The sequence below is a fragment of the Sminthopsis crassicaudata genome, chromosome 4, assembly GCF_048593235.1.
Source record: "Sminthopsis crassicaudata isolate SCR6 chromosome 4, ASM4859323v1, whole genome shotgun sequence".
Taxonomy (NCBI): Eukaryota; Metazoa; Chordata; class Mammalia; order Dasyuromorphia; family Dasyuridae; genus Sminthopsis; species Sminthopsis crassicaudata.
Window position 1 is genome coordinate 431,128,814 of NC_133620.1, and position 272,500 is coordinate 431,401,313.

Sequence of the window (272,500 nt, forward strand, 5' to 3'; positions counted from 1 at the left end):
ACCCAATCCTGCATATCCAACATAAATATTTACCTACAGAATGAACACAGAGAAAGCAAAATAGAGGAGTTAAACCCTAAATTACTTTTTTTCATTCAGCACTTTCTGAGAACTGAATTTGTACAAAGCATCCTGAAAAAAGTGAAAAGCATGATGGGTTTGGGAAGGCAAGTAACCTAAATTATCTGGGCCCAATTTCTAGCAAATTACCATAGCTTTACAATTTACATAATCTTTAATACATTTATCTCACTTTTCCCTTATAACAACCTTTGGAAACAATACCTCCTGGGTATTGTTTATTGCCATATTACAAATAAAGCAACTGAGGCTCAACAAGTTGTATCACAAGGAAGCTAAGGAGAGAGGACTTTAACTCAAAAAAAGTTGAAAGCAAGTGGCCTGGATGGTCCTTTGAGAATGGACCTGGTCACCATCTAGGGGAGGGAGTGGGGGAAAGAGGGAAAAATTTGGAACACAAGGTTTTGCAAGGTTCAGTGTTGAAAAATTATTCATGAATATGTTTTGAAAACAAAAAGCTTTAATTAAAAAGAGAATATAAACCTTCTGAAAGGAGAAACAATAACAGAGAATGGACCTCTTTCAGGGATCAGGAAGGGGCCCGAAGCTTGTTTGGGGACTTCTGGGAAGAGAAGACAGCCACCCATGGAACAACTGAGTTCCATGGCCAAAGGCCAGAGGGTCAGACTTGGAATCAGGAGGACCGAGACGACAGCCCACCTCAGACACTAGCAGTGTGACCCTGGGCAAGTCCTTCACCCTGCCTGACTCATATATTGGCTTATAATTTTGTTGTTCAACTCTTCATAATCCCATGTGGGGTTTTCTTAGCAGAAACCCTGGAGAGGTCTGCCATTTCCTTCTCCAGCTCATTTTACAGATAAGGAAACTGAGGCAGACGGTAATGTGACTTGCCCAGAATCACACAGCTACTAAGTGTCTGAGGATGACTCTATCCAGTTGCTCCTCGTTTTATAACAGCACCTCCCTAACTGGTTATTTGGGAGGATCGGAGATAACAGGTAAAAACGCTTCCATGAAGCTTCCAGCGCCGGGGAAATGCGAGGTACCAGAGCCTCCCTTCCCGGCAAAGCGAATAAAAAGCGATCCGGAAACCGAGTGCGCCGAGTGAACGTGGTCATTACTGTCGTTCTCAGAATCCGGGCAAGAACTGCAGCTTCCAGGAATAGGGCAGTGACCGCCCCCCTACCCTCCCCCCACAGACCTAAATGGGAGGATTTTGTGAGCTCTGGGTGGCTTCTGGGGCCGCGGACAGTGAGGAGGGAGCGGGCCGGCAAGGGGGCAACGGTGGAAGGGAGCCGTGGGGGCGGAGAACGGGGGGGGGGGGGGCGTTCCTGCGTTCGAAGCTTGTGCTGAGGGAGGGGGCTCTGTGGGCCCAGAAGCAGGAGGAGCGGAGGGAGGCTGTGGAGCTCGGTGGAGGCTCTGTTCAGGCTAAGCCCCCAGGGCCTTCGCCGTGGCCGTCTGAGACTAGGGATTTCTTCGGTCTCTGGAAGGACTAAATGGCCACTGGAGGGGTGGGGGGTGGGAGTGGAGACAGAGAGCTAGACACACCTACACGGAGAGGCCGAGACCGAGACCCCGACTGAGAGGACGGACCGGTGAGAGGCTCTCACTTAAGTCCTGAGATTTGGACTCTGAGATTGAGGGTGGGAACGAGGAAGGTTTCCTGGGGTTGGGGACAGGAGGCAGTATGGTTTGAAGGGAAATAACCTGTTAGGTGGTCCTCCTCCTCCTCCTCCTCCTCCTCCATCATTGTATCCCCTTCCATCGACTTTGCATTGGTCCTTTTTATAATGGTTCTCTCTGTGTAGATATGTACTTCTTGTTTTCCCATTCGTCTCTGAGCTCCTGAGAAGCTCCTTTCATTCATTTCATTCATTGGATTGCCCCCTCCAGCACAGTGCCTGGCACATGGAAGGAAGACACAAATAAACACTTGCTAACGGATTGATCCATAAAATGAGAAATTCATCTTGGATTTCAGTGAGTGAGTGGCTTGAAAGGTCAGGAGCTTTCTCCAGCAGAGTGGGGTCATGTCTGTCTGCGGTTTCATTAGTGAGCAGAGAATTCTGGGTGTGGAAAACTCCCTTGAAGGCCTGTAATTTAAAGAGTTGCCTGGGGCACGGGGAGATTAAATGACTTAAATAGTATTTGAACTTGGCATTTAAAGAGCCACTTTGAGGTTTTGGAAAGCACGATACCTAGAGTTTTGTGAGGTACATGCTATTATTATCCCTTTTTATAGATGTAGACATTGAAGCAGATAAACATTGTAACAAACCAAGGGTCATACAGATAGTAAGTATCTGAGGCAGAATTTGAATTCAGGTATTGCTGATCCCCAAGTCCAGGGCTCTATGCTCTAAGTGTTGTCCCTCCATCCCTTGTACCACACTGTGTCCCAACCAGAGTTCTTAGGGAATGATTCTTTATTGGAAATGTTCTATTAAGCAATAAGCATTTATTAAGTGCCAAGTATGTTCCAGATACTGCATCCATATAAAAATAATAGTGAAATGATCCCTCTTCTTGTAGGGATTACATTTTAATGGAGGAGACAGTTTATACATGGATCATTAATTCCAGGCTATTGAAAACACACATACTTTGCAGATAAGAGATGAAATATCTTAAAGAAGTAATAGCAAAGAGGCTAGGAGGAGGGAGAATGAGAAGGACAGAGAAAGTTATTTCACACCATCAGGGTGTATAAGTAGACCTCTACCTCAGTCGCTTAACACACTTTTTAGCTGTGTGACCCTGGGCAAGTCACTTAATTCCAGTTGTCTCAGCAAAAATAAAAAATAAGTAGACCTCTAAGTAAACAAGGAGGGAGCTAGGGATTGACACATGAACATCACTTTCCTCTGAATTAATCAAAAGAAGGAAGAAAATACAGAGACAGCTGGGAACCTGTAATACATTTCACTAGATCTTAGACTTCTTGGATGGGTGTAAGATAGAAGTAAGGGGGAGCTCACGTTATGAAGTGCTTTAAAAAACAAACAGATGGTTTTATATTTGATCCTGGAGATAATAGGGTGGTCCTGGAGTTTATCGAATGGATGGGATAAAAGAAAAATCAATTTGACAATTGACACAGGTAAATGGCAGAGTGGACATTTAAATCTGAGTCCTCTAACACCAAAATCCTCATTCTTGTCATTGTATTACATTACAAATGTAATGATATACTTAACTAGATTCCCTCCCACCTCTAAAATTCTATAAGAATTGGGATCAGGGCCGAATCTGGAAGATGGATGAGTTCTGGTAGAAGAAGGATGGGATGGGAGGTGGCAGGAAAAAGTTTGACTGAGGAGTTGTCAGATAATTTATACTAATTGAAACAGGGAAGAATTCAGAGAGCTTAGGAACCTTTAACATACAGGACTGAGCTTTCAATAAATTCTAATTTTTTCACCATCTAATTGAATTTGGAGTGGAAGAGGGTGGGGAGGAAAAAGGGAGAGAGAGACTGAGTTTCATGTCCACAGTGGATTTTCTAGGGTCTACTCAACAATCTTGTAAACATATTTATACCACTGGAAATGGTCATTTAATTCTAGGGAAATCTAAGGAACCAGTGCCCCCTAGTGGTACATTATTTGCAATTGAGTCACTGGATCCAAGTCCCCCCAATTCAAACTCCTAGGATATGGTTCATTATATTCCTCCCTGAGGACAACGAACCCCAGAGATCTTTAAGTCCAACTTCTTCATTCTGTAGATGCAGAAGGAGCCACTGAGCGCCTATTGTTGGCTCTCTACAATACCATGCTGCTTCCAAACTTAGAAATGGCATCCCATTTTCTTCTCCCTTCCTTCCTTCCTTCCTTCCTTCCTTCCTTCCTTCCTTCCTTCCTTCCTTCCTTCCTTCCTTCCTTCCTTCCTTCCTTCCTTCCTTCCTTCCTTCCTTCCTTCCTTCCTTCCTTCCTTCCTTCCTTCCTTCCTTCTTTCCTTTCCTTTCCTTTCCTTTCCTTTCTTTGAAAGCTTTGAAAGCTTGCAGGTTCCTCAGCATCTCCCTGAGATCCTAGAATATCACAGCACTCATTACCCCCCCCCCAAAAAAAGAAGCAACAGTATTAGATCAAAACTTCCCTATAGAAGTATAGCAGATCCCATCCCTAATATGAAGTATAATGCCAGGAAGTAGGCTAGAAGAATGGGGGGAAAAAAAGAACTCCATCATACTGAACTAGGATAATGGCAAGCAAATTCAAAACATAAACACAGAAGAGAATGACTCCAAAACATCTATAAGCAAAATCTCAGAGAAAATCCCTTGTATACAAACTCAATTAAGATTCCTAGAAGAGATGAGGCAAGAGTTTTTCTAAAAAGCTAAAAATATTTTTATAAATGGAATGAGAGCACTTCAGGAATAAAATGGAAGAGAAATGAGAGCTACAGAAGAAAGAATTGGGAAAGAATTAATAGCTCAGCCCAAAAGGAACAAAATCTTGCCCAAGCAACAAATTCCCTGAAAATTAGAGTGGACCAAATGGAAGTTAGTGACTTCAGAAGGAAACAAAAAATATTAAAATCAAAGGGTTGTAAAAAAAAATAAAAAAATAGAATGAAATGTAAGACATTATAAAAACTAACCTAGAAAACAGATCAAGGAGAAAAAATGTAAGAATCACTAGCCATCTCTGAACATCATGACCAAAAGAAGAGCAGAGATTATCATATTTCAAGAAAACTGCCCAGAACCAGAGGGCAACGTGGAAATAGAAATAATCTAGCAGTCACCTCCTGAAAGAAACCCTAAAATGAAAATTCCCAGGAACATCATAATTAAAACTCAAAGCTTTCAGGTTAAAGTAAAAAATATAAATAGCCAAAAAGTAAAATTTCAAATATTGAGCAATCATAATCAGAATCACATTGGAATACTTTATTTCAGGAAACAAGGATATTGATTCACCACCAAGGATAACTTACCCAGTGAAACTAAATATAATATGATCGGGGGAAAGAATTTTTAATGAAATAAAGGACTTTCAAACATTCCTCATGGAGGGGAAAAGGCAAAACAAAGTAAAATTTCAGAGAAACCTTTAAACACACACACAAAAAAAGGTATATAGGAATCAACAATTTAAAAAAGAACTAAATAAAGAGGCAGCAGTTGGAGTACTGGGCCTGGAGTAATAAAGACCCCAATTGTGTGACCTTGCACAAATCACTTAGCCCTGTTTGCCTTAATCTGAGGGAGAAGGAAATAGAAAAATTTTTCTTCTTTTCCAAGAAGACCCTCTATACAGTATGGTCCATGAGGTCACAAAGAGTTAGATACAACTAAACTGAACAACAACATCAAGCACAAAGACAATTTACTTATATTCAAATATGGGGAGATGATAAGTACCCTCTGATTCCTATTATCATCAGGGTTCATAGAAAGAATCCAATTAGATAAAATTTGGGAGTGGTTCTAATAATCTTGACAAAAGAATGAAAAGAGAGGACAAGAAATCCAGTGGAGGGAAGGAAAAGTAAGGATTGGGGAAAGTTATCTCATATTTTTGGATGTATAAGCATACAAATAAATAGCCATACAAGGAGAATGGGTAGGAGGATTGGCTGACAATTGAACTTCATCTTATTTGAACTGGTCAAATGAAGGGAAAATGTGGACACACACAGTTTGTTAAAGAAATACAGATTATTCAACCAGAAAATAAAAGGGAAAGGGGAATTAAGGAAAGGGTAATTAATTGAGAGATAAGTTCTAAACAAAACAATTCTAACTATGTACAAAAATAGTCAAAACTCTTTGATGTGGTAAACAATGAGAATCTGAGGGGGTGCTCATAAATTGGGGAGTGAAATAACAACTTTTGGTTTATACATATGATAGAATACTTTTATTAGCATAATATATTAGCAGTATACCAAATGACTGATGATGCTACTTACCTCCTAATAGAGAGGTGAAGGTCTCAGAATTCAGATAAATATATTTTCTAGGATATAACTAATTCAAAAATCCATTTTGTTTGACTAAACATTTTTATAATGAGTTTTGTTTTTGTGTGTTCTCATTTGGGAAGAAGGGCTAAGGTGAAAAAGTGAGAAAGTAGATTTTAGCTGATAAAAATTAATAAAATATATTCTTAAAGAAAATGTCCATTATTTTTTTCACTTAATAGTATTTTTTCCAATTACACATAAAGATAGTTTTCAACATTCATTTTTGCAAGATTTTAAACTCCAAATTTTTCTCCCTTGCTCCTTTATCTTTCTCTTTCCCAAAATAGAAAGCAATCTGATATAGGTTATACGTGTACAATCATGTTAAACATATTTTCACATTAGTCATGTTGTAAATATATATATATATGTATGTGTATATATATATATATATATATATATATATATATATATATATATATATATATATGTGTGTGTGTGTGTGTGTGTGTGTGTGTGTGTATATATATATATATATATATCAGAACAAAAGGGGAAAACTATGAATAGTCTATTCAGCAAAACTGAGTGTAATTCCACAGAAGAAAGAAATGAATTTTAATGAGAGGACTTCCAAGCATTCCTGATGAAAAGAACAAGGTGAGTAGAGAATTTGAAATATAAGCATAGGAGAATCATGAGAAACATAAAAAGACAAATGAGTGAGAAATCATTAAACAACTAATCAAAGTTAAAATGTTTATATTATGATGAGATAATATTTGTAGTCCTTCAGACTTTTACATCACTATGGATCATAGAGGGAATCTAATTAGAGAGAGAGTCCTGGTTGTGACTCTGTTGTGTTTGGATGATCTATAAAGAAAAATGGGATGGATAGAAAGAGAGATGCACTAGGAGAATGGGAAAGAGAGAGAAAGAATAAGGAATAATATTCATTTAAGTGTAGTGTGTGAAGAGTTTATTTAACAAGGGATCAATGGAAGGAGAAGCAGGTAATATTTGAACCTCACTCTCATTTGAATTGGTTAAAAGGAGGGAACTATACATATACAGTTGGGTACAGTTGGATACAGAAATATATCCTACTCTACAGGGATATAAGAAGGAAAAGAGTTAAGAGAAGGGAGAGAATAACAGTGAAAGTAGATAATGGGAAAAACTAAGCAAAAGCAAAACACACTCTAAAATATTATATAAAGAAAAAAAAGAGAAGGATAAGTATAAGAAAGCAAGAGTAAAAGAAATATACAAGTAGCAATCATAACTCTGAGTATGAATGGAAGAAATTCACCCATAAGATAAATGGGGACAGCCAGAATGAATTAGAAACCAGAATACAAGAAGACTATGTTGTTTACAAGAAACATCCATGAAACAGAAAGATAATTGCAGAATTAAAATAAGGGAAATCTATTATGTTTCAGCTGAAGTTTAAAAAAAAAGCAAAGTGATCATGATCTCAGACAAAGCAAAAAGAAATAAACAGGGAAAATACATTTTGCAAAAAGAGTATCCTAAACAATGAATTAAGATCTATACTAAACATATATGTACCCAATGGCATAACACTTAAATTTTTAAAAGAAGAGTTAAATGAATTAAAGGAAGAAATAGAAAGTAAGACTATAATAATGAAGAAATTCAATTCTTAGAACTAAACAAAATGTAGCAAAAAAAAGAAAAAGAAAAAGAAAGAATTTAAAAACCTAAGTGAATTCTAGGGAAATTGGATAAAATAGATCTCTGGAGATCTCTTTATTGGGAAAAGAAAAGAATATGCTTATATCTCAACTGGTACTGCACTGTCACAAAAACTAACTATGTAATGAAGCATAGAAATCCTATAAACAAATACAGAAAAGTAGAAATATTAATTCTATCTTTTACAATTATCAATAATTTCAATAAAGAAAATAAAACAAAACAGCATGCCAAAATTTGTGAAATGCAACCAAAATAATACTTAGAAGAAATTTTATAATTATACATGTTTACATCAGTAAAAGAGAAAAAGAGCAAATGAACAAATTGGGCATACAATTACAAATCCTAGGAAATCAACAAATAAACTCCTAATTAAACACCAAAATAGATATTCTGATAAAGGTTTTCATTTCTAAGGGAAGTAAGTCAAATTTACAAGAATAAGAACTTATTTCCCAATTGATAAGTACTCAAAGGATATGAATAGGCAGTTTTCAGAAAAAGAAATCCAAACTGTCAATAGTCATATAAAAATGTTTTCAGTCATTAATAAAAAGAGAAAGGCATATTTAAACAACTCTGAGGTACTACCTCACACCACTCAGATTGGTTTAAAATGATAAAAAAGGAAAATGACAAATGACAAATGGGAATATGGGGGAAACAAGTAGATTGATGCATTATTGATGAAATGATGAACTAACTCAACCTTTCTGGAAAACAATTTGGAACTATGACTCAAAAGCTATTCAATTATGTTACTCTTTTATCCAGTGATACTATTGCTAAGTACCACTTACTACCTAAGTCTATACCCCAAAGAGATCACAAAAAGAGGAAAAGGACCCAAATGTTAAAACATTTATAGTGGTTATTTTTGTAATAACAAAAAATTGAAAACCGAGGGAATTCTCTCAATTGAGGAATGGATGAGTAAGTTATAGTATATGAATTTGATGGAATACTATTGTACTATATAAAAGTTTGAAGAGGATGATTTCAGAAAAACCTGGAATGACTTCTATGAATTGATGCAAAAAGAAGTGTGCAAAAATAGGAGAACAATTTATACAATAAAAACAATATCATAAAGATAATTAACTTTGAAAGATGACTAATTCTGATCAAATACAATGATTAATCACAATCCAAAGGATGCATGATGAAATATGCATCCATTTCTAGATAGAGAATTGATGTATTTAAAGATCAGATTAAAGCCTATTTTCCTTTTCTTTTTTCTTGTTATTTGAACATGGCTAATGTAGGGATTTTTTTTCATTGCTATATATGTTTGCAAAGGATTTTGTTTTCCTTGTTTCTTAGTAGGTAAAGGAGGAGATAGAGGGAGAAAGAGAATTTGGAGCTGAAAATAAAATAAAATTGGATTCAAAAAAAGAAAAGAAAATTCTTGCCAAAAAAAATATTTAATTGGAAACTAAATAACTTAATTCTAAGGAATGGTGGGTAAAGGAACAAATCACAGGGGAAAAAAAGATAATTTCATCAAAGAAATTGACAACAGTGAGTCAACACATCAAAACTTTGGGATGCAGTTCTTAGGGGAAAATGTATATCTGTAAAATTTTTCATAAATAGAAGATGGAAGGAAAAGAATAATTGATTAGACATGTACCTAAAAAACTATAAAAGTAATAAATCAGAAACTAGGAATTAGATTTTTTTTTCAAGAGGAAAAGCAATAAACAGATAACTTATGAAGCTAATATGATTTTTTAAATAGAGAAAGGAAAATAAAATTGCTAATATCAAAAATTTAAAAAGAATTCACAAAAATGGAAAAGAAATAAAGGAAATTTAAAAAGCAATTACTTTGCTCAATTATATGCCAACAAAACTGCAAGTTAAATGAAATGGCTGAATATCTACAAAAACACAAAATATCCAGATTCATCATGTAAGAAACTGAAAATTTAAATGATCCAGTTTAATAAAAAAGAAATTGAACAAGCCACAAAAAATAAAGGGGAAAAAAAAAAACCTCAGGACCAGATAGATTTACAAGTGAATTCTATTAAATATTTAAAGAAGAATTAATTACAACATTATGTAAACAGTTTGCAAAAAGAAGGAATCCTACCAAACTCCTTTTATGATACAAATGTCTTTGGTAGCTAAATTAGAGAAAGACAAAATGAAGAAAGAAAATTATAGACATATATCCAGTAATGAATATTGATGCAAAAAAATTTATATAAAATATTAGTAAGAGGCTACAGCAACATATCAGAAGATTAGACATTAAGATAAGAAATGCAAGTTAGTTCAAAATCAGAGAAGCTATAAACATATTAGATCATATTATTAACAAAAACACTAACAATCACATGAATGTATCAATAAATGAAGAAACATTTGACAAAATAGAACATCCCTTTCTAAAAAAAATAATAGTAATAAAAAATTTTAAAAGCTCAGGAATAAATGGATCATGTCTTAATATGGTAATGGTAGTTATGTAAAATGAAGAGCCATGGGGAAGAGTTCATGACCAAACAAGGGATAGAGAGGAACACAGGAAATAAAAGAGACATTTTGATTACATCGAATTAAAAAGATTTTACACAAATAAAGCCAATGCAGCTATGATTAGAAAATAAACAGTTATCTGTTTCCAACTGTTGCAAACAAAAAAAAAAAATGCAGCAAGTTTTTCTGATAAAGGTCTCATCTCTAGGATATATAAGGAATTAATTCAAATTTGTAAGAATAAGACTCATTCTCCAATTGATAGTCAAAGAATATGAACAAGTAGATCTCAAAGGAAGAAATACAGGTCATTTGTAGCCACATTTAAAAATATTCCAAAACAGTAATAATTTAAAAAATTAAAATTAAACTTTTGAAAGTCTACCATTCCTTTCCCAGCCCTATTTATGACTCCCAGATTTCTAAATCTTGCTACCTCTTTTGGGAACTTCCATCAACTTGTGGAGTCACCCACCTCATTCTGGTACAAACAATTATCCTGAACTTTCTCAACATGGTAGGTATAATCCCTACCCTTTCCACCCTTTTTCCCATTGCTGAATTTCTCCTGATTCTTCATTTTGTGGAGTGGCTTTAGTGATCCTCATTCTGCCCACCCTAAAGTTTTTCCCTGACTTCCAGGCTTCAAATATATGCCTCCAGGTTGGGTCATTTGGGGCCATCTCCAGCCATCCTAATCCATAACTGGTCACTGGACCCAGATGACTTCAGAGAAAACTTTGGTGACTTTGCCCAGCCTTCCCTCTTAAATCCATTTCACTTACACGTCATGCCATCATCTCCTTGATGTCATGTTCCTCTTCAAGATCAAGGACAAGCAACAACAATAATCAAGCTGGATACCTTCATTCCTCCCAACTTTTCCATTCTAATTCATGTGTTGTCTTGAATTTAAAAGTTTGGTAGATATGAGTGGAAAGGCAAGAAAGTAAATAAGCATTTATTAAGTATTTATGATAGTAAATAATAAATGTGTTTATCTTTTTTTTCTTTACCACTCATATCCCCCAGATAGGCAGTTAACAAAAAAAGGCAAAACTTTAAAAAAAAAAACAAAAAAGAGTTTTTAAAAAGTCTCTCAAATATTGGAGGGATTGAGAGAAAACAGATACATTGGTACACTGATGGTAGAGCTGTGACAGGTATATTATAGTCATTCTGGAAAACAATTTGGAGTTATACCCCCAAAATGTCAAATGGCCTGATGATATCATTATTAGTCCTATACCCCAAAGAGATCAAAGAAAGAAGAAAATATCTTATACGTACACACATATTCATTAGAGTTCTTTTTGTGGTGATAAAGAACTAGAAACAAAAAGGAGCTGCCTGTGAATTGGGGATGGCATATGGATAGAAGGGAAAATGGCTCTGTAGTACAAGCAGGAAAGTCACCGAGAAACCTCAGGAGACTTATCTAAACTGATGCAGGCTGATGATAATGCAGGACGATAATTTATACAATGACAACATCATAAAGAAAAAATAATTTTGAAAGACATAAAAACTTTGATTAATGCAATGACTAACTTTAATTTCTGAGGACTGATGAAGTCAGATGCCTACCTCCTGCCAGAAGGCTGATGGACTTGAAGTGCAGTGTATAAGCATTTTAGGACATGGCCATGTGTAGCTTTGCTTGATTTTACTTCTTTGTTATGAGAACTTTTTTTTTTATTTTCTATTAGAATAGGATGGGAAAGGGGGATCCAAATCCAGGTCTCCAGTATACTATACTCACTGCTTTGACCAGAGAAGCAAAAAGCAAGAGTTAGTGAGACCTGGGGAGAAATCTCACTTCATGCACTTACTGTGTGATACTGTGCAAGCCACTCAACCTCAGTTTCTTTATCTATAAAATGGGGATTAATAATAGTTTCTACCTTACCGAGCTGTTGTCAGGATCAAGGGAGAAAGTATGTGAAGTGCTTTGTGAAACTGGAGGTGCTATATAAACTATATAAAAAGTTGTTGTTATTGCATGTCTCCATGTAACAGTTAAAGGTAAACTGAGGCACAAAGTTCCAAGCATGATCATTTTATGAGTAAAGTGTGAATTTATCAATAAATAGAATTTCAGCTTCCCTGGTTAGCTAAGTATATATACATATATATATATATATTTACATATATATATATATATATATATATATACACATATGTGTGTATATACATATATACTTAGAGAGAGACAGAGATTGAAGAGAGACACAGAAAAAGAAAGATTGAAGTTTGGGAGAATATAGAAAAAAAGAATAAAACAAGGTAGATGGCATCACAGGATTGAAGATAAAACGATTGGTTACATAACTAAAGAATGGGAATTGAGAGGCTAGAAACAACTCCCTTGCCTTCCCTCCTGTGACTTAAGAAATGTTCACTGCTTGAATCTATCTGCAAAGTTAAAAGATAGTGGACCTGACATCTTTGGATAACAAACCAGACATCCCTGAAAGATAGATTGATGGTGTAAAGATAACAGAGCTGGCTGGTCTAGTGTTCACCCACATCCCCCAAGAGTAGTAGTCAAGAACAGAACAGTGATTAGAGAGAGAATTGGATTTAACTCATGAACAGCTGAATTTCTGAACTGAATTTAGAAACAAACAAAAAAAAAAACAAACAAACAAAAAACAAACAAAAAAAAAACATGACTTAAGCAGTTCTGTGACAAAATAAATTAATTGTAAATATAATTTTTTAAAAAATGGTGTAGATCAGACCCCTCTCTGGACCTTAAACAGTTTCTAGTCTAGTTGAGCAGACAAGATGGACACATGTTAAACAAACAAGTAAAAAACAAATAATTCTATAATGCCAGATTATAGCAAATGCTCCTGAAGATCAATAGGCTGGAGGAAAAAAAAATCATTGGAGGCTGTGTGATTTCAGAAGGGAGCAGGGTGCAGTGCTGAAGAATGAGTAGCATTCAAAGAAATGTCTTCTTGAATGTCACGCTGGAGGAAGGATGGTCAAGTGGTAGGGAAATGCAGGATAAGCTTTCTTCTTCTATTAAGAGCATATCTGTTGGTATTCAGATACTGTCTCTCTCAAATTTCAAATGAGATCTTTCTCCTCCATCTCCACTCTCATTTCTCCCCACATCTTAAGTTCCAGGTATGGGCACCACTTACACCTTTCAGCTAGGACATGTGCTTGTTTGGATGAGCCTGAGAGTAGATCTTAAGGCCCTGATACAATGTGGAAAGAAGCTGGTCCTGGAGTCAGGGAAGAAGTGAATTCAAATCCAGCCTCAGGTACTCAATGAGGAAAGTCCCTTAATCTAACTTAAAATGGAAACAATAATAGCCCCTATCTCACAGAATTGTTGTAAAGACCAAATGAAATGATAATAATTATATTATAATTATATATATATATATATATATATATATATATATATATACTATAATTATATTAGCATAAGCATTATCAATAAAGGACTTAGCATAGTGCCTGGAATGGAATAAGCACTATACAAATGTTTATGTCCTTCCTCCTTCTCACCTTCCTTTCTTTCTTTTCTTCCTTCCTCCCTTCCTTTCTCTCTCCTTTGCTCCTTTCTTTGCTCCTTCTTTCCTCTCTTTTTTCTTCTTTCCTCTTTCTTTTTTTCCATCCTTCCTTTTTTCTACTTTGTGATTCTTCCTCTGAATACAGAGATCTGAGATGGAGGCTTCTAATCTTATATGCTCAATAGTATAGGAGGTGATCTCTGCAATGAGTTCTCCAGGAGAGAAAATGACTACCACCAGGAGACTAAGAAAGAGTAAGCCATTTCCTAGTCTGCCTAGAGATCCAGATTTATGTTGATGGCACAGGTCAGAGATGAAAGTAAAATGATGAAAACTCTTCAACAATCCTACAAATTTCCTAGGAATCTTTCTTCCTTGGAGTTTATAATAGGAGTGACAGGTTGTTGTATCATGTTTTAATCATTCATCAATGACTATGAGTTAGAAGAAATAAACAACCATCTTATATCCAAAAATTTTTAAATGTTTTACAAATGGAAATATGAATATAATGTGGAATTCAATATGAAACAACCTATTTATTTAGATCAGAGATAGCAAACATGCTGCCAGCAGTGCAATATAAACCAGCTTCAAATTCAGAGTGTGAAATGAACCAGATTAAAATGCAATTAGGAAATATTTGACCAAACAAATAAAAATACAATAAAACAAAATATAATATTACATTTTAAAACTAAGTCAATCTATGGCCTGCAGGGATTCTTATGTTAAGATTTAGTGGGCCCCATTTTATTTGAATTTGACATCACTACCTTACACCAGAAGACCATGCAATGGCAAATAGTAAATGTTAAGGTTAGAAGGGCAATTGGAGACCAGATTGTGGAGCACCTTTGAAAATGAAGAAATGTGGGCTTTGTTTTGTAGACAAAAGGAACTTCTGAATGGTTATGAGGCAGAGTGATACCTTGAAAATAATATTTTAGAAAGATAAATATGACAGTAGTGTATGAGATCAGATTGGAGATGGAAATATTCCAAGATAAAGATCTGGAGTAGGGATATAGTAAATGAGAATGGAAGGGAAGATGGGAGGTCAGGAATAAGCATTTGCAAAGTAACTATTATGTGTTAAGCAATTTACAAATATTATCTCATTTGATCCTCATAACAGTCCTGCAAAATGAACTCATTTTACAGATAAGGACATTGAGATAAACAGGGTCTATCTACTGTATCCTCTAGCTGCCTTAAAGTTCATGACATATTGATCCTTTCTAAATTAGCTACCAGTATATGTTCAAATCACCACCTTTTAGAGAAAAGATTAATATCCAGACCAAACTAATAAAAAAGTCAACATTTAGAAGATATGGCATGAAACTGATGCAATCCTAACTCAACCTATTTAAAATGGTGAAAACAAGGAAATGACTAAAAGAATGCTGTTTGGTCACTTTTTTCAGTCGTGTCTCACTCTTTGAGACCCCTTTGTGGTTTTCTTGGCAAAGATACTGGAGTGGTTTACCATTTCCTTCTCCAGTTCATTTTATAGATGAGGAAACTGAGGAAAACGGGGTTAAATTACTTGTCCAAGGTCATAAGTGTCTTGAAGACAGATTTAAACACAGGAAGATAAATCTTCCTGACTCCAGGCTCTGTGGCTCTACTTAGATGCCAAAAAAGAATAGCAGTTGATATACATTTTAACCATTTTCTAAGGGAAAGGAAGCCGCCTGGATTAATGCAGATCAGCACCTTCCCTACAACTTACCATCTTTAGAAAGTTGTCAAAACTAATTCAATGACCTGTCCACAGTTATACAATCAGTATGTAGCAGCAACAGGATTTAAATCTGGGTCTTCCTGTCATATTTAAAAGATACCTTGCAACTGAATAGACAATGCATAGCACTAATATATGTACATTTGTGTGTATTTTGGACAACCACTGGTCATAAATAATTATGGTGGGCTGAGAAATTGAAACTGGCACAGTGGGTAGAATGCTTGGTATGGAGTCGGGAAGGTTCATTTTCTTGAGTTCAAATCTGGACACGGCTATATGACCCTGAGTAATTCACTTAACTTTGTCTCAGTTTCCTCATATGTAAAATGAGCTGGAGAAGGAAATGGCCAACTGGCCCAGTATCTTTGTGAAGAAAACTCCAATTGGGGTCCTATGAAGAGCCAGACATAACTGAAAAACAATAAACAACAGAATTAAAAAGGAAGAGGTCAGACTAGATTTCTTTTGGAAAACTTCATATGTTTTGAATGATACCAAGTTCATTACTTTTAACATTAATATTCTTATAATATGAATAGACAGGTAAATAAAGTAGGTTGGCAAAAATATGTTGGGAAAAATGAGTTCAGGAATAAAAGTGAGAGAGGCCAAAGAATTATAAGCTACATAGAAGCTTCCTACCTATAAATCACCAATATTTTCTTAGAAAAAAAAAAAAAAGAATCGGTGAACACTAAAAAAAAAGATTTAGTAAACACCAAAAAAGTGAAATTGATTATATTTTTAAGAGATAGGAAAGGGCTCATTATTAATGTGGAATTGTTCCTGAATTAGCTATCTATATTCCATCAGACCACCAATTTAATAGAGCAAAGATCAGAATTATTATAAAACTGGGAAAATAACAAAAATGAGAAAAAGACATGGCATGCATTTAAAATAACTCCACCCTGATTCAGTAAAATGTTATTGATGATAGAGTCAAGCTAAGTCATCCACAATCATTTATTAAGTACGTATAATTAAGTGCCCATTTTCTCCAGGAGGAACTCCAGGACTTTTTTCATCATGCCTCAGAAATATCTTCATCTTGGAAGCTCTCCAGAACCCTGAAATTCACACAGTGGAAGTTCTACTGCTTTAGCATGTCATTCTCCTTGGATGGCTCTTCCTAGACCTTCCACTTAAGGAGGGTGTCCCAGGCCAACCATATCTCATTTCTCTCCAGGCTGCAGTCTAAATAACTTTGTCTTTCCCCTTCCCTAGCCCCTTTTCAGCTTGAAATGTTGCCTTCCCTTATTAGAAAGTAAACTCTGGCTCTACTGAACAATGTGATGATTCAAGACAATTCCAATAGACTTAGGATGGAAAAAGCCAATCATATCCAGAGAGGGGACTATGGAGCCTGGATGTGGATCTAAGGACAGTATTATCACTTTTTTGTTTGTTTTGCAAAGGTTTTTTTTCCTTTATAATTCTGATTTTTCTTATAGAAGGTGACAAATATGTGTTAAGGACCATGCTAAAAGGGGCAGGTCAGTTCTCCCAGAGCCTCCACAGCTGTGAATCATAACATTTGAAGGAGTTGCAAAGCAGCCTTTACTGACATAGATGTTCCTTGGGATTGGGAATGAGATAAATTGGAAGCAGAGGGAAGAGAAGAGAGGAGAGACAACAGCAATGGCCTCTCAGTCTTCTTGTATCATCATCTTCCTCTCACATGAAGAGATTCATTCTGCTGGTCTGAGTCAGACCTCCAGCAGCCACTGGCAAGTGGCTCCCATATAACAACAAATATGGAAATGTGTTTAAAAGGATTGTAGATATTTAACCTATATTGGATTGTTTGCTATCTTGGGTGGGGGAAGTAAATGAGGAAGGAAGAAAAATTTAGAACAAAAAGTTTTACAAAAATGGATGTTGAAAATTATCTTCACATGAGTTTGAAATAATAAAATACTATTAGGGGGGAAGTGAAGAAAGTAAGCTTTTTGAGAGCAGGTAATACTTTTCTTTCTGTTTATATTTGTATTTCCACTGGTAAGCATAGTGCCTGGCATATAGTAAATGCTTAATAAATTCTTGACTATAACATGCCAGAATGTGCTCAGTGATGGGAAATTTAAAAAAGCAAAAATGGTCCCTATCTCACAAGGGGAAATAACAGGCATGGAATCTGTTGGTAAATGTTTAACAACAATCTCTCAATAGCATTTTATTTTTTCAAATATATGTAAAGATAGTTTTCAACATTCATTTTTGTAAGATTTTGAACTCCAAATTTTATTCTCCTTCCCCAAGATAGCAAGCAATCTGATATAGTTTATACATGTATAATCTTTTTTTAAACATAATAACAATTGACTCTCAAAATGTATTTTTAACATTTAAGTTTAATCTGCATTATCAACCTTTTTCCCATCACTTTCTTAAGTCTGAACAATCAATAAAGACCTGCTTTATAGTATTTGCCAATTTCCAAGTTGTAAGTCATGCTGAAAATTTAGCAATAAGGCTCCAGCACAGGCCTAGCTATATATAAACTACATATAAGATACACACACACACACACACACACACACACACACACACACACACACATACACACACACATAATGCATTGATACATGTAGGTATATATAGGATAAGTTAGGAGGAAAAGCACTAACATTAAGGAGGATTGGGAAAGGCGTCTTGTGAAAAGTGGGATTTTAGCAGAGACTGGAAGTTAAGAGACAGAGATAAGGAGGGACAAGAGTGTCAGGCATGTGTTAAAGCCAGTGAAAATGCAAGAACTTTGGAGATGGAGAATCTTGTTAGAAGAACAGCAGGGAAGTCAGAATCACTGAATCCTAGAGTAAATGGACAGAATGGGATAAGGTATAAGATTAGTAGGTAAGTAGGAAGGGCTCAGATTATGAACAGTTTGAAAAGCCAAACAGAGGATGTTTTATTTGATTTGTTGTTGTTCAGTCATGACCCCATTTGGGATTTTCTGGCAAAGTTACTGTAGTGATTTATTATTTCCCTCCTTCAGCTCATTTAATGGATGTGAAAATTGAGGCAAACAGGCTTAAGAGACTAGTAAGTGCTAATAAGTGCTTGAGGCTGGATTTGAACTATTAAGCTCCATCCCCTCTACCACATAGCTGCCTCATTGTAATTTAATACTGGAGACTATATGGAGCTATGAGAGATTTATAAATGGAGAGTGACATGGTTAGGCCTGTACTTTGGAAAGATTACTTTGATAACTGAGTGGAGAATGGATGGAGGAAGGCTTGAGGCAGAGAAGTCAACCAGAAAATACTGTAATAAGTAGAACAAAAAAACATAGAAACCAATTACAATAATTACATATGGAAGTTTAACCAATGTAAATCAATTGTCAGGATAACATCAAAAAACCTAAAAGGGAACTTAGTCAGCAAATATTTGACCAACTGGCCAAGTAGAGAGATACAGTAGCCAAAGTCAACAATGACTAAAATACGAATTTTTTGTAAAACTTTACAGAGGATAATAGCAAAAGATAATACTTTTGCCTCATAAAACTAATTTTAAAAAAGCTTGGCAAGAGATCCAACTAAGCAAAGTCATCAATAGAATTTAAGGATGAAACTAAAAGAAAAACAACAAACAGAAGAAAGAGAAAGTTTTTATAACCAGCTCTTTCCCCCATCCAACTCTTTTCAACCACAAGGGAAGCTATCACTCTTGGACTCTCCCATCATAATCATGAAGATATGTTTAGAAGAGGTAGAAATGGCAGCTACTCTAGACCAAATAAACACAGAGGAGATTCATATGGAAGGAGACACAAATGGGAAAGTGTTGAAAGATTGATTTACAAGGTAACTGAAGAAGGGAAGCTATCAAAGAGATGGGGAAAAAAATCTCTGACCTTACCAAAAAGACAATCAAAAGAAAGAATAACACCAATCCCTACCAACTCATGTTACCTTTCCTTTTAGGCAAAAATCAATACTTATATTTATTTAAGTTATACAGCTTACAGGCATATTACTGAACAAAACTGAATTGCAAACAAATGTACAAATATTATAGCAAGCATTATCAAATAACATAACTGGCACTAGTATTATAAGCACATTAATGGAACCACTAAGGAACAATCATGGAGTGCAAAATTTTTATAAGAATTATACACATTCATACTGAAAGCCCAAGACAGTTTTTTAAAGCAATACTACACAACATTCTTACCATCACACAATTAGACAAAAGATGAAGAGCAAAACTTCTTTCCCCTACTAGGTGACATAGTGGATAGAATGCTTGCCTTGGAGTTCAGTTCTGGCTTCAGATATTTACTAGCTGTGTGATTCTAGGCAAATCATTTAATTTCTATTCACTTCAGTTTCCACAAATGTAAAAAGAGAATAAGAGGAGCATCTTCCTCCTCGGGTTGTTGTGAGAAACAAATGAAATAATATTTGAAAACACATAGTAAGTGCTTAATAAATGCTTATTTCCTTAATCATGCTTTGTGTGTGTGTGTGTGTGTGTGTGTGTGTGTGTGTGTGTGTGTGTGTCACAGGGCCCTTTGGCAATCTGAGACAGATCCTTTTCCAGAATAAAATGTTTAAATATATACAACTAAGTACATAGGATAGCAAGTGAAATTATATTGAATTATTGAATTATTTCAATTATATTGTAATACAGTATTATGTGTATGTGAAATTGATTGCTAATACTGAGTTTAAAATTTTAGCAAGCAGACAAGTGGAATGGAGCATAATATTCCAAAGAGCAAAGGAGGTGGATTTGCCACCAAGAATAACTCACTCACATGGCAAAGCTGGGTGTAATCCTTCATGAAAAAAAATTAGGTATTTAATGAATTAAAGCACTGTCAAGAATTCATGAGGAGAAGACCAGGATTGAACAGAAAAGTTGACCTACAAGAATTGAAAAAAAGAAGAAGAAGAAGATAAACATGAAAGACCAATTATAAGGGATTTAGTAAGGTTAAACTGTTTACTTCTTGTATGGAAAAATGTCATTTGTAACTCTTATGAATGTTATCATTACCAGGGTAGTTTGAAAGAACATACTTAGATAGATGGCTTGGAATTCAGTTGAGTATAATGGGATGATCATCAAAAATAAAACTGGGTATGAAAAGGCAAAATGGAGCAACTATCTCATACAAATGAGGCATGAATGGAAAAACCATTATTTAGAGGGTAGGAGAGGATAGAGGGCTGGTAATGCTAAAACTTTATTTTCATCAGAACTAGATTTAAAAGGGAATAATACATATATCTAGATGAGTATAAACATCTTTTTAACTTAATAGAATTTAATAGAAATAGGAGGGGGAGGGATAAAATAAGGGAGTGACTTTTAGAAGAATGTGTAGATCAAGAAATAGGATAAGAACAGATTCATAGAAGGGATGCAATTTAGGGAGGCAGTGGTTAGAAGAAATTAGACATCTGAGAAGGAATAGGAGGGGAAAAAAGATAAAAAGGAAAGGAATAGCAAAATGGATCAAAAAACTAGAATCCAACAATATGTTGTTTATAAGAGACACATTTTAAAGTGAGAGATACACATAAGACAAAAATAAAGTACTAGGATAGAATTTATACTATAGCTAATGCAAAACAAACAAACAAACAAACAAACAAAAAATCCAGAAGTAGCAATCATGATCTCAGACAAAGTTAAAAGTTAAAATAAATTTAATTAAAAGATATAAACAGGGAAACTACATTATGATAAAAAAGTACCATGCATAAGGAAGTAATATCAATACTAAACATTGTACCAATTAAACAAATACCAAACATTTTTAAAGGAAAAGCTAAATGAATTGCTGCTAGAAATAGAGAGCAAAACTGTAATGGGGAACTTCAACCTTCCCCTTCTCAGAACCAAACAAATCTAACAAAAAAAAAAAAAAAAATTAAGAAAGAAGTTAAAGAGATAAATAGAATCTTAGATAAGCCAGATAATAGATATCTGAAGAGAATTAAATGGGAATAGAAAGGAACATACCTTTTTCTCATGTATCTTTACACAAATTGACCACATATTAAAATATAAAGATTTTATATTACATGCAGAAAAGCAAAAATTAAAAATGCATCTTTTTCAGATCATAACAAAATAAAATTGTGTGTGCATATATGTATATATTAAAAGACCATGAAAATATGAATTAAAGATCAGTTGGAGACTAAATGACCTTAAAGAATAAGTGGATTAAGGAACAAGTCAAAAAAACAAAATTTTGTTAAATAGAATGATAATAAAGAAACATGACAAAACCTACATAATGCAACCAAAGCAGTAATAAAAGGAAAAATTTCATCTCTACATGTTTACATCAATAAGAGCAGGCCAATGAACTGGGTATGCAATTTTAAAAATTTAAATCCTCAATTAAACACCAAATTGGAAGCCCTAAAAATTAAAGATTACATTAATTTAAAAAAATGAATTCAAGAAAACCATTAAAACAAAAAGAAGAATTGCTTTAATGGGGAAAAAAACAATAAAATTGATAAACCTTTAGTGAATGTGATTTTTAAAACTAAATCACTAGTATCAAAAAAGGGAGAATAAACCGCTAATCAAAATGAAATCAAAACAATTTTTTTAAAGTTTTTTTTCCAGTTATGTAACAATAAATTTAACAATTTAAGTAAAATGGAAGAATACTTACAAAAATATAAACTGTTTCAATTAACAAAAGAGAAAATACAATATCTAAAAAAACCTATTTTAGAAAAAAAAAAAATGAACAGGTTATAAATGAGCTTCCTATGAAAAGGCATAAGAACCAGACAGATTTACAGAAGAATTCTACCAAACATTTAGAGATCAGCTAATTCCAATACAAAATAAATTATTTGGAATAATGAACAAAGAAGCAGTCTTACAAAACTCTTTTTAGGAAATAAATATGATGTTTATACCTAACCCAAGAAGAGCAAAAAACAAAAACAAGCAAAAAAGAAAAAAAGAAAAAGAAAAAAAAGAAAGAAAGAAAATGATAAGCTTCACTAATGAACATGGATGCAAAAAAAAAAAAAAAATCCTAATGAAAATACTAGCTAAGAGAATACAACAATATATCATAAAGATTATACATTGTGACCAATATAGGGGATACATTGTAATAATGCAGGGATGGCTTAACCTAAGGAAAACTATTAACATAATTGAGTTATGCCAATAACAGAAGGTAACAAAAAATTTTTGATTATATTAATAAATGCAGGAAAAAACTTTTGAGAAAATACAATATTCATTCCTATTACAAAAAATTGAAAATAGAAGTATAAATGGATTTTTCTTTTTAAATGATAAGAAGTATCTACCTAAAACCATCAATAAGGATTAATGGGAACCAGTTAGAAGTTTTTCCAATGAGATTAAGAGTGAAACTAGGTATTATATTAGAAATGCTAGCAATAATAAAAGAAAAAGAAATAAAAGGAATCAGAATGGACAATGAGGTAATATTACTATCCTTTTTGCAAATGGTAAGATATTATACTCGGAAAATTCTAGAGATTGAACTAAAAGACTAGTTGAAAAAATTAATAATTTTAGCAAAGTAACAGAATACAAAATACACCTATATAAATCATCAACAATTTTATATATTACCAACAAACCCCTGTAGGAAGAGATAATAAGAGACAATCTACTTAAAATAACTGCAGATGGGGCAGCTCGTTGGTGCAGTGGATAGAGCACTAGCCCTGAAGTCAGGAGGACCTGAATTCAAATCAGGTCTCACACACTTAATACTTCCTAGCTGTGTGACCCTGGGCAAGTCACTTAACCCCAACTGCCTTAGCAAAAATAAATAAATAACTGTAGAAAACATAAAATACCTAGGAATATGACTGCCAAGACAAACCCAGGAACTACCTGAACATAATTACAAAGCACTTTTTTAATTCAAAAAAGTCAGATTTAAATAATTGAAGAAATGGTAACTGTTTATGTATGGACAGAGCCAACATAATAAAATGACAGCTCTACCTAAACTAATCTACTTATTTAACCATTCCAATAAAACTTCCTGAAAAATTATTTTATTGAGCTAGAAAAAAAATTAGCAATTTATTTGGAATAACAAATGGTCAAAAACATCAAAGGAAATAATGGCGGGAAATATAATGGAAGGGGGCTTAGCAGTATCAGAACTTAAATTATATTATAAGGCAGTAATTATCAAAACTATCTGGTGCTATCTGGATCAGTAGAACAAAATAAACATACAATATACATAATTATAGTAACCATGTATTTGACAAATGGAAAGATTTAAGCTTTGAGGATAAGAATTCACTGTTTGGTTAAAAAAAAAAATTGTTGGGGAAAGTAGAAAGCAGTATTGCAGAAATAGGGTATAAACCAATATCTTACACTATTTCTTAAGATATGGTCAAAATGGATACATGACCTAGACATAAAGGGAAAACTCATAAACCAATTTGAAGACCATGAAACATGTTACCTATCAGATTATGGATAAGAGAAGAATTTATCAAGAAACAAAAAACGGAAAACATTGTGAGATATAAAATGGATAATTTTGATTACATTAAATTTAAAAAGTTGTCCCCTTCCTAGTTGTATGATCCTGCACAAGTAACTTAACCCCAATTACCTCAGAGGGAAAAAAAAAAAAAAAAGTTGTCCAAATAAAACCAACATAGCCAAGATTAGAAGGAAAAAAGAAAATGTGGGGAAAATATTTAAAGACAGTTTCTCAAATAAAGATCTCATATCTCAAATAAGTAGAGAACTTTGTCAAATTTATAAGAATCTGAAGCATTCCCTAATTAATAAATGATCAAAAGATATGAATAGGAAGTTTTTCAATCAAGAAATCAAAGCTACATATAATCATATGAAAAAAATATTCTAAATCACTATTACAGAAATGCAGACTAAAATAACTTTAACATATCATCTCATGCCTATCAGATTAACTACAATGATAGAAGAGGAAAGTGACAAAGGTTGGCAAGGATGTGGGAAAATTGCAACACTAACTGTTGTTAGAACCGAGAATTGATCTAATTGTGTTATAAAACTGAATATACTGAAGTATTTATAGTAGCTCTCTTTGTAGTGATAAAGAACTTGAAATTGAGGGGATATCCATCAATTGGGGAATGATTAAAGAAGCAGTGATACAAATGTGATGGAAAATTACTATGTTGTAAGAAATAATGAGCAGGTAGATTTTAGAAAAAATATATAAACTTATATGAAATAATGAAGAGTAAAATAAGCAGAAGCAAGAGAATGTTATGTATTATTCTCTTAGCAATATTGTTTGAAAGATAACTGTGAACTAAGCTATTCTTAATATTACAAATAATCAAATCAACTACAAATGACCTATGAAGGAAGATGCTATCTTCAGAGAAATAACTGGTAAATAGAAGCATGCATAGTATAGTTTTACATGTGGGTGTGTGTGTGTGTGTGTGTGTGTGTGTGTGTGTGTGTGTGAGAGAGAGAGAGAGAGAGAGAGAGAGAGAGAGAGAGAGAGAGAGAGAGAGTGTGCTGTGTCAAATGGTGACTTTCTCTAGTGTGAGGTGGGGTTACATAATGTCAGCTGACATCAACTAAACTAAGATTGTCATTAGTCTCTAATTATGCTGACTTTCAAAAGGGAGGGTGTCTCCAGAACTCTTAGTAACAGGAAAAACAGAGAGTTGGACATCCTCTGGAAAGTCCCCAATCCATTACCCCCATATCAGAGAAATCCACTGCTAGGAAAAACATCTCATGACATACATATGGGGTCATGAAGAGTTAAACCTGATTAAAAAAACAACTTTGCCCCATCACTTTCTTGTCATTACTTTCAGGTAAGAACTAAAACAAGGAGACATATTCACCAAAGGTTTTCCCACATTGGAAGGCAGATCCAGCAGAGTCCAAGTTAAAGGTAAATTACCTGGGGAGGGGAAGATCCTCCAAATGCCCCTGTTTGCAGATAACATTATGATTATTGCATCAAGTCCTAGAACATGGAAGAATTTCTTGGAAGAGAGCTTTTAACCTAAGTATCCACAAAGTAAAAACCAAGTAGATGACAAATGCTTATTATCCAAATTATGACATGCAGTTATTTAGACAGACAAATCCTAGAATGCATCCATTTGGATATCTATGTATATGTTTGTTTTCTTTTAGTATTTTGGACCAGGCCAATGATTTCATTAGAATAGGGAAATTTCACTAAGGAAACTTCCTCTGTCAATGAAGATTTACATCTATACTATAATTTATAGTTATAGAGAGTTGCCTAAAACTTTGTCTAAGCTTTTAAGGTCACAGAACCAGACTGTTTCAGAATCCAAGGCATTCCAGCCTCAGAAGATGACTTTTGATTCTTTAAGCTACATTGTTTCTTACATGAACACACACACACAGAGTGGATAGAGTATAACTAGTACATATGCCAGGTTGTTGATTGGCTATGAAACATGGGATGCAGTAATCTTTGAAAAAATGAAAAATGAACCCCACCCAGAGGGCATAGAGAAGTACAAGGTGGGTGTCAATGAGCATCATATAACTAGTGAAGAATTTTACAGAACAGAAGTAAAAGATATTATCAGGGAAATATATGAAAATAGAGAAAATAAGCTAGTCACATGACAAAGACCCAGGATAACTATCGGACAGTCTGAGTGGGGCACTGCTATCCTCCCAATGGTAAGATAGTACTCATGGAAGGGTATGGGTAAGTTCTTCCTAGGTTGGGCAAGGATAGATGATCTGTGACTATATCACTAGAGGGAATATCCCAATAGATGACCTATAGATATATATAGAAAGGAAGGAAGAAATACATATACATACATATGTGTATGTGTATTTATGTATCTGTGTATATACAAATGTGTATTTTGAACAGTCATTATCGATGAACAAATTGAACCCAAGAATTCATGAAGAGAAAAAAAAAAACCAGACTGAATCATTCATGGGAATACAAAGACACAAACTGGGCAGACACAGATGGGTTGTGATCTCATTACTAACAGAACACCCACATATTTATATGGGCATTTTGAGAATCCTAGAACTTGTGTAGCACTTTAAGGTTTACAAAATATTTTCATGTTATCTCATTTGATCTGAAGTACTGTTGTTATCTGCGTTTGACAGTTGAACAAATTGAGGCAAATAGAGATTGACTTACTGAGTCAACTGGGGTATCAACCCAATGCCGAGACACCTAAAGGAAGGTTACTACTTAGTGTCTGTGGCTATATTTGAACTCAGATCTTCCTTACTCCAGGTCCAAAATTCTTCACTGTGCCACCCAGATGCCTTGTATACAATGATGCTATGGGGATGAGAATTGTGTTTTTGAAGAATTAAAGTTGAGGGTCACTGAGAGAACTGGAGAAACACATGCAGCCCAATAATAGACAAATGAAGGAGTGAGTTGGGAAGTGGCATGAAGAATGCCCGTTTCAAAAATGTAAAGGGCTAGAACTGAGCAGATGCACTTAACTGAGATAACCTAGCACTTAAAGCTAATTACCAATTAGACAATTCTCTATTAACATATGCTTGGAGAATGACCCTCCCCAACTATTCTGTGCTGGCTCCATGGGTGGGTGTGGACAAAGAAGGCAAAGAGAGATGAGAGGGTGGAGTAGAAGAAGCAGGATCATTCTTGGGTAGTAGAGAGAGAGGAAGGAGGTGTGTAGATTCCTAGATCTAATCCCCTGACAGCAACCTCAAAAGACCAATAATAAAGACTTTTGCTTATCCTGACTCCAGCTGATTCTAAGATATCCAGGGTACTAACTTGGGCACAACACAAAACCAATTAGGAGGAAGAGCAGCTAGATGGAGCAGTGGATATCCAAGTTCAAATTCAATCTCAGATATATACTAACTATGTGACCCTGAGCAAGTCACTTAACCACAATTTCCTTAAAAAAAAAAAAAAAGGAAATAGGAGACTCAATGGGTATATGGAGACACTGGAAGTGTCTATGTCATAGAAGGCAATAAACATATTGAGGAAATGAAAAAAAAAAAACAATAAAATATCAAAATCTCATTTCAGTTCAGATTCCATCATGGACATATTGGTGGTATATGACCTGGACAAGTCCCTTGAATTCTCAGAGTCTTTGTACATCAGTACAATGAATCCAATCAAATGGATTTGTGATATAATTTATATGAATATTCCCTTCAACAATGCAGACCTAAGATCATCTCTGCTTGCCCCTTCTGCTTATATGTGTCTTTGAATAAATTCACCAGAAGGTAAGAACTGAACTGGGCTGACAGTTTTCCTTATTCTTTCTTGATATCAGAATGTTATGGGAGTGATCAGAAAAGATGACAGCCAAAGAAATATGTAAAACACTTAAATGATTGCATAAATAAATATAGACAAAGATAGAAAGAGAAAGAAAGAAAAAGAAAGTAAGGAAAGAAAGAGAGAGGAGGGAAGGAAGGAAGAAAAGAAGGGAAAGGAAGGGAAAAGGAAGGGAAAAGGAAGGAAGGAAGGGAGGGAGGGAGGGGAAGAAGGAAAAAACTAGATAATAAATATTGGGATGGGGCAGATAGGTGGCAGCTGACTGGAGCACTAAATCTGGAGCAGAAAGACTCATCTCCCTGAATTCAAATCCCGCCATTAACTGTATGACCCTGAGCAAGTCACTTCGTTCTGTTTGCCTTAGTTTTTTCATTTCTTTGCCAAGAAAATCCCCAAAATGGGGTGACAAAAAGTTGGACATAACTGAAAAATAATAGTATAGACACACTCACATATATACACACTCACAAATGAATTGGAACTAATACACAAGCATCAAGGGGGACTCAGGAAAGGCTTTTTGTAGAAGGTAGGATTTAACTGAAACTCAAGGGAAACCAGGAAAGCTAGAAACTAGAGATGAGGAGGGAGAATTCTTTATTTGTTCTCCCAAGCAGCTTACTAATCCCTGCCATTTGTCTCTTCATTACCTTCTGCATGATACTTACTTTTCCTTAATTCTTAGAAGGCTGAAGTGTCCTGTGACTCATCATCATCCAACAAAGTGGGGATGAGACAATTTTTTTTTACTCAACCTGGGAATTTAGCTGTGCAGGGGATTCTCAAGGAAGTAGTCTACTAAGGCAGATCACGGTGCTTTGAAACATTCTCTTAGGGAGCCTACACCCTAAGCACTAATTTCCCCAGAGACATGTGGCCAATATGCTAAGAATGGGACCTGAGCCCAGTTTGTCCTGATTCCACGTTCAATTTCCTGTCCACTAAAGAAAGAGATTGGTTAATGCGATGGAAGGTAGGGCTCTGGAATTAGCAGCTTTGGTTGTTTTTTACACTAAGCTTTTTTATCTTTCAAAATACATGTAACGATAATTTTCAACATTCACCCTTGCAAAACCTTGAATTCCGTATTTTTGTCCCTCCCTACCTCTCCTCTCCCCCTAGACACCTAGTGATCCAATATAGCTTAAATACATGCAATTCTTCCATTTTTGTACATTCACCGTGCTGCACAAGAAAAATCAGATTTTAAAAAGGCGGGGCGGAGCAGCTAGGCGGCGCAGTGGAGAGAGCACCAAGCCCTGAAGTCGGGAGGACCTGAGTTCGAATCTGCCCTCAGACACTTAGCATTTTCTAGCTGTGTGACCCTGCGCAAGTCACTTAATCCCAGTTGCCTCAGGGGAAAAAAGGGTGGAAGGGAATGAGAGAAAAAAAATAACATCAAAGGTGACAATCTATGTTGTGATCCACGTTCAGTCCCGTAATTCTCTCTGGGTGCATCTCTCGCCCTGGGTTTAACCTCCGATTCTTAGGCACGTCACAAACCTGCGGGGCTCAGTGTTCTCAGCCGGACAGTGGGGAGGGGGGCTAAGGGATCTCTGGGTCTCATAATAAAACAACTGAAGCGCTTCGCTCACCCCTCTGGTAGTGCCCAGGTAGGACCCGCGCCAGGCCTTCCTGTTCCCAGCGCTTGCCCTGCCCTCGGCAGCAGGTCGCTGGGGAGAAGTTTCTGGCGGCCTGAGAAGCTCTCTCTAAAGGGGAGCGATCCGGCTCCCATGATCGTTATTAGTCACAGGGCCATGTCCCCTCCCCGGTTTCTCAGCGCCTCATCCCGCCTGGACGTGACCGTGGGTCCCAGAAGGACTGGGGGGGGGGGGGCAACTCTAGCGCTTCTCTCCGTTCCCAGCACCGCCCCCCACTTTTAGAGGCGCGTCCCGGGCAGGCTGGAGGGGGCGCATTAGTGCCGGCTCCCGTTAGCCTCCAGGGCGCGTGCGGACTCCCCCGGCCCTTCGGCCTTCCTTTGAGGTGAGGGAAAGCAAACCCACCTGGGCGCCCCGCCGTAGTGTAGGTCAGCCCCGGCAGTTGGGCGCCCTCACCGCGAGAGGGCGCACGGCTCCCGCGGAGCGCGGAGACGAGGCGGCCCCGGGCAGCCTCCCAGGTGCGGGCCGTGGCCGCTGGGAACAGGTAGCGCGGACCACACTCGCAGCCCGGTCCGGCTCCCCTCCCCGTGTCCGCTCCCCGCGGCCCCCGCTGGAATCCTGACCCGGGCTCCGCTCCCTCAGCCGCGCTGGCCCAGGAGGGGAATGACTCACTGAGCTGAGCATCTGGGAAAGGCGCCCGGGCGGCCTCGCTCCCGGCCTGACCCTGCGCTGCGCTAGCCCGGGCCCGGCCCGCCCGCCTCCCCCACGGCGGCGCTGCCTGGCCGGCCCTCAGCCACATCTGGCAAGCAGGTGTGAGCCCGAGCCCGGCGAGGAGCTCGGAGGGACGGGGGCGCTGGCAGCGGCCTGTGGCCACCGCGGGGAGGAGTCCCGTTCTGTCTTCTTCCAGAAAAAGATGGAGAAAGGGCGGGAGTGAGTGCGCCCTCCTAACCTGTACCTCTCAGGGAAACCCTCCTCGGCCCCTCCTCCCCCTCCCAGGGCAGACCTCCTCGCCCAGACTCGGAGCGGCTGCGGGCCGGCGTGGCCCCTTCCTCTCCGGGCGCAGTGACAGACAGAGATAAACGGCTGCAGCTGGAGGCCAGGCTAATTGAGGCAATAAGTTCTGTAATTGCCTCGAAAATAAGGTAATGATTTGGCTCAGGGAATGCTTTGATCTTATCAGCCACGAGAGATGCTCCAAATAAGAGCAGAGTGGGGGGGCGTCTGACTTGGCCCATCCCCAAGACTAAGGGGAGCAGGGGAGCGTCTGTTCTGGAGACCCCCGTACTCCGCTTCTCTTCCCTGTGCCCCAGTTTTATGGGTACAGCGGAGAGGAGACCAGCGAGGAGGGAGCCTTTGTACTGCTGCCTGATCCCTGAGAGGACAGACCGTGTCTGGGTTCGGATTGAGCCTTTTCAGGGACAGGGGGACATAAAGGATGGCTTCGGAAGTTTTGGAGAAAAATTTGCAATGAGACGAATTCTACTTTAACCCAACCCTGGAGCCTCCAGGCTGATCACCAAGGGAGGGCTGTAATCGGAAGAAGAAGATGGTGGAAGAAAGAGGGAGAAGACGCTCTTTGCTGTCCTGCCCCAGGAATCTTCCCCCCCCTTTCCCTTCTCTCCTCGCTCCGCTCTGTGGGTGTCCCTGCCTGGCAGAGGCCCCAGCACAGAAAGGATTAGAGAGATGAGCTAATCTGGTTTGCATCCCAGACATGGCCCCAGAAGAGAACCCAGTTCACCTTCATGTGGAAGGGGGCAGGAATTAGAAGCTTGTCCTTGGGGGTCCTCACCCTGCCAAGGAACCTCTAACCCTGTAACTGAAGAATCACAAAAAGATGTGCTACAGAGGGAAAGAAATGGGACCTCAAAGGTAGCTTCAGAGTGATTCATGGTATTGATCTAGCAGTAGTCCTTACACTCTTTAAATAGGGCCAGTTCACGGTCCCTCAGACTGTGGGAGGACCGGACTGTAGTAAAAACAAAAGCTCACACTCTGTCTCTGCCCCTCAGCCCATTTGCCATAACCCAGCGGGCTGAATAAACGTCCTCAGCGGCCACGGGTGTAGTTTGAGAACCCCAGATAGCGGGTAAATAAAAATAAGAACAAAAGACATGAAAAAGATAAGAAAACAAAAACAGAGACTGAAAATCACAGAATGTCAGAGGTAGAAGGGAATGGAGAGTTCACTGAGTCCAATTTACAGATGAAGAAAACCGAGGTCTAAGGCCTGAGGTCTAGAAGTTAATTAGTAGGATTAAAACTGAACAGGGAGGGAGAAAACTTTGGAGAATTTATGTTAAATTTTAGTTATGCCGTGCTCCTAGGCTGTTGCTGTCTCTAAGTTAGTCTGTGACAGGTAGAGACAGGATGTAAAGAGGGAGGAACAGCAGCGGGGACCCATGGGATGGGAGAATAACATTCTCTCTTGGGAAAGGAACCGATCAGTGACCACCCAGTATTCCTGAGTCATGCCCATTCAAAGTCACACATAGTCCCTAGAGCCTGTGGAAGTCAGCCCAGGACAGCTGCAGCCAAAGTGTTAACAGGCTCCAGATCTTCCTTTTCTTTCCCCCAACTCCTTCCCCAATATGGTCCTCTCTATCCCCATCTCCTTTCCTTGTTTGCCTCCTCTTTCTCTCCATATTGTCCTTTCCACGATAATTTCTCTACATCTCCATTCCTTCTCCCCACCTCCTTTTCTCCTCTTCATTGTCTTTTCTTCCTGACCCTTAGTTGCTACAATACATAAGCTTGTGATTAGGAGAATATCCTAATTCAGAGATTCTTCTGCCTCAATTTCCTTATCCTACTGTTGGGGCTAGCCATCTCTTTCCAAAAATTTGTCAAGCCTCTCTCTCCCTGTCTTTCTCTGTCTCTCTCTCACTCTTCTCCCTCCTCCTCCTCCTTCTCCTCCTCCTCCTCCTCCTTCTCCTCCTCCTCCTCCTCCTCCTCCTCCTCCTCCTCCTCCTCCTCCTCCTTCTCCTCCTCCTCCTCCTCCTCCTCCTCCTCCTCCTCCTCCTCCTTCTTCTTCTTCTTCTTCTTCTTCTTCTTCTTCTTCTTCTTCTTCTTCTTCTTCTTCTTCTTCTTCTCCTTCTTCTTCTCCTCCTTCTTCTCCTCCTTCTTCTCCTCCTTCTTCTCCTCCTTCTTCTCCTCCTCCTTCTTCTTCTTCTTCTTCTTCTTCTTCTTCTTCTTCTTCTTCTTCTTCTTCTTCTTCTTCTTCTTCTTCTTCTTCTTCTTCTTCTTCTTCTTCTTCTTCTTCTTCTTCTTCTTCTTCTTCTTCTTCCTTCCCTTCCTTCCTTCTCCTTCCCCCCATCCCCATGTGTCTCTCCCATTCACAATGTCCTGAGAATCTCAGTCATTGTGTAGGGCTAACCAGGTTGAAATGCAAATCATTGACCCCATGTCCTCAGAGAATCTGGGGTCCCTGATCCATGAGATGACAGAGGTGGGGCAAATATTTATTTTAAGGGGTCTTTGAATTCATATGAAAACCAAGCATTGTCATTTTAAACTTTATTTGGGACCTAACACAAATTACTATGTATACTAGTATTGTCCTCCAGAATTCCTCCTTGGAAATTTCAAAGTACAGTTTATGTCTAAGACCCCCATGTGTCAAAAAGCTTTCAAGGATAAAATGAACATTTCAAATGTAGAGCAGCCTTTATTTAATTCCTCAGAAAATGAAAAAAGACATAAAGAACTCTCATAAATAAACTAATCAACATTTATTAAGCACCATATGCTTATAACCATATGCTAAACATTAAGAATACAAAATCAGTAGTAAAACAATCCCTCCTTATGAGCAACATGTGTATTTTTTACACAATAAATAATGCCTGACATTTTTTGGAAGAGAGGGCACTAGTAGAAAATCTGGATGGGCTTCATGTAGAACAGTAGTATCAAAAGATATCAAAGTGCTATCATAAAGATCCTTGGGGGATGCATATTGACTTAGAAAACCATATATTAACATTATCTATGTTCTGTTACATTTTTATTTATTTTATTTCACAAGTACATTCAGAAATCAGTTTCTATTGAGTGATGAGGTCAAAAGCCATTTCTGCAAAATGAAAAAAAAAATCTTTAAGTGCTTACTATGATTGGAGGACTTGGATTACATATGGAAAATGGAGACACTTCCTACTCTCAAAAAACTCATATTCTAATTGAGGGAGGTCTGTATATTCAGCTTCAGGGTGGGTGATTTTTCCTAGAAGTCTAGAGAGCAAGGTAGTTTAGAGAGTCCCAAAGTTCATCTCTATCCCCATCTCCTTTCCTTGTTGCCTCCTCTTTCTCTCCATATTGTCCTTTCCACGATAATTTCTATACATCTCCATTCCCTCTCCCCACCTCCTTTACTCTTCTTCATTGTCTTTTCTCCTTGACCCTTGTGGTCATGGTTGCTACAATAGATATAGGTTACATGGTAAGACTTATTGATCCTTGTAAGAGTTCTTTAAATGGGCGGCCACAGCACAACAGGATATTGAATAGCCCAGAAGTAATCTCTATGGATATTAGGACTGCCCTGTGGGTGGGATCATGGCCATATTGAGATAGCTTCGTAATGGGCTGTGTGTGTGATCTCACAGGCCCTTTATAAGCCCATTGCAGACAGCAGTCACTCTCTTTAACCTGGCTCCCTAGCCTGGGGTAGCCAAGCCAAGCTGATGGATAGCCAAGAGAGGTAAGGAGTTTGGTAGTGAACAAATGGGTCTTCAGACCAGGTGTTCACTAGGGAGCTAATAAGTCAGGGAATGATGTGAGTAGGTATAATAAAGGCTTTTAAGATTACATGTGGCTGTGCTTGAATGTGCTACTGGTTATTAAACTATAGATTCAAGAAATCGTGGCCAAAGGCCTTTGAAGGCCTCAGAGGAGGCGAGCCGGGTAGAGTTGACACTGAAAAGTTCAGTGGTCAAAGGTACTCTGTTGGGCCTAGGACAGACTAGTAATAGTAACTGCCAGGAGGGCATGTTACAGATCCTTCATCTTATTAGAAGGATTGAAAGTGATGACTCCTCAGATCTAAAAGGGGTGAATAGTCAAATCCCTCATACAGCCAGCTGCCTAGAGGACCTCCGGTTTATGACCAGAGATCTTGGTGGGATTTGGGAAGATAGGGATCAGTCTGAGACTATTTGGGGAAAAGGTATAAAGCCCCATCTGCCTCAAACCCACAGTACCACCTTTTGAACTCTCCTTGGAATGAATGAACGAATGAATAGAAAAGCATTTGTTACTGCTTTGGTGTAGAGCCCTCTGCCACTGTCTGGTGATACAAACAGAAAAGATATGAAACATACTTTTGGACTGCTGGAAATAAAATGCAAATTCACTTTAAAGCATTACAGAAATGAAAGCCCATCAAGTGTTAATATTCTTCAGGGGATATTATAAGGCTGCTAGTCATGAAATATAATCTCCAAAGATGCTGAATAATAAGTCATCCAGAGATCAATGAGGAGCTACATAGGTTGCAGCATGTTATCAACACATAATAATGCAAAAAAAAAGTTGCATAAAAAATTATCCAATGTCCATCAATTGGGAAATGGCTGAATAAAGTGTGGTATATAAATATAATGGAACACTATCATACAAAAAGAAATGATGAGCAGAGAGATTTCAGAAAAGCCTGGAAAGACCTGTACAAACTGATGCAAAATAAAATGAGCAGAACCTAGAAAAGGTTGCACATGGTAAAGGCAACATTATTGCTGATGACCTAGCTCTTCCCAGCAATACAATGATCCAAGACAGCTACAAAGGATTCATGGTGGAAAATGCTGACCATGGCTAGATAAAGAACTGGTAGACTCTGAATGCAGATCAAAGCATACTATTTTCACTTCATTTTTTTTTTTACTGTTTTTTTTTTTTTTGGTCTGTTTCTTCTTTTACAACTGTGACTAATATGGACATATGTTTTACATGATTGCACATATATAAGCTATATCAAATTGCTTACCATTTTAGGAAGAGGGGAAGGAGGGGGAAGAGGAAGAAAAAAATTTGGAACTCAGAATCTTATAAAAATGGATGTTAAATATTGTCTGTGTATAATTGAAAAAATACTATTAAAAATAAACACATTATCCAAGAAATGTGTGACTAGAAAAAAAGATGGACCAATAAGTTAATGAGATTAAGAGATACTAAATAGTCAGCCTACCTGCCCACATTGGCATTCAGTGACAAGGAACCTGGAAGAAGGCCCTTAATTTATTGGATGAACCTCCTCTACAGAAGATTTAGGGAAAGACATGGACAAGGGCCATAACTGATAATAAGGTATGGATGAGTTGTGATGTGTACCATTGGAAGGAATGCTAAAATCCACAAAATCACCGACCCACTGAAGTACTGAGAAATGAAAAATTGAATTCATAGCAGTTTTTCACCATCATACATTTTCTCATTCGATATTAATAGTGTAACTTCTATTATTTAATATGAATTGTAGAAACATTTTAAGATGGGGTTCTCATACTCAAAAAGTTTGGGAATCACTGACCTAAGTTCTTCCCAATCCCTTTTGCTGCTTCTGACATGAGACTGAATAAACAGGGAAGGGGTTGGGTGGGGTTGGTGTTGTTTCTATTGAAACCTTTTCTGGTTTGCAAAGAAATCCCTGGAAAGTCTCAAGGAACCTGTATGAGCAGCAGGCTCAGGAATTCCTTGAATCACATCCAATCCTCCCCCCAGTCCCTACTGGGCCCTTCCCATTTCTTGGATACCACCTCCTTCTCCCCTCCTCCCTGAGGGAGGAAGGTCATAACTGAGAGAGGGGCCCCTTAAGTAAGGTCATCTCAGAGCAAAGTAAGGAGCTGCTAAGACCACCACCCCCCTCCTTCTCCTTCCCCACACGAGCTCTAGCAAAAATCCAGAAGCTTTCAGACACACCACACAACTGAGGTTGGAGCAAGGAAAAGAAAAATGAATCTTAAGCTGAAGGGACTGAGGTTAGACTTTAGGAATGATAATATCTTATAATATGGGGCTTTAAGGTTTGCAAAGACCTTTCCTCATATTCAGTTGGCAAAGGAGATATTATCCCTTTTTTCTGAAGAGAAAACAAAGGTTTAGAATGAAGTCATTTACCCAAAGTGACATAGGGTTTCATAATAGGGATTCACATTCAGTCCTTTCCCCTGCACAATTGGCTTGTAAACTCTTAGCATTTCCTGAGGGATGAAAGAGATGGATTGTGAAACCATCTTCCGGAATAGGAGGTATTACTGTGCCTGACCTGGGTTGGAGGACTGTCCTGTCCAAAGGCAATAAAGAAGACCTCAACAGAAACTTAGAAAGGGAGTCTGGGATTCTTTTTTCCCTATGTCAGTCCAAGTTCAGACCACACAATTTAGCACTTGCTTAAGGTACTATCTAGTATTATTCTCTAATTGTCTCATTACCTCTAGGGTCTAATAATAATTCCTTGAATTTCCATAGCACTTTCCATCTATGACCTCATTTGACTCTCACAATGTCTCTGTATTTCTGTGCTTAATAAAATGCCTGGTACATAGTACGCACTTAATAAATGTTCATTCATAATATCTAACATATAATAGGTGCTTAATAAATGCTTTTTAGTATGAATTAGATTTGGCATAATAGGAGATATATCTCACCTCATAATTAAATCATGAAGGCCTAAATTTTTTTATTCCTTTATTTTTCCTTCCATTCAATAATATAGTTCTAGGAGGACAACAGGTGTGTAATGGGTACCAAATAGTATTTGACGTGATCCTAGGCAAAAAACAAAATTGTAATAGTGGGAGAATCAAAGTCCCTTACAGCCGAGACTGACTAACTTTCCCAAAGCTCCAGTTCTCCTGAACCTGGAATACCCTCGGTAAAAATCCTCTTCCTTCAAATTAAGGGCTTTGTTGCCACTTCCTCTGTGACACCTTCCATGACCTACTCCATCATTTTCTCCAGCTGAAAACTTCTCCTTCACAACATTTTCCTTAAATATGATCCCAGATCTCTCCTTTGCCTCAGTTACCCACTATCTTGTAGTATTATTTATATATGTATACATCAGGTTCTTTTCTTCCTGTTCCAAAAGCTCTTTGACAGTCAGCATGGTCTGTCTGTCATCAGTCCCAGGGACTAGCACAAAGCCTTGCCCATAGTAGGCACTTAATAAATGTGGAATGGAATTAAATCTCGGTAATTTCCAGTAGACTGGTATTTAGCTTTCTATTTCTTATTACTAGGGGTTATATTGGGCTTGGAGGTGGAAAGCAAAGAAAGGATGGGAGAAGAACAGTTAACATTTATATACCCCTTACTATGTGCTAGGTATATATATATATATATATATATATATATATATATATATATATATATATATATATATATATATATATATATATATATATATATATATATATATATATACATTTACAATTGTTTGTTTTATAATTTTATTTATGCATATATATGTACATACATATATATATATATATATATATACACACACACATAAAACAAGAGTTTTACAATTATGATCTCATTTGATTTTCACAATAAGATAGGAGTTATCAGGGGCAGGTAGGTGGCGCAGTGGATAGAGCACCAGCCCTGAATTCAGGAGGACCCGAGTTCAAATGTGGTCTCAGACACTTAACACTTCCTAGCTGTGTGACCCTGGGCAAGTCACTTAACCCCAGCCTGGGGGGGGGGGAAGATAGGAGTTATCCCCATTTGAGGATGAGGAAACTGAGGCAGAGTTAAGGGATTTGCCCATGGTCACACAGCTAGTCAGATTTGAAATCAGGTCTTCCTGATGCTTTATGCACTGTCACTAGCTGTCCTCCTAAAGTGAGAAAGGGTAGAGTAGAGCTTTTAATAAGGAGCTCAGGGGAATGACAACCAAATTAACCATTGGAAAAGCTTAATTAAACCCCTGGACCCCCAGTCTAGAAGAAACTCCCACTGATGTGGAGTCTTTTTTTTTTTTTTTTCCTCTGGCGGGTGTGGGGCAGGCCAGGGATGAGCCAACGTCCCTGGCAGAGACCCTCTTTGCGTGAGGAGCTTAGGCTGCAAGTTTATTTTCAGAGTTGAAGCTCCGAAGTGGCAAATCCCAGAAACCCTCTTCTCTGGCCGAGTATTTGGGTTCTCTTTAAGTGGCTGAGTACAGCTCCTTCAGCCAGCCCAGCTCCTCCATTATGGGGTCCCAGCTGGGGAGCAGGGACTGAGGGCAGTGAAGGGGGTGGGAGTGGACACCGACTTCAAGGTTATTCCCTCAATCGAAATGGCAAGGCAAATCTTTGCAAAGCGAAGTGAACTTCCCCCGCTGTTTGGCTCTACAGGTATATAGGTCCCTTTTAGCTAGTGATGTGATCGGGCTGTGTAGACAGCCAGAACCGAAGGGGTTTTTCACCAGTGCACTCTTAGTCGGTCAGTGTGGATGGGGCCAGCCCAAGGTTAGAGCTGATGTGATCATCGGCAGCCCCCACCCCCACCCAAGTGCAGAAACCAAGCGGATAGCTCCAGGGTCACACCCAGTTCTGACCACATGGGGTGAGTGTGGGAAAGGCAGCCAGGAGCCTAGAGATGCATGCTGCGTGTCCCGCCAGGGGCTGCAAGGGGGGGAGGGGAGAGGAAGGAAAGGATGGGAACTAGAGTTGTACTCGAGGAAAATGACAAGGACCCTAAACAATAATCCCCAACCGCCTCAGAGGAACTAAAACGATAGCTAAAGTAGAGATGAGGGGAGTCGGACTGTCCCCAAAGCCACTGACCAAGTCCTAATTCTAAACTCGGAAGGATAGAGAAAAGGGGGAGTTCGATACCCTCTGTAGGAACCCTCCTTCACCTTCCGATTTTCAGTCTCTCTCCGTAGTCTTCCCTACCCCACCCCGCAATATCCTGGGCAGGCCAGGTCTTCTGGGTACATCATCCAAGCTGAGGTTGGAACTGGAGTGAGGGTGGGGTCAGCCCCTTGGGGAGCGAGGAAAAGGTCAGTGGGCTTCTGGGATGAGCCCCTCCCCAAATCATCCCGCTCCGCCTCTGCCCGGGGCGTCTTCAGCCACGGGCTGAGCCAGCTGCTCCCTGTCCGTTCACACCCGTGCTCGTCCCCACGGCCCCCCACACCCGCGGAGCCTCTTTGGAGTGAGGGGCCAGCAGAGTTGGGGAGAAGAAAGACCCGCCGGGGTGCAGTGTTTATAATAGGACATTTATGGGGGAAATAAATCATGAGCCCTGAGCCGCGGCTGTCCGAGGAAGAGGGGCGGGGACGGGAGAAAGATACATCAAGGAGAGCTAGGGAGAAACTGAGGCTCAGGAAGGGGGAAGAGTCAGCTCGCGGTCTCCCAGCAAGTCAGAAACCAAGTCTTCTAGAAGCTCAGAGCCAAAGAAGACTTAGAAGGAGGGGAGAAGGGAGCATTTTTTTGCCTGGGACCTCCCAGCGATTCCATAAGCTAGGAGGACCCACCTCTCCCTCTCCTTGCCCCAGTCCACGGGAGCAACCGGTGTACGTGGGGAAGCTCCCCCGGTCCAGTGACTCAGAATTGCAGCGCACGGCGGGGAGCGATTTCTAGCCCCTCTTTCATCGGGACCCCAACCCGGCCTCTAGTGAAGGGGAAAGCCGCCCAGCTGTTTCTGATTCATTCACACTCAGCGTAGCTCCGCCCGAGGGGGTGAGGGAGAAGCCGGTTGGGAGAGCTAAGAGAAAGTGAGAGCTGCTAATCCTGAAGATAGAGGAGGAGAGACCGCGGACTCCTCCAGAAACGGCGCGGTCTGACCCCCGCCCCTTTCCCCGTTAGACACTTGATACCACGGTCCCCTCTTCCCCTGGCCGGAGCTCGGCTCCAGGAGAACAGGTCGAGCCCTTCCCGGGTCCCCCGCTTCCCCAGCGCTCGGGTCACAGAATTGTAGCCTTAGCGCAGCCGCCGGCTGGGAGTGGGAGAGTCAGTGGAAGAGGAGGAATGGGTTAGTGAGACAGTCCCTTTTCGACGGCCTCCGGGGAGTCTTGAGAGTCACTCAGCGGGCTCGGGAGCGGGAGGGTGGACAGAGGTTCTGAAGAAAAGTAGAGGGACCTTGGGAGCCCAGGTTTCGGATTAGCGGGGCTGAGAGCCGCCCCGGCAATAGCGCCCCTGTTGGCAGTGCTGAACTCGATTTTCCGCATCTGCCTGTGGCAGTTCTACTCATCCCGCGGCGTGGGGGGGGAGAAAGAGCCTGCGAGTTCTGGCCGCGTTTCCCTCTTCCTCTCTAGTTGCGCCGAGACTTAGGGGTCGGGGGGGGAAAGTCCACAGCCCCGGCTCCCCCCCTCTCCAAGCGCTGCGCTGCTCCCCGCAAGAGCAGATTAGGGAGGGAGGGGCGCTAGGACCCGGGGACGCGGCGTCCACCCGGCCCGGGCGCTCGGGGCGCATGGAGTGAGCTGCACCGCCCCGTCCCGTCTCGCCGGAGCAGGTGGGGGGCACAGCGCAGAAGGGGAGTGGGAGGAGGGAGGCGGGGGCAACGGCAGCGGCGACACCTGGGGTGGTGGAGCGCTCCTCTGCTCGGGGCCCCAGGCGGGGCCGCCCAGAGGGCCGCGCGTGTCCCTGGCCGCAGCCCCGCCCGGCGCCGTCCAATGAGAGCCCGCGGCCAGAGGGGTTGTCCGCACCGCCCGGCCCCGCAGCCCCACTCGGCGCAGCGCCGCCGACCCCCGGACACCGCACCCTGGCTAGAGCGCGCCGCCAGCCGCGGCCAGCTCCCGGCCTCCGGCCCCGGACAGCACGCCCCAAGACAGCCCTCCGCGCCGCTCGCAGCTCCGCGGAGCCTGGAGTCACGCTGCTGACCCCGACTCCGGCCTCAGCCCGGTGGGCACAGCTGTCCTGACCACTGCGCGGCGCGGTCCCGGGCCACTGGAGCCCAGATAACTGGCGCCCACCCGGGCGCCCCACTGTCGGTGCGGTCCATGGGTCCCTGCTAGTGGGAGGTTGGGACAGCTTGAGGGTCACCCCAGCTGGGGTCCGGTCCCCGCGCCCCCGGCTCTGCGCTCCGCCCCACCCCGGGACGCGCAGGGGGAGAGCCCTCGGGGAGCTATGCTGAGCCAGGGCAGGACGGAGGAAGCCGCGCAGCTCCTCCGTAGGCGAGCCCGGCTCCCTGTTCCCGCCTCCGCCCCGGCGCCCAGATACCCAGCCCGGGCAGCAGCCCCCGACGGCCCCGGAGTCCCTGCCCGCTTTGGGCTCGCCTGCCTGCTGCTGCTGCTGCTTACGCTGCCGCCCCGCATAGATGCGTCCTGGTGGTGAGTGTCGGTTGAGAGGGATGTGAGACCAGGTGGGGCGGGGACCACTAGAGGAGTGAAAAGGAAAGGCTGCTCGCTCCTCCGGCTCGGGCCGGCCCCCTGGGAGCGGACCGCACTTGGCTTTCCGTGTCCCAGAGCTTTTTCCCGAGGGGACCCGGCTTTGGTGGCCCGAGGACTCTCGGAGGAGTTACTGGAGCTTTGCCCGGGGCAGAGCGAGCCTCTGCTTTTTCTCTTCAGCCTGGAGACCGAGGCCGGAGCTGCCAATTTCACTCAGGGGCAAAGGGAGAAGGGGAAAGCTGGGTAACTCCTCATCTCCTTCTTCAGCATCCACCCCAATTTATAAAAGAAACCCTCCCGAGTATGGTAACTGCTCTCAATCAGTTTGGTGAATGAGGAGAAATTAACCTGAATCAAAATTATGTACTTAAAGTTTGGGTTTTGTTTCTGTTTTTTATAATTTTGGTTTGCATAATCCGGGAATCTGATTCAATCCTTCCGGAAAGGATGGTTGTTGAAAGTATCCCATCCATTTCCTTTTTTCTTTTACTCCCTTCCCCCTTCCACCCCTGCCCCCCACTTTTCTAGGGCAGAGGTCTCTGTCTCATCCCTGGGAAAACTGTGTTCCATCTCTTCTGGATCTCCCCACCTCCGTCCCAGCCTCTCATCCCATAAAGGGCACAATCCCTTTAAAAATCTATTAGAGGTCCATTTTTCCACGTACTTCTCCCTCCAACACACGTCTCTAATGGAGCTTTACCCACGGGGAAAAGCTGTTCTCTGCCTCCAGTCAAAGATGGTCTAACTGGCCTCGGTCTTCATTCTCCCCCTCCCCAATAAACTTACATAGGAATAGAAGCCAAATAGCACTCTGCACAGGAATAGCACCTCTCTACCCATACCCACTTCCCTTTCCTCCCAGAATACCCCTCTTTTTCTTACCATACCCTCCCCTGTGGCTTTCCCCCTTGTCTGAGTCTTGGCTGGAAGAATTAGGATGGGGGTTGGAGTAGCAGACTGAGGGGCCATGAAGTTCTGCTAGAGATCCCTATCATTTCAAGATGCTCAGCCCCCCATCCACCACCCCCCTTTTTCCTGTTTCAGAAAAATCTCTCTTTTGGATCTTTTTATCTCTGCATGTTGGGGAAAGGAGGGGGTTCTGGATGGGGGAACCATATTGCATTGGTATCTTACATCTGGCTTGAAGCATTCCTTTACAAAAGGGAAGATGGAGAAGGGGGTGGGGGTGGGAAGGAGCAAAGCTTTTGAAAGTTCAGGGTTGAGATCAAAACGGACCTTCAGAAGGCCTAGGCTGTCTACTGGCTCAGATCCGGAAAGGCTGCCTCCCTCACCTCAGATCTCCCCTACACGAACACTTCCCCGAAATAGGAGAGGGCATTTCTGTCCAGTCTGTCAAGGTTCCTGAGTACCCTTGTCTGGCCCCCACCAAGGAAAATTGCCTTGGAGGGCACAGCCTGAATGTTTGAATAAGGAGGGGTCAGCACTCAAATGGTTCTTAGTTGTGCTGGTGATTTCCCCCCCAATTGTAGACCTTGCTGGGGTTCATATTGGGGTCTCCCCATTGGGACCATATCTTAGAGATTCATGGCTATTCTCACCACTTTCCCTTCCTTCTTCCTCTTTGTACACATGATTCACATTAAAGAATCTTTGAAGAATCCTGAGTGGAGGCTGAGTAGGGTAAAGCCTCATTCAAGTATAGGGAAAGATGTGGAAGGGGCATACAGCTCCCCCAAGGAGCCAGGGGCTGGGGGCAGGACTATCAAGGAAGGCTGGCTTTTGTAGCCTTACATCCTTTCTGTCCATCTTTAGCTCCTGACTACTGTCTTTAACATACGATGGGCAGCCACTTTTTCAATGCCAATTTTCCACAAATTACAAGAGTCCTGGCCCTATTTTCTCTATTTAAAAAGCAAAAAATGATAGCAAGCCCTTGGGGAAACATCTAATTGCCCACTGGAAAGGACATGATTCATACCCAGAGATCTTCTCTAGAGTAGAAGGAAGGAGAAAGTTCCCTGAATTCATAACCTTAGGATAGGAAGTAGAGAAGGGGAATATAAACCCTCAGCAGGTGCAATCTGTTATCATGAATTTCCTAGAATAATGAGACAGAAAGGAGGAAAGAATAGGGAAGCCTTAGAAAGATTAGCTCCCTGAGGAAATCAAAATAATAAAATGAAAAAATAAAGATGGAGGGGAATAAAAATATTATATTTATTTTGAAGACCTCATAAACACCCACCTTATATAGATAAGTGTAGCACACTTGGGGCCACAGAAAGATCTTGAGAAAGGAGAAACAGGGTAGAGGATCTCTGTCTTCAGGGATACAGGATGTCTCATTTCCAAAGAAACTAACTATATATGGATAGAATTTATAGATGATAGAGTCAGGAAGGTAGGTTTTGTCTAGAGTCCCAGAGAGAGGTCATGGGTCAGGTTTGAAAGGACAAGAACAGGAATCCTTATCATGGAAATGAGAAGGCAGGATCTAGAGGTAGAAAGGATCTGGAAGTCTAGAGATGAGGAAGATAAGGATAGAAAGAAGATGAGGATGGGGAGAAAGTGTTAGCAGCTGGGACCCAAGGAGGATCACAGCAAGATCTAGAAGAAAACCTGAAGATAGGGGCAGTGGTAGGGTCTGGGAGAGCTCAGAGGAACTGAATGGCTATCTTCTTCTGGACAGGAAGGGTGGAGGACAATAGGAATAGCTGCTCCCCATCTCACTGAGGACTGACGGAACAAGAAAGACCAGTGTGGGCCGAATCAAAAGGGATTAAAGCTAGACAGCAGAAAGAACTTTCCTGACATGGCACAGCCCATTACAACCAACGTTGTCTCATGATGTGGTAGTGTTTCTCCAAGCTTGGATGCCCCCAAATCCTCGTCCCCAGAGCAATATTCCCAAGCCAAGCTAGGAGAATGAAGTGGTATTGGGAAAGGGACCAGCTCCAACTCCGACTGTCTCATGTCTCTCCTCTCCAAACAAAGCATCTCAGTGGTGGGTGTAACTCTGGGTCTGTGCGTCAGGCAGTCCCTCCCAGGCCAGGCCTGAGGAGTTTATTTTGTTTGTTCCTGGAAGCTGTTGCTCTGATGGACAGAACCAGGGATGCTGATTCCATGGGATTTGTGAGCAGCCGGCCCTCTCTGTCTTTCCCTCCCTGGGGGACAGATGGGTCCCATCAGCCTGGCCGGCCACACTCACCAGAAGGCATCTGGCTTTGGCTGTGTTTGTTTGATTTGGTTTTGCCAGTGGTGATTCCAACTCAGGGGTGGAGATCCTATGGTGGGAATGATTGGGACTGAGGTGGGGGAAGGGGGAGAAGGGGATAGAGTACACAGGACCTGAGATGTCATAAACACCCCCTTGCTCCCCACCAGACTCTGGGGCTGCTCCCAAACCACAGTCTTATTCACAGCTCTGGCTTCTCTGGCAGCCAGGGATGTCTGCAAGAGTGCCTGACTCCCACCTGCTCTGGACAGGGCTCTTGACCCTGAGATAAGAGGCACATAAAAAACCCCTTTGGGTTTTTATTCATTACAAAGGAGGAGAGTTATGACATGCTTTCCGAGGTAGGTGAGCTTGGGGAATGAGAGAAGAATGGAGCCAAATTGGAGAGAAAGAGGCAAATGTAAGCAGAGATCCTGGACTTGTGGTGAGCTTATGGGTGGAAGGAAGCAGGACTGTACCTCTGGGAATGTGCAGTTGAATATAATTGGGAAAAACCTCTACCTAGCTGAAATCACCTTCCTGTCCCTTCACCAGCTCAGCCAAGCCTCAGGCATGTCATAGCTGGCATAGTGCTGAGCTGATGGGAATGGAGACTGGAATTTGGGGTGTGGGAACCGCTTTGAAGCAAAATCTCTGCCTGTACAGCAATCCCAGGGCACGGTGCCCTTTGGTTTGGCCTGCGAAGGAGGGGACAGGGACTTTAAAAGCCATTTCACCACAGTAAAAGGGGAAGAATATGCCTGTTCAGGAAGTGGAGATCCCACGGTGGGAAGGGGAAGGTGGAGCAAGAGGGCACAGGGCCAGCCTGGCTGGTAGGATTCCTGATGACAAAAGAAAGAGGGAAGAGTAGGGTTAGAAGGGAAGGTCTCTTTTCCTTAGCTTGGAATTGGGACCATTGGTTTCCCAACCAGATCCCGAAGCATCCCTGTGTTATGAACCTTGCCACAGGCTGCCATTCACTGCCCTTGCAAGGAACTCCACTCCCGCTATCATTCATTTCTATTTTTGCCTTCCGTCCTTGTCCAGGATAGGCAGGGAGACAGTTCAGGGAAAGCCCATGGGGATCTTCAAGTCATCCATGACTTGTCTCAGTCACATTTTGAACACAGGCCCAGTGTATCATCCTGGTCTCTTATTGTCCCGGTGTTTTTGTTCTCCAGAATCATTAGCATTCTTCAAATAAACCAGCTGCAGCTACCTGGGACATAGACTTTAGTATGGGTGTTAGACTTGAGCATTTGGCTTGGATAATAACAGATTATTGTCTGTGACAAGAATTCAGTGAGGGGAATGGTTTCCGTCGAAGGAGACTTCTACCTTGTTTTTGTGTGCCATATTATAGATATTCTCTAGACTAGAAAAAGCCAGGTAATACGGTGAATAGAGTACTGGATTTAGGGAGAAAAAAATCCGAGTACAAATTCTCTTTTACACACTTTCTTAGCTGGATAACCCAGGATAGGCTATTTTACCTCCCAGCCTCATTTCTTCATCTAGAAAATAGGTATAATAGCCCTGATCTCATAAGGTGGTTGTGAGGATCAAATAAAATAATAGGCATAAAGTGCTTTGTGAATCTTAGAGCTCTATATAAATGCTAGCTCATGATGATGATGATTATCACTGACACTAGTGGAAGTAGGGGCAGGATGAATATTGGGATGGGGAGTTGTATGAGAAGGGAACATCCACCCCCCCCCCAGAGCTAGAGAACTGACCCTTCCCTTGGTCCCCCCAATTTATTGCTGAAGCTGAGTGAGACTCTTGAGCTGACCCAGTTTGAGGCACCCCCTGCAATGCTGTGCCCTCCACTCCCTGCAGGTATATCGGGGCACTGGGGGCCCGGGTGATCTGTGACAACATCCCCGGGCTGGTGAGCCGGCAACGCCAGTTGTGCCAGCGCTATCCTGACATCATGCGCTCCCTGGGTGAGGGTGCCCGGGATTGGATCCGCGAGTGCCAGCACCAGTTCCGTCATCACCGCTGGAACTGCACAACTCTGGACCGCGACCACACCGTCTTTGGCCGGGTTATGCTCAGAAGTAGGGTGCCCTTCTTTTTACACTTTCCTTTTTTCCTTCCATCCTTCTCTTTCTATCTTGTTCCCTTCTCTCCATGGCCTCTGGGTGGCAAGTGGAAGGGGAGATTATTCCTCCCCCTCCAGGGGTGAATCATAAATATAGAGCTGGAAATGACCTTAGAAGTCATTTAACCCAATGGCAGTTCATGTTAAAAATAAGACTCACAGAAATTAAGTGGATTGCCCATGGTCCCAAGAGGTAACAAGGGTCAAGAGTGGGAATCAAACAGATCCTGGGACTTCAGACCCAACACTAGAGCGGGAGTGTCCGACTCAAAGAGCTGCATACTGATTTGCCTGTGCATTCTCTTGTTTGGGTTTCCTTAGAAAACCACAAACTAACATTATCTGTGCTATATTTTATTTTTATTTATTTTATCAAACATTTCCCAGTTACATTTTAATCTGGTTCCTGCAGCAATCGGAGATTTTGCTGGCACAGAGTTTGATATCTTTGGCACTGGACTTGGAGTTTAGAAAGCCAGAGTTTGATATCCCTCTCAGACATTGTTAGCGTTGGGACTCTGGATCAGAACCTAATCGTTCTCATCTCATTTGCAAAATTGGGAAAATGGACCCCATTTTGTAGGATTGTTGAGAAGCTCAAATGTCAATCTATTTCAATATTATATATGCATGTGTGTATGCATATAAATATCTATATTAAATATGCATGTTCATATATACATACAGCTTTGAAAACCTTAAAACAATGTAAATATTAAGGATCATAATAATGATGATGATTATGTGAATCTGGCTGAGAATGGGCCCTCAGTTCTGGCTTCCTGCTCAGCATTTCTTCCCATTGGCTATAATCCCTCTTCTTAACCCCATGGACAAGAGACCCTCTAAAATCCATGTGCTAGGGGCTTGAAAGATCCACAGATTCCCTAGACACACTCTAGATTTCTATTTCTCCCAGCTCTGAGTTATGTTAAATAAAGGAGTATTTAGGGGTCAGGCAATGTTTCCTGCTTCCCTACTGGCCCTTGCAATCCCTCTATCCATTTCAGAGCTAGGGACCAGGGAGGGGGTATCCTGCCCCCACCCAGCGCTGGCAGTAATGGGAATAAGGGGTAAACAGAAAGGGGATATGTAAATATTTGGAGAATTGTCCTGGCCCCGGCTCAGCAGGGAAAATTAGGCTGGGCTAAACTGGATGATGAGCCAGGAGAAAGACTGAAAGAGGAACAACAGGGAAAGGGAGGGGAAGAGGAGAGATTTCAGCTCTCGGAACTCAGGAGGATATTTAGGTGAAGGAAAAGGGGGAGAAACGAGTCAGCGTCTCTCTAGTCTGATGTCTTCCTCTTTTCCAAGTGTGACTGTGGTCTGGGGCTTCAGTATTAGAACTGTCCAGACCTCTGAAGAAGTCTCTGGTTCTCATGTAGCAGCTACAGACAGGACAGTCTTCCAGCACGAAGGAAGAAGAAGGGAGGAGAGGTACTTTGTCTAATAATGATTCAGAGTCAAGTGTGATATGATGATGAGAATACTATTCAAAGAAAAGTAAAATTAGAAGAGCTGGTCCTCTCACTCCCAGAGACACTCCAGGGTGCTGCTTATTGGTGCCAGATAGCACTGAATAAATCCCTTTCTTTTTCTAGGACTCAGTTCTCTCTTCTGTAAAATGGGGAGATTGGCCCAGCTGGTCCCTAAAGGACCTTAGCAACTCAAAATTCTAGGATCCTCTGATGTAGTATTTTTAGGTTTGCAAAGTATCTTCACAATAAACCTTCCAGATAGAGAACAGTTATTATCCCTATTTTATAGATGAGGAAACAAGTCTAGAAAGTAAGTTGTGATTACATATTAATTAAAATAATTAAGTAATTACATCTTAATTACATCATGACTCATAAATACAAAACTAGTGAGCCTGATTCCAAACCCAGAGCTAATCTCTAAGGGGTTAGGAGTTAGTCTGATTGAAGGGATGGACAGACATACGTGCCCAGAAACCATGAGGTGTGTTAGGGAGTTCTGGTGAAGATTGGTGCTCGGGGAAGTCGAGGAGGGACTCCGAGCAAGGGGGACTTCTGGAAGGAGGTGAGTGTATGGAATCCTTGGGGGAAATCAAAGGATGAAGATAGTCCTGGGCCTTTTCTCTAAACCCCTCCTTCCCGCCCCACTCTAGGCAGCCGGGAGGCGGCTTTTGTGTACGCCATCTCGTCGGCCGGCGTGGTGCACGCCATCACTCGGGCCTGCAGCCAGGGAGAGCTCAGCGTGTGCAGCTGTGACCCTTACACACGTGGTCGCGACCGAGACCAGCGGGGAGACTTTGACTGGGGTGGCTGCAGTGACAACATCCACTATGGGGTCCGCTTTGCCAAGGCCTTTGTGGATGCTAAGGAGAAGAGGCTCAAGGACGCCCGAGCCCTCATGAACTTGCACAACAACCGCTGTGGCCGGACGGTCAGTCTATACCTGTCTGGGTGGGGACAGCTCAGCCCGGGGCTCAACTGGAGAGTCCCCCCTTCCCAGTTCAGTCCCAGCTATTTGTTAAAGACCTGCTATGTGCCAAGTCCTAAAATAGGTGTGGAAACGGACAAAATGAAACAGTTCCTGCCTTTAAGAGGTTTATGTTCTGCTAGAAATACTGGGAAAACAAATGAAATTTGTATATGCTTAAAAAAAAAGAAGAGAGTAGCATACATTAGTTCAATTAATTAAGGGGAAGATTCCAGACAGTGTGACAGTAAGTTCTGGCTTGTCTGGCATAGATTACTGGATCACAGACTTAGATCTGGAAGGAAACTTAGAGGTCCCTCAGCCCAGGCCCTGAATTTTATGGAATTGTATAAAAAAGTAAGGCTCAGACTTCTTTCAGCTCCTACAGGGTGGGAACTCGGTATCTCATTGGAGCCCCACTCCAGCACTCTTCCTATTGTGTTAGGAGGCAGCTGCCAAAGGAGGTTAGAGAAGGAAGTCTGTGAATTAGATGGTGGAGAAAACCTTCCCAGAAGTAAAATCTTGAAGAGTTTGGAGCTAATGGGTGCTCCTTGAAGCCAGACTGTTTCACTTTTTACTTTGCACCCAGCCTACGGCTTGGTCCAAGTAGGCTCTTAATAAATGTTTGTTGATTAATTGGATAGAGGAAATAATTCCTAACCTTCCTATTCCCCAGTTTTATTGCTCTATACATCAAGCCTTTTCTTTGTTGTTGCTCCTTATCTCCCCTCTCTTTCTCTATATCTCCTTTTCTATCCCTTCCTTCTCTCTCCCCCTCTCCCTTTTTTCTCTACCTCTCCCTCCCTTTCTTCTCCTCCTCCTCCTCCTTCTTCTTTTCCTTCTTTTCTTTCTTCCTTACTCTCCTCCTCTTCTTCCTTTCTCTCTTTCTCCCCTCTCTCCCTTTTCCCTTTCCCCCCCTCTCTCCCTGCCCCTTTCTCCTACTCTCCTCTATTTCTCTCTGTCTGTCTCTCCTTTGTCTCAGGCTCCCTGTCTCTCTCTCTCTCTGTGTCTCTCTGTTTCCCTCCCCTCTACCCCTCTATCTTGGGTTATCCATCCTATGGATGGCAAGCTCTGACCCTTTGCCTTTTCCCTCCCTCTTCAGGCTGTCCGTCGATTCCTAAAGCTGGAGTGTAAGTGCCATGGAGTTAGTGGCTCCTGTACGCTTCGCACCTGTTGGCACGCACTCTCCGACTTCCGCCGGACTGGTGACTACCTGCGGAGGCGCTACGATGGGGCCGTGCAGGTGACCGCCACCCAGGATGGTGCCAACTTTACTGCTGCCCGTCAGGGCTATCGCCATGCCACACGGGCTGACCTTGTCTACTTTGACAATTCCCCAGACTACTGTGTTCTGGACAAGGCTGCCGGTGAGTTAGGTAGAACCAGATGCAGAGGGAAAATGGGAAAAGAGAACAACTTTCCAGCTTTGAATATGGGGAACTAAGCTAGTCCATTGCTGTCCAGTAGATTGGGGTTACAAAAAGGAACCCCAGAAGGATTTGGAAGCACCAGCTTATTATCAAACCTAAGAATAATCAGGGAAGGAGGCCCCATTACACAGCCAACATCCCCCACTAATAGGTACTGAATACCTGCAATGGGCCCAAATGGTCAAGGTGAGATTTAAGCCTGGGCCTTACAGGGATAAGGGATAAGGAGAAGGAGAGAGAGGAGGAGGAAGGGGTTCCAGGAACCCTTCCTTTGGGAAATGGCCCTGCAGCTTAATAGTTAGAGGGTATTCCAGGAGAGGAGGAGGGTGGGGAGGGAAGCACTAGGCAAGTTTAGGCAACAGTTTAAGTATAATGGAGACTCCCTATAAGGCACAGAGGTGAAGTCTGAAGGCAGACTTGGTGAGCCATATTGCAGAGTGCCTAAAATAGCAATTTTCTCAGGGCTTTGCCTCTTGCATTAAAAAAAATAAAAATAGAATGAGAACATATTGAAGGATTAATCACAGGAAAGGAGAAATCCAAGGGGATGCTCTCTGTCCCAACTAGGTATTTCAGCTTTCTAGCAGTTGCTCTCTGGGCAGTTGGCGATGGACAGTGGAGAGCTGCTCTTCATCTGCAGCAGAGTTTGGGTTTGATTCGGTGGCTTAGGGATGAAGGTCAGCTAGCAGGTGGGACTTCTAGACTGCTGCAATGTTGCTGGAACTGTCACCTCGTGAGGTTGTAGAGTCTTTCCCCAGAGCCTTTTAGTATTTTAAGAAAAGAGGAAGTAATCATCTCTCCCATCGTGGCGGATACTACTGTGCCTCAGAGGAAGCCTGAAGGAGCCTGTCTCAGTTTCAGTAACTGTAAATCTGGGACACCCAGCACCTCATCACCCCCCTATATCCCCCAGTTACTGCCACGAGGGTCTTTTCTGCAGGCAAAGCTGCTATAGTTGGAGGAGGAGAGAGGTGAGGGGAAGGTGAACAAGTCCGCTAGCTGCTTGCCTCTGTTTGTTTTTGCCCATCGCTGTCGTTCTTGGAGAGTGAAATGGTTTGGAGCAAAACTGGGCATAGAAGCAGGGTGGGGCCTTGCCTGAGAGACAGAGAGGGCAGTGTTTGTCCTTTGCAGGGTGCCTGAAAGGGGGTTCCTGGGGAAGAATGGGGTGGGGAAGATCTTCTGACTTTCCCATCCAATGTAGTCCTCTGGTTTGGGATTTTCTTCATCGAGCACTTTCTATGTATAAAGCGTCATGCCAAATGCTAGGTTCTGGTTTATCTTTGGGGCTCTCAAATCCTTTTTCTGGGCCCGGTGAACAAGCTGTAACATCACACCTAAAAATCACACTGGATAAGGTGTGGCAGATTGTTATTTTCATTATTTTAGGGCCAAGACAATCACCCAGTTTCCTGGGGAATTGTGATGATTTTTGAAATGGCAGCAAAGGCTAATGGGGGCTCCGTGGGGTGCAGGTCAGAGACAAATAGTTATGGGGTGTGTAATGGGGTGAAACCTGGAAGTGGAGTTAACTCAGAACCAGATGTTGTTTCCCCAGTGGGGCCATTTTGGTGTGGGGAGCAAAGTGTGGGTGGAGGGACAAGGAATAATTCAGAGGCCTTTTGACCCATCAGATATATTGGGCAAATCCAAACCTGAGGAGGAGGAAAGAGGGAAGTTGGTACAGCATGCATGGGAGTCTCCGGGGTGGTTAACAGCGTAGTCCTGGGCAATTTACTGAACTTCACCGATCTGTGTATTCTTTATGTCGAAACATAGATCACTTTAGACAATCTTTCAGGTATTTTCTACTCTAAATTCTATGATAGAGGTAGATCTATGCATTTATTGGATAATGTGTTACCCACTGGATTTACTAAAATGAAACAATCCCTGCCATCCAGTTTTTATTCTATTGGGACCCACACACTGAGAAGCAATAAAAAGCAAAAGTGCAAAGTCGTTTCCAGTAGGGGGAAGGTGTGTGTGTGTGTGTGTGTGTGTGTGTGTGTGTGTGTGTGTGTGTGTGTGTGTATGTGTCTGTGTGTGTGTAAGAGAGAGACAGAGATAGAGAGGAGGAGGGAGAGAGGGATAGAGAGGAGAGAGGAGGAGGGAGAGAGGGATAAAGAGGAGAGAGAGGAGGAGGAAGGGGTTCCAGGAACCCTTCCTTTGGGAAATGGCCCTTCAGCTGAGTCTTGAAGGAATCCAAGGGTTCCACGAGCCTGAGGTGCGTCCCAAGCATGGGGAACAGCATGTGCGGATCCGGAGCTGCCATGCAAAGGTCAGGTAAGTCTCTCCTGAGGCCAGAGGAGAAAGCCGGGGCCTGCCCTCTGGCAGTGAGGAGGAGGAGGAGGCTCACAGGCAGCCCTTTCCCCCATAGCCGGAGCACACAGGACCCACATTTGTGGTCTCTGGGAAAGTGTCTTAAAGCAAAGGAATATCAGAGCGGTGGGACCTGACCGGGGGAGGGGGGGGGCTTCCTAGAGGAGGCGAGTTCTGGAAGGATTGCAAGTGGGACGTGTGTTGGCGAGAAAAAAGTTCATGAGGGAGAGGTGGCCCGGGTTTGAACCCCAATTCTTATTTGTGGGATCAAAGGCCGCTCGGCTTCTCCAGGGCTCGGGTTTTCTCCTTGGGTGGACGTGGTCTGTGCAGGAAGAGCTCGGCCTCCCTCTGCGAGGCGGGGGACAGGCGGGGAGCCGGGCAGAGCACCCAGGAGTGGAGTGAGAGTTAACCTTTCCTCATCGCCCCCCTCCAGGGTCCCTGGGCACCGCCGGCCGGGTGTGCAGCAAGACGTCTCGAGGGACGGACGGGTGTGAGGTCATGTGCTGCGGCCGCGGCTACGACACGACCCGCGTCACGCGGGTCACCCAGTGCGAGTGCAAGTTCCACTGGTGCTGCGCCGTGCGCTGCAAGGAGTGCCGCGACACCGTGGATGTACACACCTGCAAGGCCCCCAAGAAGGCAGAATGGCTGGACCAGACCTGAGCCGGTGGGCGCGCCGCGCCGGCCCCTCCACCCCGCACCCGCAGACTCAGCAAGATCCTCGCATGCACACCCTGTACCCTGAACCCCCAGCCCCGGGCTGCCGCAGCTTCCGCTGGAGGTGGGCCCCCGGCCTTTGCCCCAAGGGCCTCGAGTGTTGTCCCAAAGGAGGCGGTGACGGGATCCCGAGCAGCCTCCTCCATCCGAGCTCCCACGCCCTGGGGCGAGGGGCCGGATCGTGCCCGAGGAGCGAGGACCTCCGGAGAGACCAGAGCCCACTGTCTTGTTGCCCTTCTCTGGCTTCCTGGCATGTCTTGGGCACCTAGGAGAAAGGACAGCTTTGGGAGGGGGCAGGGGGAGCTGCCAGGATTGGAGGATTGGAGTGGGGGCGGGCCACAGGGAGGTGTCCCTCTGCCCTCCCGAAGTCACTGTTAGACTACAAGTTTTTTTCAGTTCCCCTGAGCCTGGGCCTGCTGGACAAGGGTCAGACCTGCAGGATGGGGGTCCGTCTGTGCTTGTATGTTGCGTCCTGCTGCATATGTGAACAAAGAGATATGTGCATCCACACCCTCCCCATCCATATATATATATATATATGCAAATATATATATATCTCATAAATTTGTATCAGATATCACTGCCTCATGTTATCTGCCGGGTTCTTAGGTGGTGGTCCACTAGTAATGTGCAGAATAGCCACAGCAGATCCTGCCATCAAGTCAAACAATACTTAATCTGCCTCACTTGTGCACTTTGCTTTTTTGTTTTCATTCTGCCCCTGTTGATTGTTTTTCAGGGTGAGCAGGCCCTGGCTTCCAGCCCCCTCCCCAGTCCTCTCCTGTTTTATCTGTAGGGAGAGCGCTTTCCGATATTGTGCCCATTCCCCAGAGCTGGCCTGACATGACAATCAGAGGAAAAGACCTCTAGAGGAGGGTGATGGATTCCCTTTTTCAGGCTTATCATAGGTGCTAGCTAGGAAGAGAGAGACCCATTGGCAAAATCTCAATTAGAAATATCTAAAATATCTGAACAGAAATCCCCTTGATAACATCTAAACAAATGGTAATTTTTTAAATAATCAACAAGAAAAAATCTTAAAAACCAAAGATGTTTCTTTTCTTCACCTTTAAAATAATCCCCAAGAACAAACAATGGAGAAACACGTCTGATGTTGTGACTATGAGCACACCTCCCAGCAGCATCCCAGCCCACTTGCATAGCAGGACATTGATTGCTGTTTTTGGCCAGATCCTGTAATTCAGAGATTCCAAATCCTCCCTTCTTCCAGCCTGTCCTGTACTCTCTTCCCTAAGCCTGGGCAAAAAAAAAAAAAAAAAAGTGCTTAAGAGGTTACAGAGCAGCTCATTTTGGATAGTGAAAGATGGTGTTCATTTCTGGGACAAAATGTTGAGAAGCACATGAGATACCTATGGGAGATTAGTGGAGGGTTGGGGAGATGGAGGGGTACTCTGAATAATCCAAGAGCCTCGTCCCTTTTGATTTGAGAAGCAATGGCAGCCAAGTGTGAAGGGATCGGGTTCCCTGGTCCAGGCCTTTCCTTGGCTTCCTCCTAAAGTTGATGCTTGCCCCATCTCATTCCTGCCCCATGGGAAGCTCTTTCGACCCATGTGTCCTTCACCATTTAGCGGGCACAGGCTCCAGGCCATTCTCCCTCTCCCCTAACCCCACTCCCCTTCTTTTCCCTGCCCTAGTCTTCACGTTTGCCCAGCAGTTCCCCTCTCCATGCAAACAGCATGAAGCACCCGGACAGGGAGGGGAGTGGGGGCTGTGGGGCTGGGCCTCAGGGACAGATTTATTTGGATCTTCGGACTAATATTTGTGTAACCTGCCAAGACCCGTGTAGGAGGGTTTGGGTAGCTTTGGTTTTTTGGTGTGGGGGGTGGGGTTTTTGGAGATTTTTTTTTTTTTTTTTTTTTTGAGAAAGAGTAAAAATGCTGCAGCCTCCATATCCATTAATACAAAACATGAGCTGGTCAGGACCCTTGTGGCCTGTGGTGAGGGGATTCCTGTGGAGAAACAGGGCTGAGTCAGGCCAGGGGAATGTCTTCCTTGCAGAGTGGTGGAGTCAACTCGATAACTGATGAGTGGGATTAGGGAGGAGGGAGTGAGGGGAAGGAGGAAAGGGCTTCTGACAGTTTGAGATGGAGTGGAGAATGAGCTCCTATTTGGAGGAATATTGCAGAACAGTGGGGAGGAGGAGAGCCCGGGATCTTGGCTTTCCCCAGGATGGCAGCCTCTTAGCAAAGGTGGAAGCTCACCCCTAGAGCTTCCTCCCAAGAAAAAATACAGGTCACTTTGAGGGCCAAGGCTTGATCACTACTGAGAGGAAAGCAGTCCCGGGTCCAAGTCTCACCTGTGTTCTAAGGGAGATGCTGCTTTCCCAGTCCCTCCAGATTAACTCCTCTCTGTCTCTCTGTCTCTCTGTCTCTCTGTCTCTCTCTCTCTCTCTTTCTCTCTCTTTCTCTCTGTCTCTCTATCTCTCTGTCTCTATCTCTCTTCTCTTTCTCGCTGTCTCTGTCTCTGTCGCTCTGTCTCTCTTTCTCTCTGTCTCTATCTCTCTGTCTCTATCTCTCTTCTCTTTCTCTCTGTCTCTGTCTCTCTGTCTCTGTCTCTCTCTCTCTCTCTCTCTCTCTCTCTCTCTGTCTCCCTGTCTCTCTCTCTGTCTCTCTGTATCTGTCTCTCTCTCTCTGTCTCTGTCTCTCTCTGTGTCTCTGTCTCTCTCTCTCTCTCTCTCTCTGTCTCTTGTCTGTGTTTCTCTTTCTCTCTGTCTCTTGTCTGTGTCTCTCTTTCTCTCTGTCTCTCTGTCTCTCTCTCTGTCTCTCTTTCTCTCTGTATCTGTCTGTCTCTCTCTCTGTGTCTCTCTCTCTCTCTGTGTCTCTGTCTCTGTCTCTGTCTCTCTCTCTGTCTCTGTCTCTCTCTCTCTGTCTCTCTCTCTGTCTCTCTCTGTCTCTCTCTCTCTCTGTCTCTCTCTGTCTCTCTGTCTCTCTGTCTCTCTGTCTCTGTCTCTCTCTGTCTCTCTCTGTCTCTCTCTGTCTCTCTCTCTCTCTCTCTCTCTCTCTCTCTCTCTCTCTCTCTCTCTCTCTCTCTCTCTCTCTCTCTCTCTCTCTCTCTCTCTCTCTCTCTCTCTCTCTCTCAGAAAGGGCCTCCTTTGGCAAATCTGAGCCCCTCTCTCCAGAGAATGCACAGCTTCAGTAATTCCAGACTGCAGAGCTTTACACGTGCCAATTTCCCCATCAGAAGCTGAGGGAAGCAAGCTGTTGGAAAGACGGAAATGGGGTAATGGGGAGAGAGGAGCAGGGCTGCTCACCTCAAAGGCAAGAAAGCGGAGGTCAAGGGCAGCCCTGAGCCTGGTCACAGAGATCGACCCCAGCACTTCCCCTCCGGAGTCCGGCCCAGGGGGACAAGGACTTTGCTCGCTCCAATGAGGTTCCCTCTGCTTCTGGTCACCTCATTACTGCTCTTGAACCTTAGCCTTTTTCTCTCTGTCCAATCAAGATTATCATTCTCTCACCAAGAGGTAAGAGACTCACATCCCGACTCCCAGACCAAAAAAAAAAAAAAAAAAAAAAAGTCATTTAATCATTCCATATGCAGCAAATATTGAGTATCCCTTGCGGGCTGGGGGCTGCGGCAGAGGTATACAAGGAAGCCATTGTCCTCCCCACCGGCGGCCCAGTCTTATGTGAAAGAAAAGGCCCATGGGACGAGCGTGCCTCAATTTCGCCTGGAGCCGAGGAGCGCCCGACAGGCAGCTGGCCTTGTCGGGTGGCGCTCGCCCCACACCTGCTGCAAAGGGCTAGTTGCCAAGCAGCCCGTGGACCACGTTACCAGCCTGCCCCCGCCTTGTCGCAGCGCCAAGAATTTCTCGGGGACCAGCATTCTTTACAGCCCTTCCGACGGGCCTAGAGGGCCGGGCGCTCCCCGTCCTGCTATTCCCTGTTCCATGGGAGCCCCACCATTCCCCCTGATTGGCTGGCGGCCGACTCGTTAGAGCAGGACCCGCTCTTCAGCATCACCGCCTAGCCCACTCCACCCCGGGAGGTTTTATGTAAATGTCCCTACCAGTGTGTGTGTGGGGGGGTCCGGCCGGTGGGGGGAAGGGGGAGGGAGTTTGCTCCCCATCCCCGGGAAGCCGTCAGCCTCGTTCCGCGGCCAAATTACCGCAGCGGAGAACAATGCTGCGCATTCCTGAGCGGGTCGGCGGGACCCCGGGCTCTCGGGCCTCGTGCAGAGAGGTGCCAGACACAGAGAGCTCCGAAAGCGAGCCTGCGGGCCGCCCCCCGGCGGCTTCGCCTCACACGGGCCGCCGCTCTCACCTGGTTATGGATGGCTCCCGCCGCGGCCTCTGCCCCCGGCCTCCGCAGGGGAAACGCCCGCTGCTGCACAGAGGGCCGGCCGCTCCCGAAGGATCTCCGCGCGCGGCGGGGGCAGGGGGAGGGAAAGGTGCGGCCCCCCCACCGTTCCCACCTGCACACACTCCCATGTGGCCATATAGACACACACACACTCACACCTCCGGGTGGCCACGTGCACATGCACGCAAACAGAAGCACCCAAGGTATCACCGCCTCCGCCCGCCGCAGTAATCTTGGATGGAGATAAGATACAGAAAAGGAAAAAGGCCATTCAACTTCAACCGGCCCCTACCAAAGCAGCCATACCAACCCCAGAGCCCGCCCGGCCAAGAGATGACTTAGATCTTTAAAATGTTACATTATCAAGATGCAGGCAGTTATTTTTAGAGTGACTAGTGCATTCCAGCTGGGGTTTGTGTGTTTTGGGGAGGAGATAGGGAAGGGAGGGGGTGGAGGAGAGGTGGGTGGTGGAGGAGGAAGGAGGGAAGGAAATGGGAAGGTGGGGGGAGTGGGGAGCCGAGGAGAATTACCACCCAAGCGGAGCAGCAGAGGCCCAACTGCATCTCATCGTTGGCGCGTGCTGGGAGACAAGTGCGACGCGTGCCCCGGGACGGGGACTGCAGGGCTGGACATGTTGTAAATAAACAGTGGGGCGAGTGGAAGGGCGGGTCATCTTTTATAGCTGCCTCTACAAAGCTTGGGCCTCTGCAGTCACCCTAAAGCTGGTGGCAGAGATTTAGTGGGTCTGTCGTTTTCCAAAGGCCGTGGGCCTCAAAATGCTTTTAGGGCCAAAGAGGTCTTGGACCGAAGAGCTCAGGCAGAGACCCTGAAGGAGGATGGACAGTGGGCTCTCCCCCCTCCCCCCACTGTTGAATTAGACTGTGAAAAATGAAAATCCAAAACTCTTCTCTTCCAAAGGCTGGAAGATGTCAGGAACAAATATCATGCTAGCTCCCAGCCCCAATATCCAAAATTCAGGAGGAGAAAATAATTCTAAGCTCACGTCCCTATTTCCCCTTCTGGGGTTCAATTACCTGTGTGAACATATCTCTAGAGAATCAGAGAATTCATTCCCGGCTTTGGCTCTCTGGTCCAACCTCTCTCCCCTGTCCTGATTTAAGTCCCGAGTCAGCCACCGGCTTCCTGCACTCCCACCCAGCCCCACCTTTTGGCTGAATCCACAGACTGTATCTCCTGACCACCATCCCTTCAATTCCCCCTCAGCGGCCTTGGTGAGACTTTCCCTAATCTTTTCAAAACCTTCAGTACTGTGAATTCACAAAGACTTCTAAGACCAGACCAAAGAGAAGGAAATCCATGGACACAAGCCTTTACAAAACCTGCAAAACAGTAGTTGGTACTAATGAGCAAGGAGATCTTTCCACCATAGCCAAATACAGTAATACTGAACCTGGTGACTGGACTTTTATTCTCACTTCCACTCATAATGTCGCCGTCAGAATAGGCTCCATGGACACAAAAGAACCTCAATTTATGCTGGCAAAAGAAAGGCGATAATGTCCACAACTGAGACACCAGCAGACCCACACCCAAGATGAGATAGGTCTAAGAAAAGATTCAGAATGTGTAATCCTGCATTGGTAGAAGAGAAGGATCAAAGATTAGAGTCTCACAATCAAGGATTACAGGTCCTGGAGTCTCAGCCCCTTTGAAATTGGGGTTAAATCCAAGTTAGTGTGGAAAGCACAGGGCCAGTTCTCCACATGAGACTATCTAAATACTATCTATATCAAAAAGTGAATTTGGGTTTCTTCTAACTGAATATCTCCCTCAAACTACTGCCATTATTCTTTCCCAAAACATCATTGTTCTAGCTCTCCATAGATACCATGTTCTGCTAGTGGAGAAGATGTAGTCCATTGGCATGGACTAGGGTTAAGGAAATTCTCTATGCCAGAGAATTAAAAGCCTCAATATATATTAGAGGCTTTTAAACACGTCCAAGGTTTTCTTAAGGCTTTTAGGCTCTGGGATAGGAAATAGTAATGGGAACGAGTATGCTCAGAAACAGTTTTGTCACTGGCTAAGCAAAATCTATCTAATACTATTATGGTGCAGTGGTGGGCTCTTTGGTCTGCAATAAGGTAAAAAGAGACTATTGAATGCAAGTCTCTTCATTCACTTGCTCGGTGTTATCTCTTATTTAAGGCTGCCAATTATAGATCAAAAGAAAAATAGTAAGAGAAAAACGGCTCCTGGAAATGCTGCATGGTGAAGTCTTTCCCAGGCTCAGCCCTGTAACACATTCAACTAAAAGGGAAAATGAGTACTTTCATTTACCTTCCCAATCTTACCCTTACCACACTCCCAAATGTGGATGAACTAGAAGCTCGTTAATCAAAGCCTGAGGACGCTTCTTTTGGGCTTTGGATCCCCAGCCTTGGCTAGGAGGCAAACACCTTATACAAAAAGTCTACCTGTACGAGGGGCTCCCTCCAGCCCCTCCCCCACGAATCCTGGCTTTTGTGGTCCATCCATCTTGGCTTTCTCCCCCATCTCCCCCCAACCTCCCCCAAGCTCCACATGTGGGTTTAGGAGCCATCATCTGAAGAATTCTTTCGCTCACCTCCTGCATAGCAGCACGGCCCCATAAGGCTGCGCACCAGATGGAGGGGATAAAAGCCTGAGGTCATGGCTTCTTGCAAGCCATTTTTTCTTAAACTAACCCTGACTCTCAAAAAAAAAAAAAAAAAAAAAGGCCGAGCTGGGGTGGGGCCGGTGGAACTGATGACTAAAGCGGCAGTGACTTTAGAAGTCTTTTGTAATCAGAAAGGAGATGGTGAACTTGGCTTTCCCCACAAGTTTCCCCACCCTCGCCTCCACCCCCCACCCCAATCTCCCCCTTGTGCTTCTCCAAGGTGTCAGGGTGGAATGCAGAGATTAAGTCCAACCACAGGGTTAAAACCTTCTCCACTGCTGGGACCCACTCAGCAGGCTGCCACACACATGCTGGACTGGAGGCTGAGCCCTGAATTTACTCCTTCATTCTCTGGAAACACAATGAAGCAGGAGAAGAGAGGCTGGAGATGAATGGGGGGCAAAGATTGGGGTGGGGGGGAATTCAAGAGATCCCTGAAGTACCTTCCGAATGTCTACATGAAAGAAACTCCCGCATGACATCAGGCCATCAGTGAAACTAACTGCCCAAAGCCGCCTTCGAGGCACTGTGGGAAGGATAAAGGGATAAAATTCATATTCCCCACTGCAGGTGATGGGGGGTCCCCTCATATGGTAGTTGGGAGGAAAGTGCTGTGTAAACTGTCAAGTACAATATGAATATGAGCTATTATTGTTGGAAGCTCGGTCTGCTGGGGTTAAAAGGCTCACTCAAGAACCCCTCCAAGAAATTAGAGGAATGAGGAAATTTCAGCTTGGAGTATAAGTGACTTGGCTACAGCCATACAACTCTATGGAATTTCTCTATGGCCTGGTTTCTCCAGACTCCAAGGCAAGTGCTCTTTCCACCTCCAGGCAAGAGGATATAATGGAGTAAATGTTAGATTTAGAGACAAAAGCCCTGCCTTCGAATCCTGCTTCATTAGGTTCTCTTACTTCAATTTCCCTATCTCAAAAATGGTAATCACAAGATTTGTACCTGACTGGCTCTCACACTGACTCTGTGGAAGGTTACTGTGAGGTTCAAATGAGATCACGTAGAAAATATAAGAAACTGTGAAGTATTTTTATGTGATTTTTATCTTGATAAGGAGTTCTCAGTATGGAATTCATTCCCTAATGCAGATCACAATCCATCTGTGACTTATTTTAAAAAAGCCCCAGGATGGGAACCTTTCCACATCCCCCTTAATTCTAATGCCTTCTCTCAGCTTATCATTTCCAATCTATCCCATGTATGATTATTTGTACGCAATCTCCCTTATTTGAATGTGAGTTTTTTGAGAACAGGGATGTATATTTGCCTTTTCTTTAAATTATTATTAATTTTATTTTTTTTGGTATCCTCGATATGAAGCACATTGCCTGGCCCATAGTATATGATTACCAACTGGCTGCCTGTTAGTATATAAAAGTGAAACAATCTGCTCAGTGGTCACACAGATATTGCTACTAAGTATCAGAGTTCAAATATACACAGAGCACTTGGTAAACTTTAAAATATTTCATAAATTTTGTTTTGTTTTTTTCATCCCTCTTTTTTTTTTTTTTTTTCCTTTTTTTTGCTGAGGCAATTGGAGTTAAGTGTCACACAGCCAGGAAGTGTTAAGTGTCTGAGACCACATTTGAACTCAGTTCCTCCTGATTTCAGGGCTGGTGCTCTATCCACTATATTAACTAACCATCCTTCTTCCCCTCTTTTTAAAGTAATAAATTTCATATTAGATTCCAAAAGAAGGGAAGACATGGATTGGACAAGAGGAGGGGGGGAGCACCTTTGATAGTGGAAGATGGAAGACAGGAGAGAAAAACATTCAGTGGATGTCAGACAAAAATAAAGTCAGTGAGATCAGGGGAAGGAAGTGGCTTAGAATCCCAGGTCTTATTCCCATTCCCCAGGAAAGTATTCCCAAATAGCAGAATCGGGTACTGAGCCATTTATTACAGATCATCTCTTGGAAATGATAAGGAAGGCTCTCTCGTGATGGATCTAGGGAACAGCAGCGATTTAGCATTTCGGAGACTGGGGTAATAGATGTCCGTCCTAATATGGTAGTGTGTTAGTATAAATCCTGAAAGGAATCGGGCTGCTTTCAAAAGGATCACAATGGGCCTCAAAGGAAAGTCAACATAACATCTGACCCACTCCACTTCAATATATTTACTTTAATAATTTTCTTGTACACACATATACTTGTTACATGTTTGGTTTTTTATAAGCAGTGGAGAAGAAGTGATTTTAATTAAAACAGCAAATCTGATCTTATAAGTTACTGATCCTATTTTTCAGGATTTTGGTTATTTGTAGCTAACCAATTCATTACTTCTGGAGCTGCTTAGGCAGCTGCTAATGAAGTTAGCTAGGATCTATGTCAACGCTGTTGGCATGTACTAAGAAAGGTGAAGTAAGTCCCAATTCCTCTCTTGCTCAGAAGATTCCCAGCCCCTGATCCAGGACAGCTCCTGAGAAGGGCTCAGGAACACCGAGTGCCATTATGCAAACTCAGCCAGGGAATGTCAGGAAGAATAGCGACAAAACAGAGAAGCCAAATCTGCTGGGTCGCAAAGGGACCAGGATACACAATACCTACACTTCCCAGGCAGCTATTGCACCCACGGGGAGAAAGACTGGTGCAAGAGGAAACCCTGAAAATTAGAACTCAAAGAGAAGCCTAAAACGAGGAGCAATAAGGCACAGAGCCTAGATGTGGAGAAACAAAGCCAGACTGTGCCCTCTGCTGATTCTAGGAAGGTCTAGAGTAGAACACAGAATCAGCATCGGAAAGGTCAGGTCAGCCCCTCCTTGTACAGATAACATAACAAGTGACTTGTTCAGAATGATACTGTGAGAATCTGGAGTCTTCCTGACTCCCAGTCCAGTGTGATATTCGCTATACCAAGCCGCCTCTTCTGGTGGGTGGAAGAAAGCTAGCTCTTTGGGGAAGAGCAGAATTAGCCAGACACTGAAGTATTTGGGGTTTTCTCTATGAGTTAGAAGTTTTGTTTTGTTTTTTGTTTTTTTTCTTAGAGATACTAACAACATCCTTGGGTTGGAAGGGATGGTCTAATACTAGTGTTGTATCAGTAAATACTTTAAGTCACCTAAAGGAAACCACAAGGATGAATTATGTGCTATGGATGTAGGGGATTTTATCTAGTAAGTATTTAAGAGACTGAGGCCTGTGGAAAGTTAAGAGTGGGGAACGGAAAGGGAACGAGCATTTACATAGCACCTACCAACGGCCAAGGACTGTGCTTTGGTACTTTACAAATAGCATCTCACTTGAGCCTCACAACAACCCTGGGAGGTAAGTGCTGATTATTATTATTTCCATTTTACAATTGAGGAAAATGAGGCAAAAAAAAAAGGTTAAGGGGCTTGTTTAGCATCAGTTAGTGTCTGAAGCTGTATCTGAATTCACATCTTCCTGATTCCAGGCCCAGTGTTCTCTCCACTACTCCCTAAATGCTAAACGAAAAAGTCTGTTAAAAAGTCAGATGGTCACTAGATCAGTCCAAAGAGGTTACCAGAAGAAAAGAGTCATCAATAACTAGCTACAGGACCATTTGGCGGGAATAGCATAGAAGACTGAACTAGGTCCCTTTCAACTTGTGTTCAGGGCTGGGGATAGGAGGAAAATTCGTACTTCTGCTCCCAAACCCCCTAGTCTCTTTTATTCCCTGAAATAACAGAGATTTCTTGAGCTGTTTTCATACTTCATAACAGAACACAGTAACTGGGACCACCTAAAGTGTTCTGAAGTCCTCGACTGACCTAATAAGAACCACCATGCTCTTCCATAGTCTATCCCTGGCTGCCACTTCCCTCGAGTGTATGGATCTATCAGGAGTGGTGAAGAGTCATTGTCTTTCTTTCTTTTTACCTATTTCAGTCATAGAACATGGTGGGGGAGGAAACCCAGCCACTTAACAATGACAGATTCTCATGACCAAACCATTTGCCAGGATCATCTTAGCCTTTTTTTCTTTAGGCAATTTAATAAGAGGTGATTTCTGAAGCCCCCACAAAAATCAAGCAGAAGGTTTTATGCTGAGCCACGACAGAATTGAGAATATTGAATTCATTAAGAAGCATGTTTCAGGTTGCACTGTAATTTCCCTGTGTAATATAAGCCCATGGAATCTGACATAAGCTGATTGCTCATGCTGGTTATTTTATTTGCATTTCTGAATGGAAGGGATTTCAATACTCATAAAATATCTACCTGACTTATTATTCTTTGCTATTCCTCCCAGAGCAGCTGTTCTAAAATAGACACACAGACAGGAGTCTCAACTTGTACAACTGGTTAAGTGACCAAAAAAAAAAAAAAAAAAAAGGTTATTGCTGAAAAGCAATTAAAAAATTCAATATGAAGCCTGAGGCCAAACAAAGGCTATGGTTACTCCCAATTCCATTAGAAAGATAAAAGCCCAGGAAAAAGACCAAGTCTGAGTAAGGAATCTCATTCTCTTTCCTGGGTAGTATCCTCAGGAATGCAGAGGTGGGGGGAAAAGGGGGCAGGGGTGTCTGGAAGACCCTCCCAATTACAGGCAAAACTGCCTTTGTCCCCCCTCGAGTTTCCCACAACACCAAACTGTCTGAATATCTATGTTATCATTTTTATATGTCCACTTATTTTGGCACAAATTTTTTCCCAAATAAGATCTTTTAGGCTGAGTATCAGATTATGGAATTAGAAAGTTAATGCTGAAAGGGATCTTTGAGGTTCCTTTTCTAGCCTTTTTCCATTGCAGATGAGGATACTGAGGGCCAGAAGTGAAGCAACCTGCCCAAAGTAGGCCAGGAGCCTGGGGTCCTCTGTCTCCAGACCGAGAGCTATGTATGCTGTCTTAGAGAGACTCGAGTCTATTGAGATGGTCCAGAAAATGTGACTTTGACAAAATCAGTATCAGAGAAGACTCCAAACCAGGTCTTTGGACTCAACTCCCCAGCCCTTCCCCTTCTGTTCCACTGCCTCCTCAAATGAGCAACCTCTCCCTTAAATTTTTCACAACACCTTAGTTTAATCTTCTTTTACATCACTTTTAGTTATATCACATTATCTTACAATCAGCATGGCTCAATTTATAGGATTACTATTTTCATGCAACCATAGGACTCTCTAGTAGACTGACAAGTTCTCTAAGGTCAGATTCTCTTAATCTTTGTCTCTCCAGTGACTAACATATTATTTTACATTTAGAAGACATTTAATAAGTGCTTTCTATGTACTTCTAGATTGTTAAAAGAAGGCTATTTCACAATCAATATTAAGTATAATAAAAAAAATTATAAACTAGGTAGTTGACCTACCACTTTCACAGTTTACTCAAATTGTTCCATTTATTTTCTAAGGGGACTTTACTTGTCATTGTTAACTTTTAAACTGACTGCAAACATGAAACCATTTCAATCAATCAATAAGTATTTATTACATGCTTACTATGTGCCAGAGACTAAACTAAGTAATGGGGATACAAAGAAAAGTAAGAAATAAAATAAATTTTTTTTAAAAAGTCTATCTTCAAAGAGCTTGTGTTCCAATGGGAAAGACAATCTAAACATAAATACAAATACACACACATATATACCCAGGAGAAGAGAGGAGATGAGAAAAGAGAGAGCATGAACAAGGGCATTCCAAGCACTGTAAATTGCTAGTAAAGGGATAGGGTTGGGAGAAGTATATAAGCAGCAGTTGTAAGCCAGGAAGTCTGGAATACAGAGACTAGATAAATAGGAAATGTCAGGTTATAAAGAACTTTAAATAATAAAGGTATTTATATTAGATCCTAGGGATTTAATAGATAGCCACTGGAGTTTATTTCACTTAGAATGATTTTTTTATGCTTTCAACTATCAATCATCAAGTATCTATTAATAATAATAATAATAATAATTTATATATCACCTTAAAGATTGCAAAACACTTCATTATGTCAATTTATTTGATGCTCACAATAACCCTATATGGAAGGCTGTCATCATATTCATTTACAGATGAAGACAATGAGGCTGAAAAGGAACTTGATCGGGACATAATCTATAGCATTCACACTTAGGTCTCTACCTCTAGGTTCAACATTCCATCCACTGTACCATCTTGGCACTGAGCAAGAAGTACAAAAAATAAGACAAGCCCTAAAACATAGTTTCCTTTCTAATGAGGTAAACAACAAGAACATATAAAATATAGAGCTCTTTGACCCAAAAATTCAATTTCTAGGCTTAACCTCCAAAGGGGACCACTGATTTTAAAAAATGTGCCCATATAGCAGCACTTTTTGTGATAGCTAAGAATTAGAAAAAAGTAGACCCTGATGTTTTGAAAGACTGAAGGCAAATTCTCCAATTGATAAATGGTCAAACAATGTGAACAGGAAATTTTCAGATGAAGAAATTAAAATCTTTTCTAGTCATAAAAAATGCCCTAAATCACTATTGATCAGAGAAATGAAAATTAAGACAACTCTGAGGTACCACTACATATTTCTCAGAGTGGCTAAAATGACAAGAAAAGATAATGATGAATTTTGGAGGGGATATGGAAAACTGAGACACTAATGCATTGCTGGTGGAATTGTGAACAGATCCAACCATTCTGGAAAGCAATCTGGAACTGTGTCCAAAGGGCACAATTTTTGACCCAGTAGTGTTTCTATTGGATCTGTGTTAAGGATCATGCCTAAGTGCACTGCAATTCTCCAAGAGCCTCTACAGCTGTGAACATCTAAAGGCATTGCTAAGCAGTCTTTACTGACACAGGTGTTACTTGTGGACTGGAAAATAAATTGGAGGCAAAAGGAAGAGGAGAGAGGTCAGACAATGCAACGGCCTCTCGATCAGAGAGGTCAGAGAACAGCAACTGCCTCTTAGTTTCCTGAATCACCATCATTCTCTCACAAGAAGAGAAGAAAAGGTCCCTCTTACCTCTTTACTTTACCTGGTAGTTACATATTATGTTCCCAATAGATTTGTATCCCAAAGAGATCATAAAAAAGGGAAAAGGACTCACATTGCAAAAATGTTTGTAGAAGCCCTTTTTGTAGTGACAAGGAACGGGAGACTTGATTAGATGCCCATCAGTTGGAGAATGGCTGAATAAATTGTGGTATACAAATGTTATGGAATATTATTGTTCTGTAAGAAATGACCAGCAGGAGGAATACAGAGAGGCTTGAAGAGACTTACATCAACTGATGCTGAGTGAAATGAGCAGGACCAGGAGATCATTGTATACTTCAACAACAATACTATACGATGATCAATTCTGATGGATGCAGCCCTCTTCAACAATGAGATGATTCAGGCCAGTTCCAATAAGCTTGTGATGGAGAAAGCCATCTGCACCCAGAGAGAGGACTGTGGGAACTGTGTGTGGATTGTTGTTTGCTTGCATTTTGTTTTCTTTCTCATTTTTCCCTTTTTGATCTGATTTTTCTTGTTTAGCACAATAATTGTGGAAATATGTATAGAAGATTTGTACATGTTTAACATATATTGGATTCGTTGCTGTATGGGGGAGAAAGTGGGAGAAGATAGGGAGAAAAAAATTGGAACACAAGGTTTTGCAAGAGTGAATGTTGAAAACTATCAGTGCATATTTTGAAAATAAAAAGCTACAAAAAAGACTAAGGCAAAAGGAAAAGGGGACGGCAGAAGATGATAGTATCATGGAAACAACAATCATGAATTTGGACAGACTTTGAGAAATAATAGGAGATAGAAAGGTCTGGTGTGCTGTGGTCTCTGGAGTGATGAAGAGTTGGACATGACTAAATAATAACAGATGCCCATCAACTGGGGAATGACTAAACAACTTGTGGTTTATGAATGTAATGGAATGTTACTGTGCTCTAAGAAACAATGAATGTGATAAATATGGATACATCTATATAAATCAATGCTGAGTGAAGTAAGCAAAGCCAAGCTGAAAGCATACACAATAACTAAAACAATATAAATGGAAAGAACGACACATACACACACACACACACATCAAAAGTCAGCAAAATTATAAAAAATAAGTAATAACAAAGAGGTATGGGAAGACCCTCCTACTTCACCCCTTTGAAGAGGCGGGAGCTCCACAAGTGTTATATATTGCATATATTTTTAGACTCTTTCAAAATATTTATCAATTAAGCTCATTTTTTTTCATTGTCTTCAAAACAAACAAACACTATTTGTCCTTTGAGATACCTCTTTGTAAGAGGGACAGGAGAGACACTGGGGAAATAATGGTGATATAAAAACATACATGGTTAATAAGTATTTGGATAAGCACCAGGAAAGACTTCAGGCAGAATGAAGTGTTCAAACAGCGTCTTAAAGGAAGAGAATTCCATAAATTGCAAATTATAAGGAAGAAGAGCTTATGATGTATGGGCACCAATGCAAAAGCACGTCAGGAGGAATTTTGAAGGTGGGGACAGTCAGAGTTCCTGGCATGTTGTTGTTCCCCAGTCTTTCTCAGTTGTGTCCCTCTCTTCATGATCCCATTTGGGGTTTTCTTCGCAGAGATAATGCAATGGTTTGCCATTTCCTTCTCCAGCTCATTTTATAGATGAGGAAACTGAGGCAGACAGGGTTAAGTGACTTGTCCAAAGACACAGATAGTAAGTGTCTGATGTCAGATTTAAAGTCAAGTCCTCCTGACCCGGCCCAGCATTCTATACATTGGGCCAGACTAGCCTGTAAAAGGTGGCACAAAAGCAGAGTCTTCAAGGAAAGTATAGATCCCAAAAGGCACGGGCCCCAGAGAGTAAGGGCACTGTGTGTGTGTCCAACAGTGTGGGGCCATATGACTGGATCACAGAATCTGAGAAAGCAAGGACAGTCGAAGTAGACTGGAGAGGTAGAAAGGGGCTGCATTATAAAAAGCTTTAAATGCCAAACAGATGGGCTTATCTTTGATCCTAGAGATAATAGGGAGCAACTGGAATTTAATGAGGAAGGAAAGAAGGCTGCTGTACTTTATGAAAATCACTTTTCAGGCCATGCAGGGAAGTGACAGGAGTACAAAATGGCTTGAGCCAGGGAGACTATATAGGAGACTAATAAATAGTCCAGGCCTGAAGTGATAAATATCTGAAATAGGGTCCTGGCTGTGGGATGCAGAAGGAAAATGTATGTGAGAGATAACATGGGAGTAGGAAGAAAGGAAGAAAGAATTTATGAAGCACCTATTATATGCCAGGCACTGTTAAGTGCTATACAAATATTCTCATTTGATCCTCCAGACAACCTTATTATTCCTATTTTGTTGTCATTTAATAGTACCTGGCTCAGGATCCTTTTTTTTTTTCTCTTTTTTTTTCCCCTTTGGGCAATGAAGTGATTTGCCATTTCCTTCTCCAGATCATTTTAAATATGAGGAAACTGAGACAAGCAGAATTAAGTGACTTGCCCAGGCTCACAGTTAGTGTTTGGGTCTGGATTTAAACTCATTTTCCTGACTCCAGATCTTGTGCTCTACCCACTGCATCACCTAGCTGCCCCTCTCCCCAGATTTGTTGTTCAGTTATTTTTCAGTGTTATCTGACTGTTCAAGACCCTGTTTGGGATTTTCTTGGGGTGATATGCCATTTCCTTCTCCACCTCATTTTACAGATGAGGAAACTAAAATAAACAGGATTAAGTTACTTGCCCAGGACTATGCCCAGCTAATAAGGATCTGAAGTTAGATCTGAACTCTGGGTCCTGCACTTTATCTGTTGTGCTATGGGTTTAGTTTTTATTTCTATGAAGAAAACTCTCAGATCTCTATATCCAAACCTAATTTCCCCCGTACCCCACCCCAGTGAGCTCTATTTCTACTTCTACTTTATCAACTTCCTAGTCAATGTTTAGAATTGGATGTGGGCATCTCAGACTCATCAAAATCAGATCTCATTCTCTTTTCCCCCAAATCTACCTCGCTTCTAAATTAGGCTCTTTCTAAACACTCAAGTTTGAAGCTTCAGTCATTCTCAATTACTTCCTCACCTTTCTCCACCCTATACATCCAACAAGTTGCCAAGTCTTGTTTCTCTGCTTCCACATCTCTTGCATATATACACCCCACCTCAGCTGAAGCTATTCTCATTTCTTTTCTGCATTACTGCAGTAACCTCCTTATTGGTTTCCCTGCCTCAATTTTCTCCCCTGTCCAACCTACTCTGAACATTTCTGCTCATGTGACACTCCTAAAGGTCTGACCATCTCTGACCCTGTTCAATAAACTCCAGTGATTCCTTGTTCCCTACAGGATCCAAGCCCTGTTCCATCCAACCTTTTTAGTCTTATTAGCTAGCTCATCCTATCTTCTTTAGTCTTGCTGCTTCTTCACATACAACAATCTCTCCTCCATGACTTTGCACTGTCTATCCTTGGCCCTACCCTCCATGCTTAGAATGCACTCCCTTCCTCACCTCTGCAAACTTCTTACAATTTCTAGTTTCCCTCAAAGCTCAGTTAAGAACCATCTTCTATATCAGTGAAATCAAAGTTACATAGAAATAGATCTCTGATGGTTATATATTGATTTAGAATACTACATATTAGCATCATTTATATTATACTGAATTTTGATTTATTTTATCAATCATTTCCTAATTATTTTTAAATCTGGTTCACTGTCCTGAGTTCAATACCTGTTTTACACAAAAGCTTTCCTGTTGTCTCAGGTGCTTTCTTTCTCCAATTATTTTATATTTATTTGCATATTATCATGTCTATGCTGCCTCCCCTTTCTTATTAAAAATGTTATTTATATATAGAAACTTAGGCTTTTACTTTGTCATTATGTCCTTAATTGCTAGCACAGTGCTTGGCACATAGTAAATGCTCAATAAAATGTTTGTTGTTTGATTTTTCTTTTTTTAATTTTTAATTTTTTAATTATAGCTTTCTATTTATAGGATATATGCATGGATAGTTTTTCAGCATTGACAATTGCAAAACATTTTGTTCTAATTTTTCCCCTCCTTCCCCCTCACTCCCTCTCTCAGATGGCAGATTGACCAATACATGTAAAATATGTTAAAATATATGTTAAATACAATATATGTATACACAACCATATAGTTGTTATTTTGTTGCACAAGAAGAATCAGACTTTGATATAATGTACCCGTGAAGGAAATAAAAAATGCAGGTGGTGTCAGATTGGCTAAGATGACAGGAACAAATAATGACAAATGTTGGAGGGGATGTGGGGAAACTGGGACACTAATACATTGCTGGTGGAGTTGCGAAAGAATCCAGCCATTCTGGAGAGCAATCTGGAATTATGCCCAAAAAGTTATCAAACTGTGCATACCCTTTGACCCAGCATTGCTGCTATTAGGCTTATATCCCAAAGAAATACTAAAGAGCGGAAAGAGACATATATGTGCCAAAATGTTTGTGGCAGCTCTTTTTGTTGTAGCTAGAAACTGGAGGATGAATGGATGTCCATCAGTTGGAGAATGGTTGGGTAAATTGTGGTATATGAAGGTTATGGAATATTATTGCTCTGTAAGAAATGACCAGCAGGAGGAATATAGAGAGGCCTGGAGAGACTTAAATCAACTGATGCTGAGTGAAATGAGCAGAACCAGAAGATCACTGTACACTTCAACAACAATACTGTATGAGGATGTATTCTGATGGAAGTGGAAATCTTCAACATAAAGAAGATCCAACTCACTTCCAGTTGATCAATGATGGACAGAGGTAGCTGCACCCAGAGAAGAAACACTGGGAGGGGAATGAAAATTGTTAGCACTAATATCTGTCTGCCCAGGTTGCATGTACCTTCGGATTCTAATGTTTATTGTGCAACAAGAAAATGATATTCACACACATGTATTGTACCTAGACTATATTGTAACACATGTAAAATGTATGGTATTGCCTGTCGTCGGGGGGAGGGAATAGAGGGAGGGGGGGTAAATTGGAAAAATGAATACAAGGGATAATATTATAAAAAAAAATATATATATATATATAATAAAAAAAAAATGCAGGTGGACAAAAATAGAGGGACTAGAAATACTATGTAGCGGTTCACACTCATTTCCCAGAGTTCTTTCACTGGGTGTAGCTGTTTCTATTCATTATTAAACAATTGGAACTGACTTGGATCCTCTCTTTGTTGAAGAGGGCCATGTCCATCAGAATTGATCGTCATATAGTATTGTTGAAGTGTATAATGATATCCTGGTCCTGCACATTTCACTCAGCAATTGATTAATTTTTCAGAAAAACTTTTGGCATTATTGACGTAACTTCCTGTGATCCCAATTTTATATCTTCTTCTTCTAAGACCTTGCTCAAGCTATCCCACAAATATAGGTAACTTCTCTCCTTTTGCTTTTCTTCCTGAAAATTCTCCTCTTTTAAATCATGGCTTGAAATTTACTTCTTTTATCTCCAAGATTCTCAAGTCCAATATAATATTCTATTTGCTCTGTTTCTGTAAAACTGTATTTGATTATAGATTTGCTATATTACTGCTACTGGACTTCAAACTCCTTTATGGCAGGAAGCATTCCTATTCTTTCATATGGATCTAAAGTACATGATGTTAGGCTTGTACCTAGTAGACCAGCCAGGACTTGGTCCAAATATGGTTTTTAAGTACTCCTAGGGAATAGAACTGAAAAATAATTTGGTGTTCCAGTGACCTAGAAAATAATCCTTTTCCCCCCAGGGATACTAAAGCAGGCAGAAGTTACTGCGCCAAATTCAGTTGGGCAAAGAGGGTAAGGGAAAGAGATGCTTCAGTAGGTTAAGCAACACATCTTAACACATGTTCTTATGGCATAGTGTTCCTCAGGGCAAGGAATAAAAGAAATAGCTCTGACATTAGCAAGTAAGTTTGAAAATCCCTTGTGGCTGTCTCTCACACACATGCTCCAGTCACAATATACAACAGCAAGTGTGAACCAGACCATAACTCTCGACTTCTCAGGCTGTATCCCATAAATGTAGTATTATTTCAATTTGAAGGAAGCTAAGGTGACCCTTATTTCCTACAATATTTATATTTAACCATAAGGAATACAAACATATTAAATGGAAATATGGCAACAAATATAAAAATTATTGTGCGAGGTAAGTCTGACATATAATATTTTTAATTGTATATGGAGACTCTTACTTTACTACATATTTTCAATCTCTACAGGGGATAGGAAACTTTATCATGTATTACCTATTTAAAGATAAAGTTCACCCAAGTGGTAGTAAACATGAAAACCTTTCATGATGACTGGATGAACAGGGGAAAACATTCATCCTGAGTCCTGTTCTTTCACCAGAATCTCAGTAGTATAATTCTTGAAAAGGAGAGGTCTTAGAGAATGCTGACTGACTTCTTGGATCATTGTCTTAGTGTGTGATATCACTCAAAGGAAATTGGGGTATAGAAAGAAACATTTGAAAATAGCTTAACTCCTGTTAAGATAGATGTAATGAATCTAAACCAAAAAAAAAAGTATATGGGGAATCAGAACTCATCTGGTCTGACAGCACCATTTTATAGACAGGAAATGAGGAGATGAGATGCCTAAGATCACACCACTCGAAGTGACAGAACAGCCAGGTCCCAGGTCCCCTGCCTCCAAACCTGTCCTACAAGTCATTTCATGCAAGGAAGGAATGTTCTAGGACTACAATGCTATTCTACTTTAAACGGCACATGGCTTATGAATTTACCAACAGCTCTTTAAAAATGAATGAAGATCAAGACATTCATGTGACAGCTTAAATGTTTAAGAGACATCTTTCCCTTCCTGCCCCCTTGAAATACTTTTTTCACAAGCCCACCCTTCTGGTCACAGACCTAAAAGAACCACAGGAGAGTATCTCTTCAGGTATTCAAGCCCACAAATTGAAGGTTTTACATGGTGGACTTTGTGTTTTGGTTTTTTTTTTTTCCTTCAGGGCATTACAATAGCTACAGTATATGGCTGCCAAATTAATAAGAAAAACCTTCAAAGTGAGGGTTCAGTTGAATAAGAATCCCTGGGCTCCCGACAAGTGAAAAAAGAACCCAAAGGGGTCAGCATCAAATAAATAAAAAATCTTGCCAATTTTTATCTGAGTGCAAGATTTTGACTTGGAGGCCCCCTAGCAACCAAGGCCAAATTACATGTAAGATTAGCAAAGCCTCTGTATCCATGTTCCAGTAGAACATTTTTCTATTTCATTGTATCTAGAAGAGAAAAAAAAAAATTAGTGATGGATTTGTCAGCCAAGAACTAACCCTCAAGTCTGAAAGGTTTCTAACACCTATGGACTAAAAGTTAATTGTGAAGGGCCTGCCTAGAAACAAAAACTTAAGCCCAAGGTCTTTACAGGGGAATCGGTATCCTTGGTTATCTGAGCAGAGGACAAGGGCTGGCACATTCCCAATGAGAAGTAACTGAAAAGTGTGAGAGAGTACCCCCTAGTTTCCTGACATACTGTGTTCTCTGGAGGGATAGTTTCTTTCCTTAAGCATCACCCAAATGCTATGCTGAGAAAGCTTAGTTAAACCACACCTGTTCTATGCTTTGAACTGTATCAAAAGTTTTAAAATCCCAATCTATCCTCAATAATCCAGTCTGTGGATAAGAGCATGGCCCACCTACTTGAGCAATGTGACTTAAATTCTCTACCTGAGGGGACCACCTGAAGCGGGAGGATGTTTGCCTGAAGTAGCAGCCAGCCAGCCAGACAGCTGGGAATGGGGTGATTTTAATGTTAAGAGAAATCAAGAAGGGGCAGTTTCACTTTCAGCTCCAAACAGTTCTGGTCTGGCTTAAGTCAGAACAAATATCGTTACCATTTAACCTTTCCTTGAAGTTTCTTCTGCTTGAAGGAAGACACCTTGGGTTTCTCAACTGACAGCGCACCAACCTCTGTAATTATTCTTGACCTCTAAAAATCCCACTTTTGCAGCTAAGAATCATGAACTCCGATATTTAAGTCATCAGCGAAATTACAAAACACCCCTGTCAAAGTTCTTCCCTTTTCATCAGGAAAAGGAGCATGCCCATACTGGAAGGGCAAGATAATTATTACTAAGAACCAGTAGTATTGGCATTTACACTTTAAGTTCTCATGCCAGATTCAGAACCACTTTTGTAAGCCTTGAAATTCCACAGGCAGGCCTTTGTGACTGATTCATTAAACAAGAAGTGAATGGATAGAGAGCCCTGAAGATTAGTTATCAGAAAGCACACCTAAAATTTTACCAGAAGCAGATTTATTTTGCTTCAGTGCAATCTATCTTAAGTTTCCTCACAAGCTTTCCTTTTGGTCCCAGAAGTGGCAAAACTTAGGTTGAAACAGAAGATACACATTTTATACCTTAAGAAAAAAAAAAATAAGAAAGAAAAGGAAAACCACTTCAGAAAGTCAATCAGAGCGACAAGAGAAATCCAATTTGAACCGCCAGGAAACCAGTGGGTACATGTTTCTCCGGTCCTGCTTTTTCATTTTAGACCAAGAGTTGCTGAGTCCAATAAACTCCATGGAGTTGCACGAGTGTCTGTAATATAAATGACTGAATGGCATTCTTTCTTACAATTATAAACCGGCAAGGACATGACTGAAATCAGACCTCGTTGCGGTTCTGAGGGCAGAAAAGCCAAGTTATTTTGCTTACTCTGCTGCAGCAGTCCTGCAAATAGACTTCTATTGTGAAGAAATTCCCACAGCAACAAATTTGTTTGCCATTGGAAATTACATTCCTGACATCTGAATGCCTTTTCCATTCTTCTTATCTAATCCAACAAACATTTATTAAGCACCTACTGCAACCAAAGCACTTGGAATACAAGATATTTTTTAAAAGCCAAACAGTCCTTACCTTCAAGAAGGTCACATTCTATATTAAAATATTCAAAGAGATAAGCAAATGTATACATGAAATTTTCAGAGAGAGAGTGCTCTAAACCTCTAATTACTAGGTGGATGAAGAAAGACTTCCTATAGGAAACAGCCTATGAGTTGAACTTTAAAGAAGTTAGGAATTCTAACAGAGAGGAGGGAGTACATTCTGGGGGAGACAGTGTAAGTAAGGCCTGGATACAGAAGGAAGAAAATAAACATTTATGAATCACCCACTATATATCAGACACTATGCTAAGCACTTTACAAATATCTCACTTGATCCTCACACCAGTCCTATCATTTTTCCCATTTTACAATTAAAGAGACTGAGGCAAGCAGAGGTTAGGCCTTATCCAACATTACAGCCACTAAGTACCTGAGGCTGGATAAGTACAGTGCTTTCACACCTTGCCACCTACCTGCCTCCATAGTCTATAGAGATGAAACACCAGATTTGGAGAAAGAAAGGAGGTCAGCTTGGCTGCCACACAATGTGTGAAGGGGAGAAATATGAAATAGGCTAGAAAAATAATTTTGGAGCCAAATTGTGAAGGCCTTTCAATGTCAAACCGAGGAATTTGTGTTTTACTTGATGGCAATAGGGAGTAAGTGAAGGTTCTTAAGCAGGAAAGTAATGTGCTCAAATGAGCTGTAACAGCATGTTAGCAGCTGATTAGAAAATGAAGAGATGGAAAGCTGGGAACCCAATCAGAAAGCTGTCAAAATAGTCCAGGTGAGGAATAATAAGGGACAGAACAAAAGCAGTGACTGTGTGTTTGAAAGAAGGGGATTAATGGAGAATATCCATTCTCTCCTTAACACTTGATTCCAAATTTGCCTTCTCTCCACAACCCCCTGCAAGCTTCCCTAATTAAGCCTTTATTTTTCATCCTTCCAACATTTCAATATTTGGAGGGCCATAGCCTTTTAAAAGTCAGCCGACATGCCATGATCAAGGATATGTCTCATTACAGTTACAAAGATCAGAAGTTCCAATTTTTAGTCTTAATTTTGTAAACAACTCAATTTACAGGTTTAGAAGCTTTAACATAAAACATTCGAGTGTCACTGATAGGCAAGAATGGTAGAAGTGGAAGGTATGGAGATGTATAAAAACTGTTCCTGTCCTCAAGGAACTTCTAATTACAAGTACACAAACAATTATAATACAATGCAGAATGAGTTAGATGCCATAAAAGAGGAATAACTAACATGCTTTGAGAGTACAGAAATCTGATACACTTTTTTGGATTGGGGAAAGACTTACTTAATGGATATGGAGGGGACTTTATGTTGAGCCTTAAAGGATAGGAAGAATTTCAAAACAAATTGGGAGTGAGGACGCTGAAGGTGAGGAAAGACACATTTTAGACAGAAAGGGTAAGAAAAAGCAAAGAAAGAGAAGCTAGACATAAGGGCCAATTCTTCTTAGAAATGAATAGTTCAATTTGTCTGGAATATGAAGGGAAGGTAGCAGGAAACAAGGCTGGAAAGTTAGGTTGGAAAAAGATTATGATGGAAGACTTTGAATTCCAGGCTGCATTTGTGTCATTATTTTATAAACATTAGGAAGCCACTCAAGTGTTATTATAAGCAAAGAAATGATTACATCTATGGTAGAGAAATATTATTCTCGTGACACAAGGGGAAAGAAGTTCTGGAGGAGACAGTCTGCAGTAAGGGAGATTGGTTACACAATATACTCCTGAGTCATCTAGACTTTTACTCAGTACCTATGTGGGAGTCTCCTATACTAAGAAAATGAGAATACTGATCTCCAGCCACAAGCCTACGTGGTCCGGGGTCCCAAACAGATCAGGATCTGGGGTCTTGTGGATTTTTCAGTGAAGCATGAGGTGAGGTCCTCTGCTGAGATAGAGTGTTGTGGACAGCTTGGGAAGAGCAGAAATAAGAATAAAGGATAGGCTTGGAGCAGAGTGGGTGAAAGTCAATTGAGAAGGCAGGTGATGGCGATAATCCAGGGTTATGACCTAGAAAGAGACAACAGAATGGGGGTACAAGGGACTCCAGGATAAGGAGTAGCTTAATGTTGAAACTCAAGACTGGAAATTTTGAAGGGAGGAGAATGGAACCAAAAAAGGAGTGATGGCCTGGAAAGTCAGGGAGTAATGAAGTGATTGCAATTGTCCTAAATAAGGGGGATAACAGTGGGAATGGAAAGGAGGAAATATATGGGAGGTTGATGTATTATTAGAGCTACAAAGGATCTTAGTGCTCTAGGCCCAGCTTCTTAATTAAGACTATAGATGGGGCCTCATAACAATGTGAGGGTTGCAAAATTATGATCTATTACCAGTAAATGTTTGATAAATACCTATTTTATAACTCCATATGATATATATCTATATGTAAAGGGCTAGAACTGAGCAGATGCAAGGTGACCTAGCACTTGAGGCTAATCACCAATTGGACAATTCTCTATTAACATGTTTGGAGGATGAACCTACTTAACTATTCTGTGCTGGCCCGATGGATGGATGTGGACAAAGAGGGGGAAGTGAAATCAGTGGGTGGAGTAGGAGATTGATTCATTCTCTTGGCAGTGGAGAGAGAGAGGAAGGAGGTGTGGAGATTGCTAGATCTAATCCCCTGACTTCGACCCCAAAAGACCAAGAATAAAGACTTTTGCTTATCCTGACTCCAGCTGATTCTAATATATCCAGGGTCTCAACATTTTGGTGCCCAACGTGGGGCTGGGGACGAGGAAGAATCTTTGCCTAGCATCTGCCCCTTTCAGCTATAAGAGGTTGCTAGTTTAGCCCTTAACAAAGTAAGTTCCTTGTTTGTCTATTAAACTACTCACCTAATTTCCTGGTCACCAGAGACTTCAGTGGAAGTAGGGTGCTTAAGACACTCCTCCAAAAATAAAAGAAAGGGGGAGCCACGGGTAACCCTAGAGAATTTCTAAATTTAGTTCTCTATACCATTAATTTTAAAATTTTTGACAAAGAAGCACTGCCTCCGGCAGATGGGTTTTATAACCCATCAGAAGGGCAGTGTTCAGTACAAGCAGCTCCACTGTCTTTAGATAATCACCAGGTGATGTGGAGAGACCCAGAAAGTGGTGAATGGAAGGGACCAGATAGGTAACTGATTGGGGGAGAGAGTTTGCTTGTATCATTACAGATGGAGAAGGAATCAGATGGGTGCCAACGAGCCGTATTCACCTTGTCCATTGGAGAGAGATGGAGACGACCCTTGAAACGAAGGAGAAGACCCAAGAAACATCGGGGTGGTTCCGTTGCTGACTGTGTGCACCACTGAAAGAGCCTGGCAGTTATGGCGTTTGACTCATGGATATCAAAAATTGTTGGGCTTGAAAAGCCTCAGGAATCACTGGATTCTCTGAAACAAAAGACTGTTGCAGGATTTCAAAAACTTTCAGGGATCATTGGATTCCCTGACACATGAAGCAATGGACAATAGACTGGTTTGGGACTAATTTGGTTGCTAAAGAAGGCATATGTGTGACTGATGTTTACATACCCTCCTTCTAGGACTTCTGGAAATCTTTTACAAAACCGTGTTAATTTATATTGTTTGTTCTATCACTACTTGCATGTACAATTCATGTTTGTTACACCACATTGAGCCTGGACTGGTTGTTGAAAGAGTCATCACTAATAGCCTGTACATTATTGCTATGTTCTTATGTAATACCTCCCATGCTGATGGGTTTGTGCACACCTGTCTCTAATAAGACCCTTCAGCCCAGAAACCTGCTAGCAATCCCCACTTCCCTTTGGTGCTTTTCATCTCCCTTCCTGAGAAGTGTGTGTGGGGGGTGATCACCTCCTTTTCAGTGTTTTCACCTCCATTCCTGAGAAGTCAAGGGGGGCATGATCACCTATGTTTTAAAACAAAAGAAAGTGGGAGATGTAAAGGGCTAGAACTGAGGCTAATCACCAATAGGACAATTCTCTATTACCACGTTTGGAGGATGACCCCACTTAACTATTCTGTGATGGCTTGATCTGTGGGTGTGGACAAAGAGGGGGAAGTGAGATCAGTGGGTGGAGTAGGAGGAGGAGATTGATTCATTCTCTTGGAGGTGGAGAGAGAGGAAGGAGGTGTGGAGATTGCTAGATCTAATCCCTTGACTGTGACCCCAAAAGACCAAGAATAAAGACTTTTGCTTACCCTGGCTCCGACTGATTCTAGTATATCCAGGGTTTCAACATCTATAGACCTAATTTCTTCAGAGAAAAGGTATCATGAGTAGAAAAAGTTTAAGAAGCCCTGATCTAGTTCAGGTTGAGAGACTGGGAAAAAAGAAGACTAAAGAACAGGTGCAGAGGGAGGGAGGTTAAGAAGGCGCAGAACCCAGGGCAGGAGACTAGATTAAAATGTTGGGGTGAAGCTGTCCTAGGTGAGTTTAAGGTCTAGGATGGGGCAGTGCTGGTGGGCAGTTTAAGGGGAGGAGAAATGAAAGTCACCGGAAGGAAGAGAGAAACTGAGATAAGCTTTAAAAGAGATTTACCAGTGCAGCTAAGTGGATAATGCAGTTTAATAAAATAAAATTGCTAAGAATTAAAACAAATACTACAATTTTACATATGTTCATAAATCAGTGTCAAACGGGAGGCCCACTCAAGTGGGGGGAGGGATGGGCAAAATTAAATTTTAAGAAATGTAACCTCCAAAATAATAATAAAGAACCAATAATTATGTGCCTCTCAATAAATGCATGGTTTGGAGCTCCAACTTCCCAAAAGAAAGATGAGCCTACCTTCTGTCCCCCAGATTGTGGTGAAGATCTGAGAAAGCACATCAGGAAAAAGGATGCTAATTGAATCCAAATGGCTCTGTATTTGGTATTTCAATGTAAACTATTCTTATGGACTTGATTCTTTTTTAAACATTATAAATCTGATCTTGAAAGAAAACTCTATTCAAAGAGAAGTCTTAAAACCATATTGAATATCCCCCTAAAATCCCATTCTTTATCTCCAGCCACTATCTCATTACTCTTTATACCTATGACTCTCTACTTATTCTCTACTTATGACTCACAGTCTGGGCTGAGTCTGTTTAAAAAAAAAAGTGATGTTTTTTCCTAAAACAAAGAGTTGGTAAGGCTTCCTAATAGGAATTGTGATATAACCAATTAAGACCAACTTTACCAGGCAAAGATATCTAAAATTCCTTTGCAGTCTACCTATCTTAAAGGCCAGTTATAAAAAATAATAAAGCTGGCAGAAGCACAACTAATCTCTCCACTCATTGTTAACAAGGGCACAGCAGCTTGTATCTAAGTCAGCATTTGAATCCAGGACTTATTGGGATTATAGATTTAGATCATGAAAGGATCTCAAAGGCCACTGAATCTATTCCCCAAATTTTACAATTAAGGAAACTGAGGCTAGAGAGGGTAAGTAGTTTTCTCAAGTTACCAAACAGAATAAAAATAGTATTAACAGTTTATGGATGACCAGGAAATAAAAAGATCACAGAGATGTTAAATGTTTGTGGCAGGATTTGAAGCCAGGTCTTCCAGATCCCAAGTCCAATGCTCCACTCCACTCCACTCCACTGCTTCTCATTAAGTAATAAATAGGATTAATAAACAGTAGTTATCAGGAAGTTCTAAACTTGGAACATTCCCTTTGAGGAGGGAAAGATAATTTTAAATATACCACTAAATAAAGAAAGAGAGGTTTTATGAACAAATGTTTAATGGATAATACAAGTCAGGAAAAAGGGGGTACTTTTCGTGAACTGCCTTATGGGGAAGGGACTCTGCTCTTTGTTTCTATGTACATAAAGCAATACATATTGCACTGATTTTTTCATTTTTTTCTTAGAAGAAGGAATTTTAGGGGAGAAAGAGAAGTAGCAATAATGTTATGAATTCTTCAATCTAATATCTTTTTTGAATAAGAATACAGAAAAGACACCCATAGCTATACCCACATCCTTGTCTTTGAACACTGAGAAATCCAATATATTTTGTTCCAACTCCTTAGTTACCAGAGAATCAAAAGGATGCTAAGAGCTTGCTGATAATAAAGAAAGTTTAAAAAAAAAAAAAGGTAGTACAATTAAAAAAAAAATGAATACATGTATCAGGGATGGAAGAAAAACTCATACTGCTGAAAATTCAGACTTGCCTCCTAGAAGGCTCATTTTATTCATAAGAATCCCACTGAAAAACCTCTGGTACACCATAGCCTCAACAGGAAGTTACAGAACAATGCTTTCAGGAGAAAAATCTCAGTTGAAATTTTTTTAGGGGCGAGGGGAGGATGAAAACACATCATTTTTGCCATATGAATTTGCATGCAATGTAGAAATTCATTTCCAAAATAATCAATTTTCATACAAAGTCATCTGTAAGTTGTCAATTCCAGGACACTATACTATTGCAAAAAAAGGCACACATCAGTTATAGCTATTCAAGCTTTCTGAGACAGATATTATTTTAAAAGACTTCCTACCACTTAGGAATTATCCAGATAACTTCCTAAAGTTGTACTCTGTCAAAATGGCACTATATCAAGTAAGGCTAAATGCTGGGCATAACAATGGTTTATTAAGCATACTTAATAACTATATTTACCATTTCTTCTTCCACTGATATCTTTATCAGTAAAGCCAGAATCAAAAATTAATTTTGCTCTGAAGAAAATTATACGTCCAGAAGGACCTTCTTTTAGTGACCACTCAGGGAGGGCAACACTTGGCCTTCATAGCTTTATTCAAAACTAAATGCAATTTTGGAAGAAAAAAGTTAATTATTTTTGGGAAGGAGTTGAAGGAGCCCAAGAGAAAAATTTTACATAGAAGTTCTTTGTTAGTGTAACATTTGACCTATCTCTTTGGAAATCATACAACTTGGCTAATGCAGCCCTTAAAGAATTAATCAAGCAGATTGTTGGGCCCTGGCTACACTGGAGCTAGCCAATTATAAGTTGCTCAGAAATTCATCACTGGCATGTCCAACTACATTTTCCCACATAAAGATTAGAAGAACTATGTGGAAACGGGGCCCACTCCCTAAGCAGCAAATCTATAATACATAGTGAGTAGGACAAAAATTTAGTGAAGGGCTGCTCTGGGGAAAATCGGTCAGCATTTTATTTGCAGGATCAGGAAATCTTTCTGATTCTCTACTTACACATTTACAGCATCTTCTTCCACAGTTTCATAGACTTCCCCTCTTTTGATAAATTCAAGCTATGACATTTTTTTATTCATAAACAATTCTGTCATGTGAAGAAACCTAGATCTATTATCGTATTATTAGCTGGCTAGTGAACAACAGCTGACACCTTCTATGTCTTCTCTTTGGAGTGCTCAAGATAAGGAGAAGGTTCAATCAAATGCTAATGAATAAGAAGGAAGTCTGCTTTATAAAAAAGAAAAATAGGAAACCAAGGGGAGTAGGGCTGGCTTTTTAAAGGAACGTGCAGAATCATTCCTGAGGAAAAGTTCTTCTCAGATAACAGGAATCATATTACAATTCAACTATACTGTTCACTACCCTTACTTTGAATTTTAATATTTAACAGCAAGTAAGAAAACAAAACTACTGTTTAAGGCAATCCTTCCTTTTTCAGACATTTTGGCAAAGAAGAATATCAAGTGTGGTATCAGCATGTTCTGCTTCTTATCTTCTTTCTTTTTCTTTATTTGATGCTAGACGAAGTTTTCATAATATCCAAGAAAAAAATTCAGTTTTGTAAAAGTGAAGTCGAGTTCTATAAAGTACAATATCATTTAAATGAGCATGTAACATCAATCCTTTTGGTTCATTTTGGGGGTAATGAATTCCGTGTCATTGGAGTGCTTTATGTAGAAGTTAATCATCTGGATAATCCATGTTATTTGGGATTTTTATGATTTGGAAAGAGGTTAAACTAGCTGACTTCCAAAATCTCTTCCAATTCTAACATTTTATGACTTTTTTTAAGTCGAAAGGTATCAAAATTTCTTAAAGACAGTTTAGAAAAAAAAATTTGTAACAATTTTATAAAGCTCCAATTGGAAGAAGGGAAATGAGAGATAATGTTAATGGTGAAATAAACTCACCAAGAAAAATTTTTGAAAGATTTTCCTTGACTAAACAAGCATGCTTCAAAAACTCACCCCCAATTTCTGTTGTGTTGCTCTCTCTAACAAATATTTTAAGGACTCAATGAATGCCTGGCAATAGGCAGCTGCTAAATTAGGAATGGGTTGTTTCAAAAGTCCATTTATAATTAGACTGTATAGAATTTAATGGATTTGTCTTATAATCAGAAAGTGCTACAAATAGTGGTTAAGTTTCTAGACCACCCCACAAAAGATTATATAATCAGTAAAATATCTACAGTGTTTCAACAATAGCAAACTGCCATTTCTAGAAGTTTCTAAGAGAAAATACAAGAACAGATCTTCCTTTCTGTGTACATGCATGGGAGACCAAATTATACATCTGTATAAGAAAGATTACATTAGTATTTCTGACAGCTCTCTTCTCCCCCACCCAAAGTCAACTGGCTCCACCAAAATCAATGGGCAGGTGAATGGGAGGAGTACAGAAGTACCAGAAAAGAAAGTGGCTCACTTCCCAATAAGTATAGATAAATTCAAAAATTGAGAACTGCATCTTGCTTAGCACCCTATCTATAACAGTTAGATAATTCCTGCTAAATGACAATATCTGTGTCTTAATTTTTGTCTTCTCACAACTTTAGAAATTTTAAGATCATATATATGAAAATCTTTTTGATAAGCCATGACTTGTAAGAACTTTGGCAGGATACCATTTTTTAAATTACATACAAAAATCTTTTTATCAATTGAACAAAATTACAAATATATATAAATATTTTAAATCAAAAGTTAATGGTGAAAAGTCTATTCTGCAAAAACTAGAGGCTTTAATAGTGCAAGAAAGTTTCTGCAGCACAGATTACTTGGTTTGATTGCATTTTAATCTATGAAAAGTTTCACCTCAAATTTATTACTATTTATTCACAAAGGGAATAATGGGTATGGATTATACCCTACCAGAAGTCTATTTATTCCATGTGGTTCTTATAAGATCAGTGATCTCTCAGATCATAGCAGGCACTACATCCAATCTATCATAGATGGTGTAAACAGTATACTCCACCCAAGCTCTTGGCTATTACCCTCAAGGGAATAAGGTCAGTTGTTCCAGAGTCTACAAGTCTATTCCAGATTCATCTTCTTCCTTACCGACCCTGCTACTCTTTCATATACCTAGAAACAAGTTCTACCTCTATACCTCCATGAACCCATATGCACAATTATAATCTTTCTTCAAACTGTGAAATGGATAGGATTCTCTTTGGAATCCATTCCTCTCGGTGAAAAATAATGCAAACAGAATTCTATAGAATGCTCTCTTTCCTTACCCAATAGCACTGCAGGAAACAGTAACAGTGCGATCAATAAGCTCCCTTTTTACACTAAAAGGAAACAGAATAATTTGTTTCCAATCTAAATATCTATTCTTAAACAACAGTGTATAGTCAGTCTTCTTGAGGCTTGACCAATGATCAAGTGCAAACTCAGATTCCCAGGCTAAGTGCCAGTGGCAACTTAACACATTGTGAAGCTGACCTTCAGGGAAAAGGGGGGGAGGGGAGACCAGCAATCATAACACTGATGCTAGAGAAAAACCAGCTGATCTTTAAGGCACAGAATAGGCTGTCACTTAAATAGATTTTAAAACCAAGGGGGGGGGGGTGTGTGAGAAAAAACAGCTGGAGGAAAAAGAGATAAAAACTTTATGAAGAATGAAGGATTTTTTTTGACCCTCTCTGTTACTTCCCCCACCCCCCAAAAAAACAACTTCTGACTTCAAGTATCATTGCTGATAGAATCACTAACCTACAACACAATATCTTTCCTTGAATCTAAAGATTGGAAAGTAATGTCTTTAATTGAGTCAAGTATCACCTTTTTCTTGATATGTTCCAATTTTTATCATCTTTTAATGTCTCTAGTGTGAAGGTGGAAAGATGCATAAGAAAATAGGAGTGGAAGATTTGAAAATGGAAAGGAACTGTGCTTTTGAGTTTTCTCTTAGCACCAATACATGTTAATACATAAGGTCACTCAAAGATGTAAGATGTTATTTTTATACTTCACAAATTCCAAGAACTGTATCCCTTTATCCTTGATGAGGATACTTGAACCATGAAGTAGGAGTTCTTTGAACCTCAGCTTACAAGTACTGCCTGGGACATAGAACTCAGTGGTGATATGTATTTGAGTCCCTTAAATCAGGACAGCAAATGAGATGCAGTGGTCTGGGGCAACTTTCAAGTCAAATCACATTCTGTATCCAGGGCAACTGATCTAATCACCTTGTTGCATCACCCTGGCTATATTACTAAATTTAACCTAAATTGAGTGGATCTTAGAACTCATGATTTAGATTAAATGGAAAACCAGAAGCCTTTTTCATAAAATATGGAATTTTTTTTAAATGCCAAACAAAACATACAATAATGGTAAGCAAGCCAAGAAAAACTGGATTGTTCTTAAGTTAATAATGAGTGCTGTATTACTATGAAGAGTGATCTATAGAGACCAACTTTATAATGTTCAGCACTTGTACTCTTTCAAGTTTTTTGTTAAAGTTACAGAATCATAGGTCAAATCACCCAAGACCCAAATTTGATGGCTCCATAGCAGCAACTGTACAAGGCATGACTCATAATTACTCTAAATGCACATTTTTCACATCTCAACTGGATTGCATAGACAAATCAGAAACAGTTTTCTGTGTCTCACAAATATTCTAAGCAAGTCCTTGAGACCATACTTACAGCTTTAGCAAAAACACCCATGATTTCAGGAAACTGATGGGTGAGAAGGGCAAGCATTGCTGTTGAGGAACACAGTCCTGCTGTGAAGTGAATGAAAAAAGGAAGCTCCTTCTTTGGATAAACAGAAACATGATGAAATGCTGCAAGAAAAAAAAAGTCAGAATAATTACACATTATCCTAAAAAGTATCTAACTTCATCTAAAACTACAGCAATTATTAAAAGTAATTTTTATAAGTAGAAAAATTAAGAGGAAACAAAGAAAATAGGTAAATCCCAGGCCACATGAGGTGTGTTGCTGATTTTAAATGATGCAAGAATGTGTGAGTGCCAGTACTGAAGCAAGTGCCCGTGCTGTGATTTCATGGGCTACAAAGCTGAAGGCCCAGATTTGGCCATCAACCCAGAGATTCCTGAAGCAACACCCAGTATTATGTGAAAGAGATCCAATTCAAAAACAGTCTTAAGGATGTCAGTGATAAATTATACTTTCTTAAACACATTTACAAGCTCTAATACATCTAACTTCATTTTTTCAGTAGCTGTAATATATTTGTAATATTACCATGTGCATTACAAAACCTAATATTCCACTATAGACAGGGTTAATATTCAGGGATCTACATCAAGAAAATACTGACTATATATGAGAAATAAGAACCATCCTATATTCTAGGCAGGATTATAGCAGCCGGGCTTCTAACATAGCAACCCATCTGTGACCTGGCTCCACCAGGCAGACGCAGTATCTGGTTTCACTATTCTTTCAGCCACATCCCTTATATTCCTTCTCCACTGCCACCACCGTCATTTATTATCTCTCACCTGAACTCCCCCCAAATAGCCTCCCTGACTCTGCCTCAAGTATCTTCTTCCCTCTGATCTAAATAATAATAAATAAATACCTCTTAATAAATAATACCTCTGAGCCCCTCACTCTCCTAGTCTTATTCTCCTAGGCAAAGACAGAACATCATGTTTCCTTTAGAAAGGGGGGAACAGTTTTGATGTGTGCCAGTGGTTTTCATAAAGTCTCCTGCATAAAGGTAGTAGCAGGGGACCAATGCCAGAACTTTGTCATAGCTATCGCATATCTATGGCTACATGGTTTTCTAAAATGTGAAGTTTTCACGCTGTGTGAAGGTCCTAATTATTTCTTTTTGGATGGCTTTCTAAAGAGAATCACTTGTCAGTCAGTTAATACCTCAAGATAATAGATGACTAAGAGAGAAGCACTCCCTTGGAGCCAAATTTCAGATTTCATCACTGGTTTGCATGGAAAAATTTATCAGGGGGTATTATAGAAGACTCTACTAAATATGTGAGGGAACAAAGGAAATAGTTCCAGTTTGACCTTCATTCTGAAGCTCACAAGTAAATCCCAGTATGTAATAAGTCAAATCAAGGGTGAAGAAGGATTAAAAACAAAAAGTATTAAACACTTGTAGGCATTAGGATTTCATGTTATTAAAAAAAAAAATCTGTCTGTTCTACAAAGTCATCTGACATACAGAGACACAATATAGACAAAGAAAAAAAATCAGAGCATGCAACCCCACCCCCAATTTGTAAATCAGCAGGCAGCATCCATATCTGTGGAGTTAGCATTAACTCAGCCTTGCCAATAGGCATGCTGCCAAAATTGTGGCCTTACAGAGAATTCTGGTTTTAGTTATATTATTATCCAGGCCTGGCCTTATGTCTAGGAAAAGAATATAGCTATTTACGTAGAGCAATTTCAGAGGCAAGGAAGACTGCCCCCCATTGCCTTTCCTCCTAAAGTATCTATATCCCTCACTGAAATTCTACAATTAGAAATTCATTCTTTTGGCTTAGAAATTCTGGTTCCAACCATTAAAATGCAAATTCCTCTGGGAATGGGAGCAACTTCAATTTCATCAATTATTTCAATCACACAAACAACAAAAAATTTATGGAACATTTTCCATAATAGATATGCACACAAATAACTATGCTAAATGGCAGCACCCAATAAGTCTTATGGAAGAGGTACAAAGTGATCTGGGATTCAGAGGAAGCAGGGATTATATGTTACTGAGGTGCGAGGGAGGGCCCCAAAGAACTTGGCATTTAAGGTATTTCAAGATTTTAAATAGGCAAAAGTAAGGGAGAACATCTGAGGCAGAAGGAACAGTTGAAGCCAAAAGGCAAGATAGATTGGTTTGGGCTGTCAGCAGGAGAGAGGTGGGAGGAAGACAGAAGGGGAAAGCTAAGTGAGGGTTGGTTTGTGGAAGATCTGGTGGTTGGGCTGGGGAAATTAGATTTCATTCTCTACGTTAAAATTTTTTCCACTCATGACTCTTTTCTGCCTGAGACATTTTTACACTGCTCTGGCTAAATAGGTATATAAAATAGGTATACAAATCAAACATTTATTGATAATAAATCATAATTCTGTGACCTCCACATTGAGCTATGAGATCCTGATATGGGGGCTTAAGAAGCTTTGCTCTAAGTAATGTGAAGCCACCATAAGATGTGGAGTTGGGAAATAACATGAGCAGAAGTGAGCTTTAGGAAGCTTCACCTGGTAACTGTATGCAGGAAAGACTGAAGAAGATCCTGGAGGCAGAGAGGGAAGGAGAAGGCAATAAGAATTAATAATGCAGCTTAGTACTTTACAAGTTTTATCTCATTTGATCCCAAAACAACTTGGTTAGGCAGGTGTTGTTATTATCCCTATTTTACAGTTGAGGAAAATGAGATGAAGTGACTTAGCCAGGGTCTGAGGTTAGATCTGAACTTAGGTCTTCCTGACTTCTCTCCAGTGTCATGAGCTGTGGTGGAAGACTATTTTAGGAGGTTAGATGGGAGGAAAAGAGGCCATAAATAGTGGAAACAGAAAGGATGGAAGATGTTTGAAGAATATTATTTTTTTTTAAATAAGTATAAAAACATTTTCTGTTTCTTATATCACCTTAGTATCACTGTGGACTTCCTACCTCCATGAAAGGGTAGGGTGAGTGTCTTCTCATAGCTCTTCATTTAAGTCCGGTTTGAGTTTTGTATTTTCATGACATTTACTTTTGGCTATTTTGTGTATGGTTATTCTTTCCATTTATGTTGTTGTTTTCTTGACTCTGCTGACTTCATTCAGCATCATCTCAGGTAGATTTTCCCATGCTTCTCTATATTCACCATCAAAATCATCTCTTACAACACAGTAATATTATATTACATTCATGGATCACTTTTGCTTAGCCATTCCCTGGATGATGGGCATCTCTTTGATTTCCAACTCTCAGTTATCACAAAAAGTACTGCTCTTAACTTGTTTACCACCAATAGCTTTTTTGTTTTTATCAATAGCTTTCTTGGGGGTAGCAGCCCAGTCGTGAGATCTCCTCAGCTTTAAAAGAGGGGATAAGAGGCAGCAATCTCTACGCTACGTTCCCTTTTAGCTCTGCCACTAACATGAGATAATTTTGAAAGGCCCAATTTCAGTGAAGAGTTGACAGCAGAAGCAAGTACTGAGGGGCTGCTGATGAGAAAACAGAAGCAGAAATGTCCATCACTTTTTGAGACATTCAAAGGAGATGGATGTATAGTAATTGAAATAAGTAGCAGGGCTTTGAAAAAATATTTCTGTGTTTTATTTGTAAGGACAGAGGCTCAGGAAAGATGCCAATAGAAAGGGAGATATTGAAGATTCGAGAGAGAAGGGGGATAATAAAGAGAATGAGGAACAAGGTCCTAGGGAAGCAGGAAAGGAGCACAGGGAGAAGTGGGCCCAGGATAAAAGGAGGAACAAAAACATCACATGACAATACAAATTATGAGGTGAAAGGTAAGAAAATCAAGGGTGCTTCTATCAGATATCCTACTCTCAAAAAAAAAACCAAACACGTTTTTTTTAAGGAGAGCAGGAACTGCGGTTTTCTGCTGAGAATGAAAGAGTTAAATGCTTAAGGATGGTAAACAAAATCTGAATAAGTCCTGTGGGATAATTCTCAGTGTGAATGAGTTTTGTAGTCTTTGTCTTTGAGATAGATACTTATTTGTGGGAGATTTATTTTGGGGGACCATGAGAACATTAGAGAATAGAGATAGGCATAAAAAAGAGAAAGCTAAAAGCTATAGAAGGCAATCTTCAATCATTTCATAGCTTTTAAGAGTTGCTATGAACAAGTTAGGAAAGACAATCAGATGAGGATAATGAAAAGGTGCAGATTTTTTAGGGCATGGACTGTTAAATTTTTGTGAGAATTCCCTTCCTCCTTCTGACTTAATCCACAAATAGTGAAAATAACAATAACTGAATCCATGCTGCTTTAGATAAGAAAACAATCAGTCTATTACAGGACTTTACAAAACATTTTCTTCCAAAGAATATAAATTAAAGTCTACCTATATTTGAGTGGGGACACTATTGCCTAGCATAGTAAACGATCTTGTCATTCAAAGATATAATAATAATGATATTCTTTTACCTCTTGTTCAATTAAACAATGCATTGTTGGTTAGTTTTATCAGACTTTTTTTGTTTTTTTTTTTAAATAAGGAATGACACTTTGGGGAATGGAAGGAGAATGATATACTAGGTTAGTATAGATGGTGAAAAACCAAAAAACATCAATAATAATTTACTTTTAAAAAGACAATATTGAGGATAGTTAAATTAGATTTATACAGTGCTCTGAGATTGAAATGAAAATGCTTCAAAAATGGAAGGTCAAAATTATGAGGGAAAATGTAGGTACATAACCCCAAAAACATGAAAAATTCACTTACTGGGTAATAGTTCTCTGTCGGCTGTTTCTGTGCAGCTGGGATAAGGGTAAAATAGATGGCCTTTCTCTAATGGGTATGGAATCATTCTAAAGGCTAAGGGAAACAAAAGCAAAATATTTACATTAATGTTGCACTTCAATGAAAAACTACACAGCATTCTCAAAGTAAATAAAAATGAATGAATAAAGCAGTTATTAAACACTTACTATATGATGCAAAGCACTACACTAAGTGTGGGAGATACCAAGGGAAGAGTAAGACAATCCCTGCTTTCAAGAGTTTCTGAAGGCAAACCATCTGAATTCATTTTGCATAACGGGAGTGACTATAACACATTCCAGTATGGGAAACAACCCATATAAAAGGTTTTAGCTACAAATCAGACCAAAGGTCCCATGGCCCAGAAGATGTTAAGGCTTCTTTTTTAAAATGCCATTTCCACTGATAAAACCTTATCAGTTGCACAAGTTAAATCACTAATCATGGCCAAAGACTCAGGTGCAGGTCTCCAGTGATTGTGGCTGCCACACCCAACACCTGCAGAAGTACTTGGCAGGCCCTGTCTGCCCACAGCCTAGGGTTGAGGGCACTAGATTAGAAGCACTGCTTTCCCCAAAGTTCTTGAGTTCAGGGTCCTGAAATGTCTTTGCCAGTGTCTGAAAGGAGACAATGGTCAGAGGATGGAGATGATAATTTCATTTGGTTTGCCTGATAGAGGTTACTTCCTGTTTCTCCCTCAGGTAACTTGAGAAAGGAAGATTTGGGATTTTCTGTTGAGAGTAATATGGCTAAGGTAAGCTGGAGAGTGGGAGGAAATTGGAAAAGCTTATGTGGGAGAATTATCAATGTGAATGAATATTATAGTTCCTTTCTTTGCAGCAATTTCTGATTTATGAAAAGACTAGGGACCATGAGGACACTGGGAAACTGGGAGACAGGGAGCCATGAAGCCATTAAGCAGAGCATAGAAAGGAAAATATAAAGCTACATGGAAGACAAATTTTGACTACTTCAGAGTCCTCTTCCTGCTGCTCCTGTAGCAAGATAGGCTAGATAAACGTGTTTTACAAAACAACCAAGCAGGTTCCACCAATTCCTCCAAATCTTGAAAAGATCAACTCTTATCCTTTACTTCTTTAGTACTTTATATTTGCCTTCTGGGATTATTTTCCTCACTTCGTGGGCAGCTGACTTTTTTCCAAAGGGATTTCTACATGTGATTCCTCAGGTTACACCTGAAGAAGCCCGTCAACAGAGTTGCTTTTAGTCTTGGTTCACCTCAGAGCAAGCTCTAATATCTAAGGAGCTGTGCATAAAATGGGAAGTGTTAAAAAATTGTTGTAGACTCCTTGTAAGGGCCTCAATTCAGCCTTCCTTTAGTCAATACTGGGAAGTATTAACCTTATGGGCTTTTCTGGGCTACTGGCCATTGATAATACCTTCATATCTTTTTTTTTAAATATGAATTTAATTTGATATTGATAATGCTTTTAAATATCTTTCACGTACACCATTTTGTATGTGACCAAGTACAAGAGAGTAAACAATATGTTCAAAGTTGTAAATTAAATGAAAAAATTAATGAGTCATGATTATTCATGAAAAAATGAATAGTATTATGGTGAAGTTATATGAAATTAGAATGAAAAAAAAGTTATACTTTATTACTTATCCTTATTTGATTTTCTGAATGAATGTTTAAAAATAAAACTGTAGTTTCTGATGGCAAACCATCTGAATTCATTTTGTATAATGAGAGTAACTATAAGAATTCCAACTGCTAAAAAACAGATATCTAATTATGTATCTATACTTTCCGGTCTATTTCTTACCTAAGAAGCTAAAAACAAAAACAAAAACAAAAAAAAACCTTAGCTCTATAACTTCTTGCAAAGAAATTCTTAAAATAATTAAACAAACATGGAAAAGTCTAGTAAAGTTTCTTATGCTTCTCTCTTATTTCCCCACAATGTAAACATTTCAAAAATCTATTTCATCAATGTAAACTGTTACCCTACCATATCCTAGTAGAAAATTTCATGAACTTTGTCCAAAACAAACAAACAAACAAACAAACCCAAAACCAAACCAACAAACCCAAACAAAATCCAGTAGGGAAAAGCCTCACCAAACTGAGCTGTACTGGCCCTCCAGATGATAGACATAACTAACATCTGTTGAGATCCAGTCTTGAAGTGTGTGTAGCTCAGAGGGACCTGTCAGAGGTTGATCTCCGCTTACACTGCTTTTGAGAGCCAAGAATCACCTCCAGGCCATGATGAGACATTAGAATAGGACCTGACATGGAGATCTGCACAATTCCCTATAACCATATACTTTAATATATGTTATATATATTAATATTATAACATACATATTAATATATATATATTAATATAAGTTATAGTGTACTATATCACTACACTATCTACACTTTCCTGGTTAAGATTGCAGCTTCTGTCCCACCCCAAATATGGCATCAAGATAAGTGAATTAAGCATTTCTAGCAAAAAACCAAACATAATAGTATTGAGTTCACTTTGAAACTAATCTGAACAACAAAGCCTTAAGGAGGCTAACACAATCTCATTAAAGCAGACTGCTTGTGAATGCTGTGAATAAAGTCAGAGAGATTAGCTAGTAGGGTTGGAAAAGAATACTTACTGCCTTCCCACGTACACTGCAACAGATTAAGGGCACCTTCTATTCGCTTCCAGTGCTGAAGATGAAAGAAAGCATAGGCAACTGCCTCACTGTCCCCCCGTTTCAGAATATGTTCTGGGGGTAATATTAAACTTTTCATTTCAAGTAAGTACTGGAAGAATAACACACACACAAAGACACACAAGAGAAGAAAAGAAAGTGAAGTTATCTGGATTAGACCAAACTTCACAAAAACATAGATCTCAAAATGTTAGGAAGCTTGTCTGCTACAATGAAATCTCTGGATACTTGGAGTGAGACTCATGATAAGGCCGAGGATCCAGAAGAGCAATGTGGGTATGTTAAATACTGATTTAAAAAACCACACACAGACATAAACAAGATTCTCAAAGTTTATAATATTCTCATTGGCTACAATGACAAAAGGAATAAAGTTTCCCCAAGATTAAAATTGAAACAGAAGCTGAGAAAGTCAGTTGACAAATAACTTCCCCATAGACACCCCTGAGAAAAACAAAAATGAAGATGTTAGCAACATAATAAAACAAAAATAATGTCAAAATTTAGTACCATGCTGGGGAACACTGCACAGAGAGAACTTTTCTTTTTTTCCTCTTCTTCCTGAATTTTCAGGAAGGATAACTAGAATTAATAAGAGTTGCCAAACTTTATTCTGAAATCCATCTTTTACTCTAACATAAAAACCCTGCTTTGCCATTAAAATCATTATCAAAAGCAGAGCAATAATGGACAATGTATTCATCAATCATACTGAAATGAAGATGGAAACTGAAATGTCCATTTGAACATATGTTATCTTTATTATCCATGATAATACTATTCAATACTATTTAGCTGGCCAATCTGGCTTTTCTCCACTCAGGAAGGGCTCAGGATATACTCTTCTCTCACTGAAATGGGTTCAGAAGACTCTCATTGGTTATAAACAATCTGATACTGAATTATGAGTCATAATAGCCAAACCACACTAGCTTGTTATAAAATGCAAGGGAAAAAGTTCCTACTTGCAGATGTGTTGCATAAGAAACATATTCTTTCACTTCAAATCAACAGTGTGGTTCCCATGGTTTTTATAAAGGCCAAAGTAAAAAGGACAGAAATCCAAGAGAGAAATTTGCAAAATTGAGATTCTATAGTCCTGTAATACATGTTAGTAGAGAAAAGTTTCAAAAATTTTTAAAGGAGACCATTAAGTCTTGAATTCTAAAATGCTTCTAATATATGCACCTAAATGCACAGCTCACTTCAATCAACCAAATATATAAAAATATTTTTTTCCAATTTGTTTATGAAATAGTCCTCTTAGATGACTATGCTTAATCCCCAACTTTAATCATTTTTGCTCTTGATGTTTCTGACTCTCTCCTCAAAGTGTAAGAATGCAGCCTGCTCATCAATTTATTTCAGCAGATGTCACAAACTATGAGATTATTTACTAATCCAGTTTGGGGACTTAACATTTCCCATTCAGTTTCTTAAAGGAATGCAGCAAAGGTTGTGCCCTGGTCAAGCAAAGCCCATTTGCTGCCTGGCTGGGTTCTCTCCCTTAGTGCCTTGGGCCTATACTTGGGAGGGTAATATTCTTTCTAATCCCCTTTAATCCTCTTCCATTTTTTTTAAACATAGTAAAAGATCACTCACACCAGGCGGCTGTGGGAAAACTGGCTCAAATATCTGACCTCTGACATGACTCCTTATGCTCTCTGTACTGAATGTGCCACAAGTGCACTAAGTGCTTCAATAGGAAGTGCTCACACTTGCGCACACACAGGCACACACGCACATACACACACATATAAAATACTGCAATCACAGGAAAAACTCTACCTGAAAATTACAAATATTTAATATCTTAATTTTGAAACCCACTTAACACAGGAATTTTCCATTAAAGCTCATTTTAGTTTTTACAAATAATAGCTCATATGGAACTGTAAAAATATTGCAATTATATTTACATTACTGGAGATTTTAGTTTACTATTAACTAAAACCTTGGATTCCAAATGTTATACATAGCGACAGAGAACACTGCTAGGCATTCAACTTGAACCAAGGTATTAGAATAATTTTTATCTTATAAGAAATCATTTGAAGAGTCACAAGAAATACTTTCTCAACATAATAATTTGTTGTTTAATAATTCAAGTGATAAAAGCACTCAAACATATATGACATTTTTTTCTTTTGTCCAGACCTGTTATTTCATAGATATAGGAAAATCTCAGGCAGGAAATTTCCTCCAGCAGCTTTTCTACAACTTAACAGATTTAGAGAGTTACATGACCAATTGGTATTAGGGAATAGGACTTGAATCCTGGTCTTCCAAACTCAATTGCTCTATCTATAACTTCACATGTGTATTTATATATATACATGCAAACTTATAAAACATATTTGTGAGAAAATAAATGCATGCAGTTTCCTGGGAAAACAAATCTTCAATTTTTAAATTTTTCCTTGCAATAATTTATTGACATATTATCAAATTTTGCCTAATGACTCAAATTAAAATATTTTACACAAATGAAAAATTTATATTATTCCAAGCTTTTAAAAAGTTGATCTAAAATTCATGAAAAATTCTCCACTTAGTTGAAAATGTTGGAAATAAAAGATGTTATTTCATTCCATTTCTTACCTAATTTCAAATTGTATATCTAATCCAATTATCCCAACAAACATTTATTAAGTACCACTATGTACAAGGCACTATGCTAGGCACTAGGAATACAAAGATAAAAAAGAAATAGCCTTAGCTTTTAAGAAGCCTACATGCTACTGAGGGAATATAAAATGTACACAAGTTATTAAATACAAAGGACCAAAATATAATACTACTTAAAGAATTAGGGATCACCAACAACTAGGGATATCTTTGAAGGAAGCTAAGGATTTTAAGAGGGGGAGATGAAGATAGAGTGAATTCCGGATATGGGGGGACAGCATACACAATTTCATAGAGGCAGGAGATAGAGTGTCCTATTCAAAAACAACTAAGAGATTAGTATGATGAGAAGAGAGAGCTCTTTAAAAGATGAGATATGAAATCAATTGGGAAGAATCTGCAGCAATAAGATAGAAGAGGTTTTAATATCATACTATAGATTTTATATCTTATCCTTGAGGAAACAGAGGATCACTGAAGACTTCTGAATAGGAGAAAGATCTATGTTTTAGGATGATCAGAATGGCATGACATCAATGTAGAAATTATTTGGAAAGGAAAGAGAAGATAAGCCAGATGAACAACTGTAAGAAGCTATTGCAATAATCAAGACAAGATTTGAAATTACAGATTTCCTTAAGTATCATAACCATGTTTTTTGTGTCTTTCCACAACATTCAATATACTACTTAACACATGGTACTTATTCTGTTTATTAGCTAACTCATTCTAACATACATAGCTGAAATTTTAGGATTCTTTACTAAATTATTTTTCCAATGATCCTGAATTCTTGAAGGTTACCCCAGGAGAACATAAGTTCTGGCAAGTCCTACCAAGTTAGAAAACTTTCAAGTACAAGCCTGGTGATGGATTATGTTTCTGTTGTTGAAGAACCAACCTAATTATATAGAGAGGTGTAGCACTTGGAGCTTGGTAACCTGGTAATGAACTTTCCTGGCCATAGAATTGTAGTAAGAAGACCAGTCACTATAGCAAAGAGGATGCTGTGAAATTATCAATACAGTACTCACACCAATGAAACTTAAGATTCCTAAAGTACACGTAAGAATATTTTCCAACTATATGTGCAAAACAGAAGCCATTCCTTCATCATGGTAGAGTAGAAAGAATGTTGGATTTCAAGAGGATCGAATTAAAATTCTGACTCTCTCACTAATTTGTGTGACATTAAGCAAAGTCATCTAAGCTCTCTGGATCTTTATTTCCTTAACTATAAAAAAAGATTTGCCTAGTTGCTTCTTTGATTCCTTCCAATTCTTAATCTATAATTGTATGATTCAAATGTTTGCTTAATCATTTTACTTTAAAATAAATATGTATAAGGAAGGGTAAAAGCTCAATGAAAAATAAGAAATAAGCACAAATCAGAAATGCTATGTTTCATGTTAAACTGGAAGTATATGCAATCTAGAAAAAGATAAATTAAGAATATCTTTTAATAAAGTAACAAAATGAAAAGCTAAACTAGAGAAAATTGGCTTTTTTTAAAGCAATAGGTCAATCAAACTCTCAAATTAAACAGGTTATCACAGAAATCTATTTCCAAATCAATTCCCCTGCAATGTTCCAAACAAATTCCACTCAGTTTGCCTATGTTATCTCCTGAGCTAGGTAGAACTTCACTATTAACTTGGAATCTATTCCATGCGTACTAGAAGTTTCTAGAAGCAAAACTGACTTCTGGCTACTCTAGAAAAATACCTGAAAAGCCAAGTGACATATATAGCTGACAGACAGCAAAGATGTACTGGAACTTATTTACACTGATCACAGGGTTAGAGTAACAAGGTGATAGAGTAGTCTGATAATTACCTTTATGATAAAAGCTCTAAAATAATACCTATTATTATGCTAAAACTAACTCTAAGTTTGTTATGCTTTGATCTTTATAATTTATTTTAAAGATCATCTTATATCTACCCCCAGCTCTATAACTTGCAATGGTCTGGCCAACTGCAATAAAATTTTGAGCTGAAGTAATGATAATGCTCTATAATCTTCTTCCTTGTAAAGGCAGAGGTTAAAGACAAATCTGTCTGAGAGCATCTGAAATTAAGTTGCTTTGCTCTTGATCAGTCATGCACACAAATGCCAATTTCTCTCTGCAATTATCATTCTCAGTGCACATTCTATGAAACTGGACAAGCGAGCTGAATACAGAGAGCCACGTGGCTCTGTATAAGGAGCAGCTGCTATACCTACCCTCAATAGCCTCAAGACATAGGGGCTATGATCCTATACTGAAGGAATGGCAAAGGGAGGCACCATCCACGTAATATATGTAGCTGACATTTTAAGTGCCTTCACTGTTTGGATAACAGGGACACTCAAGCAGCCAGAAGCAGGTTCCACTGGCCCTTTATGTGAATCAGCATCTATAATCATCTTATCTCTCATTATTCCTTCATTCATGATCTCATCTTGTCCCCCCAGTAATTCTGTGCCGCAGTCGGACAGGAACTCTGGTTAGTGAAGCAGAACCTTGATGAGCCCTCATGACTAAAAGCACAGGCTATGATCAAGGATGTATACAACATCCTGAAGGTTTCAAAATACTCCAGACTAACCAGAACAGACTTTATATTCTACATATTTACTTATTATTTAAAAAATCCCCTTGCAACTATAAAAGCCCCGCAAAGCCAGCTTTCTTGCCAGCACCAGACTAAAAGCAGTTTTATTATTAAACAAGAAATTAAAAAAAAAAAAAAAAAAGCAAAGAGAAAAATGTACTCCTGACACAAAATCAAGACATGGATATTTTCAAAACAAGTCTTCTTTCTTTTGAATAATCTGCTTAACTACTATATGTAACTTGTTGCCCGTTTTGTCTCCCACATTAGAATGTAAGCACCTTACTTTGTACTTCTAATGTTTGGCACTGTGCCTGGCACATAAGAAATAATAAAAACTTGTCAACTGTTGACTACATACATTCTGCAAAACACAAACAAGGTTTCCTCAGTATATTATCAGGACCTAAACAAGTTAATTCCTATCTGTCTTGAAAGCATAACTTGGCATTTGTGGGAAAACAGAACTGCCCAGGCAAGAAAAAGAAAAGGATAATTGGATGAGTATACTAGGGAGGAAACAATGATTTTTGGTGACAATCAATCCAGGTAACACAAAAATAGGAAACCTTTCAATGAGACACTCTGATTTTTGGTCAGAGTAGTTGCACTGGAAGGGATCCTTTTGTATGTCATGGACCCATCCCTCTGGCAATCTGATAAAGCCCTTGGCCCACTTCTCAGAAGAATGATTTTATAGGCACAAAACACCTAAGGTTACAAAGGAAAATAATTATAATGAAATGCAGTTACCAAAATATTTTTTAAAACCAAGTTCACAGACTGTGGATCTAGGCTAATCCCTACTTTTTATAAATGAGGAAACTGAAGCCTAGGGAGGTAACAAGTACTTCAGAAAGATGTCAGCTTTATTTCTCTGGAGGTTTCATAATCTAACACTATAGCTGATATTTCCATTCTTAGCAATGCATGTACAAAGGACAACTAAAAATCTTACTGTATTAAAAGATACTTTATATTCAAAACTTGAAGAACAGAAACTTATGGCTAGTGGCAAGGAACATGAAAAAAGTAAATAAGGTCATAAGTAACATTTTGGAATATTTTTTTCTAAAACTATTTTAAAGTATGAAACAGATACCCATACATATAGAAGTGCCTAGATATATCAGGCCTGAAAGCAGGAAGATGAATTAGAACTTCTGGAGAACCAAACTGTAAAAGGTTTCCCCAATCTGCCTGAATATAAAACATATACAATAATAACATACATAAGTTGCATAATCAAATAAAAAACTAAGATACTAGCTGGTATAAACAGAATATTCAAACTCCAAACGAAGACCACAGGGTTATCATAATTGTTGGGTACTGAAATTTACTCAGAAGAATCAAAGGTTTGTACAAACAATCAATATTAATGAAATACTTAAAGAAAATGCATAGCCTGGAGAAATTTATGTGATCTTTCTCCATTGCACTTCTAATAGTTTCCAGCTTTAACAAATTGCACAGCACTAGACCTACAGTCATTCCTATTGGAGCTGTATGGAAAGCTGCCAACAAACATTCTCTGCTAAATCAACTTTATCCTTTGTCATTTTACTATTATGTCTCATATGATAATTTATGCCAAATTTGCATAAAAAATTTGTAAGAAGAAATGAAAAGCCTTTTTAAAATGTTGAAAATGTCATTGTTCATTAGGTTAAAGAAGTTATCATGACCCTCAATAGAGGTTGGAAAAGGAAAACCCCCCCCCCCCAAAGTCCTTTATGTTTGCTTGGCCCCAGCTGAGAGTTAGGAATATAGACCATGGCAAAGAGGAAAAAAGAGAGAAGCCTGAACATACTTCATCAATGTATGACTGTAGCAAAAGCAGACAGCCGCAAATTCCAGAGCTGTGTTAGTTCATATAACGTTAATGTTATTTAAGTAGGATACTATCCAGATTGTAAGGACTCAGAGTTTCTCAGAAGTACCTTAATGACTATTCTATTTGATAGGGTTCAGTATAAGGATCCCACCTTTTAAAAATAATGTTATTTTGTAGCACAATTCAACTTTTAATTGAGCATAATCATAAAAGTTGGGTCATCACCTCATCTATTATTCAAGAAAGTCCCATTGTCCCATCAGGCCATTTGTTGAACTGGCTAAAAAGTACAAGCTGTTTTGTTTTTAATAAATTTCTCATGAAAATTATTTTTTAAGTAAAAAATAATTAAAGCAGGGCCTGTTATTGAAAATCTTAAGGAAACTATCTCTTCAACACAGAAGTTTTTCTAGTGCAATTTTACAAAATTTCACTTTTTACAAAAATTTTTACATTTTTTGTAAAAATGTTTAACAATTTAATTTTATAAGTTATGGAATGACCAACTATATTTTTCTTCAACTAAAGTGGTGTTAGCTTTCTAAATGACCTAACAGACTTTACCTAACTGGAACTGTTTTCAATAGCTATCCTATTTGTCTTCCCATATAAAAAAAAAAGCCTTTTTTTTTAGGTACCATTATTGTGAATAGCAATACTAAAATGCATTACTTTTTTCATTAAAAACATTAAAATTATTGGTTTTATGTAATGAAGGGATAAATTTGTCAAGGTACAAAAATAAAAAGTGATCAGTCCTAAGACTTACAATTATTTTCTAGGCAATTCTGACTAATACTGCTTACCTTCACATGAACTTATCATTTATTTAACTGCATTTGTGCAGAGCACTTTAGGATTTATAAAACATTTTCCCAATAATAACTTCACAAGGAAGGTAAGAATAGTATTATCATCTAACTCCATCTTACAGATAAAAGAACTGACACTTTAAGGTTATCATACAATTTGTGTCAGAATCAAATTTAAAGCTAGCTCTTCTGACTCCTAAATGAAGCACACTGTTAGTATCTCATGTTATAGACTCTGAATATCTGCCTAGGGGCAGTAGGCCAACAAGGCTCTAAGTAAAGGCCTCATATCTGTAGACTCTATGTTTTTGGAAATTATTTCTTGATGATTAATTCCTTTAGGGTTTTCCAGTTTCCAAGTTCCATAATCTTATCTTGTATTATACTTAACTGCAACTAAAACTTTTTCTCAATATAATAGACAGTGTTTATTTTTTAGAAAATTTTAAGAATTTTTAATATGTCTTAAAAAACAACAACCAATATTCAATGTTAGGTGAGAACCCATAAATATTATTCAATAAACCATGCTGATAGGGTGTGTAACAAAGAAAAATGAAACTGGTACACAGTTTCATCAGGGACTACACAAACATCAACTCAGCGGTTCTGGGAACTTCCACATCTGTTTCCTATCATTGATTATTTTAATCTATTTGTCTCCAGTCTTTGTCCAGCTCAGGTCCAAAACTCAGGCATTTGTCTAGAAAACACTCTTACAGTAAAACACAGGAAATTTGATTTAATGATTCAAAATATGAATGACCCTCCATTAAACCATGTCATTTGACTATTTCTTCCCTAAAGCTATAGTGAAAGCAACAACTAACTGAAGGAATATACTTTATACTACAATGATAGCAACCACTAACTCTAAAGTGATTATTCCTGTTGGTTTTTTTATATAAATGTCCTTAATAGCCCCTTTAATCAAATGAGAAAAAAGCAAGGTATAGTAGTTAAGACTATTGAACTAGAAGCTAGAAGAGCTAACTTTTGATCCAATATCTCCCATTGACTTTATAATCTTAGATAAGATAGATATTTTCAAAAGAAAAAAAAAAGCTGAATACTAAAAGAAAAACAGCCTACTTACTTTGGGAACATGAGGGTTAAATTCCACTGCTCTATGAATTGCTTCCACAGCATTAATTTCTGCAGTGCTCAGTCCTCTTCTAGATGCTGTTTCTGGAGAAAATCTTGGGGAGGAGTAGAGAAGTGGTTGGGGGGGGGGGAGAGAGAAACCATTCAATTGAAAAAAAAAAACTATTAAAGAAAAAAATAATGAAGAATTATGAGTTAGGAACAAAATTCAATGTTCCAAAATTAAGAAGTTTCTGGTGACAGAAAAAGACAACTGATTTCTAATATATAATAAATATATAATATAATATATAATAATAAAGTAAAGCCACCTAGTTCAATATATACAGCCAGAAAGCAGAGGAAACAGAAATATTCAAACATATTTGAAGTATCATTGATGCAGAAACACTTAGAAACTAAGTTAGATCCTTTGGGAAGTATAAACAGAAAAGCTGTCTTACTACATAAAAAGAAGACCTCTACCAAATTTTCACCTGAAAGGAATGCAGGCAAAAGAAAATTTTCTTTCATTTAGCAAGATGATATATTCAAAAATACATTCAGAAGAAACAACAGAGAGAATTCAAAACTGCCCATATGCCATATAAACTCAGGGAAATAGTATGTGATAGTTTATTCCAATATATAACATGTCAAGTAATTAAGGAAGAACATTATCAATGTTCATAGACTTGGCCAAAGAGTTCCAAGGCCTGAGTAATGATTAAGATAAAAACAACTTTAAAAGGAGTATGATTTTCAAAATCAGCAAAGAATGAAAATTAATGTTCTTATATTCAGGTCTATAGTTAGTATCTTCTCCAGAAGCTCTAAATTGCACAGCTACTCACCTATCTGACACAGTCCTAGTCTTCAATAGTGCTGCTGTATAACAAATTGCTGCTGACTTTGGAAGACTGATATCTATAACAAAAAATTCCAAAATCAATGAAATCAAATTAAATTGCTTAAGAAAAACAATTTCAAAACATATCTCTAAACACATTACATAAATTTCATAACTTTTTTTTTAATGTTAAAGTTGACTTAAACAAAAAGTTAAAAGTTCTGGTACCATAAAGTAGTAAAAATCATTTTGTTTAAAAAATAAAATAAAAATAATTTCTTTAATGATCCTCAAAGCTCTTAAGTGAAATTAGCAAATACAATAAAAAGTAGAGAATTTCTTATTTTTTCCAAGAATAAAACAGAGAAATTCTATAGCATGACAGTATGAGAATACTGAATAAAGAATTCAGAAACCAGGGGCAAATCTCAAATCCTGGGTTTTCTCTAGTATCAGCTCTGTTTGATTTCTTAAATGCAGTCCCCAAACTTGTCTAGTATATGCACCCCAAGCAAGCCAAGCATCTGGTAAGTAACATATGGAAAGGATTTCTCACAAATTTCTTCATGAGCGTGCATCATTCTGAAGCACTTCTTAAGTGTTCCAGATGTTTAAAAGAAATAAACTTCTCTCTCCAAATATAACACATTCAAACTTTCCAAGTCAATAGGCAAAAAGGAACAGGTCACAAATATTTCTAAGTTAATGGTGAAAAATCCACAACAGACAGGTGTGGTAAGCAATAAGGTGCTCTGATACACTGAAAAGCATGTCCAAGGACACCATGATGAAGGATGCCAGGCTACTTTTAGCTCATGGTTACAAGAAGACACCTCACAGTAGATATGTTCATGTCTTCCAAATGGAAGAACAGTTACAGTAGGTTTCTGTAATAATCTTTATAATTCCTCAGTGAGATGAACTGGAAAAACTATTTCATAGAAGCAAGACCAGGGTAACATGGCAGGGTAAAAGGCAAACTTCTCAGATTCCTGATTCATTTAAAGAGCTTGGTGAGAAGACACTTCCTAGTGACCCATGCCATTCTGCACTTGATGATACCATTAATGAAGTACATCAGAGAAAAGAAATAGGAAATCTGAGAATCTCTCTGGACCCCAGTGTTTCATGCACATTGTTGTTAAACTGTCTAATAGATAGAGTGAGAGAAAAAAAAAAATCTAATTGTTAGGTAAAAGTGTTAGGCAAACACCACTTACCATCATATTTTGCTAGAACTGCCTGAACATCTGCATAAGCCTGTAATTCTAGAAGGGATTCTAGGAGATTTTCATGGATGTTCAACATACTAAGAGGAGGAAATTCTTTCATTAGCTGCATATTAAAGAAAAAAAAAATTAAAACAAAGAACACAGTTCTTTTGTAATTTAGCAAAATAATAACATATTGTATCTTCCTAGCTGAATGTAAGCCCCTTGAAGGCAAAGACAGCTTCACTTTTGTTTCAGTCTCCAATGTCTAGAACTAGAATATGCTTAACAGATGTTTATTAAATTGAATTTGAAGAAAAGAGACTCTAAAACTTGATAAATAAAGATATATTCCATACACATTCTAAGTCAATTAAAAACAGTGATTCAACTAAAAATTTACAATTGTTGAAAATGGTTTTAATTACTAAAAGACAAGTATCAGTATGATCTTCAAAATTACTCACATCTCTCATTATTTTTACTGCTTCTCTTATTCTTCCTAATTTTCTCGCACACATTGCTAGTCTTCGCTTAATATAAACCAATACATTAGTGTCTCTTCCTAAATGAAAAAGAAAAGGATGATTGGATATCATTATCAACTGAAATTTTATTTATATTATCTGATATTTCTTTACTGATGCTAGAAAACATAAACAAAATAAAAGTATATAATTTATATCTCTACAAATAATTTGCCAACAATAACACAATGCAAAGTCTGAAGTAGATGTGCATATCACAAGTTCATATTTAAGACTCACAGAAAAAAAGCACATATTAATTGAGAAAAGCAATATTAACTCACTATTTTATATTTCTACTTAAATAACAGTATTATTATAATCTTCACTGTTGTTTTGACTGGCTAGCGAAGAGATTCCAAAATAAAATTTCCATGGACAATTAAACTTAAAAAAAAAAGCTGCCAATGGCTAACAAACTCAAACAATTTCTAGAAACCATTTTAAAAATGTTTCTATAACTATCTCATACTCATATTTGAGATTTTTACAAGGATAAATAACATGATACTTTTTAACAGATGCAATTTCATTAGTTCCAGCCTGCAAAATTATAAATTCCCACAGTTGTGTGTTATAACAACATGCAGTAATGAAACATACTGTATACATCAATATTTAGCCTAGAGAGAGGACATTATCCAAACCTGAATTTCCACAAACAAAAAGATTTAGAACTTAACTGCTAACAGATAATGCAATATATAAACATTTCAATTTATTGTCCACTAACTGCCAAAATCATGAAACTGAAGCCCTTTGGCCACAAAAAGAAGGCAGCAGTAGTACTGTTGCTCCTAATGTCTCTGGTAAAAACGCCTTTCTATGGAAAAAAGGGAGGCCTGAGTTTTTGTGGTTCGTCAAAGGAATATCTCAAGCACTTCAGGGAGAATTTCAGAAACAATTAATACAAGGCAGAAGGGTGGGTATTATGCTGAAAATTTATTAAAATGAATTAATCTATACCCCATTTCAGTTTCCTGGTCCTAATTGTAGACATCCAATGTCTCACCCACTTTTGTTTGACATGACATTACTAACAAGAAAACGCTAAAATACTGAATACAGCACCTTCTTTCTAAGAAAAACAAACTGTTCCAAGGTGAATCTCTTCAATGATTCTCCCAATTTCCACTTAAGATGAGAGTAATTATTATCAAGATTGGTTTTCTATCTTCTTTCAATATAATCAGAACAAAACTATTATATCAAAATGTTTTCTTTTAATGAATTTTAGTTCACAAATAACCTGGATAACTGAAAATGAGCTAAGTTAAAAGCATTTATCTTAAACAGGAAAAAAAAAAAGAGTATTTGGAAAGATATGCTCAACTGGGTTTAGATGTGCTTACTAAGTTGGGCTTCATGCTGAGGACTCTGGTGCTGGTGCTGCTGTGACCGCCTGTAAATTGTCTCCCCAGCTCTGAGGGCCTGTTTAAACAACTTCTCAGCGTCCACAATGGTCGTGGCCTCCTCCTCCGCCAGCAAAACATAGGCAGTGGCGCAGCTGCAGGGAAAGCAAAATGGGAAAGGGACAGTGCATCTCTTCCTCTGCGGCCCCCTCCTTCCCCACCATGGAACAAGTTGCCATCTTCATTCCCTCATCCCCCAGCCAGGGCTTGTTTCTGTCCAGTTTTTCTCCCTTCCTCATGACTCCTCTCTTTCCCACTTCTCTCTGACCTCCCAGCCATCTTCCACAAGCCCCCTGGACCCTCTGCCCCTGGGGCAGCAAGGGGACACCAGAGTGCACCGCAGGGCCTCAGACATTTGCCAAATGAGTAACCCCAGCAAAATCACGCAACCTCTGACTGCCTCAATTTCTGCAATAGTCATAGTGGGGGAAATAGCAGCATCCACCTTTCAGGGTTTGTTGTTCAATATAGTACTCAACACATAGCAGGTGCTCCATAAATGCTCATTCCTCCCTTTCTCACACCAAAACTACTTAAATTCCACCCCTGGGTCCTTGAGACCTGACAGCTAACACTTATATAGTGCTTTAAAATCTGCAAAATGCTGTGCAGATGTTAACTCACTGGGTTCTCACAACCTGAAAGGTGGATGCTATCAGGATTTCCATTTTACAGATAAGAGGTTAAATCACTGATCTGCAAAGCATGTGCTCTATCCACTGCCCATCAGCCTTTAGGAGAACTTGGGTCTTGTCTGGCACTGAATCAAACCTCCTTATCAATTCAGGCCATTTCCACTCCATCCTAATGCACACCTTCCCCCTCACCTCAGCTTTTTAACTCCCCTTTATTTTTTCGCTTTATTTATTTGTTTGTTTTTTTGAGAAGCAATTAGGATTGAGTGACTTGCATAGGGTCACACAGTAAGAGTTAAATATCTGAGGCTGGTTTTGAACTCAAATCCTCCTGACTCCAGGGCTTATGCTCTATCTACTGCACCATCTCATTGTCTCCTTAGTACCCTTTAAATACTGTCTGAGAGCAGGGAGGTCTTTGTATTTATATCCACAGAGAATGGCACATACCAGGAGCTCAGAATATTCTGTCATTCATTCTTTCTGGGTTTTTGTCCCATTATTTTATTTTTCTATTCTACTTTTTCTTTCTCTAGTCTGTTATCCTTCTCCATTTTTTCTTGAAGTGATGAGGGAATAGGACAATGATAGACAGTGAAAGAGAGAAATATAAAATATATTGGATGAAAATATAAAGTGTACAATATATAAAGAGGTAGGATGATGAATATCCTAACTAAGCCTATTTTTAGTTTGTATACAGAGATGCCTATCTTAGTTTATTTCTCTAATTTAAAAAATTATATTCCCATGAATAAAAATTTTTCAAGAACAGGGTTGACTAAGACATGCTATTTGTATGGAACAGATTTATTTTTCTAAAGACTTCTGATTCACATTGTATTAAATTTTCCCAAAGCAACTGTAATTTCCCATCAGAGTCAGGAAGAAAGAAAGCAAAAAAAAAAAAAAAAAATCAAAAGAAATGAGGGTAATATAGGACAAAATAATTGTGCCTAATAATCACTACCATGTTCCAGAAATCCCTAATCCAATAACTAGACTCTCCTTATTCTGGCTTTGTTTCTTTTTTGTCTAGAGTCCTCCCAATGGTATCCAAAACAAATCCATCCCTCCCTTTGTCCTTCAGACTAGTCTCCCCAATCCCCAACACTGTTACAGATCAGTCTTCCTCCTTACTAAAAATGAACTGTCCTGTATTCCTTCTTCCTCTAGATTAGGTAATGACCACATAACTTGATTAGCTGAATCTTTTTAATATAATGTTTTCAAAATTTATAGGTCTCCCCATTTCCTCCAGTTACCATATTCATTTTAAAAGTATTCTCATGAAGATAATTTTCCTACCTTATTTCTTTAACCCAGGAGGATGAAGGAATTAAAAGAAAGTGAAGTGTATAATAATTCTACCAACCAAGAGAAAACACTTAAAAAAGAGAACTTGTACCTGAACTTGGTGTGTTTTGAAGTTATATAAATCAGAAAAAGGACAACTGACATTATCTTTTTAGAAAGAAAGACTGCTTTACATCTCTCTACCCTCCAAAGGCTACCAACTGACATTCTTTAATTCCTTAAAAATGCAACTTCAAATTTACCCCCTCTAAGATGTATATTCCTGTCATTCTGCATCCTTTGGTATTTATAATTTCATATTTTACAAAAGTGATACAAAGTTTTTAATGATAAGTTGATTTGTGAGCATATATTTCATTTCAAATTAAACTGTAATACTCTTATGCTTTTTACTTTGAATGTCCTTTATGCCCTTTAAATACCATTTGATTCAAAGAACTTTAGGTGTATAATAACAGCTTACTAACAAAATGAAATTACTTTAAGGAATATAAAAGCTAAAACCAGGAGTTCTGGGGAACCCCTTTCAAAAATCTGTCAGGATAGAAAAAAATCTTTCAGAGGTGATATTTTCACATAGTACTAGGAACTATGGTATAAGTACTAATTCCTGTCAATTGGATCAGCAATTAAAAGGGCTCTTCCTATTTTAATATTTATTCAGAAGAAACAAATGCCATAGTTCTAAAAATATAACACAATTGTCAAAAAAAAAGTTTAATTGAATTCATGGTATGCATATTTGGTGGGAAAAACTCTAAAGCTATTATAAGTTTATTCAAAAATAATAAATAATGTAAAACCGACATAAAACGTTTGACAAATCAGATGTTTTGGGTAGTGCTTCAAAAAAATTTATTTTTACATATCTCAAACTTACTCATTATTCAGTTCTAAAGCTTGATAAGCTGCTTTGATACGAGCTGGAGGATTTCTCTCTCGCCATGCCTTCTGCATCACTATAGAAAAAAAATAATTTCAAAAAGGAAAATTACAAATGTAAATTCTCTTATGCAAAATGTACAAAAAGCTATAGCAGCAAATATTGACAAATTACATGTTCTTAAAACTGACCTGAATGGAATTGAGTTAATATTTCACATAGCATCTCTGTATACAAACCCAATTAGCTGAGATAAATTTAATGTGAAAACCTGAAGCATAACAATTATAAAGAACATCTTCTTCCTCACATATTTGTGAATAAGTACTATTGCGAAATATTAAGTTTACCAAACCTCTATAAAATATAAACACATACATATAACTGGAAAGTAATGTTAAGTTTGTATTAAGACAATCCACTGAGTCCAAACTATATGTCACATTATAATCAACCTGAAAAATACCACCAATTCTTAACATTCTGAAAGGTAAAAAGCTGCTAAAAACATAAAACCTGACATTTTTAAAAAAGTTTTTTATTTAAGCTATGTTTTAATCTAGGAGATGTATTTTAATTTGCTTTTGCTGTAAAAGATATTGGAATCAATTTCATATATTGTATACTTCAAGAAAATGTCAATAATTTCCTTAATTCTTTTTTGTTTGTTTGTTTGCTGAGGCAATTGGGGTAAGTGACTTGCCTAGGATCATACAAGTAGGAAGTGTCAAGTGTCTGATGCCACATTTGAACTCAGGTCCTCCTGACCTCAGGGCCAGTGTTCTATCCACTGTGCCACCTAGCTGCCCATTTCCTTTAATTCTTAAGAAAACTCTAATTTTGAAGCTCTCTTCAACCAAAGGAAGAGCATTGCCACTTTGCTATTACCCTTTATTGGATTAAAATAAAGATTTCGCATCAAAAGGTTCTAAACAATAAGTTAAAACTACATCTCTGGAACTATCTGTCTTATTTCAGGTTCGATAAGAAACCTAGGGAATCTATGTATGTTTCTTTTGGAACAAAACCTGCAACTGTCCAGTAAGAATAATGTGGAAAATGTTTGAGTTTTCCTTTGGAAACAAAATATTAGTCTTGGCTTAGAAAAGGAGACAATATACCCCACTTGTGCAACAAAAATACATTCCTCATATCAAACATGTCACCAACTGGATGACAGCTAATGCTTCCTGAACTTGACAAATTGATGCAAGTCAGCATCTATCTAAACAACGGTCAGGTAAAAGATAGCAATTCTGTTGAAACATTGAAATATTATCCAAGAAGGAAGTACTTAGACAGACAATATTAGGTGAGCTTACTCCTCCACTCTAAAGTAATTATGTTATACTATGATGGGATTCTCCTTTATAAATTATACAATCCTTTCAACTGAAACTGCAAAAATTGAAATAGAGTACCTAAAATAAAATTTATATAAGTTATTTTGTCTTCCATACTTTTCACATGAAAGAAGAGCCAAATAACCACCAATTCTAAAACAAGTATTGTTAAAAGATATTTCACAATTCACAAATAATAGAAAGTTATGGGGAAATATATACTTGAGGACACAACTATGAGTTATATAGTAAACAGATGTAAGGAATAAAACTAATCAGGAACAATGTCAGTTACATGCTTTCCAAAGATGTTACAAATATGTTTCATGTGTTTAATGATATATTCTCTTCCTTTCCTTAAGGACAGGGAGGAGATAAAATTATGTGAGCTGAGTAGCAATATAGTTGAGAAGATAAACTTGGGTGAGAGGAGAAGTATTGTAGAATCAGGAGTTATCACCTTTAAAAATATAAGCAAGTAGCATTATTCAAGGCTTTCCAAATCATCTGCCTGAGCCTTCCAAACTTGTTCTTTAAACCCAAAGCAGTACCTGGATTGGGGGGTGTTAAGGAGAGGGAGCCTGGGATTGGTGATTTTACAAAGCGAAAAATTACGTCCATCATGATCATACATGCCAAACATTATCAAGGACAAGTACAATGAGAAAAGGAGATGAACTTATGATATAGTTAGAGAGATGTATAGTATGACTGCTTCTGTGTTACATAGAATTCATGAGAATACTAAAAGCTCCAAATCAGGGCCCCATATGCACTGGTTAGGTAATCTATAGAAGATTTATGGAAAAGCACAAAAAAAGAATTACAGATGAGAAGACATGGCTGGATTAAAAATTCCAATGCTGGAGGAAATTGCCAATCCTGATGAGATACCAAGCAATTAAGGATTATTAACAAATATCAAATTGGCAGATTTCTAGCAGATTCAGCTAATTGGTCCAGTAGATAGAGCACTGGGCCTAGAGTAAGAAGACTCATTCTCATGAGTTCAAATCTGGATGCAGGCACGTACTAGCTGTATGACCCTGGGCAAGACATTTAACTCTATTTGCCTCAGCTTCTCATCTGTAAAATAACTGAGAAAAAAAAATGGCAAACCACTCAAGCCCTCTAATGTCTGTAGATTATGTAATTAATGCCTCTTTATTTCTGTTGGATATTGGTTAGTTTATGTGGGAAAATTTATGCTTATGATCTTTAGTTTATCAGTCTGTCAGTTTAGTTATCCTTCTGAAATTCAAAGTTTCTAAAAAAAAATACTAAATATACAGGCACACCTCAGAGATATTGTGTAGCTACTCTCTACAGTACCTAACTCAATAGATCTACATAATAGTTTTCCCCTCCTTGTTCATCTTTACTTTAAAGTCCTTTTGATTAGTTTGTCAAGAATCCATGTAAATGCACTTTTAAAATAACTAAAGCCAAGGGGCAGCCAGGTAGCGCAGTGGATAGAGCACCAGCCTTGAATTCAGGAGGACCAGAGTTCAAATCTGATTTCAGACACTTCCTAGCTGTGTGACCCTGGGCAAGTCACTTAACCCCAGCCTCAGAAAAGAAAAAAAAAAAAAAAAAGATTTACAAAATAACTAAACCTGCCATCTGGGGGAGGGGGTGGGAGGAAGAAGGGAAAAATTGAAACAAAAGATTTTGCAATTATAAGTGCTGAAAAATTACCCATGCATATATCTTGTAAATAAAAAGCTATATTAAGAAAATAATAACTGGAATCTATATAACACACAAATTTGCAAAGCACTTTACAAATATTTTCTCCTTATAATAACCCTGGAAGGGAAAAGGTTATTAAAAACAGTAATATGAAAGGTACACCAAAAATTACTAAGCAATTAAGAAAAACTTCTGAGAACAAGTTTGAAATTTTAGAATAGGAAAATGAGCTTCATTCAGCATATCTCAGTGGGTGAATTCCATTATAGGTTTTTCTACAAGAATAGCATAATGATTTATTAAGTGCTTTCCTAAAATCTAGATAAATTGTATTTCCAGAATTCCCTTGACCTATCAGTTTAAAAATTCTTTCCAAAAGGGAAATCTAGCCTAAGATAGATAACCTATTCTTTATGAAGTTATGCTGGGTCTTGTGAGTGGTTTCTTTATTAAAAGTTCACTAACCTTGTCTATAATTTGTTCTAGATTTTTGCCTAGAAATGGAATGAAGCTCCTTGGTTTATAATCTGGAAACTCCATTTTTTTTCCTTTCAAAAAAAATCTGGATATTTGCTTTCTCTTACCTACAGTATCTCTTCATTTCTGGATAATCATTCAAAATTCACTGACCACATCTACCAGTTCTTTCACTACCTTAGGCCTGGTGACTTGAACTCAACAAGGGCAGCTACATGTTCTCTATTCCTTATTTCTGTTGGGTATCAATCTCCTGATTTGAAATTTTTGTTCTGGCCTTCTTAATTCAAAGATGATTCTTTCTGGTAGGAAAAAAACAAGCAAAATAACGGAAATCCCACTTTCCCCCTGTCATCAGATGTCATTGTCCCACTTCCTTGTAAACAGCTGCTCTCTCTTCTTTGAGCCTTTTTTATTACAGCATAACCAATTAAATCATTTCTGCTCTGCCCTCTCTATGATTACTAACACTGTTCTCACAGGAAGATGCCATGCTTTTTACCCATCTTCTATCACTCATTCTGGCTTCCACTGTGTATACAAGTCTTTTAAAAAGTCCAAGTTGGCTGGGGAGTTCCTGGGCATGTATACAGACCTCTTTAGACAACTCCCATTTCTCTTCATTGGAATTGGTCAACTTGTATTGTCAGGATGTCACACTGAAGAGCTCCTAGCTCTCCTGGGCTGACTCCCCTTCAGAATTTTAGTCCATAGGACCCTACCTTTCTTTTCTCTTAACCCAGTGAAATATCTTCTCCCCAGTCTAGAATACACATCAGACAATGCCAACTTTCTTCTCCATTGCAAATTCCAAGGTAGTTATCCCCCCAAATTCTCATTTTTTATCCCACTTAGCAATCCCTTTTTCTTTACTGTGTGAATCATGTTTGAAATGGAATTTCCCATTGCTGGTTCCTCCATTTTTGGAAGAAAGAAATTAAAACAAAAAATTATTAACTTTTACTCTGCTTTTGGCAGAGAGGAAACTAGCATATGTCTAGACAACTGAAGTCCACCATCACTAATATATCTTCCTTCTCTGCCAGACTTGTGATCTATTTTCCAGCTTCATTTGACTTCTCTTTTTAGGCAGATCATCTATATATTACTCTGCCTATTGCTTATTTTTATTTGTGTTTATCTTCTCTCCCGTGTACTTCTGGGTGTCTCTATAATTATTATTCTTCCTAAATTGTAGCTATTCTCCACAGTATCTAACTCAATGGATTTATATAGGCAGTTTTCTCCTTGTTCAATTTTACTTAATTAAATTAAATATTAAATATTCAAGATAAACATATTTTTAAAATAATAGCTAGCATTCATATATCACTTTAAGATGTGTAAAGCAATTTACAAATATTTTCTCCTTATAACAACTCTTCGAGGTAAGTACTGTTATCATCCACATTTTACAAATGAACTGAGGCTGATCAGGGTCCCACAGCTCTAAATGTCTGAAGTTGGACCTGAACTCAAATCTTATCTAAGTCCAGGATCAGCTCTCTATTTAGCTACCTTGAGCCACCTAGCTACCTTGATAAGGCTTACTAAATATAGAGGCTCACCTCGACTTTACTGGGGTTTTGATTCCAGAGTACCAGTCAATATTACAATAATGTGAGTCAGACACGTTTTTTGGTTTCCTAGCACATAGAAAAGTGATGTTTATACTTTCCTATCACCTATTAAGTATACAATAGTATTATGCCTTTAAAAAAAAAAAAAAAAAGGTACATACCTCAACTAAAAAATGTATTATTGGGGGCAGCTGGGTGGCGCAGTGGATAGAGCACCAGCCTTGAATTCAGGAGGACCCGAGTTCAAATCTGGTCTCAGACACTTAACATTTCCTAGCTGTGTGACCCTGGGCAAGTCACTTAACCCCAGCCTCAAAAAAAAAAAAAAAAAAAAGTCTCATTGTTAAAAAATGCCACCTATCACCTAAGTCTTTAATGAGTCATAATCTTTTTGCTGTTTGGAGGGCTTGGCCTCCATGCTGATGGCTGCTGAGTGATCAGGGTAATGGCTGCTGAAGGCTGAGAAGGCTGTAACAATTTCTTAAAAATAAGACAATAAAGTTTGCTGTATCAACTGACTCTACCCTTCATGAACATTTTGAGACCACTGCAGGTTGTTAACTGGCCTATTTTCTTTTTTTTTCTGTAGTATTTTATTTTTCCAAATACATGTAAAGATAGTTTTCAACATTCAGTTTTTGGTAAAACTTTATTTAAGTGGACTATTTTCAATATTGTTATGTCTCAAAGAATACAAGGTCTAAGGAGAGGAAGAGAGGCAGGAATAGGCAATCAGTGAAGTATAACAGTTATCAATTAAGTTTACTATCTAATATGGGTACAATTTATGGTGCCTCAAAAGAATTACAACAATAACCTAACAGATCAATGATCACAGATCATCATAAGAGATATAATGATAATAATAAAGTTTTAAATACTGCAAGAATTACCAAACAGTGACACAGAGACATGATGTAATCATATGCTGTTGAAAAAAATGGCACCAATAGACTTGCTTGATGCAGGGTTAACACAGACCTTCAATTTGTATCTGCAAAATGCAATAAAATGAAACACAGTAAAATGAAGTATATCTGTAAGAGTCTATCATTTTAAAATTTTAGTCATGGTCCAAAACTTCAGATCCTATCCTCAAATGCCAGCTTCTTAACTAGGTATTCATTTTATAAATGTGCTTCTTTACTTTAAATTCTTTGCCTAAACTGGGCAGCAGGAAACCAACCCCTGTGATCTAAGGCATTTAATGTCTTGCCCCAAACTCTATTATCTCTAGGAATACTTTCTTTGCTCCTTCTGGCAGTATGATTTGTGTTTCTATGAATCAATAAGTAAGTACTTTCAGGTTTTCCAAATATTGGGGAGGTTCTCCATAAAATCTTTAATAAAAGACCTAGGAAAATACTATACTCCTTTCTTACTATTATCAGATCAACAAAGACTTGACTAAGACAAAAGACATAAAGTAATGAAAGAAAAAAAACAAAAATCAAAATTACAAGAGTACCCCTCAGCAAAGAGTTTTCAACTACTTCAATATCAACAACTACAATTTGTCTTTTATGGGATGAATTCACATGCTTTCCTTGGACAGCCGCTTTCTTTCTTTCTTTTTTTTTCCCCCCTGAGGCTGGGGTTAAGTGACTTGCCCAGGGTCACACAGCTAGGAAGTGTTAAGTGTCTGAGACCATATTTGAACTCAGGTCCTCCTGAATTCAGGGCTGATGCTCTATCCACTGCGCCACCTAGCTGCCCCCTAAGACAGCTGCTTTCTTAAGAATGAAGAGTTCTTACCTCCAAAGAGTTGTAAAACTGTGCATACCTTTTGATCCAGCAATACCACTGCTAGGCCTATCTCAAAGATATTCATAAAAGGGGAAAAGGACCTATATGCATAAAAATATTTATAGCAGCTCTTTTTGGGGTACCTAAAAATTGGACATCAAAGGAATATGCCCATCAGTTGAGGAACCGCTGAACAATCTGCAGTATATGAATATTATGTAATACTGATTGTTTTATAAGAAGTTATCAGTAGGATGATCTCACAAAGGCCTGGAGAAACTTACATGAACTGATGCTGAGTGAAAGGTACAGAACCAAGAAAGCACTGCACAGCAACACTGAGATCAATAACATCATGATGATCAGCTATGGATGACTTAGCTACTTTCAATAACATAATGATCTATGACAAATCTCAAGGACTTATGATAAAAATACTATCCAGCTCCAGGAAGTGACACTGGTTCTTCTGATACTGTAGGTATTTCTCAGCCATCTAAAACAATCATTATCTTTCCCCAACTATTCTTTTTTTCCTAATTTTTCTATTTTTGCCCAGATAACCTCCCTTCCAGTAACCTAGATTCAAAACTTCAGAATTTCCTCAACTCTTCTCTCTCCTTCACTTCAAATATAGAATCAGTTGCCAAATCTTGTCAATTCTATTTCCAGAAGACATCTTGAACTGATCCCTTTTCTTCACTCATATTGCTAACATCCTAATAAGGCCTCTTATCACCTTCACCTGCACTACTTCAGTAGCCTTCTAAAATAATAGTCTCTCTGCATCTAGTTTCTCCTCTGCAGTCTGTTCTTCATGTAGGGGTTAAATTATCTGACTGTCACTCCTTAATTCAGTGAGCTTCAGAGACCTCTTTTTTAGCTGTAGATAAAATATAAACTCCTTTATTTGACTTTTAAGTTTTTAAAAAATCTAGTCAGGAATGGTGGAGGGGATGTGGGAAAACTGGGACACTGATGGATTTGGAACTATGCTCAAAAAGTTATCAAACTGTGCATTCCCTTTGATCCAGCAGTGTTACTACTGGACTTATATCCCACAGAGATCTTAAAGGAGAGAAAGGGACCTGTATGTGCCAAAATGTTTGTGGCAGCCCTCTTTGTAGTGGCCAGAAACTGGAAACTGAGTGGATGTCCATCAATTGGAGAATGGTCCGATAAATTGTAGTATATAAATGTTATGGAATATTATTGTTCTGTAAGAAATGACCAGCAGGATGAATACAGAGAGGCTTGGAGAGACTTACATGAACTGATGCTAAGTGAAATGAGTAAAACCAGGAGATCATTATACATTTCAACAACAATACTGTATGAGGATGTATTCTGATAGAAGTGGATATCTTCAACAATGAGAAGATCCAATTCAGTTCCAATTGATCAATGATGGACAGAATCAGCTATACCCAGAGAAGGAACACTGAGAAATGAATGTGGATTACTTGCATTTTTGTTTTTCTTTCCAGGTTATTTTTACCTTCTGAATCTGATTTTTCTTGTGCAACAAGAGAACTGTATGTATATTATATTTAAGATATACTTTAACATGTTTAATATATATGAGACTGCCTGCCATCGAGGGGAGAGGGTGGAGAGATGAAAGGTAAAAGTTGGAACAGAATTGAGTGCAAGGGACAATGTTGAAAAATTACCCATGCATATGCTCTGTCAATAAAAAGCTATAATTAAAAATATATATATAGTCAGGCTAGATTTTAGGAACTAGGATTTCTGGGACAGTTTCTTCTAGAAATAATTTGCATATAATTTACATTTAATTTTTTGATAACATGTATTCATTATCCTCCAACACAATATGAGCTTCTTAAAAACAGGGACTATTTATGTTTTTTCATCTTCAGAGACTAACACAATGCCTAGCATATTATATAGTAGGCACAAATAAGTGCTTATTGAATTTTTAAAGATAAAATTACATTTTATTTTCACAAAAATCTACCTCTTCTTATCTCTGTAACTTCTCAATAAAACCTTTCTTACAAACATGTACAGTCAAGCAGAGCAAATTCTTGCATTGGCCATGTTTAAAACAACAAAACAAAACAAAAATTATTTCCTCTGCCTTCTCAGTCCATCTTCTGTTAGGAGGTTGCAAACATGTGTCATTATGAATCCTCTGGAATTGTGGTTGATTATCTCTTAGCTGCTAAATTCCATGACTTTTTCTCTATCCTCATTGTTTTTGACCTATCTGCAGTCTCTAACAAAGTGGCTCACTCTCTCCTTGACAGGAATTTTCTACTACTTATCTGATCACTCCTTCTGTCTCCTATGCAGGATTCTCCTCCAGATCACAGCTCCTAACCATAGGTTCCCCTTCCTTTTCTTTTCTCCTCTCAACAGCTACACTGATCTAAAAATTATGATCTCTATGTTGATGATTCTCATAGCTACCTTTCCTGCCCCAATCTTTCTGCTTACCTCCAAATTCACATCCCCAAGTGTCATTTAGACATCTCAAACTAAATTTCCAAACGACACCTTAAGTTCTACTAGTCCAAAACAGAACTCATCTTTCCCTCTGACTTCTCCTCTCCTATAGAAGTTCCCTATTACCACAGAGGAAAGCACTAGTCCCCCAGGCTTCCAACCTAGAGTATTCCTGGATTCCTCACTAACTCCTCACCCTTTAGAGCTGAGCTATTTCCAGAGCCTGTTCAATTTCAACTTTGCAGCATCTCTTGATATACTCTTTTTTCTCCTCTGACACTGCTCCTACTGTGGTTCAGGCCCTTATCACCTCACACTTAGACTACTATAAAAGCTGCTGGTTGGCTGGCCTGACTCAAATTTCTCTCAAATCCAACTCCAATCCACCCTCCTCCTAGTGATTTTCTAAAACTCAGGTCTGATCATGTCACCTTTCTACCTTCTCAATAAACTCCAGTGGCTCCCTATTGTCTCCAGGAGCAAATACAAAATGTCCTGCTTGGCATTCAAAGCCCTTCATAACCTGCCCCTTCCTACCTTTCCATTCTTATATACCTCACTGTGGAGCATGTATTCTTCAATCCAATGGCACTGGCCTCCTGATTGTTCCAACAAGATGGCATCTCTGCTCCAGGGATTTTCTTTGTCTCCCTTCTTCACTTCAACTACTGACCTCTCTAAAGGTCCCAACTAAGCTTCCACGTTCTGGAGGTATACCACCCCCTAACCCTTCTTATTTCTAAAGTCTTCCCTCTATTAATTATTTCCTATTTATCTATATACAGCTTGCTTTGTATAGTTTCTTCTCCATTAGATTATAAGCTCCTTGAGAGCAAGGACTATCTTTTGCCTCTTTAGTTTTAGTATTTAACATACTAAAGGCACCAAAGTAGGCATTTAATAAATATTTACTATTAATCAGAAATTCTAAGTCTTTCAAAGTTGTTTGTATTTATAATACTGTTGTTGTTATATAAAGTGCTCCTCTGGTTTGCTGACTTTGCTATTCATCAGTTCATATGTCTTCCCAGGTTTTTCTGAAACTATCCCCTCCACCATTTACAGCACAACAGAATTCTATCATATTTATATACTGTAACTTATTTAGTCACTCCTCAGTTGGTGATACCCCTCAGTTTCCAGTTTTTTGCTACCACAAAAAGGACTGATGTAAATGTTTTTGCATATTTAGGGTTTTTTCTCAGTCTCCTTGAGATACAGAGTTAATAGTGATATTGTCAAAGATTTTACACAATTTAACAACTTTGAGGACACAATTCCAGTTAATTTCCAGAACAATTCTTCCAGCATTTGTAATTTTCCATTTTTTTTCTTTTTTGGTCAATTTTGCCAATCTGATGGGTATGAGGTAAAAATTAAGAACTGTTTCCGAGGGCAGCTAGGTGGCACAGTGGATAGAGCACCAGCCTTGAATTCAGGAGGACTGGAGTTCAAATCTGGTCTCAAACACTTAACACTTCCTAGCTGTGTGACCCTGGGCAAGTCACTTACCCCCAGCCTCAGGAAAAAAGAAAAAACCTCCATAAAAAGAATTGTTTTCATTTGAATTTCTCTAATTATGAGTGCTTTGGAGCATTTTTTCATGTACTTACTGACAGTTTGGATTTCTTCCCTTAGTTCCTAATGGATAAATTTAACAATTTATCAATTAATGGCTCTTATTCCCTTCTGTATCTTAGAAATGAGAACTTTATCAGAAAAAACCTACTATATTTTTCCCATTTTTCTGTCTTCCACTATTTGCTGATTTTGTCTACACAAAAGCTGTTTCATTTTATATAATCATAATTGATCTTTGATTTCTTGTGACCCTTCTCCATTTCATTTAATCATAAATTTTTCCTTTATCTGTAAATCTGAGCAGAGGTAATTACTTTCTGGCTTCTCTAATTTGTTTAAGAGGTTATCCATAATTTATACTTAAGTCAGGTACCCATTTGAAGCCTATATGGTCTAAGTTGTTGAGTGTATATACTTGTTTTCTTCCGAACTGTTTTCCAGTTTTCCCAACAGTTTTTGTCAAACAGGGGGATAGCTGAGATTTATCTTTGGATTTATCAAATACTAATTTGTTGTACTCTTTTGACCTGTATCACATTTATTTTAATGATTACTACTCTGTAGAATAGTTTTGAGATCTAATATTGCTGGGTCTCTTCATTTTCATTTTTTTCAAATTTAATTTCCTTGATATTTTTGACTTCTCATTCTTCCAGATGAATTTTCTTAATTTTTTTCTAGATCTATAAAGTAATCTTTCTGTAGCTTTTTATGGCACCAAATAAGTAAATTCATTTAGGCAGGATTGTCATTTTTATCACATTGGCCTATTCACAAACAATATTTTTCCAAATTTGTCTTCAATACAGAGCATTTTATAAGTATGTTCATATAATTTCCATGTGTCTTAGAAGGAGAACTCCCAAGTATTTTATATTGTTTGTAATTATTTTAAATGTAACTTCTCTTTCTATCTCTTCCTGATGGATTTTGTTAGCAACAAATGGAAATGTTGGTGAAATGTGTAGATTTATTTTATATTCTACAACTCAGCTGAAATTATTTCATCTAACTTTTTAGTTAATGCTAAGGTTCTCTAAATACACCATTATATCAATTGCAAAAAGAAAAATGTGTTTCCTCTTTGCCTCTGATTATTCCCTCAATTTCTTTTTCTTGTTATTGTCATAATTAGAATTTCTAGCACTATATCGAATGGTAGTGGTGAGGAATATCCTTGATTTATCTGTGATTTTACTGAAAAGATTTTTAGTTTACTCTTATTATAGATAATCCTGCCTCTTGATTTTAGATAGATACCATTTACATAATTTTTCCTATGTTTCTTAATGTTTTTAACAGGAATAGGTATATCTTGTCAGAAGCTTTTTCTACATCTATTATTATATTCTTTTATGATTTTCCTAATACTGAACCAGTCTTGCATCCCTAGAATAAATCCAGTTTAGTCATAGTGTAATATTTTTGCGAATGCTTATTGAACAGTGAATGAATGTTAATCTATGGTTATGCCACATTGCTAGAAGCTATATATCTTTAAGGCATTTCTTCTACTTTGTGTTTCTATTTACAATTTCCACTAACTATATCTATCAATTGTCTCGAGTTCATACACATTCATCCCAGCAGAAATGTTTTTTAGCAAACATTATTTTAATGAAGACCCAACAGCTGTACCTTTAGACTGTGTAGTTTTTTGTTTGTTTTCTGAAGAGTTTTATTTTAGGGCGAAAAAGTAGCACAGTGGATAAAGCACTAAACATGGAGTCAGAAAGTTCTGATTCAAATCCATCTTCACATATTTACCAACTGTTTGTCTCAGTTTCCTTAACTGTAAAATGGAGATAATAATAACACCTACCTCCCAGTGTTCCTGTGAAAATTAAATAATACTTGTAAAGTAGATGTTACATAAATGCTAACTTAAATTATGCTAACTATATATTAACTATAATGCTAATTGCATGGTTTTTTTTATCTTTTCAGTAAGAACCATTGATCTTTTCTAGTAGTTTGCAATGCTAATTTACTCTTTAGACAAAGTACAGCCCAATTTTCTGCCCTATTTTTCCTCCTTTTTATACTGTTACATTTTTTTTTAAAGATAATCATTTTCTATTCCACATTGTATGTAGTCTATGTACGATTAAGTCATGTAGTCCATCTGACAACTGACTTCCTTTGGGTAATAAAAGAAACAACTTCACAAAGTTTATTAAATAATATAGCATCTTTTTTTTTCCTCAAGGAAATTAACAGGAATGTCAAATAAGTTCCAAATTCCAATGAAAGTTTCAATTCAACCTGAGTGTCTTACGCAAAATTTTTTTACTATAATCAAGAACTGTAAAGAAAGAGCTTACACATGATAAATGTGGAAATATGTTTAGAAGAACTACATATATTTAACCTATATTGGATGACTTGCTACTTAAGGGAAGATGGGGAAGCAGGGTGGGAGTAAAGTTTGTAACACAAGGTTTTATAAAGATGAACGTTGAAAAACTATCTTCACATGTATTTTGAAAAATAAAAAGCTATTATTATAGTAAAAGAAATGAGAAAAGAGTACAGAAACCTTTAAATCATTTCCATAAGCATCACTTCCCTTAACATTATGAAGAGGGGAAAAGGCTACCTGTATCTGAAGGACGTAGAGAATCAGTATCACAAGTGAAAAAGGTCTGATGATCCTGAGCTGACAAGTTCATGTCATAATATGTAAGTGGTTCCTTGCCCGTCACCCATGTATATCTTTATCAAAACAGAAAAAAAAATTCAAACTGAGTATAGTAGACAACCTATTAAATTCAAAAGAGACAATTTTAAATGCTAAAAAGTGCTACAGTCAATTTCATTTTTTGAATATATTATTATTATAATATATTTATTATTTACTAAAATAATTTATTAATTTCAAAAAAAAGAAGAAGAAAAGAAAAGAAAGAAAAATGAAATCAGAAATAGAGGTAAATAATGTAGTATGGAAAAAATGCTGGACATGTCAGAATTCCCAAGTTTGAATCCCAGCTCTAATGCTCACTATGTAATCCTAGCAGATATAAAATAAGGCAAATAATACTATATCACAAGTGTTCTAAGGAAAATAGTTCATAAATTTTAAAGTGCTATAGAAGCCTTAATTAGTATATTATCACAGTACCTATCACACAGTAGGCTCTTAATAAATGCTATTGATTACTGACAAAAATCACAATTAGTTTAAGTCCTTCTCTTATCAAAGCTCTTAAGAAAAAAAAAAAGACCTCAAATAAATATCCTCCAAATTATCAAAAGATTCATGAAAATATTGCTATCATTGCCTGAGAAATTATTTTAATTTGCCTCAAAATGAACCACAGCATTTCTCAGTCTTGTAATGGTCAAAGAAAACACAATACTGACCAAAACTGAAAATAACATCCAGACAATTAAACTAAAAATATATGTTTTCTAAATAGTGTAAAAATGCCCAATATTATTTAAAAAAGAAATAGAAGCAGCAGTATAGGTTTAAAAAAAACACCAAAAACACACACATACAAAAATCAAAAAATAAAAATCAGGAAAAACATATAAAACTAAGATCAAGTGGAGTCCTATAATAAAAAAAAAGTTATATTCAGGATGAAATAATGTATTCAGAATAAACTCTCCCATTCTGAAATTTAATGTTTAATTGGGAAATAGTGACAACTAAAATGTTCTTTTATTCTAATTGTTTCTCAACACTTTCTACAAAAAAATTCTTTAAAATATCTATGTCCTAAATTGTTTATCAAGAGAATACTTGCATAATGATAAATGTTGGAGAGGATGTGTGAAAACTGGGACATTAATACTTTGTTGGTGGAGTTGTGAACTGATCCAACCATTCTGGAAAGCAATGTGGAACTATGCCCAAAAGGATACCAAACTGTGCATACCCTTTGATCTGCAGTGTTTATACTGGGCTTGTATCCTAAAGAGATCATAAAGGAGAGAAAAGGACCCACATGTGCAAAAATATATACAGCAGCCTTTTTTGTAGTGACAAGGAATTGGAAACGGAATGGATGCCCATCAGTTGGAGAATGACTGAATAAGTTATGGCATGTGAATGTTATGAAATATTATTGTTCTAGATAAGCAGGATGATTTCAGAGAATCCTGGAGAGACTTACATGAACTGATGCTAAGTGAAGTAAGTTGGAACCAAGGGAACATTGTACACAGCAATAGCAAGATTATGCAACGATCAATTATGATGGATGTGACACTTTTCAAAAATGAGGTGATTCAGGGAAATTCCAATAGTGATGGAGAGAGCCATCTATATCAAGGGAAAGGACTATGGGGACGGAGTGTTGAATTCAATACAGTATTTTCGTCTTTTTTGTTGTTGTTTGCTTGCTTTTTGTTTTCTTTTTTTTTTTTTCTGTTTTAATCTGATTTTTCTTGTGCAGCACGGTAATTGTAGAAATATGTATAGAAGGATTACATATATTTAACATATATAGAATTACTTGCTGTCTATGGAAGAGAGTGAGGGAAAAGAGGGAAAAAATAATTTGAAACACAAGGTTTAGCAAGAGTGAATGTTGAAAACTATCTTTGCATATATTTTGAAAATAAAAAGCCATTATTAAAAAAAATAGCATCTTCCTTCAGGGTTGTTGTGAGGATCAAATGTAATTAATATGTAATGAAACAAATGCTTATTACAATGGGCAAAAAAAGGAAAGAGAATACTTGTTTTGAAGGAATGCTTCTTATTGTTTTTGAAAGAAAAATATTTATCAGAATTGAGCAAAATATAAGCACTTCAAGGGTAGGAGTTTTGTCTCTGTGACCTTAATACCTAATATAGCACTTTGTACATATCAAGCACTTAATAAATGTTAACTGAATTATAGGAAACAGTAATAATAATGCTTCTACAAGTTAAGCCTTAGGCAAATGACACTGCCTCAATAAATTCTAGTTTTTCTCATCCACAAATGGGGCACAATTGCTAACCCTTCACAGAAGAGTGGTAATTTTAATATTCACAAAATATGGAATATTTCCAGAGTACTTTTTATCAGGAACTAAATATTTAAATTACTAATATGCTTAAAATTAAATTAAGATATAATACCTTCTGTATTCAGCCCCTCTGAAAAGATTTAAAGGGTTTCGCCATACCTTGCATTCTGGAAAAGTAAAGTAAAAACATATTTAAAAAACTGAAAACAAAACTATATATACAATTAAAAAAATAACACCTGAGCACAAGGGAGACCATTCATTCATTCATGCAACATACATTTACTAAGTACTTTCTACTATGCTAGGTGCTATGGGGAAAACAAAGATGATTCAGAGATCTTACACTCTAGAAAAAGAGATAAAGACAAGAAAGTAGTCTATACCTAGACTATAAAGAAACAGGTAAAATATTCAAGAAGTTCAATGAAAGGAGAGTTAATTTTCCATTGGGAGAGAACAGAAAAAAGTCCAAGGGAGTGAGCATTATTGTCAGTTGACCCTTGAAGGAACAGATATTTATGAATGAAGGCAAAGAAATGGAAAATGTAGGACATGTGATAGAATAATCCAATTTGTCTAGAGATGAAAAAAAAATCAACAAGTTAGGTTGGAAAGGCAGGCCAACTCTAGAAGAGCTTTGAATAGTAGGCAAACAATTTATCTGACAGCCTGCAAACTCTCAAACAGCCTGCAAAACTTACTAGTGCTAAAATCAGATTAATATGTAATTGGGAAATGTTTACCAAAATAAATAAAAATACCATATAATATAGATAATATTAATTTGTGGATTTCTAAGTCAATACAGGCATTCTTTTTTCTATATGATTTTGATTAAGAGGTTTAAACATTATTCAATAGGCATGAAAAACTATTTAAAGTTTTTGAACAGAATAACACTAATTATGTTGCTTTAGGACAACTTCCATAATAAATATCAGTGAGGACATAGCATAGAAAAAAACATTTCCATAGAAATTACAGCTATTATAAAAAATAACTCATCTTTTAGTTGTGGACAAATAGAGAAATATGTTCTACCCACATGCAGTAGGCAATAATTGCTTCTCTCCTTTTCTGGTCATCCATGGGATGTTAAGTCTATAAGATAAAATTGCTACCATATCTCCCTGTACTTCTGTAAGATCATTAGTTTTAATTTCCATTTGATTTTTAAAAACCAAACCATCTGGCTCCAACAGTTTTGGTTTTATTTTTAAGCAAAATGGATCAAAATTACTAAGCTTGTAAAATAGCTTATAATTTTTTTTTAATCTTCCACTAATACTCTATTTGACAAATGAGGTGGTGTAGTCAATACAGCATTGGGCTTGGAAGCAGGAAGATTTATCTTTATGTGTTCAAATGTGGGCTCATACTAGCTGCATGACCTCTGACAAGTCACTTAACTATTTTGCCTCAATTCTTCATCTATAAAACGAACTAGAGGAGGAAATGACAAGCCATTCCATTATCATTGCCAAGTAGATCCCAAAATGGGTCACAAAGAGTCGGACACAACTGAAATGATTGAACATTAATTTTAAAAAAAGGTTCTATTGTGATGCTTAATTCTGATGTGGTGACATCCCTGGATTCTAAAAGACTACACTGTTAAAGTTCTTACAGAGTTGATGCCACTAGAAATATTCCAAGTACAGACCAATGATGGACTGTTGTTCAAAGCCCAGTCTAAGTTCAGAAAAGCTCATCACCATCAGACTGATCAATGGGCAATGAACTCCTTGGATATGACAACCTGTCTCCTAAAGTGTGATTTGGGGAAGTAGGGAGCTACATTGATAGGAAGAATATCCACAGCAATAAATCACACATCTTTTAAAGCAATATTACAAAAGAATTATATTATCTTTGTGGTACAAAAAGAAAGCAGTAAAACCAATAATCCCCAAATCATCTATATCAGGTGACAGAATATACATCACCTTTCACATGCCCCAATGAATTTTTTCTAATTATGTCTGGTTTATATTAATAACAGCGAAGAACAAAGACAATGTATTTTTTAATATATCAAAGCAAGTCTAGATTTAAAAGTCAACTATGCATAACCGAATCCTGCAGCTCCCCTACAGAAAGTAGAGGAGGCCAGAGCAATGATGGTGGGGTAATAGAAAGCAATACTGTGTAGCTCTTCTTCACAAACTCCTCCTTAATAGATTTACAAAGTCCAGATGGAGAAATCCAGAAAGAGCCTCCATGAGTCCTTTGTCAAGAATAGCTTTGAGGTCTGTGCTCACCAGGGACAGGCCTGGGTAAGCACTCCAGCACCCAGGGAGGGGCTCCAAGGCCCAGACCACTGAGGCCCTTACAGGTGTCCTCTCCATGACCCATAGTCACAAATCCAGGCTGGAGTGAAAAGGGGACCTGCCCATGGCAGTGGCATTCCCATTCCTGCACAGGCAGGTCGTGGGTGGTGGATGGAGAAACAAAGAAGCTCAGAATCCAGCAGGATCCCCAGAGAGCCAGCCTGCAGAAGAAAAAGTAAGGAGGAAAACCCAGAGCAGAGGGGAGCCTACCATTCAGTCACTCTGATCCAACAGAGCTTTCCAGCTGGCTCACGGATGCCAAGTCCAACAACAGCTAATCCTGCACAGTTTCAGGCTAGAGAAGAGCCATCACATTTGACCCTGATAAAAAACCTTAGGGAACAGATCCCCACTGTGTTAGAATAAAACAACACTCCCTACCCAAGAAAGTAGCAACAAGACCAACCTAGACCTCTCCAGAAATACCACAGAAACCCATCCTAAGATCTCATTCAAAGTCAGGAAGGGAGTTGAAAAAAGGGCAATCAAAAAAGAAATTAATCATAATGAGCTATGATGATGAATGCTCAGGACACAATGACTTCAAAATATCAATAAGCATGTCTCAGAGAAAAAAATGCTTTGGGCACAAATTCAATTAGAATTCCTAGAAAAGATGAATTAAGAGTTTTAAATGAGTTTAAAATATTTTTATAAATGGAATGATAGAGTTGAAGAAAAAAAAACTAGAAAAGAAATAAGAACTGTGGAAGAAAAAAATGGAAAGGATTAACAGCTTGCGAAAACAATACAAAACCTTGCCCAAGCAACAAAACTCCCTGAAAATTACAATAGACCAAATGAAATCAACAACTCCATTAGCCAACAGGAAATAGTAAAACAGAGTCAAGAGATTGAAAAAAAAGAAAAAATAGAAAATATCGCATAACAAAAATAACTGACCTAGAAAACAGATCAAGGAGAAAAATAAAAATTTTAAGAAACATTGAACTGTAAATCTTATAAGCAAACAAAAAGAACCTAAGCATTATATTTCAAGAAATCAAAAAACAAAATTGTCTATCTAAAAACCAGAAGGTAAAGTAAAAAAAAAAAAAAAAAAAAAAAGAATCCACCTCCTGAAATAAAAGAAACCCCAAAAAGAAAACTCCCATGTACATCATGACTAAGATCCAGACCTTCCAGGTTAAAAAAAAAAAAAAAAACAAAAAAAAACTGCTGCCAGCAATTAAAAAGTAAGAATTTAAGTACTAAGGATCCAAAGTCAGGATCACACACAAGACAGCTGTTACAACTATAAAGGAACAGAGAGAACGTGGAATACAATGTTCCAGAAAGCTAAGGATTTGAGCTTACAGTCAAGAATAACTCACCCATCAAAACTGTGTATATTACTACAGGGAAGGAAATGGGCCTTTAATGAAATAGAGGACTTCCAAGCTCCTGATTTAAAAAACTAGAGCTTCAGAGAAACTAAGGACAAACAGAAATGAAGATAAACATGAAAAGATAAACATGAATGAACAACGATAAAGGACTAAATAAAGATACACGACTAACAATTGAACATAGGAAGATGACACATGTATCTCTTTTAAGAGATTCAAACTGACAAAGCCAAGGAGTGGTTCTGTGGTATGTGATTCTAAGAATGAAAAGAGAAGAAAATGGATACGGAGGGATGGGTTGAAGAGGGAAAGGAGTGAGTGGGAAGAAGGGAACATAATCAGAGTGAACAAATTAGTGTTTGTCCCTCATTTTCAGAGAGACCAATGATACTACAGGTGATCCTTGACTTGTGCATCCAATGGATTTAGTAAGGCAAGATGGCACAAAGGTGTCCGTCTCACTCTCTCTTCCAGCAACCTAAATCCAGCAGCAGGGAAAAGTTAGGAAGCCTGATGCTGGGCAGCGGATGACTTTGCCACCTTCAACGACTAACCAAGCTCTAAGCTCTTAGCTTGCCTGCTCCAGCCCAAGGTCCAGGGAGCCAACTGGTTTCATCTCCCATTCCACAGGGGATGTCTTCTCATGCTGGAGGAGATTCCTCCCCCCCAATTCTATGACAGGTTTGAGGCTTCTAAATTATCCTAACCCAGTTTAGCCCACTGGCTTAGGTTTCCTGAGGCTGCTCAGTGCCAGAGGGGAGAGCAGGAACTCCCAAAGGGCAACAGGGAGCTTGGAAAAGAGCTCTTGCAAGCCTTTGCCCCAGAGGGGCTGGTGCTCTCTACCTATACAAAAGGGAGAAGAAGCTGGACACCTGAACCTCACTCTCACCTGAACTGGTCAATGAAGGAAGAACTAGGTACAGAAATACTTTTTACTGAAAGGTGAAATCAAAGAGAAAGGGGAAAAGGAGGAGTAGGAATTAAAGGGAAGGTAGGTTAAAGTAGGGATTAGTCCTAGGCAAAACAAATTCTAAGGCTATACAAAAATGTATTATGGCTTACTTTGAGGTGACAAGAAATGAGAACCTGAGAGAGTCCTTGTCCACTGGAGAATGAACAATTTATGGTATATAAATGAGATGGAATATTATGATGCTGAACTCTAATCACTAACCTTATTAATAACCAACCAGAATTCCATGGGATTAATGATGAAACATGCTACTAATCTCTTGAAAGAGAGTGTAGAATGAGACAAGTATGTTTTAGGAAGTAGCCAATGTGGAAATTTGTTTTGACTACATATGTTTGTACAATGGGTTTTGTTTTTCGTGTATTCACAATAGGAGAGAAGGGAGAGCTTGGTATAGGATTGTGAGAAGACTCTTAGAAAATTAAAACAAACAAAACTATATATGCACATAGATACATATATGCATACATGTGTGTACACACACACACACACACACACATATGCATGCAAACGTGTGTGTAAAAAGAAAAACTGGAAACTGATCAGCACACTGACCAAGCAAAAATCCTGAGGACTCAAGATGAAATATGCTGTCCATCTCCTAACAGGCCTAAGGAATTCCGTGAAGATTGAGATATATTGTTCAAATGTGGCCAATGAGAAAATTTTTTTTTGTTCAATAAAGCATACTTTTAATAGGGGTTTTGTTTTAATTTCTTCCTCAAAGTGGGGAAAAGGCAAATGAGAGGGAGAGAAGACTGGTCTGTATTTGAAAAATAAAATAAAATATAATTTAAAAAAATAAAAACTAAAGAAAGTAAGAAAAAAAGGTACTTGCCTATTTTATATATATATTTTTTTTAATCAAGATTAGACAGATTAGTCACCTGACAAATTTTGCCTATTGGTATCAGCTTCCCTGCCGACCAGAAGGAGAACCTGGCTCTGGAACATTATTCTCTGTCCCTCCAATGAGTGGCCGCAAATGGCTTATAGATACTTGCTCAATAAATGATGTACCATACTTGCGGAAGTACCACCATTCAAATATCTGTAACAAACAGAAAACAGTACTTAAGCCAGATTCGGTCACACCACACACACACCACACACACACACACACACACACACACAGTCAAATTGAACTTTTTAAAAAGATGTTTGTATTTAGGTCAGTATTTTAAGCCAGTTTTTGTTCTAAAACCAAAGTCAAATACAGCATCTCCCAATAAAGTATACTAAACAAAGAAATAATTCCTTTTCTATAATTAACATCAGGTTTTAGATAAACTCAACTTAATCCAGAAGATAAATAATCTATGAAAACTTCAAAAACAATTAAGTTATATTTATTTTCTCCAAAATTTATTGTGAATTATTTAAAATCCAACACTTATTTTATACTGTACTATTAGTAGTACATAAAGATTAAAAATGAAATAATACTGAAACACCTGAGTTATTTAAAGCAAGCACAAATTCAGAACAGTTGAAGTTCCACATTGAACATATTCATAAAATGTAGTAGTCACTACTTTCCTATTTCTATTGGATAACAAAAGCAACAAATTGAAATCCAAAGCAAAAATCTGCAGGCGATTCTTTATACTGCAATGGTAAAATGACCTTTATTCTAAAAATGGTCAAACTAATTCTATCAAATTACACCCTTCTCCTTCTCCCCCCCAAAGATTTAACAGAAAGAGATCAAAGTCAGAGCTCCTAGATTTAAATCCCAACTCTGCTATTTTGTGACCTCTACCAAGTTATAACTTTCTTGGCTTCTGTCTTCAACTGCAAAAGGAGGTATACTAGATGACTTCTCAGTGTCTTCTAGCTCTAAATCTATGATCCTCTATATATCTAAATGCTTGAAGGATCTATGATTTCTTTATCATAGGGAACTCCAAGCATGGTAACTCCCTTCACTTTCAAATGGCAATTAGTCTATAACTTAGTAAATAAATCATAAAAAGATGCTTGAGGCCCACACAGCTAATCAATATCAGAGCCTGGTCTTCTTAAATTCAAGGTCAATATTCCATGAACTATTTTGCTATCTTGCCATAGATTCTACTTAAGTCATTTTAAATGACCAGTTTTTTACATCTTGAGTACAAAATGTATTTATATATGACATATATATATGTACATATATATATATGAGGCTCTTATATAAATTTCTTTCAAATAACCAACTGAAAAGACATTCTTTTTTGAAGTTTTATTTAAAACATAAAACCTACCTAAAATCAAAATCACAACCATTTCTTAAACTTTAGATGTAACCATATACATCTCAAACAGATAGATCATGCCTGAAAAAATAAAATCTTCCAAAACTTCAATAATTTTTTTTGCTTTAGTATGCATTATGACAAATATATTAGACAAATTCTAGGTTTAAACTCTTAACTTTCAGCACTCTATAAATGAATTTATATAAACATAACTCCCCATCATCCTTATAGCCCAGACTAGAAAACTAAGTATCACCTTTGACTATTCTTTCTTGCTCATCAGCCATATCCAACTACTTGCAAGTATTGTCAGTTCTCCTTCTAAAACATCCTCTATATCCATCCCTTGTTCTCTATTAATCTGATAACCATCCAAATTCAGGCTCTAGTTATCTCTTGCAAAGAATTCTAAAATAATCTACTAAATAGTCTCCCAGGCTTCTTCTCCATTTCAGTTTTCAGAAAGCTATCAAAAATAATCATCCTAACGTGTAAGACTGTGTCCAAAACACCACTATCTAAAAATATTCAATAATATTTCCACTGCTTAGGAAATAACAAACTATTTAGCCTAACATTTAAGGTATCCTGCACCCTAGATTCATTTCACATACCCATATTTCAACCAGGTAGAACTACTAGGTATTCCCCAACCTCATGCCGTTTTCTTTGCATTAGGCCTTTGCTTCTTGTCCTGCATGCCTGTAATATTCTCTTTCTTCACCCTAGGAAAATCCTGGTTTTCTTTCAAGTCCAGCTCAGGGGTCACCTCCCCTGGAGCCTTTCTGGATTCCTTCTCCCCAAGGGATCTCTTCCTTCTTAAATTTCTTAAAGCATTTTGTCAAGACTTTTCTTTATTATACCATGTAACACACTTATTTATCTCTGTAGCCCAACTAGTAAGCAAGACTGGGTGAAGATCTGGAATTCAGGTTGGCTCCCTTTCTGTTACCATACCACAGTTGTTTCATGCTGAAATGGCTTAATTCTATTTTTATTCCTACTGAAACAACGGGGCATTTTATCTCTGAATTATCTCTGAATGTGGAACCAGTTTAGTCTTCCTAAGAAATAGGATAAAACTTCTTTAAAAGAGAGAATGTTTTACTAATAAAAATTGTTCATGAGACATGAAAACTTAAATATGATTGCTTCAAAGTCAGGAAAAACATTGTTCTTTACGAAATGAACTACTGATGAGTTTTTGTTTTTTTCCCAACAAGTACATTATAAAATATTGGACCCTACTGCTCTTTAATTACTCCCAGTGTAGCAATTATCAGTGTAGTAATACTACAATGGTATTATATTTTTTCATAACCTAACTCAAAATATATAAATACAAGAAATTAAATACATTATCATATATTGAATACTAATTTTAAAAATGTAGAATGAAAGTTAAAGATACTATAGAAACCTTACTTGACTTTTTCATGTATAAAAACCCACTAATTTTGGGAACAACCTTTAACTGTATTTCATACATAGCTAGAATAGAAGAAAATAAGTTTAATTCTGAATAAGACCATGTTTTTATTTAAAGCTATCATGGAAAGTTTATTTAAATTTCTTTCTTTTGCATATTAAAAACCCATTGGTTTCAGGTACAACCTTTAGATATATTTTATGCTTGCCTAGAATGTTAAGCTATGAATAAGACTTACAAATAATTTCATTTTGAGGCTTATAATTCATACTTAGCTTTCACCCTGGATTCCTTAAATAATAAAAAAAAAAAAAAAAGCACAAAAATAAATCAAAAGTAATCCATTTCTTATGACTAGTTTTTCACTTTAATTCAATGGTCAGTACACACTGAAGTTACTATCAAGCATTTGTTACAGCTAAACAAGCACTACTATTTCTATTACAGCTGGAGAGCACCACCTAGAGAGGAGAAGTAAGAACGAAGAGTTCACTAACATAAGCATGCTATCCTTGTACTTCTTCAGATATTTATTTACATTCACAATTTACTTCCCAATCATCCGTTTTTCAAGATTTACACTAATGAATCCACAACATGAATGAAAAAAATATATAAACTACTTACAAATATAAGTCCAGATATTAGAGATGACGTCCCTGTTAGTGCCACATAGAATTTTGGAGTCAAAGAATTTAAAAATGTTGTCACTGCAATGAGAAAATAATGTTCAAGTGAAAAAAAAAAATCAATTTCTGAGATATTTAATTAGGATGAAAGCAAATATATATAAGAAGGAGTCAATGATGCAGATAAATCTCATTTAAAAACTGCAAATCCCAAAAAGATTACTTGAAGCCAACAACTTCCATTGTTATTACTTCTTATGCAGAATTAAAAGATAATCTTCTTAGAATTTTATGTTACTAATCTGTGAAATTCCAAGAAGCATTACAAAATCAGTAAAGCCTTGCTTTTGTGAAGGAAAGGAATAACCTCTTAGTCATATCCAATTATATTTACTTTTCTAAGTGGATGGAGAGCTAACCAAACTTCTCTCAAGGCTTTACCGAAGACACCACGTCACTTCTTACTTGTTTTGTCCAGGTAAAGATTTATTTTTTCTTTCTTTTTTTTTTTTTTTTTCCTGAGGCTGGAGTTAAGTGACTTGCCCAGGGTCACACAGCTAAGGATTTATTTTTTCAAAAGAAATTTGCTAGAAAATGGGAGGGCATGAATCAGAAACCATTCATCCTGAGCAAGTCTTTTTGGGATACTATTTAGAGAATCAAAACAACTCAATAATAGATGTAACAGAAAGAGCTCTGAGGATGATTTTGGCCATTGGTTCTGTCCTAAATAAATATTTACACCAGGAAACTGCTTTTCTTACTCTAAATTTTAAGGAAATTTTGAAAAATTAAAAATCAATTATAATACGTAAAATGGAGGATGGATAGATAAAAAGAGGGATGGAAATTTGTCCTCAGCGAATACTGCAAACACTGAGTGATGAGTGCAGCAAAAGGAACAGATAAGAGAAGTGACTTTTTTCATGTTTTGGCTGCATTTCAGAACAAGGTTTGCTAGACTCATTGTGGTTGAACTGCCCAGGATAAGTAGTAATAAAGATTGGGCAGGACCCTCAGGAAAAGGAACATTCTATTTTCCACTTCGTGCTTCACCGCGGTGAGAAGGGCCAGGCTCCTCAGGGGCAGCCTTGTTTCTAATGTTCTGTGTGCTGTCCCACCTCCTCCACCTCAACCCAGACCCAGTGCCCGCTACTTGATCTTCACCATTATCTTCTTTTCATTTTACTTTCATATTCTACTTTTATTACAATTTATGCTTTATTATAAATTATACCCTATCTATAAAGGCAAAAGGAACATCCCTCTTCTTTGTATGGCCACAGTTTCGGATTTAATGCTAGGAAGCCCTGGCGGTGAAATTCTCTCAGCAGCTTGTCAGTTTCGGAGAGCTCCTAGGAGAATGCCTTGGGCGGGGTTTCATAGGCGGCCCGCTGCCTCTCAAAACAGCTCCTTCCAAAGCGAGCATGAAGGCCCACGCTGGTGTGCATGAGAAAATGAGGCAGAGAAATGAACCAGCCTTCAAAGTCACTGAGGCGGAAGTGTCCGAACCCGCTTCTCTCTCTGCAAGCCCAGGGAAGGATGCTCATGGTCTATCTACCGAATGGACTTATGGACAATTTTTTGTGGCCGTGGAATCAAACTCAAAAAGGGGGGGAGAGGGGATCCTAATCCATGAAGATCCTAAAACGCGGCGTTATGATTCTTTATTGTGTTTTTATCGACTTGATTAAATATCCCAGTATCTTAATCTGTCCGGACGCAGGGGAGTGCGGCCAGTCTGACATTTCTGGCTTAGTAAATCTCATCGTTTCGAGCCCTATCCCAACCAGGAGAGGAAGAAAAAATGAGATTTTTGCTGATTATTAAAAAAAATAATAATAATAATGTTTAAGAGAACAGAACATCTAGCTATAGATGCAATGCAATCATTTGTACCCAAAGTTTTAAACTTAAATTTAGGCTTTAAAACGGGTAAAAGATTCTTTTGGAACAGTTCTTTATTAAGCGGACGCTACGAGCAAGGTGTTGGGGATGTAAAAGTCAAAGAATACCAATACAGTAAAGTTTCTGTCCAACCGGCATTGATGCCCGGGACTGCGAGATCTCCCAGCGTCCCACTCTGTGAAATGGGGTGGCGGGTCCTGAGGGGAGGCCAGAGCAAGCCCAGCCCTCCGCTACCGGGGTTAAAGGGCTTGGGGCGGGGGAGGGGGGGAAGGTCGGTAATTAAGGGTAAGCGCCTCTCCAGAGCTCCACTCTCAGAAGAGGAACCGGCGCGGCTGAGCTCCAGCTCACGTAGGACAAACAGCTGGAGAAAAGAAGAAAGGAAGGGAACGCTTCTCCCCCCCCCTCCCCCTCCCCTTTTCCTCCCCGCCCACGTCCCGGGACCTAGGGGCCCCGCGCCCGCCCTCCTCCCCGGGCCCCCGCCTCTGGGCCGCGGCCTCTCACCCGCCGCCAGGTTCTCACACAGCCTCAGGGGCACCCTTAAAGCGTAGAGCAGCCCCAGGCCGGCCACGACCCACAGCGAGACGCCGGCCCCTGCTAGCCCGGCCCGCAAGCGCTGGGCCCAGCCCGCGCACGAGCCCCGGCCCTCGGGAGGGGGAGGAGTGGGCGCCGTCGAGGCTGCCGCCGCACCGCCGCCGCCGTCCGCCATCTTGCAGGTCCCGCGGACGCTCTGCCGGGAGGAGGCGGAGGCGGCGGCGGGAATCCTGGGATAGCGGCGGACCTGAAGGCAGTTCGGACCATGATGAGGCACCTTAGAAAACCCGGGAAAGACGAAATATGCCCTCCCTTCCGGCCCCGGATCCTCGGGGAGGGGCTGGGGGGAAGAACTGTTCTCGGACGGGACTGGAATCATAGTCCATTCTGGAGAGTTGGTTATCATTACTCGAGGCTGTGCCGAGGCTGAATCCCCATGGTCGCTCCCCTCCCCCACTCCTCCCCTAACGGTTCCTAAGAGTCGGGGAATTAAGCCATACTCTGGGCACAGCGGGAGCAATCACTGCTACCCGGCGCTCCCAGCCTCTGCACCGTTATGAGAAGGGCCAAGGCCCATCATGGTAGTCAGTGCAAGGGCGAGAAAATGAATGGCTAGAGAACCTCCCGAAACAAGCATGGCCTTCCGAGCCTCTTCCGTTCAGTGCCCTTAGCGGACATGGCGCAGCGGCGGACTGGGTTTCCGGGAGCTTTCCCCACCCCCCGCCTCGGGTTCAGTCATCCCGCTTCCTTCCCGGCCTGCTTCGCGCGAGCCTCCGGGCTGGGCCAGAGCAGCCCAAGATGGCCGACTTCGAGGATCGGGTGTCGGATGAGGAGAAGGTAGGGACCGGACCGCCCTTCGCCTCCCCCCACTTTCCCCCGGCGACTCGCTAGGATAGGGGTTCGGCCCGGCTGGATTGGGGCCTTGAGGGGAGCCCCCAGGAAAAAAGGCCTGCGCTGGGCAGGGCCCTTGGGGCGTGCGGCACTTGGGGCGCGCACCTTGTCCGACTTCTCCCCAGAGGGTTTCCAGCCGCCTCCCAGTGGCCCCAGTTCCTCATTCCTCCCGTCGGGTCCGAACCTCTGCCCCTCCCCGGGGCCACGTATCCGCAGCCTCCAGAGAGCCGTGGGTCTCCCTGCTGAATACTATCCGTGAGCTTCTTTTTAAAATGGGGGGGAGGGAACAAGTCGCGACTTGTCGCGACATGACACTTCTCTCTTCCCCCACCCCCTTTCTCGTTTTCTCCTCTCCCCATGACCCCACTCTACTCCCCAAGTTACAGGCGTGACAGGGACTGTGGCAGGGCGAGTCACTTCCTGGTCTGGGTGGCCTCCTTTTATTTATTTATTTTTCTTTTTTTCCGCCCCTCCTTTCTCTGGAAGGACTGAGACTGTCCGGACTCCACCTCGACTGGGCGAGGCTGCGGGTGCCTGCCCTCAGGGAGCCCCGGTCGGCCTCTGCTCTCCCCCTTGCTCCCCACCGGGAGTCGGGCTCTGCCCTCTGGGAGCTGGCTCCGGACCTGGCTCCCGAGCATCTCCCGTAGGGCTCTTCGGGCTGGGTCGCAGAGCCGGCAGCAAGGGTCTGTTTGGACTGGGCCGGTGCCCTGTATCCGGAGCCCCTCCCTCTGGCTCGGCTGCTGAAATGAGCTTCGAGAACCGTTTGGGAAATCGTAGAGAAATTTACTAGACTGTGAGGCCGGCAGACTGGCGGGGTGGGGGGAGAGCTTCCAGGCTGGTCCAGTTTTCCCGATTTAGGGTCCGCAGCTTTTTTAGGTTGGGTTTCACGGACGGACTCCCACATGCTTTTCAGGAATAGAAGTTGATTTGATGCTGGAAGACCTAAATCGTTCACTTATTTTGAAGTACAAGTCATTAATTAGAATTTTTCCAGTCCCCAAACAATGGCCAACTTAACGTTTTGAAGTAAGAATTACAATAGAATTTCCGTGCATCAAAGGATTTGGACTTGCTGGATTCTGTTAAATGACTTTGGATATATTATACATATAGATTACCATCTGTTAATTATTTTTAAGAGAATGATTTATAAGAACATAAAGCAGAGAAATAGCTTGTTGTGTAGAATTATTACATAAGTGGGTTGACAAATGTTTAATGCCATTTAGTTGATAAAATATCACAATCTCATGAGTTGGAAGCCAATTAATCCAACTTATACTTGAGCAGAATCCCTTCTATAGTGTACCAATAAATGTTTATCGTGCCAGTTCTGGAATGTCTATGGTGATAGTGAATCCACAATCCCATTTACTTTAGGATAGTTTTAATTATTAGGAAATTTTTCCTTACATGGAGAGTAAATTTACTTCTTTGTAATTTCCCCAAATTGCACCTCTGCTTATTGGGGTCAAGCAAAACTATTGCCATTTCTCATCTAAGAGTTATCTTTCAAATACTTGAAGACAGCCAGGTCCCCTCTTCTTCTCCCTGTAGTTTTCTCTAAGCTAAAGAAATAGTCACAGAGTCACAGCTCTTATTGAGTTTGAAGTCTGTTTTTTTTTTTTGTTTGTTTGTTTTTTTTCCTGAGGTAATTGGGGTTAAGTGACTTGCCCAGAGTCACACAGCTAGGAAGTGCTCAGTGTCTGAGGTCAGATTTGAACTCAGGTCCTCCTGACTTCAGGGCTGGTGCTCCGAGCCACCTAGCTGCCCCCAGTTTGAAGTCTTATAAAACTTCAGGTCTTTTTTCCTAAGAATTGGCATCTATCAATGCCTCCTTTGTCTTGTATTTGTAAAGTTGATTTATTGAATTCAAGTGCAAAATTTTGCATTTATCCCTAATGTTAGGTTCAATCCTGGTCAGTCCTGTAACTCTAAAATAAGTAGAAATGACTTTCAGATTAATTATGATATATACCCTTCCATTGGTGTAGGTAATTGAGAAGTTAATACTAAGGTTCCTTTCTAACAAATCAGTATTGTAATATCCGGGCTAGCTTTCTGGAGGTCCTCATGACAGGCCTTGGTCTCAAGCAGGATAGTCAGAATAGAGTCTAAAATCTTTATTGTCTCCTTCACAGTCTGTTCATTCTGACTCAGCCCCCAGTTCTTTTAAATACCCTATTACAATTACATCATTACAGTATACTGAGTATATGCCGACTAGAGTGGTTATATCATTATATCATACTAGATACATGTGAACTAGAGAACAATTAATTCCATTGAGTTAACACCTTGTTTCAAATATACTTCTCCAGAGTTCTAGCCCTTTACAAGTGTGATTTTGGTCTAGTTTTGTTTTGCTTTATTTTTTTTTTTTTATGCGAACACATTGCTAGCAGACATCTGGCTTTCACACTTCCCCCTTCCCCAACTCAGTTTTCAAGATTTTTTTGGAAATATTTCATTTTGTTATGTGACTAGATTAGGAGATTTTTTTCCCCCTCTTTCATATGAGTACATTGGAATTTTGGAGATGGTAAGAAATAAAGGATTTTACTCATTTGCAGAATAATAACTATTGCCATCAGGCGGAGTGTTTTACATAGAAGTTCTCAAAAAATATTTGTAGATTGAGCTATAAAGACCCCAAAGCCTTTTCTCACCACATAATATATACATATATGGTATACCATAAGGAATTTTATTATGTAAAATGACTATTAGTAATAACTATTTTCCCCACATCAACACTATTGAGGAAGGTAGATAAGAGGCTTCGAACACAAGTTTTAATATCAGTTCCTTAATCATAGAATCTTTGATAGGTATTTGTCTTTCTCACCAAAGCCTAGCACAGGTTTTGTTTGTAACATAGTAGGCATTCACTAAACTCTTGTTAGTCTTAAGTTTTATGCAAAAGAGAACTGAAGCTTAAGACTAAACTTAACTAAAAAGATTAAGGAACTTTACCTACAACTGCCTGTTCTTGGAACTGGGATTTGATTGAAATGATTTCCATTAAACTCACTTCACTGACTAGAAGAAATATTGCAGGGCACACTTTGTAATTAATTAGATAAACAAAGCATTCTTTTTAGGGCTTATGAAAATAATTTTGTAGACTAGTAGTACACCTTGATGTATCAGAAAGAACCAGTCTTGAAGTCAAAAGAACCAAGATAAAGTCACAAACTTTACTAACTGTAGGTAGTTAGGTAATTCATTGAATAGAAACCTGGACCCGGAGGCAGGAAAACCTGAGTTTAAATCCAGCTTCAGACACTTAATAGCTGTGGGATCCTGGGAAATTCCCTTAACTTCTTTATTCCTCAGTTTCCTCATTTGTAAAATGGGGATAATAAAATAGCACCTCCCTCCTGCTATCTACAGTGTGATCTTCAAATATCAGAGCCTCCTAAGTGAATGTGATACCTGTCTTACCTAATGTTGTGGCCCTATGCTACCAGTCAGAAGTCAACATTTACCAAGGATTACCATGTATCAGGTTCACTGTGTGAATCATTACTAAATAAGTAAATTTTTTAGTTTTGCTCAGTTAAAATAGGCATAATTCTTTCCTGACATAAAACACGTATCTGTGGCCCCACTGTAATCAGTCATGCTCATTTTAACACTTTCTTTCTTTCTGTTTTTAATTATTCTTAGTCCAATGAATTAGATATTAAGAAAATATTGTTTTGGTTACTATGTTTATGGTTATGGATGTTTTAAGGTTGAGAAAAAAAATTAGGATTCTTTAAATTAGATTTTAGTCTTCTCTCCTTCACAGTAGTGATGTTATTAAAAATATATATTTTTTAAAAAGCTAAAAATTTGGAACCCTTAATTTGTTTTCCAGTTTTTTGCAGGAAAATCTGAGTTTTCTGCTGTTTCCTCTTTTGAATTGTGACCTTATGTACATTTTGGTTTGGCAGAGGTCGTAAACAGAAATGGTTTAAGAGGGTTTTTGTTTCTGGTTTTGGCATGAGTTTTTGGAAGAATATTTTATTGTCTTTTGATATCACATTTATTTTCAGAGAGTTCTCTCTCTGCCCCTCTTCTATCAGCAAACCTCCCCTTGACAATTTAGCAAAAGTAGGGGTTGGTTTTTGTAACAATAATATTGAGTGTGTTTTTTTATTATTTTTAGTCTTTACGTAATTTGAATTTTTTCTGAAATAAATACTATTTTTCTAAAGAGATGTAACTTGAGATTTATTGGTTGATAGAAACTTCTTACTTTGCATGCACTTATCAAAAAAATAATAATCAGCAAATTTCTCAGCTGTAACTGTTGAAGTTTTTATGACTTGAACAAAGAGGAAGTGGGTTCTTTCAAGTTCTGCATTTTTACCTGAAATGGTCACAATCTTTTCAAATGAACCAGGAAGCTGAAAGTGCAGAAATTTGCAAAAATGCTTCTAGTCTTAGTCCTAAGACAGTAAGATTCTTCAGCACATAAATTGTCAAATATATGAACAGCATTTCCCCCCCCCCAAAAATGCAAACTCTTAGCTATGTGAAAGAATGTCCCAAATCACTATTAATAAGTGAAATTTAGATAATTCTGAACGTTCGCAGCTGTCATAGTCATAATATGACAAGACAAAAATGACAAATGTTAGAGGTATTACACTAATAGCGATACTATAACTTATTTTATTCGTTTTGGAAAACATACTATGGAACTATGCCAGAAAAATCACTAAATTCTATGTATTCTTTGATGCAGCTTTGCTACCACTGCGTTTACACCCCAAAGAAGATCAGAAGGAAAGGTATTATATATATATATATATAAAAATGTATATAGGAGCATGTTTTATGGGAGTAAAGAATTAGAAGCGAAATAGATACCCATTCACTAGTGGCTTAATAAATTACATAGCATTTGAAGATAATTATAGCAGTATAAGAAATTATGAACCTGGAGAAATTCAGAAAGACTTGGCAAGATATATATATTAATGGATGAAGAGCAAAGTTGAGAAGAACAATTCACAGACTTTAATAATATAAAATAAAACAAGAATGTCATCATTGACTGCATAAGATTAATGATGAAACATACCTTTTCTTGGCAAAGAGGAGCTAGACTGTAGTATGAAATAAGGCAGATAATTCCAATCATTGATAGTGATTTTTTTGAAAATTACTTTAAAAAAAACAGTAACATGTTACTTCTGGTTTCACTGATGTGAGAATTAACATAGTTACTTAATTCCAAATATTCTGAACAATACTTAACTAGACTGTCTGAAATAGTCTAACTTTGACTAAGGATTTATGGATACTAAATTGCTGTTTCCATTGTGATATAAAGCAGACAACTTTAAGTCTGAAAATAACTGACCATCCAAAAAGTAAATACCTCTGCTTTAGCTAATTCTTTTCTCTTCTAACTATTGGAACTTTTGTACAACTTCCTGTCAAGTGAACATAAATGGCTGTGTATCCCACATGGTTTCCTCATCTTTGATGTATAAAAGAGGAGTGACAGCAAAACTTGTGAAAGGAATTTTTGTTTGAGTTTTCAGTATTCCCACTAAATTTTCTGAGAGATAGAAAAAGTAATCTGACTGAAAAAAATATATTGTTCCTAGAAATAATAATAATATTCGTGAGTTTCTGGTCCCATTTTCTAACAATGTCAAGTCACAACATATCATTCCAATTCAGCTCTCGAAACTCATTTAAATGGTTTACTAAAACTAGGGACTCCCATCTACCATGCTGGTGTTTTACCTCTCTCTTCTCCTGACATCCAAGAATATCCTTGGATTACAGGAATTCTCCATTAATTCCCTTTCATTTTTGTCATGTGACCAGACTTTTTTTTTTTTTTTTTTTTTTTTTTTTTTAATATCCTTTACTCCAGTTCTCCTTCATTGTTGCTTATTAGTGGTATGTCACAGCCTTACACCCACAATGAGTCCCTCCATTGCCTTCTGGATAATACTCATTTTAAATTCTTTGTGACTATAATTTTACATGGCTTACAGACATACCCTACCACCAGTCGGGTATATAAAGGGGGGGGGGGGGGCCTTTGTTTCAGGAAGAAGTTTGCTATCATTTAAAAAGCTGAATGATTTGTTAAAATTGAAACTCTATCTCATTAGTGTTGGAAAGAAGTGAGAAATCATCTTAACTAAGGTTATTGTCATGTAAGTGGAAAGAATGGAATAATGATAATAAAAATGAGACTTCTAGGTGGTAAAGTGTTATAGTTCTAGACATAGAGGTTGGAAGACCTGAATTCAAATATGCCTTCATGCTGTTTGACCCTGGGGAAGTCCCTGCATTTATGTCTGCCTCAGTTTCCTCATGTATAAAAATAATAATAGAACCTACCTTTGAAGATTAGATGAAGTATTTATGTTGTGCTTAGCACAATGCCTGCCACAAATAGGTTCTAAATTAATGCTAGCTATGGTATTGATGTTCAGAAAGGAATGAGTTAAAGAGAAGAAAGACAATGAGTTGTGTTTTGGACATGTTGAATTTATAATACCTGTGAAGTGTTTTTCAGCTCAAAGTATCCTTTAGGAAGTTGATGGTGAAGGCCTGGAGAAAAAAAATATGGATTAATATACTGGTCTGTGAGACATCTGCACAGAGATAATTAAATCTGGGAACTGATGAGGTTACTGAGGTAAAATATATAGAGACAGAAACAGAGAATAAAGCTTTGACTTACAAATCCACAGCCAGAGAGTACAACATAGATGATTGTCGTTTATTTTTTTGTTTTGTTTGGACTAAAAGAAACTGAAAAGTGGTCAATAGAAGAACCTACAAAGTAGCGTGCAAGAGGACAGGGTGGTTAACATAGAAAGTACTGCGTAGAGGTCAAAAAGGATAAGGACTGAGAAAAGTCTATCAGATGACAAATTGGAGGTTTCTAATAACTTTAAAGAGAACAGTTTCAGTTAAAGGAAGTCACAAACCCGATTGCAAGATGTTGAGAAATGAGGGACATGGAGGCAGTAAGAGTACATAGCTTTTTCTATCTAATTAATTATGAAAGGATATCAAGATATAGGAGATAATTTGTTTGAAAACCGATAGTACCTGCAACTTCAATACTTCTCAGGTATGTGCTCAAACAGATCTGTGATCTTACCATTGTGTATAGTCCCTTCAGCAATTCAATTCACAATATATACTTGTCAGCCCATTCTGTTCAATACTTGTCCATGATCTAACGTAATGCTACCGAGGTATTGCCACAGGAGGTCCTCCTCCAGCATTGAAATGAATTTCTCAATTAATTCTGGTAGTATGAGGATTCCAATGGAGCATACAAACTATCCCTTGCTCATACCAAATCACTAGCCCCCCTTTTTTTTCTCCCCAATTATGTGCTTGTTTGATATCATCTTTGATGCCTGTTCTTTGTAGTTCCTTATTGATGTATTACATTCTGCTCATATCCACTGTGCATCTGTCTAGTACAGTATTCATTTTTTTTTGATGCTTCTAAAAAAAGGAGCATCCATTATCTACCTAGCAGTAGAATGTACTGATTATAAGCAAACTGATAAAATCTCTTCCTTTAAAACAAAGCTTAAGAGCCCTCTTTCATATAAGAATTTTCATGATTCCCCTCTCTCTAAATTGCAAAATACTTTTTAAAATGTTTTGTATTTGTGCTTATTGTATATATATATATATATGTGTGTGTGTGTGTGTGTGTGTGTGTGTGTGTGTGTGTGTGTGTGTGTGTGTGTATTTATATTCATGCTTCTCTATCCCTATTAAAATGTAAGCTGCTTGCTCAAATAATTAGAACAAGGAAATTTTTGTATTTTATCCCCCAAATCTAGCTTAGTGCTTGATACATAGTAGGTATTTAATGAGCTATCATTGATAATTTGAAGAGAATAACCAACCCACCAACCCATCCAAAAGTATTCCCTCTCCCAGCCCCAGTGTGTGCAATATCCATAGTATTCACTTCTAATTAAGCCTTTAAAAGTCCTTCTAGACCAATTTCCCTAATGAATATTGATGCAAAAAAAAATAAATCTTAAATAAGGTATTAGCAAAGAGATTACAAGAAATTATCCACAAGAAAATACACCATGACTAAGTAGGTTTTATAGGAATGTAGGGCTGATTCAATATTAGGAAAACTATTAGCATGATTGACTATATCAATAGCCAAACTAACAAAAATTATATGATTATCTCAATAGATACAGAAAAAGCATTTGACAAAATACAACATCCATTCCTATTTAAAAACACTAGACAGTGCAGGAATATGGAGTTTTCCTAAAAATGATTAGTAACATCTATTTAAAATCATCAGCAAGCATTTAACATAATGAGGAAAAATTAGAACCATTCCCGATAAAATCAAGGGTAAAACAAGGTTGCCCACTATCACCCTTACTATTTAATATTGTATTAGAAATGTTAGCTTTATCAATAAGAGAAGAAAAATAAAGGAATTAGAATAAATAATGAGGAAATCAAATTATCATTCTTTTCAGATGATGTGATGGTATACTTAGACAATCCTAGAAAATTAACTAAAAAAATACTAGAAACAATTCACATCTTTAATGAAGTCAGGATGCAAAAAAAAAATCCACATAAATCATCAGTATTTTTATATATTAAAAACGAAGTCCAACAGCAAGAGATACAAAGAGAAGTTCCATTTAAAATAACTGTAGATAATATAAAATATTTGGGAGTCTACCTGCCAAGGCAGAGTCAGGGACCATATGAACAAAATTACAAAATACTTTCCACACTATAAATAAAGTCAGATCTAATTGGAAAAAATATCAGGTGCTCATGAGTAAGCTGAGCTAATATAGTAAAAATGATAATACCTAAATCTACTTAATTCAGTGCCATACCAAACTCCCAAGAAATTATTTTACAATTAGAAAAAAATAATAACAGAACAACAAAAGGTAAAGAATTTCAAGGGAATTAATGAAAAGATGCAAATGAAAGTAGCCTAACTGTACCAGATCTAAAACTATATTATAAAGAAGCAGTCATCAAAATCATTTGGTACTAGCTAAGAAATAGAGTAGTCAATCAGTGGAATAGGTTAGGTTCCCAAGACACAATAGTTATGACTATAGTAATCTAGTATTTGGTAAACCCAAAGACTCCAGCTTCTAGGATAAGACATCACTGTTTGACAAAAATTGTTGGAAAAATTGGAAATCAGTATGGCAGAAACTAGGTATTAACCCACACCTAACACCTTATATCAAGATAAGGTCAAAATGAGTTCATGATTTAGACATAAAGAGTGATACTATAAGCAAATCAGAAGAACAAAGGATAGTTTACTTCTCAGATCTGTGGAAAAGGAGGGAATTGTGGCCAAAGAAGAACTAGAGTTACATTATAGAATGCAAAATGGATAATTTTGCAATAATATGATTATAGTAAGTTAAAAAGTTTTTTGTACAAACAGAATCAATGCAGACAAGATTAGAAGGGAAGAAATAAACTGAGGGGAAAAAATTTTTACACCCAGGGGTTCTGATAAAGGCTTCATTTCTAAAACATAGTGAATTGATTCAAATTAATAAGAATTAATCCATTCAACAATTGATAAATGGTCAAAGCATATGAACAGACAGTTGCAAATTAAGACAACTCTGAGGTACCACTATACACCTCTCAGATAGACTAAGATGACAGGAAAAAATAATGATGAATAGTGGAAGGAAGGTGGGAAAAGTGGGACACATACATTGTTGGTGGAATTGTGAACTGATCCAACCATTCTGGAGAGCATTTGAACTATGCTCACAGGACTATCAAAACATGCATGCCCTTTGATCCAGCAGTGTCTCTACTGGGCCTGTATCCCAAGGAGATCATAAAGGAGGGAAAGGGACCCACATGTGCAAAAATGTTTGTAGCAGCCATTTTTGTAGTTGCAAGGAACTGGAAACTCTTGAGGAACAGCTAAATAAGTTATGGTAGATGGATGTTATGGATTATAATAAAGGATCAGCAGGATGATTTCAGAAAGAGAGACTATGAACTGATGCTAAGTGAAGTAAGCAAAATCAAGAGAATATTGTACATGGCAACAGCAAGATTTGCACGATGAACAATTGTGATGGACATGGCACTTTTCAACAGTGAGGTGATGCAGGCTAGTTCCAATGATCTTGTGATGGATAGAGCCAGAGAGAGGACTGCAGGGACTGAAAGTGGATCACAACATAGTATTTTCATTTTTTTGTTGTTGCTGTTTGCTTACTTTTGCTTTTCTTTCTCATTTTTTTCCCTTTTTGATCTGATTTTTTCCTTGGGCAGAATGATAATTGTGGAAATATGTATAGAAGAATTGTATCTATTTAACATATATTGTCTTGCCTTTTAGGGGGGAGAGGGGGAGGAGGGAGGGGAAAATTTGGAATATAAGATTTTGGAAAAGTGAAAATTATCTATGCATATGTTTTGAAAATAAAGTTTTAATTTTAAAAAAGGAATGTAAACACATTTTTTAAGAAGACTTTAAAAGTCCTATTAACATGAAGTTGTTGTAGAAGACAGTTGTGTTTTATCAGATTAGCTGGCAATTCAGCATTTTAAGAAAATATGACAATTTATCAAAGTTTTAATGAAACAATGGCGGGGGGGGGGGGGGGGAGGACCAGTCAGGGTATGTTATAATGACAGTTCTTTTACAGATGTAAATGAGATCAAGATGACTGCTTAGACTTCTAATTCTGAAATTCTCTGATCAATGACCTTGGAGATAGTAATATTCAGGTGCAGATTTTGCCTCCTTGATAGCAACTAGTAAAAAGCATATCAAATACAACTCGAAACATACTATAAACCAGTACAAACCAAACAAAACCTAATTACTTTCTAAAACTACTAAATTAGAATAGGGTATCCTCAGAACCAAAATTATTTCATTCTATTCAAATCCCTGTCCTAATCTGTGTAGTAAGACTATACTCTGGTAACTGTTTAACAGTCAACATTTATTATTATCATCATGTTGTCAGATTTACCAAATAGCATTTTCATATGCTGTAGCACATTACCACACATCTTTACACTAAGATCTTGTGTTCTGTGATTCATAGCATCATCAGAGAAAATGTTGGTGTTTAAAAGATTGGCTTTTGTAATAGTACCAATTGCTGAGCTGTGTCTCAAATGCAGTACATCCCTATTCTTTCATTTTCATTTATTAGTTATGGAATTAATTACCCATCTGAGGAAGAAAATGACCAAGATTTTGGGGTAAATTGAGATTTGGCCTCAAGGCCAAGAAGATATGGATTCAAGTTCCATAGATTTGACCATGTTGCTCCTATTCAATAAAATTTGTTGGCTCCCAGTCACCTCCAGGTTCAAATAAAACTTTTTGTTGGGGGTTCAAAGCCCTTCACAATCTGTTTTCACCTACTTTTCTTGTGTTTTACACCTTTTATTCCTCTGTCCTCAGTCCAATGACACTGTCCTCCATGCTATTCTTCCAAAAAATATACTCCATCTCCTGACCCTAGACATTTTCACTGATTGTCCACGGTGCTTAGAATGGTCTTTGTCTGTACCTCTTGGCTTCAAGTTACAGTTGAAAATTAGGAACCTTCTCCAGGAAGCTTTTTCTGACACCTCTTTAATTCTAGTGTTTTCCTTCTATTGGTTATTTACAAATGTTGTATATGTACAGAGAGATACACATATACCTGGAGATATCGTGTGTGTGTCATTTCTCCTCTTCCCTCACCCCATTAGACTGTGAGTTCTTGGAGAATAGGGAATATCTTCTACCTTTCTTTGTATCCCCAGTGCTTAATTCATTTTCATCCTTGAATGCTCATTTCTTTTTTTCTTTTTTTTAATAGCTTTTTATTTACAAGATATATGCATGGATAATTTTTCAGCATTGACCTTTGCAAAACCACCTGTTCCAAATTTTCCCTTCCTTCTCCCCACCCCCTCCTCTAGATGGCATATAGACCAATACATGTTAAATATGTTAAAGTATATGTTAAACATAATATATGTATACATATCCATACAGTTATCTTGCTGCACAAGAAAAATTGGACTTAGAAGTAAGGTAAAAATAACCTGAGAAGGAAAACAAAAATGCAAGTGGACAAAAACAGAAGGAAAGGAAATGCTATGTTGTGGTCCACACTCATTTCCTTTAGTTCTTTTGCTGAGTGTTGGTTCTCTTCAATATTAAACAATTGGAACTGATTTGGATCCTCTCATTGTTGAAGAGGGCCACGTCTATTGGAACTGATCATCATATTGTATTGTTTTTGAAGTATATAATGTTCTCTTGGTCCTGCTCATTTCACTTTGTATCAGTTGATATAAATCTCTCCAAGCCTCTCTGTATTCATCCTGCTGGTCATTTCTTCCAAAACAGTAATATTCTATAACAGTCATATACCACAACTTATTCAGCCATTCTCCAATTGATGGGAATCCATTCAATTTCTAGTTTCTACCCACTATGGAAAGAGCTGCCACAAACATTTTTGCACATATGGGAACCTTTCCCTCCTTTAAGATCTCTTTGGGATATAAGCCCAATAGAGACACTGCTGGGTCAAAGGGTATGCACAGTTTGATAACTTTTTGAGCATAGTTCCAGATTGTTCTCCAGAATGGTTGGATGCATTCACAACTCCACCAACATTGTATTAGTGTCCCAGTTTTCCCACTTCCCCTCCAACATTCAGCATTATCCTTTCCTGTCATCTTAGCCAATCTGAGATGTGTAGTGGTATCTCAGAGTTGTCTTAATTTGGAATGCTCATCTCTTGAGATGAAATTGCCCAGTTGGACCAGTTAAGTATCTTGGAAAATTTTGTTTAAACTTGTTTAAACAAGTTTAAACAAGGTTAACCCTTTACAGTCTCTATTGTGACATGCAGTTTAATCAGTTTCGGTAACTCCTAGTGTAAAAACTTTTCTGTGGTTGTACATTAGCAGGTCACATGGTATGAGAGACAAGCAAAAGATATGACTTGGGCCCAATTCTTCTTAGCCCCAAAACTGGCTGGTTCCAGCTCCTCACACCAGCCAGCTGCATTGTAAGAATGAAAGTCACATCTTTTAGCCTAGCTTCAAAATAATTAAAGAAGTGTAATTATATCAACATAATGCTTCTTTTAAGTATATGTTGAGGAGCTAATTCACCAAATTCAGCTGTTAGTTGAATGGCCAAAACATATTTCCTTTTAATTATTACATGTAGCTACATAAGAGACTCACCTCAATCTCAAATCATGTCAGGTTAGCAAGAATCTTTACATAATAGCACAAAGCAAAATTTCATATAGTCTCATGGAAACAGGATAGAAGGTATAGAATCAAACCAGAAGAACTATGCAGTAAGAAAAGGAAGAGCATAGACTTTAGGAGAGTGCTGAATCTACAGAACTGATTATGAATATTTTCAGAGGCAAACAATTTAACACCTCCAGATTTACAGAGAGGTAAAATATGAACAGATAATGTCAAAAATTACATAAGCAAGTACACAAACCTTTTCTTTCTCTACCTAGACGGAAGCAAGATATCTTTAGGTTACCAATAACAGATCTAGCCACAGACTTTGCACTAATGTCAAGCTTTCTAGAAGCATAACAATAACACAGGCCTAGGTTTCTGCTTCCACAAAAATCATCATCATCTTTCTTTTTTTTAATTTATTTTTAATTCACATTGCTTTATGAATCATGTTGGGAGAGAAAAATCAGCAAAAGGGAAGAACAATGGGAGAAGGGGGGGGTGAATATAGTTTGTGTTGATTTACATTGAGTCTTAATTCTTTCTCTGGTTGCAGATGGCATTTTCTGTCCAAAGTCTATTGGGATTGTTTTTGGTCACTGAACCATTGAAAAGAACCAAGTCTTTCATAATAGATCATCACACATCCTTGCTGTTATTGTATACAATGTATTCCTGGTTCTGTTTGTTTCATTCAGCATCACTTCATGTAAATCTTTCCAGGCCTTTCTAAAATCAGCTTATTCATCATTTTTTAGAGAGAATAATATTCCATTACCACAACTTGTTCAGACATTCCCCAATTGATGGGCATCTACTAATTTTCCAATTCTTTGCTACTACAAAAAGAGCTGCTACAAACATTTTTTGCACTAGTGAGTACTTTTTCCTTTTTTACATCATCAGCATCATTCTTAATACAATTCAGATTTATGTTTTGAGGTTTACAAAACATTGCTCTCCTGCCAGTCGTGTAAATAATAGAAGTAATATTCCTATTCTCTAGATAAGGAACCTGAAGTTTAGGGAGATTGTGACTTTCCCAGGACAATATAGATAATGAATGCCAAAGTGAAGACTTCTCTTTGACTACTGGGTTTTTTTGTTTTTGGTTTTGGTTTTGGTTTGTTTGTTTGTTTTTTGTTTTGGTTTTTTGGGGGTTTTTTTTTGTTTTGGTTTGGTTTTTTTGTTTGTTTTTTTGCTTTTATTATTTTGCTTCTCCAACCTACTTCCTGGCAATGATGCTTAATTTATCTTAATAGATTTTTATTTTGAAGATAATTCTAATTCTGTATATCAGTTCATATTTTTCAGATAATCTTTCGGATTCAATAGATACCATGAGGGGCAGAGAAGTGGATAGATTCCAGGATTTTCTAAATGATTGAATTTCTCTTTTATGAAAGAACTGAAATGTAAAAATTTATTTGTAAATTGATTGTTTGGATCTTAAAATATCTTTTTACATAGAAACAGCATTGTAATTCTGGTCATGTTCAGTATAGCCAATGCTGTCTTAATAGTAATCCTGAGGAGAAGGGAACTAACTCAGTTTGCTGGGGTGAGTTCTAAGGGCAGTGACGAATTAAGTACAGATTCAAAGTAGTCAAGCCCTCTAATTGCTGTTGACCCATGTTCCAATGTAGAAAGTGAGCCTGGTGGCTTTGCCTAATCCTCTCTCCCTTAAATCCAATTCATAGGCATGTCATAATAGTTACCTCTCTGATATTCTGGTAGGACAAATAACAGGACTCTAGGGGGCAGTATAAATAAATACAGATTCAAAGCAGTCAAGCCCTTCTAATTACTGTTGAAACCAAATACTTTGCCTCCCCAGTAACAACACAATCTTAGATGATTCAGCCACTTTTATTATGCTTTATTTTTTTGAAACAGTATGATATGATGTAAAGAACAGTAGTCTTGGGGGCAGTTAGGTGGCACAGTGGATAGAGCACCAGCCTTGAATTCAGGAGGACCAGAGTTAAAATATGATTTTAGACACTTAACACTTCCTAGCTGTGTGACCCTGGGCAAGTCACTTAACCCCAGCCTCAGGGGGGAAAAAAAAGTAGTCTTGAAGTCAGGAAAAACCTGGGTTTGAGCATATTTGCTTCTCATAGATAATACATGTTTGCTGAATTGAATCCTTGCCCCAAAATTTAATAGTTGTGACTTGGAAAAATCACTTATCTGATCTGAGACGCAATTTCATCTATAATGGAGATACTTATATATCTCACAACAAACTAAATTTCATTTGTTAGAAATGTGCTACATAAGTTTTAGTTGTCATTGCTACTGCTGTCATTGTTGCCCTGAAATTTAGTGGTATAGTGGGAAAGCACTTCTATCTAAATATTTTTTTTACCTGCTTCCCCATTTTTTAACTGCTTTATATTTTTAATACTAACCACACTACATACTAAAATATTTTCTTGTGTTAGATACAAAAAAGGCCAAACTCACTTGTATTATGCTAAAGGGAAAAAAAAGTCTATTGTTTGGTATAAGTTTTCAAAACTTACAGAACTGGTTTTGTATGATACCCAGGCCACTGATTTTTTCTGCCTCTCCCCTCCTCCCTATCGATAGAAATCCATCTTCCTGTCTCCTCTCTCCTCCACCCACCCCACCCTTCCAACATCTAATTCCTATGAAAGTATTTGACATATATTCTTATTTTATTTGAATATCTGCATTGTATGATCTCATACCAAAACTGGCTCCTCTCAAGATTTTGTAGTACAGTTTGAATGTTGCATGTTTCTTTGAAGCTTCTGCTCTCCTCACTCCTGACTTCACTATAAAACCCTTCTCTCTTCCCATCCCTAAAATAGCTCCCTTATGCTTAGAACCTTATAAATATGTCTCTTTTAAAAAGAATGAATTGGACATTTCCATTAACTTTGCCAATCTGATGGATGTGAGGTGGAACTTGAGAGATGATTTAATTTGAGAGTTTAATTTAATTATTATCAATATTGGTGATTTGGAGCATTTTTTTTTTTCAAATGGCTTATTGGTAGCTTGGATTTCTTTCTTAGAAAACGATCTGTTTCATATCTTTTGACTCAATTGGCATAAAGAAGGCTTTCTCAATGATTTTAACCTAGAAGGGGAGAAGAGATATAGGCAAATAGCAGTAAGCAATAATGCAGGAACTAGTAGATTGGGAGAGATTGAGGATTAAAGAGTAGGAATGATAGAGGAGACAATCTGTTGGAAAAGATGGGATCAAATAGGATTAAAGATGCATTTAGCAAGGATGATGTTAAACTTCTTCATGAAAAAGGTGAAGGTGAAGATAAGACTCCTGAAGAATCAAAGATGGGAGGGAGCTGTTGTCAAATGGTCTGTTTTTTGAATGAAGTATGAGGTGAGTCAACTGAGAGATTTGGGAGTATTCTGAAAGGTGTGAAGAGGGACAGATTTGAAGTAGCCATTTGAAGAGCAGATATGTTAGGGAGGTCTAAAAGGATTACAGTGTTGATTTGGGAATCCTGTTAAAATTATGTAACATAAATTTGTAGCAAAGACTGGAAATTTAAACTGGGCTAAACAGTGATTTAAAAAAAAAAAAAGACAAGTAGAAATTGCATTGTGATTTTTTTTTTTTTTAAACACCTCAGAACTACACTGAAACCCAGACAAATGCCTACTGTCAGACCAAAAACCTATGAGGCTCGCATGACTAAGTTTCTGCCATGGGGCATCAAAATAGGCTTCTCCACCTCATCTTCCAGGGCAAGCACAATCTTCACAGATGTGTGGGCACAAGCACACACTCATCCAGAGATGTAAAACCTTGGAAGCCCCTGTGAGCAGCTTTGAAAACGACTAATTTAAACAGATAGATTTTGGTTTTTTGTTTTTTTTCCTAATTATAGATGACTCTTAGAAGAAAGAGCTAATAATTTTGCGACAACTCAAGCTGTGGCACCGGGGGGGGGGGGGGGGGGGGGGGATTTTCCTCAAAAACTAAACAAGTGCCTAGAAGTCAAACAAGACATTAAAAATGAAATAAAAACTCTTGAACAAAAAACCTGAAGGAGAATAAATAGCTTAGAAGGGAAAGTGGTCATTCTTAATCAATTAACAGATTCCTTAAGAACTAGATGATAGGCCAATTAGAAATCCAATTCCAAGGACAAAATTAAAAGATTAAAATGAGTGAAAGAATACACAAGATAATTTGGTATTTTAAAAACCTGAAAAACAAGTAAAGTAGAGATCATTTAAGAATCATTAGATTCCCTGAAAACATGGTGGGGTTTTTTTTTTGTTTGTTTGTTTGTTTTTGTTTTTGTTTTTTTTTAATCCTGGGAAATTTATTTCAGGAAATCATGAATGAAAACTGCCCAACTGTAGTTGAACCGAGGGCAAAATGTAGGATACAACAAGTACTTCCTGAAAGAAACGCCAAAAGAAGTCAAAGAAAATAATGTCACAAGCATCTAGAAAGGAGTTCAAGTACCAAGGAAATGCAGTTAGTATGACACAAGACCTGATAGCTTCTTCCATAAATCATAGATCTTAAAAGAGTACTACAAAGGACAAAAGAGCTAGACTTATAGGGAAGAATAATTTACCCCTCAAAGATATTAGTACAATTCTAGAGGAGGAAAAAAACCTAGATTTTTAATGGATTAGAGGATTTTAAATCATTCTGATGAAAAGACCAGAGCTAGTAATACAAATACAAAAGCTCAGAAAACAGCAGAACAATCATTATATTTGTATTTATATTTATATATTTATATTTGGAAGGAACTTATAATGTAAGACTAGATCTTCAGCCCTGGAGTCTGGAGAACCTGAATTCAAATGTGGCCTCAGAGAGTAGCTAATAGACCCTAAACAAGTCACTTTACTCTGTTGCCTTCGTTCCTCATCCATAAAATCAGCCGGAGAAGGAAATGATAAACCTTCCAAGAAAACTCTAGGTGGAGTCAGGGAGATTTGGACTCTACTGAAACAACAATAACAAAATAGATTAAGACAAAACAAAACCTTGATTTTTTTTTCTAAGAGAATTGAAGAGATCTAATAAGAAAAATAAGGCCCTTGGATGTAGATTCTGTTTTAGAGATTTTAAGAGAATAAAGAGAAGAGAAGGTAATAATCTACTGTAAAAAAAAGGAATAATAATAAAGAAATATATTTAAATATGAAGGAAAAGAGGGGAGTGGGTATAGATGACCCTCTTAGTGAAATAAGCAATATTGAACATAAAGTTTGGTATATAAATACATTAAATCCAGTAGACCTAGAAAGATGGAAGAAAGGGGTCATTATGAGATGCTAGAATCCTGAGTGGTGCCACAAGCAAAACAAACTTCCTAATAATTCAGAGAGATTAATGAAGGAAAAAAAAGATCAAAGAACTAGAATGTAAGAATGTACCCATTTGGGAAAACCTGTGCAAGTTGTGGTGTATGAACATTATAAAATTATTTTACCATAAGAAATGACTAAATGGTTTCAGGGAAACCTAGAAAGATTTATATTATAATCACAATTATAAAGAAAAACAACTTTGAAAGACTTAAGAATTCTGTGATTACTTGTCTAGAGTATTTAGGATAAAACATGTTAGTCCCATTTTGACTAAAGAGCTAATAGATTTGAGGTAGAGAATAAGACGTGCATTTTTGGATAATGTGGGAATTTGTTTTGCTTGATTGTGCATATTTGTTGCATAGGATTGGGATTTTTTTTTTTCTGTAACAATGGGGATGGAGTAGAAAAGTTACAAAGGAAAGAGGGATAGAATAGCTAAGGGGGGTGGGGGGAACATAAGGGGGAAATCACTGAGTTGTCTTTTTTTCTTCTTCTTCCCTTAATGCTGATAAGAGAACAAAAAGAAAGGAAAATTAAAAATAGTTTTGAATGCTACATATTAAATTCTTTCAAGAAAAAATAGTGGATAGCATACCCAGCCCTGAAGTCAGGAGGATCTGAATTCAAATCTGCTCTAAGACACTTAATCCGTACTGGCTGTGTGACTCTGGGCAAGTCACTTAACTCCAATTGCCTCAGCAAAAAAAGGAAAAAGCACTTTTACACAAACTTTAATATCCTGTATCCTCTTTTTGTTCTATTATACGTGTGTGTGTGTGTGTGTGTGTGTGTGTGTGTGTGTAAATGGCCATTTTATTTTAGTCAAAAAAAATTTTTTTAAAGAGAAGGGGGCAGTGGCGGTATTACTGGACAGGGAATAGTTGAAAACAAAATAAACTTTCTGCCAGCAGTGTCCATTGTCATACAAAGGACACCCAGTGTATTCCTAGCTACAGCTCAGACTAGACATGTGATCCTATCCCTTCCTTGCCTTTGCAGACAATGTAATATAAGAAGGCAGTGTGGTAGAATGGAAAAAGTATGATTGTGCTGGAGTCAGAGGAATTACATTAATAGTCTGCCATTGATACTTTCTGCTTGTATGATCTTGAGCAGATCATTTTAAATTTCTTAGGCCTCAGTTTCCTCATCTATAAAATGTGCAAGTTGGACTAAATAGCTTTAACTTTCAGATATGAATCTAAAATCCTATGATCTTCATCTCCATTTAAAATCCATGGCTTTCTTCAAAATTCAGATCAGGTACAATCTTTTTTTGTAATAAGCCTTCCTTGATTCCTTCCTGAAATTATTTTATATTTACTTATTTGTATATATTTCTCTGAATAAAATATAAATTCTTTGAGGGGAGGCAAAATTTTTGTCTTAATATCCCCAGTGGTAGGACAGTGCCTTGTACTTAGTAAGAATTGAATACATGCTTATTAAACTGAACTTTTAAAATCCAGAGAACATCTAGTTTTTAGAGTTTCCTGTGTTCTACAAGTCTTCTGTTTATGTTCACCATGCTTTTCCCTAAGACTTTTTATTGACCCCCCCCATAAATATTCTAATTAGCAAAAGTTTTAATTCTATAAATACCCACTTGATGGAAACAACTGTTTTTTCAGTTGTTTTTGAGATTGAAAGCATACTTGGATTAAGAAAACGCTCTTTTCCTTTTGATAGATGTAACTTTACCTAGAAGAAGCATTGTATCCAGCATGGATGGCCATCCCTACACTGATCAGCCCATATCTGTTATACTTGGGATTCTGTGTTTTAAGAAGGATCTTGACAAGGGTAGTGTGATTAGGAGAGTGAAAATACTAAAAAACATTCTGTATGTGGTTCGATTAAGAACAAAGGAGGGTTGAGCTTGAAAAAAGAAATAGACTTGAGAAGTATACATTATCTTTAGGTAATTGAGGAGCTACCATATGAAAAAAAGATTCTGCATTGCTCTCTTTGGCTTCATAGAAGGAGAACTAGCAGCAGTTGGTGAAAGTTAACAAATTCAGATTTTCTGCACACTATGAGGAAAAATAACCATACACAGATGTTCATAGATAGCAGGTTCCATATACTGGAAGTCTTCATGTAGAGCCTGGATAAATGTCTTACTTTCATCTTTTAGATTTTGATCATTTGTCCTTTATATAATAAATGTACAAATGATTGGTTTTCATACCATTAAGTCAAATGTTAGAAAATCTCTAATCTTATTTTACTGACATGTTAAAATGATTCCTTTGTAGATGTTGGCAGATTGTATAGCAAATAGTTAATATTTTTTGCAAAAGACACTTGTAAGTTGTTTCTATTTCAAATGTAGATCTAAGAAAGATTACAAGTAAGAAATCCAACAATTCTACAATGCTTTTTTTTGCTACCTACAGTGATCCTTTAGAATATTAAATGAGTAGAGGGTTCTGCTCTAAATTGCTTCTAAATTATTAGTAGTGATCTTTGTCTCCTATCTCCTCTCTCCCATATACACCCCTCCCCCCATATTTTTAGAAGTACAGAATATTTATTGTTGCCTCCTCATTTCTTACTTGACTGCCCTGTTTTGGGTTTTTACTGACTGACTTCACCATGCCAGATCTCTAGTGCGTTCTCTCCCTCATCCTCTCCTTTTGCTCTTCCCTTCCCCATTCAGTTTTGAGTATTATCTTTCCCTCTTCGAATCAGAAGCTCCTTGAGGGCAGGAGCTGCCTTTCTTTTTTCTTATTTGTATCTCCACAACATAATACAGTTCTTGGCCCATAATCATTGATAAATGTTTTATTCATTCACCTTACTGTCCCCAGAGCAATATATCTCCCCTACCTCCAAAAATTAGATGTTTCCAAGCTGTAAAAGTCACTGTGTTCCCTAGGATTTTCACCCTACCTGATTCATTTAGATAACTAATAACTTCGGGATATTTTCTGAAATCAAGACTTAAGAGATAATAAGTAAGATACAAATGTATATGAATTTTTTATTCTAGAGACTAAAGAGAAAAAAGAATTGAAATCCACTTTCCTGAATGTATTATTCTGTGATGAAAATTGATTTTTTCCCCTAAAGATTAGAATGATTAGATAAACACACATACCCCATAATCAGACATATGTTAATACTGTGACCATTTACATTAGCTACTATATCACTAATCATTAATTCTCTTCATTTCCTATAGGTACGGATAGCTGCCAAGTTCATCACTCATGCTCCTCCAGGAGAATTTAATGAAGTGTTTAATGGTGAGTAGTTAAACATCAGTGAGTGGTTAAATTGTTAAATGATAGCTTCATTAGAGAAAGAGAATGTAATAGCTTGACCTTGTATTTTTCTCTATCACTACAAATCATTACTTTAAATCTCCTCTAAGGCAAAATCTTTAATAACCCATAATACCCATATATCAGGATTCCATATCATCTTTTCTATTTACCTCAATCTCCAAAATATGAATGAGAATCAGAACTGAGCCCTTAGAACAAAAATTATCAAGGACTGACAAGAAACATATAGTCCCAAAATGTAAGACTCAGAATTTGAACCCAAATTATAGACAATATGAATTAAGAAATAAATAAGGATATGCCTGTGTTTTGATTTATTATTTGATTATTTCTTGAAATTCAAAAACAGACCATCCTGTGTTGTTATAAGTTTCCAGAATTTTCTATGCTCTTTGACCATAATTAAGTTCCAGTTTTCAATCTAGGGCAGTCACTTTATTTTAAGATTCTAGATAGGAATAGTACTGGAATACAAAAAATGTAATCAGTTTTTATAAATTTAAAAAAAAATCAGCATGTCAGCTCTTAATATTTCATGAATCAACCTAATGCAACAAAAACAGAATAAGATCAATAATCATTTACCATGCTGGCTAGCAAGTACTGATTATTGGAGTGGGAGGCACTAATTAGTCCCTCAATTCTCTATTTCTAAACATAAATGTCAAACAACTAATTCTGATACTTTCATTGCAACTAGAAAGTATTATTTAAACTTTGATTTTATATCATTTTAATCCTTAATCTTTTGAAATAAACCTTAGTCCCCTATTTGATATGCTAACAAAATATATATACTTCATTGAAGTATCATGAAGACAAATGAGACCAAAATATTAGACCAGAAGTCAAAAACTTTCCTGTGGTATGAGTGACTATTTTTAGGGCATTCCAGATGCTTATTTCTGCTTTCTAAGAGTTTTGAGAACTAGTATCCTATGGGTTTAGATTCCCTCTCTCTTTCATGTCCAGCAATCTGAGTTTAGTCACACCTATTTAAAAGTTTGACCCCCTATCATTGATCAGTGTGTCCAGTATTTTCAGAAGATTTCTTTTGTTTCCATCTAAATGAATGTATCAAGATCTTCTAAGATAACAAGGACCAAGAATATTAATCATAACTTAATTATAAAAAGATATTGGAGTAATGTCATTTGTTATAAAATCCTTTGAGAGAGGCCTTTGATAGTTTTTGTTTACACAGTATCTTCTTTGGAAGCAGTAGACATAAAGTCTGAGACAGTATAGCAGTATGGGTTAAGGACCTGCTTCAAGTCCTATCTCTGACTCATCCTGGCTGTGTGACCCTTGGAAGGTCACTTAATCTCATCCATCTAGGAAGTTTTCTAAGACTGTAAGTTACAAAGAAAGTGCTCATCTGCATGAAATCACAGATCCAGTTTCTATGACTATTCCTGTACTTAGAATTTATTTACAATTGTTAACAGATGGTAATATATTCATACTAATATTAGCTATATGATGCCTAATAACCTAACCTAGATGTTGCTAAAAAGTTTGGTATGTTCATCCTTTTCTCAATCTTTTCATTTCCCTCCCAGATGTCCGGTTATTACTTAACAATGATAATCTTCTCAGGGAAGGGGCAGCTCAGTAAGTATTTTTTAAAATCTACTTTAGTCTACCTAACTTTAATGTTGAATACTTTATTTGTAGAGAACCAGACCTAATAAACAGCCAATAAAAATTTGTTAAATACTGTGTACCAGGCACTGTGCTAAGCAATGTTAATTTGCATCTAGTGAGTGATTATAGTGAATATACTATATTCAGTTCAAGTGTAAGTATATTACTAGTTCAGAAAAAGTTAGAATAATTTTAAAAGATTTTCAGGTTACCTCTCAAAAAGTTTCTGACAAAAAATCTAGAACTTTAGTGCCCCATGCAACACATAGACCATCTATAACATTTTAGATAGCTGTCCTTCAGCAGTTAATTATAAATTGTTTATATCTTTAAGAGTTCATAGAGATCTTACACAGAATCATTAATAATATTGTCATCAAGATACACCACAAAATTATATAATAACTTCAGACTTAATGCCTAAATTAGACTTCATAAAATCTTAGAGCAGTTAAGAATCTCAGATGTCATTCAGTCTAGCCTTTTACTCAGTGTAAGAACAACATCCCTTCTAGGTAGAGCAGTCTTCCCATTTTCATTTATTTAAACTTGTCAAGGTTTATCTAAAATAAAAAAGCTTTTGCCTAGTGTGTTATAAATAAACTAGAATATAAAGCACTATTTTAGGCACCATGTATATGCTTTGGAATGGAAATCATATCTGGACCAGAAAGATCAGATACAAGAAAACAAATTTCAAGAAGTATGTCCAATTATTGTTTATGAGTGGAGGATATGTAAGTGATGAAACATAGAAGCAATATTGGTCAAGAGAACTGAATTGGCCAGTTCTTAATACCTAGAATTCTAGTCTGCTGTAATGCTCCCCATTACAAAGTCCTACTTTACTACCTCACAAAGTAGCTTGCTCAATTTTCAGGCAGGTATAATTTTTCAAAAATTCATCTAATTTCAATGGAAATTTGCCTACAACTTTCACTCGTTGATTTTAAAATAACAACAAAAATAATCTTTTTTACATGTCACTTTTTTAAAAATTAATTATATATATATATATTTTTGACAGTATATATATGTATGAGTAATTTTTTTACAACATTATCCTTTGTACTCACTTCTGTTCCGAATTTTCCCCTCCTTCCCTCTACCCCAACCCCTAGATGATAGGCAATCCCATATACATGTCACTTTTTAAAATTAATAAATTGTTTCAATCCTTCATACAAATCTCCAATTCACAATTCAATTCCCCATTATGTACAACCTCTCAAAACAGTTGAAATTGTTCTTTGCCACCTTACAAACTAGTAACTCATGCTATATGTACTTTAGCTGTTTGTCATTTCTTAAAAAGCAAGTCATATGCTTTAACTTTAATCAATAGTAATAACAGTCTTACTAAGAAGTGTTGCTATGTAAAGTTATCTTTATGTACATCCCTATTATGTTTGTTCCCTTCTTTGTGGTCTTTTTATCATATTTAACAGTTACATGACTTTCTCCTCAGACATTCTGAGAGATTCTGTACCATATTTGTAATAATCTTCATCTGATGATGTTATATATTTTTAGTCATTCCCTCAAGCATCAGCTAGAGCTGCACATCTTCCAGGTTGGTCTACTTAGTAATGAGTGTAACAAAAGTATTAGTTCTTCTTTCTAATAACATAGCATAATTCATGTTAGTTTTTTTTAGCAGCCAAATCATACTATTTGCTCTTATTAAGCAAAACCCCAAAACCTTTTCTCTTCTTTTCTTTCCCTTTTGGACCCAATATGTGATTTCATCTTTTTTAGAAAGGCTTCTAGTGAAGAAATTACCTCCATTAGTGTCAGTTGGCATCTGCTCTGCAGTTCATGTTCTTAGAATAGTGGAACATTGAGAGGCTCAATGACTTACCTGGAGTCACACATCCATATTTGTTTCACAGGCAGGACTGGAATCTATTTCTTGACAACTCTGAGCCTAGCTCTCATCTCCAATGCCACAGATTCTTCTCGGCACCTAAAATATTTGCTGTTATAATAGGTCTTGTATAAAGTAACTTTTGGGACTCCAATAGAAATTTTTCATTTTTCCTATCAAATTTTATTTTGTTCCAGTTCATTAGAGATCTTTTAAAATGTTGATTGAGTAATCTATCATTATCCCTTTCAGCTTTGTGTTTTTTGCCCATTTGTGTCCATTCTTCCCCTCCCCCCCAAGGCTGGGGTTAAGTGACTTGCCTAGGGTCACACAGCTAGGAAGTGTTAAGTGTCTAAGACCAGATTTGAACTCAAGTCCTCCTGAATTCAAGCCTGGTGCTCTATCCCCACTGCGCCACCTAGATGCCCCTTTGCCCATTTGTTAAGCTTAGAAAAGTTTTTCCCCCTTCATAACTAATCCATCACCAACTCCTGTTGGTTCTGTCTCTGTACCATCTCTTACATCCCTTTCTCATCATTGTACCCTATATCGGTTTCATTTCCTGACTGAACTAAAATAAATTCCTACTTTGTCTCAATGCTTTCAGTCACTCCCTCTCTACTCTATTCTTTACAGAGATGCCAAAGGGACAGGTCTGATGATGTCATACTAATATGCAAAAGCCCTCAATAACTTCTCATTGCCATCACTTAAGATCCTCTCATCTGGTTTCAGTTTTATTTCAATATTATTTCTCTTCGAATGCTCTGCATCCCAGCCAAACTGACTTTCTGGCTTTTCCCCTTGAAATAAATATGCCATCTTCCTTGTGTAAGGGGAATCAGATGGAATGCTAAGAGTAAAATAAAATGGCAAGATTCCCACCTCCCCACACACACTCTGGGCCTCCACCTGACTGACTGCTCAAAGTGCAGTCTCTTAGAAAGTCACCAGGTGGGGCTCTGAGCTCAAGCTGCTCCTGTTTCCTTTTTCTCTCTCAGAAAGGCATAACCTGCCTTTGCTAGGTTCTCCCACTTTGAGATTTTCTTTTAGTGATTGGCCTAGATAGGTTTAAAAATACAAATGGTAGCATGTAAACTCTTCAAGAATCATTCTGTTTTCCTCTTTTGTATTCCCAATTCCTGGCACTGTTGCTGCCCATTGTCACTGCTTAATAAGTGTTTGTCAACCAGTAGCTTGTATCATATCAAAATGCCTATTCTATTCTGTTAAGCTTATTTTCTTCCTGACTTCATATAAGCCAGAAGATTACATACTTACATTATAGATTTAAAATACATTTACTGTGCAGAATTGTAAAAATACTGTATTAAAACTCTTCAGTACCTGCTGCAGTAAAAATCTGAAATTCCGATTCTTCAGTGGTTGCCATAGTTCCTATTAAGGTCTGAGTTCTACACTAACCCTTTCAGATAGGCCCCTAAGGACTCTCTGCAGAGGAATATTCTCAGGCATCTCTCCAGTACCAAAGTCACAAAGAAAATTGCTAGAGTCTCTCTACTCAGTGGAAGGTATCCTCTACATTCAACCAGTCTGTGTCTAAAATGTACTCCCTCTTCATCTCTGCCTTTTAAAATCTTTTTCTTCCTTCACCATTCAACTCAGTTGCTATTTTCTCAATGAAATCTACCTTGATGCTACCAATGGAAAGTGTTAGGGGACTTGGCCTTTTTATACTCTGCTTTGTATTAATGCTTGTTTATTAATATGTTGCCTTACTAGCAAAGGAATATAATCTAGAGGTCACAAACTCTATGCTTTTTAATTTTTATATCTCTAGTCTTAGCGCCCATGTTTAGTAGGTATTTAATAAGTCTTTTATGTCTTCATGTCATTTAACATACCTCTAGAGGTTATGAATTATTAATCAACTCTTTTTGTAAAGTTGTTCAACAAACTGTAAATCCTTCCAATTATTCTATCACCTAAACAGAATATCTCGATGTTATCCAAGGTATGAGGTCACAAAGAGTCTAAAAACTAAATGGTGGGCAAGAAACTGCTCTTGGTAGCTGAAAACCCTAATTTTTGGCCCATCTCCCCATTGAGAAGGGACAATTAATGTCACCATGAACACATTAAGCCCCAATTTTGGCGATATTACTTTATATTGAGACTTTTTTTTTTTCCCCTTTTAAAGGCTCTAGACTCAATGGATTATCTCTAACTGGGCTGAAGTTGGCTTCTGTATGGTAGAAACTCTATTTAGGTAGTGCTGGTATTGAAGTTAGGAAGACTTGGATTTAAATCTTATTGTGGACATTTACTCATTTCTTCATCTCCAAAATGAGGCTAATAATAACACTTGCTTCACAGACTTGCTATAATGATAATGTCTTGCTGTTTTGATTACCCAGGCTCCCTTTTACAAGATTTTGAGTTCCAAATTTTTTTCCTCCTTCTCTCCCTAAAACAATAAGTAATCTGATATAAATCATCCATGTACAGTGTCCTTTGCACCAAGTTTCAGAATAGTCCTGGCGGGATCCTGCAATTGAACCTCCTAGGATAAGACTGACAGTGTCCAGGAGTCCTGTTTCTCCCTCCTCTTTCCCCTCCCTGACACAGTAGGGGTAAGGGGTTGTTCCTTTGGAAAAAAGTTTTCTGGTACCAGCATGGCCCCAGTGTAGTAGGTGATGCTAAGGAAAGGCTGAGGAAGGTGGGAGCTGGATGGTTTCCTTTTCTGGTCCTTACTATAACTCTCCACCAGTTGCTTACAGGAGAAAGAAAAACCAAAAAAAGTCTGGTTTGCTCAGATGATAGTGGGTACTCAATTCCAGCACACAGAATAGTTACCATTGAGCACTTGGATCTGTGGCCCAGAGCAACAACTGCTTTTTTCATACTTAAGGGCCATCTAGATGTAATGAGATGAGTGTGTGGTATTGATCAGGGATGGTGTGAAAATATGACCGGTGTCTAGTTGGTAGGGAAAGGCCCTTCCCTTTGGTGCATCAAGCTTTCATGGATCCTGCCAGGAAAGAAGGACTAACTTGCCACGCTGTTTTCTCTGGTAGGATCCTGAACACCAGTCTAACAGGTGATTGAGATTAGCTCTTATAGAGCCTCTTGACCAATGAGAGGTGGAGACTGCTGCAATAGGGCCGTCTGTGTTTTGGAGGTGATAATTGACATTACTGGTACCAGTCAGCTGCAGCTCAAAACTTTGATATAACACGTCACAGGATCTCAAGTCTGAGTGTGACAGTTATTGTCCACCCATATTTCATTGAGTAGTTGCTCACGCTGACACCTTTGCCTAATACATTGACAAGGTTTATAGTGAAACTGCTTTAGGTACCAAGGCAGAAAATACTTAGGGAGCAAGAAAACTGGGCTGTCAGCCTGACAGCCACTAAGAGGCTGTATAAGAGTTTCCCGTGCTAGAGCTCAAAAGACTTTCCGAAGGTTGACAAGGGGTTGATGGTAGCAGCAATGCATGTTTTGAATGAAATAACAGCGGGAATTTTTTTAATTTTTTTTTTTAAGGTATCCTTTTAAATCAGTACTTCTCTTTTCCCTGTTTGGTTTTTAATAAAACAATTTATATAGGCATTTCTGTAAAAATGAGCATGAGGAACAAGAACTACATTAGGGGAACCAAATAAGAAAAAGGGGGCAGTGTGACCACTACATCAGGCACAGCTCTAACACTTGGATAGTTGTATTTCATTACCTAGGCTATTATAGGGAGGCAGGAGAGAAGTGACAAGCTTGAACTATAAGATTCGATCCTTTTTTTTTGAGGTTGAAATGTGGATCTGTATGCTTTAGTCAGGTTTACATATGAGTGACTCAACTATGGTATCAGACTATGCTACTCAGCTATGCTCCTAGAGTATATCTTCTTGAGACATATGTTTAAGTGTTTTTAACCTATATTAAATGATTGTATTGAACATAATTTAGGTAACATTTCTTTTACTTAGTCTCCATTCTTGTAGCTTTAAATCATATTGACATTCAGCTCTCTCTTGCTTGTTTTTTTTTTTTCCTGTGAGTATTTTTCATAAAGTATTCTTAGAAACAAATGTGTTTTGGGCTCCATTTATAATTTTTTCTTTATGCTACAACCTGTGCCTGTTTTCTGTTATAAGACTTAGCAAAAGGAAATTATTCATTTAGAAATCATGAAATTTGCTGAAGTAGGAAACCATACTTAAGGGGAGTTGGGAATGAGACAGCTTAAAACATGCTGGGTATAGTCTTCACATCTTTTATCATTTGGTGAATAATAAAAGTGTAGGAAACAAGCACTCTTTTTATTCAATTGTGCTTGATTATTTACAAGGTTCACAATTTCTTGTTGTTTTGGGCTATTGTTGATTTTTGTTCTTTAAAAAAAGATAAGGTTTAATTATCTTGTTGGGGAAATTCATTTATTGTCTTGGTTTCTTCTGATAGGCCTTACAAATAGGGATTTCTGAGATGTCTGGGGGTAGGAGCAAGGAACAAAAAAGATAGACTTGTTAAGTGAATTCTGGCAAAGGACTAGTGATTTCCAGTAAATAAAGAGCTCAGAGCAAAACTATTTACTTGTATCATTTGATCTAGTTTTGTTAGCTCCATTTATAGTGGTTATTAGATAACCAGAAGCCAAGACAGATATAATTCCATAATTCCTCAACAAAGCAAATAAGCAAAATTCTTTTCCTTTGAGTCCCTTAATAATACTTTTAAAAATGTATTGTTTGGTGATTATAGTTTTTTTTCTGGTTAATTATTGTGGCATTCTATGTAAACAATAAGCATTGTTAAATGACTGCTCTGTATAAGAGAACAAGGAATTTGGAAAATAGGAATTTTTCCTATTTTCTGACTTCTGACCATACATATAGCTATAGTAGAAGCAAGCCATTTAACCTCTTAAGGCCCCAAGAGCTTCTCTAAAGCTATGTATTAGAAAGAGTTACTGATTTGCATTAACAGAAGGATATAGTTACCACACTGGGAGTTCTGAAATGTAGAAGTTCCCAAGTTTGGACTGACACCCCTCCTACTCCCAACAACAACAACAACAATGCCCCAAACTCTGTATCTGCTACTTACTTTACTGCTATACACCATGATAGACCACTTACATCTCAAGGCCTCAGTTTTTTTATCTATAAAAATAAAAGATTGAGCTAAATGATTTTTGGTGGCTTCTCTTCTCAGAAGTTAAGACCTTATAATTCAAATATAAATTAGAATTTGATTAAGTATATTGAAAAACTTGAAGTGGGAAAAGAGATTGGAGGAAAGAAAGATTTACATCTTGAAGTAATGGTTCTTAAACTATTCCTTTAAAAAGAGAGATTTACTTCAACAGTAATAGATTGGAGATGTGGGATAAGGGGAGTGGAGCAGAATAGGAAGAAGAGAGGAAGAACATTTCATGGGAAAATGTGTGCAAGTACATGGAGGGAGGAAAAAGAGATGGAAAATAATCCAGAATCCAGTTTGCACAAAAACTAGATGAATATAGGTTGGAGTCAGTTAATAGAAGATCTTGAAAACTAGGCTAACAAGTTTATATTTTGTACTGTAAAAATGGGAAGACCCTTAAGACTTTTATGGAGATGAATTCAGATGGAGTCAGAGCCTTGGGAATTGTATCAGTCTTCCTTCTAGTCCAGCCCTCCTAGCTGTCCTCCAGGGAAGAGACTCCTATAGAGAAAGAGTTAGCTATCCCCTCCACCTTCTGGCCAACTGCCACCTACAAGTTAGGCAGACCAACCTAACTGTGGCTTAAGGGAGAGGTAGGAACCTCAGGCACATCAAACCACAATCAGTAGCTCCTCTCAGATTCTAGGGAAGATAAGTTAAGAATCCAGAATTCAAGAATCTTGGGAATAAATAACAGGACACTCCAGATGACCTGGTGCTGCTTCTAGTCTGGGCTACACAGCCATCCATCTGTGAGGGCAGAAATTGTTGGAAGAAAGGCTTGCCTTTCTCACAATTAATAATGCCAAATATTGATCAGCTGCCACCAGGAGCTCACAGGTAAGCTCAGGAGCCCTATTGGGCAGTACTCCCGATTTCCCACCACTAGGTCTAGCATAACCCTCACAGCCAGAGTGCCATAAGCCACAGCTCCTGAAGACCCAGGAAAGAAAGCTCTTTCTACCAAAGTCCTTGGCACTGTGAAATGACTTACCATCAGTAACTGATAAGACTTTATCAGTAAAAATAACATTAAAGATGGCACATTACCATCAACTTTGCTACTGTGCCTTAATGATTATGGAACGTTTCTGTTTGATTTACATCTGAAATCTTTTGTTTATATTGTCTGACCCATTAGAATGTGAGCTGTTTGTGGACAGATTGATTTTTTTTTTCTCCTTTTGTCACCACTCAGCACAATGCCTGGCACATTGAAGTTGCTCAATAAATGTTTATTGGTTGACTAAATGAGTTAAAATAACTGAGAGCTAAATTGTTCAATCTTTGATATTTTTACTTTATTGTTAAAGACAAGACTGAGAGTCTGATCCAGGCAGCAAAATTATACAGTGCTATAATTATTAGAGTATTTTTCAAAAGTTACTTTTCCTTCTTTTAAAAACTTCCATAGTTTTTGGTGTACCATTAGTCTTATTGAGTTATTTGTTTACATTTTTTAACAGTGCATTCGCCCAGTATAATATGGATCAGTTCACTCCAGTGAAGATAGAAGGATATGATGATCAGGTAAATATCTGTTCCTGATTGAGAGATCTCAGCAAAAGCAAAAGCAGATGTTTGAAAGTCAGCTCCTAGTAAAGCCTAAATTAGGCAAAACTAAACTTTTATGTTATTACTCAATGAAAATTAGTTTTAATTGTGACCCTATGTACAAGTTTTCCACTGGAAGTGTCCATAGTGATGGGGAAGGGTCATTTAAACAAGTGAGCAGAACAAATAGAATGAGAGGTAATCATTCATGCAGTACTGCCTATTTTCTAGTCATCCATCTCTCTCCTTATATAAGGGGGGGAAAAAGAGTCGAATAAATGGCAAATAATAGAATTTTAAGATTTACGGATTGCTTGCTCTCTAAGGATGGGGATGGAGAGGAAAAAATAAATTTGCAACATAAGGTTTTACAAAGGTTAATGTTGTTGAAAACTATCTTTGCATGTATTTGGGAAAATAAACTACTTTTTTTTTAATAGCTTTATCTTGTGCCTATGAGAATTTTCAAAATTAATGTTAAGCAAAATGTCATTTTTAACATATTTATGTATATAAATTTTGTTGTGTTTGAAAGGTTTTAATTACAGAACATGGTGATTTGGGTAGTGGCAGATTTTTAGATCCAAGAAATAAAGTTTCCTTTAAGTTTGATCACTTACGGAAAGAAGCAAGTGACCCCCAACCTGAGGATATAGATGGAGCTCTGAAGTCATGGAGGGAATCCTGTGACAGTGCATTAAGGGCCTATGTGAAAGATCATTATTCCAACGGCTTCTGTACTGTTAAGTATCTGTTTATTTCATTATTATATAAATTATTTTTCTATATAAGCATTTACTTGGTCCATTGGAACGATGGCCTACAGTTTATCAACTACTTATTTAGGAGTTCTGTATTTTGTTACTTGAGTCACTTTTGAAAAAAATGGTATAAATTGTATAGCATCACCAGATGCCGCTACATTAATTTTTACATCCATATCAGATTTGTGCTATTTTCATATCAGTAATGACAATTCCTAACTAGAATGGTAGAAAATTCTTAAGTTGGATGTGGACAAAATGTCAGAATAAGGTTTTTAGGAAGAGCCATTGGCCATATGTATGATTCTTTGGGAGGTACTTGTCCTTGATAAAATAAAAAGATTTCAGAAAAGAAATCGTGTGTGTGTGTGTGTGTGTGTGTGTGTGTACGAACATATATAAGTACACATACATTCAAAACAAATGGTGATGGTAAGAATGCCTTTAAAATGATAGCTGTCAGGGAAAAAAACATCTGTAAACATTGACTCAAGAGACTTGTGTTTGAATCTTTGTTTCATTATTTATTGAGTTTAAAATTTCTTATATGTAAACTGGAATCAAAATATTTTGCATCACTTAACATTGTATATTCATTGTGAAGAAGCCTAAAATCCGAAATAAATTTGAGTGATTTCAGTATGCCATGAGTTTTGCAGTAAATTTTTAGGACCTTAGAAAAGGCTTAGTTATAGTTCCTGCTCCCTATCCACCTCTGTTTTATAACTAATACTTTTGTCATACTGTAGGTCTTAGTGGTTTTATCATTTAAGATTTACCCATCCAAAGCAGTATTATGTGGACAAAGTTCAATAGAGCTTTATGTTGCCTCAATCTGATTTTTTTTTTTTCTTTCACAAATAGGTTTATGCTAAAATTATAGATGGGCAGAAGACTATTATTGCCTGTATTGAGAGCCACCAATTTCAGCCTAAAAATTTCTGGTAAGAATGTAGAGGCTATATATTTTTACTGCCTTACGTGGTCATCCTAATCCAGCATCTTCTGTTCTGTCTCTCTGTCTGCCTTGCTGCTTAATGTTCATAGAAGTAAACTAGGACATGGAGGTAGGGGGGTGAGTACTGGATTTGAAGTCAGAGGATCTGCCAGCTCTTGGTGTGTCTTGGCTGTGCCTCTTAACTATCACTTAATGAACCACATGAATTTAGGCAAAACAGCTTTCCCTATGCGTCAGTTTTCCTGTTGATTGATAAATAAGGAGTAAAGCCTACACTGCCTTATATAGTTTTTGAAAATAGTATAGCGGGGGCAGCTAGTGGCACAGTGGACAGAGCACCAGCTCTTGAATTCAGGAGGACCTGAGTTCAAATCTAGCCTCAGACACAACACTTCCTGGATGTATGACCTTGGGCAAGTCACTTAACCCCAATTGCCTCAGCCAAAAAAAAAAAAAAAAAAAACCACTATAGAAATGTGGATCATTGCCATTGCTGTTTTTCGCTTCTCTCAGTTGAATGAGAGCAGAAATTAATCTTATTGACAAAGTCACTGGTTAGCAGTGCTTTGTTCTTGTAGTTTGTTGGGTTTTTTTTTTTTTTTTTTTTTAATGGTACTCTTCACAGAGAAGTGGTAAGTGAACTTGATATTTATATGACTACATCTTGAATCCAAAGTTTGGTTGGTATATCATCCTGCCCTATCCATTGACAAGTCAACCTTTCTTTTTCTTTTTTTTTCTTTTCATTTACTCTCTAATTACATTTTGGTCTGACCTAGGAATGGTCGTTGGAGATCAGAGTGGAAGTTTACCGTCACACCACCTACAGCTCAGGTAGTTGGAGTGCTAAAGATTCAGGTAAGGTCAACTGACCAAAAGATAGCGACTCTCAGAAAATGAAATTTCTTCATACTTGAAAACTTGATTACATTCTGTTTAAGTGTGCCTTTAAAAGTTAGTCCAGAATTTGGATTTTGTGATAAGAAAATGGATATAGGCTAAAAAGACAGCAAGTTTTTGTCATGTCCTGAGTTAGAATGACTTGATGTGGAGACTAGTTTTTTATAGTAGCAACTGAGAAGGCACAAGTTTAGATTTCTTTCCCAAAGCAGTACTGGGGTCAGATGAGAAAAAGATATGTGGGTTTTTGTTTTTTGTTTGTTGTTTTTTTGTTGTTGTTGTTGTTTGTTTTGGTTTGGTTTGGTTTTTTTGGGGGGTGGGGAGAGGAGTTCAGGAACTTTTAGTGTTGAGAGAATGGATTGTGACTTTAAGGAATAATATGTTTTTATTAGGATAAATAAGCAAAAAGGAAAAATAAGGTCTAAGCAAGAGTTGGGAAAGATACTATCAATATAAGATGTCTTAATTTTGAGCTAAAATTCAAAACTGGGAGATTTTTGAGCTCAGTAAGTAAATGTTTACTGAGTAGCTGTCAGGGGCCAGATGCTTCAAGGAATGCAAGCAAGAAATAGACATAATTTCAGATAGTGAGAATTTAAGAGTTTAGTAATAGGATAGGACCAAGTAGGTAAAAGCTTAAACCTTGATGAGAATGACAAGGATAGTCATTTAATTAGAATTTAAATAGCAAAGGATCCTGAAAGACTGGCAAGATTTTCATCTTAAGATGGGATAAGTGAACTTTTTTTAAAAAAAACAACCAAAGAGAAAGCTGCCCTAAGACTTTTGAAACCAGACATCTTATGATGGTCCTTTTTCATTTATCCTAATAAGGGTCTTCGTCAAGAAAGATTCAACATCACTTAGTTTTTGCTCAAGCCTAGGGGTAAAACAAAGGTTGGGTTAAGCAGTGACTACCAGGCTTGTAATTCCAGTCACTGGAGAGGCTGAGGCTGGTGAATCACTTGAGCTCAGGAGTTGAGTTATAGTAGGATTAAAGTCAGTTGGGTGTTCACACTAAATCCATCACTAGTTGGGTGAGTCCTTAAAAGGATCAAATCGATGCAGTCAGGAATGGAGCAAGCCAGAGTGCCCATGCTATTACTATAGGATCAGGGTCATTGATGAGTACATTCAGCCTGGGTGACATAGGGAGACTTAGTCTCAAGGGGAAAAAAATTAAGCCGTGATTGATCCAGTTAAGGATCAGAGAAAAGACCACATAGCATATCTTTCTTTAAATGTTATCCCAAGATTGTCTTTTTTAAAAATAACATTTGTAATGTCAGTTAATGTTTATGCTTCACTGAACCTCCCTAATAAACCTTTAATAAGACTGACTTCTACAAAAATCCTTCTCTCATTTCTAAACTGTGCTTGTGGAACAAATAGGAAGTCTGGTAGGTTGTATGGTTTTAGAAGAATTTCAGAGTATCTGCCCAGAAGTAAACATCCAAATGTTAGCCACAGCAACTCATAAAGACTACTACTATATTAAGGTGGTGCATTCATTCTACTTTGATAGAGGCATTATGCATAGTGTTGAAATCAGAAGTCTTTTGAAGTTTCAAGAATTTCCATTTGCATTATTGTGAATAGTCTGTTCAAAGGTGATGATTTTTAGGTGATGATTCCTTATGACTTAGTTATTTAATTTATTCAAAAACTCCTTCATTCAGGTCCATTACTATGAAGATGGCAATGTTCAGTTGGTTAGTCACAAAGATGTACAGGATTCAATAACTGTTACTGTAAGTATGGAATGCCTCAAATCTCTTGTAATATTGCTGTGATCCCTGAAGGAACTAGTTTTCTAATTCAGAGCTGATCTTGAAATTTAACATAAACAGACATTCTGCTTTCAAGGTTTTAAAACCAGTCAGACCAGTTACCAATATAATCTTTGACTTAGAGCAATAGCAGTGACCCTAAGAATGGGATATTCCTTCTTTCTGAGATGATTGTAATAAATAAAAAATCTAGAAATCCCTTCTTTCTACCATTGCCAGAATCAGAATGTATTGACCAGTGAGATGGTCATTTGTTTCTTAGAAAGCAGTAATGTCTTTGATTGGGATTACATGGTATCTAGTATAGTAAGCTGCTCCTCTATTCATTTCAAAAAACTTCAGTAACTGATATACATAAAGCACTAATTACATCCCCCAGAGCTCCACTGAGAAAGTTGGGGAGCAGGAAAAATTTTTTACAATTATTGTGTCTGGAGCAATTGCACATAATGAAAAAAGGGTTAATGAGCTCTTGTGTCACCATGCAGGTATAGCCCCCCTATTTTGTGCCAAGGCCTCTGTTCCCTAGTTGATTAAAGAGGTGTAGCTAGCAACAGGAAAAGTCCTTGCTTCAGTACCAGTTTATGTGTAAATTTAAAGGAAGACCACGGACATCCAGTTATATAGGGGGAAGCAACCCATTTATGAGTCAAGATGCTGAAAACAAAATATCAAACAATAGACATCAGTATAAAACTTAATTGATAAGCAGTGGAGAAAAGGGGAAAAGAAGGTCAATATATACCTCAGACATACTCACATATATAGAATCCTACATACAGGCAGCAGCTCTGCATTTGGGGACACCAAAGATACAGGTCCATTCAACTAGAAAGGTATGCACCAAAGTGCTCTTCTGCAAGCAGGATCTTTCTATTCTGACTTTGGGGATCACTTGGAAGTTAGCCACTTTGCATGTCAAGGTTCAAGGCACATGGGATTTGGGGGCTGCAGAGGTAAAAGCAAATCTGTTGGAAAGACATTATTCTCAGGAACACAGCTGCACTAACCTTAAAAAATATTGCCAGTATTTTTCCACAAATAGATTCTATAAGCTATAGTCTCTTTTAAGGAGAGATTTTTAATATGTCTCAAGACCACCAGGCCTATTTTTATGGCAGTCCAGTGACTGTTCTTTTTACTTTTATCCTTTTCTTCTCAGTGATAGCAAGAAGATGAAAAGATAAGCAAAATCCATTTCATTTTTTAAAAATCTAAAATCTTTTAAGCCAAATAATGGTTAGTTGTCAACCTATCTTAAGCAGCAATTGTGGGAATTAATTGGTTAATTTATGTAGCTGGTGCTTCTATCACATCTTCTTGCACTAAGAATATTTACACAAGTGTATTCATGGTCTTTTCCATTGGAGATCAAATTTCCTATATTCAACGAACTTTTTATGTGTTGCTTATAAATAATTGTATTTATGCTTTTTCTTATCTCTTATTAGGATGATGTACAAACTGCCAAGGAATTTATTAAAATCATAGAACAAGCTGAAAATGAGTATCAGGTAAAATGATTTTTGGTAATTTATGTAGAGACATGAATCTGTATCTTAACATCTTTTATTATGCATCTATTTTCTTTAATATTAATATGTAGCATAAATTCTACTAGTCCAAGTTTTAAGAATCTTGTCTCTCTGAAATTCTTAGGTTTGCATTTCCCTTTGGTTCTATTTTTAAAATGCAACAAAGTGGAATTTTTAAATACTTCCACACTAGAGTTTCCTTGAACTACTTCAGTGATTCAATGTTTCAGTGAAACACTCCAAAAAAAATAAAAAGTTCTGTGATTTGGAGGCCACACAACTATCTCCTTTATTACTCAAGCTACTTTCTTAGTGCAGCCTGATCTGGTTTCAATTTCTATTCTAGAAACTTATCTATAAATCAATTATTTATTTCAGACCGCAATTAGTGAGAACTATCAGACGATGTCAGACACCACATTCAAGGCCTTGCGCCGGCAGCTTCCAGTTACCCGCACCAAAATCGACTGGAACAAGATACTCAGCTACAAGATTGGTAAAGAAATGCAAAATGCTTAAAGTAAAGTTCTTCAGTCGTAACATGCGAAAAAAGAAAAAAAGAAGAAAGAAAAGGAAAAGAAAAAAAGATTCAAAGTATAGTCTTATAAGTAGGTGGTTTCTAAACAAGTGAGGTATTTTGCTAGGGTTTTCAAAGTTAAGGTTTTCTAGCCTCTTGGAATACTGTTGAACCAATAGCATTGTCTCAATGTTTTTTTTGTGTGTGGTCCTTGCCATGTAACTTCCTATTGTGACTGTATCTACTTGTAGGATTTTTTTTTTAATTCATTTATTTTTAACATTAAAAAACAAACAAACAAAAAAAAAAAAAAAAAAACGAAAGAAAGAGAAAGGTATATCCTGGAGTTTATGTACTGGTTAGAAAATTTCCTAGCCATGAAAACCCCCTCACAAAGAGGCAGGTAATGTTTTCAGTACTTTCCCATCTTAATCTTTAATAGCACTTCCGGTACACCAGTGGTTTTTATTGATCAACCAGTAGCTTAAAGTATGCTGCAAAATATATCTACAGACATCCATATTCTTCTGACTGCTGATTGCCACTTAGTGGCATCCTGGCAACTGTAGATTTTTAAATATTTGGAATGGGGTTTTTAAGGTCCCTTTGATGGAAAAAAAGGGGTTTTCTGGAAATTCCATAATAACCAGCTTCTCTGGGGGAAATCTGGGGGTTTTGTGTTGTTGTTTATTTTTTAATCCAAAGACTTGAACCACATTCCCTCCCAGTGGATTTGTTTGCTTTCTTCCTTTTCTGAAAATTCCCTTCCTCCTAGTAACATGGTTGTTATAGGCATCTGCATTTTTAGAATATAGTTAACACATTGGTATATTTTTTTATATTCAAGAACTGCTGACACAGTCTGGATGTAGAAGAATAAATATTAAAACTTGAAAAATGCAGATGCCTAAGGAATAATAGGCATATTGTGCTTAATGCTTTGTGGCAGGTTACTAGAGTTTGTACTGTAAGTGTATGAATCAGACAAATGCATAAATCACAAATAAAAAACAAAAAAGATTTGCACCAAAGTAAGAAGAATACTTCTAAAGCAGTGTCTTTCTCTTGTTACCTGTTTCTTAATGTACTTAAAGGGAACACTGGCAATTCACTCTAAATGGTTTGTAAAACTTATTTGACATTCTTCTTCGGTCCTGCCTGCCAAAAGCTTAGGTAAGACTAATGCAGCAACCCTTCCAGGAGGATGAATGAAGAGAGGTGTTCCATAGCTCTCAAAACACTGGTACCGTGCATTTGCTAGAGCTGGTATCAGAACTCTGTATGATGAATTCATTCTACATTGTTTACACTTAGGTGATCAGGCCTTAACATGAGGTCATTTTTTTTTTTTTTAAACCAAGTGCTGTCTTCCTATCTCCAAATACACAACGAAAAGGAAGATATTTGTGCTTAAAGTGGCATTGTTTTTGTTCAATAACATAGTTAAGCAAGTGTTTCCAAAATGTCCCGTTACTTATGTAAACTTTTTTTCCAAAATAAAGTATATTTGTATTATTTGCCATTCATAATATTCATCCATATTACAAAACCCTCTGTACCTACTAGTAGAAATACAATGGTTTTGTTCTAAACCTGTTTGAGTCTCTATTTTATAATCCCTTCTGTTTCTGCTTACAAGGTGGGAAGTGAGATTGTCTGTCTTGGGTCTGATTTGAGAAGAATATTCAGGCCATCTGAATCTAATCTCTGCCTCTTAATTTTTACACTACCCTGCCTGAACTTTGAGAAACCTGAAGAAAACAGTTTAGTCCTGAGTGACCACAGTTAGTAATTGTCCATAGAACTTCCATTGATATTTATTGGAAAGCAACTATTTTCCCCTTAAATGTTTAGAGGTTCTAATTTACCTTTCTTTACCAGTCAAAACAGGCTAAGAGTGAATGAGAGGATATGTGTGGATGTGCAATCTTCACCTTTAAATTGGTTTTTTGGTTTGTTTTTTAGGTAGATTTCCATCCCACTCCACCCCCGAGGCAATTGGGGTTAAGTGACTTGCCCAGCGTCATGACCAGCTAGGATGAGTTAAGTGTCTGAGGTCAGATTTGAACTCAGGTCCTCCTGAATTCAAGGGCTGGTGCTCTACCCACTACACCATCTAGTTGCCCTTTTTATGTTTTTTTAAAAAGAGAGAGAGATTGTGGGTTTGTGGTCATGGGACTGAGCTGATTGTGTGACCTTGATGGGCATTGGTCTTTGAGGCAAGAAGATCTGAATTCAAAGTCTCAGACATTTACTAGCTTTCTGAGTCTGGACCAAATCACTTTAAGTGCTCTCTCATTAATAAATAAATGAAAACACTTTAGAAAATTGTGATGATTAAACGAAATAATCATTGTAAAACACTTAACATGATGCCTAGCACATAGTAGGCATGTAATAAATTATTCTTCCCTTTTTCTTTTCATCTTCCTTGCTTCTCTGGCCCTGTTTTTCCTTACCTGTAAAATGAGGAGATCTAGGTCAGTGTTCTCAAACTTTTGTTCTCATTATCTTTATAATAATTAAACATTATTGAAGATTATCAAAGAGTTTTTGCATATGTGCATTATATTTATAGATATTTACCATATTACAAATAAAAATAATTTTGAATTTGTAGGCCCTCTACAAAGGTTTCAGAGATCCTCAGGATTCTCTGGACCACACTTTGAGAACCACTGATCTAAATAAGTTTAGAAGCCCATTCTTTCTGCTCCAACATATGAATATGAATCCTTGAACTTTTTAAACAAGATGAAGTATATTATTACATGGACTTAGCTCTGAAGGTTGTTTTCACCCCCCATCCCCTCTTTTTTAACTATAGATATGTGGGAATAGCTTTTATCATGTTTCCCAGCCAAGAATTAAGAGGGAGTTTCTGTGCCTCACTTATCCCAAGGCCAGTTCAAATCTTCCTGTCTCCCAACAAAAGTAGCTCTGGGCAACATGTGTAACTTTTGTTGACCTCAAACATTCCTACCTCTGGTTTTGTATTCCTCCATGTCAGATGCCCCATTAATTTGTCTTTGCCCAGACAGTCCTCTTGCAAGAATTCTGAATCCCATGGACAACCATTTAAAGCATTCATTGACCACCTAATGGGGAAATCAGCCTTCTGATGCTTACTTCATGCCACTCTCCTATTTTTTATATCTTTCAGTTTATTGTTTGCATTCTTACAATGATTTGCATAATGATATTCCAAGGTAATAAACTTGCTATATAGAGAATTTTAGAGATATGAATAACTTTAGAGAATAGCTAGCAAAATCTGCCAAAGTGATTTGGACATGGAATGCTTTGGAGCCAACAGTACACCAATAGAGCCTTCAAATGCTAGGGAAAAGGGGAGTGTGAAATGCCCCTGGCACAAAAGGTACAGGAAATTTTGAAGCAAAACAAAGATTAAACCTATTTTAAAACAAAAGCAATTTCTTCATGAAATGTGTTTTTTTTGTTGTTGTTGTTTTTAATATTTTCTTGTTTTGATATTTTATAGAAAAATCTTCAACACCAAAAACACTAATGTCTAATCCTCTTCAGGCTACTCAGAGAAGTTTGGATGATTTGTCCAAAGTCATATGACTAGTTAATGGCAAAACCCCAAACAGAATTGCCTTTAGTGATGAAAACCATAGGCCAAGGCTTTACCCCTACACTTAAGATTTTGGCAGTGATGTTGAAAGGCTATTTGTTTAGCCAGGGCCTGAGTAGTTACACTTTAGTAAAATGAATGGTGAAAAAAGCATTTTATTAAGCCCTTACCATGTGTTAAGCATTGGGGATATAAATGCAAAAGCAAATACAGTCTGTGACGAACACTATAATAGAGGCAGAACAACATCCATCAGTTAATGATGGCCTAGGAAGGACACTCTGGTATGGAAAGATACAATGATGATGAATGAGACTGTAGGAGGAGAGTACATTACTGTCTCAGAAGTCAGTGGCAGAGTGGATCCTATTTCTAGAACTGGAGAAAAGGAGAGACTAGAGCTGTTAGCAAGAAGATGGTTAGAGAATAGCCGGTAAAGTGAAGCAAAGAAGTTCAGGAAATGAGGGAGTCATAGCCCAGGACTTGGTCTGAGACCTAACCCAGACAGCTAATCAATCCTCTTCTCATTTTTGTAAGTTGGAGAACAGGTCTTCATCAGCTTGTCTAGGGCTCCATGGGAGAGGAGGGCCAGGTTCAGATCTCTGCTTTGTTACTCTGGGTAGCCTTTTAGAATTCATTTGAGCTTGCGGGGTCTCTTTTTATTTGTAAAATAAAATCACCAATGAATGCCTGTTACAATTCGAATCTCTGATGTAATGTTCTAGGGGAAGAGCTCACCAATTTATCAAGATTCAGAGAATTATTATTAATTTAATAATTAATTATTAATTAATTAACTTATTCATGAAAAAGAAATCTAGATTCTAGACAAGAAAGGCCCTTGATTTTTCAGTGCCCTCAGGCAACTCGAGACTTAAATGATGGGAAAATTGTTGATTTGTTTTCCTATAGTTCCTCACAAAGAGCTACCAGATCGACTGAAATCTAGTCTGATACTTAAAAACAAAACAAAACCTCAAGATTTTAGTGGAAATACACTTTTCCAAATCAGGGAGATAGTCCTATTATATCCTTCCCTGTGATCAGTCAAATCAAATTACATTTATTATTTACTTTGTTTTTGGCACGATGCTAAGAATTAGGGAATTAAAAAAAAAAAAAATGAAATCAACTTTGACCTCCAAGGAGCTTTCATTCTGTTTTGTACACATACTGTACAAAATAAATATAATCTGGGTGGTGGGAGAGCGACACTGGCAACTGGACAGATCAAGAAATGCCTTGTATAGGATTTGACATTTGTGTTAAGCTTTGAAGGAAACTAAGATACTAATAAGATAGAAAGGTGAAGGATTGCATTCTGTACATGGGGCTCCACAAGTACAAAGACAGGGATGGAAGTATAGTGTCATGTGAGGAACAGCAAGACCATTTTGACTAAACTTTATAAAAAAGTGAAGGAGCTGGCACAATAGGGCCAGAAGGGAAAGTTGAAGGCAGCTTGTAAAGGACTTTAAATGCCAAACAGCTTTATATTTGATCCTACAGGTGTTAGGGAGCTACTGGCTACTGAAATGGTGTAGGAATACTCCATTAGGCATTAATTGGGGGTTGGGGGGAAGAGAAGTAATGCAGCCTAGCAGTTCCAGATTTCAAACTATTACAAAGTAATAATCTCAAAACAATCTGATACTGGTTAAGAAAGAGTGATAGATTAGTGAAATAGATTAGGTACACAATGCACAGTAGTAAATGACCATAGCAAACTAGTGTTTGATAAACCCAAAGATATATAAGCTTTGGGGGTAAGAACTCAAAATTTGACAAAATTGTAGAGAAAACTAAAAAGCAGTTTGACATAAATTAGACAAACCATCTCACATTGCATACCAAGATAAAAGTCAAAGTAGATAAATGATTTAGACATAAAAGATAATATCAAAAGTAAATTAGAGGAGCCTAGAAAAATGTACTTGTCAGATCTATGGATAAAAGGAAGAGTTTATGACCCAACAAGATAAGATCATGGAAAATAAAAAAGATATTTATTATGTAGAATTAAAAAGCTTTTGCACAAACAAAACTAATGTAATCGGGGCAGCTAGATGGTGTAGTGGATAGAGCACAATCCAGTCTCAGACTGTGATCCTGGGCAAGTCACTTAACTCCCAATTGCCTCAGAAAAAAAAAAAAAACTAATGTAACCAAAATAAGGGAAATTGGGGATGGGGGTGGAAATGTACTACAAGTTTTCTCTAATAAAGGCTTCATTTTTCAAATATAGGGAACTGAGCCAAATTTATAAAACTAAGAGCCATTCCCCAATTGATAAATGGATAAAAGATTTGGATAGGCAGTTTTTAAAACAAGACATCAAAGCCATCAGTAGTCATTAAAAAGGTTATATGTTGCTACTGATTAGAGAAATGCAAATTAAAACAACTCATGACAGAAAAGGAAAATGACATGCTGCGGGAAATGTAGAAAAATTGTAATCCTAATGCATTATTGCTGAAGTTGTGAACTATTCCAATCCTTCTGGAGAGCAACCTGAAACTGTATTCAAAGGCTGTAAAACTGCATGCCCTTTTCCCCAGCAATACCATTACTAGGTCTGTATCCCAAAGAGATCAAAGAAAAAAGAAAAGGACCTATTTGTACAAAAATATTTATACCAGCTGTTTTTGTGGTGGCAACAAATTTGGAAATTGAGAGCATACCCATCAATTAGGGAATGACTAAACAAATTGTGGAATAGGATTATGATGGAATACTATTGTGCTATAAGAAATGACAAGCAGGATTGTTTTGAGAAAAATCTGAAAATGCGAGTATGAACTCATACAAAATAGTGAGCAAAATCAAGAGAACTTTGTACACAGTAACAGTATTGTAGGCATGGTGAACTGTGAAAGACACAGCTACTCTGATCGAGACAATAATCCAAGACAGTTCCAAAGGAATGGTGAAAAATGTCCACAACCACAGAACTGATGAACTCAGTGCAGATTGAAGCTTTTTAAAAATATTTTAGGGGAGGTTTTTTTTTTTTGCAACGTGGCTGGTAAGGCAGTGTTTTACATGACTTCACATGTATAATGGATACCAAATTGCTTTCTCAAAGAGAAAGGAAAAAGAATTTGGAACTCAAAATTTTAATTTTTAAAAATTTACATGTAATTGGGAATAAATAAATATGTTTTAAAAAAATATTCCTTATATTCTAAAGGAATCAAAAAGGAAAAGGACTTAGCATAACAATTTTTTATGGTAGCAAAAAATTGGAAATTGAGAGGCTGCTTAACAATTAGAGAATTGGCTAAAGAAGTTGTGGTATATGATTGTGATTAAGTACTATTGTGCTTTAAGAAATTATAAGATGGTTTTAGAAGGAAAAAAAACAGCAAAAAAAAATTTGAAAAGTTGCATTTTGAAGTCAGAAGAATCAAGGTCATTGGGCCAAGTAGTAACAGTGTTGTATGTGATGATCAACTGTGAAAGACTTGGCTACTCTGATTGATAAAATAATCCAAGCCAATGCCAAAGGATTCATATGAAAAAACAAAAAATTCCAGAAGACGTGATAAACTGAGGGCAACTTGAAGAATAATTTTCTACCTTTTGAGTGTGTGTGTGTGTGTGTGTGTGATGGCTACTATGGAAATATGTCTGTATGATTTCACATGAATAACATATTTTGTTTGCCTTCTCAGTGAGGTGGGGAAGAGTTAGGAAGGGGAAGAAAATTTGGAACTCAAAATTTAAAAAGCCAAGAATGCATAAAATAAATAACATTTTAAAAATAAACAAAAAATCAAATTTTAAAACAAAACTTAAAAAAAAGGAATATTATTTCAACTAGGTAGAAAATGAAATAGAGGTGAAAAATTTTGGAAACAGGGAGAAATTAGAAAGCTATTAGATTAGCCCAAACTAGGGATAATAAATAAGTTGAACTAACTGTGAGTAGAAAGGAAATAGGTGTTTGAGATGTGGAGAGAAAATCAACAAAATTTGGCAACAGATTAACTATGTTGCTGTGAAGGGAGTGTGAGGAACTTAAGAGCCCTGAGGTTGCAAATCTTAAATGACCTGGAAGGAACATTCTTTTTTTTTTTTTTTTTTTTTTTTTTTTTTAATTTTATTTTATAATTATAACTTTTTTTTTTTTTTTACAGTATATATGCATGGGTAATTTTTTACAACATTATCCCTTGCACTTACTTCTATTCAGATATTTTCCCTTCCTCCCCAACCCCCTCCCCCAGATGGCAGGCAGTCTTATACATGTTAAATATATTACAGTATATTATAGATACAATATATGTGTGTAGAACCGAATTCCTTGTTGCACAGGAAGAACTGGATTCAGAAGGTAAAAATAACAGTTTACACTCATTTCCCAGTGTTCCTTTTCTGGATGCAGCTGATTCTGTTCATCATTAATCATTTGGAATTGGATTAGCTCTTCTCTATGTTGAAGATAACCACTTCCATCAGCATACATCCTCATACAGTATCATTGTTGAAGTGTATAATGATCTTCTGGTTCTGCTCGTTTCACTCAGCATCAGGTGATGTAAGTCACTCCAAGCCTCTCTGTATTCCTCCTGTTGGTCATTTCTTACAGAACAATAATATTCCATAACATTCATATACCATAATTTACCCAACCATTCTCCAATGGATGGGCATCCATTCATCTTCCAGCTTCTAGCCACTATGAAAAGGGCTGCCACAAACATTTTGGCACATACAGGTCCCTTTCCCTTCTTTAGTATTTCCTTGGGATATAAGCCCAGTAGTAGCACGGCTGGGTCAAAGGGTATGCACATTTTGATAACTTTTTGGGCATAATTCCAGATTACTCTCCAGAATGGTTGGATTCTTTCACAACTCCACCAACAATGCATCAGTGTCCCAGTTTTCCCACAGCCCCTCCAACATTCATCGTTATTTGTTCCTGTCATCTTAGCCAATCTGACAGGTGTGTAATGATACCTCAGAGTTGTCTTAATTTGCATTTCTCTGATCAATAGTGATTTGGAACACTCTTTCATATGAGTGGAAATAGTTTTAATTTCATCATCTGAAAATTGTCTGTTCATATCCTTTGACCATTTATCAATTGGAGAATGGCTTGATTTCTTATAAATTAAAGTCAATTCTCTGTATATTTTGGAGATGAGGCCTTTATCAGAACCTTTAACTGTAAAAATGTTTTCCCAATTTGTTACTTCCCTTCTAATCTTGTTTGCATTAGTTTTGTTTGTGCAGAAACTTTTTAATTTGGTGTTATCAAAATTTTCTATTTTGTGATCAATAATGGTCTCTAGTTCTCCCTTGGACACAAACTCCTTCCTCCTCCACAAGTCTGAGAGGTAAACCATCCCAGGTTCCTCCAATTTATTTATGATTTCGTTCTTTATGCCTAAATCTTGGACCCATTTTGATCTAATCTTAGTATGTGGTGTTAAATGTGGGTCCATGCCTATTTTCTGCCATACTAATTTCCAGTTTTCCCAGCAGTTTTTGTCAAATAATGAATTCTTATCCCAAAAGTTGGGATCTTTGGGTTTGTCAAACACTAGATTGTTATTTTTATTCACTATCTTGCCCTGTGAACCTAACCTATGCCACTGATCAACTAGTCTATTTATAAGACTAGTTAAGGACAGCTAGGTGGCGCAGTGGATAGAGCACCAGCCCTGAATTCAGGAGGACCTGAGTTTAAATCTGGCTTCAGACACTTAACACTTCCTGGATGTGTGACCCTGGGCAAGTCACTTACCCCCAATTTCCTCAGCAAAAAAAAAAAAAAAAAAAAGATAAGACTACAGAGAGAACTGATGAACTCTGAGTGCAAATTGAAGCACACTTTTAAAAAAAGCTTATATATACATGCATAATTTTCAACATTCACCTTTATAAAATCTTGTGTTCTAAATTTTTTCCCTCCCTTCCCCTCCCCCCTCCCCTAGAAGGCAAGTAATCCAATATATGTTAAACATGTACAGTTCTATATGTATTTCCACAATTATGCTGCACAAGAAAAATCAGATCAAAAAGGAAAAAAATGACCAAGAAAAGAAAATGCAAACAAACAACAAAAGGAGTGAAAAGAACTATGTTGTGGCCCATGCTCAGTTCCCATAGGCCTCTCTCTGGGTGCAGATGGCTCTTTCCATCACAAGACCATAGGAACTGGCCTGAATCATCTCATGTTGAAGAGAGCCACTTCCATCAGAATTGATCTTCGTATAGTCTTCTTGTCATGTACAATGATGATCTGGTTCTGCTCACTTCTCTCAGGATCAGTTCATGTAAGTCTCTCCAGGCCTCTGTGAAATCATCCTACTGGTCGTTTCTTATAGAACAATAGTATTCTAAAGCATTCATATACCATATTCAGCCATTCTCCAATTGATGGACATCCACTCAGTTTCCAGTTTCTGGCCACCACAAAGAGGGCTGCCACAAACATTCTTTGTCCCTTTCCCTTCTTTAAGATCCCTTTGGGATATAAGCCCAGTGGAAACACTGCTGGGTCAAGGGTATGCACAGTTTGATAACTTTTTGAGCATTGCTCCAAATTGCTCTCCAGAATGGTTGCATCCATTAACAGTTCCAGTGTCCCAGTTTTCCCACATTTCCTCTGAAGCATACTTTTTTTTTTTTTAATAGCTTTTTATTTACCAGATATATGCATGGGTAATTTTACAGCACTAACAATTGCCAAGCTTTTTTGTTAGGATTACTAAGTGAGAACTGAGGTTGTCTGGATAGTGACAAGGTGAGAATTCAGGTTGGACAATTACAAGGTGAGAACTCAGGTTGACTTGATAGAAGGAGCAAGCCCATTGGTTGAAGTGGTTCTTCCCAGAAGCCCTTGCATTATCCCATGCCCATTCTCTGGGAGGATAAAAAGCAACAGTGGGCCTGGAAAGTGAGTCTGCCTGGAGAAGGATAAGAGCTGGAGGAGATTCAATAAGAAGACTCTGCATTGCATCAGGCTTGATGGGGCTCTATGCAGGAAGGGAAGTCACTTCTAAGGACAAGAGTTAACAGCAACTGCCTGGAGACAACGGTTCACTACAGGAAGAAGAATCTGTCTGAGAGATTTGAGTAGACACAGCAGATCTCTTCCCAGAGAGCGATCCGGCAGCTTCTGGAGACGACAGCTCGCTACAATTGGCGCCCAACGTGGGGCCAGGACTTTTGCTTATCCTGACAAGAGGAGCTAGACCAGACCTTTGCAATTTGGTGCCCGAACAGGGACAGACACGGTCCTGATTCCAGTGGAAAAGCCTCCCATCCAGATCTCAGTCTCTCTGACCCAGAACCGTGAGTAACAAGGAAACTTTGTTAAAGATTAAGTGAGCGTGCTAATAGATAAATAAGGAACTTAACTTGTTAAGGGCTAAACCAGGAATCTCTTATAGCTGAAATGGGGCAGATGTTAGCTAAATTCAATCCCTGGACCTCAGCCGACTCAACCCCAGCCCCAGAAGCAACCTCAGCTCCACCCCCATTCAGGAGTGGTACTATAGAGAGTATAATCAAGATAATTGAGGAGCAGAGTTTACTTGTAACCTGGGTACAGATTGCTAAACTCTTGGCTGCATTAAGACGCACATCCCCTTGGTTCTTAGAGGAAGAAAAGATAGATGTAGATAAATGGAAGCTAGTGGGATATGAAATGAAAGAATTTCAAGCAAAAAATGGGCCTCGTTCAATTTCTGCAGAAGTATTTTATATCTACAACATAGTTCAATTAGCCTTAAACTATCAAGCAAGTTGTAGGAGAAGGAAAAGTTCTAAAAATGAACAGAGGAGGAAGTGTGAGGAAAAAAGGAAAGATCAAGATCTTTCCCTAGAGCAAGAGGATTTAAGTGAGGAATTAGGGTATGATTCTCTTGAAGAAGCTTCAACCCTGCCTAGAGAACAGATTATTGACAGGCCCACATCAACCCCACCTTCAGAGATGGAGGAAGAAAGAGGGGAAGAGGCAGAAACACAAACAGAATTGTCTGTGAAGCAGTCTAAGCCTATGACAAGATTAGAAAAAGCATTGGTTAAAGCTAAGAGAGAAGGACAGGATATAAGTGATTTTATACATGCATATCCTGTGATTGAAAATACTGACTCTGTAGGTAAAAAAAGGAGAAGATATGCACCTTTAGATTTGAATAAAATTAAGGATTTGAAAAAAGGTTGTACCCTTTATGGGGCTACATCAGCTTATGTCAAAATGTTACTAGATGGTTTGTCTTATGAAGTCCTAACCCCGAATGATTGGAAATCCATAGCAAGGACATGTCTGGAACCTGGAGAAAATTTATTATGGCTTGCGGAATTTCATGAATTATGTAAAATTCAAGTCAGATGCAATTTGGAAATAGGAGTTAACACACAATTCACTTTTGAGCACTTAGCTGGTGAAGGTCAGTATGGAGAGAATTCGGAACAGACTGATTATACCATGACAATATATGAACAAATTGCTAAGGCTGCAATAAAAGCTTGGGGTGTCCTTCCTGGACAGAAAGATCGCGGAGAGGCTTTCACTAAAATACAGCAAGGTCCCAATGAACCTTTTGCGGATTTTGTGGGACGTTTGCAAACTGCTGTCAAAAGAACTATTGGAGAAAATTCAGCTACAGAAATAATGACCAGACATCTGGCTAAGGAAAAAGCCAATGAGATTTGCAAAAGAATTATATGGGGATTAGACAAAGATGCTCCTTTAGAGGAGATCATAAGACGCTGTGCTACAGTGGGAACAAATGCTTTTTACACCCGAACAATGATGAATGTGGAAAGACAGGGTCCCTCCTGGCAAGGGCCTTCTAGAGAAACTCGGCGATGTTTTCAATGTGGAAAAATTGGGCATCTAAGAGCTCAGTGTAGATATGGAGATACAGTGAGAAGACAGAGTGAGAGAAGACCTAAAACCCCATGTCCAAAATGTCACAAGGGCCTCCACTGGGCCTCCGAATGTAGAATAATTCAGGGAAATGGGATGAGGGGCCCAGGTCCAGGGCCCCAGGCAAAAAAGACTTGGGGCATGATGGCAGCTGATGTTACACCCAAAGAACCTTTAGAAGGCCAGGACTCTGATTTAATCAATCAGCAGAGAAGCAATCACATGGCAGAAAGGGATTACCTGATAAGTGAGCCAAAAGGCAATCAGATTGCAAAAATGGATTACACTTGGGGAGAATACAGGCCTTTTAAACCAACAGGGCTGTGTCCAGTGCAAACAATTCCAATGTAATTGCCAGATGATGAGAAGAGATTTAGAAAGTGGTAAATAGAAGGTAATTAGATAGGTTAACTGCCTGGGAGAGAGGGTTTGCTTGTATTTGTTCAGATGGAGAAGGAATCAGATGGGTGCCAACGAGTCATATTCGCCTTGTCCATCAGAGAGAGACAGAAAAAGAGAAAGACCTCAAAATAAAGGAGAAGATCTAAGAAACATCTGACACTGAAAGAGCATGGATAATAAGAAGACTGTTAAAGAACTTTAAAAACCAGCAGGAATCATTGGACTTCCTCACACAAGATGAGACTAATGGACAATGGACTTATGGACATTTATAAATTTTCAATTTATGATTATGTTATATACTTCTAGCATGTATTATGTTACTATGTTACTATGTGCTTATGTAATTTATGTAATTATGTGTAATACTTCCCATATTGATGGATTTATGTTTCAAGATCATGACTGTCCTATGTTCTAAATCAAAAGAAAGGGGGAGATGTTAGGATTACTAAGTGAGAACTGAGGTTGTCTGGACAGTGACAAGGTGAGAATTCAGGTTGGACAATTACAAGGTGAGAACTCAGGTTGACTTGATAGAAGGAGCAAGCCCATTGGTTGAAGTGGTTCTTCCCAGAAGCCCTTGCATTATCCCACGCCCATTCTCTGGGAGGATAAAAAGCAACAGTGGGCCTGGAAAGTGAGTCTGCCTGGAGAAGGATAAGAGCTGGAGGAGATTCAATAAGAAGACTCTGCATTGCATCAGGCTTGATGGGGCTCTATGCAGGAAGGGAAGTCACTTCTAAGGACAAGAGTTAACAGCAACTGCCTGGAGACAACGGTTCACTACAGGAAGAAGAATCTGTCTGAGAGATTTGAGTAGACACAGCAGATCTCTTCCCAGAGAGCGATCTGGCAGCTTCTGGAGACAACAGCTCGCTACATTTTTGTTCCAACTTTTCCCTTCCTTGCTCCCACCACTTCCCCCAGATGGCAGGTTGACCAATACATGTTAAATATGTTAAAGTATAAGTTAAATACAATATATATATACATGTCCAAACAATACAAAAAGAGTCAGACTTTGAAATAGTGTACAATTAGCCTGTGAAGGAAATCAGAAATGCAGGTGGACAAAAATAGAGAGATTGGGAATTTTATGTAGTGGTTCATAGTCATCTCCCAGAGTTCTTTCACTGGGTGTAGCTGGTTCAGTTCATTACTGCTCTATTGGAACTGATTTGGTTCATCTCATTGTTGAAGAGGGCCACGTCCATCAGAATACATTCTCATACAGTATTGTTGTTGAGGTATATGATGATCTCCTGGTCCTGCTCATTTCATTCAACATTGAAGCATACTTTTTAAACTTCATTTTTCTTGCTATAGAAATACATTTTTCATGGCTTCACATGTATTGTGGGTTTCATATTGCTTGCCTTCTCAATAGGTCAGGGAAGGACCAAAGGGAGGAAAAGAATTTATAACTCAAGATTTAAAAAAATAAATATTAGATAAGTGGTGTGAGGAGGAGAATGATAACAGGAGATAGTTAAAAGGGATAAGCCAACCCCAAAGGACGAGAAGTTGCAGGAGGTAGAATGGAAGGTTAAAGGAAAAGCTAGAAATGTCAGTGGGGAGCCAAGTACTGTGGGTGTAGTATATTAAGGGAGGAGGGGCATGGGAGCAATACTGACAAGGATGGACAAGATGCAGTGACTTGGGGAGCTGTTCTCTGTTAGTGTTTCAAGAAGAAAATAGGATAAAAGGATCTTTATTATTAATACTGAATTCTGGGGGGAAAAAAAACAGGGTTGGTAATCATAATCTCAGGCAAATTTAAAGCTAAAATTGATTTAAGAAAGAAAAAAATAGGAAAACTACTACACTGTCAGGAATTTCACTTAATGTTTAGTCCTTTAAAATAACAATATACCTGTCAATACAAACAGGAACTATATGAACGTGAAAACAATACACGTTTTATACAAATAAAGTCAGATCTAAATAATTGAAGTAACATTTATTTTTCATGAGTGGATACAGCCAATATAATTTTTAAATGGCAGTTTTCTCAACCAATTTATTAAGTGCAATCTCAACTAAATTACTAAAAAATATCTTAATGAATTAGAAAAAAATAACAGTTTAATTGAAAAAAACAGGGGGAAAAGATGTAGAGAAAGATTCAGCAGTATCAGATCTTGTTCTATTAAGAGCATTATTGAATTATAAAATGGGTAATTTTGATTTCTTTACACTAAAAATTTCTTATATAAATAAAATCTATGCAGCCAAGAATAGAAAGAATGCAGAATTGGGGGAAAATGTTTATAACAAGTCTTAGGTTGTGATTGGAAAACATTCTGTGGTATAAGAAATGGTGTGTTGTATGTTTAACATATACATATATATATATTATATATATATATATATAGGGTTATTTGCCAACTAGGGGAGGAAATGGAGGGAGGAAAAACATTGGAACATAAAATTTTGCAAGAGTGAATGTTGAAAATTATTCATATGTTTTGAAAATAAAAAGCTTTAATAAAAAAAATTAAACATCTAAAAAAAAAAAAAAGTAAAAGAGAACAGAGTAAATCTCTCCACCAACTGAAGCCAGAGACTAGCAGCAATTGAGAAAATTCTGAAACCACATATTCAGTAGAGCAAAATATAGTGGAGACTATGTGCCAAGCAGGTAGCTGCGAAAGAAGATGCTGTAGAGAAAAGAGTTTGAAGGTTGGAGTCATTGGAACTGATTATGTGTCTAGGCCCAGTTATTTATTTTTTGTGTGATATTGAACTAGTCACTTAACTTCTGAAGGCCTCAGGATCCAAACTCAAGCCTGTTTGACTTTTTATATACATTCATCCCACACACAAATATAGTATTCAGAATATAGAATATATTCAGAAAAATATAGTATTCAGAACCTAACATAATTTTCTCCATATATGGTTTAGCAGGAAGCAATGGGACCAAAGGGATCATTCCTTCAATACTACCTTGCCATGAGTACCAGCTAAGATCATATTAACGTTATTTGAATTTATCAATTTTGCTTCCAGGTAAAGCCATTAAATCTTTTTCATGTACAAATATTTATGGCAAGCCCTTTCTTAGGCCTCTGATACAAAATTAGATGTGCTGAAGCTCACTGTTCAGGATTTTGTATTTGTGCACATCAGATCATCATTTCAATCCATTAAAATAACTTACAATTTTTTCCCCCCAAAAAAAAAAGAAAGAAAGAAAGAAATGATGTTTTGATTAATTTAGAAAAACACAGAAAGACTGGTACTTATGAAGGCAGATGTTATTCATCCTTCAGAGAAACAGATGAGAAGTGGGAATATGCATAGTATGGTCTCATATATATGCATGTGTGTTTATGTGTATGCACTAAATTGTAGCCTTCTTGGAGAGGAAAAAGAGGGGGAGGGGGGAAAATAAAGTTAAAAGTGCACAGCAAAGAAAAATCCTACAAGGAAGCAAAGAAAAACTAGGCTTTCTTGAAATGGAAATTTGTTGTTTTATATTGAAACCTCTCTTGTTCTGCTATATACATGGCAATGTTTTTTTTTTCTTTTGTCATTTTTGTGATTTAAGTTTAAAATTTAAAACCATCAGCAAACATTATTTGTAATGAAGAGAAGCTGAATGTATTATCAATAAGATCAAGGATGAAACAAGAATGCCCATTATCATCACTATTATTCAGTATTGTAGTAGAAATGTTGGTTTTAGCAATAAGAAAAGAAAAACAAATTTTAAAAATTAGAATAAATAGTAAGGAGATAAAACTCTCACTCTTTGTGGATGATATGATATACTTAAAGAATCATCCAAAAACCTATTTGAAACAATTAACAGCTTTAGCAAGTTACAGAATATAAAATAAAACCACACAAATCATCAGCAGCAGCAAGAGATAGAGAAATTCCATTTAAAATAACTGTAGAAAAAATAAAATATTTTGGTGTCTACCTGCCAAGACAAACCCAGGAACTATATAAATGTAATTACAAAACATTCCTCACACAGATAAACCTAAACAATTGGGAAAATATCAATTGCTCATGAGTAGGCCAAACTAATACAATAAAAATGACAATTCTATCTAATAAATTAATGTACTTGTTCAGTGCCATATCAGTCAAACTGCAAAATATATATATATATTTTATAGAACTAGAAAAAAATAACAAAAATTCTTCTGGAAGAACAAAAAGGCAAGGATATGAAGGGAATTAATGGAAAAAAAAAAAATACAAAGGATGGGAGCCTACCAGTGCCAGACCCAAACCTCACTTATTATAAAGCCATTTGTCACTAGCTAAAAAATAGAGTGGGAATAAGTTAGATACACATGACACAATAATCAGTGACTACAGTAATCTAGCATTTAATAAGCCCCCAAACTCCAACTTCTGGGATAAGAACTCACTATTTCACAAAAATTGCCGGGAAAACTACAATATAATATATCAGAAACTTGGCATAGACCTACATCTCATACCCTATATCAAAATAAGATCAAAATGGGTACATAATTTGAATGTAAAGGGGGATACTATAAGCAAATTAAGAGATCAAGAAATAGTTTACCTATGAGATCTTTGGAAAAGGGAGCAATTTATGACCAAAGAAGAACTAGAGAATATTATGAAATGCAAAATGGATGCTTTTGATTCTATTACATTAAAAAGCTTTTGCACAAACAAAACCGATACAAACAAGATTAAAAAGGAAGTACAAAGCTGAGAAAAACTCTTTACAGACACTTTAGAGACTTTTCTGATAAAAGTCTCATTTCTAAAATATATAAAGAACAGTGTCAAATTTATAAGAATACAAGTCATTCCCCAGTTGATAAATGGTCAAAGGATGTGAACAGACAGCTTTTAGATGTAAAAATTAAAGCTATCTATAGTGATATGAAAAATGTTCTAAATCACTATTGACTAGCAAAATGAGGTACCAATCTCAAGATTGGCTAAGATGACAGGAAAAGATAATGATAAATGTTGGAGGGGATGTGGGAAAACTGGGACACTGATACATTGTTAGTGGAGTTGTGAAATGATCCAAACTTTCTGGAGAGCAATGTGGAACTATGCCCAAAGGCTGTCAAACTGCATACCTTTTGACCCAGCAGTGTCATTACTGGACCTGTATCCCAAGTGAATGAGATGAAGAGAGATCTTTCAAGACAGTTGTGAAAATCGAGAAAGGCTTCATCTACTTCAGAGTTTGAGTAGGCCTGAAGGACTTTGAAGATTGAGTCAAGGACATACTTAAGTCTCCTTCCTACTATCCTCCCATGACAACATTTTCTCCCTATTTCAGTCAAATATGGGCAACTATGTACTTATTGGTCAAGTTCAATTTCTTGGGCAGTTCCCTCATTTAGAAGGAAAACCCTCAGCCAATGAGGATGAGAGTCAGTAGTGGGAGGGGGTATTTGCGCTAGGGATTAAAAATGTTAACCCTTGATGCTAAAATCTTAAATAAGATATTAGCAAAAAGGCTTCAGAAAATCATCTCCAAGATAATACACTATGATCAAGTAGGATTTATTCCAGGAATGCAGGGCTGGTTTAATATTAGGAAAACTATTAATATAATTGACCATATTAATAATCAAATTAATAAGAACCATATGATCATCTCAATAGATGCAGAAAAAGCATTTGACAAAATCCAACATCCATTCCTACTAAAAACTCTTGAGAGTATAGGAATAAATGGACTATTCCTTAGAATAATCAGGAGCATATATTTAAGACCTTCAGTAAGCATAATATGCAATAGAAATAAACTGCAACCTTTCCCAGTAAGATCAGGAGTGAAACAAGGTTGCCCACTATCACCATTACTATTCAATATAGTACTAGAAACGCTAGCCTCGGCAATAAGAGCCGAGAAAGAGATTCAAGGAATTAGAGTAGGAAATGAGGAAATTAAACTATCACTTTTTGCAGATGACATGATGGTATACTTAGAGAACCCCAAAGACTCTGCTAAAAAGCTACTAGAAATAATTCAAAATTTCAGCAAAGTGGCAGGATACAAAATAAATCCACATAAATCCTCAGCATTTTTATATATCACTAACAAAATGCAACAGCAAGAGATACAAAGAGAAATTCCATTCCAAACAAATGTTGAGAGTATAAAATATTTGGGAATCCATCTACCAAAGAAAAGTCAGGAATTATATGAGAAAAATTACAAAACACTTGCCACAAAAATAAAATCAGATTTAAATAATTGGAAAGACATTCAGTGCTCTTGGATAGGCCGAGCGAATATAATAAAGATGACAATACTCCCCAAACTAATCTATTTATTTAGTGCTATACCAATCAGACTCCCAAGAAACTATTTCAATGACCTAGAAAAAATAACAACAAAATTCATATGGAAGAATAAAAGGTCGAGAATTGCAAGGGAACTAATGAAAAAAAACTCAGAGGAAGGTGGTCTAAGTGTACCTGATCTAAAGCTATATTATATAGCAGCAGTCACCAAAACCATTTGGCTAAGAAATAGACCGGTAGATTAGTGGAACAGATTAGATACAAAGGACAAAAAAGGGTACATCTATAGCAATCTAATCTTTGACAAACCCAAAGATTCCAACATTAGGGATAAAAATTCATTATTCGGAAAAAACTGTTGGGAAAACTGGAAATTAGTATGGCAGAAATTAGATATGGATCCACACTTAACACCATATACCAAGATAAGATCAAAATGGATCCATGATTTAGACATAAAGTGGGAGATAATAAATAGATTAGAGGAACAGAGGATAATCTACCTCTCAGACTTGTGGAGGAGGAAGGAATTTATGACCAGAGGAGAACTAGAGATCATTATTGATCACAAAATAGGAGATTTTGATTACATCAAACTAAAAAGTTTCTGTACAAATAATACTAATGCAAACAAGATTAGAAGGGAAGTAACAAATTGGGAAAATATTTTTAAAAACAAAGGTTCTGACAAAGGTCTCATTTCCAAAATATATAGAGAACTGACCCTAATTTATAAGAAACCGAACCATTCTCCAATTGATAAATGGTCAAAGGATATGAACAGACAATTCTCAGAGGAAGAAATTGAAACTATATCCACTCACATGAAAGAGTGTTCCAAATCACTACTGATCAGAGAAATGCAAATTAAGATCACTCTGAGATACCACTACACACCTGTCAGATTGGCTAAGATGACAGGAACAAATAATGATGAATGTTGGAGGGGATGTGGGGAAATTGGGACACTAATACATTGCTGGTGGAGTTGCGAAAGAATCCAGCCATTCTGGAGAGCAATCTGGAATTATGCCCAAAAAGTTATCAAACTGTGCATACCCTTTGACCCAGCAGCGCTACTACTGGGATTATATCCCAAAGAAATACTAAAGAGCGGAAAGAGACATATATGTGCCAAAATGTTTGTGGCAGCTCTTTTTGTTGTAGCTAGAAACTGGAAAATGAATGGATGTCCATCAGTTGGAGAATGGTTGGGTAAATTATGGTATATGAAGGTTATGGAATATTATTGCTCTGTAAGAAATGACCAGCAGGAGGAATACAGAGAGGCCTGGAGAGACTTAAATCAACTGATGCTGAGTGAAATGAACAGAACCAGAAGATCACTGTACACTTCAACAACAACACTGTATGAGGATGTATTCTGATGGTAGTGGAAATCTTCAACATAAAGAAGATCCAACTCACTTCCAGTTGATCAATGATGGACAGGGGTAGATACACCCAGAGAAGAAACACTGGGAGGGGAATGTAAATTGTTAGCACTACATATCTGTCTGCCCAGGTTGCATTGTACCTTCGGATTCTAATGTTTATTGTGCAACAATGAAAATGATATTCACACACATGTATTGTACCTAGACTATATTGTAACACATGTAAAATGTATGGGATTGCCTGTCATCGGGGGGAGGGAATAGAGGGAGGGGGGGATAATTTGGAAAAATGAATACAAGGGATAATATTATAAAATATATATATATATATATATATATAATTAAAAAATAAAATAAAATAAATAAAAATAATAATTAAATAAAAATGTTAACCCTGCTCAAAAGGTGCTTTCCTCCCTTTGATCACCTGCTCCATGGGTGGTGATGCACTTCTCCCGAGAATGTATAATAAACTTTGCTTTGATTCTAAAGTGTCTTGCAGCATTTTTTATTAAGTGGTGACCCCTCACCATTTCTGTACCCCACACAAGGAAATCATAAAGAGGGAAAGGGACCCACATGTGCCAAAATATTTGTAACGGCTCTTTCTGTGGGGGTAAAGAATTGGAAAATGAATAGATAGATGCTCATCAATTGGGGAATGGCTGAATAAATATATTATGGTATATGAAAGTAATGGAGTATTATTGTTCTATAAAAATGATGAAGTCAAAAAAACCTGAGTTCAAATCTGGTCTCAGACACTTGACACTTCCTAGCTGTGTGACCCTGGGCAAGTCACTTAACCCCAATTGCCTCAGGAAAAAAAAAAAAAAAGATGAACAAGCTGATTTTAGAAAGATCTGGATTTATATGAATTGAGGCAGAGTGAAACAAGTAGACCCGGGAATACATCGTACACAGTAACAGCAAGAGTGTGCAATGATCAACTATGAAAGACTTGGTTCTTCTCAGCAATTCAGTGATTCAAGGCAATCCCAATAAATTATGGATAGAAAACACCATCTGCATCCAGAAAAAGAAGTATGGAGATTGAATGGAAATCAACATATGCTATATTCATTTTTTTTCTTTTTTCTGTTTTTTTTTTCCTCTTGTGGTTTTTCTCTTTTCTCTCCCAACATGATTTACAAAGAAATCTGTATTTTAAAAGTTAATATACATGTATAAACAGAAAAAAAAATTTATTTATTTAATTTAAAATTTAAAAAATTTTGGTTAATTAAAAAAATAAAGTTCTTACATTCAATCACAAGATCTTGATCTTTCTGAGCCTCAGTTATCTGTAAAGAAACTATTTCAGAATAGCATAAGGCTGAAAATTTTTAGTTTTTTGGAAAAAAAATCACAAGGGCAGTACAAAGTTGGGAGATAAATGAGGCTATAGAAAGTTCAGTCAGTTGGGAGATAAATGAGGCTATAGAAAGTTGAGTCAGTTAAAAAGCTGTCATTTGGAAAATTCTAAGAAAAAGGTAAAATATTAACAGAACAATTGAGTATGGCAAATTGAACAAATGCTTTAGATTGCTCCTTCCTAGCAGCAAAATTTCCTAATAGCAGAAACAATTCCCCATAGTTGTTCACTCTTTATAGTAATGTCAAACTACAGCAGAACAATAGATATATAGGTCAATATTGATTTAAAATAATTTTTAATAAAGCTTTTGTCTTTGCACAAAAGTTGTTTCTGCAAAGGGGAAAAAGACCTTTGTATTCCAGATTAAATTGTTGCCTTGTGACAAAAATCATCAAGCAAAAAACATAAAGTTCATTGAGTACATCTGGGAATGCATATAGTATTCTAGAGTTCTGATTGCACATACTGAAATATAAAGGAAAACTTCCTAAACATATAAGGGAAATGGGCTACCTCGTGTGTTTGGAGATTCTCTACCATTAGTTGTCTTCCATTGAAAGCTAGATAATCACTTCTCAGGGATGTTACAGAGAGGAGTTTTGCTTAGGATCTTTAAGGTCTTTCCATTCCAAACTTGAGATTCCCCATAACTTCACCTAGCATCTTGCCTAGAGTAATTCTCAATGGTATTGCTCATATTAAGGCATAAAGAGATTGATGAACAAGCCTGTCCTTGTTTTGTACAATGTTTTATATTAATATTTTTATTTAGAGGACCTAAACAATGTTATCTTGATGTTTCATCTATCCAAAAGCTTTTTTTATAATCTTAACATAAAATATTGAGGGCAGAAGTGATTTTACACTTTTGTTTCTATACCAACTACAGTATCTTATACACCGTAGATACTTATTAAATTGAATTGATAGATGATTTCTTGCAGTAAACTCTTTAAATTTTGCTCTACTACATGAGATTTTAACAATCAACAAACCAAAAACAAGGTATTTTGTATTTTCTTCACCTTTTAGTCAGTTGTATAAATATAAAAATGTGAACTATAGCAAACTTAATTACCTTCTTATATTTTTATCAAGGATTCCCTTGATATTTATGTAAACTATTGTTGTAAAGATTTTGTATAGAAATGGGTTGGTAGTCATTGATTTGTCTTTGAATGTTTCTTTTGTATAGTAATAACATCCATCATTTTCCTCATTTTCTCCCCCATTTTCTACAGATCTCTTCAGAACCAGTTCCTAAGTGCCTTCCAATTTTGTCACCTCCAATGTAGGCTTCCTGTGCATATGACTAATCTCATCCATTTACTCTTCCTGTTTTGGTTTTCCTTATTGTCATTTTTCCATCATCCTGAAGTCTTTCTAGGGACTATACTGTCAGAATTTAAACCAAGTGGCTTCACTGTCAGGTGGAAAAAACGTTATTGTAGAAGGAAGTATATGCAAAACTTTTGAGATTTCTTCTCTGAAGTTTTGTAATTTTATTTAATCATTAGCAAAAAAGAGGCCAAATTGTCCCTTATATAGAAGATAGATATTTGCCTAGAAAATACTAAAGATTCAATAAAGACAATAAAGGTACCAGAAAAAAAATAAAACATATCTCCTTGCTCAATGAATCAAGGGATTACATAGAGCTTTAATATCATATATATTCCCAGATGTAGCCAATAAACTTGATGGTTTTTTTGCTTAATTATTTTTGTCACAAGAATTTACTCTGGAAGATAAAACTTTTTGCGCAAAGACAAAAGGCATTAATAAAAAAAAATGTTTAATCAAAATTGATTCAAATATCTAAGTATACCCCAAGGAAGTTAAAGATGGAAATAACTAACATATCACAAAATATTTATAACAACACTTTATATAGTAGCAAATAAATGGAAACAAGGTAGATGCCCATCAATTGAGGAATAATTAAGCATTCTAACATATGGATGTGTGCTTATTGCACATGAGAAATAATGAAATCCAAAAATATAAATTACTTAGGAAAAAACCTCCTATTTGATAAAGATTAACGAGAAAACTAGAAAGCTGTCTGACAGAAATTAGCTTTAAATCAACATATTACACCACATCCCACAACAAATGGAAAAGGATGTGCAACCTGAATATTAAAAATCATACTATAAAAAATTTAAGCAGCTTATTATATAATTCATAACTGGGTAGGAGATCGTTTCTTAATTAAATAGAAACAATTGCAGGTTATAAAAATAGATAATTTTGATTACATGAAATTGAAAAACTTACACATACACACAGAGAGAGAAACAATGCATATATAATAAGGGAAACAGTCATCTGGGGGGGAAATTCCTAATATCAACTACTTCTGATAAGGGTTTGTTTTCCAAGATATATAAACAACTAGTAGAAATATAAAAGACCAAAAACCATTCTCCAAAAGAAAAGTCAAAGGATATGTAAATAGGCATCTGTTCTCTCACCCTTCCACCTTCTGCCTACCCCCACCTCTAATCGTGGGGAAGCCCCTACCACAAACATGATTCCCACATTGGCCATGTCCCAAAATGAGTGCTTCATTCTGCATATCTAGTCTCTTACCCCTTAGTTAAAAGGTGGGTAGCATTTTAAATTATTAATTTTCTGAAATCCTTCTCAGTCCTTGCATTGATCAGAGTTGTTAAATCTTTCCAAAATGGTTCATTTTTACAATATAGTTATTATACTATAAATTCTTCTCTAGTTCTGCTCATTTCATTCTGCATCAGTTCAAAATGACGTTCAAATGATATCCATTCCACACTTCCTTATTTGAATAGACTTATATTTGTACAGCCCAATTATTTGAGATAAATCCTCCCCTTCCTCCTTTTTTACCTGATATATCTTTTCCCCTTCCCTCTTTTTCCTCCTTTTAAAATCATCACAACATAATAAAAATCACTTTTAGGCTTTCTTGTGCTGATAATAAGGTTCTTAAGGGATGCTTTATATCAGTGGTCCTCAAACTTTTTAAATGGGGGCCAGTTCACGTCCCTCAGACTGTTGGAGGGATGGACTATAATAAAAACAAAAATATTAATAAATTCCTATGCACGCTGCATATATCTTATTTTTAATTGAAGAAACAAAACAGAAACAAATACAACATTTAAAATGAAGTAAAGTTAAACCAACAAACTTACTAGTATTTCAACGGGAACTATGGGCCTGCTTTTGGTTAATGAGATGGTCAATGTCTGGTTCCATATTTGTCATTGTTAGTCGTACAAGTGTATATGAGTGTATATAAGTGTTCATCCATCAGTCTTGATCTGGTTGGAGATTTCAAATGTTTCATTCTAGAAAAAGTCTGTTCACAGACATAAGTGCTGCCAAAGATGGTTGCCATTTTGAGTGTATAGTTCCTGAGATGAAGCTATGTCTCAGAGAGGAGAGATGCATAGAAATTATGAAGGCTGCTTGACTTGAATGTGTCTTTCAGAGAGTCACAATTCTGCAGTTCAGCCAGTTCCATTTGGTAAATTGTATCCACATTTTCAATATCAATAAAAAATGGGTTATGGAAAAGCTGTATGTCTGGTTCATAGAGATGAAGCTCTTTAAATCTAAATTGGAACTCCTTTTGCAATTTTTCCAATGAATCAACACATGATTTGTTTGGAAATGCAATCAGCGGTTTTTCTGCTAACAGATTTTGAGTTGTGGGGATCTGGCTGAAGTTTTCCTCCTTCACTTGTTTGATGAGGAGGCCTAATTTTACTTCAAATGTTTGACATGTGATTGCATATCACAGATGAGCTTCTGCTTTCCTTGAAGTTGCATATTGAAATTGTTGAGTAGCTCTGTTACATCTGTCAGAAAGGCAAGGTGCCATTTCCATTCTGCATCATTGAGCTCTGGTACTTCTTTGTTTTTTGAAAGCAGAAAAGTTGTCATCTGTGGAAGTAAGTCATAGAAACGTTTCAAAACTCTCCCTCGACTCAGCCAATGGACTTCTGTGTGCATAGAACATCTTCATACTCAACATTTAGCTCAGACAGAAATTCCTGAAATTGTCTGTGATTTATGGCATTAGCTCTAATGAAGTTAACACAAGATACCACAATTTTCATAACAGAGTCCCACTTCAGTGATTTACTACACAGCGCTTGTTGGTGGATGGGGCAGTGTATGGCTATTGGATGAGAATGGTCATGTTTGTCCATCTCTTGGTTAATGAGAGCAATTACTCCTTTCTTAGACCCCATCATCAGTTGTCACACTGGCTAGTTTAGCCCAATCCAGCTCTAAATCATTCATAGTTTGGCAAACCTTTTCATAGATGTCCTCTCCTGTAGTTGTTCTTTGATCCTTTGCAGTACAGCAAGCTCTTCTATGACTTCAAAATAATCATTCGTCCCACGAATAAAAATTAGAAATTGTGCAGAATCACAAACATCATTGCTTTTGTCGAGTGCCAAGGAAAAATATGAAATTTTTTGGTGTGGAGTTTTGCAAATGCTGATGCAGATTGTCTCCCATTTCTTCAATCCTCCGTGTAATTGTAGGTCCTGAAAGACTCACTGTACTAAATAAATCAGCCTTCTCTGGGCACATCTCTTTGGCAACAGAAAGAAGGCATTCTTTAACGAATTCTCCTTCCACACACCAGTGTGCTATTAGCTTGGCAACTTGAAAACTTGCTGCTTCTGCTTCACAAAAATATTTTGCTGAGTTGTCAATGTATTTTTCAGTTTTAATATTTTATCTTTTCTTACTTCTCCAACCAAACAATCATATTTATCTTTATGTTGAGTTTCATAGTGTCGATACAAATTATATTCTTTGAACACAGACACTAATTCTGGCATACCAGACATACAGCTCTTTCCTTGTACCGCATGAAAAAGTAATCATAAGTCCACTGTTTTTGGAATATCCTACACTCCAAGTCAATTTTTCTTTTTCTTGAAATCATTATTTCTAAGGGATTCCAAATTGCTATTAGTAAAATACCAATATATAAATACAGCGCTAAAAAAACAATATACCAGCAATAATTTTGCCCATACAGAGACATACAGACTGCAATGCCCAACTTCCTCCAAGCTGCCTCTGAGCTGTGATGCCTCCGTTTCCCGCACTCTCTCTCCCGCTTCAGACCTTCACTGCACACAAGTCACCGCTCAGGTGGCTTTCCCACATGCCCTGGCTTCCTCTGAATGCTGGGATCAATTCTCATGATCCAGTGCTGCTAGAGCGTATGTGCTGCACTCATAATTTATCATAATCGCAGGCAAGACTGTGCATATATGTATATAACTGCACGATATATTGTATGTGCTGAATGAGCTTCAGTGACAAATTTGATATAGAGGGACAGGATTTTGGCTACAGCGTTCTTAAAAATTTTCATTTGGGAGTTACTTTTAGGAGGTTTTACTGGTGAATTCTTTCTATTTTCACTTTGCTCTCTGATTCTAAAAGATCTGAAAAGTTTCCTTCTATGATTTCTTCAAATGCAATATTCAGGCTTTTACTTCAGTCATGCATTCAGGTAGTACTATGATTCTTGAATTACTTCTTGATCTATTTTCCAAATCAGTTGGTTGTTTTTTGTTGTTGTTGTTTTGTTTTCTTTTGTTGTTGTTGTTTTGTTTGGTTTGGTTTTTGTTTTTTTATGAGATACCTCACTTTTTTTTTTTCCCCTTCAGTTTTGACTTTTAATTTCTTACTGCTTGGTCCAGGGAATCAGAAATTTTTATAAAGTTTTATTTCTCTTATGCTTTTTATTTTCCTTCTAAATCTTAAGCTTTTAATTTTCCTTCTAAATCTCTCCTCCATAACTCTCATTTTTAATTCTATCATTCTCCTTTCATTTGTAATGCCATTTTAAAACTCATTTTGAGTTTTAACTTCTAGAAATTCTGCTCATTTCATTCTGCATCAGTTCAAAATGACGTTCAAATGATACCCATTCCACGCCTCCTTATTTGAATAGACTTATATTTGTACAGCCTAATTATTTGAGATAAGTCCTCCCCTTCCTCCTTCTTTCTTACCTGATATATCTTTTTCCCTTCCTTCTCTTTCCTCCTTTTAAAATCATCACAACATAATAAAAATCACTTCTAGACCTCCTTGTGCTGATAGCAAGATTCTTAAGGAATGCTTTATATCAGTGGTCCTCAAACTTTTTAAATAGGGGGCCAATTCTAGGAATTCTAATTGATATTATGGACAAGATGTGCTTTTCTTTGAGATTTTGTTTTTTAGATATCTTGGAGTTTTTCTCTCCTTATGCCTTTGTGTCTTGGTTATTTCTTGCTTCATAATGGCTCTTTGTATTTTTAAAAATCATTCTTCCAGTGATATGCCTTGGGCAATCTGGCAATGCTAATCTACTTGAGCTCTTTCTGTGCAAAGTCTATGATCCACACGTTTTTCAGGAAATGGCCCTGCATTACCAAACTGGGCCAAGATTTACTCTAGGTGCTGCCTGACATTTTCAATTTTTAATTGAATTCAATATTCAATGATATAGATGATTTTTATACCTCTTTTTCTTTTAAAAATATTCTCTTTTTATTATATATTATATATATTTATTATATTTGTGTGTATATGCATATGTATATACTTACACATACACGCATATATATACACATACTGTGTGTGTGCATGTGTGTATATATGTGTGTATGTGTGTAAAATTTCCCTCCGATGACATGTTAAAATAGTTTTTTAAACATTTGGAGTTTAAGTTTTGAATTCCAAATTCTCTTTCCCTCCCTTTTCTCTCACCTCACTGAGATGGTAAGCAATCAGATATAAGTTATATATGTATAATCATCTAAAACATTTCCACACTACTCATTCTATACAAGAAGATGAAAGAAAAAGAATGAAAGAAAGAAAATGAAAAATAATATTCTTCAGCAATTTAACAATTTAAACAATTTCTCTGGAAGCAGATAATATGCTTCACCATTAGTCCTGTGGAATTGTCTTGCATCATTGTATAGTTGATTCATTCACAATTCTTCATCATACAATATTACTATTATAATAATATCAATATTGTATATAATATTCTCCTGGTTCTGCTCACTTTATTTTGCAATAGTTTATATAAGTCTTTCCAGGTTTTTCTGAAATCATCCTGCTTTTTATTTCTTATAATACAAAAATATTCCATTATAATCACATACCACATCTCGTCTAGCCATTCCCCAATTGATGGGCATCTTTTTAATTTCTAATTCTTAGCCAACACAAAAAGAGCTGCTATAAATATTTTTATAGGGGCCAGCTAGGTGGCACAGTGGATAGAGCACCAGCCTTGAATTCAGGAGGACCCAAGTTCAAATCTGGACTCAGACACTTACCATTTCGTAGCTGTATGATCCTGGGCAAGTCACTTAACCCCAGCCTCAAAAAAAAAAAAAAAAAAAAATGTTCTTTCTTCCTTTTTTGGATGTCTTTGGGATATAGACCTAGCAGTTATATTGCTTGGATAAAAGGGTATACACAATTATATAGCCCTTTGAGCATAGTTCTAAATTACTCTCCAGAAAGTAATATAGACAGACCAAATTTTTTTCATTCATTACCTTAATATCCTTGAACTTTTGTCCAGATGAATTTTGTTATTGTTTATTCTTTTTTCCTTTTCTTTTCTTTTATTGAAGCTTTTTATTTTCAAAACATATGCAAGGATAATTTTTCACCACTAACCCTTGGAAAACCTTGTGTTCCAATCCCATTCTTTCCTTCACCCCTACTCCTATATGGCAAATAAATCCAATATATATTAAACATGGTAAAAATATATGTAAATCCAATATAGGCATACATATTTATATAATTACCTTGCTGTACACACACACACACACACACACACACAAATCAGATCAAAAAAGAAAAAAAAAATGAGAAAGGAAATAAAATTCAAGCAAACAACAAAAGTGTTATGCCATAGTTCTCAGTTTCCCTAATTATCCTGACCCAGTCCTGACTTTCTTTGCTTCTCAAAGCTCAGTCCTGCAAAACCTCCCCTCCCTCTTTATCAGAATATTTGATAAGGATAAAAGATCTTATGTTTTAGAATATCAGAATGCCTCTCCCCATCCCAAGCTACTAGAATGTCAGAGATGGTCATATCAAAATGCTTCCCCACCCGGACTCCGCCCTTGCCTCAATCTACCCCTGAGACTGAGCCATGTGTATATATGTCATTAAGAACTCACATTGTTGGCTGGATTCTTGGAGATGATAGTCTCATTCAGCCTTGGGACCAAACCAGGGATCCATTTGGTCCCAGTAAATCTTTCCCTTTAAATAAATTATTAAATACTCTCTAATCTCTATCTTGCCTCAGTTTTTCCAGCATTACAAAAGAAATGAAAATACTATGTTGTGATCCACACTCAGTTCCCACAGTCCTCTCTCTGGGTGTAGATGGTTCTCATCATCATAAGATCATTGGAACTGGCCCAAATAATTTCACTGCTGAGAAAAGCCACATCCATCAGAATTGATCATCATATAGTCTTATTGTTGCTGTGTCCAATGATTTCCTGGTCCTGCTCATTTCACTCAGCATCAGTTCATGTAAGTCTCTCCAGGTCTCTCTAAAATCTTACTGCTGATCATTTCTTACAAAACAATAAAATTCCATAGCATTCATATACCATAAATTATTCAGCCATTCTCCAATTGATGGACATCCACTCAGTTTCCAGTTTCTAACCACTATAAAAAGGGCTGTCACAAACATTTTTCCACATGTGGGTCCCTTCCCCTCCTTTAAGATCTCTTTGGGATATAAGCCCAGTAGAAACATTGTTGGATCAAAGGGTATGCACAGTTTCATAACTTTTTGGGCATAGTTCCAAATTGCTCTCCAGAATGGTTGGATCAGTTCACAACTCCACCAACAAGGTATTAGTGTCCCAGTTTCTCCACATCCCTTCTAACATTTGTCATTATCTTTTCCTGTCATCTTAGCCAATCGGAGAGGTGTATAGTGGTATCACAGAGTTGTCTTAATTTGCATTTCTCTGATCAATAGTGATTTAGAGCACCTTTTCTTATGACTAGAAATGTTTTCAATTTCTTCATCTGAAAATTGTCTATTTATATCCTTTGGCCATTTATCAAGTGGAAAATAGATTGAATTCTTACAAATCTGAGCCAATTCTCTATATGTTTTAGAAATGAGGCCTTTATCAAAACCCTTGAATGTGAAAATGTTTTCCCAATTTATTGTTTCTTTTCTAATCTTGTTTGCATTAGTTTTATTTGTAAAAAACTTTTTAATATAATCAAAATTATCTTTTTGGTTTTCAATAATGAGCTCCAGTTTTTCTTTGGTCACAAATTTCTTCCTTCTCCACAGATCTAAGAGGTAAACTATCCTATGTTCTTCTAATTTGCTTATAATATCATTCTTTACATCTAAATCATAAACCCATTTTGACTTATCTTGATTTATGGTGTTTGATTTAGGTCAATGACTAGTTTCTGCTACACTAGTTTCCAATTTTCTCAGCAGTTTTTGTCAAATAGTGAATTCTTACCCCAAAAGCTGGGGTCTTTGGTTTTATCAAACACTAAATTGTTATAGTCATTGACTATTTTGTCCTGTGAACCTAATCTATTCAACTGATCGACTGTTTCTTAACCACTTACAAATGGTTTTGATGATTGAAGCTTTATAATATCATTTTAGGTGAGGCACAGCTAGGCCATCTTCATTAGAATTTTTTCCCATTAATTCCTTTGAAATTCTTGACCTTTTGTTCTTCCAGATGAACTTTGTTAATGTATGTTCTAACACTATAAAATAATTTTGATAATTTGATTGGTATGGTACTGAATAAATAGATTAAGTAGAATTTTCAATTAATATTTTCCAGTTATTTAGATCTGATTTTATTTGTGTGAAAAGTGTTTTGTAGTTGTGTTCGTATAGTTCCTGGGTTTGTCCTGGGAGGCAGATTCCCAAGTATTTTGCATTGTCTAGAGTTATTTTAAGTGGCATTTCTCTATCTCTTGCTGCTGGACTTATGTTAGTCAATTATGCTAATAGTTTTCTTAATATTAAACCAACTGTGCATTCCTAGTATAAATCCCACTTGGTCATGGTACATGATTGTTATGATCATTGCGTAATCTCTTTGCTAGTGTTTTATTTTTTAAAATTTGCATCAATATTCATTATGGAAATTGGTCTATAATTGGCTTTTTGTTTTGGCTCTTTCTGGTTTAGGTGCCTGCATCATATTTGGGTCATACAGTGTGATGACCATGTTAGTACCCTCGAGACCTTAGGATCAGTTGGAGTCAGGATAAGCAAAAGTCTTTATTCTTGGTCTTTAGCCGTAGAAGTCAAGGGGAATAGACTTGTAGAATCTCTGCAACTTCCTCTCTTCCTCTCCCACCAAGAAGTGACCCTGGCTAGTCTCACTCCACCTCCTACTCCCTCCTACAATTCTCTGCATACACCAAACGATTGAGCCAGCACAGGATAGTGGGAAGGGCCATTTTCCAAGCATATTCTTATAGAGTATTGTCCAATCAGTAATTAACCTCAAGTACTCGATTGTCCCATCTCAGTGCATTGACTCAAGAGTTTCAGCCCTTTACAATACAGGAATTTGATAGAACTTCACCTATTTTTCCAAATAGTTTATATAATATTGGGATTAATTTTTCTTTAAATATTTGGTAGAATTCACTAGTACATTTATCTGGCCCTGGGAATTTTTTTCTTAGGAAATACTTTGATGGCTTGTTCAATTTCTTTTCCTAAGAATGAGTTATTTTAAGTATTTCACTTCTTCTTCTGTTAATATAGGGTAATTTATATTTTTGAAGATATCCATTTCACTTAATATGTCAAATTTATTGGCATATAATTGGACAAAACATGTCCTAACAATTGGTTTAATTTCATCTTTATTAATGGTAAATTCACCTTTTATTTTTGATGCTGGTAATTTGGTTTTCTTCTTCCCTCTTTAAATCAAATTAACCAATGGTTTATTTATTTTATTGATTTTCTAATAAAGCTAGCTTCTAGTTTTATTTATTAGTCAAATAGTTTTTTTACTTTCAATTTTATTAATCTCTCCTTAATTTTCAATTTGCAGTTTGAGGATTTTTCAGTTTAATCTTTTTCTACTTTTCTTTTAGTTGCATGCCCATATCATTGATCTTTTCTTTCTCTATTTTATTGATTTTTAAGTAATTAGATATGTAAATTTTGTAGCATTTTGGCTGCATACCATAAATTTTGGTATGTTCTTTCACTATTATCATTTTCTTATTGAAATTATCTATTGCTTCTATGATTTGTCCTTTGGCCCACTTATTTTTTAGAATTAGATTATTTAGTTTCTAATTAATTTTAACATCTTTTCATTGCACATTATTAAATGTAATTTTATTTCATTATTATCTGAAAAGAATGCATTTACTCGTTTTTCTTTTCTACATTTGTTATGAAGTTTTTATGTCCTATGGTCATTTTTTTGTGTGTCTGTAGGTATCATGTACTGCTGAGTAAAGGTATATTCTTTCTATTCCCATTCAATTTTCTCCAGTGATCTATTATATTTAACTTTTCAGAATTTTATTGACCTTCTTAACTTCTTTCATATTTATTTTTTGTTTAGATTTATCTAGTTCTGAGAGGAAATTTGAGGTCCCCCACTTGTATAGTTTTATTATCTATTTCCTTTTATAAATCAACTTCTTCAGAAATTTAGATGCTATATCCTTTGGTGCATATGTTAATATTTAAATGATTTCATTGTCTGTTGTACTTTTCAGCAAAATATAGTTTCCTTCCTTATCTCTTTTAATTAGATCTCTTTTTGCTTTTGCTTTGTCTGAAATCATGATCACTCCCCCAATTTTTTTGTTTCTGCTCAAGCATAATAGATTCTGCTCCAGCCCCTTACCTTTACCTTATGTGTATCTCTCTGTTTCAAAAGTATTTCTTATAAACAACAGATTATGGGATTCTGTTTTTTAATCCATTCTGCTTTCTGCTTCTGTTTTATGGGTAAGTTTGTTTCTTTTTCTTTTTTTTTTTTTTTTACTTTTTCATGTTTTTCTTGAATCTTGTAATTGGAGGTCAAATTTTTTATTCAGTTCTAGACTTTTAATTAGGAATGCTTGAACATCCTCTATTTCATTATTCTATATTCTATATTCATCATTCCATCCCCCAAAAAATTATATTCAGTTTTTTGGGTATGTGATTCTTGGTTGTAAACCCAACTCCTATGCCTTCCTCTCTCTCTCTCTCTCTCTCTCTAGAAATATATATATATATGTATCATATTCTATGTCCTTTAATTTTTTCATGTGGAAGCTGCCAAATCTTGTGAAATCCTGATTGTAGCTCCATGATATTTGAATTGTTTCTTTTTGGTTGCTTGCAATATTTTCTCCTTAATCTGTGAGCTCTAATGATTTTTAAAATTTGATTATGATGTTCCTAGGAATTTTCATTTGGAGATCCCTTTCAGCTAGTGATCAGTGAATTCTTTCAATTCTATTTTGCCCTTTGATTATAGTATATCAGAGCAGTTTTCTTTGATAATTTCTTGAAAGATATTCTTCAAGCATTTTCTTTTCATTATGACTTTTAGATTTTCCAGTAGTCGCATAATTCTTAAATTATCTCTGGATCTAAGTAAGTTGTTTTTTCAATGAGAACTTTCATATTTTCTTCTTTTTTTACTTTATTGATTTTGTTTTATTATATCTTGATGTCTCGTGGAATCATTAGTTTCCATTTCTCCAATTCTAATTTTTAAGAAATTATTTTCTTCAGTGAACAAATTTTGTACTTTCTTTCCTTTTCTGGCCAATTCTAATTTTTTTAGGGAGTTATTCTCTTCAATGAATTTTTGCATCTTTTTCAATGTTATTGACACTTTTTTCATGATTCTTTTGCCTTGCTCTCATTTCTTTAACCAATTTTTCTTCTACTCCTCTAATTTCCTTTCGAAAATCCTTGTTAAGCAGTTCTAAATGTCCTTTTGGGGCCTCAGATCAATTTTTGTTTTTCTTGAGGCTTCAAATGTAGCAAATGTAGCTTTTTTGTGTTTTTGCTCCTTTTTCCTGTTTTTAGGAACTTGGTGTTTTTGTGAGAGCCAGGCTATAGTCTTGCAATATCCCAGACCTTTGGGGCTGAAGCTCAGGATCTTGCTGCAAGCTTTCATTGGGCTTCAGTAACTAACCGCTTGCTTGAACTAGAGAGAAAAATTGTATTAAGGTATGAGGCCTCTATTGGCTTATCTAGGGGAGGGGGTCTTGCTGCTAGGTTGTTATGGAATCAGAGTCTTTCTGCTGGTCGTTCCTGGGGGAAGTTTGACCCAGCTTCAGGGGCCCTGCTCTCTGATGAAGGGCCCTGGGCAGGGGGTTTCAGCAATGAGATAAAGTCCTTGTTGGTGGCTTGTACTGGGAAGGGGGCCTCGCTGTGCTGCACAGACTGCTGGCTTGCCTAGGAGGGCATCTGGTTTGCAAGTGGTCAAGACCTCCATGAGGATTGCCCCAGGCTTGGAGACTTCCTTCAGGCCCTCTACTGTGAAGCTAGTAGCCACTGCTGCTCTTAGGTTTTAACTCCCCTCCCATGATGGAAGGTAGATCTTTCCTGCTAGGCTGGTAAGTTGCTTTCCTGTTTTTAGATTAATTATGATGCTGTTTTCAAGTTGTTTGGAGGGGAATTTGGGAGGACTTCAGAGAGTTCCTTTCTCCACCATCTTGGAACTGGAAGCCCCCTCTTTTTCTTTAAAAAAAAATTAATTCTTTGCTGTAAGGGATAGTTCAGAAAGGAAGATATCAAAATAATGTAAAAAACAAGTTATTAATAAAATCTATTTTTAAAAATAGAAAACAGGAAAAAATAGAATATGTATTGTTAAATTATAAAGAACAAGCTTGACATTAGAAAAGAGCTATGAGATTCTATCTCTCCCCACTCTTTTGCAAAGGTAAAGGGAAAAGGATTCCCAGATGTGTTCATATCTGAAACAGTGCTTCTTATTCTTATTGGTTATTTAAACAGACTGAAGTCTTTAAAATTATATATCTTTATAATATTAATTTATGGGGAGAATTGTTCTGCTCACTCTGTGTTGGCTCCTACAAGTCTTTACAAGTCTTTTTAAAATCAACTTTTATTTTCCTTTTTCACTGTAAAATAGTACTCCATAATATTCATGTACTATATTCATGTGCTACTATTTGTTTAGTTATTCCCGAGCTTGTGGGCATCTCCTTAGTTTCCAATTTTTGCTCCCACAAAAAGAGGTGCAATAAATATTTTATACATTTAAAATGTTTTCTTCATTTTACATAATCTTTGAAGTTTAAGCTTAGTGGTAGCATATCTCAGGTAAAGGGCATACACTGTATAGTAACTTTTTGAAAATAATTCCAAATTGCTTTCCTGAATGTTTGGATCCAGTTATATATATCTCCATCAACAGTGTTTTAATGTGCCTATTTTCCCACATTTGTCACTTTCCTTTTTTGTCATCTTTGTCATTCTCATAAATATAAAACCAAATTGCTTTATTTTTATTTCTCTAATTTTTAGTGATTTTGGAGCATTTTTATATGAATATAGACACATAATTTGAGTTTCTTTTCTTGAAGACTGCTTATTCATGTCTTTAATACATTTAGCAATTGGGGAATAGTTTTTATTCTTATAAATTTGAATAAATCCCTTGTATACTTTAGGAACAAGATTTTTATCAAAAAAAAATTTTGCTGCAAAAAGTTTTTTTCCAATTGTTTCCTTTTTAATCTGATTTGTGTTGGATTTCTTGGTGTAAAACCTTTTTAAATTTTTGTGTATTCAAAATTACTCATTTTATCTTTTGTAATCCTTTCTCTTCTTTATTCATGAACTTTTCCCCATCCATAGATCTAATAGGTAATTTTGTCCTTATTTCCCTGATTTGCTGATGGTGTAGCTTTATATATCTAGGTCAGATACCCATTTGAATCTTCTCTTGACATAAACATGAGATGTTGGACTAAACCTAATTTCTCCCACACTACCATCCAATTTTCCCATTTGATTTTTTAATCAAATATTAAGTTCTTATTCCAGTGCTAGAGCTTTTGTATTTATTGAACTTAAGTTATTAGATTTGTTTGCTTTTGTATGTTGTATAACTTAATCTGTTTCATTGATCAGTCTCTGTTTATTAATCAGTAACATAGTTTTGATGATTACTTTTTTGTATTCTCTCTCTCTCTCTCTCTATCTATATATATATAGATAGAGAGAGAGAGAGAGAGATAGGTATGTATATAGTTATATAACTGATGCTGCTAACCCCTCCCCTTCCCTTTTCCCCCCATTATTTCCCTTGAAATTCTTAACTTTTTTTGTTCATATGGACAAATTTTATTATTATTTTTGTTTAGTTCTATAAAGCAGTTGTTAGGTGATTCAGTGCAGCACTAAGTAAATTAATTTAGCTAGTATTTTATATGGTGCAACTTTGCTGAAATTTGATAAAGTTGCTAAATTGAAACATATTCAATATGCTAATTGTGCATTATTATTGAATTATTAATGGTGTGGCATACTGCATATATTGGCAAATTTTTTTTGATCCATCAATGTGTTTTGCTGAAATTTTTTCCTTCTGTTTTTATTTTTTTAAAGAAAGGTATTGTTTTCTGGGATAGAAAATGAGGAATATAGAGGAAAAAAATCTAAAAAGACCAAAGAGAGTCAAAATTTATGAAAAAAATAAGCAATGAATAAGAAGAATGTAGATAAGTATAGGAAGATTTATATAAACTGTTGAAAAACCAAGGAAACTATATGCACAATAATTACAACAATATAATGGAAAACAACAGCAACAACAAAAAAAAGATACTGAATCTCACATAATTATAACTCCAAATGACTCCAAAGGAGAGATATGAGAATATACAGCTTCCCTCCTCTTTGCAGAGTTGGAGTACAAGGAATATAGAATGCCATGCATGTTGTTGGACAAACAAGCCTGGAGACAGAAAGACCTGAGGCTGTGTGATCCTGGGCGAGTCATTTAACCCTGTTTGCTTCAGTTTCCTCCTCTGTAAAATGAGCTGAAGGAAATGGCAAACTAGTCCAGTATTTTTGCCAAGAAAACCCTAAATGGGATCACAAAGAGTTGAACATGACTGAAAAAACTGAATGCAGTAACAAAATGTTAGTTGTTTGTTTGGTTTTTTTAACTCCTTTTTCCTTCTCTATTTTATTCTTTATTTTGAAGCATAATTCTCTGGAAATGGGAAAGAAAAAAGATAAAATGGAAAATGAAGGTGATATAAAAACAAGAGATGATAATTTTTAAATGGGAAATATCAGCAATAATACTAATTGTGATGACTTGATAACCTTAACAAAATAGCAGGATACAAAATAAGTCCAAAGAAATAATGAGCATTTTGATATATTGTTAACATGTAGGGGGAAAATATAGAAAAATAAATTCCTTTCAAAATAAATACAAAATACATGTACTACCAGGGACTTAGCCTACTTGATATAATCCCAATAGGACTTAAGAAAAAGAACTACAAAAAATTCTTTACAAAATTAAAGACCTATGTAATTGATGAGATGGGTCATATTCATTGGTGAGGCATGCTACTGAAATCTAACTATTTGGCACCATTCCAATTAAGCAAAGGGATGCATTGTGGAACTAGTAGTCAAAGTGAAAATATTTAATTGGAAAAATCTCAATTTCTAGAATCTCAATTTTAAAAAAGATTAAAATGAGGCCTAGTATTACCTGAGTTTAAATTGTGGGAGGTAATTTAGAATTAAGCAAGGAAAGTTACTAAATGGTCCATATTACCTGATCTAACAATCTCATTATGTATAAAGGTCACTGAAAGAAATTAAGAGTCTACATATACCAAAATGGTTATAGGAGTATTCTTTGTGGTAGCAAAAAGCTGAAAACAAATTATATACACCTCAAATGAAAAAAAGGCTGAACAAATTTTGATAAATAAATGTAATCTAACATTATTGTACTTCATAAGGAATGAAAAATATGAAAAAGTCAAAGAAACCTAGAGAGATTTCTAAGAACTGACTCAGTGAAGAAAACAGAAGTAGACACAATGACTACTTACTATAATGTTGTAAATAAGGTATCCATAAAAGAAGAATTCAATTAAAAAACAATGGCCAATGGTGAATCTGGATGTCTTCTGATGTTAAAATATACTTCCCTTTAATGAAAAAATCATAACTGTAACAAGGGAAAATCACATGTGCTATTACTACTTGCACTTGATAGGTATATAGTCTTAAATGGATTTAAGATTGGGAAAGGACAACCAAATAAGAGCCCAATCCTTAAGAGAATCCCCATATGCTCACAATCTCCATGGAGGCTTGGGGAGAGATCCTTATGGGCTCCATGTTATTATTGACAGGTAGATGGTTTACTGGATAGAGCACTGGGCCTGAAGTAAAGAAGATCTGGATTCAAACCCAGCCTTAATCACTTACTAGCTGTGTGACCCTTGGCAAGACTCTATTTGCCTTAATCCACTGGAGCAGAAAATAGCAAATCATTCCAATAACCTTGCCAAGAAAACCCCATGGATAGCATGGGCCATAGCGTCATGAAGAATTGGACATGACTGAACAGCAACAGAAAGGCTGATTCAGTGCTTAGTTCCTTTTGGGGGGCATGCCTGACCAATCTTGTTTGCTCTCCTTTCAAACTGATTGGCTTTATCCTGTTGAGTGGATTGGAGTTCTGTTGGGGCTGGCTTTGCAATGGCAAAGATCCTTTAGATAATGTTGGTTATAGAGTTTTTTTTTTTGTTTTTTTTTTTTAATGTAGTCTTATTCTTGCAATGATACATAAACCAGGAACAAGTACGGAATTGAGCTGTGTGAAAGATGAGGACGGGGCAGGTTTTTGTTCTTAAAGTGATAACTATAAGTAGATGTGAACTTCTAAGGAGTTATCACATGAAATAATGTAGGGTTGGTGTGCTACTGTATAATGGGGAACCATAATACCAGGAATTTTAATAAGATTTTATAAAGAATGTCCAGAAAAATTTGTGACCAAAGAAGAACTGGAGTTCATTATTGAACACAAAATAGATAATTTTGATCATATTAAGTTAAAAAGATTTTGTACAAACAAAACTAATACAGACAAGATTAGAAGGGAAACAATAAATTGGAAAAAACATTTTTACATTCAAGGGCTCTGATAAAGGCCTAATTTCTAAAATATATGGAGAATTAACTCAAATTTATAAGAATTTAAGCCATTCTCCACTTGATAAATGATCAAAGGATATGAACAGACAATTTTCAGATGAAGAAATTGAAACCATTTCTAGTCATATGAAAAGGTGTTTTAAATCCACTATTGATCAAAGAAATGCAAATTAAGACAACTTTGAAATATCCCTACACACCCCTCCAATTGGGTAAGATGATAGGAAAAGATAATGACAAATGTTGGAAGGGATATGGGAAAACTGGGACACTGATACATTGTTGGTGGAATTGTGAATGGATCCAATCATTCTGGAAAGCAATTTGGAACTATGCCCAAAGAGTTATCAAATACCCTTTGATCAGCAATGTTTCTACTGGGCTTATATTCCAAAGAGATCTTTTTTTTTTTTTTTTTCCCCTGAGGCTGGGGTTAAGTGACTTGCCCAGGGTCACACAGCTAGGAAGTGTTACGTTTCTGAGACTAGATTTGAACTTGGGTTCTCCTGAATTCAAGGCTGGTGCTCTATCCACTGTGCCACCTAGCCACCCCTCAAAGAGATCTTAAAGGAGGGAAAGGAGCCCACATGTGCAAAAATGTTTCTGGCAGCTCTTTTTGTAGTGGCTAGAAACTGGAAAGTGAATGAATGTTCATCAGTTGGAGAATGGCTGAATAAATTACGGTATATGAATGTTATGGAATATTATTGTTCTGTAAGAAATGACCTGCAGGATGATTTCAGAAAGGCCTGGAGAGACTGACATGAACTGATGCTGAGAGAAGTGAGCAGAATCAGAAGATCATTATACATGGCAACAAGAAGACTATATGATGATCAGTTCTAACAGACGTGACTCTTTTCAACAGTGAGGTGATTCAAGCCTGTTCCAATGATCTTATGATAAAGAAAGCCATCTGCACCCAGAAAGAGGACTGTGGGAATTGAGGGTAGATCACAAGATAGCATTTTCACTCCTTTTGTTGTGGTTTGTTTGAATTTTCTTTTCTTTCATTCTTTCCTTTTTTTTTTAACCTTTTGATCCAATTTTTTCTTGTGAAGCAAGATAATTGTATAAATATGTATGCCTATTTTGGGATTTAACATATATTTTTACCATGTTTAACATATATTGGATTGCTTGCCATCTAGGAAAAGGGGTGGGAGGAAGCGGGAGAAAAATTGAAACTCAAGATTATACAAGTGTTAATGTTGAAAAAATTATCTTTGCATACACTTTGAAAATAAAAAACTTCAATTAAAAATGAACAGAAAAAGTGGTGAATTTATTTTCAGACTGAAATAGAAAACAATATAAATATTTAAGGTTTGCAACTATACTTAATGAACTTCATGAAGAAAAAGAAAGAAAGAAAATGTTGGTTATATCCCCTTGAATTTCAATTATAAGATTACTGCAGTCCCATCAACAGTAATCAGTGGTGGATCTTGTTTGTTACTGTCGTTCCCATTACCTTTTTGTTGAGATCATTAAAAAAGTTGTATTTCAAATATCTTTTTGAAAGATATTTTTGGGAAATAAAATAAAAAATTTAAAAGATCTTTTTAAAAAGATTTAAATTTAATTTTAAAGATATTTAAAAGAGAAAGAAAGAGACATGAAGAAAGAGAGAGAACAAAAAAGAGAGAGAGAAATGGAGCAAAGGAAGGGAGGGAGGGAGAATTGCAATTAAGATTTTAGAACATACAGGTAGTTCTTCTTTTTCCCTAATAATATTTGGAAATAGACCAAGTAGTTGTATTGCTAGGTCAAAGGGTAGTTTAATAACTCTTTAGGCATAATTCCAAATTTTTCTCCAAAATGTGTTGGATTTTTTTTTTTTTTTTTGCAATTCCACCAATGAATCAATGTCCCAATTTTTACCGTCCTCTTCAACATTTGTTACTTTCCCCTTGTATTATTTTAGCCAATCTAGTAGGTATAAAATGATATCTCTAGCTTATTTTTTACCTGCACTATTGTAATCAGTAATGATTTAAAACATTTTTAATATGACTATGATGGGGGTTGAGGTCCCTTTAAGATTCCTTTCTAATTGCCCAACCCATGGCTGACCTTGATTCACCAATCCTGGTCAAAGGCACCCTTTGAATATCCGGGCCCAGCCCCACTATCAGCTCAGCTTCTCCCAGCCCTCACCTGATCTGAGCTAACTGAAAAGCCCCCAGAGAACTTGAGGGTACCACCCTAGGTAAAAAAAGGGCCAAGCCAGAGCCCTCCCAGCTAACACATGGTATCCTACTGATCATATAAGGGTTCCTGCCCATCCAGCGGCCACCTCTGGTCCTGGTGTCTTTCTAACTGAACTTTACTTCCAATTTCTATAATAAACCTTTTATTTATCAATCTAGGTTTTCGGACCTGTAAATTCATTTACAGGGTACACTGCACCTCACGGGATTATTTTACTATCCATGCGCCGAGAAATGAGGTTCCCCCTTTCCTTTCCCTCATTAGTTGGTGGCCCTACAGGGACCCTGAAAATTGTTACCCCGAAAACTAACCTTAACCTTTTCAGGTCTCTCAGAACCAACCTTTGTCCTTAGCAGTTTCGAGCAGCTTCTGGGAAGAATATCTGTGTTCCTACCCTCATCTCACTCTATCTCTAAAACAGCCAGCACCCAAACCAGCTTTGGGGTGTGAGCCAAAAGTCTCCTATCCACTCCACTGTAGTGGTCAGGCTGTAGCCACGAGGATCTAGGTGAACTTGGAGATGTGTCTTTACCCAATTGTGTGAGCCTTCACATTCGCCACTGGAGAAGCACTGGGTAAGATAACATCTCCCCCTTCCCCCATCCTCTCTTTTCCAACCTCTCCCATGTGGCTTAACCTGCCATTTAAATGCTCCCATCCTGTCCCCTTCTTGGGGTACAGTGGGGAGATTTGGGGACTCTTCAAGATCTTTAGGAAAGTCTCCTATTCACTTTTAAAAGGTGCTCTACCGCAACTCTGAACGCCCCTCCCATAGCTTCTACCTGGCTCTTAAAGGAGCCAAGACTTCCAGCGTTCTCAGAGAACTAGCTTGTCCCATACCTTTTAAAATGGGACTCGGTTTCCTGATTTAGTCATCCTGCATTAGAACATGCTCTCTAGGCTGGATATAGGATTTTCTAAGCCTCAGGGCATACTTACCTGCTTTCTAAAGCCTAGATAGAGAATTTAAACTGCTCAAGCCTTTTTCTGTCTCAGGAGCTCCTAGCGCACTCTCCTATTTCTCTGGATTGGCATCCTATGCCCCATATGCCAATAATTAAAGGCTTCTTTTCTGAAGTGCAGGTTTGGCCACACTATCATTTCAGAAAGGAGATCTTTGTAATTTTGGCTGGGGAACAAATAGCGAATCCAGGCAAATTAATTGTTAAGAAAGTGAGAATAGTTTCTTTTGATTTCATTTTTTTTTCCCCCCATCTTGACTGCAGGCAGGCAGGGGTGAATTAAAAAGAAATTGAAACTATTTAAACACTCCTTAACTACTTTTAATTTGGCACCTCACTAGAATCTTTCTCTGTTCTGGTGTGCAACACCTGTCCAAGGACTGGCAGCCTCTCTGATCTTTTTCTCCATCCCTGTTACCCCAGTTCCTTTATTATTTCAGCATTTCAACATCAGGACTCTAGTGGTTTGGGGTGTCCTGTCTTGGTCTAATTGCATAGTTTACCCAGAAATCTGTCCTTCATAGAGAGAGAGAGAGAGATTTTTTGTCTCTCTCTCGAAGCCCCTGACTTGGGGTGCCTTCTCAGAGCAGCAGGACTGCCTTGAGCATTGCTACACAGCAGAGGCTGAGTTAAATGCACAAATGACCACAGACCTAAAGACTGTCCATCTCTGGCTGAGATGCCCCCCAACTGCAGAGATCCAAAGAGGGAGGCATGTGTCTCTCTAACGAGGAGTGCTGTTCTATGCTAATAATTCTGGGGTTATCGGGGAGAAACTGGTCCTTGCCACAAGTCCTTGCATTTTCTAGTTTTAGTCTGGTTTATTTGTTTTTTGGTACTGACTCAGTTTCCCTAATTATCCTGACTCAGTCCTGCCTCAGTTTCCCTGCCTCTTAGTTCTGCAAAACCTCCCCCTGCCTCTTTATCAGAATATTTGATAAGATCTTATGTTTCAGAATAGCAGAATGCCTCTCCCATTCCAAGCTATGGGAATCTCTTATCAAGATGCTGTCTCCACTGACTATGTCATCTCTCTAGAAACCTACTCCAATATTGCTCTCGCCTCTATTTCAGTCTTCCTGTTCATGAGATTACACAAGTCCCCCAACTCTATCAACAAGGTGGGACAGCTCAATTTCCTGGGACTTGATTGACACTGTCTGGAGCTCTATGCTCAAGCCAAGCATTGCTCATTGAGACGTCATGGCACAGCTCTGGTGAAATTAAAACTTTTTGTTGTATCTCTCTCTCTTAGGGATGCCTAAAGGGAATGAAAGCTATAGAGTTGGGGTCCGGTTACTGCCTCTCAATAAACTCCACTGAACAGATTATCTAACCTTATTTCCACCCACCTTGACAGGGCTTCTACACCGAGCAAAGCTAACTCCTTTGAAGCCAAAAGGTTGGGAAAGAGCAATATTCAAACTTAGCCTGGGTTTCTGTGAATGCTATCCATACTTCGGTAGGATTTATTTCTAAAAGTTTAACTGCTTGTAACTCATTGGGACAAATTCCTTATTGTTATCAACATAAGGTTATGATAAATATTTGTTTAGAATTTATGTTCTTGCATTTTTTCCTCATGTAACTGATTTTAACATCAGAACAATAGTCAATAGAAATTGTTAATGCAATTCAATTATGTCATACCTTGCTGTTTCTAGCCTGATTATATGTAATCATTGTATCCTAAATGCTTGGCCAAATAAGTATTTAGCTGGGTCATCTGTCTGCTACTGGACAACTAATAGAGATCTGTAGGACCAAAACTAACTTCTAACATTTCTTGGTTTCCCTTTATCTCATTAACCTGAGACTCTCAGTTCTCTTCTCAGGGCAACTCCTGCCTCCAGACACTCAGAAAGAAGCAGAGATGCACTTTTATTGCAAATCTCTTCTAGACTTAAGCCTTAGAAGACCCCAGTCTCTGCCCTGAATTCGAGCAGGAGGAACTGCTTTCTCACCATTGCAGAACACCACAAGGGTTCACTTGGCCCCCCAGTGTCCTGCTCCCTGGTAGGAATTTGAGATCTGGCTCTGTTTCCCTTTTATCTCAGGACAGCCCAAACAGCTCAGGGGCCGGTAAGCTGGGTAGACTATGCTGATACTTTTCACCCCTCCTCCATAAAAAGTGGGGAAACTAGGAAGATTCAGGATCTTTGCTTATTGAATAACTAACTCTCTTCAAGAAAAACAGTAAGTTTTTCTAACATTTCCAAGAGCTTAAACCACATTCTTATCTTGATCTGCAGCTCTGACAACTGGGGATACATACCCTAGACCCTGCCTTACAAAAGAGCAGTGGTTCATTAAGTCTACTAAGATATCAAGGCTTCTTGCCTCCCCTGACTTCTGAGTCCACACCGTTAATACAAACCCCAGGAGAAATTAGCTTTCCTGGAAATTAAGGGTGAAAGAGCTAGGCTACAAATAATCTTTTCTCAGCATTTTCTCCTGTTTCTCTTTGATAATTAGATGGGCCATCAGACAAGCAGCCCACAGAAGGGACCTGATGCATGTCTTGCTAAAGGCCCCATTCTCCTGAATGTCACCATCTCCACCCTGGGATGACACCCCATGTTTAATCTGTTCCTGAGATCTGTTTTCTCTAGGCTTCACACTTTGGATTCTCAGCTGGCCTTTCAGCCTGGAGAACATTGACTGGGGAAACTGACTGGGGACAACTGACCGGGACACCCCCTCGATGCCCTGCTGCCATCCCCCACACCTCACACTTCACTTCCTGGCATGGAACCCCAAATCTCTACCACCCTTGTCAGCTCGAAGCAGTTAAAGAGGAGATTGATGCGCCTTTTCCCACATGCATCTGGAGGCGATGGTTTGATGGGGGAACAAGACGAGGGGACCCCACTACTCTGAAGATCTTTGGAGAAAATCTTCAACCTTGCCTTAAATGAAGGACACTGCCCCAAATTTTCTTTTTTCTTAAATGAATTTAAGTCTCAACTGTTTAAGGGGGGAACTGATAGGGGTTGAGGTCCCTTTAAGATTCCTTTCTAATTGCCCAACCCATGGTTGACCTTGATTCACAAATCCTGGTCAAAGGCACCCTTTGAATATCTGGGCCCAGCCCTACTATCAGCTCAGCTTCCCCCAGCCCTCACTTGATCTGAGCTAACTGAAAAGCTCCCCGAGAACTTAGAGGTATCGCCCATCATTTTCTAGGTATAAAAAGGGCCAAGCCAAAGCCCTCTTTGCAGGAGCCCTCCCAGCCAACACATGGTATCCTACCGACCATGTAAGGGTTCCTGCCGGCCCAGTGGCCACCTCTGGCCCTGGCATCTTTCTAACTGAGCTTTACTTCCAATTTCTATAATAAACCTTTTATTTATCAATCTAGGTTTTCTGGCCTGTAAATTCATTTACAGGGGACACTGCACCTCATGGGATTATCTTACTATCTATGCACCAGAGAAATGAGGTTCCCCCTTTCCTTTCCCTCATTAACTATAAATTGTTTTGATTTTTTCCTTGGAAAACTGCCTGTTCATATCCTTTGACATTTATCAATTGGGGAATGATTCATAATCTTTTAGATTTCACTAAGTTCTCCACATATTTTAAATATGAAACCTTTATCTGTTAAATATAAAATTTTTCCCCAATGTTCTGCTTTCCTTCTAATCTTGCCTGCATTTGTTTTATTTGTATAAAACCTTTTTAATTTAATGTAATCAAGATTATCCATTATATACCTAATTTTGCTCTACTTCTTGTTTATTCATAAATTGTTCATCTATCCATAAGTGTAAAAAGTAATATGTTACATGGTCTTCTAATTTTCTCATAAAATCTCTGTTAATATCTAGGTTACATATTCATTTTGATCTTTTCTTGGCAAATGATGTGAAATAATGGTCCATGATGTATGTGCCAAAATGTTTGTGGCAGCTCTTTTTGTAGTAGCTAGAAACTGGAAGATGAATGGATGTCCATCAATTGGAGAATGGTTGGGTAAATTATGGTATATGAAGGTTATGGAATATTATTGTTCTGTAAGAAATGACCAGCAGGAGGAATACAGAGAGGCTTGGAGAGACTTACATCAACTGATGCTGAGTGAAACGAGCAGAACCAGAAGATCACTATACACTTCAACAACGATACTGTATGAGGATGTATGCTGATGGAAGTGGAAATCTTCAACATAAAGAAGAGCCAACTCACTTCCAGTTGATCAATGATGGACAGAAATAACTACACCCAGAGAAGGAACACTGGGAAGTGAATGTAAATTGTTAGCACTACTGTCTATCTACCCAGGTTACTTACACCTTCGGAAGCTAATAATTAATGTGCAACAAGAAAATGGTATTTACACACATATATTGTATCTAGGTTATATTGTAACACATGTAAAATGTATGGGATTGCCTATCATCTAGGGGAGGGAGTAGAGGGAGGGAGGGGAAAATTTGGAAAAATGAATACAAGGGATAATGTTATACAAAAAAAAATTACTCATGCATATATATTGTCAAAAAAAACCTTATAAATAAAATTTAAAAAGAAAAGAAATAATGGTCCATGCTCAGTTTCTATCATACTATTTTCCAGCTTCCCAACCATTTTTGTCAAATAATGAATTCTTATTCCAAAATATTAAGTCTTTGCATTTTTCAAATATAAGATTATTGTGGTTATTTGCTACTATAAATTGTATGTCTACACTGTTCCATTAATCTACCTTTCTATTTCTTAGCCAATACAGAATAGTTTTGATAATTATTGCCTTATGATACAGCTTAAGATCTGGTACCAATAAACCTCCTTCCTTTACACTTTTACACACCCATGAACAATTAACATCTTTCCAATCATTTAAATATGATTTCATTTGCATAAAAAAAACTTTTAAAATAATTTTATTTATATAATTCCTGGGTTGTTTTGGCAGATATAGAGGGATAAATTTTCTTCTAACTGCTTTTTTCTATAATAAGTTTTGATATGTAGTCTTGAAATGACATTTCCTTTAATAAAATTATTAGTTGCTTCTATGGTACTACCTGAAAGAAATCCAGAAAAAACTTATAGGGATATCATCGTCATTTTCAGAATTCACAGATTAAGAGAAAATAGTGCAAGCAACAAAAAAAAAAAAAAAAAAAAAAAAAAATTTGAAAAAACAATCAGTATTTCATAAGACTTATAAGCTTCTACACAAAAGACAGTAGGTCTTGAAACATTATATTTCTCTTTTTTTAAATTAAAGCTTTTTATTTTTCAAAACATATACAGGACAATTCTTCAACATTACCCCTTGCAAAAATCTGTGTTCCAATTCTCTCCCCCTTCCTTCATGCGCTCCCTTAGATGGCAAGTAGTCCAATATATGTTAAACATGGTAGAAATATATGTTAAATCCAATGTATGTATACATATTTATACAATTATCATGCTGCACAAAAAAAAGAGAAGCAAAATAAAATGCAAGCAAAAGAAGAATGAAAATGCTATGTTGCGAGAAACATTATATTTCTTTTTTTTTTTTTTTCCTAAGGCTGGGGTTAAGTGACTTGCCCAGGGTCACACAGCTAGGAAGTGTTAAGTGTCTGAGACCAGATTTAAACTGGCGTCCTCCTGAATTCAAGGCTGGTGCTCTATCCACTGCGCCACCTAGCTGCACCTGGATCATTATATTTCAAAGGACAAAGGAGCTGGGGTTTCATCCAAGAATAACTTATCCAACAAAGTCAAACAAAATCCTGAATTTAAAAAATGGACATTTGATGGACAGAAAGACTTTCGGGTGTTTGTAACAAAAAGATAAGGTCCACATAAAGACTTTGCCATTGCATATACATATGAGAGGATGAGAATGTTGCTCAGTATAAGGAATATAATGACTTTTCGCTCCTTTCTCCCTACTTAGTTTTTATGCTAGCTTAGCTTCATTAATGTAGGCAGGCACAAAGTCTTTTGGATCCCCAAAGACACATGTCTCCAAGAGGTTTCCATGACAGAGCTCTCCTGAAATGAATTTGGGAATACAGATCTTTCCTTTTGATTAAACAGAAAACCATACACATTTGCTAACCTTAAGCTTTAGAATAGTTTCTGAAGAGACCTAAGCCTCCAGTGACCAAGAAGTCCAAAGTTAGACTTCAGACTGTTTACCTAGAAATGACCCTACTCAGACAGAGACTTCTGCTGGAAAAGAAAGGCCTTTGAAACAGACCAGGCATGTCTCTCCTGTAGGAAGAAAGCAAGAAAGAGATTTGCGTTTTACACACACATACACACATGGACTTCTTGTCTATGGCTGAGGACAGAGCTTTAATGGAGCTTCAAGGATTTCAGCTAAAGAGTGGGGTAGCTAGGTGGCGCAGTGGATAGAGCACCAGCCTGAAGTCAGGAGGATTTGAGTTCAAATCTGATTTCAGACAGTTAATACTTCCTAGCTGTGGAACCCTGGGCAAGTCACTTAACCCCAATTGCCTCAGCAAAATAAATCAATAAAATAAAAAATAAAAATAAACTGATAAGTTACAGTAGAGTCACATAATGGAGCTCATGAGGAAGAAGTAGTACCATAGCCAAGGATGAACCCAGACCTGGAAAGGATGAATGGAAACCCATTTGTTGAGAATTTAGCTGCATGCAAAGTATATAGAAAAAGAGAAAACCTTCTTAATTGTGTGCCCCGTGAACTTGCTTATCAATCAGCAGAGTCTCCATCTCCAGAGGAGAAGCTTCTTGCAGAGATAATGGATCTAGTGAACCAGCATCCAGTGAATACCACCAGCAGAGGCCAGGAGGAAGTAGTCCCGTCGGACTCATGGGGGACATCTACAAAACAGCCCTAGAGACTCAGGCCAGAAGCTGTCCCTTTGTGTGTGTGCTCTGGCCATATGTATTCTTATGTGCATGTGTCCAGGTATCCCTTCAACTTGTGCAGAGTAACACCTTAGTTTGTGTACTCTGGTCTTGTGCATTCCCTGTGGATTCCCCTCCACACATCTCTCCCTACAGATGTTTTCTTTACACAAAATGTTCTCCATATGTATTCCTCTCTATGTGCTTGTCTTGATCATGACGTGTTTGCTCCTCTACACAATTTCCCTGGCTTTGGGTAGCCCATATTTTTGTATACCTGTGTGGCTACTTCTTTCATGAGTCTACTTTTGCAGATAATAATGTGGATATTTGTGGAAAAAGTGTGGGGAGTTTGGAGAGAAATGTTTCATTCTTATTTTTATTACTGTTTTAGTTCATTAAATGCTTTTGCTTCAACTGTGTCATCTGGTTAATAAATAAAGGTAATTGTCAGTGAGGGCTCATGAGCAATAACTCTGAATATTATTTGGCTACTTAGATTTTTTTCTATCATATTATGAACTTACCTTCTAGGTAATGACATTAATGAATTTGGGAATGCAGTTAGTTATATGTGAACATTCTGGCTGTTTTAAGACGAGCACCACCCCCTGTTCACAGACAATCAAGCTGCTCAGAAAGCAGAACCTTCTTTCTGTACCCAAGCACACTCCCCATGTCCTCCCAACAGTTCCTCCTCCTTGTTTAAAGTTACATCCCTACAGTTCAGGGATTGCTTCAGACAAGGACATAGCCTTTTTACAGTCTCATCTAGTTCTTTTGTCTGAAAAGTCATGTGATACAATATATATATATATATATTTTTTTTTTTTTTTCTGTATGCAGGGAATCCAACCCCATGAGGTCCAAATACTTAGAAATGAGAGCTTCTCATGATCCCCAGAGAAATAGCACAAATTGCAGTGTATTTACATTGTCTCTCCCCAATACCCTGGCAGGAAACTGGGAAAGTCAGGTTGTTGTTACCAGGGGCCACACCTCTGAAAAATCCCACCTTTTTTCTCTTTTATCTGGTTTTGGAAGCAGTTTTACCTTATCTGCAAAAGAAAAAGCTCCCTGGAGAATCTATTAATCTTTCTAGGAAGCTGGGTTACGTCAAAATTTTCCAGCAGTGAACACATCTTAAGTCACATGGTTGACTAAAAGGTAGAAAGAATCCAGAGAAGCTTCATTGGAAATCCAGAATCATCTGATTTAGTCAAAGGCAATATGCCTCCAGAATTAAAAAAAAAAAAAAAAAGTTTATTATTATGAAACTAATGAACACAAATGTTCCCTTTTGCAAAGAACAGAAAAAGAGAATCAATATATGGCACTACAAAGGTACACCATATACAGCTGGTTTTAAAAAATATCAAATTTAAAAGAGTTGTTCCAACACCACTTTGTGTCTTCTTGGAGTTTCTTTCTGATTTTTATTCATATATTTATATTCTGATTTATATGTATAAAATGTATATAGATAGATAGATATAGATATATACATAAATATATTAATAATAATAATTAATAACAAATATATTAATAATATATATGTATATTATATACATATATACATGTTATATATATATAAATACATTATAATGTATATGCATATCATTATATATGTATTCATTTTGTTGTTTTTTTCAATTAACCCTCCAGCAAATTGTCTTCCAAATGTCAAACTCATTCAAGAGTCCCTAAAAGATGTGACAGCACAGAAAACTTAGTTCAAATCATCGATTATTAATATCAAGTAGAGCATAACACAAGAAGATAGTTTGCCATTGTTAGGAGTAGTCACCCAAAATCCAAGTGGAAAAAAGATTCCCAATTGATAGTGAGATCACCCAGATTCTGTTTGTTCATATTTTGCTGACACCAACTCAGATGTTGTGGTTTAAGAGCACCAAATGTTGGGGTTTGGTCACATGAAGAATTCACAATGACCATTCTCTATGGCAAAAAAAAAAATGGGTTTATTTAGGAGAAGAGGTTATGGATAAAATGAAGAGATAGGATAGATACTAGGAATGGAAAATATGAAATTTTTAATAATAATGGGAAAAAAAATTCCCTAGTGGAACTCACAGTTTACCAGTAGAATTTGGGGTATGCTCTGAACTAGCAACACCCTAAAAGAGTTTGTTAGTTATAAAAGCTATAAGCTATATAAGACACCATGAGACAGAATGCTGTGGTGGGCTATATCCCAAGAGGGATTGAGCATAGAGGGTGGGAGCCATGGACAAATTTATAGGGGAAAGTTAATCTGAGGGGCTTGGATTTCTTGGCTGCACATAACAAGATGGGGCCACCCAAAGGGATGGGGGGGGGGACCTCCACAGAGGTGGGACCAAAAGGCTGACTCCTATCAGGGCCCTTCCCCAGGGAGCAATTCCGTCAATGTTTCATTCTTTCTCTGCCAACTGTACCCAGGACCTCATCAGCATCAAGCCCTGGAAAGCTTCAGGGCCTTCTAAAGAAGGTCCACAATCTTTCAAAGAATCCTGAGAAAGGGAAAGCATACTCCACTGTGATGTGGAGGGGAGAAGCTGGGCTGGTTAAGGACCTGGCAGGAAAGTCCTAGCACAGGCAGATCCTACTAATCTGGAGGGGCTTTGGGTATGGATTTGCCAGTGGCTAACAGAAGACCTTAGCTCAGAGGGATTCATGGCTATCACTTAAAAGATATAGAGAAAAGTAAATGAAAGATGATTAGGTTATTAACAGACTTTCAATTATTTTGAGCCTCAGTTTCTTCTTCTGTAAATGAAGAGCTGACCTTTCATGTCTCTTCCAGTTCTAAATCTATGATCTTAAGGGCCATAAACAATACACTTGAAGGCCATCTATAAATCAAGAAAAGATCGCAATTTACATTGTATTCACAAATTTTTAAAAAAGGTACTTAAGTATCATTACTATGCATAATAATAGCATTTATGTAATGCTTATTATGTACCAGGCCTTGGGATAAGCACTTTTAAAAATATCTTCTCATTTGATTCTCACAATAACCCTGGGAAGTAAGTGCTACTATTATTCCCACTTTGCAGTTAAGGAAACCGAGGCAAGCAGAAATTCAATAACTTGCTCCAAGTCATACATTCTGGTGTTTGAAACTGGATTTGAACTTCTTGATTCCAGGCCCAGTACTCTATCTACTCTGCTATCACTTAGCTAAAATAAACTAAAAAGCTAAGAGTTTTCACATCTACAGGTCTATTTACTAGGTCAGCAATAACAAGTGTTTATTAAGTACTTACTAAGTGCAAGGCAATATGCTAGGCATTGAGGATATAGAGAAAGGTAAATGAAAGAGAATTAGGTAATTACAAGCTGAGACAGCCACGGAGAGAGAGCTTACCTTAAAGACAGGAAGATGCCGGTTCGGTTCAAGGATTGCTCCTCACATATATTGGCTGTGTGATCCTGTTCATGTCACTTAACTTTTTCAATATCCTAGACGACTTTTCTAAGATTACTGTGACCAACCCACTTTGAGAGAGGGAGTTTTCTTGTCCTATAACTCCCTTTACTAATAAAATCATAAGTCCAGTCCCTATTCTGCTTAGGCCAAATATAGGCCACACATTTAAACCTATTTTCTAAGTTAAACAACAGTTTCACATATACAAATCTTATTGTTCAGATCTATTTTCAGATTTTTGAACGGTAAGCAAATATACCCAGATGGAAATCCACAGAAAACCTTTAACCAAGGGTATTCCTTCTGTGGAAGACCCACTTCCTGAGTAAGGGAGATGTTTCCTACTCCACCATCACCCTACCCCTTACAAAGTAGTGGGTGGTAATAAACAGCACAACTAAAGGAACAGAATGCCTGATTATTGCAACTATGTAAATGAAGATAACCTTTAAATAGAAAAAAAAAATTGCACAACTACTCATAATAATTTATAGAGCATACACACCGTTCTTTCTGTTAACAATGATGGAAAGCCACCAGAGTGTAAGATTTCAAGTATTATCTGTTGTGGGCACTTTGATGTTGTTATTTATTTATTTATTTGTTTGTTTATTTTAGAGTATCATATCTTGAAGGGAATTTGACTGATAACCCTGCCAGCAGTTAGTCTAATTATTGAAATAAAATTTATAAATTTAAAGAAAATTGTTTTCCAAGACAGACATACAAGGGGATCAATCTCATCAATTTATAGGGCAATATAATTTCTGGCTAGGAAGAAATTATTTTGGGTTATATAGGCAGGAGACGCTTCACAGAAAGGTGGGGCATAAGGTGACTAGACCTTGAAGTAGGATTTAGCTAGGTCAAAGGGAGAAGGGAAACTCTTCCTTTAAGATCTTAAAAATTTCTTCAGGAAAGAGTTCCTCATTTGTAAATGAAGGCTTTTAACTAGATGGTTTTTAGCTAAAACATCCTGATTGCTTAAGAATTTGAACAAAGGCTTAGAATCAATTATAAAAAGGGGCAAGTGGATGATGCAATAGATAGAGCACCAGCCCTGAAGTCAAGAGGACCTGAGTTCAAAATCTAGCCTTGGATACTTAATATATTCTAGCTGTTGGATCCTGGACAAATCACTTAACCCCAAGTGCCTCAGCAAAATCAATCAAGCAATAAATGAAAAATTTAAAAAAAAAAGAATCAGGAATAAAAGTAGGTGGAGGGGGGAGGGAAGGCAGTAGGAAGGAGATGTCTATGATAGGAAGTGATGAAAAATAAAACTGAACAAACAGTAGCAAACTTGGCCCCAAAGCCAAGGTGTGAGAATTGACTGTTAAGTCCCTCCCCTCTTTGAAGTGAAGGAGCATAAAGTTTGAATTGTTTTCTGTGTGTTAGCTTTGCTGAACCGATTTTTTCTCTTTTTAAAAATTTTTTGTTATAAGGGATGGCTCTGAGCTGGACACGAAAATGAAAGTGATTCAAAAAAAAATTTTAAATCCAAAAATTTTTATCATTGGATAAATAGGGTTAGGAGGAGGGGGAAGTTGGTTTTTAGAGAAGTTTTATGGTTAAAAAAAAAAAAAGACAGCCAAAGTTGGAGTCACAAGATCTGACTTCTTATCCTAACCTGCCATTACTTGGTCAAGTAATTTAGCTTCCCTGGACCTTAGTTTCCCCAAGAAGTCATTTTTAGTTGTTATTCTTCCTCCTAACCTCAGCATTTTACAGATAAAGAAAAGGAGAGAGAAAATATTGTACCTGACCAAAGTTACAAAGCTCTTATTTGTTTTCCCCAACTCTTGGTTCGTTTTTTTTTCCCCCCCACATTATATCAAGCATAGATACTGAGAACTTCTTCCCATCCTCCCTCACTCTGAAAGGTGACAAAGCAATAAAAATATTAATATATTCAAGTTTCTACTTGAAAGTGTTCTAGGAATTATGTCATATAAAGGCATTTTATTTCCTGCTCTATCTTCTCTTGGGTTTCGTTCTGGCTCTTGATCCCCTTCTCCATTTTCTGGAGCTGGGTGATCTGGGCTAAGGTTTGTCACTTCGAATCGTGGAAGACACAGGCCTTTCCGTAAAGAATCAGTCTCCCTCCCACCAGCCCGGGAAACAAAGGAAAGCCCAATCGGAGCAATCCCGAGTTCTCCAAGGCCCCCCACCCCCCATCTCTCCGGCTGGCTCATCCCGGCTACGTCTCTCCCCTATTTTCCACCCCCGCACACATCCAGTGCCAGTTAGTTCTTGCTTGTCTTAATTTTATCTCATTCTGAAGGACTCTGCCTGGTACTTTGCATCCTGTTCTTGTTCTCATCCTGGCACTGATATTGCAGTTAACCTTTTGTTGCCCAATGTACATGCTACACACCCTCCTCGAGAAGCTTCCTGTGGGGGGAGAGCCGATTTATCCGTGAAATAATTAATACAAGTCGGAGCGCAACTAAGTCCCCGAATAAGTGACGGGAACCGGGCTTCTGGATGCAAACAATAAAGGCGATGTGGCTGCCAGGGAAACTTTTTAGGCGTCGCCCTTCTCCCCTCAGTCCTTTGGTTTATGTTTATTCTTCTTGCCTCAAAGAAACACGGTTCTGTCCCCAGATCACCCTGGTTTTTCTCCTTCCCCAGGGGTTCTACCCAGCCTAAGAGGTAGGGAAACGAGGCTGGATGGATGGCGGGAGGTTGGTTTCCCAAAATGGGTCAGGGTCTCGGGGAGCTCTCAGATGAGCTCCACGGGTCAGGGACAGCCCCGGCGGATTCTGGTCTCTGTCCTGACCTTTGCTCCCTACTTGTCAAATAAATACAAAGGCCCTGGGGAAGGGAGGGAGGGCTGGAGGGCATCGGGAGTGGGGTGCGAACACCCACCCCTTCCGGGCTTATCTGGGGGCCCTCGGCAGAGCGGTGTCCGGGATTCGGGCTGGATGCCAGGGGAGGGAGCTCAGGGTGAGAGGAGGGCCCGGAGGGAGGGGTCAGACTCCTCTTCGAAGAGTTAATGGAGAGGAGGAGGAGAGAAGACGCAGTGACCGCACCAGCCACTGCTGGAGAGAGGGTAGTCGAGGATGGACTAGGCTGCCTGCCGGGTCAGAGGTCGGAAGAAGGAGCTGCTGGACTGACTTAGGGGCTCCCGCAGCCCCGGTTCGCCCCGTATCCCGAGACCTGGCACTTCCTCTTGCGCCGGGGACTTTCAGTTTCATTTCATTTCGCGCTTCAGCCCGGGCCCCTTCCGGACCGCCAGCTCAGTCCCCACCGCCACGATGACCAAAAAGTTCCCCCGCGCCAAGCTCCGAGAGACCGGGCAGAGATTTAAGAGTTTTCTGGCCGCCCGGGGAGAGGACCAAGAAACCAACCGCGAGCGGCTGCGAGACATTTACAACGAAGACTTCAAGATCAGGTACCTCTGGGGCGTTAGCTCATCCCCCTCAGCGAAAGCAGCGAGCCAGACTACCCCTCCCGCACCCTCCTTCCAGCAGCCACCACATCCTCCCCGCGAAGCACCTTTCCCCCCGGATTCGAGCCTCTGCTGCCCAAAGCCAGCAATCGCCGGGCCCTTTAGCTGCCCGACAGCGCAAAGCCCCCCCCCCCCCCTCCACCCCATTAGCGATCCTGCTGCCCGGCGTCCACCCATCCTGACCAGAGCAGGACCTTAAAGCCCAGGCAGCCTTTCCCCCACCCCGCACCCAATAGGAGAAGCCAGGCCCCTCGAGGAGCGCCGGAGTCCGGGGAGACCGCTCACCGTTGTATTTTCTCGGAGAGGGAAAGGTTAAAAACGGAGCCCTAACGGGGCTATCTTCCCGGACCTCGGAGATAAAGCTGTGTCCCTGAGAAACTCCCCTTTGCCCGCTTTCCGGAACAGCACACATCTAAGAAATGCTTGTTGAGCTGAATTTTACTTGAGAAATGCTTGTTGAGTTGGATTTCTCTCTCTCACACACACACATACACACACACAAGCGGGGGCTGGGGGGGGCACTAAGTGGGCAGTCTCGGTAGGTTCTTTCCCTCGAAACCTCAAGAACAAAAATGCAAAAATTGACTAGTTATTGAGCTTCACTCTTCTGCTGTGGGTGATGAGCAGTTCTGCTCCGCCACTGGATTTAGTTGTATCACTGATTTTCTTATAGTTTCTAAATCCCCTTTGTAAAAAAGGGAGGGGACTACGAGAGGGGTTTAATTTAATAGATTCACGTGAGGTAAATCACAGATTTACAAACGCCTCATTTTACAGATGAGGAAACTAGTCAGCCAAGAGAAAGAAAGTTACTTGCCAAAAATTACCCAGACTATAAGTGACTGAACTGGATTTAGAACTCAGACCCCTCTTGATTCTTTAGGCGAAGGGTCAGGGTAATAATCTAAAAGGTCAGAGTACCTTCTAGGTATTGTCCCTTTTCTTTTGAACATCCAGGCCTGGGCTGGTACTTTAGGTTATTTATGTTCTTGTGTGCCCAAATCCCTAAGTCCAGACTAGCCAAGTAAGTGTTCTTACTGGGATCCAGGTCTTTACCTGTTTGGGTCCTTCCTCTATGCCTTTGGGCTTCCACTTTGATTCTGCAGCTGAACTAGGAGCCCCATTCACATTCCTTTACTCCAGGTTAATTTATCACCCCTACCTGTTTTCTAAGGGTAGCTTTCGCTACTGTTTATTTTTCTATCTAAAACAGACCCTTCTTTTCCCCACCTTCTCCCCCAAACTTTTTTTTTTTTAACCTTTGTCCTCCTCCCTGCCTACTCTGTTCTTTTAATAGCTCACTTTACCTGGAGTCAGAAATTCAAAACATGCATTTGCAAAATAAAGGCTATCTTCTTCTTCTAGTTTCTTCTTAAAATGTCTTAAATGCTTTTGATCTCCATATTTACATTCTAATACTTGAATGCCCCTAGACTTATCTTGAGATTGGACTCTCTTCTTCCTCCATTTTGGGCAGGGGGAGGTTGATGGGTAATGGGCTTTTTTTTTTTTAGGGTTTTTAGAACTCTTTTGGAGCAGTTATACTTATTACCACTATGGCCCATTAATACCTTCTCCATTTACACATCTAATGTGGAGAAAAGAGGTGTATATAATGAGAAAAAGCCATCCTATCATGAATTAAGCACCTTTTATTCACCCTGCCTGAGATACAAAGAAGGGCAAAAATAGTTGCTCTTGTAGTTAAGATGTTAATTATTCTAGATAACCTCTTGTGGAGTTTAAGATAAAATGGGGGAGATGTCAAACATATAACTATGTATAAACAAGAGATGAATAGACATAAAGATAGAACGATGTGTCTGTACTTACAAAATAAATTAGCCATCATCTCAGAAGGAAGAAGCTGGATTAAGGAAGACCAGGAAAGCTTATCAAAGAAGGTAAAATTGTAGCTGAGGCTTGAAGGAAATCCAGGGGTCTAGAATTCCAAACGTGGAGGACAGCAAGTGAAAATGCAGGTAATCCGGAGATCTGGTGTCCTGTTCAAAAGAACAACAAAGAGGCCGGCATCTCTTGTGGGATATGGGAAAGGGACCGATGAGGAAGGTCTTTGAGTGCCAAATAGGATTTTACCTTTGATCCTGGAGATAATAGGGAATCATTGGAGTTTATTGAGGGGAGGGGGGCTGGTTGGCCAGGGTAACAGATTTTCTTTTTAGGAAGATCACTTTGTTGCACAATGGGAGGAACTTGAAAGACCAGTTACAAAGTATTGTAATCAATCAGGTGTCTATGAGTGAATGAGGGTTATGGTTACTGTGTCAAATGAGAAAAGAGTATATAAGTATTGGGAAGATAGAATAGACAGAATTTGGTAACATTATAGACCTAATCTCACCTATTCTCATTTCCTAGTCTCAGACCTTCTGGAAGTCATGGAGAACATGGAGACTTTGAGGATCCTGTTCCTACTTTCTCCTCCATGCTCTATGGGATGCGCTTCTATGGGCAAGCTAAGGTCACCAAAGATAAAGTCAAATTTTGCAAGGTGAATCACAAGGTAAGGCAATGAAATCCTTTAACCTAAATTCACCCCTTAAATTTTCATCTCCTTATATCCCTAGCAGGAGGGAGGTAGAGAATAGTATAAGGAGGAAATGGGATAGTGCTTCTTCCCCTTGCCTGATATTCTTCTTCCCTGCCCTCAGAAGAAGAAGAAAATGAAACAGGAAGATAGGGCTTTTAAGGAAATCAAACCTCCAGGATCCAAGAAGATGAAGTCCCAACTGGCAAAGATCTTCCAAGACCGGTATGTAGGAGTTGGAACAAGATGGACCTAGAGATGCAGAATGATGGGAACAGAGAGATACTGCTTGGGGGCATGCTCTGTAGTGAGGACCTGTCCTGCTGTCCACTTCTGGACAGCTTCCATATGGATTGGTTAAAGCGGGACAGTACTAAAAGGTATTAACCTCAAATTATGCTAACTAATCACAAACTGCCCCACAATATTTTATACAAACAAAACGAAGAACATCTATCTGTGTGACTTAAAATTTTATATGAATATAGAATTTTAAGTCACACTAATGGATGTTCTTTGTAAGATGGAGTTGGTTTGGATCTTTGAATTTCCTCCTTTGATCCTTGGAGAATTTATTGGAATTTATTTCTCCATGGATCACTTATCCAAAACCATTTGCATAAAGTGCATTGTAAATTTAGGACCAATGTTTTGGATCATTAGCAGAATATTAGGAATTAATTTTGAACAAGTTTTAATATAACAAGTAATAATAAAAATTATGAGACCTAGGGCAGTGAGTGCCCATTTTGGTTATAGTTGTAAAATCAAGAAGAATGGACATCTACATTTTGCTTGAAACATTAGGTTTCTAGTATAATCTGCAGCATTTTGTGGAGACTTATTACAATCTTTCCTGATCTTAACAACAGGATTGAAGGACCTTTGGCAAAGGCCTTTCATTATAAAGCAATAAGTTCTAAAACTTTTTTTTTTTTGCATAAACAGTGGGCTTTACATAAATTTTGCATCTATAGGAGGGTGGTCAAACAGTGGCCAAACAGCATTTCATGTAATTTCCACTTTGGTCTGTTTCACAGGAAAATTAAAACAAAGGAAGCATATCAGGCCATTTTAAGTGGGTTTCAGTGCCTCATTTACTAGGGAGGATTTTAAGATCTTTTGTTTACATATATAACCTGACCTCAATTACCAAAAAATTTCAGTAAACATAAAATACCATGCTAAAGCATTCTAATAACAATATCAAGACTCCTTGTAGCCTGATAGATACCTACTCCCAATGTCCATTTAATCATTTCATTTTGAGTCCCACATGTCCTACCTATGTAGAGGTCTGGTTCAGGCAAACATTTCCCTTGGACTTTCTGGAATAGGTCTCATTCTTAGGGCAGTTCTGAAGGAATATACTCATAGGAGATCTGCTCCTCTGGTTCCATGGTAATGTTAGGGAAGAGAAGGGAGTGAATAAAAGATGTAAAGGTAGAATGGAAAGGAGATTCTTAGATAATTCTGTTAAAAATCTATCATTAACAACAAAGTTATCTCTTCCACATCAAAACTTTTTCCAAACCAGTTTTGATATATCGTAGGTAAGCATAAGAAATCAAATGGGAATTTTGGGGGGACTTTTGTGGAAGCTACAGATAAAGGCCAGCAGATGACAGAGTCTATGACCAAATTCTTAATACAAATTTTATAAAGTACTATCAATACTCTATAAAAGAAAAAAAAATTCAGACTTCTCTGATAGGAAGGGAAGGCCAAAAAATTTATGGATTTTTCCAGCTCTTGGGAGTGCTAAGTCCTTTGATGGGAAAGAGATAATTATACTCAATATAATTTAGTGTTGAATTAGTAAGGGCTTGATTTGGAAATCGATCCCTTCTATCTCTAAGTTATCAAAGACTTCAAAAAAAAGTTGATGATTATGAATGCAATATGTAACATCCTTAATCTAATTTTGAGAACTTGTTACTACAACATACTCAAGGTCTGTAAATCCCAGCAGAGACATTTGGAGGACTATCTCTCTTACATAAACATACATACATACGTGTATATGTATGTATACACACATACGTATAGCCAATCTTTAATTCCCCCTTTTGTGAGGATATTACCCGAAAGAATGAGATACTTCAAGGACATAATGTTAGCATCAATATATAACTATGAGTAAATGGATGGCAAGCCCAAGGACTCATTCAGCTGAAAATTGCATACTAAATTTTTATGTTCACTTTCTCTGATTTATGGAAATTTGCTCTTTAAAGAAAAGAGGAGACTAAATGAAGACTATCTCCTTTAAGGAACAGACTGACCTGAAATCATAGCAGGGGGAAACTCTTCTCCCTTTGTTTGATTCAAGGCATGAATCATATTTAACCACCAGTTGTCAACTAGACCTCACTGCCCTCTCACCTGTGGGTGGCTAGAGCCAAACAGAACAGACTGGAGACAGGAGAGTCAGGAGTCAAATAGAAGTTTTATTTCAAAGTGAGGGAAATAGCTGGCAAGCCAGGGCACATGGGCTGGGCCTTGACCTTTTTAGGAAGATCTGTTTTAGTGTAGTTGAACCTTGATTTATATTTTCCCAGACAAAGTAACAAACAATGTTCTATATCAACAGTAGGGAGGCCCAAAAGTTATAGTGAGGCAAGGTTGTCTAGGAGGGGAAAAAAAAATTTGTTTATAGGTTTCATGCCTGTGACTTTTGGTTCTTGACTGAGCTTGGGGATCATCAGTTCCAAAAGGTTAGCCAAAGCATTGTTGTGATGTCAAGTAGAGGGTACAGCTTGCTTGTTGAGCTTGTAGCTCTGAAAAACAAGGTATCTCCTAATATCTCAACACAGCCATGTATTAAAATTACACATTATTCGCAGGATAGCAAAAGTCAGGCTCAGAATTAATCAGGTTGAAAATTTTCCTGTTCAGAAAAGAAAATAGCAAAATGGGGAAAATGACTCTAGAGGTTTCCACCTCAGTCTAAGGTTGGCCCCTCAACTTTCTCAGATGCAAACGTCCATCTGTAGCAGTTATTGCACTCCCTTTTTTTTTAATATTAAAGCTTTTTATTTTCAAAACATATGCAAGGATAATTTTTCAACATTGACCCTTGCAAAACCTTCCCTTAAATGGTGGACTATTGACTTAGTGAGAATACCTGAAATCAAAACTTAGAACAACATCAAAACATAGTCCCATAAGATTTTAACTTAAATAGTAAAATTTCCCTAATTACACCATAGGCCTAGGTTATTACTTTTTTTATGATCTAGTGACAGTTAACAATGACCCAATATATAAAGCCATTTCATCTACTCTTCATTTATAAATTAAGAATTATTGCATTTTGGATTTTCACACATACAGTGAATAGTTACATATAAAATTATTTGTTTATTAACAGATGCAATTTCACAATTATCATAAGTGATGGCCAAATAATCCTAGATAACAACACTCATCATTATAAGCAAACCTGTAATTTCCCCCACTTTGCCTGGGAAGGATTCTAGTTCCTCCTGCTTCAATACTTCTCACAAAAAGTGATTAGCTGGGCTGATCAGATCTTCTGACTAAGTCCTAGTAGGAAGTCTGTCACAGACAAGGCTAATTTGAGGATTTTGTTAATTTTTTCTCCCAACAGGAAATTATCCACTTTAAAGCAAATACATTCTATTAAATATTATTTGGGTATAGTTGCCTTACAGTCAACAATTGTGAATAAAGAGGTGAGGGATTGAGATTTAACAGTTTTCAAACAATAGTTTCTCAGATTTCTCACACACACATACACAGGCACACAAAAATTAGGAACAGTACTTAATCTTTACTAAGATTTATACAATCCTTTCCCTTTGCCAGGCTCTATTATAAGCACTTACAATCATATGATCTCACTACCACCTGGGAGGTAGGTGCTATTATTATTCTCCCCAAGACTTTTCTTTTAAATCACCCTAAGAGTCAAATCAATTCTTTTTGTTTTCTTAATTTAACCCTGCTGATACCTTGGGTAGGTGGACATGGACTTATCTCACCCTATTCAGGTTTTTCATTTATAAGTCTGGGAAGGTCAAAGAGGACCAGCATCTGGCTAGAAGAGTTAAATCTTCAAAAAAAAAAAGGATGCTTAAATTTCTTCAAAGGTCTTTAGCACAACTATTTATAACAGTCCAAGAAAAACAAGTTTTATGAGTTTTCTTTTGCAATCCTAAATTGATTGGGAGAAGGAAGTACTGAAGAAGACATTCTGTATTTGTCAAAGAAGCATTTCTCCAAAAGTTTCTAAAACATTTCTTATCTCAGTGGAATTGAAACTTCTCAAACCCTTTTCAAAATTAATTTTTTTTCCTTCACAACCTCCACTCATATGATCAAAACAAAGGGCACTCTACCCTTCTTCAGCTTTCTATTTTCCTCTTTTCTCTACTTTCTGAAATCTTTCCTCTTGTAATGGCCAACAAAGAGTTAACACTAGATAGTTTAAGAGAATTATAAATTGTAAATTACTTTCTCAAATAGTGAAATCACCTTCCTTCCCTGCAATAAATCTGTCACTTTCCAGGAAAAGAGTGATATGAGGTCTAAGTGCTGTTTCCATGTAACTTTCACAGAGTTTTATAAACTAACATTTCAGTCAAAACTTTATTGTCTAATGATGCTACAATGCCAAAAATTCCTGCAGACTGGGAACAAAGATTTCCTTATTTCTTATTTGTGTATCTTGTCTGCCTCTCTAATTTAAGGCAAAGTTAGGGATGGGGGGGGAGGGAGGAGAGAGTAGAAGGGGAAGAGAGAAGAGAGAGAAAGTGATGGAGGGAGGGAAAGAGAGAGAAGGAGAGTGGGTGGGAGGGAAAGAGGGCAAGATAGAAGGTAAGGAAGAGTAAGGAGTGGGGGAGAAAGAGACAGAACTTTTCTGAAGAATTTGAAAATTCCTCTAAAAATTTTTTATTTTTTTTAGGAGGGAGAGCACTCTTTTCCTTTGGCTGCTCAGGACATAGAAAGAACTTGGTTTGATTTACACAAAACACAGCTAAGACAATAAGATAAAGACATAGATATACCTGCTGGCAAATTCCTCATCTTCACCTTTCATTGAAATCATAATTTAAAAAAAAATAGTGGGATATAAGAAAGAAACCTTGTCAACAAAAGTCAGTGGGAACAATTTTTTTGTTTTTTGAAAGGTAATTGGGGTTAAATGACTTGCCCAGGATCACACAGCCAGGAATAAATTAATAAAAGTGTTTGAGACCTTATTTGAACTCTGATTCTCCTGATTCTAGGGCCGGTACTTTGGTACACAAATTTCTAGAATCTATATCTAATACCAAATTCCTTTTATGACACAGATATGGTGCTGAAAACTAAAGCAAATAGGATCAAAACAGAGAAAGAAAATTATAGACCAATTTCCCTAATGAATGTTGATGCAAAAGTCTATAATAAAATATTAGCAAAGAGATTATAGCAAGTTATCACCAGGATAATATACCATGACCAAGTAGGATTTATACCAGGAATGCAGGACTGGTTCAATAGTAGGAAAACTATTAGCATAATTGACTATATCAATAACCAAACTAACAAAAATCATATGATTTATATCAATAGATGAAGAAAAAGCATTTGACGAAATACAACACCCATTACTATGAAAAAATACTAGAGAACATAGAAATAAATGGAGTTTTCCTTAAAATAAGTAGTACCTATCTAAAACCAAAAGCATACTATATAACAAGGATAAACTAGAAGTATTCTCAGTAAAATCAGGGATGAAACACTATCACCATTACATTTAATGTTGTAAAAACTGTGTCTAAGCCTTTAATTTGCAGTAACTGGAAAGTCCCTTCTTTGGGCCAGATCAGGGAGCTATCTGGATTTTTTAAAATTATATTTTTAATCAATCTTTACACAATTTAAGAGCTGTATTTTCTGAATGGGAAATTTCTCCTGCTTCCAGGCCAATAAGAACTTTCCTAAGGGGCCCTCTATATGAATCCTTTGCATGTTTCACACAATTTATATATATGTGAGTGTTTGCTATAACATTTTTTCCTTTAAGGGACTCCCTAAGGTAGAGGCTTACCTTAACTTTGAAGTTTGAGATCATGGTTGAGAAGGGAGTGCAACATTTAAGGCAATCTTCCTTGGGGAAGACCTTTGGTGCACATTCTAGGGAATTCTGAGAGGCTGTCTAGGGTCAGGGTCCCTCTCTCAACCTCCTAACTGGCTCTCCCAAACTGTCTTGAATAACATTGATAAGAGATTGAGAAAGTGAAATCTGCGTGTACTTATTCATTAGCAAGGCTAACGATTGTATAACAAATCAGATTCATGGCCCCTCAGTAGGAACAAGGACCTTGAACAGCAGTCATCAAAGCTTTCTCATAGTTAATAATGAGAAACGAATCAGGTTACGTGAATAACAAAAGTGTACCTTCTTTCTGAGTGACCAAAGCATGACAGATACCAACCACAAGTTATGTTAACTAATCACAAATTGTCCCAGAACATTTTGTACTATCCAACTTCTGAGAAATTAATATGAATAAAACATTTACAGGAATACAGAATGTTAATATTATTCATAAGATGGAGTGAGTTTAGTTATTTCACAGTTGAACACTCATTTAATCTTGATTTTTTTTTTTTTTAAGTATAATTTCCAGGGAGGACACTGCTGTCCTCTCACCTTATTTTCCCCTGCCATCCTTACCTCTCCCCTTCCGACCATCTTCCAGGGCCAAATACATCCGTGGGAAACATGGTGTGGATGTGGAGGTTGAAGGATGCTATCAGAGCCAAGACGGGCAGCTTGTTATCCATCTGGATCTGAACCAGAAGGTGATATTGACTCTGCGACTTCACAATGGGGGAAGTTATCCTGTCACCTTGCTCCATATCATTCCACTTTGCCGAGTCTCTCAGTTAACTTTCAAGTCAGAACTCCAAGAAGGGCCGATCACACTAGATCCTGGTGAGGGGGATTTGGTGGATGGATTTCTGAATGGGAAGAGGTTATTGTTCTGGGGGAAGATTCTCAAGAGAGGGTTCTCCATGGGGAAAAGGTATTCTTGCAGGGAAGAGGCCATCTGTGGTTGGGAAGAGTGGCTTTCAAAGAAAGGGTCTTTAGTTAAGGTGGGAATGGGTCCCTTTATGATGGAAGGCCTCCTGTTGAGGGGAAGGATGCTTTCAGGGTGTCCCCTTACATATTCAAAATTTCCTCTCTTCAGGTGACTTTCATGAACTCCATGTCCACTGTTACACCAGTTATGTGGGCTATTTCCCTGCAACGGTGCTGTGGAAGCTGCAGGGACCTTTGGGATCAAGAATAGAAGGACCAGAAATCTTCCACATTGCTCGATTCCTTGCTGTCGTGTCCCGAAGCCCCCTGGCTGAAGCGCTGAAGCCCACGTCTCCCTACAGACCGAACCGATTTATACCACACCCAGCTTTAAGAAGTCGGGTAGAAGATGGGTTGAGACCGGACAGGTAACCTCTTCAGGCACAAAGATTTCCAGTATAGGGTGTACCCACAGTAGGTGTGGGAATCAGGTGTGCAATTCTTGCTCCTAAGTCTTTTTGTAGGGAGCTGTTTAAACTCTCTGGATCTTAAGTTTTCTAATTTTTAAAGTGGAAATAATGACTAGCTATTAACTGTGTTACTCACTTGGTCTAGGCAATGGTTCCTATAAGCTGTTAGACCTACAGAAAAGAACATCCAAGTTCGAGGCTTACCAACTCTGAGTCTCAACTTCCTTATCTATAAGAGAGAAAAATCACATCAAACTCAGAGATTTTTTTTTTTTTGGGGGGGGAGAATCAAATTAAGTGAAATGCTTCGCAAATCTTATATTGCTATATGAAAGCTAATTATAACTGTTTTGGAAGAAAAATAAAAAGAGGAAGCATAAAAGGGTTCAAATGCTCTTTGATTCCATGATGGTTGTCTTATTATATCTTTTTCCCCATCCCTGCAGGGGTCTAGGGTATGAACTAGAGATGACCTTGAATCTTCCAAAGTACCACTGCCCGAACAACCTAAAACAGCTGTTTCCACAACTCCTCAAATCTACCAATTTCAACAATCACAGTGATGTGGCTAAGATCCAGTATGTACCGGAACTCTTCCTTACCCAGTCTCCCTGCCCCACCTAAGTTATCTATCCCTCAGCTCTGTTTCAGCCGCCTCCCTTTTTTATTTCTTCTTGCTCCCTCTCCCCTGGGGGCATATGCATTCTTCCCATTCCTCTCACCTCCATTTTTTCCCTCTTAGTGGAATGGGTTTGATTCTTTAGGAACCAATGGGGCATAGCATACAGATATTTGGAATAAAAGTGTAGAGTGGAGCCTTTCATGGAGGAATTTATGGAAAGACATAAAAAAGAATGGTATGTTTTAAGAAGAAAACCTTGCATATGTTGTGAAGGGATAGCAATGGAGGCAGTAGCCAGTCTGGTGAACTGGGGTCTACTCCAGGATCTATGAGGGAAAAGCATGGAGTATGGGGAAGAAGCCTTTGCTGTATACCTAAGGCTCTTCTTTATGGAAAGAGAGCATAGATGTAGCAGTCTGAATACCCAGTTCTGCTAGCCTTCTTTGAGCCTCAATTTTCTTTATCTCTAAAACTGGAATAATAATACTTATGTTGATGATCTTGTGTATGACCAAACCTTACAACATGCTATAAACAAATGCTCTTGATATTAGTGTTGCATAGTTAGTAATACTATATTTTTCTTGCTTTCCTATGTGACTTGATCAAGTCCTTGTGCCTCAGTTTCTTCATCTATAAAATGAGATGGTCTCTTCCAGTTTCTGTGATCCCTGACTCTGTTTCTCTTCTGCCTCTTGTACAAAAAGGTACACTCAAAATAAGGTAGAAGATATTGGGGGGATATTGATCCAACCTGCCTTCTATCCTAGAAGCCGGCTGAAGATCCCACTAAGTTGGAGGAATTATGAGGAGAAGCTTCAGCTGCTTCTATATTTGGAAGAGCTACAGATGGAGCAAGACATACGCCACTATGACTTGGAGTCCGTCCCCATGGTCTGGGACCCAAAGGACCGAAACCCTCCGCTCCTCACCTTAGAGGTCAGCATTTTGTGAGGACCAAGAGAAAGTGGGGAGGTAGAGAAAAGAGACTTGGTTCCCTCTCTGGTGGAGAGTCAGCCAGAATGACAAAATGCATTTATGTGCACTTAAGCACACTAAAACAGAACACCATACAGATTAACCTAGAAACGAGTGTGAAATAATATATTGCAAATAATTGTGTGTGAAACAATGACTAAGGATGTACAGAATGAAGGAGTGTTTTTAATTTGCCTTCAACTCTTCATGACTCTAGGGTTTTTTTTGGAAGGGATACTGGAGTTTACCTTTTCCTTCTTCAACTTATTTTACAGATGAGGAAACTGAGAGAAACAGGATTAAGTGACTTGCCCAGAGTCACACAGTTCTAGATAGTGTCTGTGGTCTGATTTAAATTGAGAGAGATAAATCTTTTTAACTCCAGGCCCTGAACTATGTATTATGGTACCTCCTAGCTTCCCCAAACAAAATCAGGATGGCCCCTAAAAAAGAAGGGTTTCTGGAGGCTCAAGGAACAAGGGTGGTTCCTTAGTTATGTTGCTGACATCATCTTGCCTTGATAAACCTTGGTTTTTACCTTTGGCAAGACTTACCTTAGAATGTGAGGACAGATAAGTGGTCCTGTGAATAGAGCACGGGCTGGAGTCAGCAAGACTCCAAATGATCAAATCTGGCCTCAGATACTTCCTGGGTAAGCCAATTAACTTTTTATAAAATGAGATGGAGAAGGAAATCACATAGCTCTCCATTACCTTTGCTAAGAAAACCCAAATGAGGTCACAGAGTCAGAGATGATTGAAAAATGACTGAATATGTGTGAGGTTGAATGGAGAGAAGGATCGGAAGAGGAGTTGCTGGTAAGGAGTCAGTACAGAGTAGCACAGGTGGCAGAACTTGGCCTCCCTAAACCACTTCCTCTCTCTCTCTTTATTTTATAGCTTTTTATTTACAAAACATATACATGGGTAATTTTTCAGCATTGACCCTTGCAGAATCTTCTGTTCCAACTTTTCCCCTCCTTCCCTCCACTCCCTCCCCTAGATGGCAAGTAGTCCAATACATGTTAACATGTTAAATATGTCAAAGTATATGTTAAATCCAATATATGTATACATATTTATATAGTTATCTTGCTGCACCAAAAAAAATCGGATTTGGAAAGAAAAAAAAAAAAAAAACCTGAGAAGGAAACAAAGATGCAAGCAAACAATAACAGAGTGGAAATGCTCTGTAATGGTCCACACTCATTTCCCTTATTTCTATCTCTGGGTATAGCTGATTCTCTTTATAACTGAACATTTGGAACTAAACCATTTCCTCTTAAAAAGGTGATCAAATTGGTGCAGTGGATAGAGTACCAGCCTTGAATTCAGGAGGACCTGAGTTCAAATCTGGCCTCAGACACTTAACACTTCCTAGCTCTGTGACCCTGGGCAAGTCACTTAACCCCATTGCCTCAGTTTAAAACATAAAAAAGGTGATCAGTTATGTATTGCTCCTAGTGAATACTCATTGCCATGCTTTTTCTCACCAGGTTCCTGGAGTAGCTGAGAATCGGCCTTCTGTGCTCCGAGGGGACCACTTATTTGCTATCCCAAACTCGAATCGGGGCCAGAATATGACCATATATAAGGGCTTTGTGCATCAGGTCGAGTTGGATCGGATCAAGCTGAGCTTCTCTCCAGGGTAAGATGGAAGGAAGAGGTAAGCTTGGGGTTAAATGGTGGGGATGGGAGTAGGCTCCTTTTCATCTTGAGTCTGGGGGAAGTGAGATTAGGAAACTGGATGGACTTCTTCATAGATAGGGAAGTGGATGGATGTCTTCATGGATAGGGAAGTGAATGGATTTCTTCATAAAGATGAAGTTAAGTTGGGGTGAGGGGCAAAGGGCTTTTTGTTAGTGTGGGATCAGAGATTGAGAGTCTGAGAGTTCTAGATTTGGGAGAGGCCAGGTTAAATCTGAGCTGAGAAGCTTGGAGTTGTAGGAGCATAAAAAAAAAAAAGTTCTGGGAAAGAGAGGGAGGGAGTATGTATTATTCATCTTAATCTTGTGTATACCTCTGTCCCCCACTCACCTTCCCTCAGACTCCTGGAGCGATTTGTGAATGGGATGACTTTCAAGGTGACCTTCACCTTCAACCGGCAGCCCCTTCGAGTCCAACACCGAGCCCTGGAATTGTCAAGACCCCACATGTTGGAACCATTGCTGTTTCCATCTTCCCCCCGTGGGATCCCTCTCCTGCCTCCCAAATTCCAACTTTCGTGAGCGAACTGCTTGTGGGGAAACAGATGGAAAGGTCATGGGATGGTTGAGCAGGGTTGTATGATGGGGGAAGAAGGGCTAAAAATGGGGAGAAGCATATGAGAAAGTGAGCCCAGGTTTGAAAGGAGCCCCCTGCAAGTTTTCTAGCTTAAGAAGTGTTTGGTTCCAGTGGCCCTGGGGATGGAAGGGTCCACTTAGAGACTAGTGTCAGCCCACAAACCTGCTCTCTTTGTCTTGTCTTTCCCCAAGGCTATATGACCGGCATCTAGAGTCCAACCCTGAGCAGCTGCAAGCAGTGAGGCACATAGTTCTGGGCACTTCTCGTCCCACTCCCTACATTATCTTTGGGCCTCCTGGAACTGGAAAGACTGTCACCTTGGTGGAGGCTATTAAGCAGGTCTGGGTCCAGCAGAAACCATCTTTCCTTACGGAGACTTTCAATTCACCTATGTTTCCCTTGAACTAGCTAGAGAAGGGGTTGTAATGGGGAAGGTACCATCAGGCCCTGGGACATCCAGTTCTGGGTACATTTTCAGGATTTCTGGTCACTAGTAGAAGATTCCAGGAGCTCTTGCCCCACTGTTCTTTCCATCCCTTCAAATAGAACTCTTCTTTCCCTTTCAATAAAAAGAAAAGCTCACCAAATTTTAATTCTCCCATAGGTCATAGGCAAATGTACCTTTGCCCTTGGGGGAACTCACACTTGGAAAAGTTTAAAAAAAAAAAAAAAGCCTGCATCTGTGCTCTCTCTTTCCCACTGGGGGTCTGGGGATGGGGAGTTTTTGAAGAATACTCCACCTCCAGGTGGTGAAGCACCTGCCAGATGCCCATGTCCTGGCCTGTGCCCCGTCCAACTCGGCAGCTGACCTGCTCTGCAAGAACCTCCGGCCTCACTTGCCCAATTCCATCTACCGCCTCCTGGCACCCAGTAGAGACATCCACTTTGTGCCTGACGAAATCAAGGTGACTGGGCTTGGGAGTGGGATGGGTGTTTGGGAAGGTATCTGGGAATCCTGGGAGGAGAGAGCAGGACTGAGAAGTTTTAGGAGATTTAGAATTTTATGGCTGAGGAAACAGGCCCAGAAAGATTAGGTTTCAGAAGGGCTGGGAAATGAGAATTGGGAGCTGGAGGGGATGGCAGTGGGGAAGACAGGCTGTGACCCTAAGCTTGAGCTACCTGATCCTCCATATCCCCAGTCCTGCTGTAATTGGGACCCACAGAAAGGGATGTATGTTTATCCCGCCAAGAAGAAGCTGCAGGAATACCGTGTTCTCATCACCACCCTCATCACTGCTGCCAGGTGGGAAGTGTGAGAGAATGTGTGTGTGTATGAGTGATAGAGAGAGAGAGATTCAGAGACAGATAGAGAAAAAGAGGGATGGACGAAGGGAAGAAAAAAGGCTGTGTTTGATTGGTTCTTTGGCTGAAGCCTGACCCACCTGGTACTCCTAGACTGGTGTCAGCTGAGTTCCCTCCTGGTCATTTCACACACGTCTTCATTGATGAGGCTGGCCATGCTATGGAACCCGAGTGTCTTGTGGCTATCGCAGGTGAGAATACGAGACGCAGAATCCTGGTTGATCACCTGGGGAGATCTCTCTCCCCTTTGTTTAGTCTTCCCCCTAAAAAGCTCCCGTTTCCACCCCTCTCACACCTCTATCCTCTCCAGGCTTGCTGGCCGTTAGGGATTCAGATAATCCAGGTGGACAGCTAGTTCTGGCCGGAGATCCCCAGCAGTTGGGGCCTGTGCTACGGTCCTCCATTGCTCAGAAACACGGATTGGGTGAGTGGGGGTGGTCGGGAAAATATCTCAATATTATGACGAATGCAGTATTTTGATTTTGTAAACACTAGTATGAGACTCTCCTCTGCTACCTCCCATTCCTGCTGTGTGACCTCAGATTCCTAACAGGTGGTCATTGAGTGTGTGTGTGTGTGTGTGTGTGTGTGTGTGTGTGTGTGTGTGTGTGTAAGGAGGAATGGACCCACCACCTCCCTTCTCCACATGACAGCTCCTCAGATACATGGAGTGATCATGTCCCCTTCGAGTCTTTCTTCTCTAGGCTAAGCAACCCCAGTTCCTACAACTGATGCTCTTAGAGGTATGTCCTCCTGAAAAAAAGGGATCTTAAAATTTCTCAGGAACTGGGCCATAAGAAAACAAAGCACCCCACGCCTTCTCCCTCCACCCCAACAATTTAGGAGTGATATATTCCCTATCCAACCCAGCTCAACAGTGTCCCTAACCGACCCCCACGCAGGTGTCTCTCTGCTGGAGCGGCTTCTGAAATACAATCCTTTGTACCAGAAGGGCCCTGAGGGGTATGACCCCCAGCTTGTCACCAAGTTATTGCGCAACTACAGGTATCATCTCCAAGATCCACTGTATCCCTTCTCCTCACCAAACCCCACCTCCTTTCTGCCATGATCTCTTCCTGTTGGCTCTCTTAGCTGTTCTTCTATACAAATAAGCATAACCAGTTTATGTCACATTAGCACTTTATAAATCACAAATATGTTCACAGTTAGTATTCCATTTGGTCCTCACAACAACTTGGTAAGATTGTGAGAACACCCATCATTATCTGCACTTAACAGATGGAAAAACAGTTAAATGACTTGCCCATACAACTATTATGAGGGCAAAAATGCTGGTTTTCTGACTTCTATCTAGAGTAGTGTTTTTTTCTCACTTAAAACACACCTCCTGGCCCAGACATGGGAACCCTTGTCATGTGTCTGCTCCTGAAAGCTACCTTTAGTCAGTGGAGGTAAATGTTCACACAATCAATTCCAGGGGAGTTAGAAAGGGTAGGAACAGGAAAATGCATTAGAAATTACATTTGTGGGGGCAGCTAGGTGGTGCAGTGGATAGAGCACCAGCCCTGAATTCAGGAGGACCAGAGTTCAAATCTGGTCTCAGACACTTAACACTTCCTAGCTGTGTGACCCTGGGCAAGTCACTTAACCTTAGCCTCAGGGAGGAAAAAAAATTACATTTGTGGGGCACCAATCTTGGGCTACAAAAATCAAAACCTGTTCTTGAGCTTACAAGCTAGTGAAGAGCTCAGTATGCCCATGATGGCCTGCTACTTTCAGGAGTTAGGGAGGCAGTAAATGGCACATAAGCTGATCCCTCAAGAATGAAGGTGAGAGGGGAAGCTAGATAGTATAGTTCAAGTCAGACTTCAGACATTTAATATTAGCTGTGTGACCCAGGGCAAGTCCCTTAACTCCAATTGCCTCACACACAAAAAAGGTAGAAAGAATGAAGATGAGGAAGGAGTGTGTTCTGGATACAGGGAACAGTCTATGCAAAGGAATTCATGAATGAATGTTGTCAGAGCGTAATGAGTTGGGGAGTAATGATGTTGAAAAACTAGGGTGCAGCCAGACTAAAAGGCTTTTTAAATACCTGGGGTTCTGAGCACTGATTTTGAGTATTATGATCAGATGTATGCATTAGGACCCCAGGTTCCTTTCTCTTATCTCCTTGCCCTTTGCCACTCAGGTCTCACCCTCACATCCTGTACATCCCCAACAATCGGTACTACGACGGGGAACTACAAGCCTTTGCGGACCAAATGGACAGAGAGCGATATTGTCACTGGGAGGAGCTGCCTCACCAGGTTTGTGGGGGGGAGGATTCTGGAGGTCTGAGCAAAGTCCACTTAGGTTCTCTTCATCTGTGAAAAGGGCTTACCTGTTTCTTTGGTTTTTACTGTGACAAGGAGTTTTTTAACCTGAGGTGTGTTTTTTTGGTGAGGGGGAGGGCCTTGGAACCTCCCATTGAGTAAACTTGCCTTTACCAATTCAATCTGCACCTATTTTGCGCAATCAAATCTTAGTGAGTTATCTGGTTTGACTCACTCATTTATCTGATATATGCAGAAAGACTAGGTTAAGTCTTGACTCTAGGCTAGCTCTCTTAAAATCCTCAGAGGGAAGGAATTTCGCCTTTGTTCAGTTTGTCCCAGTTCTTCAGAAAGGGGCAACTCCATGGAGGCAGATTCGCAGGAATCAAGTAAATTGTGTAGGGCAGGGGTCCTCTGTGGTCAGATTTGGCCCACTGAGGACATTTATGGCAGCTGCCAGGTTATGGCGGAGACAGGGTTTTTTTTTTTTTTTCTGTTTTGTTTTTACTATAGCCCGACCCTCCCACAGTCTGAGGAACAGTGAACTGGCCCCCTATTTAAAAAGTTTGAGGAGTGTAGAGTCTTGAGGGGAAGGGAGAAATGGGGTGCCTCAGATCCCTCCTTTTTTCCTTAAGCCTAAAGAGATGGAAGTTTCTGGGGGGGGGGGGTGATAAAGAGGCAGGGAAAGATGGAATCTCCTATTTTTAAGGCAGAAATATTCAGTTGGCCCTGGGTGCAACATTTCTGCAGTCAGCCCCAGTGATGGGGGAGAGAATTCAGGACCAGTTGGGTTGACTGCTGTATCATCTGCTCATCACTCCAGGGCTTCCCGATCATTTTTCATGGCGTGATGGGCAAGGATGACCGGGAAGGAAACAGCCCATCCTTCTTCAACTCAGAGGAGGCAGCCACAGTTGTTTTCTACCTAAAGAAACTTCTGACTTCATCGCCCAAGAAAGGCCAAGGCCGGCTGAGCCCCCAGCATGTGGGAGTGATCTCCCCATACAGGAAACAGGTTAGATCTCAAACCCCTAGAAGGTCCATCTTCACGGTACCACCTCTAGAAGGAATGGCCCCTCTGTGGTGGCTTTTCTAAGGTCAGTTTTTGTTTACTCTAGTCCGGCCCTCCAATAGTCTGAGGGACAGTGGGCTGGCCCCCTATTTAAAATGCCTTCCTTTCCTAACAGCCCACTGAAAGGAAAAGTTGCAGTCTTAAAGCTGGAAAAAGGTCCCACAAAATCAACTCATTTAGTCCCTTCACTGATGACAAGTAGGCTTCAGCTTTTCTCTTGTTCCAGGTGGAAAAAATCTACCAGTGTATCACCAAACTGGATAAGGAGCTTCGGGGGCTTGACAACATCAAGGATTTGAAGGTGAAGGCCATTCTAACTCCTAAGGGTCCGCTTCCATTCCCATTTCTGCCCTGCCCTCAGCTCAACATCTACAAACTCTGCAGCCAATGGACTGCCCCAATTTCTCTAACCTCCACTATCTTTGCTCACAGGTGGGTTCAGTGGAGGAATTCCAAGGGCAAGAGCGGAGTGTTCTTCTAGTGTCCACTGTCCGGAGCAGCCAGAGTTTTGTCCAGATGGATTTTGACTTCAATCTGGGCTTTCTCCGAAATCCCAAGGTCAGTCAGGGAGAGGAAGGGGAAATGGATGAGTTTTAAGACCTGGATCCAACCCCCCAACCTTGTTCTCCCTTTCTTATTGCAGAGATTCAATGTGGCAGTGACCAGAGCCAAAGCCCTCCTCATTATTGTGGGCAACCCTCTGCTGCTGTGCCAGGATCCTGAATGGAACACGTGAGGGACACTGGGTGCTTTTGCCTCCTTTCCTCCCACCTTAGCCTCTCAGAATGCCCTTGGGCTAGAGGGGGATGAAAAGGTGGAAGTAGGGGCTGCATATTTCCCTCTACTCTGGATTCTAGGGAGAGGGTGGACAGTTGTAATCTCTAAAGAGTTCTGCTGTGTGTGTATACAATGGATAAGGCAGGCTTAACCTCTGAAACTCAAATTTCATTGTGTCAAATAGCCATACCCTACGATGAATCCAAGATGTCATTGTCCCTCCTCTCCTTACCCCAGGTTTCTGAAGTTCTGTAAAAAAAATGGCGGCTACACTGGCTGTCCTCTGCCCAACCTGGAACTAGAGCAGACCCTAGAGCAACAGCTGAGCACCCTGAGCCTTGGCCCCTCTACCTCAGGTAAGGTGGCCTCCAACACTTCACAGGTCACGCCCCAATCCTGCCCCAAAAGACAGGAAGCACCTGGAGTACCTGAACTTTCCACTCCAGGACCCCAAGGGTCAAAAGCAATCCTTCTCTGCCCACCTGGCATTCCCTCCTCCTTTTTCTAGAAACTCACCCTCATGACCTGGCCCTCCTGGCAAGTGGCCTTCAGGAGCAAGTGGAGCCAGCCTGGAGAAATGAGCTTTAAGGAGACCCTCCCCCTCGGCCCAACTAGCCCCCCGCCCTCCATCAGCCGTGTCTCATGCCTGTACATCCCAAACGCGGAGCAGAAGAACCCCACTGAGTTATATTCTTCTTGGGCAGGAAAGGAGGGAGGATAAGTGGGATAGAAGGGAGAAATTTGCAATTTGCCATTCCCCCTCCTCCTCTCAAGCTAGAGATGACAGATCAAACTTCTGGGAATTTTTTCTCTTTTGTTGGGAGGAAGAGATTCTGGAAATAATAAAATTTGTTGTAAGCCATGACCTCTGGGCCTCCACAGTCCACCTCCTCACAGCTTCCTGCTGGGTCTGGCTCTGTCTTCCAAAGGATGGGGTGGGACCAAGAGAAAAGGAGGCAGGGAATGGGACCTTGTCCCCACCCCTAAAGCCTGGGGCCGAAGGAGGAAGCCGAGTGGGAGGTGGACGGGAAGCCACCCACACAGCGTTCTAATTTTAGCCCCAGCCAAAGGCCACTCCCCTCCAGCCCGCCTCCTCAGGCTCGGGGCCAAGACTGACCTCATTCCAAACCCAGCCTGGGGGAAAAGAGGGGGTGGCCGGCTCCAGGGCCCGGCACACCAGGCTCCCCGGCTGTATACTTTTTCCTCTAGGAAGGAGAACAGGAGCATATCTGGGGGGACACGGTGGGAAAGAGAGGCAGCCAAGGAGCCAATCTTGAGAGCCCCCATAGACTTTTATTGACCATCTTCCACCAGGAAGAATGAGAAAATAATCCTCAGCCAGAACTAAAATGGGGGGAGGGGGAAGAGGGGAAGGAAGGCTCCCTCAAGGGAGGTACTGAGAAAGAACTAGGCTCCAGAACTAGTTATATGTAAAAAATGCTGGTGGGTGAACCTTAGTAGGGCAGCATAGACAGTAAAGACCATTGCCCCTCAACCCCCTACCCCTGCTTCTTGAACATGAAAAGCAGTCAGTCCTATTTCATATGGGAGCAAGCGCTAAGCTCCGACCCCCATGAGGATACCGAGGGTCCCTTTCCCCTAAAGGACCTTTCCTACTCTCAAGAGCAGGAGAACATTAGAACACATGCAGCCTTGAGCAGGAAGGACCCAACAACTCTAGCCATTTGGAGTCCGACGTAGACTTGGTGGGTGGGGGTGGGGGGCTCAGAGCAGAGGGCAACCCCGCCGCCGCTTGTTCTTTCGGACCTGCAGGCCGGCCCGGGTGGCCATCTCAAACACTTCCCGGACCCCTTCCTTGGTCTTGGCAGAACACTCAAGGTAGCCAAAGGCGCTGATCCGATTGGCCATGTCCCGGCCCTCCTCTGACCTCACAGGTTCCTGGTGGAAGAGTGGGAGATGTTAGGAGGGGAGTTGGGGCTTCCCCAAGCTCTCCTCTTGCCAGGAAGTCGGGGTTGAACTTAAAAATGGGGGCCCTGCATTTGGGTGGAAGGAAAAGGCAGGACGTAGGGCCTGTAATTCTCTCTGTTCTGCTGGTCTGTTCCTTGCGTCCACATCCTTGCCCCCCCTTCTCTGGGAGGTAACCAGTCTCATCAAGAACAGGGCAGTTTGGGGAAATCTGTCCCAGCTCCCCCTTTTCCACCCTCAGCCTTTACCTGCTTCATCTTGGCCAGCTCCCTCCGGGTGTGCTCATCCTGCCTCAGGTCCTTTTTATTCCCCACCAGGATGATGGGCACATTGGGACAGAAGTGCTTTACTTCTGGGGTCCATTTCTCAGGGATGTTCTCTGCACACAAGACCCCCAACAAAAGAAAGATGTCAGCTTCTAGCCCCATACCTGCCAAATATCCCGGGATGTTACTTCTTCCTGCCTATGAGCAGGAAAGGGAAAAACTGGTCTCTTAAATGGCCTTCTGGGAAAAGGCAAAACAAGTTCCTCCTTCTCCCCCCACAATAACCCCTGAAGACTTCTTATAGGCTTGACTAATTCTAAGGGTTCTTCTTATACAGGGCTGTCAGGGAATCTCCCATTCCCCACCCCACCCCCCATGCCTCACCAAGGCTGTCTGGGCTATCAATGGAGAAGCACATGAGGATGACATCAGTGTCGGGGTAAGAGAGCGGCCGAAGTCGGTCATAGTCTTCCTGCCCGGCTGTGTCCCATAGTGCCAGCTCCACCTTAACGACAGGCACAGTCAGTGGTCAGTCCGTCCTGCCCCCCCTCCCCCCAGAATCACAGGTCTAGACCTGGAAGACAACCCACTAAAGAGCCCATTTAGTTTAATGCCCTTGTTTTTATAGATGAGGAAACTGAGGACCCAGAGAGGTGATATGCTTTGCCCAAAAAGACAGGGAGCACCAGAAGGATCTGAACTCTTGATTCCTTCCCTTGTCTCAACCAGACTGCCGTTTTCTCAGGAGAGACCGATTCTGGCTGGCATTTTGCTAAATGGGTCTCTGCCGCTTCCAGCTCTACTTGGCATTTGTAGTCAGCCATAGGGTGGGAACAAAGGGGTAATGAGTGAAAATAAAGAGTCCTGGCTCTGGCCGGGGTCCGCTTCCCCACCTGTTTGCCGTCCACTTCGATGTCAGCAATGTAGTTTTCAAAGACCGTGGGGACGTAGACCTCGGGGAACTGGTCCTTGCTGAAGACAATGAGGAGGCAGGTTTTCCCACAGGCACCATCCCCCACAATCACCAGCTTCTTGCGGATCGCAGCCATGGCTGGAGCTGGAAGAGATAAGGGTCAGTGGGGATGGCTGAACCTAGCACAGTAAAGATCTAATCAAGCCCCACAAACATTCCCTTTGAACCTTATGGAAACAGACGGACAGGCTTGGAGGGGGTTTGCTCAGGCACATGTCCCTGCTGGGACGGTTGTACAGGAGTTACCCTAGTTCCCAGATGCAGGGAGCATTCGGGGAAGGGACCAGCTAGGACCACTTCCGGTGATTCAGAGGTCAAGAATGGGCTTTTCCCTTGGGCCAGGGCCATAGTGGACCCCAGCAAGAAAACTGAAAGAGGGAACCCCCCAGGCCGAGGACAGTAGCTACAGGCACAGATCTTCTCCCCTTCCCCCCCCCCAGCAGGGAACACAAAAGAGGCTCAGTCCTGGCAATACCCTCAACCCTGGTGCCGGGCATCTTGCCCACCCCTCCCCCAAGGGCTGGCAGTTACACTGGGTCACTCAGCCCCAGGAGGGGGACAATAGCCACACTGTAGGGCAGTCACACACGGCATCTCCGGCTGAAAAGAATTCTCAGGAGAATAGCCTTCCCGGGCCGTCCTCCTCCCTGGAACAGCCATTGCTGGCTCCAGTCCCTCCTGCCCCCAACCAAAATCAGCTCCCTCCGAGGCCCTGCCCAGGCCCTTGGACGCCCCTCCCTGTGACTCAGGCTAGGAGAGTCAGCTTCCTGGGGTTTGCAAACACCAACCTCCCCCAACACACATGTCCAAAACAAGTCATCACACCTTCCTATCGCACAGGGCCCAAGTCTGGCCCTCACCGGGAAGGAAGAATCCCTTTCTCCTCGTTCCCTGGGGAAAGAGGCTGATCTGGTGGCCACTCTTTAAATTCCCAAATGCTTTCTGCCTTGAGGAAGAGGGCAGCTCTGGAAACCTGATGAGCTTTGGGGGTTGGGGGAGGATTGTAATCCAGCTGGGAGGGGCTCTAAAAGGAGAATAAATAAGGCTTAATCTAAGAGCAGTGCAGGGAGGGGGAAGGGAGACAATTGGGGAGGAGGGAGAGAAAGGAAATCCAATTCTGACACCGAATCTCCGAGGGGTATGTTCTCAGTTTCACTTAAGGACTGCTGCTTACTACCACTGCTCCTTCACTCCAAGTGCAGCCAGGTTAAACCAAAGCCCCTCCAAAGCCCCTTAGGCCTGGAACTTCCCTTTCTCCAGGAACCTTTAATCAGAGTAAAGGGAAAACATTTCAGGAGTATGGAAATACTGACCCCAGGGTTAACTTGGCTGTATGTATTAGGATGGGGGAGGGGGGAAAAGTTACAAATCAGGATGAATATTCAATCCATCCCATGAGTCTCAAAGTCTCAGTTTATTCATTTGTAAAATGAAGGCTTAAATTATCTCTAGGATCCCCCTAAGCTCTAAACTTGGGGTGTCAGATTCCATTTATGGGCAGAGATGAGATCACACCGATTCTTCTAGGAAGAAAAGGGGCAAAGGCAGGAACAGATCATCCTCTCCAAATGATTCCTCCAGTCACACAAGATTTCCTCTACCCACCATCTTGCTCTAAGTCCGAATTTAAAGGAAAAGTTATCTGGATAGAAGGCTTCAGACAGAGGGGAAAGGCCACAACCCTCACTGGAGCACTCTCCCCAAAAAAGGGGCAGCACCAGATTTGGGGAAAACCAGGGGAGGAGGGGAAGGGAAGTAGAACCAGATTTGGGGAAAGCCCTCAGGTGGGGATGGGGGAAGGGAGGACTTCGAGCCAATCCCATTTTGGGGGACAAAAATTGGAGGTGATGGTCAGTCGAGAAGATGGCCAGGATTCTGTTTTTAAAAAGGAGCAAATGAATCAGGCAGGGACATGACTGAAGTCGTCTAAGCCAGAGGGGGAGGGGTATGGTGCAGTGACCTTTCCTACTGGGGGTTAAGAGGGTCAGTTCTCCCGAGTTCCAGTTCAACTCCAAAATTTACAGAGGCCCAGGGACGTAAAGTGAGCCATTGCCACCCAAGTGGAGAGGCCTGGACCTGGGAGTGACTAACCGGAGTGTTCCAGGTCTGGGGCCAACAGCTCCCGACAAAAAGGCAGGCCGGGTTGCTCTCGGACCCCACCCTGGAGGCCTTAAGTAGGCCTCCGACAACTACCCCGTTTCACTGAAGCCCCTTAGGTCCGAAGAGGCAAAGACTCGGACCGGGGCCAGAAAGAAGCCGTCTGGATTCCCCCAAAGCTGCTGCTTGTGTTTCCAGGGTGACTTGACCGGCCCTGATCGCCCCCCCCAATCCCAGACAAGAAACACTCGGGGTCTTAGTTAAACACAATCCTCAACTTTGAAACTTATTTGGAGACTGGCTATTGGGAAGAACGGTGGGAGCTGGGGGGAAGTTGTCAATGAAATCAGAATCTACTCTCTCCAATCTTGTGACAAGGCAGAGAAATTTTTAAATCGAGTGAGAAAAAAATTACTTTCGTTAACTCTCGAACAGAAATTTGGCATTTTCTTCCCCTGCGACGGCGGGCAACAAAGCACTTTCCTAACAAAGTGGCCCGCCGCCTTCCCCGAAGTGCGGGTGGGGGGAGATCCATAACAAAAAAGGGTCTGGGGTGGTAGAAGGATTTTGGGTGGGAACGAGGGGAGGGGCAGTGGGCCCGTAACTAAGACGGCTAGGTCCTCTTAGCCACCCTCCCACCCCAAGCCTGAACTCCAGAAATGCTCCAGGAGGGGGGGATTCCCGAAAACAGAATCAAACTCCGACACATAGGCAAGCAAAAAGACCATCTCGAGCCTGGCTCGGAGCCTGGTAAAGGCCATCCCCTACCCCCACCCGCACCCCCGTCCTCCTGGGAGAGGACTGCACTTCTAGCCCATTCCCTCCCTGAGAAATTGTCACGCTCCGATTCGGGGCTCGCACACCCATCTGGGAGCCAGGACGCCGGGGTCTACCTCCCAGCGCCCAGCCGCGCGGAGGGGAAGAGTTAAGGAAACCGACGGAGGGGGGAGGGGGAAGGGACAGGGTCAGGGGGCCCGGTCTGTAAGTAAAGAAAAGAGGAGAAAGGAGGGAGGAGGGGAGAGACGGAGCTGCTTTCTCTTCCCGCCCCCCACTCAGCCCCTCATCCCAACGCAGCCCACCGGGCATCCACCGGGCAGAGCAAACGGGACCCTTCCCCAGCCGAAGAGGGGCTCGGCCACCGGCCAGAGCTGAGGCTCCCTCGCTTCCTACCTGGCTCCGAGGAGCACAGGCCGGAGAAGGAAGGGGAAAGCTGCCGGGCTGCCCCCCGCCCTCATCCCCAGGACAAGTTCGCCGGATCCCCAGCCCCTTTCCCCGGTACCTCGGGCTCCGCTCAGCGCTGCGTAGTCTCGGAGCGAGGCGAAGACTGACCCGGGGGTGGGGGCCGCCTCGCCCTCCTTGAGCGCAGCCTCGGGGAGGGGGCGGTCCGGGGAGGTGGGGGGCGGGGAGGCTGGGTCGGGCCGGAGGAGAGGGCGGGGAAAGGACGGGGAAGAGGTTGAGCTTAGGCCGAGTCCGGGAGGGACACGCCCCTCTCCCTAAATCCTCCAGTCCTCCCCCCTAGCCCGGGTCCAGGTGGCCGGACCGCTTGCACTTGGTTACCCACATTTAAGAGGAAGAGTTGGGGGGAGCCAGCGGGAGGGCTCGGGAAAAGGTGGCAGGGTAGATAGATGGCCAGACCCAGGGATTAGGGGGTGCCCCAGGGCACAGCTGTGGAGCGGCTACGGGAAAGTTGGGAGAAGCTCTGGGCGGGGAAGAGTCCGGAAGCGGCCCGGGCTGCCCTCCCGCGGCCAACTCCGCCGGCTCTCCCGGGTCCCCACCTGCGGCTAGGAGGGGCTTGGAAAGGCCGGCGAATGGAGAGGGAAGGAGACAGGCAGGCAGCAGGCCTGCCGGGCCACTTCTCGGGATCTCCTTCCCTCTCCGGAGGCCCAGTCCCCTCCTGGTCTCAGCTTTTCCCCAAAGTAGAGACGCACGCACGCAGGTTTTGGATCCGTTTGATTTATTTACACACATCCCTGGGTAAGATAGAGCCAGCTGACAATCCCTGCCCAGTGAGAGTCCCACCGGACAGTATTGTGGCACCAGCCGCAAGGTCTGGGCTGGGCCGGAGCCGGATTCTGAAGAGGCTGAGGGAGGAGGCCCCTCAAGTATAGCTGCCAGGCCCCCCTAACGGGATGACGAAGACAGAAATATCATCAACAGAGCCCATTTTGTTATTGGGGAGCCGCCAGCCCTGCTCCCTGGAGATGCCCCTGGCCCCCAAGACCAGGGCTTGGGCCAGTGCAGTGTACCTGCCAGGAACATACACGTGCTCAGGTTACCTCAGAACCATGATGGCACCTTACATTTGTATCATCTTTCTTTCAGCTTCTAAAGGGCCTTCCCATCTACCATCTCACAACTTCCATATTTAAAGTTGGTATTCTTTTTTATTTTTTTATTTTTTATAGTTTTTTTTTTATATATATTTTTTTTTATTTTTTATAGTTGGTATTCTTAGTTTTTTTTTATTTTTTATAGTTTTTTTTTATATATATATATTTTTTTTTATTTTTTATAGTTGGTATTCTTTATAGACTCATAACTGAGAGCCTCAAAGACCTTGGAGATTGTAATCTGGCCATTTTATGGCTAGATGGGGATGAGGAAACCCAAACTAAGCAAATCTAAAGCTTGCTTAAGATCTCAGAAGCAATACTAAGCTGAGATTTTTGTATTATCCCCATTTTACAAGTGAGGAGATTAAATGTAGAACAAGCTAGGGGTCTTACTGTAGATCACCTGGACAACTGGACCTTCTGGTGCCCAGTCCAGTGCTTGAGAAACACAGGCAAGTAACATGCATGAAGACTTGTAGGATTGGACTTTTCTGTCATTTTTCCATCCAATCTCACCTGCTGGGATCATTGGGCTCGTAGCTGGACAGCACTTTGTCCACAGTGGAAGCCACATCTTTGTCATTGTTGACATCCCATAATCCATCTGTTCCCAGGATTAACACATCATCTGGGCAGTGCTCATACTGGGTGAGGTCATACACCTGTACCTGGAGAGGTTTAGGATGGGGTGGGTAAGTAGATAGGTGGGTCAGATATTCACTGGAGCTGGAGGGTAGGAAAGTCTGGAGGACAGGACAAAAGGCTAAAGAGGGATCATTGTGTAAACCTTGATGAAATTTGAACAGGAGTGTTATGGGCTTTTAAAAGTCGGGGAAGTCCAGGGGTGGGTGTATAATAGGATTGTTTACAGCTCACCTCTGGGAAACAGGAGAGGAAGGGTTTGACAGGCAGAGTAGAACTGCACACTTTTAGATTATGGTCACCCAAGCCTCGGGTCACTCCGATGGTGGCCATTACCCGAGCCTGAAAGGAATGAGTACTAATTTAAATTCTTCCTCACAGCTTACAAGACCATTTGCTCACACTACGATTCTCCAGCTCTAGAAAGGTTTTTAAAAAATAATCTTTTTTTGTAGCCCTGCCTTGTCTCATTTCCTTCCCTCTCTCCATCCCTTATCTATCACATCCTTACTTCTCGCTAAGACTTTACCTTTTTGCCTTCGCCACAAACCAGGGGAAACCTGAGATCTTCCAGTTCGATCTTTTTATAGGCCCTGGGGAGGGGGAAGCAGGGAAAGTATTACCCAGATATCAAACTACTTCATCCCCCTAAGTAGAGGCCACCCTAATTCTCACTCAGCTTCCCTGGGAAAGGAGCCTCTGTCCTTACAACCAATACCCAGCCTCTGCCTAAAGTAGTGAGGCTCCTGGGTTACCCATGGGAAGGGCCTCCCAGTGATGAGGAGATGAGGGGACCAAGCAATAATTACTAGCCGAAAGGCAGCATTACCAGCCAGTCATGCTCTGGTCTCGATACAGCATTCGTTGACCCAGCTCTTTTGGCTGGACTCTCCGAGGGAACTGGAGGTGGGTGAACTCATTGCCCAGTAGCTCTGGCTTCAGGAAACCCTGATGGATTGTGGCAGGGTTTGGTGAGGAGCAAATCGCATCCAAGAGAATTGGGGGAACAGGAGGGGCCCAGGTTATGTCACATCATCCCCTACTCTTCACATCATTTATCAGTGCAAGATAAGTTTAGTTCTTAGGGCACAGAAGGGTGATTCCTTCACAGTGACTAAAATATCCCCCTTCCCATCCAGTGCATTTTCTTCCCTCCTTTCACCTTTTACCTTAATCCCTTTCCTCAACTATGAATGCAGAATATGAAATTGAAATGCCCCATCATATAATCCTCTCATTTTAGACTTTCCCCAGCCCAGAGGATAGCCACTCATTACAGCAGGAGAAACTGAAGCAAAGTCTGTATCTGAAATAAAAGGCATGGTAGCCCTGGAGAAACTGAAGTCCAGGAGGGGTGCAGGGGAAAAGTGAGGGTTGCCTCTCACTTACAAGGAGCTGCAGTCTTTGTCTTTCTGTCTCAGGGGTAAACTCCCGAGACATTGGAATGATGTCCCCATTTCGAATAATGATAGCCCTAGGATGAAGGAAGGCAATGTAGAACCAGCTTCAAGATCAAACCAAAGCTGAAGAGTCTCTGGCCAGACCTCCTCAGATTTATTGCTCCAAGACAGGCCTGCCCAGACCTTCTCCCAGGAATTCCCCCGGAAATTCTTTTGTCCCTAAATGCCATCCCCCTGCTATCTCTGACCTCTCCTATCTCCCTGCCTTTTTTATGCCTGTAGTTTCTTTGTTCTCATAGCCACTGTGACCTTTAGCCCTCAAAACCAGGTTCCAGCTCCATTCTTCTTGCCCATACCTGCTGTCTCCAGCATTGGCCACATACATCTTCCCTAGGAGGTAGACCACAACCAGAGCACAGCAACCACCGACTGCATGCTGACCCTTCTGCTCTCGTGCCATGTGCTCATCCTACCATCAGGGAACGGTGGGAGAAGTGTGAAGGTAAAGAATTGGCAGTAAAGAGGCTCATCTCAACCCCAGGGAAGAACTGTGACCCAAATCTGTCCTGACTAAACTGTTGGTATGACAAAGGGATATAGTATAGGGGGGGAGGTTCTGCTTAGGGAAGAAATGTCAGAAATGAATGGAATCCACAGAATTGGGAGAAAGGAGGGAAAATCTCTTAATTTCCCTTTCCTTAAATCTTTTTAAGGTTGAGCTCAGATTCTTTGAACCTCTCCCTTTGTGGCATAGGGGTACCTTCCAGCAGCATCTGCCCTCCCCCATCAGGTCCACAATGACTCCCTCCTGAGAGCTAAAGTGTCTCCCTCCCCACCCAGGTACTCTTCTTGCCTCTTACCATGAACTGGAAGGCATTCTCAATGGCGCCCACTACCAGGCTCTCATGGGTCACCTCTTTCTGCAATGGCCAGCAGGGCTGGGACCCACCGGGACATGAGGATTCCAAGGAGACAGAAGCCTCAGTAGTGGATGGAAGGCACAGAGGGGGTGGAGCAGGGTCCTGCAGGATCTCCACCAGGCCCCGAAGCTGTTCCCGGATATATCGATGAAGGAGTCTGGAGGCCATCTCTGCTGCCCCAGCCCCTGCATGGCCGTCAAACAGGCCCCAATAGTGGAAGCAGAGACCCTGATGGCCCTGAAGAGAAATGATGGAGAGGGTGAGATGGGTAGGAAAAACTTGGAGGGGACCAACCCAGGTCAATGAAGAACAGGATGAGAGAAAAACATCAATGTCAGTTTGATGGGAGCAGAGGTTAAGGGTCAGAAATGTGAGGTCAGATAGAATCAAGACCAAAGGTCAAACTAGTAGTAAACTAGTAATTAGCAAGGATTGGAGCACTCATGTTGTAAACGGATTTCTTAAATTTTCTTAAAGGGAGCTCAAGGCCAACTCTAGGAATTAAAAAAAAAAAAAAAAAATCAAAAAATCCAAAGCTGAAGTGAGACAGTCAAAGCTGAGCAGCTGGCTAATTAAGGTTGGGGGCCAAGGGTTTCCATAATGATTTCAAATTTGGGAACTGTGAAGAGGTCAGGAGCATGAGGAACTCACCTGGTCCTTGATGGATTTCCCTGGCCCACCCATTCTGGCCTGTCTGCCTTCAACATAAACCACCTCACAGCATGCCTGGTCCTCATTATGCCGACTCTTGCCTGCGTTAATGACCCTGCCAGGCCAGATTGACCACATCAGGTTGGACACACAGCCAGAGACCCGGAATAGTCCCCCTCCCCCATCATCTCCAGCTTACTAGCCAAGTGTTGAAAGGTCAGAGCTGGCCTGGGATATAGGCCAGAAACAGGCACAAGGATTGGATGGAAGGGAAATATACCCGGAGCCTTAGTTTGGGGGTTCTACTTCCTATCTGACAGAAGTTCCATTCACTACCTCCCCTCACACCTCATCTTGACAAGGGAGAAGTTAGAAGTTAGTTAGGGTTACTCTAACTTTAAGAAGATACTATAATGGGGCTGGAGGAGAGAAGAGGAAAGGAGGGGAAATTTTACTTCCTCACTCCTGCCTCCTATATCCTCCAGGAGGAAAACCCAGCCCTCTTTGGGCTACAGATTCTAAAATGGGACAGGGAGCGCACTCTGGTCCTTTGCAAAATGGGGAAGTGCAGAAAAAGAGGAATGACAGGGGAAGAAGAAGAAGACAGCCTTCCCGGGTATACCCACGGCACACAGCCCCTTCCACCAGGAAAGCTCATGCCGGGAGTGAAAGTGGGGGTGGGGAGCATTATGTCACTACCCCCACTTCCCTCCATCAATCCCATCCCACTTCAAGTTTTGGCTTTCTCTGCAGAGACATTAAAAATGCATCCCAGGGTGGGAACCCGCCCGGATTCTAACTCTCCAGGCTGCAGAGCTAGCCTAGGTCCCGGCGAGGTATTCTCTAGTTCCTCCCCGCCCCCCACCTGCCCCAACACCTCTACTACCTCCCCCCTCCCCAAGGGAGCGGGGCCGAAGCTTCGAGTCCCAGGCTATTTCTGGGTGTGGAGGGGGAGGGGAATGGCTGGTCGCGAGGCCAGGAGTCAGCGCGGGGGGTGCTCCCTGGTTCCAGTTTAGCTCCTGTCTTAACAGATCCCCCTCCTTTTTTTTTTCCTCTCCCGCACTCTATTAACTGCCAGCTTTTGAGCCGAGAAGCGAGCAACTTATAGCACAGGTTTTGCAGCCTCGCCCTCTGCCTCCCGCTCCGGGATGGGGGGGGGGGGGTTGGGATCCCAGGAAAGAGTGGAGGGCGTGAACGGGGTCCCCGAGTGGTAAGACTTTGGGGACACCAGCCTCGAGTCGGGGCATCCCCAAAAGAGACAGGGTCCGAGGGACAGGGGCAGGGAAGGAGAGTGAATCTCGGGATTTCAGGGACAAGTCTGGGGGAGGGGAAGAGGAGGATCTCGGGGTCCGGGCCCCTAAAATGTCATTTTGGAATGGGCCCAGGGCGGGGGGCTCACTCGGCATAGCCAGTTCTCCAGGGTAGGCGGCGGCTTGTATCCGGGGGGCTCTGCACGACCCGGCCAGCGTGGTCTTCCGCTCGTCTTAGCCCCCCCGGGCTCAGCTGCAAGAAGGTCGGTCGAGAGAAACTCCCCCGACTCTCCACAGCGCCCCCAGATGACCTGCTTTCGCTTTCAGCCCCTGCCGGAGGGCTTCGGGGTGCCGCTGGGGGAGCAGCGGGGACGGGCGACGCTGCAGTAGGGAGGTCTTTGGACCCAGACCCCGGTGGCCCCCCGGAGCTGACCAGGTGCGCCACGGCGGAGCGCACTCTGTTTAGCATACTGCTCCTCTTGGCTTCGCCCCCAGACTTGGCCCTGCCCTAAGAACGCCCCACCCCTGAGGGTTCTGGGAGGGATCTGACACCAGCCCTTCAGATCCCGGAACGGGGTGATCTCTAAGCTATGCTTGACTCTCCATCACTGGCTCCCACTTCCCCCAGGCCAGCTGCGGAGTCGCTGAACCTGGCCAGCATCACCTAGCCCCTTTTCTCTTGCTTCTTCCTTTGCCTCAGTTTCCCTTCACTGACCTGGGAAGGAAAGGGATCTGTAGGGAAGTGGCCTCCAGGTCTCCCATGTACTAGACCAGACTTCATAAATTAGAAGTCCTTTTCTGAGGAGCTGGAAATCAATAAACAAAGAAAAACCCAAGTGTTTTTTTTAGTGGAGCTCTCTGAGAGTAAACCCCACCTGCAGACTAGCCTTGCAGGGGGACCTTCCTGAAGGCAGACAGCTGGACCAGATTACCTCAGTGCCTTAACTAGGTGGCTGCCCTGAGGAATTAAGTGTCTGCAACCTCTGGGTGTGAGGCTGCCTGGTGACTTGGTGTGACAACACCTCCATGTGTGGTGGGGGAGGATAGGGGAGAAGGGCAAGGGAATGACTGAATATGGGCAAACTAATTGTACATGTAATTTCCCTATGGTCATTTTCCCCATGTAGACCATCTCCTGTGGCAAAGGCTTTATTGTCACTGTCTTTTTCTCCTTCCTTCCCTACCTCCTTTCCTTTTGGTTGCCCTAGTCTCACCCCAGTCTACGTCCCCAGGATTAGAGATCTGAAGGGGCCTAAGTATTTTTGTTGTTGTTGTTTTGTTTTTTTAAAGGGGAAAAGTGGTTTAGATGATAACTGACAAAGTTCAATGGGGCATTGAGCCCGGCATGTAATCACCACTGGAGGGAGACACAGGCCAAGCTAACCCTCTTTAGTTGGGGAACCGGACAGAAAAATGGGTACCCTACAGAAATTCAGAAAAGGGAAATACTAAAATAGAGTTAGGTTAAAGTACAATAACTTATAAAAATGGAAAGGAGCTATGATTTCATCAGCTTGGAGAACTTCCTCCATCAGTAGGGATCACAAGCTGCTTGAGACACAGATTTATTCAGAGTCATTCAAATAGGAAGCCTCAAAGCCTGGACATCCTAATTCTAAGCCCAGCACCCATTAAACACTGTCATGATGCCTCCTCCCCCCCCCAAAAAAAGGTCTTAATAAATGCCTGTTGAATTGACCTGAGGGCATAGATAAGAATGTCACTATATGTCAATTTTCCAGAAATACCTAGTTCTTATTATTCAGTGTTTCTGGGGCATCTCTCTGCTATCTTGTGTAGCTCTTCTTTATGCTTTACATTCCTCACCCAACACAAGATATATATATATATATATATATATATATATATATATATATATATATATGTATGTGTGTGTGTGTGTGTGTGTGTGTCTATGTATCTGTATATTTATATACAGATATAGATAAATAGTCAGGACCTTGTAGCCTTAACTGAAGAAGATAGTTAGTCATTTCACTTATAATCAAAATCTCTCCTCACCCTGATCCCTTCATCTTCACTCTCCACATTCTTACAGAATTCTAAACTTTTAGATCTGGAAAGGCTTTTAAGAGACCACCTAGTTCAATCCATATCTGAAGAAGGTGATACCAGTAAATCAATTTACTTTTTAACTCTGAGATTCTTTGATTCTGTGAATCATGCAAACTCATTGCTCCCAAATCAATTACAATGGATGAGATCTAATTTCTCCACTATTAACCAAACTTTCTTAAGTCAGTCACCTCTGATAGTTAGGCTTCAGGATGTTGCTTTATTTTTATTTTATTTTATTTTATTTATTTATTTATATTTTTGAGGCTGGGGTTAAGTGACTTGCCCAGGGTCACACAGCTAGGAAGTGTTAAGTGTCTGAGATCAAATTTGAACTCAGGTCCTCCTGAATTCAAGGCTGGTGCTCTATCCACTGCGCCACCTAGCTGCCCCCTAGGATGTTGCTTTAAATGACCATTTTGCCATTAATGTAGAGAGAAGGAACAAAAAGAGAAGACAGTGCAATATAATAGAGAAAGCACTGATCATGGAGTCTGAAGATCCTATTTTGAGCTAAAGGCCAAAGTAACCTTATGGTAGTCATTTAATTTCTTCTGTCTGAGATTGCCAAAATTCCTTTCTAGCTCGCTATATAAGATCGATCAATTACTGACCTACTAAGTGCCAGAAACTTTGTTGAGTATTGGGGACACAAAGACAAAACTGAAACAGTCCATACCCTCAAGGGGCTTACTTTCATTAGGAAGTAACACTTACATTGCTAAGTAGTCATAATAATGAACATTGACATGGCCCTTACTGTGTGCAAAGTGGTAAACTCTTTTCATTTCTTTTGATTCTCACAACTCTGGGAGGTAGGTGTTCTTTTACAGAGGGAGAAACTGAAATGGAATTTAAGTGACTTGTCCAAGGTCATAGAGCTAGTAAAAATCTGAGGCTAGATTTGAACTCACAACATCCTGACTCCAGTTCTAGCACTCTACTCACTTTTATTCAATCAGGTCCAAACCTTTCATGACCCTATTTAGGATTATTTTTGGCAAAGATATTGGACTGGTTTGTCCTTTCTTTTTCCAGATGAAGAAACTGAGGCAAATAGGGTGAAGTGAATTGTTCAGGGTCACACAGGTATATAAATTCGGGAGGCAGATTTGAATTCAGGAAAATGAATTTTCCTGACGTCAAGCCCAGAACTCTATCCATTGCTCTGACCTATTTGACAAGACAGCATAGTAGGGCAATCAGGAAAATCTTTTTGTGAAAGAAACTTGAACTGAATTTTAAAGGAAAATTAGTCATTCTAAGAGGAAGAGAATGAGGAGGCTGACTATTCCAAACATGAGGGACAGTAGGGCATAGAGTAAGGAAATGGAGTGAGAGCATCAAGTGAGCCAAGACTGTTGCTGGGTGGCGACTAATGCATGAGAAGAGTGGCGTGGTAGGAAGAGCTAGGTTGTTAAGAGCTTTCAAAGTCAGAGAGAGTTTTTATTTGATCCTAGAGGTAATAGGGAGCCATTAAGGATTTATTGAGTAGGGAAACGACATGGTCAGATCTGCACTTTGGGAAGAGCACTATGACAGAAGGAGAAATATAGCTCCTAGAAGCCAAAAAACTTGCTAATCAGTTAGGTTTCCTCCCACAATTAGGAAGCTTTTCGCTTGCGGTCAAAAACAGTAGTGGGTGTGGAGGGAAACAGGGTGGTGTGATGAGCTGAGGCTTAGAGGATCACCAGCCTGAAGATGCAATCAAAACCAGAATCTTCTCTATCTCTGAGTGGTTTTTGACTAGAGGCAGACCAGAATCTAGGGGTTCAATGGTCTTGGGTCCCTGGGGAAAGGCTGGGAAAGGTGGGGGGAGAGAAGGTGAGGGCACATAAATGCCCCAGAGTTCTCTGCCTTATACTAGTTAGTTTGGCTGTTGACTGTGGGCTGGAGGGAAGAGAAGGGGAGCTGGTGGGGGGGGGATCCTTTTTTGTGTCTTTGCCAGGGAATCCAAAGCCACACTCATTCACGTTGTCCCTGATAGCCTGGCTTGGAGCCAAGGCATAGACAGTGGGTTTTTTTATGATTGATTTCCTTTATTCCCTCCTCTTTCTAGTCTCCCTGAAAATATAAATACAGTTTTATTTCTTGGAAGGGGAATTTCTTTTGTTTCAGGAACTTAGAAAAGAAATCTTTCACAGCTGTGCTCCTAAGCCCTGGGAGACTGCATTAAAATACGGGTCTATTAAAAGTAACCCTTAGGCCCCTCCTGGCACCCCCGCCCCCATGTTGCACCTTGGCTGACTGTCTACCTGCTCCCCAGTTCTGCCCCAGTTCTGTCACCGCCCTTCTCTCGGGCGCTCCGAGGGTGCATCAGGGAATGGGCTAAAGAACGGAGTCGTTTCCGAGCCGGAAGGGAGCTTAGAGACCCCAGAGCTTGGGACTCGGAGCCGGGAGGATCTTCCCTCAGATTTGTCCGCGTGAGCTCCTTCAGCGGGGGATCAAAGGTTGCCTCCCGATACAGGAGCCAGGGGCGAGGGACGCGCGGAGGATGGGGGGCGAGGTGTTCCCCGGTCCCCTCCTTCCCGGTGCGGCCGCCAGAGGCCGCTGCTCCCCGGTTCCCGCTGGCCGCCCCCTCACGGACGCCGGTCCCGCCGTCCCCGCTGTCCCGGCTGGGGTTCTGGCGGCTTAGGGGGCTCGGCGGCGCTGCGCCCGGCGCTGTCCCAGGAGGAGTGGTGGCAGGCTGCTGGCGGGGCTGCAGGGCTCCGGGCGCGGAGGCGGCCCGCAGCGGACACGCACGCAGCGGCTGCGCGCTTTTTAGCCTTTTGGGGCCGGAGAGCCAGAGCGAGAGGGAGCTGAGGCGAGCTCCGCAGAGCTGGGCTGGGCCGGGCCCGGAGCGGCACCCTGGGAACGGCTCGGCTGGAGCGCAGCGCAGGGCGACGGAGACCCAGCGCATCCGCACGGTACCCACGGAGCGAAGCCGGGCAGTGACTGCAGGGCGGCAACGGCCGGCTCCCGGCTCAGGTCCCGGGTCCGGAGCGTAGGAGCAGGGGGGACCTCGGCTCCGGGCAGAAGCGGCCGCAGGTACGAGGCTCGAGGACGCTCCAGGTGTGGCGGACTGGGAGGGTTCGAGAGGGGCTGGGGGGGGGGGAGTGGAAGGAGTCCATCCCATAGGCTAGGAAGAGACTGAGGGTAGCGGATGGCCCCATCTCCACACCGAATTCCTTCTGTGAGGCTGGGCACTCTGGCGATGACCGGGGGAACAGAGAGGGAGAGGAGGGTCTCGTCTCTGCCAGAGTCCGAGTGGTGACTTGGTGCCATGATCGTCACCCTCGGACAGGAGGAGAAATTGAGGCAGGAGCAGACACCAAATTCTTCCATGTCTAAGGGGAAACAGACCACTTCCCCATCCCCCCAAGGAGAACCTACTTTCTCTAATTGTTCATGAAAGAGGGAGTGAATGGCGGAGGAAGACTTAGAAAAGGCCTCCATTGAGGATGCCAATCTGCTTCCTTCCAGCGTCCTTTCCTCAATGTCCGCACGGTTTAGGACCCCTTGGAGGCGGGGGCGGCATTCCTGCAGATTGTGCGAGTTGGGGGAATGGGCCAGCAAAATCGAGGGGTACAGGAGATAATCAAGATGGTATTATTTATAGGCAGAAAGAAGAGGTGACCAGATCTAGCTGAGTGATCTTTCTGATCCACAGAGCTCCTCCTACCTCCCAAACTGTGTGGACGTTAACCCAGGGAAAAATGGACACACAAGAAGGATTTTCCTCCTCTCAGCTCCCTTTCTCTTCCCTCCCTTCAAAACATCTTATATTCTTCCAACTAGGTGTAAAGTGAAATGTTATCAGCTATGACAAGGTCACTGACTCCATCCCATACTCATGGAGACCTGGGAACAAAAATACCAGGGTCCCTCCCCCAACTTCGTAGTCCTGAGCCTCATCTTTATGCTTTAATTCTTACTGCCATCTCTCCATCTCTCTCCTCTCCTTCTCTTTGTCTCTCTGT

At 39.0% G+C, this 272,500-nt stretch overlaps 6 protein-coding genes across 16 annotated transcripts in view; 4 read left to right on the forward strand and 2 right to left on the reverse strand.

Moving 5' to 3' along the window:
• Positions 1-40,141: 40,141 nt before the first annotated feature.
• WNT2B (Wnt family member 2B) lies at positions 40,142-54,472 on the forward strand. 3 transcript variants are annotated; one of them, XM_074263072.1, is made up of 5 exons: positions 40,142-40,241; positions 46,722-46,942; positions 49,118-49,395; positions 50,534-50,798; positions 53,614-54,472. In XM_074263072.1, exons 2-5 carry the CDS (start codon positions 46,816-46,818, stop codon positions 53,841-53,843), a joined length of 900 nt encoding a protein of 299 aa, XP_074119173.1. In that variant the 5' UTR covers positions 40,142-40,241; positions 46,722-46,815; the 3' UTR covers positions 53,844-54,472. The 3 variants fall into 3 exon arrangements, with proteins under 3 accessions (XP_074119173.1, XP_074119171.1, XP_074119172.1); XM_074263070.1 differs by lacking the exon at positions 40,142-40,241 and adding an exon at positions 40,869-41,647; XM_074263071.1 differs by lacking the exon at positions 40,142-40,241 and adding an exon at positions 43,112-44,669.
• On the reverse strand, positions 52,756-138,278 carry ST7L (suppression of tumorigenicity 7 like). The gene is given in 16 exon segments (XM_074263069.1): positions 52,756-54,162; positions 87,512-87,651; positions 92,263-92,355; positions 94,927-95,077; positions 103,957-104,059; positions 104,798-104,870; positions 106,014-106,128; positions 106,472-106,569; positions 107,884-108,038; positions 110,776-110,854; positions 124,269-124,384; positions 126,750-126,804; positions 132,180-132,216; positions 132,218-132,343; positions 135,589-135,671; positions 138,000-138,278. Coding segments are annotated over 16 exon segments (1,902 nt in total). The 5' UTR covers positions 138,205-138,278; the 3' UTR covers positions 52,756-53,889.
• A 440-nt stretch (positions 138,279-138,718) lies between these two features.
• Positions 138,719-179,121, forward strand: CAPZA1 (capping actin protein of muscle Z-line subunit alpha 1). Its single transcript, XM_074263073.1, has 10 exons — positions 138,719-138,866; positions 160,723-160,786; positions 162,391-162,442; positions 170,978-171,041; positions 171,601-171,807; positions 172,694-172,773; positions 173,567-173,645; positions 175,367-175,438; positions 176,929-176,991; positions 177,391-179,121. Exons 1-10 carry the CDS (start codon positions 138,828-138,830, stop codon positions 177,529-177,531), a joined length of 861 nt encoding a protein of 286 aa, XP_074119174.1. The 5' UTR covers positions 138,719-138,827; the 3' UTR covers positions 177,532-179,121.
• Positions 179,122-234,093: 54,972 nt separating this feature from the next.
• MOV10 (Mov10 RNA helicase) lies at positions 234,094-256,670 on the forward strand. 4 transcript variants are annotated; one of them, XM_074263074.1, is made up of 22 exons: positions 234,094-234,581; positions 237,018-237,162; positions 237,311-237,411; positions 243,906-244,141; positions 244,398-244,656; positions 245,145-245,276; positions 246,091-246,259; positions 247,794-247,945; positions 248,345-248,521; positions 248,772-248,919; positions 249,327-249,485; positions 249,720-249,823; positions 249,976-250,073; positions 250,193-250,306; positions 250,785-250,887; positions 252,035-252,152; positions 252,982-253,173; positions 253,457-253,531; positions 253,663-253,788; positions 253,874-253,962; positions 254,245-254,363; positions 256,537-256,670. In XM_074263074.1, the coding sequence occupies exons 1-22, from the start codon at positions 234,445-234,447 to the stop codon at positions 256,617-256,619; spliced, it is 3,036 nt and encodes a 1,011-aa protein (XP_074119175.1). In that variant the 5' UTR covers positions 234,094-234,444; the 3' UTR covers positions 256,620-256,670. The 4 variants fall into 4 exon arrangements, with proteins under 4 accessions (XP_074119175.1, XP_074119176.1, XP_074119177.1 ...); XM_074263075.1 differs by lacking the exon at positions 256,537-256,670 and adding an exon at positions 254,516-254,869 and having other exon boundaries at positions 234,096-234,581; XM_074263076.1 differs by having other exon boundaries at positions 234,168-234,581; positions 237,314-237,411.
• Positions 255,281-266,961, reverse strand: LOC141539807 (rho-related GTP-binding protein RhoC). 3 transcript variants are annotated; one of them, XM_074263079.1, is made up of 14 exons: positions 266,615-266,953; positions 265,216-265,330; positions 264,505-264,801; positions 264,001-264,113; positions 263,634-263,718; positions 263,074-263,192; positions 262,774-262,837; positions 262,479-262,586; positions 262,119-262,270; positions 258,033-258,196; positions 257,093-257,256; positions 256,584-256,704; positions 256,182-256,312; positions 255,281-255,906 (listed from the first exon to the last, which is right to left on the reverse strand). In XM_074263079.1, exons 1-14 carry the CDS (start codon positions 266,932-266,934, stop codon positions 255,733-255,735), a joined length of 2,127 nt encoding a protein of 708 aa, XP_074119180.1. In that variant the 5' UTR covers positions 266,935-266,953; the 3' UTR covers positions 255,281-255,732. The 3 variants fall into 3 exon arrangements, with proteins under 3 accessions (XP_074119180.1, XP_074119182.1, XP_074119181.1); XM_074263080.1 differs by lacking the exons at positions 255,281-255,906; positions 256,182-256,312; positions 256,584-256,704; positions 257,093-257,256; positions 258,033-258,196 and adding an exon at positions 261,207-261,515 and having other exon boundaries at positions 266,615-266,961; XM_074263081.1 differs by lacking the exons at positions 258,033-258,196; positions 262,119-262,270; positions 262,479-262,586; ... (5 more) ...; positions 265,216-265,330; positions 266,615-266,953 and adding an exon at positions 260,549-261,052.
• A 3,665-nt stretch (positions 266,962-270,626) lies between these two features.
• Positions 270,627-272,500, forward strand: part of TAFA3 (TAFA chemokine like family member 3) — a 10,228-nt gene continuing 8,354 nt past the window's right edge. For all 4 annotated transcript variants that reach the window (XM_074263082.1, XM_074263085.1, XM_074263084.1 and 1 more), the window contains exon 1: positions 270,627-271,568. The gene's annotated coding sequence lies outside the window, so the exon portion shown is untranslated. The remainder of the gene's footprint in view (positions 271,569-272,500) is intronic.

Bases quoted from the DNA above. Each gene is read 5' to 3' on its own strand.
- MOV10 (XM_074263074.1), top strand. From the start codon at position 234,445: ATGACCAAAAAGTTCCCCCGCGCCAAGCTCCGAGAGACCGGGCAGAGA. The intron at 248,920-249,326 runs GTCTGGGTCCAG...CTCCACCTCCAG, and splicing joins TGGTGGAGGCTATTAAGCAG to GTGGTGAAGCACCTGCCAGA. The intron at 249,486-249,719 runs GTGACTGGGCTT...CCATATCCCCAG, and splicing joins TTGTGCCTGACGAAATCAAG to TCCTGCTGTAATTGGGACCC.
- WNT2B (XM_074263070.1), top strand. From the start codon at position 41,445: ATGCTGAGCCAGGGCAGGACGGAGGAAGCCGCGCAGCTCCTCCGTAGG. The intron at 41,648-46,721 runs GTGAGTGTCGGT...CACTCCCTGCAG, and splicing joins CGCATAGATGCGTCCTGGTG to GTATATCGGGGCACTGGGGG. The intron at 49,396-50,533 runs GTCAGTCTATAC...CTCCCTCTTCAG, and splicing joins ACAACCGCTGTGGCCGGACG to GCTGTCCGTCGATTCCTAAA.
- CAPZA1 (XM_074263073.1), top strand. From the start codon at position 138,828: ATGGCCGACTTCGAGGATCGGGTGTCGGATGAGGAGAAG. The intron at 171,808-172,693 runs GTTAAGTATCTG...TTTCACAAATAG, and splicing joins ATTCCAACGGCTTCTGTACT to GTTTATGCTAAAATTATAGA. The intron at 173,646-175,366 runs GTAAGGTCAACT...TCCTTCATTCAG, and splicing joins TTGGAGTGCTAAAGATTCAG to GTCCATTACTATGAAGATGG.
- LOC141539807 (XM_074263079.1), bottom strand. From the start codon at position 266,934: ATGCTAAACAGAGTGCGCTCCGCCGTGGCGCACCTGGTCAGCTCCGGG. The intron at 263,719-264,000 runs GTATGGGCAAGA...CCTTCATCCTAG, and splicing joins GCCAATGCTGGAGACAGCAG to GGCTATCATTATTCGAAATG. The intron at 262,587-262,773 runs GTAAAGTCTTAG...CATTCCTTTCAG, and splicing joins TTTGTGGCGAAGGCAAAAAG to GCTCGGGTAATGGCCACCAT.